Here is a 249,821-nt window from a genome sequence, read left to right on the forward strand (position 1 = left end):
ACCCACAAAACCCAACACAAAACAGGCTACCTAAATATGGTTCCCAATCAGAGACAATGACTAACACCTGCCTCTGATTGAGAACCATATCAGGCCAAACATAGAAATAGACAAACCAGACACACAACATAGAATGCCCACCCAGCTCACGTCCTGACCAACACTAAAACAAGGAAAACACACATGAACGATGGTCAGAACGTGACAGTACCCCCCCCAAGGTGCGGACTCCGAACGCATAACCTAAACCTATAGGGGAGGGTCTGGGTGGGCATCTGGCCGCGGTGGCGGCTCTGGCGCTGGACGTGGACCCCACTCCATAATTGTCTTAGTCCACCTCCTTAGCGTCCCTTAAGTGGCGACCCTCGCCGCTAACCTTGGCCTAGGAACCCTAACAACGGGCCCCACTGGACTGAGGGGCAGCTCGGGACTGAGGTGAAGCTCAGGCAGGTTGATGGATCTAGCAGATCCTGGCTGGCTGGTGGTTCTGGCAGATCCTGGCAGACTGGTGGTTCCGGCAGATCCTGGCTGACTGGCGGTTCTGGCAGATCCTGGCTGACTGGCAGTTCTGGCAGATCCTGGCTGACTGGCAGCTCTGGCAGATCCTGGCTGACTGGCGGATCCTGGCTGAATGGCGGATCCTGGCTGAATGGCGGGTCCTGACTGACTGGCGGACCCTGGCAGACTGACGGATCCTGGCTGACTGGCAGTTCTGGCAGATCCTGGCTGACTGGCAGTTCTGGCAGATCCTGGCTGACTGGCGGTTCTGGCAGATCCTGGCTGACTGGCAGTTCTGGCAGATCCTGGCTGACTGGCAGCTCTGGCAGATCCTGGCTGACTGGCAGATCCTGGCTGAATGGCGGATCCTGGCTGAATGGCGGATCCTGGCTGAATGGCGGGTCCTGGCTGACTGACGGCTCTGGCAGATCCTGGTTGACTGGCAGTTCTGGCAGATCCGGGCTGACTGGCAGTTCTGGCAGATCCTGGCTGACTGGCGGCACTGGCGGCTCCTGGTTGACTGGCGGCACTGGCGGCTCCTGGCTGACTGGCGGCACTGGTGGCTCCTGGCTGACTGGCGGGACTGGCGGCTCCTGGCTGACTGGCGGCACTGGCGGCGCTGGGCAGACTGGCGGCACTGGCGGCGCTGGGCAGACGGGTGGCTCAGGCAGCGCTGGGCAGACTGGCGACTCTGATGGCGCTGGGCAGACGGGTAGCTCAGGCGGCGCTGGGCAGACGGGTAGCTCAGACGGCGCTGGGCAGACGGGTAGCTCAGACGGCGCTGGGCAGACGGGAAACTCTGGCAGCGCTGGACTGAGGAGCTCTGGCGCCTCTGGAATGAGGGGCTCTGGCGCCTCTGGAATGAGGGGCTCTGGTGCCTCTGAACTGAGGGGCTCTGGCGCCTCTGGACTGAGGGGCGGGAGCTCTGGCAGCGCCGGACAGAGAAGCTCTGGCGCCTCTGGACTGAGTGGCGCTGGCGCCTCTGGACTGAGGGGCTCTGGCGCCTCTGGACTGAGGGGCTCTGTCGCCTCTGGACGGAGGGGAGGAAACTCTGGTAGCGCCGGACAGGCGGGAGCACCTGTGTTGATGGGACGGAGAGACAGCCTGGTGCGGGATGCCGGCACTGGTGGTACCGGGCTGGGGACACGCACCTCAGGGCGAATGCCTTGCATACTACGCCAAATCAACTGCTCTCTTTCTTCACACTCCCCCAATTCTATTAACACCTCCTCGAGTGTCTTCTCATCTCCCATCCGTTCACTCTCCTCCATTCTGTCCAATAACTCCTCGACCCTCTCAGACTCAGCCCTCAGCTTCGCCGATAGCTCCGATAACATCCATGGCTCCTTTACGGTAAACAGGGGGAGTTGGCTCAGGTCTGGCTCCTGACTCTGCCACACTCTCCCTGTGCCCCGCCCCCCCCCCCCCCCCCCCCCCCCCCAAATTTTTGGGGTTGCCTCTCGGGCTTCCAGCCGCTCTGCCGTGCTAGCTCGGCTGGAGGTGTGGCTCCAGCTCGGCTTTGGGGCGGCAATATTCCCCTGGCTCTGCCCAGGGTCCTTTCCCGTCAAGGATCTCCTCCCAAGTCCATTTCTCCAAATAGTGCAGCCTCTCCCACTGCTGCTGCTGCTGCTGCTGCCTCTGTTGCTTCTCCTGCTGCTGATTTTGCTGCTGCTGCTGTTGCTCCTGCTGCACCTGTCGCTTCTCCTGCTGCTGCTGTTGCTGCTGCCTCTGTTTACCACGCCGCTTGGTCCTTGGTTGGTGGGTGATTCTGCAACGGTTTTCTTGACTTGAAGGAGAGGCGGACCAAAATGCAGCGTGGTTTCTATTCATGGTTCTTTAATAAAGACTCTACACATGAACAAACTAACAAAACATGAAACGTGAAAACCCGAAAGAGCCATATCTGGTGCAAACACAGAGACAGGAACAATCACCCACAAAACCCAACACAAAACAGGCTACCTAAATATGGTTCCCAATCAGAGACAATGACTAACACCTGCCTCTGATTGAGAACCATATCAGGCCAAACATAGAAATAGACAAAACAGACACACAACATAGAATGCCCACCCAGCTCACGTCCTGACGAACACTAAAACAAGGAAAACACACACGAATGATGGTCAGAACGTGACAAGATCTCTAATTTTCCTCACTTAGCAAGGCTTCCAGATTGCCCTATGAGGACAGTGAGATTAAGATAATTAAGATAAAATACTTCTACCAACATTGTTGTCACGACTTCTGCCGAAGTTGGTCCCTCTCTCTCCTTGTTCGGGCGACGTTTGGCGATCAACGTCACCAGCCTTCTAGCCATCGCCGATCCACTTTCCATTTTCCATTGATTTTGTCTTGTCTTCCATCACACCTGGTTCCAATTCCATCTATTACATGTTGTGTATTTGACCCTCTGCCCCCCCCCCTCCCATGTCCTTGTCCGGAATTGTTTCTTGTCGTGCTTATGCACGGTATGCTGGTGATTACCGTTTTTTTTTTGACCCATTTCATGTATTGTTCTGTTGACGGTGGTTTTATGTTGATTAAACAACACTGTTGTAAATCAGTTTTTGCATTCCTGCGCCTGACTTCTCTGCCGCCAGTACGCACCCCATTACAATTGTGCTCATAATGTTTAGGTGTTTTTTGTTCTGCAGTATGTTTATCACACTTGAACCATACCAAGACTAAAATGATTTGGGTTCATTGTCGGGTTCACCTAGTGGTCATGATATGGGCTGTACCAAATGTTTGATGTATTATAATAATTGATTATGCTTATGTTGTATTAAAAGAAGGGGAGGGGTTATAAGACCCTGCCCTCCTTACATTTATAGGGTCCTAGACTACAGATTAACAATATATATTCATTATAGAGGTTTGGTATTGTTCCACAGTTGTTTTCATTTCTGTCTGCCTCTTATAAAGAGACACCTCTGAGAAATGTGTGACTGAGACAGAACTCTGCAGGGGAGTGTAGGAGATAAGAGACTAGTCAGACATTCCATAATATATCAACTTTGGGGAGTGGACATTTATTGCCTAGGCCTTAGAAAACACTGGAACTATTGTAATTCTCTTGCAAGTTTATATAGCTGTGTATGCATGGGCTTGGTCTGATGAGTAGAAGGTAATGGCGTATGCAGTGACATCACAAGGGCTGGACTTCAGGTTTAATAAAATAACTTGGGACCTTTTTATATTTTTCAGAACTTACTCGGAAACATGTGCATGTTCCTGCTGTCAACTTCTGTCTGCAATTGTATTAATAAAGGTTTTTTAATTAATTAATTAAAGATATTGTCAGAATGCTAGTTTCACCAATGAGCCAATGATTGACAAGGAACAAGGAACGAACCCCAACAACATTATAGAGGGAACTGATTTAATTGAGCTCTTTTTTTGAATTGCTTCACTGATGCTATTACTCAATTGGGTTCACTTTGACTGGAAATATAGCATAGGGTATTCTTATAAACATGCATCACTGTGAGAGAGTTCTGCGGCTGGAATATTTGCTTGGAACTATAGTGGGGAACTGAAGCATTGTTCTTCAAGGTCAACTGTCCATATATTTCCTGCTCAGTGGGCCAATTGGGTAAATAGTCTATTGATGAGTCAACCATTTTGTCCCAAAATGAACTTTCTATACCACAGCTGCAGTAAGAGATAGAGCTCCAACAACCTGCCTCCCTTGCCTCAGATTGGATTGTCCAATATAAAATGATCTGTGTTGGGATTTGCAGGTTAAGAAAGCTTAAGGGCTTTAATTTCATGACGTCACATTAATTAGTGGACACTTTGATCCTTTCAGCCTGTAAGCCACCACATTCAGTCAGCTTGTAGCGTAGTACAGGACGTTTTGGTGATTTGTCTGGGACCACAGCAGAGGATGCACGTCGGCGTAAACGGAGGCCACTAACTAAGCACCTTTTACACTTCCCTTTCGACTTTCCCGTGTGATGCGTCTGTAAGAGAAGGGAGGGAAAAGCAAACCATTCAAAATGGGAGACAAGGATAGTGTGGAAAAGTACCTGGAGAACAATCCCCAGTTCGCTAAAGAGTACTTCGATAAAAAGTTGCGCCCCGAATTAATCTCTACAGCGTTCACAGAAAATCTTGAGATCAAAGATCTGACTTCGTTCAAAGATGTCTCCCAAATTCAGGAGGCCAACCTCATCTTTGACCTTGTCAAAGAAATGCAATCAGAAATCGTTATGGAAAAAGCATTGCACAAGGTCCTGCAGAGAGTTTGCATGATTTTGAACGCCGACCGGTGCAGTTACTTTGATCTTCGATCTAGAAACGGAATACCGGAGCTTACAACGATGCTCTTCAATGTCACCCCTGGCACCAAATTTGAGGAGAACCTCGTCAACCCCACTGGTGAGATTGTGTTTCCAATCGATATGGGTGTAGTTGGATACACAGCGCACTCCAAAAAGATGCAAAACATTCCGGATGTTACCAAGGTGAGTGCCATTGTCAGCAGGTGCCCACCCGCCAAAGTGTGTGTAAAGATTGTACATGCGCCACCAAAGCACCCATAAAATGTCCAAAAGCAGTCGCAGTTTACACACAATTGTTTGTGTCAGATCAAAATTCTTAAAAATGTATTTTGTTTCTCACATACGTTAGACATTTTAATTGATGCAGATTTGAGAAGATAGTTAAAGAAATATAAAGTGTTCATGCATGTCTCTGAAGGCGTAAGCCCATGAAGTTTAATGATTGTTGTTAATTTTTTTATTTTTTTTTGTTAAATTTTTTGTTAAATTCACTTGATGGATTTCTTGATGGTGTTGCCTAATAGTTTTGATTATCCAGAAGTCTGACCAAGGCAAACTTCCTAGTCTGATTAGGTGTACAGTAAAGTCAGCTTCAACAAGTATACGTGAAATTACAAGTATGATGGAATGAGGGATTCATTCTAAATGTTAATGTTGACCACTGAGTTTCTACAATAAAATTGTGGTTTTAATGGCTGTTATTCCCCTGTGTAGTGCAGAAAATTGCTTTTACCTCCAGAAGCCCTACAAGTGTCATTATCTGGTTGATTTGCTAATTGAATACATTAATGTATAATATATATTTGTATAATTTAATTCAAGTCATCATGATAATATATTGTATCATATTCAAAACAAAAATGTCCAGTTGTATGACTGCAAAGATGTTGATGTTACAGTATGGACGACAGGTTGACATTTATTGTCATGAATTTTGCCCTGGAGGCAAACTGAGCGAGTTCTGCTAGATGGGCCAGCTGCAAAGTCAAAATTGTCTATATCGTACAAATTCATTAAACTAAAATTTGCTTTTTGGACATAACTTACAGTAAGGTTAGGGTTAGGCATTAGTGTAAGCAGTGTGGTTAAGGTTGGGGTGAGGTTTACATTTGTGGCTGTGCCAGCTAGTGACCATTCTGCAGAGCTGCCTCCAGGACAAGATTTATGACAATAAATGCCAACCAGCTAAAACAAATCTGTATTTGCAATTGGTCAACATACTGTAGATTACTGGATGAACACCCTTATTACATGTATAAATTAACTACAGAATTCAAGTAGGGGTTCAATCTATGCTTTTTTTAGCCATTTTCATAATGTTTCTCGTTTGATTAGCCCATGATATTTTCATTGATTGAAAATCATCTTTATTACTTTTAAGACAATGGTTATAGAATTGGGCCATTTACATGACATCCATTATGTGCAGGCTGCAAAAACCATAGCTAGCAGGGGTCGTTTTTTTATCTAGCGACTGTTAATTCTACTCAATAGGCCTTTCCACATGGCATTATCTTTGCCCAGGGCTAAGGAGTCTGTTAGACCTGGGCTTTATTGCAGTGTGAACGCAGCTAATGTCTTGATCCAATATACTGTTTTCTTTTTCACTTCCAGAATAACCGCTTCAGTGACTTTGTGGACAAGCAGACAGGATACAAAACCAAAAACATGCTCACATACCCCATCATGGCTGATAAAGAATGCCTTGGTGTTGTAATGGCACTAAACAAAATTGGGGCCGAAGAATTCTCAAAAGCCGACGAGGAAGTAAGTCCTGAGCTCTCAAAAGAAAAATACCAGTCTTAGAAAGGTTTCTCAGTGTTAGTAATTATGGGAATAACTTTTTTTTAATATGTACAATTAATACATAATAGCACAATTCACACAGCACATGACATATACAGATACTGTATAGCCTATATTACCCCAGTAATCAATATTCATGATGTTAAGTCCCCTATTTGGGTGGTTCTGGACCGGTTCCGACTGACATTTTGGTGGACAAATCGCTCTGTGAACGTCGTAGGGTCCCGTGTCTTATAGTGTCAGAAAGCCCCATATCTCCGTAGTCAAAAAAAAACCACTAACACTAAAAATGTTTAATTAGAAATCGAAATAAAATCCTTAAGGATTTAATCCAATCGGACTAGTTCCAAAATCAGATATGATTTTTCTATTTACATTTTTGTCATTTAGCAGATAATCTTACCCAGGGAGACTTACAGTAGTAAGTGCATACATTTTCATACTGGTCCCCCGTGGAATCGAACCCAAAACCCTGGCATTGGAAGTGCTATGCTCTATCAAGTGAGCCACCCAGAATCCTGTAGAATTTCAATGTTTTTTTTCTCCTATACGATTTGTATTGATTTTGTTGATGGGCATTACATTACATTCTTAAAAAAAAATGTTTTACCCCCTTTTCTTCCCAATTTCGTGGTATCCAATTGTTAGTAGTTACTATCTTGTCTCATCGCTACAACTCCCGTACGGGCTCGGGAGAGACGGTCAAAAGCCATGCTTCCTCCGAAACACAACCCAACCAAGCCGCACTGCTTCTTAAACCTCTAGTGACTCCCCATCCCGCATGAGGGAGCGTAATCACCGACTGACACTAATTAGCATAACACAACGGACATAAATATTCCTAGAAAATATTCCTATTCATGAAAATCACAAGTGAAATATATTGAGACACAGCTTAGCCTTTTGTTAATCACCCTGTCATCTCAGATTTTCAAAATATGCTTTACAGCCAAAGCTAGACAAGCATTTGTGTAAGTTTATTTACCTTTGATGAGCTTTGGATGTTTTCACTCACGAGACTCCCAGTTAGATAGGCAATGTTCCTTTTTTACAAAAATATTATTTTTGTAGGCGAAATAGCTTTTGTTCTTCACGTTTGGCTGAGAAATCGCCCGGAAATTGCAGTTAAGAAAACACCAAAAAGTATTCCAAATTAGCTCCATAATATCGACAGAAACATGGCAAACGTTGTTTATAATCAATCCTCAAGGTGTTTTTCAAATATCTATTCGATAATATATCCACCGGGACAATTGGTTTTTCAGTAGGACCGATTGGAATAATGGCTACCTCCTGTATTTTACTCGAGAATCACTCTGAGAGCATCAGGTGACCAGTTGCGCAATGTAGCCGCTTACAGGTATTCTTCAACATAAATGCGTAACACTACGTCACAATGCTGTAGACACCTTGGGGAATACGGAGAAAAAGTAATCTGGTTAATAGCCCATTCACTGGTCAATAGGGACGCATTGGAACGCAACGCTTTCAAAACATGAGGCACTTTCGGATTGGATTTTTCTCAGGCTTTCGCCTGCAATATCAGTTCTGTTATACTCACAGACAATATTTTTACAGTTTTGGAAACTTTAGAGTGTTTTCTATCCTAGGCTGTCAATTATATGCATATTCTAGCATCTTATCCTGACAAAATATCCCATTTACTACGGGAACGTTATTTTTCAAAAAATGAAAATACTGCCCCCTAGTCACAAAAAGTGACTAGGTGACACAGCGCGCATCCAATCCGGAAGCCAGCCGCACCAATGTGTCGAAGCACGGGTGTGGCAGCATCATATTGTGGGGGTGCTTTGCTGCAGGAGGGACTGTTGCATTTGGTATAGAGTACAGTATATACATATGAGATGAGTAATGTAGGGTATGTAAACAAAGTGGCATAGTTTAAAGTGGCTAGTGATACATGTATTACATAAAGATGCAGTAGATGATATAGAGTACAGTATATACATATGCATATGAGATGAATAATGTAGGTTATGTAAACATTATATTAAGTAGCATTGTTTAAAGTGGCTAGTGATATATTTTACATCAATTTCCATCAATTCCCATTATTAAAGTGGCTGGAGTTGAGTCAGTGTGTTGGCAGCAGCCACTCAATGTTAGTGGTGGCTGTTTAACAGTCTGATGGCCTTGAGATAGAAGCTGTTTTTCAGTCTCTCGGCCCCTGCTTTGATGCACCTGTACTGACCTCGCCTTCTGGATGACAGCGGGGTGAACAGGCAGTGGCTCGGGTGGTTGTTGTCCTTGATGATCTTTATGGCCTTCCTGTGACATCGGGTGGTGTAGGTGTCCTGGATGGCAGGTCGTTTGCCCCCGGTGATGCGTTGTGCAGACCTCACTACTCTCTGGAGAGCCTTAGGGTTGTGGGCGGAGCAGTTGCCGTACCAGGCGGTGATACAGCCCGACAGGATGCTCTCGATTGTGCATCTGTAGAGGTTTGTGAGTGTTTTTGGTGACAAGCCGAATTTCTTCAGCCTCCTGAGGTTGAAGAGGGGCTGCTGTGCCTTCTTCACGATGCTGTCTGTGTGGGTAGACCAATTCAGTTTGTCTGTGATGTGTATGCCGAGGAACTTAAAACTTACTACCCTCTCCAGAGGGTGCTCCCTCTGCTGTTTCCTGAAGTCCACAATCATCTCCTTAGTTTTGTTGACGTTGAGTGTGAGGTTATTTTCCTGACACCACACTCCGAGGGCCCTCACCTCCTCCCTGTAGGCAGTCTCGTCATTGTTGGTAATCAAGCCTACCACTGTAGTGTCGTCCGCAAACTTGATGATTGAGTTGGAGGCGTGCATGGCCACGCAGTCATGGGTGAACTGATCCCCAGTGTTGAGGATCAGCGGGGTGGAGATGTTGTTACCTACCCTCACCACCTGGGGCGGCCCGTCAGGAAGTCCAGTACCCAGTTGCACAGGGCGGGGTCGAGACCCAGGGTCTCGAGCTTGATGACGAGTTTGGAGGGTACTATGGTGTTAAATGCTCAGCTGTAGTCGATGAACAGCTTTCTCACATAGGTATTCCTCTTGTCCAGATGGGTTAGGGCAGTGTGCAGTGTGGTTGCGATTGCGTCGTCTGTGGACCTATTTGGGCGGTAAGCAAATTGGAGTGGGTCTAGGGTGTCAGGTAGGGTGGAGGTGATATGGTCCTTGACTAGTCTCTCAAAGCACTTCATGATGACGGAAGTGAGTGCTACGGGGCGGTAGTCGTTTAGCTCAGTTACCTTAGCTTTCTTGGGAACAGGGACAATGGTGGCCCTCTTGAAGCATGTGGGAACAGCAGACTGGGATAAGGATTGATTGAATATGTCCGTAAACACACCAGTCAGCTGGTCTGCGCATGCTCTGAGGACGCGGCTGGGGATGCCGTCTGGGCCTGCAGCCTTGCGAGGGTTAACATCTTTAAATGTTTTACTCACGTCAGCTGCAGTGAAGGAGAGTCCGCAGGTTTTGGTAGCGGGCCGTGTCAGTGGCACTGTATTGTCCTCAAAGCGAGCAAAAAAGTTATTTAGTCTGTCTGGGAGCAAGACATCCTGGTCCGCGACGGGGCTGGTTTTCTTTTTGTAATCCGTGATTGACTGTAGACCCTGCCACATACCTCTTGTGTCTGAGCCGTTGAATTGCGACTCTACTTTGTCTCTATTACTGACGGCTTAGCTTGTTTGATTGCCTGACGGAGGGAATAGCTACACTGTTTGTATTCGTTCATGTTTCCGGTCACCTTGCCCTGGTTAAAAGCATTGGATACCACGAATTTGGGGGAAAAACGTAAAGTAAAACATTTTTTTTTTTAAACATTGACGAATACGCTGATTCGGTGAGCGAGTTCATTAGAAAGTGCATTGACGATGTCGTACCCATAGCAACGATTAAAACATTCCCAAACCAGAAACCGATATCCTTGGTTGAAAGTCATGCGTCCTCCGATACACAACCCAACCAAGCCACACTGCTTCTTAACACAGCACGCATCCAACCCGGAAGCCAGCCGCACCAATGTGTCGGAGGAAACACTGCACCTGGCAACCTTGGTTAGCGCGCACTGCGCCCAGCCCACCACAGGAGTCGCTGGTGCGCGATGAGACAAGGATATCCCTACCGGCCAACCCCTCCCTAACCCGGATGACGCTAGGCCAATTGTGCGTCGCCCCACGGACCTCCCAGTCGCGGCCGGTTACAACAGAGCCTGGGCGCAAACCCAGAGTCTCTGGTGGCACAGCTGGTGCTGCAGTACAGAGCCCTTAACCACTGCGCCACCCGGGAGGCCCTGTCAATGTTGTTGTTGGACGCAATGCGGAACATATGCCAATCCACGTGATCGAAGCAGTCTTGAAGCGTGGAATCAGATTGGTCGGACCAGCGTTGAACAGACCTGAGGGCGGGAGCTTCTTGTTTTAGTTTCGTGGAGTCGTGGTCAGCTTTTCCAAAAGGAGGGTCAGGGGAGGGCCTTATATGCGTCGCGGAAGTTAGAATAATAATAATAATAATAGACAATAATAGAATAATTATTATTATTATAATAATAATAATAATGATCTAGGGTTTTACCAGCCCTGGTTTTTTTTTATTTCACCTTTATTTAACCAGGTAGGCTAGTTGAGAACAAGTTCTCATTTGCAACTGCGACCTGGCCAAGATAAAGCATAGCAGTGTGAGCAGACAACAAAGAGTTACACATGGAGTAAACAATTAACAAGTCAATAACACAGTAGAAACCAAAGGGGGAGTCTATATACAATGTGTGCAAAAGGCATGAGGAGGTAGGCAAATAATTACAATTTTGCAGATTAACACTGGAGTGATGAATGATCAGATGGTCATGTACAGGTAGAGATATTGGTGTGCAAAAGAGCAGAAAAGTAAATAAATAAAAACAGTATGGGGATGAGGTAGGTGAGAAAGGGTGGGCTATTTACCAATAGACTATGTACAGCTGCAGCGATCGGTTAGCCGCTCAGATAGCTGATGTTTGAAGTTGGTGAGGGAGATAAAAGTCTCCAACTTCAGCGATTTTTTTCAATTCGTTCCAGTCACAGGCAGCAGAGTACTGGAACGAAAGGCGGCCAAATGAGGTGTTGGCTTTAGGGATGATCAGTGAGATACACCTGCTGGAGCGCGTGCTACGGATGGGTGTTGCCATCGTGACCAGTGAGCTGAGATAAGGCGGAGCTTTACCTAGCATGGACTTGTAGATGACCTGGAGCCAGTGGGTCTGGCGACGAATATGTAGCGAGGGCCAGCCGACTAGAGCATACAAGTCGCAGTGGTGGGTGGTATAAGGTGCTTTAGTGACGAAACGGATGGCACTGTGATAGACTGCATCCAGTTTGCTGAGTAGAGTGTTGGAAGCCATTTTGTAGATGACATCGCCGAAGTCGAGGATCGGTAGGATAGTCAGTTTTACTAGGGTAAGCTTGGCGGCGTGAGTGAAGGAGGCTTTGTTGCGGAATAGAATGCCGACTCTTGATTTGATTTTCGATTGGAGATGTTTGATATGAGTCTGGAAGGAGAGTTTGCAGTCTAGCCAGACACCTAGGTACTTATAGACGTCCACATATTCTAGGTCGGAACCATCCAGGGTGGTGATGCTAGTCGGGCATGCGGGTGCAGGCAGCGACCGGTTGAAAAGCATGCATTTGGTTTTACTAGCGTTTAAGAGCAGTTGGAGGCCACGGAAGGAGTGTTGTATGGCATTGAAGCTTGTTTGGAGGTTAGATAGCACAGTGTCCAAAGACGGGCCGAAAGTATATAGAATGGTGTCGTCTGCGTAGAGGTGGATCAGGGAATCGCCCGCAGCAAGAGCAACATCATTGATATACACAGAGAAAAGAGTCGGCCCGAGAATTGAACCCTGTGGCACCCCCATAGAGACTGCCAGAGGACCAGACAGCATGCCCTCCGATTTGACGCACTGAACTCTGTCTGCAAAGTAATTGGTGAACCAGGCAAGGCAGTCATCCGAAAAACCGAGGCTCCTGAGTCTGCCGATAAGAATATGGTGATTGACAGAGTCGAAAGCCTTGGCAAGGTCGATGAAGACGGCTGCACAGTACTGTCTTTTATCGATGGCGGTTATGATATCGTTGAGTACCTTGAGTGTGGCTGAGGTGCACCCATGACCGGCTCGGAAACCAGATTGCACAGCGGAGAAGGTGCGGTGGGATTCGAGATGGTCAGTGACCTGTTTGTTGACTTGGCTTTCGAAGACCTTAGATAGGCAGGGCAGGATGGATATAGGTCTGTAACAGTTTGGGTCCAGGGTGTCTCCCCCTTTGAAGAGGGGGATGACTGCGGCAGCTTTCCAATCCTTGGGGATCTCAGACGATATGAAAGAGAGGTTGAACAGGCTGGTAATAGGGGTTGCGACAATGGTGGCTGATAGTTTCAGAAATAGAGGGTCCAGATTGTCAAGCCCAGCTGATTTGTACGGGTCCAGGTTTTGCAGCTCTTTCAGAACATCTGCTATCTGGATTTGGTTAAAGGAGAACCTGGAGAGGCTTGGGCGAGGAGCTGCGGGGGGGGGCGGAGCTGTTGGCCGAGGTTGAAGTAGCCAGGCGGAAGGCATGGCCAGCCGTTGAGAAATGCTTATTGAAGTTTTCGATAATCATGGATTTATCAGTGGTGACCGTGTTACCTAGCCTCAGTGCAGTGGGCAGCTGGGAGGAGGTGCTCTTGTTCTCCATGGACTTCACGGTGTCCCAGAACTTTTTGGAGTTGGAGCTACAGGATGCAAACTTATGCCTGAAGAAGCTGGCGTTAGATTTCCTGACTGACTGCGTGTATTGGTTCCGGACTTCCCTGAACAGTTGCATATCACGGGGACTATTCGATGCTATTGCAGTCCGACACAGGATGTTTTTGTGCTGGTCGAGGGCCGTCAGGTCTGGGGTGAACCAAGGGCTGTATCTGTTCTTAGTTCTGCATTTTTTGAACGGAGCATGCTTATCTAAAATGGTGAGGAAGTTACTTTTAAAGAATGACCAGGCATCCTCAACTGACGGGATGAGGTCGATGTCCTTCCAGGATACCCGGGCCAGGTCGATTAGAAAGGCCTGCTCACAGAAGTGTTTTAGGGAGCGTTTGACAGTGATGAGGGGTGGTCGTTTGACTGCGGCTCCGTAGCGGAAACATGCTGATACAATTTAGGGAGTCTTGTTTTCAGATTAGCCTTGTTAAAATCCCCAGCTACAATGAATGCAGCCTCGGGATATGTGTTTTCTAGTTTGCATAGAGTCAAATAAAGTTTGTCCAGGGCCATCGATGTGTCTGCTTGGGGGGGAATATATACGGCTGTGATTATAATCGAAGACAATTCCCTTGGTAGATAATACGGTCGACATTTGATTGTGAGGAATTCTAAGTCAGGTGAACAGAAGGACTTGAGTTCCTGTATGTTTTTATGATCACACCAGGCTGATGCTGGAAAATTATGTGGATATATTGAAGCAACATCTCAAGACATCAGTAAGGAAGTTAAAGCTTGGTCGCAAATGGGTCTTCCAAATGGACAATGACCCCAAGCATACTTCCAAAGTTGCGGCAAAATGGCTTAAGGACAACAAAGTCAAAGTATTGGAGTGGCCATCACAAAGCCCTGACCTCAATCATATAGAACATTTGTGGGCAGAACTGAAAAAGCGTGTGCAGCAAGGAGGCCTACAAACCTGACTCAGTTACACCAGCTTTGTCAGGAGGAATGGGCCAGAATTCACCCAACTTATTGTGAGAAGCTTGTGGAAGGCTACCCGAAACATTTGACCCAAGTTCAACAATTTAAAGGCAATGCTACCAAATACTAATTGAGTGTATGTAAACTTCTGACACACTGGGAATGTGATGAAAGAAATAAAAGCTGAAATAAATCATTCTCTCTACTATTATTCTGACATTTCACATTCTTAAAATAAAGTGATGATCCTAACTGACCTAAGACAGGGAATTTTTGCGAGAATTAAATGTCAGTAATTGTGAAAAACTTGGTTTAAATGTATTTGGCTAAGGTGTATGTAAACGTCCAACTTCAACTGTATATAAAATTAAATATATGCTTATCTTTGTGCTACTGTACCTAAACATTTATTTTCCTTCTACTTTTTATTTGCATATAAGGAATGTAAAGATTCTGTACATTCTAAGGGGGAAACCCCCCCAAACATCTTGTGTTATTGTAACATTGTCTGTAGTATTGTATGTCATATTGTAATGTCTGATTCAAAAACAAGAAGTTGCATGAATAAGCATCATATCAAATAACTCAAGTGAGTGTTGGAGAGTTTGTTGAAAAAGGTGTACTGTATTGGTGGTCAGACTGTAAATGAACTTACAGCCTTGAATATCTCCCATATTGTGGTGGTGAATAAAACTGAAATTAATATACAACAGTTGCTCTTTGTACTAGAACAAATGACAACAAACTACCATTTAATGGGTTCAATTAAGAAAATATGTTGTAGTAGGATTCTGATTGGGGTGACAAGATCCTACAATCCTATAGGAATGTTTGGTATCGATAATTCCCCATGGGATTCAATGGAGAAACACGTTTTTTATATCAATAATTCCATTGTTTATATAAATAAGTCAGGTTGCCCTCGATGGTGCAGCTGTTGAACCTTTTGAGGATCTAAGGACCCATGCCAAATCTTTTCAGTCACCTGAGGGGGAATAGGTTTTTTTGTGCCCTCTTCACGACTGTCTTGGTGTGCTTGTTAGTTTGTTGTTAGTTTGTTGGTGATGTGGACGCCAAGGAACTTGAAGCTCTCAACCTGCTCCATTGCAGCCCTGTCGATGAGAATGGGGGTGTGCTCGGTCCTCCTTTTTCTTTATCTTGATCACGTTGAGGGAGAGGTTGTTGTCCAGGCACCACACGGCCAGGTCTCTGACCTCCTCCCTATAGACTGTCTCATCGTTGTCGGTTGCCAGGCCTAACACTGCTGTGTCATCGGCAAACTTGATGATGGTGATGGAGTCGTGCCTGGCCAAGAAGTCATGAGTGAACAGGGAGTACAGGAGGGGACTGAGCATGCACCCCTGAGGGGCCCCCGTGTTGAGGATCAGCGTAGCAGATGTGTTGTTCCCTGCCCTCACCATCTGGGGGTGGCCCGTCAGGAAGTCCAGGATCCAGTTGCAGAGGGATGTGTTTAGTCCCAGGGTTTAGCTTAGTGATGAGCTTTGAGGGCACTATGGTGTTGAATGCTGAGCTGTAGTCAATGAATAGCATTCTCACATAGGTGTTCCTTTTGTCCAGGTGGGAATGGGCAGTGTTGAGTGCAATAGAGATTACATCATCTGTGGATCTGTTGGGGCGGTATGCAAATTGGAGTGGGTCTAGGGTTTCTGGGATAATGGTGTTGTTATGAGCCTATACCAGCCTTTCAAAGCACTTCATGGCTACAGACATGAGTGCTACGGGTCGGTAATCATTTAGGCAGGTTACCTTAGTGTTCTTGAGCACAGGGACTATGGTGGTCTGCTTGAAACATGTTGGTATTACAGACTCAGTCAGGGACAGGTTGAAATTGTCAGTGAAGACACTTGCCAGTTGGTCAGCTCATGCTCGGAGTACACGTACTGGTAATCCGTCTGGCCCTGCGGCCTTGTGAATGTTGACCTGTTTAAAGGTCTTAGTCACATTGGTTACGGAGAGCGTGATCACGCAGTCGCCTGGAACAGCTGGTGCTCTCATGCATGTTTCAGTGTTACTTGCCTCGAGCGAGCATATAAGTAATTTAGCTCGTCTGGTAGGTATGTGTCACTGGGCAGCTCGTAGTCTGTAATAGTTTGCAAGCCCTGACACATCCGACGAGCGTCAAAGCCGGTGTAGTACGATTCAATCATAGAGTTACGGGATCGTAAAAACGGCGCTATTATCAAATTATTATTGAATTATCCTGGTATAGAAACTTGATCAATTTTCTGGAAAATAGTAATCCTTTAACTGTCACTAAGTATAATCATATTTATTTTACAGTTCTAAGAAACGTGAAATCTTATATTAAGTCATTTATAATGTGATTGTTGCTATATTTAGAAAGCATTTCAGTCATTTCAAGCCCTAATGCCCCACTTTTTCTAAATAGGAAGAAAATCATATACTGTACTTGAGCTTGTGTCCTACAAAGTACACCACAGCAATGAATAACTATTTTTACTAGAAAGGTGAGTTCCAGACCTTTATAAAACTATGCAACTTTACCAGTTGTTGTTTATGACCAACTCATGAAAAGTAATTACGTTTTGCTCTGTCTATTTAGGCGGAAAAAATTGTTTTGCCATATAATTCAACTGTTTAAAAGCCACACTGATACTGCCACAAAACTATTAGGTTCTCTCTCGATCATGAGAAGTGGCGATACTGCATATTCAATGTTGCACGGTGTGAGGGATGTATGACATCAGTAGTCTGGACATCACCTCAGATGAATGCCTGTCTGCTGTACTGATGATTGATTTCATTGAATTTGGTTTTCAGCTCTGGAACAAGTACATGGTCTTTGCACACGTCATTGCCCTGCAGCATCACACTGCATACATGTACAACGTGGAATCCAGGAGGAGTCAGGTAAGAATCCAGTGAACCCCATCATTCAACATGAGCTGTCCGTCAACTGTGTCAATCATGCTGGCCCTTGAATACAAAGACACAGTTCACCAAGGTAATTTTCTATTAGTGTCTGACACAAGAATAAGATGATAAGATGAGTGGTATAATATATCAGTAATATATCAATGATCATCATAATATATCATCATGTCAGTTAAAGTTTCCTGTACAGCCATGTTATTCCACTATAACATTTTCCCTAAAGAAAATGATTAATTTTGCTCCATTTGTTTCACTAGGTACTTCTGTGGTCTGCCAGCAAAGTGTTTGAAGAGTTGACAGACATTGAGAGACAGTTCCACAAAGCTCTGTACACTGTGAGAATCTACCTCAATTGTGAAAGATACTCTGTGGGCCTCTTGGACATGACCAAAGAGAAGGTTTGTTACTAGTGTATAATATGCTGAGGCATATTGCTGTTTTGTCACTGTCTTGATATCGGTGCCATTTTGGATCTGCTCCCTCTGTGGTTGCTAAATGGATACACTGAAGTCCTGACTGCTGTCTTCCCTCTCTTCGTGCAGGAGTTCTACGATGAGTGGCCAGTGAAGCTGGGAGACGTACCGCCATACAGCGGACCAAAGACCCCCGACGGAAGGGTAAAGGACCGATTTTCCTTTGATATGATTTTCGCCAAGCATTCTGCTCTTTCCTCTACTGCCTTGTCTATGGCACACTCACAGCCGGTGACTGTTGTTCTGTGCGTCTGCAGGAAGTCATCTTCTACAAGATTATTGACTATCTCTTAGAAGGACCCAAAGAGGAAATCAAAGTCATACCGTAAATACCAGTAGCTTCTTGTTAGAAATCATTCATTATTATTATTATGCTCTCTGAATGAACACAAAAAAGTCTCAAAGTACCAAAACCTATCACTCACTCTCTTACTCCCTCCCTCTGTTCCATGCAGGGGACCTCCTATTGACCACTGGGCCCTGGTCAGTGGGCTCCCCACCTATGTTTCTGAGAATGGCTTTGTAAGTTGATGTGAATGAGTGCATGTATTCTGTACATTAACCACAGACAATATACTATCCACAAGCATGTAGGGCCTACTGTAGACAGGGATTTTACTGAAATAGGTCTTCTTCTTCCCCTGCAGATTTGTAACATGATGAATGTTGCCGCAGATGACTACTTCACCTTCCAGGTGAGGAGTCTGGGCCCCAATTGGATGGATGGTATTAGGTATAGGATGACCTTGGTGTTACAATATATTGAGTCCTCAGCAACACGTGCTATTTGAAGAGGACCACCAGCCCTCAAATTGGTGTTGTATTCTTAAAATGCAATATTCTAGGGATAATTCTCAAAGTGTTTACAAATCGACTTCATGCTGTTTTGTCTTTCAGAAAGAGGCTGTGGATGAGACAGGTTTCGTCATCAAGAACGTCTTGTCCCTTCCCATCGTCAACAAAAAGGAAGAAATCGTGGGTATTGCCACTTTCTTCAACAGGAAAGATGGTAAACCATTCGATGAGCACGACGAACAGATCACTGAGGTGAGTGCATAGACATCAGTCATATCAACCACTTCACTCGTAAATTCTGTCACGAGTTACATGTGAATGTATGAGTTGGTAAATGCCTGTCTGCATTGTTCCAGGCCCTCACTCAGTTCCTGGGATGGTCGGTGCTCAACTGCGACACGTACGACAGACTGAACAGGATGGAGTGGAGAAAGGACATCGCCCAGGAGATGCTCATGTGTCAGAGCAGATGCACTAACACTGAAATGCAGAGTATCCTGGTGAGACCTGAGACATGTTAGATTCATAGAGGAAACTAGCCTCATGGGACAAACCTTTGATACTCTTTTCTCTTTAAGCTATAAAAATAAATATAAACAGAATTAGTGTGCGACTCTCCTTATTTTTTTATAGCTCATAGTTTATCTGCCGTTAGTCAGGACCTCTACATAAAATTGTTTTCTCTGGGTGTGTGCCAGCTCATGTTTTTTTTATTTCACCCTTTTCTCTTTCCACAGAACACAAAGGAGAAGTTTGATGCCGAACCAGAGGACTGTGACCAGAAAGAGATGTACAAGCTCTTGGTAAGACCCATGTATAAGACTGTCAGTGAAAGTGGGTAGAGACACAGTGATAATGTAGCCCAGAGTGGTGTTTGAATGATCAATCAATAAATACATGGCTATTATTTTGCCCTTCTGTAGAGATCGAACTGCCCCGTGGCCATAGACGTAGACCTGCTGCTGTTCTCCTTCAGTGACTTCCCTGTGACAGAGCACGGCCTTATCATGTGTGGAATTCGCTGCTTCTTTGAGCTGAACGTGGTGGAGAAGTTCAAAGTGCCCGCAGAGGTCAGTCATGAAGCCCCTGGCTAGTAAAACAATCATGTTCATTTAGAGGTATTTATTTTGTTGTGACCTCAGCATTATACATTACGTGTCCCCAGAATGCATGCAATGTATGTACTGTACATGACTCAATATATTAACAAAGCTTTTGCCTTTTTGGTATCTAATTTATTTTGTTGAGCCTAATGTTTTCCAAATACAAGGCCATGTCCTACTGGTTTGGTCAAATAGAGCAGTGGTTCCCAACCAGGGGCACTAGGACCATCCACTACTTGAGAAGACTCATGAGACCATAGGCCTACTGGTAAAATGCCCATGAGGGGGTACTTCAGGGGTACTCCGGGTAGAGAAACATTCTGTTGGTGGTAATGTAACCCGAAAAAGGTTGGGAACCACTGATATAGATCATTAGTAAAGTCATGGCTAATTGTTTCCTCTCCACATGTACAACCAGACCCTGACCCGATGGATGTACACTGTCCGGAAAGGTTACCGTGACATCACCTACCACAACTGGAGACACGGCTTCAATGTGGGCCAGACCATGTTCTGTCTTCTACAGGTGAGTCCCTCTACTCCTTCAGTACCAATAATACCACCTGATACCTACAGTGCCATGAACAATTATTTTCCCCCTTTCTGATTTTCTCAATTTGTTCATATTTTTGATACTGTTATCAGATCTTCAACTGAATTGTAATATTAAATAAAGGGAACCTGAGTTCACCAAAAAAAGTTCAATTTTTTACATTTTTAACCCAATTCCCCTGGGTGAAAAAGTAATTGCCCCCTTACAATAACTCAATAACTGTTTGTGCCACCTTTAACTGCAATGACTGCAACCAAATGCTTCATGTAATTGTTGATCAGTCTCTCACATCGCTGTGGAGGAATTTTGGCCCACTCTTCCATGCAGAACTGCTTTAACTCAGCGACATTTGTGGGTTTTCAAGCATGAATTAGTCGTTTCTAGTCCTGCCAAAGAATCTCAATTGGGATTAGGTCTGGACTTTCACTAGGCCATTGAAAAACTTCACATTTGTTACTTTTTAACCATTTTCATGTGGACTTGATTGTGTGTTTTGGATCATTGTCTTGCTGCATGACCCAGCTGCACTTCAGCTTCAGCTCACAGACGGATGGCCTGACATTCTCCTGTAGAATTCTCTGACACAGAGCAGAATTCATGGTTCCTTCTATTAAGGCAAGTCATCCAGGTCCTGAGGCAGAAAAGCATCCCCAAACCATCACACTACCACCACCATGCTTGACTGTTGGTATAAGGTTCTTTTTGTGGAATGCAGTGCTTGGTTTTCGCCAGACATAATGTCCAAAACGTCCAGAACGTTGACTCAAGTTTGTCGAAAAGCACCTGGAAGCACCTGGATGATCATCAAGACTCTTGAAAGGAAGTTCTATGGACAGATGAGTCAAAAGTATAACTTTTTGGATGACATGGGCACCACTATGCCTTTGGTTGGAGTCATTGCAGCATAAGGTGGCACAACCAGTGTAAGGGGGGCAATTACTTTTCCCCACAGTGGCATTGGGTGTTGCATAACTTTGTTTCTGAAATAAATATGTAATTGTTGTGTTATTTGTTCACTTAGGGTCCCTTCACCTAATAGTCGGTTTTGGTTGAAGATCTAATAACATTTTGTATCAAAAAATTTGCAAAAGTAGAGAAAATTAGAAATGGGGCAAATACTTTTCACTGCACTGTACATGGCTAAGTGTAGATTGTGCAGAATATCTGGACATTAAATCACCAAAAGAAGAGTAGTTCAAAGTTCCTATTTATTTAGAGAAACATTGATGATGCCAACCAAAGGCTGCCCACTAATGATAATTGACCTATCACCTGACACATCCATTTTGTTCGATAGTGGATCACCCCACCCTTCCCATTTAGTTTGATAATGAATCAGACCACCCTTTTGCTTCTTCAGACAGGCAGGCTGAGGAAATATTACTCTGACCTGGATGCCTTTGCCATGGTGGCTGCTGCATTCTGCCACGATATTGACCACAGGGGGACCAACAACTTATACCAGACAAAGTAAGACCCCCTCTGTTTACCTATGAGCACTCAAACCACTCCCTAAATAATCACTGTTTAGTTGTCTGTTCTTGGTTTGGAAGGTGTTGTTTGGGGTCTAATGATTGTGTTACCGCTCTCTCTGACCTGCAGGAGTGGATCGCCTTTAGCCAAACTGCACGGATCCTCCATCATGGAGAGGCACCATCTGGAATATAGCAAGACGCTCATGGCTGAGGAGGTTCGAGACCCCGACTCCTGTTACGGCTGTGGCCAAAATGGCACCCCGTTCCCTATTACATTTGAGTAATTTAGCAAACGCTCTTATCCAGAGCGACTTACAGTAGTGAGTGCATACAATTTTGCCAGTTATCAGTTGTCGCCTTCATCCACCTTTCCAGACGTTTAGGAGATAGGACTCCTGTATCCGCCTTGCCAGCTGTTGAGGACTTGTGGCTTTGTAATTGGAGTTGTCCATCTCCTAGACTGGCTGCACACCAGGGTTTGAGAGCCCAGTCTACCCTATATTTTCCTGTAACCCTGGGTGGGGGCCCTAACCGGGTGCTGTCAGCCGGAGCCAGCTGAGCCCGAGATTCGCGTGGGGCAGGGGCGTCACTCCCTGAGGTAGCATGCAAGGCAGAGCAGAGCAAAATAAGGGAAGTCAGAGCAACGCAAGCATGGCAAAGCTATGCTACCCGCTACCCCTACATAGTGCACTACTTTTGGCCAGCGTTTGCATACAAGGTAATTGTGGGAGTTGAATTCTTACCTTTTTCTCTACTCCCCCTTCAGAGCCTGAACATTTTTGTGAATCTCCAGAAGCGCCAATTTGAGACTGTACAGCACTTGTTTGACGTCTGCATCATTGCCACTGATCTGGCTTTGTACTTCAAGTGGGTTTTTAACAATTGTTATGGTCTCTGATATAGCTGCTTTTAAATATACTGAATCAGTATCACTTTTGATGTGTGCAATGTTCTAACTTGACTGTTGGTCTGGCCCCCAGAAAAAGAACAATGTTTCAGAATATTGTGAACGCCACTGAGCCAATGGAAACCGAGAAGGACAAAATCGAGCACATTTCCAACAACGCCATCAGGAAGGAAATTATCATGTGAGTAGGAATGTTATTCTTTCCTCCATCTCAGGGATTTACTACACTTGAGGCAGTTGTGCACATTGTCGCAGTTCTCGGTTTTTTACATAATATATAATATCAATATAACAATATAACCTTCTTGTGTATCAGGGCCATGATGATGACAGGTTGTGACTTGTCTGCCATCACCAAACCATGGGAGGTCCAGAGCAAGGTGGATACTATTTCTGTCCACCATGTCATGAAACAAAACAACACAGCAAAGAAATATATATATATCCCAATTTCCTCAAGACAATATAGACCACAGGATGCTCTGATGTTTAAATTAGTACTGACACAATCTTTTCTATGAATTATCTACCTCCTAGGTGGCTCTAATGGTCGCAGCTGAGTTCTGGGAGCAAGGTGACTTGGAAAGGTCCGTTCTCGATCAGCAACCCATTGTGAGTTTGTGAAGAAAACCGCTGTTTCTTTACAATATACTATATGTTTATAGAGTAATCACAAATTTTTGTTCGTTCTCTGTTTGAGTTGATCTTCCCCATTAATTTCATTGATCCTCAGCCCATGATGGACAGAAACTGTGCAGCGGAGTTACCCAAGATGCAGTGCGGTTTCATTCAGTTTGTGTGTGCGTTCGTATACAAGGTAATTGCCTGGCTGGTTGAAGCTCAACAAAGCCCTGTTTTGTGTCTTAATTCATTGGAATCTGTTGATTAGAAAGAACTCAGCTTGTGTTATTTGTCATTGGGTATAATGTTCTATCAATTGTTTTTGGAAACGGAATCATCCTTTGAAAAATAGATGAGATCAGTGTCTCTGTGAACCATCAATGTCATCTTCAGTAGGAGGTCATCCAGTTTAGACCACCATGAGTGACCAGTAAGCCTATCCATCTCCAAGTTTGCATCAGCTGAACTCCACAGCGGGAATGTTTTTGCACTGTGAGGAATATGTCAGGTTGAGTGACAGTCCCGAGCACGAGAATGCTTGCAATAATGGGGCCTACTTGTGTGCAGGAATTCTCGAGGTTCCACGTAGAGATCACCCCAATGTTTGATGGGCTGAACAACAACCTAAAGAACTGGAAAGAGCTGGCCGACATCCACGCCGCCAAGATGGCGGCCATTGAAGAAGAGAAAAAGAAGCTTGAAGCACCAGCAGGTAACTTTTGAAATACAGTCAGGTCTCAGCCAAGAAATCAGGGTTGGAGTCAATTTTGAATTAAATTAAATTCAACCCATGAGTGTACAAGAGTGTACACAAAACATTAGGAACACCTTCCTAATATTGAATTGCAACCCCATTTGCCCTAAGAACAGCCTTAATTCATCGGGGCATGGACTCGTAAAGGGATGTTCCACAGGGATGCTGGCCCACGTTGACTCCAATGCTCCCCACAGTTGTGTCAAGTTGGCTGGATGTCCATTGGGTGGGGGACCATTCTTGATACACAAGGGAAACTGTTGAGCATGAAACACCCAGCAGAATTGCAGTTCTTGACACACTCAAAACAGTGCACCTGACACCTACTCCCCCTTAAATCTTTATCTTGCCCATTTTTTTTATTTTAGTAGGCAAGTCAGTTAATAAGAACAAATTCCTATTTACAATGACGGCCTACCAGGAAACAGTGGGTTAACTGCCTTGTTCAGGGGCAGAACAACATATTTTGATATTGTCAGCTCAGGGATTTGATCCAGCAACTTTTCAGTTACTGGCCCAACGCTCTAACCACTAGGCTACCTGCCGCCTCAATCACCCTCTGAATGGCATACATGCACAATCCATGTCTCAATTGTCTCAAGGCTTAAAAAACCTTTGTTAACCTGTCTCCTTCCCTTCATCTACACTGATTGAAGTGAATTTAACAAGTGACCTCAATAGGGTTCAAAGATTTCACCTGGATTCACTTGGTTAGTCTACGTCATGGAAAGAGCACATGTTCCTAATGTTTTGTGCACTCAGTGTATGTACACAATTTTTTTTTAAACATTTGTATAAGATAAGATACACTATATCTACAAAAGTATGTGGACACCCCTTCAAACTAGTGGATTCGGCTATTTCAACCACACCCGTTGCTGACAGGTATAAAAAAATCTAGCACACATCCATGCAATCTCCATAGATCAACTTTTGCAGTAGAATGGACTTACTGAAGAGCTCAGTGACTTTCAACGAGGCACCGTCATAGGATACCACATTTCCTACAAGTCAGTTCGTCAAATTTATGGCCTTGCTAGAGCTGCCTAGGTCAACTGTAAGTGCTGTTATTGTGAAGTGGAAACGTCTAGAAGCAACAATGGCTCAGAAACAAAGTGGTAGGCCACACAAGCTCACAGAACGGGATCGACGGGGGTTGAAGCGTGGAGCGTGTAAAAATCGTCTGTCCTCAGTTCCAAACGGCCTCTGGAAGCAACTTCAGCACAATAACTTTTCGCCGGGAGCTTTATGAAATGCGTTTCCATGGCCGAGAAGCCGCACACATGCCTAAAATCACCATGCACAATGACAAGCTGTCGGCTGGAGCAGTGGAAACGCGGTCTCTGGGGTGATGAATCAAGCTTCACCATCTGGCAGTCCGACGGACGAATCTGGCTTTGGCGGATGCCAGGAGAATGCTACCTGCCCAAACGCATACTGCCAACTGTAAAGTGTGATGGAGGAGGAATAATGGTCTGGGGCTGTTTTTAAGGGTTCGTGCTACGCCCCTTAGTTCCAGTGAAGGGAAATCTTAACGCGGCAGCATACAATCACATTCTAGACGATTCTGTGTTTCCAACTTTGTGGCAACAGTTTGGAGAAGGCCCTTTCCTGTTTCAGCATGACAATGTCCCCGTGCACAAAGCAAAGTCCATACAGAAATGGTTTGTCGAGTTCGGTGTGGAAGAACTTGACTGGCCAGCACAGAGCCCTGACCTCAACCCCATCGAACACCTTTTGGTATTAATTGGTATGCCGACTGCGAGCCAGGCCTAATCGCCCAAAATCAGTGCCGACCTCACTAATGCTCTTGTGGCTGAATAGAAGCAGGTCTCAGCAGCAATGTTCCAACATCTAGTGGAAAGCCTTCCCAGAAGAGTGGAGGCTGTTATAGCAGCAACGGGGGAACCAGCTCCATATTAATGACCATGATTTTGGAATGAGATGTTCGGAGAGCAGGTGTCCACATACTTGCTTAATAAAGTGATATAGTGATGTATAGAAGACATTAACCATAACATATTTATTGAATTAAATTTGCAGTTGCTACAACCATTTGTGGACATAAATGAACTATATATACCCATTGATTCTTGAAGAATATAACTTATAAATGCCTTATGAGCTTAGTTCAACTGTCCGAAACCAAAATATAAACTTGCTTTAATCCAATGTCTGTAAACAAAGTAAATGTAACAAACACTGTATAGCCTCAAAACATGGTTAAAAGTATATTTGTGATATGATAGATGGTCAGTCCTTGCATCCATAGCTCTGTTAATGAATTTCAGAGTTGTAACATTTCTCCAGGCCCATCCCCATCCCCATCCCTTTTTACCATAACAGGGGTGGGGTGTACGCTTTGCTATTGTTTCAAGTGCTGATTGCCACTTTGATATAAATTATATTCTATTGTGGCCAATTCGAATTCAATTCTAATTCAACAATTGAATTAGAATTAAAGGGCTATTTGCAGAATGGACCCAACCTTGCAAGAAACACTATTGTACAATCTCCCAAGAAATAGCAACACCGGTAAATAGCATACCATTCTTTTAGACACAGTGCCTAAAGCTTGTCCATGCACACAGATGCCAAGCCACCAGTGGCACAGCATGCCACCGGACTGGGCTAAACATGTCAGACAGGGCTGAAAACGGACCGGCCCATCTGGCATTTGCCCAAAATGCCAGATGGCCAGTCCACCCCTGAAGATACCTCAGTTAAGTTATCAACAAACTAAGACCACCTTCTTACTCTTTATCTTGCTGCTTGCTGTCTTGCTTTGAACACAAATCAATCTAAAAATTTGATTTGTCTTGTCGTGTATGTTGTTGCTGCTTGCTGCCTTGCTGTCCTGCTTTCTGTTTGAACAGTAGAGGAGGCAGCAGAGGTTGGAAAGTCCAAGACCTGCACCATCGCCTAACCTCCTGGATTGTGCCCCAGTCCCGGCCGTGTGGCAGAGGATCCCTGGGCGCAGCAAGCAGTCAGTGGGGAGACCGTGTGAAGATGTGTCCCTGTGTGGACTGACTTAATCACTTCCCCTCATTCTCAGGACTTGATAAGCCAATCCTGATGGATCGACACACTCATCGCAGATGTACCCGCAGCTGATGCATTACCATATCTTGACAGCGCACTTAAAGTAGAGCTTACCTTTCGCAGATAACTATAGGTACGACTTTATCGACAACTAACATAATCCAAGTAATGAAACAAACATTACATCTTAACATCTGTCAAATGGCATATACTGTATTTAATATATTTAGACATGTATTCTGTTCTGGGAAATATCTCCCTGTACATTTGTATCCATACTCTGATGATCCATAAAGATATTAGGGGGACAGTTCAGTGGACAAACTTTTATAACTGAGCTGTTTTATTAGAACAGGAAAAACTCAAACTTCTCAAACTTGAAACTTGTTTTAGCAAATGACAATTGACTTTACCCGAGGGCTAATATAATAGCAATGCTCAAAATGTGTACACACTCCTGAGCCTTGTGAGGTTGCATTTATGTTGATATGCAAAAGTATATATTTTTTGATTGTCAGAGATTTTCTACTTCATGTATTTTATGAGTGGAGCTGAGTCAGTTCAAAGCCTAAGTCTTTAGATTGTATGAACTGATATGGTTCGAAGTCACATTTGAGCATCAGGTATCCATTGCAAACTTTGTGTTCAATTTTAAACTGCACATTTCTCCCAATAACTTGAAAATGTAATATATATGACGATAATATATTGGTGTGTCATAAATTGCAATTCAATCATCTTTAAATAAAATTGAGATGATGCTACTGTATCATGTATGTTTATGCTCCAAAGAAAAGTAGTTCATCACATAAATGTAAAATATGTGAAAATGAAACCTACAATCCCCCCCAAATTGTTGTGCTTGCTATTAGGAGGCAATCCTTGGTAAGGCTCCATCAGCGTTGTAAATATCTTCAGGTACCTAACCATAAGATGATTTGATGGGATTGAGTTTACTTGTCAGTCGGCTTTTGAGATCTGCACAGCTTGAAACTTTAAATACCCTACTTACTGTAGATAAAGCAGGCTACCGAAGTCTTATATCTACTGTGTGTGAAAGGCACCATGTTTGTTTGATGGGGACAAGCCTGCAATGTGGCCTCAGTCAGACCAAAGTTCCTCTTCTCTTTGTTTGACCATTTGAGGCTTATTTGAGGACCGGTGTAAAATTTATTTAAGCAACAATGAGAAAGTGAATTGCAACGGGATTTCCATAAAGAAAACCTCCTTAGAAATCCTGCCAAGCAATCTCCTTTTGACCTACTGTAACAGGTGGCCAAGACATCTGCGGAGACATCCGTGAGTTGCCCTAAGCAGGAAACACAGGGCAGGCAAAGTTTGACTCCCTTGCTTATGCAACGTGCCCTCACTAAATCAATGGAAAATCAATCAAGAGCAGTAATCCAATGAGGGTGGCTTTGACAGCCACTCTTCATCTTAAATGGGTTCTCTGAATTTCTGTTCCTAGAGGTGCTAGGCAGGGAAGGCTGCTTGGGTTTGGGCTCCACAATGGGATAAGGCGAACAGTATGAGAAGCAATCTATTCTGCACTTACGTTTAAAGGACACAAAATGTATATCTACTAATTCTATTGCGTTATCATTGAGAGATTAGAATTTGACATCTGATGAAAGGAATTCTACTGTATGTACGTGTCATAAGATGTAACATGTTAACAAAATAAAGGCATTCATCAAAGTCTGTGAGATTCTTGTCACATTCTTTAAACTTGCCCACTGAATTGAACAATTTTACCCACTACCCTTGAAATGGAATAGCACATTGATATACAGTAGACGCAGGACTAACTTGAAACACTTTGGGGTAGACAGTCCTCATGACTCCTGTATCGTGCATGGAGATTACCCTATAAAGCTGGATTAGCCCTGGGAAAAGAAGATCAGCCAATTGCGTTGCTGACGAGACCAATGCACTTTGACGCACTTTGAGTAAGCACCTTGAGCGATGCCTGCATGAGGTGTTTCCTGATCAATATCATCCCGTGTCATCATATACAGCCGTTATAGAGCACCTTTTTTAAATATTTTTTACAGTATACTGCATTAACTATATGACACATATTATGTAAGACATTGTACATTTTTCAATCAAGGACAATTCAGAGCAAAAGGTTATTCAATCAAATGCAATCTTATCTCTGCGACAACATATGCCTACAGTATTGTAATATGACATCCAAACTCTTTAATTGGGTAATAGGGTACATTTATTAGCACAGAGAAACACCGATCAAAGTAGAATATGTACTATGGTCGACTTCCTCTTTAACGCACGATAACCGTTCATGCAGGTTAACTCACTGTATCTGTGGACTCCTTTAGAAAGAAGAGAGAGTAATTACTGAAGATTAAAGCCATTGTGTCTAATCCCCCGGCAATGGACACGCATCTGAACTTCCTGACGAAAAGAGCACACGGGCCACTTCAGGCATAATTCACAGCTTCCAAATCGTAGCGCTACAGCATCGAACATTGGTTTGGACATCTATAACCCTGTAGACAGAACATTGGTCAACTATAACCCTACAGGAAGAACATTAACGATGTGTTAATACATGCACTTTCCAATGCATTGGCTTTTATTTGGTGTCTCTACCACCATGGTTGAATGTTTTGCTTCCTCTAGTTTTCTGATATTGATCTTTCTTGGCAGTTCTTCGTGGTTTTACATGGCACTCTATGCATATTGTAGTCTTTATTTCAGTTGTAAAAATAAAAAAAACAGAGATTTAGCTATTTATTTAGCTTCAGATAAACTCAAATATTCAACGAGGACAACTTCTAAAACCAAATCAATAACATCAATGTCTGGACACGTAGACTCTTGCTGTCAGAAATCCAAGGTCAGGGTGGTCAAAGAAACATGTCCTCAAAGTACTCGTCAAACTTCTCCTCCCTGGAAGACAGAAAATAGTCACGTCAGACTTTAAATGGCTGGTATTAGTGGCCCAAGGCCTAACAGGACATTGTAAAGGTGAGCTAATGTGAGAGTGCTAAGCTCACCTGGACTTCTCCTCCATGGTGGGGGCTGGGCCTTTCCAGTGGTCTGCCTCCGACAGGCTATCTGGCTCCTCACTGTGTTCTCCCTCTGCTACAGGGCGGGAAGGAGACCATACAAATCAGACAAATGTTATTCATCAAGAGATTTTCATGTAGTACATTCAATCATAATGCTTTCATAAACAAACACGTATAAGAAGCGTCAACTGCAGCACATGAAAAAAAATAGGTACAGCGCTTAAGGTTTGAAGAGGGTCTGAAGAGTCAAGTCCTGACTTAAACGTATAAGAGTATATGGCCCTTGGTCTGCGCCTTGGCTTTAGAGTTTGGCCTTCGTGTGCAACGACGGGCTTTTATTCATGTTAAACCGACAACCGAGGGTAAGCAGGCCCATACTTCAAGTGCAGCTGACAGTGTGAATGGATCGAAGCCACAATAATAGCATGACCGTTGTCGGACTTTCTGCGGAGCTGCAGGGAAGACTCCCTTGAGGCTTAAGGGCCAAGCTCGCACACATGTTTTAAAAGGCACCTGTATTGAATGTGGACACTAGGCCCAGTCTGTTCTGCTTGCTCTGAAGGTGTAAGATAATAAACTGCTCGACTTTGGTAGGGAGGTGGAGAGTGAGAACGAACGGTACCTTTGTCTGACTCTTGGGAGTCGTCCTCAGAGTTACTGGGGGAGGAGTGGTCTGCAAGGGGAGAGAGAAGGGGAACACAGGAAGGGATCAGTCAGTTTAACTTGGACAGCCAACTATGCGCAGTTGACATTGAGTAACAAAAAAAAAAGCAACATGACCGTTGAAGGGTCATTAACAAGCAAAAAGTGTTCAGCCAGCTATTATGTAATATCTCAGCTATTACGTAATGGACAATTCCACAGTAACAGAGTCAGATTTTTCACTTTAAAACGTAAAATGAAAAACCTATGATTGAAAAGTTAAACAAACCATACAACTCTGTGTATGAGGACTACTTTTCACAATTTCCACAGAAAACTTCACAAAAACAAATGTACTTTAAGAACAGCGCAAACTAAAAGTTTGGTAACAGAATGATGGTTTGTGCTGTTTGTACCATCATTCTGTTTCTGCACCATTCTTCCAGTAAATGTGTTTTGTAAAGTTTTCAGTGATCATCTTTAAAAAGTAGTAGCCCTTGTGCATAAAGTTGAATGTTTTGTTTAACTTCATTGGTTTTTGTTTGCCACGCATTTTAAGTGTCTCAGTGTCACTGTTAACGTGGAATTGCCCTAATATCTCAACACTGTAGTAGGCCTATTTTTTATTTTGAACCTTCACTTAACTAGGCAAATGTTCTGAGGGCAAAAGGGGGTAGCAACTCAATATTAAGAAGGTGTTCCTAATGTTTGGAATACTCACTGCAAGTTGTTCATGGTTGTGAGTCGGCAAATCCTAATTACATTTACACCATCAAGACATTAGTACAAACACCTTCTGCACTTTTAATTTTATCACCATGGCCTGTTATTTTTGTTTACCTATAACCATGGTTGTACAAAGATATGAAACGGTGGAGTCTTGCCTTTGTGCTTCCTTTTATGTTTGTTTTTGTGTTTCTTGGAGCCTTTCTTGGATCTTTTTGACTGTGGCTCAACTTCATTTTCCTCAGACGACTTTGGTCTTTTTCTCTTGGCGATCACCTCCTTTCTCCTGAAAAAAAAGTCACTTGTTTCAATTCTGCCAATCGTCAAACATTAACTGTGACATCTTGACAGCACAAAAAGGGGCCAGAGACCCCACGTCTTCAATAGACGATGATAAACTGACAAGGAACAATTAGAGGTTCAACTTACTTGTGATGATAGTTGAGTTTGAAGGAGCACTCGGGGCAGAGTCCTAGAAAATACCATCTCGGTCAGTATGGCAAACAATTAGAATCAAGGATGTGACCTAGGAAAGAATTACTGTGACAGACTTCTACATTTACTTTTAAGTAAACTAAGTTGATTTCGCATGTCGGAGTTTCCTCACAATGAGAGAAGGGAGTTATTCTTCTGGCTTTACGAATGCGATTTGCTTCGACATGCTACTGGAGCGAGGATTTAAAAGTCCCGGCCCTAGCTTAGACGGCCAGTAAACAACAGAGCTCTTACGGAGTTTGACCAGTGCGTTTCTCTTCTCTCCCTGCTCCACATAGGCAAAGTTCACCTCCCAGCTCTTCAGGCCATCCTCCTTCTCACAGCGCTTGTTCCCACACAGAAACTGGCCTAGAGTGTCAACACAACAGAAACAGGATTCAACTGCATTTCCATACCACACAGAGTAGAGCAATAGAGAGTGATTGAGTAATAATCTGTATCGTGTAAAAACAAATGTACTCTCATGACGACCTGCATTTTGCAGTTTCGCTGCCAAAGGTGCTTCTACAAAGTATTGACTCAGGGATGTGAATACTTCTGAAAATTAGATATTTCTGTATTTCATTTTCAATCCATTTTCCAAAATTTGGAAAAACATGTTTTCACTTTGTCATTATGGGGTAGTGTGTGTAGATTGGTGAGAAAAAATATATTTCATCAATTTTTAATTCAGGCTGTAACACAACAAAATTTGTAATAATTTTAAGGGTATTTACTACTTCTGAAGGCACTGTATATAGGATGTGACTAGTCAGAAGACACCTCCATTCCTATCAACAGTCAAGAGCTGTGGTTGACCTGCCGAGGTTCCTACTGCTGCGGTCTAATCTTATGTTGCACCACCAGGGCTCCTTTTAGTCCTCTCCTCCTGCAGCAGGAGACATGAAGCAGGAACTGGCCAGTGGCCATGCCTTAACCCTGATTGACCATCAACAGCCTGGGTTTATCTTTAGCAGGCTTAATGATGGATCCTCCAGATTGCCCAGGAGGAAAAGTGTCATGAGCGGCCGGGACTGTTCCCCCCTTCTTTCTTGTCATCCTGCTGTTTAGGAGTCCTTAGACCTCACCTGACCCCAGGCTACTGGAGCTGGCAACATGCCATGAGCTGCCTTCTTCACATGAAGGCCTTATCTGCCAGAATAAAGACCATTCTCTCCGATGCTGACAGCTGTGATTTATACTTACCAATGGAAGAGCATAAGCAACAAGAGTTAGCGGTGACTTCTAGAGAGACCGTGTCAACATGACTTTAGGCCGCTGGAGATGGCTACATGCCATGAGCTGCACGTGCAGGCTAATTAACACCTTATCTGCCAGATAAGGCTCCCTTCTCCCGGATGTTGGCGAGTCGTTCTAACAATAGTAGAAATTTTAATTGTGCACTAATATTGACTTTTAAAAGCCTGTTATATTAAATGAAGTGACCTTTAATATAAACCACATGGTTATTTTTATATGAAAAAATATATATATATGCAAAAAACTATCTGCTTTCTGGCATGTTCCACCTCATGTTTTTTCTGACTTCGTGGAAGATTTTAACCCACTTAACCCCAACATTTCTCCAAGCTTTCACCATCATTGTAAAACCCTAGTTTTGCCCTATGTTGTTGAGTTACATAAGTAATTTGTGAAGATGAATGTTTTTTTCATACGATAAGGGATTCATTTACGTTTGTCCTTCATTTTAAGGTCAACCCTGTCATGTAAACTGAACTCTCGTTTTAATAGCAAAAACATTGAACATCTAATAGTCAAATCATAGTGTAAAAGAAGGTGAGCTGATTCAAAAAATGTTTTTGTCATTTTCTTGTTGTTTTGTGGTAGAAAACTGAGAGTCGAGCATAACACATCAACCCTGTTATCCATAAATAGATGGGCAAAGAAACGTTTATTTTTTTAACAAGTACATGTTTGTTACGAGTCCATGGAGAACAAGAGCACCTACTCCCAGCTGCCCACTGCACTGAGGCTAGGTAACACGGTCACCACTGATAAATCCATGATTATCGAAAACTTCAATAAGCATTTCTCAACGGCTGGCCATGCCTTCCACCTGGCTACTTCAACCTCGGCCAACAGCTCCGCCCCCCCCGCAGCTCCTCGCCCAAGCCTCTCCAGGTTCTCCTTTACCCAAATCCAGATAGCAGATGTTCTGAAAGAGCTGCAAAACCTGGACCCGTACAAATCAGCTGGGCTTGACAATCTGGACCCTCTATTTCTGAAACTATCTGCCACCATTGTCGCAACCCCTATTACCAGCCTGTTCAACCTCTCTTTCATATCGTCTGAGATCCCCAAGGATTGGAAGGCTGCCGCAGTCATCCCCCTCTTCAAAGGGGGAGACACCCTGGACCCAAACTGTTACAGACCTATATCCATCCTGCCCTGCCTATCTAAGGTCTTCGAAAGCCAAGTCAACAAACAGGTCACTGACCATCTCGAATCCCACCGTACCTTCTCCGCTGTGCAATCTGGTTTCCGAGCCGGTCACGGGTGCACCTCAGCCACACTCAAGGTACTAAACGATATCATAACCGCCATCGATAAAAGACAGTACTGTGCAGCCGTCTTCATCGACCTTGCCAAGGCTTTCGACTCTGTCAATCACCATATTCTTATCGGCAGACTCAGTAGCCTCGGTTTTTCGGATGACTGCCTTGCCTGGTTCACCAATTACTTTGCAGACAGAGTTCAGTGTGTCAAATCGGAGGGCATGCTGTCTCTATGTCTTCAGTGTGTCTCTATGGGGGTGCCACAGGGTTCAATTCTCGGGCCGACTCTTTTCTCTGTGTATATCAATGATGTTGCTCTTGCTGCGGGCGATTCCCTGATCCACCTCTACGCAGACGACACCATTCTATATACTTTCGGCCCGTCTTTGGACACTGTGCTATCTAACCTCCAAACAAGCTTCAATGCCATACAACACTCCTTCCGTGGCCTCCAACTGCTCTTAAACGCTAGTAAAACCAAATGCATGCTTTTCAACCGGTCGCTGCCTGCACCCGCATGCCCGACTAGCATCACCACCCTGGATGGTTCCGAAAATCGCTGAAGTTGGAGACTTTTATCTCCCTCACCAACTTCAAACATCAGCTATCTGAGCAGCTAACCGATCGCTGCAGCTGTACATAGTCTATTGGTAAATAGCCCACCCTTTTTCACCCACCTCATCCCCATACAGTTTTTATTTATTTACTTTTCTGCTCTTTTGCACACCAATATCTCTACCTGTACATGACCATCTGATCATTCATCACTCCAGTGTTAATCTGCAAAATTGTAATTATTTGCCTACCTCATGCCTTTTGCACACATTGTATATAGACTCCCCCTTTGTTTTCTACTGTGTTATTGACTTGTTAATTGTTTACTCCATGTGTAACTCTTTGTTGTCTGCTCACACTGCTATGCTTTATCTTGGCCAGGTCGCAGTTGCAAATGAGAACTTGTTCTCAACTAGCCTACCTGGTTAAATAAAGGTGAAATAAATTAAAAATTTTAAATTTTAAAAACGCTTGCTTTCAATTGCCCCTCCCTGTTGTACACAACATGCTTCCATTTCCCGTCACAAGGGGAGTTATGTCTGATTTAAGATAAAATCATCAACCCTGTTAAGGTCGACTGAATCTTTAATTGGCCCTTTTCCTGTTACTTTAATTGTAATTTGACTTATTTTGACCTTTTGAGATAGGAAAACATGTTTCTTTTATGAAGTGGAACATGTGCTCTTTTATGTCAGAATATTATAATTGGGTGAAATAACGTTTTTTAAATTTATTTTTAAGAAATACACTACCCAAAAGGCACTCTTTTCAGTGGAACGACTCTGGTAGCTGTGATTATAAAGCATGTTAAGCAATGAAAAGGGAGTTACTCTCTAGGGAGAGGCCCCGCCCCGTCTTAAGAGATACAGCGTATGACCTCACTGGAATGGATCTCTAGTGCCCTTTTAGTTCGGACACACTGTGGCTGGCTTCTATGCCGTTTGACTTTCCAAAAACATGCTGTAAAAGTCCCACCAACAACTGTTCCCAAAACTAGCCCCTGATCACGTCTCTCCGTTCCATTACATTTACCCCTAAGAATCATTGGACGAAGGCGTCTTCTGTACGGGGGAGTTTTGTTAAGAGCCTCGATGCTTGGTCTGAACATTAACACGCCGCATCACATGACATTAATCAGCAAGAGATTAAAAAATATATATATATAATTATTTACCCCGTTTTCTCCCCAATTTCGTGGTATCCAATTGTTTAGTAGCTACTATCTTGTCTCGTCGCTACAACTCCCGTACGGGCTCAGGAGAGACGAAGGTTGAAAGTAATGCGTCCTCCGATACACAACCCAACCAAGCCGCACTGCTTCTTAACACAGCGCGCATCCAACCCAGAAACCAGCCGCACCAATGTGTTGGAGGAAACACTGTGCACCTGGCAACCTTGGTTAGCGCGCACTGCGCCCGGCCTGCCACAGGAGTCGCTGGTGCGCGATGAGACAAGGATATTCCTACCGGCCAACCCCTCCCTAACCTGGACGACGCTAGGCCAATTGTGCGTTGACCCACGGACCTCCCGGTCGCGGCCAGGTACGACAGAGCCTGGGCGCGAACCCAGAGTCTCTGGTGGCACAGCAGGCGCTGCAGTACAGCGCCCTTAACCACTGCGCCCCCCCCACAGGGGGGCCTTAGCAAGAGATAATTTACAAAAAAAAAAAAAAGGTTCAATTGAAACACACCTTTACAGAGTTAGGGCTGCAACACGACATCTCTATGTTACAGCGCTTGTTTACGGAGGACAAACAGAAGACCGAGGCGACCACCTGTGCTAATTAGCCATCTAGCATGTGCCAAACACCTGTGTATAAGCGTAACTCTGTGTAGAGGAAGTGTAGTTTCATCGGATGGAGGCACTCACAGCTGTATGGATCTGTGCAACACTGCTACAGTAAGTGTAGCCTTTTGATTTTTTTAAGGATTCTTTCTCGCAGACAAAAGACATGGGCCATATGTTTTGAAAGCTGCATCGCAAGCAATGATTATTGACGTTTCTAAATGCTCAAACACAGCTTCTGGATTGTGGTTCACATGAGCGATTAACATTAAGAGTTAATCGCTCGCCCTTTGACCAGCGGCGTGCACTCACAGCATCAGATGTGGATGGTTACAGCCTCCCGAGTAGCGCAGTGGTCTAAACATTCTCGCCATAATAGAGATAAATGATGATTATGTCATAAATAATTCTATTGTTAAATAAAATATTGTTTATAAAAAACCAATGCTGATGCTGCTTGAGTCAACAGTGGTGAAGTGGTCCAACACTCAGAATTGGGGGTCTGCCCGATAAAAAAAATAAAGAAGCATATTTGTCATGTCTACTCCTGCTCCCCCACTCGACGTCGCCAGTTTACTAACCACCGGTCCTGGCAACCCCTCACGATGCACACCTGGACTTCATCACTACCCTGATTACTTCCCCTTTATCTAGCACTCCCTAGCATCTCTCTTCAGGCAGTATTGGTTCAGTTTTTATGTCCGGATGCTTGTTTTGTACTTGTTTTGTACTCTCCATGTTCGCTATTATTAAACTCGCCATTTGCACCGGTTTCCTGACTCCCTGCGTCTACGTTACAATATTGAAAGATATCTGCTGTTTCAAAGTGAGCTAAATAAACGAATTAGAATATTATATAAGCGAACATATTTTTATGTCTGGGACCTTTGAACAGAAAGTATCCAACTCATGGAATTACAAAGTGATTGCAGACAGACATGTCGAAAGATGAACTACTGACCTTGCTTGATCAATACATCTTCACATGTGTACTAATCTCGGTTAACCCAGAACTAAAATCTTGCGTAATTGGGTCATGTTACAAATGGAGAGTTCTGGTTCGCGAAGTCTCTGCCCTTGCAAAAGGAAACTCTCAGCCAAACCCAAACCTGACACATCCAAATAACCAGTGACCAAAACCCAAACACCGGAACTACTCGTTATCCCACGCATCCCATTCAGTCTCGACAGATTCTACGGTTTGCACTCCAGTCTCATCATGACGTAGGCCCTACCTACTTCAGACTGGGCGATTCTCCAAACACCAGCTTGGTTGGCAACAGTGTTGATTTAGGACACACTTTGTTGAATCGTGTCAACTCGGTTTCAAGGAGCACACATTGTCACATGCTAAAGTAGGCGGTCACACCATTGCCATATGGGGATGGACAGACATGGTCTTAGCTAAGACAGATGGCATGTAAACAGTATGCTAAGGCTCAGACGGTAAGAGGGTTTAGGGGCCCTAGCACTCCAGCGGCAGACACGAGAACAAATCAAATGTTATGTTACATGCGCCCAATACAACAGATGTAGACCTTACCGTGAAATGCTTACTTACAAGCTCTTAACCAACAATGCAGTTCAAGAAATAGAGTTAAGAAATCATTTAAAAAGTACCAAAAAAAAGAGTAAAATAACAATAACGATGCTATATACATGGGGTACCAGTACCGAATCAATGTGCGGGGGTACAGGTTAGTCAGAGTAATTTGTACATGTAGGTACGAGTATAGTGACTATGCATAGATAATAAGCAGCGAATAGCAGCAGTGTAAAAACAAAGTGGGGGTAAATAATGTAAATAATCTGGGTGGCCATTTGATTCATTGTTCAACAGTCTTATAGCTTGGGGGTAGAAGCTCTTAAGGAGCCTTTTGGACCTAGACTTGGTGCTCCGGCACCGCTTGTCGTGCAGTAGCAGAGAGAACAGTCTAGGTCTTGGGTGACTGGAGTCTTTGACAATTGTTTTGGGCCTTCCTCTGACACCGCCACCAGTGAGGAGAAGACAGAAACATAAGGATGTGGAGAGACGGTCCTTTTAACAAAAGCATCGGGTCCTTTTCTTATCAAATGAATGACGTGCTGTATAGAGGGTGAAAAAAGATTTGGCAAAACAACAGCTGTAAAAGGCTTTCTAGAAAACCTTGTGTATAATAGTAAGAAAGAAGTGCTGTTGCTGAATCTTTCCTGGTGTGGCCAAAACGGGTAACTAACGTTCATTACACATGATTAGATCAATACTTGACCTAACCCAAAGCAACATGACCTGGGACACAGAGATAGCATGAAACTAAAGTATGACTAGCATTGGCCAGAGAGAGAACATGACTGGCCTCTTACACATGTAGACGATCGGATTCGAGGTCATGGATTGGTCATTGCATCCCATCGAAGAGGGAATGATAGAACAGAGCATCGGCTGTGAACTTTGATGTTCTGAGTCAGCCTTTTAATCCCGTGGCACTGCCTACAGAATAGCAGTAAACGAAAATACAAGGGCGGGATTAGCTAGTGACTTAATCTGGTACAACATATTGGCTTATTCAGCTTTCTCGGAGTGGCAAGAATAGATCTGTTCAATGCATTACTTAAAGTCTCTCAGTGCACTCACCTTGTAGCATTTCCCAATAACCTAATCTATTTATACTTTCTATCATCCACAAAGCGATCATCCACAAAGCTTTTTTAAAATCATTTACAAGTGGATAATTGAATGGCTACTCTATTTGTGCAGTTACTTCCTGAGTACCAAGGGAAGGATGAGATTTATTTGGAAGCATCAATGGCAGACATCACACATCTATTTGTTTTGGGGAAATACATTTATCTGGTGATTATTTTCCACATAATGGGATGCAATGATCAATCCATGCTCTGGCTGAGAGTTTCCATTTAGGGGAGTGGAGACTTTGCTAGTTCAGTTAGTATCTAGTATATTTTCTCATACATCTCCCACAGAACCTAATTGAGCGTCTGACACAATTACGGTAGATTTTATTTCTGGATTTCCGAGATTAATGTTAACCAAAAGTGGTTAACTCTGATCCTGGAGCGTCGCAGGCACCATATAGTTTTGTTCCAACCAGATACCACACCTACTTCTAGAAATCAGCTCACCAACTAAGCTTACTGACTATTCTTAGTGGTTGGATACATTTCACCCTCCTCTCCCCAGTCGAAATCCAAAGAGGTAAACTAAAAACCTTACGTGCCTGCCATGTGGTATTACAAGAACAGGGTTGTCAACCCCTGAAAGCTGAGTCAAAAGTAAGCACGCCTTGACCTTTATCGCCATCTAGTGGTAGAGTATCGCATTACTTCTGACTAGAATAGTTGGTTGATATGTACAAACATATGTCCCCGACTCCAGGTATTGGCATTTTAATGGTGAACTGTATAAGCCATTAACTGAATAAACAACAAACGAATAAACAGAACTTTCATCAATGTATACATTTATAATGTATAAATGTCTCTGAATTTAAAATGTAATAAAGACTACCTTTGCCAGAGACGACTTCCTTTTCTACGCGCCATCGGAACCCAAACTGGAGGAAAAGTGCAGTCATCCTCATTAATCACATAATACCAATAGAACACTATGTATGCACACTTACATAAACACTACCATTCAAAAGTTTGGGGTCACTTAAAAAAAGTCCATTAAAATAACATCAAATTGACCAGAAATACAGTGTAGACATTGTTAATGTTGTAAATGACTATTGTAGCTGGAAACCACTGATTTTTAATGGCCAGCATCCCGTAGTCACCTCTTCACTGTTGATGTTGAGACTGATGTTTTGCGGGTACTATTTTATAAAGCTGCCAGTTGAGGACTTGTGAGGTGTCTGTTTCTCAAACTAGACACTAATGTACTAATGTCCTCTAGCTCAGTTGTGCACCGGGGCCTCCCACTCTTCTTTCTATTCTGGTTAAAGCCAGTTTGCCCTGTTCTGTGAAGGGAGTAGTACACAGCGTTGTACGAGATCTTCAGTTTCTTGGCAATTTCTCCCATGGAATACCCTTCATTTCTCAGAACAAGAATAGACTGACGAGTTCCAGAGGAAAGTTCTTTGTTTCTGGCCATTTTGAGCCTGTAATCAAACCCACAATTGCTGATGCTCCAGATACTCAACTAGTCTAAAGAAGGCCAGGTTTACTGCTTCTTTAATCAGGACAACAGTTTTCAGCTGTGCTAACATAATTGCAAAAGGGTTTTCTAACGATCAATTAGCCTTTTAAAATTATAAACTTGGATTAGCTGACACAACGTGCCATTGGAACACAGGAGTGATGGTGGTTGCTGATAATGGGCCTCTGTACGACTATGTAGATATTACATTTAAAATCAGCCATTTCCAGCTACAATAGTAATTTACAAAGTTAACACTGTATTTCTGATCCATTTGATGTTATTTTAACGGACAAAAAAAAAGTGCTTTTCTTTCAAAAACAAGTCAAACATTTGAACGGTACTGTATATATATAAAAAAATACCACATACCTTGTTTTCTTTATATCTGCTTAGGTCAGCAATACAGTACTCTTTGAAGAGCTTGTCATAGTACTTCTTTGCTAGTTCTTTCTCCCTGATAATAAAAGAGCAGCTATTGGTGACCAATATTTCCAACAGTGGCAAATAAAAGTATTTTGTTTCACAGTACTTACCATGTCATTTCTTCTTCATCCTCATCCCGCCACAGGAAGCGATGGTTTTCACGCACCACATCCAGGTCCGATTTATCATTGGCCCTTAGGTTTACAATGACAAATGACGTGTCAGCATTTTTTCATATCACACAGAAATGTATCATTAGGAAGATCTCTACTCCACATATTAGGCAACATTAAAAACAAAAGCAAAACTTACGTGGAGCGTCTGAGATCCTCCACTTTCCCACCATAATACAATATGTAGTCACTGACAAACTTTTTATGTCTCTCAAACTGAAGGTAAATGGTTAGGGAATCAATGGTAATAAAATCATGTAGAAAAATAAGCAACTTAATTAATATTGCATCCTGGGGGAAAAAAACAACAGATATTGAACATTGTTGCTGGGTGAAGCACATTCAGGGGGATCTTTGCTGCTATTCTGGCAGGTACACACTCCCAAACATGAATCGTCAATCACAATGCACTCTAACATACGACGGGGGACCTTTTATCGTTTTCTTACTTGTGAAAACTCTTCATCGCCAATTTTAGAAGGATACAGCATTCATTGATATCAGGTGATGACGTCGGTTTCTGGCTTCCTCCCTGTGTGGGAACACAAAACACTTGCAGTCACTAACAGAAAACATAATTGACGTCAGGCAACGATGCTTCATTATGAAAGAGACCGATACTGTACCTGTCATATTCATGAGTGGCAACATCCCTATGTGCCACCTTTGTGTGTCTTCCTTTCTGAAAGGGCTTCCGCAGAAGATCATCCTCACGTTTCCTGCAAGTCAACATTAATGAGAAAAAAGAAAAAAAAATGGTATGTAGTATCTTGAAGTAGGCTAATTGTTTGGATTTGAGTTTGCTATATGGTCATCTGGCCCTTACCTTTTCACTCCACGTTGAGACGTCTCCCCCTGGCCCTCGTCATCACTGAAGTCGGAGTCATACCCTCCGCCTCCATGGACCTGCAAGAAAAGTAACCTTTCTGTCATCATGCCATATAGCTTGTTAGACCCTCACGATAGTAGGCCTATAATCTATTGTTTAGCTATCAAGCACAGGTAGGCTAAATCTACAGAAATAGGAACGGTAGCTTATGAAATATTTGTTGTTTTGGAAGCATGTGTGACTCTATGTGGGCGGCAGGTAGCCTAGTGGTTAGAGCAGGATCGAATCTCCGAGCTGACAAGGTAAAAATCTGTTGTTCTGCCCCTGAACAAGGCAGTTAACCCACTGTTCCCATGTCATCATTGAAAATAAGAAATTCTTCTTCATTGACTTGCCTAGTTAAATAAAGATTTAAAAAATTACAAGGTCAGCTTTATCAAATGGCCATCTCAGCAGACTGGATGAAACATCACACCAGGGCTGCATTGCAGTGATATGCAACGTGAAGGGCTGACTTGGTTAGGATGCTGTTTTGTCAACATCTGCAACGTGAAGGTCAGGATGTGGGGCTGAATTGGTTAGGTAACTACATTTGACATATAGCAAGGAATTGAGAAATTGGCACTCACTTTACTTTGACTCTGGCTAGAGAGTTAACGTTCGCCCAAATGTAATAGCCAGGGAACTTGCTTGCTAGCTTTAGCTACTTGCTGCTGTTGACAATTGCTGTCGACAATATGCATTTTTTTAGGGCAAGGTACAGTATATAAGTAGCTAGCGTTGTCTCCTAAGTTGCACACAATGTGTAACATGTGCAGCTAGCCATAAAGCATTGAAGCTAGCGTGTTGACTAGGTCCAGATACAGCTAGATATGTGACATGGATGAAACAAATGGATCAAGTATAAATACACTATAAAGTAGTCCATTTTTTGTCTGACCTAAGATAAAGTCGAGATACAACTACCTTTACGAGACTGTCCATATTTCTCGCCATGCTCACGATTAGCCTACGGTTTGTTTACATTGGAAAGTCTTCTTCTTCTTTGGGTTGACAGATTGCATTCGACGTTTAAGGTGCGTACAACGCCACCTACTGTACTGGAGTGGGAGGCCAGTCACAGCCTACCCACATTAAATTATCTTCATTAGTCCTGTTCCTCTAAGAAAGTTAAATAGAGCCCTAGACACCACTTCCCTCCCCCCACTACACCACCCAAACTCCAACCCTGTCCAACCTCTAACTTTTTTACACAATATCTCCCTCTCTATGTCATACAGTTCACAAAATATGCTCACCGTATCCTCCACTAAACACTCATCACACAGCCCGGTTTCATGTCTCCCTATCATCCACAACGTGGCATTCAAACCTGTGTGCCCAAACCGTAGTCTACTCCACACAACTTCCTCTCTTCTACATCCCATGCTCCCCACCTCTTCCTTTACTGACCAGTGCACACAATAAAATTGCCTCCCCTTACTATTTGCATCCCACTCCCTTTGCCAAAGATCAAGCCCTTTTGCCCCGACCAAGGACTTGACTTCCCTGCGGCCCAGCGGGACCTGAATATCTACCCCCTCTCTCCTCGCCACACTCTTAGCCACAACATCAAGCCTTCTCATTACCCTCCACAACCAAATGGGCGGGAACCCAGCAAAAGCTTACCACCACTCCCATCCTCTCCAATCCCATGAACAGCACCATCATCTCCACAAACAAGTCTCCCCTATCCGACCTGCCCGCCTTCACACTACTCAACACTGCAGCCGAATCAGAGCAAATCACCACTCAGTGGTTTCACCTTCTCCACCCATCTCAGACCTATAATCATGTCCATCAACTCGGCCGCATACACTGACACATAATCAGTTAACCGCTTACATACTCTAACGTTGAAATCTGGGATATACACCCCTGCCCCGTACCCTACCACTAACTGGATCCTTTGAATCATCTGTATATATCCTTAAAAAACGGTGAACAGTATACAGTATATATATCTCTCCACACACCTTCTCACGTCCTCATCCCATTCTCTGCTACCCACAATCAGATCCACATCTATATCCACATCTACACTTGGTTTCGTAAACAGCCACAGAGGAACATTCCCCAATGCAATTGCCGGCCCTACCTCTCTCTCCCCCAGTCCATATTCTACCACTTTCTGCCCAATTGTTCACCAGTACACGCTCTGCTTACCCACTCCTCACTCCCAGCAGTCCCCAGTTTCTGTGACTGCAGGATGTCCTTTTTGAACTCTTTCAACCTCGCCCAGTACGCTAATGCAAGTTTGTCCCGGGCCTTATCCTCAGTGGCAGTTCCCCACTATCCAGCTGCAATGCCTCAACGGGTGTCGTATTGGCAAAGTCGCGTATTGATTACGTATAAGAGAACGTTTATGATCGGAGGGGCTGGAGCATAGAGATCCTATTCAATTCTAGCTCTAATTCCTAATTATATGGCCTGGAGAACGTGTGTCACACCAAAAGAAAGGTGGGTTAAATGTATTTCTAACAGTGAACTGTCACAACCAATGATATATATATATATAAACACCATTGGCCACAACCAAAGTTGAGGGCAGGTCCTTTCCAAATCAAAGAGTTTCCAACAAATGTGATGCTGGAATCAAACCACAGCCTAATACCGAATACACAAGATACATCAGATATTCAGGTGCTGATTTTAATAATAAAAAAACAAAGTTGTTTTTGAGAAGAAAAACACATAAATACAGAAGGCCCCTAGTCTATTTTGAACATGCATACAGAGAAATCCAGAGTAGAGCACAGACTAGCCTTTTTCTATGAACTTCCGACTTGTTTGATCCGCTATGCAGTCGATACTTAAATAAAAATTCTTAAACCCTTATCGTGTACCAGAGTAGGCTGGTGGGAGAAACTATAGAAGGACGAGCTCATTGTAATGCATGGAATGAAATGGAATGTGAGAATGCTATTCATTGACTACAGCTCAGCGTTCAACACCATAGTGCACTCAAATACAAAGGAGATGATCATATGACTACAGGAAAAGGAGGACTGAGCACGCCCCCATTTTCATCAACGGGGCTGTGGTGGAGCAGGTTGAGAGCTTCAAGTTCCTTGGCGTTCACATCACCAACAAACTGGCATGGTCCAAGCACACCAAGACAGTCGTAAAGAGGACACGACAAACCTATTCCCACTCAGGAGACTGAAAAGATTTGGCATGGGTCCTCAGATCTTCAAATATTTTACAGCTGTACCATCGAGAGCATCCTGACGGGTTGCATCACTGCCTGGTATGGCAACTGCTCGGCCTCCGACCACAAGGCACTACAGAGGGTAGTGCGTATGGCCCAGTACATCACCGGGGCCAAGCTTCCTGCCACCCAGGACCTCTATACCAGGCGGTGTCAGAGGAAGACCCTAAAAATTGTCCAAGAGGAAGGCCCTAAAAATTGTCCAAGACACCAGCCACCCTAGTCATAGACTGTTCTCTCTGCTACCGCACAGCAAGCAGTACCGGAGCGCCAAGTCTAGGTCCAAGAGGCTTCTAAACAGCTTCTACCCCCAAGCCACACGACTCCTGAACGACTAATTAAATGGCAACCGGGACTGCATTGCCCCCCACCTTTTATTTATTTATTTATTTTGTATTTTACCTTTATTTAACCAGGTAGGCAAGTTGAGAACAAGTTCTCATTTACAATTGCGACCTGGCCAAGATAAAGCAAAGCAGTTCGACACATACAACGACACAGAGTTACACATGGAGTAAAAACAAACATACAGTCAATAATGCAGTATAAACAAGTCTATATACAATGTGAGCAAATGAGGTGAGAAGGGAGGTAAAGGCAAAAAAGGCCATGATGGCAAAGTAAATACAATATAGCAAGTAAAATACTGGAATGGTAGTTTTGCAATGGAAGAATGTGCAAAGTAGAAATAAAAAAATAATGGGGTGCAAAGGAGCAAAATAAATAAATAAATAAAAATTAAATACAGTTGGGAAAGAGGTAGTTGTTTGGGCTAAATTATAGGTGGGCTATGTACAGGTGCAGTAATCTGTGAGCTGCTCTGACAGTTGGTGCTTAAAGCTAGTGAGGGAGATAAGTGTTTCCAGTTCCAGTTCCACCTTAAAACTGCATTGTTGGTTAAGGGCTTGTAAGTAAACATTTCACTGTAAGGTCTACACCTGTTGTATTCAGTGCATGTGACAAATAACATTTGAATTGATTTGAATTGTATCAAACTGTATATACAGTTGAAATCGGAAGTTTACATACACCTTAGCCAAATACATTTAAACTCAGTTTTTCACAATTCCTGACATTTAATCCTAGGAAAATTCCCTGTCTTAGGTCAGTTAGGATCAACACTTTATTTAAATCATGTGAAATGTCAGAATAATAGTAGAGAGAATTATCTATTTCAGCTTTTATTGCTTTCATCACATTCCCAGTGTGTCAGACGTTTACATACACTCAATTAGTATTTGGTAGCATTGCCTTTAAATTGTTGAACTTGGGTCAAACGTTTCAGGTAGCCTTCCACAAGCTTCCCACAATAACTTAGGTGAATTTTGGCCCATTCCTCCTGACAAAGCTGGTATAACTGAGTCAGGTTTGTAGGCATCCTTGCTCGCACACACTTTTTCAGTTCTGCCCACAAATTTTCTTTGTGATTGAGGTCAGGGCTTTGTGATAGCCACTCCAATACCTTGACTTTGTTGTCCTTAAGCCATTTTGCCACAACTTTGGAAGTATGTTTGGGGTGATTGTCCATTTGGAAGACCCATTTGCGACCAAGCTTTAACTTCCTGACTGAAGTCTTGAGATGTTGCTTCCATATATCCACATAATTTTCCAGCCTCATGATGCCATCTATTTTGTGAAGTGTACCAGTCCCTCCTGCAGCAAAGCACCACCACAACATGATGCTGCCACCCCCGTTCTTCATGGTTGGGATGGTATTCTTCGGCTTGCAAGCCTCCCACTTTTTCCTCCAAACATAACGATGGTCATAATGGCCAAACAGTTCTATTTTTGTTTCATCAGACCAGAGGACATTTCTCCAAAAAGTACAATCTTTGTCCCCATGTGCAATTGCAAACCGTAGTCTGGCTTTTTTTATGGCGGTTTTGGAGCAGTGGCTTCTTCTTTGCTGAGCGGCCTTTCAGGTTATGTCGATATAGGACTCATTTTACTGTGGATATAGATACTTTTGTACCGGTTTCCTCCAGCATATTCACAAGGTCCTTTGCTGTTGTTCTGGGATCGATTTGCACTTTTCGCACCATCTCTAGGAGACAGAACGCATCTCCTTCCTGCGTGATCCCATGGTGTTTATACTTGCGTACTATTGTTTGTACAGATGAATGTGGTACCTTCAGGTGTTTGGAAATTGCTCCCAATGATGAACCAGACTTGTGGAGGTCTACAATATTTTTTCTGAGGTCTTGGCTGATTTCTTTTGATTTTCCCATAATGTCAAGCAAAGAGTCAGAGGAGTTTGATGGTAGGCCTTGAAATACATCCACAGGTACACCTCCAATTGACTCAAATTATGTAAATGAGCCTATCAGAAGCTTCTAAAGACATGACATAATTTCCTGGAATTTTCCATGCTGTTTAAAGACACAGTCAACTTAGTGTATGTAAACTTCTGACCCATTGGAATTGTGATACAATGAATTATAAGTGAAATAATCTGTCTGTAAACAATTGTTGGAAAAATGACTTGTGTCATGCACACAGTAGATGCTCCAGCAGGTATATCTCACTGGTCACCTCCAAAGCCAATTCTTCCTCTGGCCGCTTCTCCTTCTAGTTCTCTGCTGCCAATGACTGGAACGAACTGCAAAAATCTCTGAAGCTGGAGACTCGTACCTCCCTCACTAGCTTTAAGCACCAGCTGTCTGAGCAACTCACAGATCACTGCACCTGTACATAGCTAATCTGTAAATAGCCCATCCAATCTACCTCATCCCCATACTGTATTTATTTATTTATCTTGCTCCTTGCACATTTGCACATTCATCTTCTGCACATCCTGCACATCCTACCATTCCAGTGTTTAATTGCTATATTGCAATTACTTTGCCACCATGGCCTATTTATTGCCTTACCTCTCTTATCCTACCTCATTTGCACATGCTGTATATACACTGCTCAAAAAATAAAGGGAACACTAAAAGAACACATCCTAGATCTGAATGAATGAAATATTCTTATTAAATACATAGTTTACATAGTTGAATGTGCTGACAACAAAATCACACAAAGATGATCAATGGAAATCAAATGTATCAACCCATAGAGGTCTGGATTTCAAGTCACACTCAAAATTAAAGTGGAAAACCACACTACAGGCTGATCCAACTTTGATGTAATGTCCTTAAAACAAGTCAAAATGAGGCTCAGTAGTGTGTGTGGCCTCCACGTGCCTGTATGACCTCCCTACAACGCCTGGGCATGCTCCTGATGAGGTGGCGGATGGTCTCCTGAGGGATCTCCTCCCAGACCTGGACTAAAGCATCCGCCAACTCCTGGACAGTCTGTGGTGCAACGTAGTATTGGTGGATGGAGCGAGACATGATGTCCCAGATGTGCTCAATTGGATTCAGGTCTGGGGAACGGGCGGGCCAGTTCATAGCATCAATGCCTTCCTCTTGCAGGAACTGCTGACACACTCCTGCCACATGAGGTCTAGCATTGTCTTGCAGGAGGAACCCTGGGCCAACCGCACCAGCATATGGTCTCACAAGGGGTCTGAGGATCTCATCTCAGTACCTAATGGCAGTCAGGCTACCTCTGGTGAGCACATGGAGGTGCTGTGCAGCCCCCCAAAGAAATGCCACCCCATACCATGACTGACCCACCGCCAAACCGGTCATGCTGAAGGATGCTGCAGCATCTGGACACTACGCTGACAGACACAGCAAACCTTCTTGCCACAGCTCGCATTGATGTGCCATCCTGGATGAGCTGCACTACCTGAGCCACTTGTGTGGGTTGTAGACTCCGTCTCATGCTACCACTAGAGTGAAAGCACCGCCAGCATTCAAAAGTGACCAAAACATCAGCCAGGAAGCATAGGAACTGAGAAGTGGTCTGTGGTCACCACCTGCAGAACCACTCCTTTATTGGGGGTGTCTTGCTAATTGCCTATAATTTCCACCTGTTGTCTATTCCATTTGCACAACAGCATGTGAAATGTATTGTCAATCAGTGTTGCTTCCTAAGTGGACAGTTTGATTTCACAGAAGTGTGATTGACTTGGAGTTACATTGTGTTGTTTAAGTGTTCCCTTTATTTTTTTGAATAGTGTAGACTTTTCTGCTGTATTATTGATTGTATGTTTGTTTATTCCATGTGTAACTCTGTGTTGTTGTATGTGTCGAACTGCTTTGCTTTATCTTGGCCAGGTCGCAGTTGCAAATGAGAACTTGCTCTCAACTAACCTACCTTGTTAAATAAAGGTTAAATAAAATAAATAAAAATGTCTTAACCGAATTGCCAAAACTAAAGTTTGTTTACAATAAATTTGTGGAGTGGTTGAAAAATGAGTTTTAATGACTCCAACCTAAGTGTATGTAAACTTCCGACTTCAACTGTATATAATTTGGTCAATATATGCCATTTTGACATTTCTTATGCCAATAGGACATGGTTCACTGACTTTTGGGTGTCGGAAGCGGACTTCCTATGATCATATATGGCAAATGGACATAACATCCTGATTTGGTACTTGCAATACGTATATATGTCATTTAGACATTTCTTATGCCATTAGGACATGGTTCACTGACTTTTGGGTTCGGAAGACGACTTCCTATGATCATATATGGCAAATGGACATAAAATCCTGATTTGGTACTTTCAATACTTTTATATGCCGTTTGGACATTTCTTATTCCATTTGGACTTGGTTCACTGACTTTTGGGTTCGGGAGCCAACTTCCTATGATCATATATGGCAAATGGACATAACATAGGCCTTATGGACAAACTCAATAAAATAAGACAAATGTATGTCCATACGGTTACTACATATGTATAATTGGCAATATTTCAGCCTTGACTTTGTGATCATTTCCCATATGAAATCCTACAATGGGGCACTCTCGCCCCCCAATGGGATTTTTGGTTTATGAAGCTTGGCATTTGCAATATTCCGGTTGCAATATGTTTTTGATGAACTGCCGTCCGTTTGAATGGTATTTGCGATCGTGTATATGGTTTGCCCAATGCCAATAAGATGCCATTCATTTTTGTCCATTTCATGGGGGTCTTCCCTTACCTGAACACTAACTTTAACCCCTACCCTTACCCTAACCATAATCCTTACTTAATCTTAACCATTTAACATTTTAACTTTAATGGGTAGGGACATCCCAAGGATGTCACATCTTTTTTCTGCATTTATGCTTTCGCCAATAGAGGTTTATTAACCAATTACAATGGGTTCTGTACTCCTGAAGTGGTTGACTGTTTTTGTGCTTGCCAGTTAGCTAGCAGTTCTCAGCTGTCAGCAGCCAATGGCTAGCAGCGTCTGACTGGCATTAAAAACTGATTGATTCCCATCATTTTTCGAGTCATTACTAAATCAAACATTAAACCTTGTAAACAACTAATGGTAATTTATGGTAACCTGGTAAACAATTAATTTAGACCCAACATGTATTTGATACAGGCGTTTATTTGCTGAAATGTGTGCCATTGCGCAGCTATAAGAAGGAAGATGAAGCTATTTGAGACTTGCCGATTTAATTGAAGTTTTACAGTAGGTTAATAACAATATAATCAAAACCCAAATCAAAATCATAATAATAATACAATTGTAATAGCCTATGTAATATGATGCAGCTAAATATATGATCCTCCCCACAGATCTTATTTTAATCAGTTTTGTTCCCAGGGGGCTTACTTACCAGTTACATTTCTGTGCTCAACCAAATGTTTATTTCTTTGCAGCTCTCTCAGCGAACATGCTGAATCACATGCTGTGTCTTTTTTGTTGACTTTAATGGGGGATCAACCCCAATAACAGTGGAGTTCTGTTCAAGACTGGAAAAGTTCACTCCTACTATCCCACCATTTTCCGAGGACTTCAATTACAGCATTCAGAAGAATAAGAGATCTATTGTTCCCATTTGGCATAACTGATCTATAACGGAATCTTTGCTGGAATCTATGAGCACACAGAAGTACAGTCAGGTAGCAGATATGATTAATGGTTACTTCTCCACCACATTTCCCTACACACAAAAAAAAATATGTTTTCACATATTAGTGTTATTTAACACTGTTCAACACTGTTAAACATAGGAATTTGTGGTTTGGGGTGGATTATCCCTTTCAAAAGTTTGGATTTCGGCAAACAAAGAAAGGCAAGCAACAACAGAGGACACATACTGTAGGTACATGCTGCGCAGTGGTGCTTGGTAGGAGAAGCTATAGGAGGACGGCTCATTGGAATGGCTGGAATGGAACAGCGTCAAATATGTCGCTTCCATACAGTTGAAGTCGGAAGTTTACATACACTTAGGTTGGAGTCATTAAAACTCATTTTTCAACCACTCCACAAATTTCTTGTTTACAAACTATAGTTTTGGCAAGTTGGTTAGGACATCTACTTTGTGCATGACATAAGTCATTTTTCCAACAATTGTTTACAGACAGATTATTTCACTTATAATACACTGTATCACAATTCCAGTGGGTCAGAAGTTTACATACACTAAGTTGACTGTGCCTTTAAACAGCTTGGAAAATTCCAGGAAATTATGTCATGGCTTTAGAAGCTTCTGATAGTCTAATTGACATAATTTGAGTCAATTGGAGGTGTACCTGAGGATGTATTTCAAGGCCTACCGTCAAACTCAGTGCCTCTTTGCTTGACATCATGGGAAAATCCCAAAAAATCTGCCAAATTGTAGACCTCCACAAGTCTGGTTCATTCTTGGGAGAAATTTCCAAACACCTGAAGGTACCACGTTCATCTGTACAAACAATAGTATGCAAGTATAAACACCATGGGCCACACAGCTGTCACACCACTCAGGAAGGAGATGCGTTCTGTCTCCTAGAGATGCGAAAAGTTCAAATTAATCCCAGTGAAGATGCTGGAGGAAACAGGTACAAAAGTATCTATATCCACAGAAAAACGAGTCCTATATCGACATAAACTGAAAGGCCGCTCAGCACGGAAGAAGCCACTGCTCCAAAACAGCCATAAAAAAAGCCAGACTATGGTTTGCAACTGCACATGGGGACAAAGATTGTACTTTTTGGAGAAATGTCCTCTGGTCTGATGAAACAAAAGTAGAACTGTTTGGCCATAATGACCATCGTTATGTTTGGAGGAAAAGGGGAGAGGCTTGCAAGCCCGAAGAACATAATCCCAACCGTGAAGCACGGGGTGGCAGCATCATGTTGTGGGGGTGCTTTGCTGCAGGAGGGACTGGTGCACTTCACAAAATAGATGGCACCATGAGGCTGGAAAATTATGTGGATATATTGAAGCAACATCTCAAGACATCAGTCAGGAAGTTAAAGCTTGGTTGCAAATGGGTCTTCCAAATAGACAATGACCCCAAGCATACTTCCAAAGTTGTGGCAAAATGGCTTAAGGACAACAAAGTCAAGGTATTGGAGTGGCCATCACAAAGCCCTGACCTCAATCCCCAAGACAATTTGTGGGCAGAACTGAAAAAGTGTGTGCGAGCAAGGAGGCCTACAAACCTGATTAAGTTATACCAGCTCTGTCAGGAGGAATGGGCCAAAATTCACTTTTGTGGGAAGCTTGTGGAAGGCTACCCGAAATGTTTGACCCAAGTCAAACAATTTAAAGGCAATGCTACCAAATACTAATTGAGTGTATGTAAACTTCTGACCCACTGGGAATGTGGTGAAAGAAATATAAGCTGAAAAAAATAATTCTCTCTACTATTATTCTGAAATTTCACATTCTTAAAATAAAGTGGTGATCCTAACTGACCTAAGACAGGGAATGTTTACTAGGATTACATGTCAGGAATTGTGAAAAACTGAGTTTAAATGTAGTTGGCTAAGGTGTATGTAAACTTCCGACTTCAACTGTATATCACTATGTTAGGTCAGAATTTCTCGTTGGTGTTGATTTAGCATGTCCATTTCGTAATGGGAAGTCCTTATGGATATATATTGGCAATGTACACTGTCAACTTGCAGTTGAGCATGTTCACAGTGACAATATAGCATATGTGTAATGGACACTGTCCAATCGCGCGTTGGTGTTAATTTCAGCCTGTCCATTTGGTGATGGTAAATCCAGTTCTGACATTTTGTGTAGGCATAGCTGAGGCGACCCCGAATCCCGAGTTTCGGGTCGATAGGTCATTCAGAGCCCGAGCAGGGACCTTAATTAATGGCCAGTAATGTGTAGGGTCAATCTCTATGGGTCAAGGCAGTTTCAATGCACCTAGTCTTGTGATTCTGGGACTTTTCTAAATATCATAATTTTTGCGATGTTAAAGATGAATTGAGTACATTGCAAATGAACGAGGCTGTTTCTCGGCCTGAGAACCTTCTAAAGCCACATAACTCACTGTGCACTACCAACTTAAGCTCTAGAACAGGTTTATAACGTTTCAGAGCTCTAGGTCTGACAGTTCTTTGATGGTTCGGACATCGGTATCTATTGCAGGCTCTGTGTGTGTGAGTTTTTTCTTGGACATCTGATTGGAGAACTGACTGATTTACAGTTAATGAGGGTTGCCTAATCACACATTTTGGAAATGTGTGACCTTTTTAACCCTTCGAAACATCTCCTATCTCCCATTTAAGGCACTTCATGATGTCACAGAAAGCCGAAAGTAAACACATATCCTCATTGGGGCAGGTTTTTACATAATCCTGAGTTTAAAGTCTGACGGATTTACAGTGGGTTGAATGCAGTGTTTTTCACTAACTGTAGGTTGTGAAATAAAAACCACTTGTAGGGTCAATTAAACCACTTTCGGTTGCCCCAGGAAGCTTAAAATCAACATAGGTAATCCTCATAGTGGCCTGATGGAATGTCATTGAAGCCAGTTTGATATGGCAATCATAACCCACATAGGCATCAGGTTGAAGTTAGGGGAGCAGGCAATATATTCTGTTAGAAGAAAGCACCATGTTTTCACTGTTAAGGGTTAATTCCACATGGTAGAGATCGGGAGGACCTTAGAAAGGTTCCTGTTGTTGAATTGTGCCTCTAGCCTTAACGGTTCTACCACTGTCATCCAAAAGCACCTCAAATGTAGGTCAGGCTTCATTTTGGGCCTTGTTCTATGACCTTTCTGGATGTCAATATATTACCCCAATAACATTAGAGACAGTTGCTATTCACACATGTGGCTCTTTACATGCCCCCCAAACATAATCTGGAAATATATACAATTCAGACTATACATGGATACGGTCAGACTTCATTTTGGGCCTGTTTTTTTGCACGGTTGTCAGACCGAGCGAGCTATGGTCAAGTGGGGCATCTCTTTGAACTCAGCACGGCCTAAAGACTATGTTGATGCCATTTTTTCCCTTCCTGTGATGAATTAAGCCTGCACATTCTGGGATTTCAGCCTTATTTGACGGTGAAGTTCATACTTCCCCTTTAGGGTATGAAGGACCATTCAATCTTTTCATGTTGATATCTGTAGAGGTACAGGTGACCCTGAACAGGTGGCAAAAGGAATTTTGAAAATTGCCTGCACAGAAGCAGAGTTGGAGCTTAACCTGTAAACCAACGTTATCCTTAGGGAGAAACTCAGATGTGTCTGACTACATGTACATGTAGGCTTCATGAACTATGGTCAAGTGGGGCATCTCCTTGAACAAGGCACGGAATGGAGACTACGGTGATGCCATTTGCCGACACTTTCAGTGTTGATTTCAGCATGTTCATTTGGTGTAGGTTCATCACTGTTTAAACTTATTGGAAATGAACAATAACTCAGCCATCAAGCCAGCCATCCATCAGTCAATAAGATATCATACTGACACCAAACTGATACATACTGACACCAAACCCACTTTGTCCAACTCGTTTAGAAGCCAACTATCACATTTTTCAGCTGGTTCTTTGATGGTTCGAACACAGGTAACTATTGCAGGCTCTGTGTGTCTGTAAGCTCCATGCTGTGTCACTCCATATTGTGTATGTGTGTGTGTGTGTGTGTGTGTGTGTGTGTGTGTGTGTGTGTGTGTGTGTGTGTGTGTGTGTGTGTGTGTGTGTGTGTGTGTGTGTGTGTGTGTGTGTGTGTGTGTGTGTGTGAGTACAAAAAAATCACAGAAATCACATAGAGCTCTGAAACCCGCCTCAACTGGATCTATAACTTAACGATTTCTCGTAAAGTATGATCGTTAAATATCTGATTCTATTTTTCCTTACACCATAGGTTTATGTACTTTGATGTGAAGCGGTCAAATTAGCGCTGTATTACCGTTTAAAAAAAATGTTTTTATTACCTTTAATCCCACAAAATGTGCATTAACTCAAAGAGCATTGTGGCCTTGACGCCATCTTGTTTCTGGGCTAAAAGTACATTTGGCCACCCCTGTGCTCACCGAGTTTCGTCTTCGAAGTCTGTTCCGTTTCCGAGAAACGGCCATGTCCATTTGGTGATGTCCATTTGCCATATACAGCCAGTCACCATCTGGTGGAATTTTCAGGAATAGCAGAAAAAAGTCACAAAAAAAATATATTGCGGAAATGATGTGTCCTGGAAACTTTATTTGATGACTTCCCGGAAGACCGGGCCCTGGGGGATGACCTGTGGCCATCGGCCTATTGTAATAACACCCGAGGATTTCTAGTAAGGGACCTTCCATTTGCCATATGGAGATCCTCATCAACCATAAGGGAAATGACACAAGTGTCCCTTATGTAGGGTATGGATGTCCCAAGGATGGTTAGGGTAAGGGTAGGGGCTAAAGTTAGTGTTTACATTAGGGATGTCCCACTGGCTGTTTCCACAGATCCTCCTAATGAATAGGAGCCGTTCCGCATGAAACATTCATGGATTTTGTGCGAGCATTATTAATAGCCTGCGTCCCGGTTGTGACTAGGAGTACAGCTACGACTGGAAGTGTCTTTTCGTAGCTGGTAAGGAGAGTATTTTAGCTAACCCTTTACCTAACCTTAACCTAATTATCCTATCCTGCTACATTTATTTTCCTAACCTGCTATGGTAACTGGGAACTCTCAGAAATACGAAGTCTAATCATGATGTCAGTGATCTTCGAGTCGGAATGTCGTAGAACTAGAAAGAGGCTAGAGTTCCCGAGTTGGAATTCCAAGTTGGATGACTGTTCAAATCTATTTTTCCCAGTCAGAGCTTGTTTTTCCCCAAGTTCCCAGTTGTTTTGAACGCAGAAAAACCCATAAAACCTACCATTCATTTTCCCCATAGAGTTTTTTAGAAACACTTCAAATGTGTGTAACGTGTAGGCTTGAATCGAGGCAAAGGTAAGAGTCTCTGTATTATTGATATCATGTTAGCTAAATGTAGTAATGAATAATTGGCTACATTTCTTTAAATGGACTGAACTGTGAAGTGTCTTGTGCAGGTTTTAAATTGACAATACCTGTTAGCAAAGGTGTCAGCTAGAGATGACGTGCAGTAGCTTGCAGGGATTTGTAGTCTTGTGTGAAGTCTACTTCGATGCTAATTAGCATTTTCAAATCTGAGTGTATATAGAGCCAATTATTTTGATAAGTCACATTGTCAGAGAAATGTACATGGTTATGACAACATTACGCCAGGGTTAGCCTATACGAAACACAGCCCTTGTTTTAAGTGTTTCTAAAGTCCCCTATGGAAAAAAAATGAATGGTGGAAAAACAATTGGAACCATTTTCCTGTTCGACAGCTACGTTTTATGGGTACTAGGACACCTCCACTGTGGGGCTCCATACCTCATAGTAATAAAATAAGCGCAGCTCTCTGAGCTCTCTCTCCAGGGACTGAGGCTTTCATTGTTTCTTATATATATGCACAAGCCAAATAGATGCTCAGTCAGAGCTTCATAATAAAACACAGAGCCAACCTAGTTACAAAAATATACAATATAAAATTGTGTAGCCTACATTGTGTACATTTTCACTTTTGGAATTACAACGTATTTTGGAGGATTTTAATCCGTCCAAGGATCGGTGACGTTTGCCGTATTTTCCCTGTCCTGCATTTACATACTGCGCCTTGCAGAACGAATCTTTTGGATGAGTGCCTGGTCATTGAGATACAAGCTGCATGCATCACTGCATAACTCGAAGCAAATACAGACATTCAAGATTTGACATTGAAACATTTTAAGTTTGGATATTTAATTGAGGTTCATGTTCAGAAATCTTCGACGGACTGGTTGTCACCAGAGAGCACCAAAAGGATGGGATATGGAAACAAAACCCTGAAAGAATGCACGGTCTTGCTTTGCGTCGCCACCATCCTGCTTTTAGCGGAGAGCAGAAGAGTGAAGCAACCTAGATGCCCCGCATCTTGTACGTGCACCAAAGATAATGCATTGTGTGAAAATATAAGATCGGTCCCTCACAGCTTTCCACCTGATGTCTTTTCCTTGTAAGTGCTTGGAATTAAATATTGTAAATTATTTAAATAATAATATTGGCAATGGCATTATGATGGGGATATCGTATGATCTCTCTTTTGTCGAGTATTAGGAACATGTTGAATGGAATAAATAACACCGCAAACCAAGCAGCTAATTTAAATAATGTACGGCTACAATCAAATGAAATGGTTGATATATTATCAATAACGTGAATATTTTCTACCATGTTTCTATTCAGATCTTTTCTCAAATCAGGATTCACCCAAATCACTGGAGGAAGCTTCTTACACTCTCCAGCGCTACATCTTCTGTGAGTTTTGACGTTACTAAACGATGTTTTATAATATACGTTAACATGATGGTCCATTTGCATTAACAAAGCACAGTTCTGCTCCCTCGGAGGAAGAGCAGGATTATGTAATAACACACTACATGAACTCAGTGGGGCGTAGGATATTGGCTGCTTAGCTGAAATAAAAACTGTCCAATGAAATGAAACCAAAAAACTTTTCTCGGGAATACTGTTACTCCACTGCAGTAAATCCATTGTCTGAGGACCCACCCATATCTCACCATGATAGGCTACAGTGTGAAAACATTTCAGGAAAACATGCATTTGTGGCATGGTGGTTTCCCTCATGCCTAATGATGCAAAATGAGTCAAGAGTTTGTGGGCAATATTAATAATACTGAATAGGCTATGTTATGACAAGTTATGTTGGGACCACATATGTTATTGTTATAGGCTTGTGAAACAGAGTTGTTTTGGAAACGCAGAGTAAGAAAATATTACAAGTGTGAACAGAAGGATTAGGCTACATGAAAATGAAGTGGTTCACATTTTTTTAGCAGTGGGTTGCTTGGAAACTCAACCACAATGTGAAATATTTATATTCAAGTGTGAGTAAAAGCAAAAATGTTATAGAAATGATGGAATGTAAACTATTTTCTTAACAGCCTATTCACTGCCAACACATTTGACTCAATTGATGAGGATGCATTCCTAGGTCTACCGCATCTGGAGTACCTGTGAGTTGTACTCTCTCTATTGGATACGATCCTCAAATGCATCATATGATGATTAAATCTCAAAATATGTTATTAAATGTTAACTCATTCACAGGTTTATCGAAAACAACAAAATTGCAACAATATCACAATATGCATTCCGGGGCCTAAAAGCAGTTATACACCTGTAAGTATAAGAATGTCCTTTTTTACTTGATTACAATCCGAAATCATGGAAAATGTGTTAGAACAATGGACTTGTGTCATTTGCATATTGTGTTAACCATCCTTGAACATTTTTCGAGTCACAAGCTAGTCTCAATGTCTGAGTCTCAAGTTGAGTCCCAAGTAGAACGAGTCGGGTCTCGAGTCAAATCCAAGACGTGCATTCTTAGTCACACGTTTTTTATTAAGTCAAGTTTCAAATCAAGATTTAAAAAAAAATATCTATACATGCAATGACTTGTTCAAATACAAATATTTGTCAATTGAGGCTACCAGACAGCATTTTTCATTATTTTGTCAGCAACACATTTTGATGATGTAATAATTCATTTTAACAACAAATTCCAAATGCAAGCTTCAAAAGTAAATTATGCATTTCAAGCTATATTGACTTACCAAAAGATCCGTAGGCCTATGCTAGTAATTGTTGCTTGATGCCACATTGCGGGTGAGATTGCAAAGTAAACAGTTAGCCTAATATTTTTGATCACCGAACAATTTTGGAGCTGCATATGACAATCCAACGCACCCGATCCTATAGTTTACAGCAAATCATAGGTTCTCAAACTTTTTGACCCGCAAGCTTTGAAACACTCATTTTTAGAGGTTGCGGATCAAAGACTTTGTGAACCTATGAACGAGCGAACATATTGCTGATTTGCGTCAAATTGTAGGGAGAGGATTGCCATACATGCAGTTCCAAAAATTGTTTGATCACGTACAAGCACGCGCACGCACACAGGTCGAACAAGCGCGCACAATCGCTGCGCGAATGTTGCCTGTCATTACAGCCGTAAACGGTGATGCATTTTTTTAAAACGCAATATTCACAAATAAACGATGTTTTCCACCAGCATTTTGAGCTGAACGTCATTCATGTTTGCAATGTCACCGCCTACATGTAGCCTATTGTCAGGAGAATTCTATACTCCTATTAATTTACCAATTCAATTATGTTACCCTCAGTCTGTTTTATCAGGATTTGTAAGATACTGATAGAAACGAAAACAGACCGAGGCCCAGTCTACCAAAGTTAAATGTTTATTCACGGGAACGTTCTGAAGTCAAGAATACAAATCAATTCATTTTATACTGACTTCTCATGCCCACACATACACACAAACATACGCATACACATGTCCTGCTACGCACACACTGTCTGTCTCACTTCCCAGCCGACAGAGATAGTGACTTTGTCCTTGAGACGTACTCCCAGTTCTCTCCCAAATCTCCAGTCAGGTCGGCACCAAGCTCAAGACAGTCTGTGTTTGAAATACCATAAAGACATATTGTTTTGACCTAATTATGACTATGACTACACATTCATTGATTATGATTTCATACATTCTAATCAATTCCATACAATTATATGTTTCAGGGCGGAATATTCTAATCATTCAATTAACAGACAATTCTCACCTATCACCTATGCAGCGGAGGTTGAGGATCAGTTGGAAGGCATGGTCTGTCTGTAGCCTTTTTCTTCCTCATAAATATCGTGATTTATTTAATATGTTACATCTTCATCCTATAAGCATTGAAGGAAGTGCTAGGTTAGTTATCTTTAGACATATAACCAGTACCCACCACTGAGGTATATAATTCACCCAACCAAGGCCTATCATCTGAAATATGAAAATTAACAATTAAATCACCAGGTAGCCTATTGTTCTGGCAAAGATCCGTTGCAGATTGCTAAACTGTATTTTATATGGATAATATGAACACAGGCTACTCAGTTTTTTGACAAACAAAACCAGAGAAAATGAAACAAGCGCTTTATGGTCACTAATCGGGAAATGTGCCTTTGCTCGCCAATGCTGATGTCTGGTCATTGGTCAAACGTCTCTGGCTGCATGGAGAGTAAGTGTCCCACAAGATGAATGACAAAACATTACACAACCTGGCCAGATCATTTCAAGTCATCAGTCTCAAGGCAAAGTTGAGTTCCACGTCTTGAGTTTCCAAATCCAGTCTCAAGTCATCAAATTTGTGACTTGAGTCAAAGTCATGTGACTCTAGTCCGCACCTCTGTTGCTTTTCCCATGGTGCATAGCATTATCAAAACCATTGTTCACTGAGGCCTCCCCTAGGTACATTCAAATATTAACCAAATGTACCTCAGTTGTATTATTGTGAAAACTGCATATGATGCAAATCCTATTTCAGTGATGTTAAGCAAGGTTAGCCTCCCTCACTTCTGCCATATCAAGTTGCCAAAGGACACTGTGGTGGTTCTATGTAAACTTGGTGACCTCGCTGACTGGGAATACTTCCAGTTTTCATATCAGAATATTTGCTAATAGGGGAGACTGGGGATGGTTGTAACACTTTATTATATATACAAACTGCAAATGCATGGTGTTGTCTTAAATACAAGGAGTGTTACAATCTTCCCCATGATCTGGGTTTGTTGTCATGACATGCAACTAATTGTTGAACGCCTTCATTGAGACCATGAGAGCAACATTGCCATGTTTAACATTTTGTTTGGCAGAAATAATAATAAATATAAATAATAAAAATGTAATTTTTTGTAATTTTTTAACTAGGCATGTTATTTAACCCTCCACTAAATGGTCTTTCTCAACCAGACAACAACTAGGCTAAACTAAACACCTGAACATTTCTGGTGTGTGTGTGATTGTATGTTGAGCATTTAATCAGTCACAGTTGCGACAGTGGTACAGGCTTGGTGCCTCCATAATTTGCATTCCTAGCACTGCAACCAGACCTCCTCAGACTTGGAATTGTTAAAGTGCTCCATGCACTCCATGCAGAAGTGTTCCTCAATGAAGGAATCTGAATCTTCTGGTTCAATCTGCTTTATTTTGTTAGTTTTTTTCTGAAGCAGGACAGTTTTTGTTGTTGTTTGGTGTGGTTTGTTTTGGCTTGCTTCTTTCGATCTGTTTTTCTTTTAGGAAGAGCAACATTTGTTTTGCCTTCTGAGTGCTTGAATGGGTACATCAACTGGGTTGAAATCAGAAGAGTAATCAGGCGTTTCCACCTGGCCTAGAGAGTTGGCCTGGAAGGCAGTTGGAAAGGTGGCCTGGAAGGCAGCTGGAGAGGTGGCCTGGAAGGCAGCTGGAAAGATGGCCTAGAAGGCAGCTGGAGAGGTGGCCTGGAAGGCAGCTGGAGAGGTGGCCTGGAAGGCAGCTGGAGAGGTGGCCTGGAAGGCAGCTGGAGAGGTGGCCTGGGAGGCAGCTGGAGAGGTGGCATGGATAGCAGTGGGCACAGTGGGCATAAATCAGCTGCCCTCAAGAGATACTCTTGACAACTTCTGCATCTGCTCGTCAACGAAGACCCTGTTTCCACTACGGTAGCCTACAAGCTCTCTCGACCCCTTCTCCAGTGGTTTCTTTCTCTCTTTGCAGAATCTGCACAGCATCACATGACATATGCCATACAACTTTGCAACTGATCTGATTGATTCCCACCGCTCTGTTACATCATTTTACGTTCTTTTCAAAGTGTGGAGAGGTACTCCCTGTCTGTCTTTCTTTTCCATGATCTAGGCATGCTGAAAGTAAAAGAAAACATGTACCAAAAATATCCAGTTTTAGTCAGGGTTAATTGTAACATGTTTACAACTAACCCTGACCCTTGCAGCCATTAGCTAGCTTCCATTTTAGCTAAATGTTAAAACTTTACCATTGCTAACTTGCATCAAATATCTCTACACAGACTGGTTATAAACCTGATATAAGTTCGGTGAATGAAGCTACACTTTTATACAATCACAAAAACACATTCGGTCAAAATAATGACTTTCTTACCTCAAAATCAGATTTCTGTCAATAGAATTTGCAGTTTATCACAGTGACTAGCTTTTTCACATAAGGATTCAGGACTAAACTGAGCATGTGCACAGTGAATCATATGATTCAACCTCGCTCCTGATTGGAGGAATTGCAAGTGTTTACAACTGTCCCGTGTCACCACCATCCCGTTTCCCCTACACTCCTTTGTATAGAAAAAAAAAATACAAACATGAGTGGACATATAAGTTTGCCGAATCGTTATTCTAAGAATGTATCGCCTTTCACTATTTTCAGTAGATTGTCTGAGTGTACTGTGTACTCTTGACAATCAAATTATAACCAAGAACAATATGTCCTGGGGTGCAAAACAAAACATGATATCTGCTCTGTAACCTCTCCTCCTTACTCATTCTGGACCGAAGTGACAGTCAGGGCCCACCCAGTGACAGGGGGAAACATAATGCTGAGTTCCAAGAACAACTCTTTTTTGAAGTCAGACACAATGTATTGTGTTGATTCAGGACATACTGTATTTTGTGGTCTAAAACACAATGTTTTCCTTTCTTTTAAAAAAAAATCAGGAGCCTGGCCTATAATAACCTGGGTACATTACCCAAAGATGTTTTCAAGGGCATGGATGCTTTGGTGAAAGTGTGAGTATTTTTTCTTTTCTTCACATAACCAGCCGCTTAATCTGCAACATCGCCATCTAAAGTGCACTTATGTAAAATAAAAAAAAGTGTTTTATTTTCATTCAAAATATTCAGGTTTTGATTTATGCATATTGTGTTAACCTGTTTTACCAGGGATCTGAAAGGGAACAACCTGGAATGTGACTGCAAACTAAAGTGGCTGGTGGAGTGGATGCATACCACCAATGCGATGGTTGATCAGATCCTCTGCAGTGGGCCCCTGCTTTTTCAAGGGAAACTGATCAATGACCTTGTGCCCGGGTCTTTTGACTGCATAACTGCAGGTGATTGGTGCAATTATTTAAAATAAAATAAAATTTTATTTGTCACATGCGCCGAATACAACAGTGAAATGCTTACTTACAAGCCCTTAACCAACAATGCAGTTAAGAAAAAGACATGTTATTAAGGAAAAAATAGTTGAGTAAAAAATAAGAAATAAAAGTAACAAATAATTAAATAGCGGCAGTAAAATAACAATAGCGAGGCGATATACAGGGGGTACCGGTACAGAGTCAATGTGCTCGGGCACAGGTTAGTCGAGGTAATTGAGGTAATATGTACATGTAGGAAAAGTTAAAGTGACTATGCATTGCACATCTTGCAATGTTAATCTCCTTAACCACTGCTGCTTCATGCTATTCAGCAGTGGCCATTACACAATAGACTCAAAGACTGTAAATGAATTACAAAGTGAAAATGATCACACTAATACTGTAGAGTATGTACCTAGAGTAGCCTACAGAACACTAAAAACAGTCACCAAGGAAGAATGCCAGTAATGTTGCCTTCTCTGGTAGTGATGGTAATCCTTATCAACTTCGACTTCAAGTCATCTGCCCTGGGCTCTTTGTGTACCTCTGACCCAATCTTCGGGCTACCCAAGAGGAAATGCAGGCGAAAAAGAGAAGAGCGGGCATCCTGGTGGGACTAAGGCGAAGGGAAAACCGGCCACCACTTCCCTGTATTCTATTGGCCACTTGATAATAAGATGGAAGACTGATCGCAGCTTTGTTGTCAACGGGACTCTCGTAACTGCAATATTCTGTTTTCCTGAAACATGGCTTTCAGACCCCCCCGCAGCTATCCAACTCGGTGGATTCTCCATTCACTGAACGTACAGGACATTGGATTCAGGGAAATCAATAGGGGAGGGGTATGTCTCTTCATCACCAACAATGTATTGTTCACCCGTCTTGGAATTTCCACGATGGTGAAATGCAGACCCTCCTACCTCTCGAGAGTGTTGATGTATATATTCCACCTCAGGCCTACTACAACAACAAGCTGGCACTTAACGAACTGTACGAGGCAGCTTTTCTTGTTGCCAGTCATTTTATTTCCGTGTCACTAAGACACTTGATTCCCAACTTCTATGAACACGTCTCCTTTGCCACTAAGGGCGATAAAGTCCTAGACCACTGTTACTCAACCCACATCAACGAGCTGGCAACCACAGTCACCGGCTTCATCAGGAAACGCATTGCAGACGCTTTCCCCACAGTGAAGGTTTGCTGCTTCCCCAATCAAAAGCCCTGGATTAACACTGAGGTAAGTGCTAAAATAAAGGACAGAAATATTGCACACACAGGGCTACCACAGCCAATCCCGGCACTATGGCTGACACGAACACGTACAAGAAGTTCCGCTACAACCTCCGCAAAGCCATCAAACAGACAAAAGGACAATATGGGAATCCTATTACACCGGCTCTGACACTCAACGTATGTGGCAGGGGCTACAGTCCATTTCGGATTACAAAGGAAGGCCTAGCCGTGATCTGCCCAACGATGCCTCTCTACCAGACGAACTCAATGCATTTTATGCACGCTTCGATAAAAACAACACCAAGCTGTGCATGAGGGCCCCCGCCATTTCATTGGACTGGGTGATCTCGCTCTGAGGCCGACGTGAGTAAAGCTTTTAATCTGTTCAATACTCGAAAGGCCACGGGGCCAGACGGTTCACAGTCATCTTCACAGTCATTTTCAACCTCTCCTGGTCCCAGTCTGTAATCCCCACGTCTCAAGCTGACCACCATCATTCCTGTTCCCAAGAACTCAATGGCTACCTGTCACAATGACTATGGCCCTGTAGCACTCACATCTGTAATCATAAAATGCTTTGAAAGGCTGGTCATGGCACACATCAACTCCATCATCCCAGACACCTTAGTCCAGGTGTCTCCAAAAGGTAGATCGCAAGCTACCAGTGGCTCGTAGCCCACCTACAGTGCATTCGTAATGTATTCAGACCGCTTGACTTTTTCCAAATTTTGTTACGTTTCAGCCTTATTCCAAAAATTATTAAATGATTTATGTTTATCTTCAATCTACACAAAAACAGGTTTTTCTACATTTTTGCATTATTTACTAAAAATAAAAAACAGAAATACATTATTTACATAAGTATTCAGACCCTTTGCTATGAGACTCAAAATTGTGCATCCCGTTTCCATTGATCATCCTTGTGATGTTTCTACAACTTGATAGAGGAGTCCATCTGTAGTAAATTAAATTGATTTGATATGATTTGGAAAGGCACACACATGTCTATGTAAGGTCCAACAGTTGACAGTGGATGTCAGAGCAAAAACCAAGTCCACAGGTTGAAGGAATTGTCCGTAGAGCTCCGAGACAGGATTGTGTCGAGGCACAGATCTGGTGAAGGGTACCAAAAAATGTCAGCAGCATTGAAGGTCCACAAGAACACAGTGGCCTCCATGATTCTCAAATGGAAGAATTTTAGAACCACTAATACTCTTCCTAGAGCTGGCCGCCCTTGCCAAACTGAGCAATAGGGGGAGAAGGGCCTTGGTCAGAGAGGTCACCAAGAACCCGATGGTCACTCTGACAGTGGTCCAGAATTCCTCTGTAGATATGGGAGAACCTTCCAGAAAGACAAACATCTCTGCAGCACTCCACCAATCAGGCCTTTATGATAGAGCGGCCAGACGGAAGCCACACCTCAGTTAAAGGTACATGACAGCCCACCTGGAGTTTGCCAAAAGGCACCTAAAGGACTCTCAGACCATGAGAAACTCTGGTCTGATGAAACCAAGATGGAACTCTTTGACCTGAATGCCAAGCTTCACGTCTGGAGGAAACCTTGCACCGTTCCTACGGTGAAGCATGGTGGTGGCAGCATCATGCTTTGGGGATGTTTTTCAGTGGCAGGGACTTGGAGACTAGTCAGGATCAAGGGAAAGATGAACGAAGCAAAGTACAGAGAGATCCTTGATGAAAACCTGCTCCAGAGCGCTCAGGACCTCAGACTGGGGAGAAGGTTCACCTTCCAACAGGACAACGACCAGCCAAGACAACACAGCAGTGGCTTCAGGTCTAGTCTCTGAATGTTCATGAGTGGTCCAGCCAGAGCCCGGACTTGAACCCGATCGAACATCTCTGGAGAGACCTGAAAATAGCTGTGCAGCGACGCTCCCCATCTAACCTGACAGAGCTTGAGAGGATCTGCAGAGAAGAATGGGAGAAACTCCCAAAATACAGGTGTGCCAAGCTTGTAGCGTCATACCCAAGAAGACTCGAGGCTGTAAACACTGCCAAAACATTAAAAAATATATTGTGTATTTATTCCTCGTGTTATTATTTATTATTATTATTTTATTTCTCTCTGCATTGTTGGGAAGGGCTCGTAAGTAAGCATTTCACTGTTAGTTTATGAAGCATGTGACAAATTCGATTTTATGCTTAGTCTAATACAGTGATCTGTTTTGTATTGCAGAGTTTGCCTCTTATCAGCCACTGATGTTTGAGTCCATTTCAGTGGAGTCCTTTACCTTTGGTATGGATACGTTTGTTGTGTTTGCTCAGCCCTTTACTGGAACGTGCAGCTTCCTGGAATGGGATCACGTTGAAACTGTTTTCAGAACCTATGACAGCATTCAAAGTGAGCAATGTTTATTTTATATCACTAGATGTCGAAATGATATGCCATGAATACAGTGTCGTACTATATCTTGTGCATCCTAAAATGTATAGTGTATATGTATTTAGTGTTTCTCGCAAATGTTGACTTCATGTTCCTATGTTCTAATACTTTGTTTTTGGTCCTTGTTTTACAGGTACATCCACTGTGGTATGCAAACCCATGGTGATTGATAATCAGCTGTTCATCTTCGTAGCCCAGCTCTTTGGTGGCTCTCACATTTACAAGCGGGACATTTCAGCCAACAAATTCATCAAAATCCAGGATATTGACATCCTAAAAATCAGGAAACCTAATGACATTGAGACTTTCCTCATAGACGGTGAGTCCTTCTTCGTGATCGCCGACAGCTCCAAGGCCGGTTATACCACAGTGTACAAGTGGAACGGCTATGGGTTCTACTCTCACCAGTCCCTCCATCTCTGGTACCGTGACACAGACGTGGAGTACCTGGAGATCTCTGGAAAGCCCCATCTGATCCTAGCCAGCAGTTCCCAGAGGCCTGTCATCTACCAGTGGAGCAAGAGTCTGAAGCAGTTCGACAGGCGCACTGATATCCCCGAAATGGAGGACGTGTATGCGGTCAAGCACTTCAAGGTGAAGAGTGATCTTTTCATCTGCCTGACGCGTTTTATTGGGGACTCCAAGGTGATGAGGTGGGACGGCGCCATGTTCAAAGAGGTACAGACAATGCCTTCGCGGGGCTCCATGGTCTTCCAGCCAGTCTCCATCGGCAACTGGCAGTACGCCATCCTCGGCAGCGACTACTCCCTGACGCAGGTCTATCAGTGGGATTTGAAGAGGGGCCAATTTGTTCACTTCCAGGACCTGAACATCCAGGCACCAAGGGCATTCTCTGTGGTGTCCATTGACAACAGAGAGTTTCTGCTGGCCTCCAGCTTTAGAGGGAAAACTCAGATATACGAGCACATAATGATTGACCTGAGTAATAATTAATTAATGAAAACAATTATGGAGTGTGTAGTTGATAAATGCAGTATCACTGAACACTGGAGGGGTGACTATACTGTAGGGCTATATGCATGATATAGTCCACTAATAAGAATTCCTGATGAATGCCTTGCTAGAAACATCTACTGTATCCCTTTCTTTCACAGCACTCTCCTCTTTTCTTCCTCGTAGACAAAGCAATTATTGACTGACTGCAACTAAGCCCTTACACTACGACAATAGCTGTGCTTTAGGTAAAGAAAATAACAAGAATACATTCACATGTAACTCAAATGTTAAATTGAACATTTAATTGACGAACAATTTGCCAAATGAAATGTTTACGTTTTTATAATGAGCCAATTCATTTATACGATACCGCATTTTGTATGTAGAGGGGACCACTCCAATCATGTTATATCTTTCATATGGAGCTAGTTTTAGATTTTGAAATTACATTTTGAATTTAACCTAATGTAGGCCAAGATATATAACTGCAATACTACAAAAAAACATGTGTATTCTAATCTGTAGTAAAAGTGTCTTTTGTTTTTAATGTAGCTGTATTTTATGTATAGTAGGCTAGTAATAAACACATTTCATAAAACCATAAATGCGTTATCTTCATGTCCTTGTTTAATAAAACATCACAATTGCATTAGCCTACACTAGTGGTGGCTGGTGGGAGGAGCTATAGGAGGATGGGCCCATTGTAATGGCTGGAATGGAATAAATTGTACAGTATCAAACGTATGGAAACTGTGTTTGACCCTGTTCCAAAAACTCCATTCCAACCATTACAATGTGCCCATCCTCCTATAGCTCCTCCCACCAGCCTCCACAGGCCTACACATATTCAAATCTTGATCATTCTATAACAAGAAAAGCACTTTAGTTTAGTACCCCAATAATGTCCACTATTCTTTCATATTTTTTTAATAAGGTGAAGGTTGAACCGTTTTTTGAACTAGACCTGTATTTAGGGTAACGTTTTGGTTGGCCAACTGGCTTGCCCCTTACCGGTATGTCATTTGCTTGAGCTCGGCTAGAAGGGATCCATCTTTTGACAAATTAACGTCAAAAGTGTATTTTTTTTGTACATTTTAACTACCCCTAACTCTTTTCCTACCCCAAAACGAATTCTCCTAACCTGCTACCAAAAGTCAAATCTGAGGTTAATTTGACAAACGCTGGATCCTTTCTAGCCATGACCCCGGAGAGCTGCCCACTGGAGCTGTCCCCCGTGGTTAAAGTAACGATTGCATGCTACTACAGTGGCCACTAAGGTTACATATTAAACCGGTCTGACAACTCACTCACCCTCAGACATAAAGGGTGTAAAATACATCCAAGGCATGCTCACCTGTTGCAGTTGCATTTTACAATGGGGGATTTGAAGGACAGTAATAGTATAGACGACAGAGTTCTATCGGCCGTTCCCCTTAGACAGGGGGACATTAAAGTTGTATTTCACAAAGTTGGCGATGAGGACGACGATGAACGCACTACTGAGAGGATTAATTTACAAAGTAACAGTCATGACGAGCGGGGTAATGAAGAGGCAAGGACTAGAACAGTGGAAAGCAGTGCGAAGCAAAGATTATGTCCTCCCTTGTGTTGTAGAATTGGCGGCGGCGGGGATCCCATCTCAACGGACCCAGGAGACACAGTTGCCAAAGGTAGCCTTCAAGCTAAAACTAGAGATCATTTATATAATTTAGCTAGCTATCTTTAGAGGTCTACCAACGTAACCACTTGAACACACTTGTTTACGGTTTATTAACACAGTCCATTTTATGACTGGATCTGCTTCCATCTAGGTAAAGTTGTATGACCTTTTGAGGTAGATGGGAATGAGAAATTATAACCAGCGGAGTAGCCAATGACGACCTCCGTAGCAGCACGTTATGTAATGGACCTAATCGTGGTTCTCTAATTACTATACTGGTAATAAACATTGCCTCACAAACTCTTTCAGATTAAACTAGCTAATAGCCTACATTGCATCATTGTGGCCGCTTCACCCCCACTTTAATCTGTCTGATTATGAATTATTGAATGGTAATCCGTTTAAACATTTCCCACCAGGATTATTTATATTATGTAGCTCAAACCTCTAGGATGGCGGGCATTTATTTAAAAACATGTAACATGAGTTTCTCCCTTATAATTTAATAGGCAGGGAGGGGTCTCCAACCTTGTCTATCATTTTTTATAACCTTTTCTACTTAAAAAATGTGTAGTAGCTACTTATTTATATTTGTATATATAGCTTTCAAATAGGAACATTCTTGTCTTCTTCTCTACTCTGCAACTCTTCCCCTCTTCCCCGGTAACAAGAGGTTGCTCTGTTATACCTGGTAAGATACACTAAGTGTACAAAACATTAAGAACAACTGCTTTTTCCATGACAGACAGACCAGGTCAATCCAGGTGAAAGCTATGATCCCATATTAATGTCACTTGTTAAATCCACTTCAAGCTGTGTAGATGAAGGGGAGGAGACAGGTTAAAGCAGCATTTTTAAGCCTTGAGAGAACAGAGAATGTGTGCCTTTCAGAGGGCGAATGCCATTCACTGAATGGGAAAGACAAAAGATTGAAGTGCCTTTGAACGGGGTATGATAAGTAGGTGCCAGGCACACCGGTTTGAGTGTGTCAAGAACTGTAATGCTGCTGGGTTTTTCACGCTCAACAGTTACCCGTGTGTATCAAGAATGGTCCACTACCCAATGGACATCCAGCCAATTTGACAACTGTGGGAAGCATTGGAGTCAACATGGGCCAGCATTCCTGTCGAACGCTTTCGACACCTTGTAGAGTCCATTCCCCAGCAAATTTAAGCTGTTCTGAGGGCAATGTTTTGTACACTCAGTGTAATGGCTAATAAACAGCATTTGGAATGACAGGCCCCATAAAATAATCTTCTGTGTTTTCCCAAATTCTGTTTTCAGTAAAAAATCATGGTATGGGACTTTTCTGTTTTTTTACTCTCATATTACACTTATTCATAGAGAAATGACAAAAATTGATGTGCGTTAGAGACCTCTCTAACACCCAGGAAGCTCTCCCATTTACCAGCTCTGCAAGTGTTATAATATCAAAATACATTCTGTACTCAATAAATATGTTTCACTGATCAACTATCTTCCTTTACTCCCGTTACGGCCAGTACAGTGCCTTCAGAAAGTATTCATACCCCTTGACTTATTACATATTTTGTTGTGTTACAGTCTGAATTCAAAATGTTCTCACCCATCTATACACAATACCCCATAATGACTAAATGAAAACATGTTTTTAGACATTTTTGCAAAATGTATTGAAAATGAAATACAGAAATCTCATTCACAAGTATTCACACCCCTGAGTCAATACTTTGTAGAAGCACCTTTGGCAGTGATTACAGCTTTGAGTCTTTCCACACCAGGATTGTGAAACAATTTCCCATTATTCTTTTCAAAATTCTTCAAGCTTTGTCAAATTGGTTGTTGATGATTGCTAGACAACCATTTTCAGGTCAAGTAGATTTAATCAAAACTGAAACTCGTCTACTCCGGAACATTCACTGTCTTCTTGTGTTTTAGGTTATTGTCCTGCTGAAAGGTGAATTCATCTCCCAGTGTCTGGTGGAAAGCAGAAAACCAGGTTTTCCTCTAGGATTTTGCCTGTGCTTAGTTCCATTACATTTATTTTCTATCCTGAAAAATTCTGCACTCCTTAACAATTACAAGCATACCCATAACATGATGCAGCCACCACTATGCTTGGAAATATTGAGGTTGGTACTCAGTAATGTGTTTGTTGGATTTGCCCCAAACATAATACTTTGTATTCAGGTCGGAGGTCTACAACAGCTCAATACAATGGTGGTGCCGAAGAGGCATTTTTTTCTGTTGCTTGTACATTTATAATTATACCTTTTTTGGATGTCCATACTGGCCGTAATGGGAGTAAATGAGATAGTCCATATTTGGTGAGTAACGAACGTTTTTTATAACGCTTGCAGAGCTGGTGAATGGGAGTTTGAATCTGAGCTTCCTGGGCGTTAGAGAGGTCTCTCAGACAGAGATACTGGGGCAACTGACCTGGTTACATACAAATAGCCAGCTATACAGCCTAGCTAGACGTGCACACCAAACAGACAGAGGAAATATTGCTGGAAATTAATTGGCAGACTGTGTTACGTTTGACTTTTTAAGACAAAAGTGCCTAACCAGGGATATTGTCAATGTGACTTTGATTGGATAGTAGCCGGGAGCTTTATGTTTATGACAGATGGAACACATGAAAAAATTAATGTACTTTCAGAATAGATTGGCCGAGCTATTGATACAGTAGGTGCGCTGCGAGCTACTGGTAGCTTGCAATCTACCTGTTGGAGACCCCTGATTTAAGGTATGATTACAAAATGGGAAAGAATGAGCACCTGCAGTGCCCACAGGGTGTTAATCAAACTCACAAGGAAGTCTAACAATGGTGTTGTCTGTTCTCAGATGAGTAATGCTCTTCTGCGTCCTTCCACACTGTTTTCCATATATCTAGTCAGTACAGGCTAAAATGGCCCCTTCTTATACTTCCTGTTCAATTTGAGTCTCACTCCATTTAGTAGGTACAGTGTGTGACAGGCCAACTCCCAGGTAGATAGATATATCTAATAATATTCAACACCTCAAATCACCGTGCAGCTTTCAATTTGTCAAGAAGCTGCCAGTAACTAAGCTTTAGCAGGGATTATTTTCAACGAAGTGGCATTTGATATCACATTTGAGTACTGTACCTCTTCCCCATCTCAGACAAACAACCATTAAATTACTTCCCTCTTAGTGGGTTAATGTTCAGTTCCATTCAAGCTATTTTAACCAGTTCATGTGTCCTTCTCCCTCTGTCCTCAGAGAATAAACATTGTCCAGGACTGGGCCTGTTTTATGGCCTGCTGGCAACAGTATTATTCTCCATTATAGCTCTTCTGGTGAAGACAATAGATGGAGTCCATGCTGTAGAAATCAGTGCCATTCGTTGCTTCTTCCAGATGCTGTTTGTGATGCCTATGCTTATCTATTACAAGTAAGTTATTACATAACTGTATTTATACTATATTGGACCACTTGACCCCTTGAACCTTGATAATCCCATACAAATATTTAACCTATCAATTTTCTGTTTTTCAGGACTGGCTTCCTTGGACCAAGAGACAAGCGGATCTATTTGGTGATGAGAGGGTTCTTGGGTTCCAACGCCATGATCCTATTGTTCTATGCAGTACAGCAGATGCCCCTGGCTGATGCAACAGTCATCATGTTCAGCAACCCAGTGTTCACCGCCTTGTTAGCCTGGATCTTCCTCAAAGAGAAATGCACAATCTGGGACTGTGTCTTCACTGTCTTCACACTGGCTGGTGTCATAATGATAGCCAGGCCTCCCTTCATATTTGGTGCTCGTAGAGAGGGAATAGAGGGAGACTACACCAATCATCTCAAGGGGACTATTGCAGCCTTCGGTGGAGCGTTAGGAGCAGCCTGCACTTTAGTTATACTCAGGAAAATGGGCAAAAGCGTCCACTACTATCTGTCTGTGTGGTACTATGCGGTCATTGGTTTCATTGAGTGTGTCATCACTTTGTTTATACTTGGTGAATGGACCATTCCATTCTGTGGGAGAGACAGGTGGATCCTTATGCTGATAGCAATCCTGGGTATTGCTGGCCAAACGTTCCTCACCAAAGCACTTCAGATTGAGAAGGCCGGCCCTGTGGCCTTGATGAGGACCGTTGACGTGGTCCTGGCCTTTATTTTCCAGTTCTTTTTTTTCAACCGTAAGCCCACCATGTGGAGTCTCGGTGGGGCATGTTGTGTGGTCGTCAGTACCTGTGGTGTGGCTCTAAGGAAGTGGTACAGCAACACACACCCAAGAAAGAGCCGCGAACCACGCATCAGACAAATATTTGATTCCAGGAATAAATGAAAGGTTATCAATTAATATGTTAATGTTCAGCAGTCAAGAGTGTTATGTAAACCAAAGAAGCAATATTACATCCAAATGTTACTGTGAGGTTTTGAGCACAAAACTGGAAATGTTTTAGTATTTACATCAACACACTTAGAAAAGAGGGTTCTTTGGTAAGGGTGATGGTTCTATGTGGAACCATAAGGACTCAAAATAACCATTTGAGCTCTTCAATGGTTCTTTGCCGTTCAGAAAACGGAGCTTTAATCTTTTAGTGATAATTCAAATGTAGGGGAGGTGGCTCATTCTAATATTTTGGGGCGTGGTTTTCTCACAGCTTTTTTTGTGCAGCCGAGAGTGAGTGTCATTCCAGTTGACATAATCTGTTGTATTATGTCACTGCATGTTAAATATGACTGGCCAGTAATAGTGTCTTGTGAGAGACTTATGTAAGGCCTCGTGTCAACGGTTGACTAAATCTCAATTATCTCCTCAGGGACCACCCAGCCGGTCCAGAGCTAGCACACCTGATTTAACTTGTAAATTAACACAATATTAACACCCATGTAATTTTAAAGGTAATATATGGCTAACCCTCTTTATAGCACCATAAAGGTTCCATTTAGAACCTCATGAACATGGTTCTTTATAGAACCTTCAAAAAGGGTTCCACTATGGTTACAAGACAAATTACCCTTATTTGGCAGTGGCACTATATACGGTGCCTTCAGAAAGTATTCATACCCCTTGACTTATTGCACAATTTATTGTGTTACAGCCTGAATTCAAAATCGAAACCCCATAATGACAAAGTGAAAACATATAAGCAAATTGATTGAAAATAAAATACAGAAATAATTCATTTAACATAAGTATTTACACTCCTTTGCTATAACACTCCAAATTGAGCTAAGGTGCATCCTATTTCCTTTGATCATCCTTTAGATGTCACTACAACTTGCATGTCTGAGCAGAAACTATACCAAGAAGTCAAAGGAACTGTCCATAGATCTCTGAGATATAAAGAAAAATATGGAACTACCCAGACTCTGCCTAGAGCTGTCCGTCTGACCAAACTGAGCAAACAGGCAAGAAGGACCTTGGTAAGGCAGGTGACCAAGAACCCAATGACCACTCTGATAGAACTACAGTTCCTTGGCTGAGATGTGAGAACCTACCAGAAGGACAACCATGTCTACAGCACTTCACAAATCTGGGCTTTATGGGAGTGTGGCCAGACTGAAGCCACTCAAAAAAAAAAAAGGCACAACAGCACACCTGGAGTTTGCCAAAAAGGCAAGTGAAATACAAAAATATTCTGTGGTCTGATGAGACAAAGATTTGAGTCTTTGGCCTAAATGCAAAGCGCTAAGTCTGGAAAAAACAGCAATAACTCATCACACATTGAACACCATCCCTACCGTGGAGCATGGTGGTAGCAGCATGCTATGGGGATGCTTTTCAGTGGCTGTGACTGGGAGACTGGTAAGGATAGGGAGAACAATGAATGGAGCCAAATACAGGCAACTCCTTGAGAACCTGCTTCAGAGTGCAAACAACAGACTGTGGCAAAAATGTACATTCCAACAGGACAAATGACCCCAAGCATACAGCAAAAGCAATGCTGAATTGGCTTCAGAACAAGAATCTGAAAGTCCTTGAGGCCCCCAGCTAAAGCCCAGACTTGAATCCCATTGAAAATGTGTGGAAAGACTTGAAGATTGCTGTTCACCGCCACTCTCCATCTAACAGAGCTTGAGAAAATCTGCAAGGAAGAATGGGAGAAAATCCCCAAATATAGATGAGTATGTCTGTATCAGCTTTGCACAAGACGACTCAAGGCTGTAATCATCACCAAAGGTGCGTCTACAAAGTATTGACTCCGGGGTGTGAATACTTATGTGAATTAGATATGTCTTTATTTCACTTTCAATACATTTGCAAAAGTTCTAAAAACACATTTTCACTATTGTGTGTAGATGGGTGAGAAAATATAAATTTTATCCATTTTGAATTCAGACTCAAACACAACAAAATGTGGAATAAGTCAATGAGTATCAATACTTTCTGAAGGCACTGTAGAACCATTTTTGCACCTGTACCGAGTGTCACGGTTTTCTTCCTGGGAAGGAGAGGCGGACCAAAACGCAGCGTGGTTATAGTTCATGGTTCTGTAATAAGAAAACTCAAACATGAACAAACTACAAAACAATAAACGTGAAAACCGAAACAGCCCTATCTGGTGCAGTAAACACAAAGACAGGAAACAATCACCTACAAAATACCCAAAGAATATGGCTGCCTAAATATGGTTCCCAATCAGAGACAACAATAAACACCTGCCTCTGATTGAGAACCAATCTAGGCAACCATAGACTTACCTAGACACCTAAACTGAACACAACCCCATAAATCTACAAAAACTCCTAGATGAGACAAAACACATAAATCACCCATATCACACCCTGACCTAACCAAAATAATAAAGAAAACAAAGATAACTAAGGCCAGGGCGTGACACTGAGGTTAATCAGCTAAGCTTATATTAGCATATATTTATATTTCAAATGGGCTGATGTCCTTTATTTTAATACACTGCTGGTCAGAATAGTTTTTTTGTGGAAATGTTAAGTGTGACATTATTTTTTACAAAATGCAAAGATTTTTAAAAGATTTGCTTTGTGCAATGTGTCACAGCTAGCAATAATATTTTGTTGACCCATAGACAGATGACTTTGTGCATCTCATATTTATGCTGCCTACAGTAGTTAAATAGTATAATATGATGGAAACTTGACATTTACAGTACAAATAGCTTTATGACAGTATACCACAGAAAACAACTTGTTGTGCCTTCCTTTTGAAATATGTACTACTAATTTAGAACTATTCACTTGACTTTGCACATTTCTGTTACATACCGTGTCAGTTGTGATGCTTTGTATACGTGTTATACTCCTAGTTATGCCAGCGTGACTGCTATTTTATAGTATTTATTTATCAATAGAAATCAAATACATATTTCTCTATCAAAAGCACTTTCTCAGACTGATTGAATGTATGACTTGTTTATCAAATATGTGGCAAAAATGCTTCTTAACATTAACTGTGTTCAATCATTTTCTTGTAGGTCTACATAAATTGGTTATAACAACAGTATGAACAATTTAAATGAACCATTTAATTGTTCAATGTAATTCTGAGCCTACTGTGCCCTGCTCTTTCATATATTGTTTCTACAACTTGAAATAACTTAACTTCTTTATGGGACCATAATTCACAATGTGTTTGTCCTCAATTAAGGTGGACACAGAGACATATAGGATATCTAAACCTTTGTGTGGTTCATGTTCGATTTGATTTGATTGATACGGATTTGATTGACACTGAAAAGTTGGATGCATTTGCACAAAGGAGAGAGCATAACAGATGAGTTTTTTAAAACTTATTTTTTGACAGTTGAATAGAATGTTACCACCTTCATGCCTTGCTAAATCCTTTCTTAACTATGTAATTATTATATTACTATTTCAGATTGTTTTATTGGAGTTAAGGATTACTCTAAAAGTTGTATATTCATACACAATGCCGGATGTCATTTTTTAATTCTAAAATAAATTACATATACATTTCACCTATGTGTCGTGATCTCTTGAACTAAGGACGTTTTCCGTTTTCCATTTGATCATACATGAGCAGGGCTGCAATTCCTGTTGTGATTTAACAGATCGTACAGAATGATGTTTACGCCAATGTTGCACACAGTTGTCCCAACCTGGCTAAACAAAGTACTCAGTTATGAACAATGATAGAAACAAGACGACACTATAGCTTTTCACAAAACACTGAGTCAGAGCCTTTCAGAGTAGTACCTCTAAGGGGAACCATTGTCATGTTACCCTGCGTTTGAGGTTTTGGACTTTTTTTGTTGTTGCCATGACCTTTCCATGGTTCTCCCTTGACCCTTCATTGAACAACAATGCAATGCTTGTATTGTTGTATTGTAGATGGGACAGATAATTTGATACAGTATAGATTATTTTCTGTGTAACCCATGTATAAAATGTGTAGCCAGCAGAGGGCAGAAGGAACTTTAAAATCATGCAATGTGTTCAGACTAATGATGTATATAAACTCTGGATTGCAGATACTATTCACTGAATAGCAGGCTAGTGATTGCTTGCAATGCTTGCAGTTAGCCACTGATTCCTTCCAAACCAGTCATAGTTGAATTTGCAATTGTATGGTCCCAATTCTCGGTTTCTGGGTCTCTTTTCCAAGCTTAAAATTATAAACATTCCACATTGGCCATGCTGTCAATCCAGCATGATTTCTGCTGTGCTCAAAACAACTGTTAACTCAGAATTGGGAAATCTGACTTCAGTGAGTTCAAGACAACTGGGAACTCAGGAAAAAACTAGCTCAGACTGGGAAAATAAGTTTTGAACGGTCATCCAGCTCGGAATTGTAAGTCAGGAACTCAGGCCTCTTTCTAGAGCTGACATCATCATGATTCGACCTTGTTTTTTTCAGAGTTCCCACCATAAATCCAGAGAACACCAGACTTTGTGGACAGAGTTTGATGACAAAATTTGCCCACGAACGACGCCTTGCCACTTTACTGTTCAAGTGAGCACAGCACAATAAGGTGAGTCCAAACATGTATTGTATGCTGCTGCAAAAATTATGTAATATGCCAGGGAGATATGTACAGTGGGGCAAAAAAGTATTTAGTCAGCCACCAATTGTGCAAGTTCTCCCACTTAAAAAGATGAGAGAGGCCTGTAATTGTCATCATAGGTACACTTCAACTATGACAGACAAAATGAGAAAAACAAATCCAGAAAATCACATTGTAGGATTTTTTATGAATTTATTTGCAAATTATGGTGGAAAATAAGTATTTGGTCACCTACAAACAAGCAAGATTTCTGGCTCTCACAGACCTGTAACTTCTTCTTTAAGAGGCTCCTCTGTCCTCCACTCGTTACCTGTATTAATGGCACCTGTTTGAACTTGTTATCAGTATAAAAGACACCTGTCCACAACCTGTGGAGGGGGGTTGGCCCTACCAAGATTTACATGCTAAAATTGCCAGTGATGTAATCTCCCTGAGGAGGATGAGCTGGCCAATCAGCAGTCTAGAGGAAGGATGAGCTAGCCAAACACTACTTGCATGAATATTTTTAATGACCAGTATACGCCCACAGAAAATATGCTTTTTAACATACTTATAACAATTTTTTGGAGGGAAAACTATTTCTCTCATATTGAAGGGAAACTACTTCATTCATATTATGAGTAATTATAGGTCATATTTCTTAGAAATCTGGAAACATTGGGCAGTTACTTTAAGTATTTGTTTGTTGTAGTGGGGACAGTAGCATCAGTACTATAAATAAATTATACTGTCAGGAAAATGTTTTTATATATTTTTTATTTTACATCTTTAAATGTAAAAGTATGCATTTTGTGTCTGTAATAGAATAAAAGTGTCCAAAACAAATGTAGATAGTAATACATGCATTTCTATATCTTCCTAAATATTTAAACGGTGGGGGTGTGCCTGGATGGAGGCGTGTGGCTTCAAAACAGCCCCCCATCTGTCAGCTAGTGTATATATAAACCATTTGTTCAGACCAATGACATAAATAAACCCTCGGTTGCAGATGCTGTTGTGTAGTTGCCATGGAGAGGCTTTGAAGCCATCAGTCAGCCATATTGGCACTCTCTAGTAGAGCAGTCCCCTATTGGAATTTCTGGAATTCTACAGTATTTCAATTAAATGTTTCAAGGACAAAATTACATGTATTTAAGTATTGTTTTGATATAGTGGGGACTGTAACATTAGTAGAAAAAAAATCATTAAGGAACATTTTTAGGTTTAGCTCACATAATATAATGTAAAAGTATGCATTAAGGTGTCTTTAATATAATAAACATGTCAGAAACTAATGTAGACATTAATAAATGCATTTCTATAGCTTCCAAAATATTTTTTACAATTGAGGAGTGCCAAGATGGCTGCGCTGTGGCTTCAACACAGCGCCTCTGTCAGTCATCCAGGGTTTATACACATCATTGGTTCAACAAACTCCTCATGCATAGATTTTTTTCTAAACAATTTAAACATATGGGTAACATTCATTTGCTTATGCCTGTGTAGTAACACTAATTACTTTGGTAACATTGTTAATGCATAATAATGTAAGTATAGCTTTGCAATTGCATAGCGGTTTATGTTATTACAGAAGCGGAATAATTGAAACAGTCCCCGCTGTGTAATTGCAATTAAAATGCTATTAGTGGTATGTGGTATGTGTTAATAAAATAGGTAGGCTTAAATAGCATATTCATCTTGTTTTAAACTTAATAAAAGTTAAGCAATTATCTTTAAAATAACTACTGAACTGTTTGTGCAGATATCGTAAAGACTGGTAGCTAAAAAGGTGAACAATAGCAGTGTCGTGTCTTTTGCAGAGATCTCCACCATCTCCTTTGTGGTAAATTATCTGTCATGATATTGCCTTACACTCATGTTGCAAAATAACTTGTGGACATGAATTATGAAAGCCCCATCAAGTCTTTTATACATGTGTATCTGATTCATGCTGCAGTTTTACAGTCAATTGTGAAGAATCTGGTTTAATTGGTGAACTGAAATAAAAAATATTTATGGTAAATCATTTGAATTTAATGTGGCAATTTGATTGGGAGTTGAGGGCTTGCGCTGCACATTCCTCCTGGATGGCATACAAGTTCCTTTCAGAGGAGGATAATGGAAAACAATCTCACCTTTTCCAGGTTAACTTAAGTGCAGCTGACAACTAGCAATATTTTGGGAAGTGGTTAGATGAAATATGACTCCCTCCCTCCCAGTCTTATCCATCCACACACACACACACACACACACACACACACACACACACACACACACACACACACACACACACACACACACACACACACACACACACACACACACACACACACACACACACACACACACACACACGCCAGAGGTGCGTTCAGTTAGATATTACATTTTCTACATTGAGTGGTAGTTTGTAATGAATGCAGGGGCGCAACTTTCACTGAAATTTCATTTTGGTCGCCCCCAGTTTTAACATTGGAATGTGATACAAAGCGTGGCTCCGGGGTGCTTTAGGACACCACAGATCGTGCTGCCAGGCTGTGTGAAGGCAAGGCTTCTGGATGGCTGGCTGGACCAGCATGGGAGAGTTGAGCATGGTTCAGTGTGTACGTGTTGCACTCTTTCACCGAGTTGTAAAGGTAGCAAAACAGAAACGGCCTACTCTTTAGTTGACTGATGACCTTTGCTTCCTTGGGCACAGGGACTATGGTGGTCTGCTTGAAACATAGAAGTATTACAGACTGGATCAGGGAGAGTTTGAAAATGTCAGTGTAGACACTTGCCAGTTGGTCCACACATGTTCGGAGTACACGTCCTGGAAATCCGTCTGTCCCCACAGCTTTGTGAATGTTGACCTGTTTAAAGGTCTTGCTCACATTGGCTACGGAGAGCGTGATCACACAGTCATCCGGAACAGCTGGTGCTCTCATGCATGCTTCAGTGTTGTTTACCTTGAAGCAAGCATAAAAGGCATTTAGCCCATCTGAGAAGGCTCAGATGGGCAGCTCACAGCTGGGTTTCCCTTTGTAGTCTGTAATAGTTTGCAAGCCCTGCAACATCCGACGATGTGTAGTAGGATTCAATCTTAGTCCTGTACTGTCGCTTTGCCTGTTTAATGGTTCATCTGAGGGCATAGCGGGATTTCTTATCAGCGTCCAGATTAGTGTCCCGCTCCTTGAAAGCAGCAGCTCTAGCCTTTAGCTCGGGGCGGATGTTGCCTGTAATCCATGGCTTCTAGTTGGGATATGTACGTATGGTCACTGTTGGGACGACGTCGTCGATGCACATATTGATGAAGCTGGTGACTGAGGTGGTATACTCCACAACTTCACTTGATGAATCCCGGAATATATTCCAGTCTATGCTAGCAAATCAGTCCTGTCGCGTAGCATCCGCGTCATCTGATCACGTCCATATTGAGTGAGTCACTGGTACTTCCTGCTTTAGTTTTCGCTTCAAAGTAGGAATCAGGAGGATAGAATTATGGTCAGAATTGCCAAATGGAGGGTGAGGGAAAGATTTATGTGTGTGGTGTAAAGGTTGTCTAGAGTTTTTTTTCACTTTGGTTGCACATGTATTATGCTGGTAGAAATGAGGTCAAACAGATTTAAGTTTGCCTGCATTAAAGTCCCCGGCCACTAGGAGTGCCACTTCTGGGTGAGCATTTTCTTGTTTGCTTATGGCCTTATACAGCTCATTGAGTGTGGTCTTAGTACCAGCATCTGTTTGTGGTGGTAAATAGACGGCTATGAAAAATAGATGAAAACTCTCTTGGTATATAGTGTGGTCTACAGTTCATCTTGAGGTACTCTGCTTCTGGCGAGCATTACCTTGAGACCTATTTAATATTAGACATTGCGCACCAGCTGTTATTGACAAAAAGACACCACCACCACTCGTCTAACCAGACGTAGCTGTTCTGTCTTGCCGATGCACGGAAAACCCGGCCAACTGTATATTATCTGTGTCGTCATTCAGCCACAACTCGTGAAACATAAGATATAAAGTTTTTAATGTCCCGTTGGAAGGATAGTCTAGAGTGGATATCTTTCAGTTTATTTTCCAGTGATTGCAAGTTGGCCAATAGAACAGATGGTAGTGGCGGGTTACCCACTTGCCGACAAATTCTCACAAGGCACCCTGATCTCCGCCCCCTGTATTTCCGTCTTTTCTTCACGCGAACGACAGGTATTTGGGACTGGTCTCGGAGAAGCAGTATATCCTTCGTGTCGGGCTCATTAAAGAAAAATCTTTGTCCAGTGCGAGGTGCGTAACCGCTGTTCTGCTATCCAGAAGCTCTTTTCAGTCATAAGAGACGGTAGCAGCAACAATATGTACAAAATGAGTTACAAACAATGCGAAAAAACACATAAAATAGCACAGTTGGTTAGGAGCGCGTAAAACGGCAGCAATCCCCTCCTGCGCTATTCTTCTGATCACTCTGGCCTTGGCCTAACACACCTGAAACCAATAAGATCCTAAAGCTGAGTGGGGTGTGTTGGGTTGGGGCGCTACAGGGCTGTGGACCCATAGGGGCAGGACGGGGTGACCTAGCTATATTGTGTCCAAGTAAGCTGATCTAAAAAATATAATTTCTTTTTTATGTCCCCCAACTTCTAAAACCAAAGTTGTGGCCCTGACTGAATGACACATTTCCTCAAAACAGCACGCACTGTACTTCAACTGCCGTAGCAGTACATTTGCTCCAATTTGGTGGGTGTGGTGAGGTGTGGCTTGAACAATATAGGTGTGATCAACACCTTACCACTGCTACACCTGGCTATCAGCGGAGCCTTGTCTGGCAGCGAAACAGTTCATTCAGCCTCATTTACTGCCTTTTTAAAAAACATAGCTGATATGGCTGACTTGCTTAAACAAATGTGTTCTAATGACAATTGAGATGTACAAACTATGGCATAAAGGGATGACAAGCGGTAAGAGGCAATCCGTCATTTCGATTAAGATATTAATGAGCAAGCTTGGACGGACGCAGTCAATATAACAATTTGTTCAGCTCTTTTGAAAATGTACAGCGACTGAATTCAGAACATGGGACGTTCTTCCAGTATACTCCCTGTACACCAAGTCGGAACCGTAGGATAAATAAAGGGGGCGTATAAGCAGACAATGAAATCTCAAACAATATTTGATGATTACATTTCTCTAAAACAGGCTATAGGCTACATGTGCACCACCAAATCAGAACAGAAGGCTAAATTAAGAGGGGAAAATGAACAAAATTATTAGGGTGAGGCACATGGGCTACTAACACCTTACTTCACAACATACACTTAGCATTACATTCTTCAAATCAAATCAAATTTTATTGGTCACATACACATGGTTAGCAGATGTTAATGTGAGTGTAGTGAAATGCTTGTGCTTATAGTTCCAACTATGCAGTAATATCTCACAAGTTATCTAACAATTTCATGACAACTACCTATTACACACAAGTGTAAAGGAACGAATAAGAATATGTACATATAAATATATGGATGAGCGATGGCCGAGCGGCATAGGCAAGATGCAGTAGATGGTAAAGAGTACAGTATATACATATGAGATGAGTATTGTAGGGTATGTAAACATTATATAAAGTGGCATTGTTTAAAGTGACTAGTGATACATTTATTACATCCCATTTTTAATTATTAAAGTGGCTAGAGATTTGAGTCAGTATGTTGGCAGCAACCACTCAATGTTCGTGTTGGCTGTTTAACAGTCTGATGGCCTTGAGATAGAAGCTGTTTTTCTGTCTCTCGGTCCCAGCTTTGATGCACCTGTACTGACCTAGCCTTCTGGATGGTAGCGGGGTGAACAGGCAGTGGCTCAGGTGGTGGTTGTCCTTGATGATCTTTTTGGCCTTCCTGTGACATCAGGTGGTGTAGGTTTCCTGGAGGGCAGGTAGTTTGCCCCCGGTGATGTGTTGTGCAGACCTCACTACCCTCTGGAGAGCCTTACGGTTGTGGGCGGAGCAGTTGCCGTACCAGGTGGTGATACAGCCCGACAGGATGCTCTCGATTGTGCATCTGTAAAAGTTTGTGAGTGTTTTTGGTGACGAGCCGAATTTCTTCAGCCTCCTGAGGTTGAAGAGGCGCTGCTGCGCCTTCTTCACCACGCTGTCTGTGTGGGTGGACCATTTCAGTTTGTCCGTGATGTGTACATCGAGGAACTTAAAACTTTCCACCTTCTTCACTACTGTCCCATCGATGTGGATAGGGGGTGCTCCCTCTGCTGTTTCGTGAAGTCCACGATTATCTCCTTTGTTTTGTTGACGTTGAGTGCGAGGTTATTTTCCTGACACCACACTCCGAGGGCCCTCACCTCCTCCCTGTAGGCCATCTCGTCGTTGTTGGTAATCAAGCCTACCACTGTAGTGTCGTCTGCAAACTTGATTATTGAGTTGGAGGCGTGCATGGACACGCAGTCATGGGTGAACAGGGAGTACAGGAGAGGGCTGAGAACACACCCTTGTGGGGCCCCAGTGTTGAGGATCAGCGGGGTGGAGATGTTGTTTCCTACTCTCACCACCTGGGGGCGTCCCGTCAGAAAGTCCAGGACCCAGTTGCACAGGGCGGGGTTGAGACCCTTGGGTCTCGAGCTTAATGATGAGTTTGGAGGGTACTATGGTGTTAAATGCTGAGCTGTAGTTGATGAACAGCATTCTTACATAGGTGTTCCTCTTGTCCAGATGGGTTAGGGCAGTGTGCAGTGTGATTGCGATTGCGTCGTCTGTGGACCTATTGGGGCGGTAAGCAAATTGGAGTGGGTCTAGGGTGTCAGGTAGGGTGGAGGTGATATGATCCTTGACTAGTCTCTCAAAGCACCTCATGATGACGGAAGTGAGTGCTACGGGGCGATAGTCGTTTAGCTCAGTTACCTTAGCTTTCTTGGGAACAGGAACAATGGTGGCCCTCTTGAAGCATGTGGGAACAGCAGACTGGGATAGGGATTGATTGAATATGTCCGTAAACACATCAGCCAGCTGGTCTGTGCATGCTCTGAGGACGCGGCTAGGGATGCCGTTTGGGCCGGCAGCCTTGCGAGGGTTAAAATGTTTTACTCACATTGGCTGCGGTGAAGGAGAGCCGCAGGTTTTGGTAGCGGGCTGTGTCGGTGGCACTGTATTGTCTTCGAAGCGAGCAAAAAAGTTGTTTAGTTTGTCTGGAAGCAAGACAGGGCTACAGTATACATATCTCCCTGGCATATTACATCATTTATGCAGCAGCTTACCATCCATTTTTGGACTCACCTTGTGCTCACTTGAACAGGAAGGTGGCGCGGCGGTCCTTAATGGGCAAATTTGCACAGTATAGGGGATTTAACAAACACTTAAAATATCGTCTGTGTTTCGTGTAGGTTTACCCTGGCATGACGCTTTGATAACCGTGTACACTTCTCTAGGACAAGGGGATTTTTAATCAATATAGTCACCTGTATTTACCCCCCCCCAAAATGAAATGTTAATTAGCTGCTAATGTGGCTATCATAAAGAACTACAAATGCCATGATGTCTGGACGAGACTGCCGAATTGAGGCAAAGGTAAGAATCTCTGGATAATTATCTATTGTTAGTTAAATTTAGCAATTCATTAATTACCTACATTTATTTAAATAGTGCATTTTGTGAACTGTCTTGAGCAAGTTTTACATTTACACAATATCTGCATGAGGTCTATTTTGATGTGAATTCGTATTTTCAATTCTGAGAGTAAATAGATCCGAATATATTGATAAAAGTCACCTTGCCCGATTGAGATTTGCATGGTTATCAAAACATCACACAGGGGTAAACTGACAAGAAACACAGCCCTTATTGTAAGTGTTTCTAAAATTCCTCATGGGAAAAATGAGTGGTGGAAAAAACGATTGGAATCATTTCTTTGTTTGACCGGAAGGTTTTATGGATATTACGACACCACCACTGTGGAGCTCTATAGTGGTAGAGTTATTTTCCTTCACCACACACCAGAATGATGCACAACTCAGGGGGTATAACCAATATACAGATTCCCAATGCTAGATTGCCTACTTAAACTGCATACTACATACTATTTACAACGTACTGTTTAGTAAAAACGACTGTAGTAAAGCAACACATATCTGCATGCTAGGCTCATCCCACTGAGAATGCATAATCTAATGCACAATTCCGTTGTTTCCCACCAATCGTTAATTTTGGTACAGCTTGTCCCTTCAGCTATTGTCATACACGTGGGTCTGGAAAGATAAGTATCTTCCTCAATAGTGCGCTGCAAAATCCTACTAGATGAAAATCCGAAATGTGTATGAAATCCTGGAATTAAAAGCACACAACATTTTCACATACTATAAAACGTTATTTTATCACATACTATTTAAAACGCAAGTATAAGTATTTGGACAAGGCCACTGTCAAACTAATTGCCTCGTGAAACACTAGCCACAGACATTCCAATGTAGTGACAGTGCATTGAATTTGCATATTTTAACTACCCAGCGGCTATTGTCCAACCGCCACCGCAGAATGGGCTACCAACTACCAACACAACAGCAGCAGGTCCTAATCAATGCTACTAAGGGGTGGCCTTTTCATCTCACTCGGCAACTTTCACGGTTTCGTGATTCGTCGTGGGCGATAAAAGTCCTATAACTTTTTAATTGAATCGTTTTTGAGGACTGTTTACCGTGAGTTTCCACTACATTTGCCTACATTTTTGGTACGTTATACACATTTTCTGGGAGATGTAGCTAAGTCTTGGCTAAGTGTAGAGAAAGCAAGTTGGAGCGCACATGCATATGCATACACGTGCCAAGGCATGCTTCAAATGACTAGTGATTCCTTACTGCCATTGTAACTATCGATTTTCATAATGTTTATGGGTACAGACTTATCACGATGCTCTGCTCTTGTGTGTCTCATCTTGGTGATTATTTTAAGTCCATTCATTGAAATGAATTTGTTAAATGAACCTCAGTCTGCACAGATGAGTTATGTAGGCCTAATTGTCTGATTTCATTGTTGACTCAGAAATGAATCATTTGCTCAGGACAGGGTGTCACAGCCAATGCTATCCATGTTTGAATTGACTTAGTCATCCAATCAAAGTTTTTATTGGTCCATACACAGTTTAGCAGATGTTATAGCAGGTGCATGAAACTGCCTATGTTACTTACTCCTAACATTGCAGTAAAATGTTTGTATACAGTACCAGTCAACATTTGGACACCTACTCATTCAAGTTTTGTTTTTGTTGTACTATTTTCTACATTGTATAATAATAGTGAAGACATCAAAACTATGACATAACACATGGCATTATGTAGTAACCAAAAAAAGTGTTAAACAAATCAAAAATATATTTGAGATTCTACAAAGTAGCCACCCTTTGCCTTGAAGGCAGCTTTGTACACTCTTGGCATTCTCTCAACCAGCTTCACCTGGAATGCTTTCCCATCAGTCTTGCAGGAGTTCCCACATATGCTGAGCACTTGTTGGCTGCTTTTCCTTCACTCTGCGGTCCAACTCATCCCAAACCATCTCAATTGGGTTGAGGGCGGGTGATTTGTGGAGGCCAGGTCCTCTGATGCAGCACTTCATCACTCTCCTTGGTCAAATAGCCCCTTTACAGCCCGGAGGTGTGGTTTGGATCAATGTCTTGTTGAATAACAAATGATAGTCCACACTAAGCGCAAACCAGATGGGATGGTGTATTGCTGCAGAATGCTGTGGTAGCCATGCTGGTTAAGTGTACCTTGAATTCTAAATAAATCACTGACAGTGTCACCAGCAAAGCACCATCATGCCACCTCCCCCATGCTTCATTGTGGGAACCACCAGAGATAATCTGTTAACTTACTCTGCGTCTCACAGAGACACGGCGGTTGGAACCAAAAATCTCAAATTTAGACTGAGCCATTGGCGATTTTGCCATGTAAATCTTGGTGGGGTAACCCCCCCCCACACACACATTTTTTTGGGGGGGGATGCATGCCAGCAAAGCCACTAAACAACATGTTAATTGCACTATAATGGTGACAAATGATGCCCACAAACTGTTAGGGCCTACATAAAGCTGTCCCATCAACAGAATCTTACCAACGCTACACCTGGCTATCAGCTGAGCCTTGTCTGGCAGTGAAACAGTTCTTTCAGCCTCATTTACTGCCTTTAATTTTTTTTTTGCTGATATGGCTGACTTGCTTAAACAAATGTGGTTTCTAATGACAATTGAGATGTACAAACTATGGCATAAGGCGACGACAAGCAGATAAGAGGCAATCCGTCATTTTGATTAAGAGCTAGGACGGACATAGTCAATATAACTATTTGTTTATCACTTAATGTACAGCGACAGAATTCAGAACATGGGTCGTTCTTCCAGTATTCTCCCTGTACACCAAGTCAGAACCGTAAGATAAATGAAGGGGGCACATAGGCAGACAATGAAAGCTCTTATAATATTCAATGATTACATTTCTCTAAAACAGGCTATAGGCTTCATATGCACCAACAAATCAGAACAGTAGGCAAAATTAATTAAGAGGGGAAAGGGACCAAATTATTAGGGTGAGGCACATGGGCTACTAACGGCTTACTTCACAACATACATTTATTAGTTTCTTAGCTACAGTGTTACATATCTCCCTGGCATATTACATTAATTTATGCAGCAGCATAAAATACATTTTTGGACTCACCTTGTCCTGTGCTCACTTGAACAGGAAGATGGCGCGGCAGTCCTTCGTGGGCAAATTTTGTAATCAAAGTCTGGTATTCTCTGCATTTATGGCGCTTTCAAAACAACTTGGAACTCGGGGAAAAAATCAAGGTTGAATCATGATGACGTCAGGTCTTAGCTTTAGAAAAAGGCTGGGTTTTACAATTCTGATTCATAACCTATTTTCCCAGTCGGAGCTCGTTTATTCCCGACTTCCCAGGTAACTTGACTTCAGGGAGTTCAAGACCTCATAGTTCCAAGTTAAGTTGTTTTGAGAGCAGCACAAATCATGCTTCATTGACAGCATGGCCAATGTTGAATGTTTATAATTTTAACTTGGAAAAGAGCCCTTAATCCCAGATTTGGGACCACACAGACACTCTACTGAATAGCAGGCTAGTGATTGGTTTGCAATGCTAGCAGTTAGCCACTGGCTGTCACTTATTCCTTCCAAACCACTCATTGTTGAAGTTGCGATTTCCAACTTGTTGCGTAATGTTTATGTCCAATGGCAGATGAGCACTGATACTTTTTATCTATAATTTCTCTTCTTATGACAAGGTTTAAAAATGATTTGCCAGTAGATTGTCGATTTGATTCATGATGACTGCTAGCTAAGATTTTTGAAAGTATGTTGACGACATGACGAATCAATGCTACTGTACATATGTGATTTGATATCATTTTATCGTGGCCAATGACCTTGTTCCTTCATGGATGGGCACTTCTATTGTAACTCTATGGCAGCATCCAAGGGGCTAGACTTTTCTAGCTCTACCATTAGACTTGGCGGTGATGTAGTGTCCCCATGGGTGACAGAACATTGCGCCAAACACGGCGCATTTTCTGCTGGCTTGCCGCACCACAACAGAAATCACTGAGCTAGGCTGAAACGCCTGCATTTTGGAGCTGCCTTACTCAAGAAAACAAGAGACCATGTTTGTATGCAACTTTTTAACTTTTTAAACTAAATTATATATTTTTTACTTTGTTTACAAATTGATATGTGACTCGTCTTAATGGCAAAATAATATGCAAAACAGGCAAGCCCCACCTGCTCTGAATGACGGGTCGCCCCTGGACTCGTCAGACCAAAGGACAGATTTCCACCGGTCTAATGTCCATTGCTCGTGTTTCTTTGCCCAAGCAAGTCTTCATCTTATTGGTGTCCTTTTTGTATTGGTTTCTTTGCAGCAATTTGACCACGAAGGCCTGATTCATGCAGTCTCCTCTGAACAGTTGATGTTAAAATATGCTGTTACTTGAACTCTGAAGCATTTATTTAGGCTGCAGTCTGAGGTGCAGTTAACTATAATGAATTTATCCTCTACAGCAGAGGTGACTCTGGTTCTTCCTTTCTTGTGGCGGTCCTCATGAGAGCCAGTTTCATCATAGCACTTGGTTTTTGCGACTGCACTTGAAGAAACTCTAAGCTCTTGATATTTTCCGAATTGACTGACCTTCATGTCTTAAAATAATGATGGACTGTCGTTTCTCTTTGCTTATTTGAGCTGTCATAATATGGACTTAGCCCTATTTGGTAAAAGACCATCTTCTGTATACCACCCCTTTCCTTGTCACAACACAACTGATTGGCTCAAATGCATTAAGAAGGAAAGAAATTCCACAAATTAAGAAGGAAAACCTGTTAATTAAAACACATTCCAGGTGACAACCTCATGAAGCTGGTTGAGAGAATGCCAAAGGTGTGTAAAGCCGGCAAAGGGTGGCTACTTTGAAGAGTCTCAAGTATAAAGTACATTTAGATATCTTTAAGACTTTAAAAAAAAACTTTTTTGGTTACTATATGCTATTTCATATGTGCTATTTCATAGTTTTGATGTGTTTACTGTTACTCTACAATGTAGAACATAGTAAAAAATAAAGAAAAACCCTTGAATGAGTAGGTGTGTCCAAACCTTTGACTAGTACTGTATATTTTTAAGAAATGTCGGAAACAAATCTAACAACCCAAATATCACTAACAGTACAGTATGCAATCTATACATATGTAAACGATATGTTGCCTGTAAAAAAAAAAATTCATTTTATACACCATCACAAAGAGATCCATTATACATTTGTTTAGGCAGGTCCTAAAGGATGACTACTAATGTATTTTCTACAGAAAATTTGAGCATAATTTGAGTTGAATTATAAGGCACTGCATCTCAGTGCTGGAGGTGTCATTACAGATTCTGGTTCGGTTCCAGGCAGTATCATACCTGGCCATAATTGGGAGGCCCATAGGGCGGCGCACAATTGGCCCAGCGTCGTCCAGGTTAGGGTTTGGCCGGGGTACGGTGTCATTGTAATGAAGAATTTGTTCTTATCTGATTGACCTAGTTAAATAAATAACTTTTTTTTTTTTTAAGGGTTAGGGTTAGCCTAACCCCTTCATACCCGTACTCCTCTCATAGGGAGAAGGTGTAGAGTCTTACATTGCCATTTCATTATCAATATATTTTCAATCTCTAATCTATAAAATAGCAATCTGTATTTTCTAAAGCATGTCTCATTTAGCACTAATAACTGTAGAGGTAAGGACCGAAATTGACTATTTATAGGCTATATAAAATAGTTTTGAATATGTTCATATCTGCTGTCTCTGCAGTGTCTTCTCGGTGACCTGACCTGATTCCCCCTCCCCAATTTCTATTGCACCAAGCTGTGATTTGCCGTTCAAGAGCTCTGTTTGTATAGTCATAATTGCAGCTAAGCCGATAACAAAGGAACTTTGATCAGTTGACATGTGGACTGAGGCGGTTGAGTCCCGAACTCTGCAATTTAAGCTATTAGTGCTTCGCCATTGCAATATTCTGTATGGGTGCCCAATGCTAATTTCCATTGAGTGTTAACGGAGTGGTTCACTATTTTACAACTTGATGTTAGATAGTTCCTCACCCTGAAAGTAGTATATGGGCCAAGTCGAAACAACCATGGACTACAGTTTTCTTTAAACAGCCACCACAAACATCGGCGAACCTTAGCCACTACAAGCTACCAATTAATGGAACTGATGGGGGCATGTGAGCATGATTTAAAAAAATAACAATGTCCAGATCAACTCCATATTTGGTTTGATGTTTCTTAAAGGTGATTTGGCCTTAAAAAAAACGTTGCTTGCTTTCCCAGCTTTCCTTTGCTTTCAAGATTAATGTTTTTCCTCATCTGATCTGTTAGTTTAGTGTGATTCATGGATCATAGGAGTTTCCAGTGGATTTTTAATTATTTTAACTAATCTCTGAATTACCTTATTCCCTTATTACAGTACCAGTCAAAAGTTTGGACACACCTACTCATTCAAGGTTTTTATTTGTACTATTTTCTATATTGTAGAATAATAGTGAAGGCATCAAAACTATGAAATAATATATATGGAATCATGTAGTAATCAAAATGTATTTTAGATTCTTCAAAGTAGCCACCCTTTGACAGCTTTGCACACTTGTCGCTTTTTCTCAACCAGCTTCACAAGGTAGTCACCTGGAATGCATTTCAATTATCATTTTTAAGTTCATTTGTGGAATTTCTTTCCTTAACTGATTTGCTCAAATGTGTTGTGACAAGGTAGCCTTATTTGGTTAAAGACCAAGTCCATAGTATGGCAAGAACCTCTCAAATAAGCAAAGATAAAGGACAGTCCATTACTTGAAGACAGAAAATATCAAGAGCTTTGAGTTTCTTCAAGTGCAGTTGCAAAAACCATCAAGCTATGATAAAATTGGCTCTCGTGAGGCCCGCCACAGGAAAGGAAGACTCAAGTTCATTAGATATAACTGCACCTCAGATTGCAGGCCAAATAAATGCTTCGCAAAGTTCAAGCAATAGACACATCTCAACATCAACTGTTCAGATGAGACTGTGTGAATCAGGCCTTCATGGCTGAATTGCTGCAAATAAACCACTACTAAAGGACACCAATAAGAAGAAGAGACTTGCTTGGGCCAAGAAACATGAGCAATGTACATTAGACCGGTGGAAATCTGTCCTTTTGGTCTGAGTCCAAATTTGAGATTTTTGGTCCAACTGCCGTGTCTTTGAGACGCTGAGTAGGTGAACGGATGATGCGGTTCCGCATGTGTGGTTCTGTCCCGAGAATTAGGTTCTCAATGTTCATAAACCAATTCATTTAAATTACTCAGTCTGTGACCAGGATTTGTAATATACTGGTTGGAATAAAAACAGAGGCCCAGTCCACAATAGTACAATGTTTATTCACGGGAACGTTCTGGCGTGCAACAGTACAAAAACCTTCGTTTTATAGCGACACACATACTTCCACACCAAACATTAGGTATCCTACGCCCACACTGTCCTGCTACCCAGCCGACAAAGATTAGGGGAGTCCGTGAGAATAACTTCTTCCCACCCTCCCTTAAGATCGGGAGAGACCCTGGGAAGTTCTCAGTACCCCCAGCCAAGGTCTGCACCGAATCTTGCTCAGACAGTCTGTTATCAAGGTACTAGACATATTGTCACCAAAACATTAATTCTGACTAAGAACTACACTCCAGGATATAATTCTACTGACTAAAACCACACACGGCATTAAAATAATCGAATGATTCTAATGAATTTCATACAATATGGTTTCAGTGTAATATTCTAATAATTTATTAAAACAACCCATTAACAGGTTCCCACCGTGAAGCATGGAGGAGGAGATGTGGGGGTGCTTTGCTGGTGCTTTGCTGGTGACACTGTCAGTGATTTATTTAGAATTCAAGGCACACTTAACCAGCATGACTACCACAGCATTCTACAGAGATACGCCATCCCATCTGGTTTACGCTTAGTGGGACTATCATTGTCCTGTTGAAAAACCAATGACACAAACCACACCTCCAGGCTGTATGAGGGCTATTTGACCAAGGAGAGTAATAGTGCTGCATCAGATGACCTGGCCTACACAATCACCCAACCTCAACCCAATTGAGATGGTTTGGGATGAGTTGGACTGCTAATGTAATATTTTTAAAATTGTTTAACACTTATTTTATTTTTTTGGTTACTACATGATTCTAGTGATGCACCGATATTACATTTATGGCCGATACCATATTCGATATTTTCCTTGACAAAAAAACGATACCGATAACCGATATTTAACATTTTAGCGGCCTTTTAAGCATTCTCGTACAGTTAAATAGTTACACACACATGTACGCAGAGGTCTTAGGCACTGCATCTCCGTGCAAGAGGCATCACTACAGTCCCTGGTTCGAATCCAGGCTGTATCACATCTGGCCGTGATTGGGAGTCTCATAGGGTGTCGTCCGGGTTTGGCCGGGGTAGACTGTCATAAGAATACGTTCTTACCTGACTTGCCTAGTTAAATAAAGGTTACACACCCATTGACCAAAAAGTTTTCTTGGCATTTACGGATGTCCCCATTACCAGTAAAACATAATTAAAATCCATATCTTTAACTTACTTGCTGTGCTGTTTTGTTGTTCAGTCGTTTTCATTCTCAACCAGGATTTCGCCCTACATGTCAAGCAGTGAAGTTTCAGCTCTGTCTGTCCATGGCCTCTCTCTTCCTGTCACTGTCCGTTTCCATCTTGTCCAGCTGTGTATGTAACATTTCACGTAAACCCTGTTTCTTGTCTGCATCGAAGTAGTGGTCCTTGTACATGGCATCGAGCATGGTGGCGACACAGTAAAGAGTGCCAACAATTGCTTGTTCACAGCCTATGTCGGCAGTTTTGTTGAGCAGGCGTTTCAATGCCATGCCAGAGGGTATCGCGTTTGCTGTAGACGTAGTTGATGAGCTTATTTCTCCAGTCAGTTGTTCGAATGGAGCTAGCTAGCGTGTTCATGTTTCAAAAATGTTCTCAAATGCCATTGAAATGGTGGCATCAGTATGACAACCAGCACATTCATGAGCATGCAATACGACTTTCCTCAGTACAAACTTTTAATTCATTTTTATTTAACCTTTATTTAACCAGGTAGGCTCGTTGAGAACAAGTTCTCATTTACAACTGACCTGGCCAAGATAAAGCAAAGCAGTGCGACACAAACAACAACAGAGTTACACATGGAATACACAACCATAGTCAATAACACAATAGAGAAAAAGTCAATATACAGTGTGCAAATGAGGTAAGAGAAGGGAGGTAAGGCAATAAATAGGCCCTATTGATGAAAGGATTACAATTGAGCAATTAAACACGAGTGATTGATGTGCAGAAGGTGAATGTGCAAGTAGAGATACTGGGGTGCAAAGGAGCAAAACAATAAATAACAGATTGGGGATGAGGTAGTTGGATGGGCTTTTTACAGATGGGCTATGTACAGGTGCAGTGATCTCTGTGAGCTGCTCTGACAGCTGTTGCTTAAAGTTAGTGAGGGAGATATGGGTCTCCAGCTTCAGTGATTTATTTATATATTTTTTGCAATTCGTTCCAGTCATTGGCAGCAGAGAACTGGAAGGAAAGGCTGCCAAAGGAGGAGTTGGCTTTGGGGGTGACCAGTGATTCTTGAAGAATTATAACCTTTACATGCTTCATGAGCTTAGTTTAACTGTGAAACCCCATCAGGACCCCAAATATATTCTACTCAATGACCAGTGAATTTAGGCCTAAACTTGTTTTACTCCAATGCTTTGTAACATAGTATAAACAAACTCTGCATAGCCTCAAAAGGCTTTGTTGTTTAGGTTTGCCCCTTTTAATAAAGAGATTTAAACTAACACAGGCTCCGATCACTTGGTACTTGTTTTCTGTCATTGTGATTACAGCTGATGACAGCTTTTCATTAAAGGGCACAGAGAGTCGGGCAGTCAACTGAATTCCATTGTATTGAGAATTGCTGCAACTTCCAAACTAATGGATTCTTCCATTGGTCTAAGTTCTTTAATTTTTCTTACATAATTTGACATGTATCTGTAAAAAGAGGCTGTTGCTCTTCAGACACCTTGCTTTACTGTGTGTCTGCTGTGTGGGAAGTTGGTGGGTTACTAGGCCTTGACTACTAGATAAATTCACCCAGGATCAATGGACCCAATTCTCCAACTTTTCTGAACTGGTCCTCCTTTGTGCAGGCCTGACATTCCAATTACCCACGCCTTTTTTTACAGCAGGATTTTCTGCTGCAGTCCGCAGTAGTGGATGTGGACATCAGCTGTTTGTTGTCCACTATGGCTAATAACCCACCCACAACTGTCCGACTATACAGTGAGCTCAAAGTTTTGGGACAGTGACAATTTTTGGCCTCTATACTCCAGCACTTTCGATTTGAAATGATAAATGATACAAGGACTGAAGTTAAGGTGCAGCTTTAATTTGAGGGTATTTTCTTCCATATCGGGTGAACCGTTTAATCATTTTACCTAGTCTTCCAACATTAGGGGACCAAAAGTATTGGGACATTCACTTATGTGTATTAAAGTAGTCAAAGGTGTAGTATTCCTAACACACAATGATTTCATCAAGCTGGTGACTACAAACTTGTTGGATGCATTTGCTGTTTGTTTTGGTTGCGTTTCAGATTATTTTGTGCCCAATAATAGAAATTAATATTAAATCATTTTGACAATTGACATTTAGACAATTTGGCGCACTAAAAGTTAGTGCTTAAGCTTCAGGGCCTAATGCCAGATAGCCTAAAAATAATGAAAGGAAAATCTAAATGTAGCTTATAGATTGCACAAGAATGATGCGTTTCTGCATTATTATTATTTTTTGTCTTTATTCAATCCAACCGCCACCCACCTGTCTTCATCCATACAATATTTCATGACCCAAAACCAGCCCGCCCGTGGATGTAAATGAGGGGACTGGTTATGAGTCAACCTGTGCTTCAGTAGTGGACGTTGTCCAGGTTGGAGACAGACGAAAGACTTCAGAACCCCCCCCCCCCCCTGTCCATTGGTGTTAATGTGAAACACAAATGACAAAACCCAAATAGTGTATGCAGAGACAACAGAACTAGGTTGTTATAACTGACATTCGAACAGCATGATGATAGTCTCTACAAAGATCAAGTATCAAAGGAACTTGGCTTATGTTACAGTATGTGATTGTGTCTGTTCTGGTGCTAATCTGTGTTTCCCTTTTGTCTTCTGCTTTTCTCAGATCCAGAAAGCAGGCATGGCTGTTGGACTCGGGAGGAGTGAGCCAAAGCGTCAGTGACTGCCTTGTCACACACCCCACTCTGAAGAAGGGATATGCATGCTCTCAACACCGGACAGATCTCTCAGGAAATTCTTAATTTTGCCAAGGGTCACCTGTTCTCCGGGCTGGTTTGTACACCTGGAAAAGCTTCTATTTTCACTTCTGTCCGGAGGGGTATGACTGGCTGTGTATGTTCCTGATAAAGACCATCCCTATCCTCCACCTTTTTAAATAGCCTGTGATCTGAAGCTCCGTGCCAGGAAGGGACAGCTGGGACATTGAGCGTCACTATGGCATCTGAGGACATAGCAGCTGCTGTGGGTCGTGGGACCGTGCTGGAGTCTGCCGTGTCAGCCGAGACCAGAAATGACTTTATCACTTCAGACTACAGCATGTCTTGGAGTCCAAGCAAAGCACGCCCACCTTCTCACCAGCCAGAAGTTAGCAACCAGGGTAGCAGAGGCTGCTGCTCACCCCTCCCTCTGTCTCTGAAGTTATCTTATGACACCGGGCAGGGGATGTTTTTGGATGCAGGATGCAAATGCTGGGATTACTCTAACCCTAAACATGCTAGTGCCTTAGACCAGCTCAGCGCCATGTCTCTGGGGGAGTGGAGGATGGGAGGGTTGGGTTTTAGGGCCTGGAAGGCTGGTTGCAGAAGGACCTGGCACCCCATCGTATCAGTTAGAGGGCAAGGTGCGGAAACTCTGGCCATCAGCCTACGGGTTTGCAGGGGGCTGCTCGGCTACTCCGGAGTCAGACTCACGGAGGTAAGCATGTTTGTTCTTCACCCTCAGGCTACAGGTTTCATGTAAGAACCCTCTTATCAGAGCTCTGTGCAGCGGCTTTCTGTTATGAAAGTGTCGGTTTAGGTCCCACACACACAAAATCTACTCCATCAGATTGTTACACTATCTTGAAATATTTCTGTAGTGTGCAGTATTTTGCTCATTATTAGGCATCAGCAATTCAATCCCTCCCAACAAGAACAACAAATCATTGGTTCACAGAAGAAGAAAAAAAATGTTTTTTGTTGTTTTTCTTCTCTGATTGAAATGTTCCACCTATTATACTCTGCAGGAAGAGTAAGCGGAACCACAGTCACACTGTCGTTTTGTCCGCAGTCCGCAGCAGTGGAAAAATTATTTAGGGCCAGTTAGTTCAGATCCCAATATTACTGAGCCTGAGCTACCATTCTATTGAAGTTATAGCCATGGAAATCTGTAATATCCACAGAGCGGGAGAGGCCCGGTTCCGTGTTAAGGTTAATTTCCCATGGACCACGTGCTACATGTGGTGTGAGGACTTTTTGCGACGCTGAGAGGACCTGTCACCGAGCGTTTAGATGAATAGGGCCGGAGAAAGTGCAGTTATCTGACTTCCAACCTCCCTTGTCAAATAAACCACTGCCGTGGACGTTTAACGGACACCACTGTGTGTACATACACTAAATACAACAACGGAGTGAACATCTGAGAGAGTCTGTGGTAACCAACCCGGCCACTGCAGTGGTTAGAAATGCAGGGTTGTTATGGGTCATTTGTGGTGCAATATGGGCTGCATTTATCTAAGGCTCGCATCTTTGCAAATAGGGAGCCCATTGAAAAGGTTAATCATCACAGCACCTGTCAACTCGATCTGCGCTATTCCTATGGTGTTACTATAGGAACAAAACAGAATGCTCACTGAATCTTGTGCTTTTCTCTGCCTAACCCCCCTGGAGTTTTTAACTATACAATAATTTAAGTGGAGTTTCATGTGAGAAATTCCAAGGTATCCTGTGTTTATTTCCACAGCAAATTAAGTAAGCCAACACACAGGATTATATGGTGAAGGGATCTTAGCAGGGCAACACTGGAGTAGTAAACTCAAGTTTACGCTGAGATGTACAGTAGCAGTCAAAGTTGGGACACACCTACTCATTCCAGGGTTTTTCTTTATTTGTACTATTTCCTACATTATAGAATAATAGTGAAGACATCAACTATGAAATAACACATGGAATCATGTAGTAACCCTAAAAGTGTTAAATCAAAATATATTTTCAAGATTATTCAAAGTAACTTTGATGACCTCTTGGCATCCACAGAGGATAATTTCATTAGAGGATTTATTTAGATGCGTAACCAGCATGGCTACCATAGCATTCTGCAGCGATAAGCCATCCCATCTGGGTTGTGCTTAGTGGAACGATCATTTGTTTTTCAACAGGACAATGACCCAACCCACCTCCAGGCTGTGTCAGGGCTATTTAACCAATGAGAGTGATGGCGTGTTACCTCTGACCTGGCCTCCACAATCACCCAACCTCAACCCGTTTGGGATGAGTTGGACTGCAGAGTGAAGGAAAAGCAGCCAACCAGTACGCAGCATAAGTGTGAACTCCTTCAAGACTGTAGGAAAAGAATTCCAGGTGAAGCTGCTTGAGAAAATGCCAAGAGTGTGCAAAGCTGTCAAGGCAAAAGGTGGCTACTTTTGAAGAATCTCAAATGTAAAATTTATTTTGAATTATCACACTTTGTAACTACATGATTCCACATGTGTTATTTCATAGTTTTGATGTCTTCACTATTATTCTACAATGGAGAAAATAGTAAAAATAAAGAAAAACCCTTGAATTAGGTGTGGTTAAACTTCTGACTGGTATTGTATGCCAAACAAACAATGCAACTCAATGCACAGACTAATTTGAATGATTTACACAAAAACAAAATTACTTGATAAAATGTGCAGATACAAAGTTAGCAGAATTAACTGAGGGAGATTTTATTGTAATTCTGTTACCAAACTTTGTACCTACACAGTTCTTCCTGTAAATGTGTTTTTGTAAAAGTTTCTGTGGAATTAGTTAAAAGTAGTGCTTGTGCATGGAGTTCTATGGTTTGTTGAACTGTCAAATCAATTGTTTTTGTTTGATGAACATTTTGTGAAGTGAAAAATCGAAGTCTCGGCGTATATCAGTTACCATGGAATTGCCCACGGGAAAAGAGGGCGAGAGCGAGAGACCCAGCTTTTCTCTGTTTAGTTTTTGCTGGGCTAGTAGGTTAACAAAAGTTAGTTGAGTTGGGAAGCAAGCTAGATTGTAGTTGAAAGCTGGTAGCTCATCTTTGTAACTAGTTTGAATGTTAATTTGCATGCTGTGGCAATTGACAAGAGATCAACCTCTCATGCAAACTGTATTAGTTCCTTGCAAGTTTCCATGATTTTATTCAAATGAGACCTTCTCCTCAACAGCTTTATTTGTTTCTCTGTTGAGAAACTCTACATAATCAATTCAGTTTAACAGCCCTGTAGTGCAGTGTTTGTTTATAGAGACCAGACCACTGCTTTGACATTCACCACCATTAATGTGATTTTAATAATTGAAAGATATATTTATATTTTTGTTCTTTTACCCCTTTTTCTCACCAATTTTGTGATATCCAATTGGTAGTTAGTCTTGTCGCAGCTCTGCAACTTCCTTATGAAGAGGCCTAGAGCCATGCGTCCTACAAAACACGACCCTGCCAAGCCACATTTGCTTCTTGGCAATGTGTCGGAGGAAACACCGTCCAGCTGGCGACCGTGGTCAGCTTGCAGGAGCCCGGCCCGCCACAAGGAGTCGCTGGCTCGTGATGGGACAAGGGAATCCTGGCCAGCCAAACCCTCCCCTAACCCGGACGATGCTGGGCCAATTCTGCTCTGCCATGCGTCATAGGTCTCCTGGTAACGGCCGGCTGTGACGTAGCCTGGGATTGACCCCGGGGCTGTAGTGACGCCTCAAGCACTGCGATGCAGTTCCTCAGACCACTGCGCCGCTCGGGATGCCGACCATGAATGTTTTTACCTGTAAAACACACACCCAGCTCACGTACACCCAGGATCAAACATCTTCAGGGCGAAGACGGTGCTTTTTACTGTTTGCTTTTCAGGACTCTACCAATTAGACCGGACCGACTCCTTTAATTTCCCCCCCAAAGCAGTTTTTCATGCCAACATTAATCTCTAAGTTTGCCAGAGGGAATGGCGGTAAGGGTAGGTTGCTTCACAGAAAGTAGCATGTAAGAAAATCTGCCCACCCACTGGGGAGCCAGTCCCAGCCAATCGGTGAGTTTTTTTCCCCACAATCAGAAATACTTTAGGCCCCTGGGCAGGTGTGGTTACACGTGGTCTGCCGTTGTGAGGCCGGTTGGACATACTGCCATATTCTGTAAAACGACGTTGGAGGCGGCTTATTGAGAAATTAGTATTAATTTCTCTGGCAACAGCTTTGGTGGACATTCCTGCAGTCAACATGCCAATTGCATGCTCCCTCAACTTGAGAAATCTGTGGCATTGTGTTCTGTGACAACTGCACAGTGGCCTTTTATTGTCCCCAGAACAAGGTGCATCTGTGTAATGATCATGCTGTTAACTTCTTGGCGCCCCCATCCCATCCCGTTAGCGGGATCATTTTCGTCAACATCCGCTGAATTGCAGAGCGCCAATTTCAAATTAAATTACTAAAAATATTTATTTTCATAATCACAAGTGCAATATAGCAAAACACAGTTTAGCTTGTTGTTAATCCACCTGGCGCGTCAGATTTCAAAAAAGCTTTACAGCAAAAGCTTTCCAAGCGTTTGTTAGAACATCTCTATCAGCAGTCAAAACATTACAAACAGCTAGCAGCAAAGTAGATTGGTCAGAAAAGCAATAAAATGAATCGCTTACCTTTGATCTTCGGATGTTTGCACTCACGAGTTACAGTTACACAATAAATGTTCCATAAAGATTTATTTTTAGATCCAAAATACCTCCATTTGGTTGGCGCGTTTTGTTCAGAAATCCACAGGCTCGAGCGCTCACGACGAGGCAGACACAAATTCCAAATAGTATCCGTAAAGTTCGTAGAAACATGTCAAATGTTTTTTATAATCAATCCTCAGGTTTTTACAATAAATAATCGATCATATTTCAACTGGACCGTAGCTTTTTCAATAGGAGAGAGAGAGAAAATGTCTGCTCCAAGCTCTTGCGCATGCAAAACTCTGCTGGCACCCAGCCATCCACTGACACGATTTGATCCTTCTCGCTCATTTTTCAGAATAAAAGCCTGAAACTATGTCTAAAGACTGTTCACACCATGTGGAACATAGGGAAAGGAATCTGGTTGATATCCCTTTAAATGGAGGGAAGGCATGCAATGGAACAGGGAGATTCGTTTCTCTTAGGCACTTCATTGTTGGATTTTCTGTTATACTCACAGACAATATTTTGACAGTTTTTGAAACTTTTAGAGTTTTCTATCCTAATCTGACAATTATATGCATATTCTAGCTTCTGGGCCTGAAAAATAGGCAGTTTAATTTGGGTAAATTTTTCATACAAACATCAAAATACTGCCCCCTACACTCAACAGGTTAAATCAGCTTCTTGATATGTCACACCTGTCAGGTGGATGGATTATTTTGGCAATGGAGAAATGTTCACTAACCCGGATGTAAACGCAGGGGTGCACACAATTTGAGAAGCTTTTTGTGCTTATGGAAAACTTTTGGGATCTTTAATTTCATAAAACATGGGAACAACACTTTATATGTTGCATTTATATTTTTGTTCATTATAGATGGCACACAGCTGTTATAGTATGTGAATAAAAGGATAGGCTTTGCAGTTTTACCTTGTATTGAGTGGGATATCCGACAGGATCTGACTAATATAGCGACGACGTTATTGAAATCTGAACTTTGAAATGACGCGTTAACTACACACACACACAACTATACACACAATTCTCATTATTTGGGGTCTTTTTCAGTCTTGGCTAAGCTGAGCGCCCCTTAACTACAGGAACTCAGTCTGCTGTTTGATTCACAAAAACAACAGTCCTGACGAATCTTCATGGCCGTATCACTTCCTGTCTGTTGGGTGTCAGGAGAGCAGAATGACAGGATTCGCTGATAAGGACACTCACTAGCACACCACTGTCACTTGCGAGAGAGAGAGAGACTCCATGGCCTTACTCATAAGAAAAGTATGAAGAAATGGGGATAGGAGTCAGTAGTATATGTCCTGTGGAGTTGCTAGCTAGTAGCTTCCTGCTTCCATGAACCTAATTATTGAATACTGTGAGTACAGTACTGATGTGGGAATATGGTTTATTAAACTACTCCCTAAGGGTGTGTATCCTCCACCCTTGGTCAGTGTTTTCTTTAGTCATTACATACCTCATGAACTGGAGCCTCGCAGTTCCTCGTCACTCACATGTTACCAAAATGACTACATTATTTACCATTCATTTCTACTGGGTAGAACATAATCTGAAACACAGCCAAAACAAATGTATCCAACAAGTTTGTAGAGTCACAATCTTGATATAGTCATTGTGTGCTAGGAAAATTGGACCAAATGCTAAACTTTTGATTTAAATGTAATTTTGTAAGTGAATTTGTCTAAATACTTATGACCCCTTCAAATGGGGGAACTAGATGCATAAAGTGCTTTAATTTCCAAACAGCAAAACAGGTATAGCTGTCTTCAGAACATATTCACACCCCTTAACATTTTCCACATTTTGTTGTGTTCAAATTGATCAAATTGAGATTTTGGCCCTGGCCTACACACAATACCCCATAATGTCAAAGTGGAATTATGTTTTTAGAAATGTTTCTGAATTAGTAAAAAATGTAAAGCTGATATGTCTTGAGTCAGTAAGTACTCAACCCCTTTTGTTATGGCAAGCCTAAATAAGTTGAGTAAAAAGTTGCAATGTGTTTTTAATTTGATTTTTGAGTGACGACCTCTTTACCCCACACATAGTTACTTGTAAGGTCCCTCAGTCCAGCAGTGAATTTCAAACAGATTCAAACACCAGGCAGGGCACCTATTGGTATATGGGTAAAATAGCAGACATTGAATTTCCCTTTGAGCATGGTGAAGTTATTAATTACACTTTGGATGGTGTATCAATACACCCAGTCACTACAAAGATACAGGCTTCTTTCCTAACTCTGTTACCAGAGAGGAAGGAAACCGCTCAGGGATTTCACCATGAGGCCAATAAAACAGTTACGGAGTTGAATGGTTGTGATGGGTAAAAGAACTGAGGATGGATCAACAACCGTTGACTCCACAATACTAACCTAATTTACAGAGTGAAAAGGAAACCTGTACAAAATAAAAATATATTCCAAAACATGCATCCTGTTTACTACAGAGCACTGTAGTACTGCAAAAAATATGACAAAGCTCATTAACTTTGGCAGCGATTTAAAGGTGATTCTAACATGTAGGGGTTGAATACTTATCTAATCAAGACATGAGTTATTTTTCATGAATTGTTAACAAATATAATTATTGTTCCACTTTGACAGAATGCTTTGTGTAGATCGTTGTCAAACAAGGACAACTCTATTTTAAACCCACTTTGTAACACTACAAAATGTGGAGAAAGTCCAAGGGTGTGAATATTCTCTGAAAGCACTGCAACAATCTCCCTCTAGTACAATATGTTGGCTTTTTACTAGAGCGATTTTACAAGCCATTTGATTTAGTAAATAGAATTTAGTACCTCATTGAATGGATGGTTGTTTACAAGAGCACAGGCTGTGGAAACTGAGTTCTCGTAAGCCAGCAGCATGGCTGCTATTGGGTGCCATCTAGTGACCACAGGCAGTATTTTTGGACGACTTCTCAAGTTTTGCTGGCATTTGAAAGCTTAGATTGTGAAAACTGGCCCCAAGGCAGATTTCTTGGTCAGATTTCATGTCCTTCCTTTTACTTGGACAAATGTGGTTTTGTGTGTATGAACAGTGAACACTGTTAGGGTGAGGCTGTATACTGGAGGTATTGCCTCAGCCTGATATTCCTTATGCTTTATCAGTTCATTTTATCAGCAAATTTTAGGCTCCTTTATTCAGCATTGTGATCTAGCCTGTTAGTGTACTTTCACCACATGGTGGCAGTACTTATGTAATCTGAACCAGAACCTCTGCTCCTCAATCGCTCCATGGAAACAAAAGGAATTATCTCCCCTCCTAAAATGATTATGTCAAGGGAATCGTGTTCAACGTATCGAAGGGCGTTGTACCTAATTTAATTACAGTAGTGCATTTCATTTGACAAAGTATTGATCAAAGGCATTGATGTGTAAGGAAGTCCTTTGTTCATGGGATCACTTAGGTGCTTACAAAGCATGGAATGGGTGAGTTTTCCCACTTGAATTAAGTGGATGGACTAAGGGTCTGTGTTTAGGTAAATGTCTTCACCTCCTGCCACACAGCTACTGATGATAGAGGTTGCAAGACAAAAACAGTGAAAAACATGAAAATATGTTCGTTTGGGGTCAGGGTTAGTATAGGCTTTTGAATTCTGAATATATAATTTGAATAGAAAAGCTGAAACGTAATGGCTTATGGTGGATATTGTGTGACGTTCTGTGTTGCAGTGTGAACAAAGTGTCAAAGCGTTTCAACAGAAAGAAAGCTGACATGGGTATTTCCTAAAGGTTTCTCATGCCAAATGTGGGCATAGCTGGTTAATGACCAGGATCAAGTGGTCTGACGTCCCAGGGTGGCATGTTCCATCAGCTACCCACAGTCTCAGGGGACATTAGTGGGCAGCCATATTGCATGGGTGGAGAGATGATTGGCCCACACACTTATTATCAGAGACTTGCTTTAATTAGACATACCAAGTAGGTTACTAAATAAACATATAGTGTTAACTTTGTGCCTTGAAGCCCCCCCTCACCAGATAGCATATGAACGCACCGTGGTGAAAATGTTTATAATTACAGGAAATGAGCTGTAAAACGGCAATATATATATTTTTTACATGTGTGTATATAATAGCCTGAGATTTAGCTATAAAACTGCAAATCTTTCTCTGCTCCATGGAAATACGTGTGGAATTGCAGGAAATTTGCTTTTCAACGGCAGCATTTTGTCTTTGCTCCATTTGCAAAATGTGTAAAATTGTAGGGTGTTAACTGTCACGTAAAATGTGCAGTACGCCCACTGCAAGTGCTTACACCTTCCTGAAAATCACAGGGATGTCTCCAACATCAGTGTTATCTAACAGCTTGTTCTGTTAAAGGGAAAATGAGTCATTTTCCCTTTAGATCCTATGGATCCTATGGATACCTCTTATGTCTCTGCGTGCAGTAAGGGAATAGGGGATACCTAGTCAGTTGTACAACTGAATACCTTCAACTGAAATGTGTCTTCTGCATTTAACTCAACCCCTCTGAATTAGAGAGGTGCGGGGGGCTTCCTTAATCGACATCCACGTCTTCGTCTGTATCACAACTAAAGTAGCCAAAAGAAATCTTAAAATAAGGCACATTAGTCTGCTTTACAATGGGTGTTGAGTCTAACTGGCATACATACGCAGCAAGTTTGGGGAAGAGAATTTTCACCATTAAAAATGCACCTTTTTATAATAAAAGCATTATATGCATTAATTGATTTTTGTGGTCACTTTTGAGTATGGTGTTTTTCTAATGGAACAATCTTGCTTATAGCCTACTATTGTGTGCTCATTGCTGCACTTATAATGTGAAGAAATATGCTTAGGCTATCAACATTTTAAGCTAAACGTTCTGTTGTGTCAGCCTCAGTGTATTTTTATGCTAGTGGTTGTAATAATTTGGAATCTATCGCATCACACAACTGTCCCAGACTATGTTTGGAATATTTATTTCTCGCACATAATAGAATAGGTGATTTTATTTATTTTTTCTATGGGGGATAATAGATTGACATAGGCTTTTGCTGTTCGTTTAGGCCGACTCTTTTGTTGGCTGACGAATGGTAAATGTGGACAGTTCTTCCAATATGCTCCTCGGAATTGGATGAGGATGCGCATAGTTGTCCCCGACGTGTCGGTCTTCACTTGTAGCCTGTGAGAAAGACCTGATCACATGACAGAACCATGTGAGTGTGCTTCGGCACACAGCGGGGAGAAGGGAATTATAGGCCACTGGCCACAAAATGCATGAGGGATTATGGCCACACAAAGGGGATGCAGCCGGGAAATTGTAAGTGAGAGACTAAAGTGTGTACAGCCTGCGCAAAAAAAAAACAAAGCAGAGCTCATGCCTTTAATGTTAACTAGCTAACGTTGCCCATGAATGGAAGTTAAGCTAGCATTTTAGTCATGTAGTCTAGGACAACAAAAAAACAATTGTGTACTGTATGACAGAGTGATACTGTTTCATCAACATGAAAGAGAGGATGGCATTGGTGTTTCTCTACAAGTAGGGTGAGCCAACATGTTTTTCTACTTGCATGAACACGCGCACACGCAATATGCTTTGGACTTCGCAGGACAGTGGTTGCTATCTGGTTTTGTGATTCATCAAAGGTGTGGTTGACTTTATTATTCCACTGTCTTGGCCTATATATAACGGTCGCAAGGCATGTAAATTAACAGGTTATAGAGCAAGCAATGCAGTTATCACAACCCAGGTTGTAATATGGCTTAAAACAAAATTGGGGTTGGGGGGTGATTGGCTTCCCCAGTGATTTTACCCACGCACCGCTACTGACTGTCAGCAACGGATGTGTCTGAAATAGGTGAATTCACTCATTTGAAGGGGTGTCCACATACTTTTGGGTGTATGTGGCAGATATATTTGTGACATTTAAAGGGTAATAACAGGTACATTGCTCATTAGAAGATGGGTGACTAGGCCTCCCGAATGGTGCAGTGGTATAAGACACTGCATCGTAGTGCTTGAGGTGTCACTACTGACCCAGGTTCGTTCCCAGACTGTCACAACCGGCCGTGACCGGGAGTCCCGTAGGGCTTCACACAATTGGTCCAGCATCGTCTGGGTTAGGGGAGGGTTTTGCCGTGGGGGCTGTACTTGGCTCATTGCACTCTAGCGACTCCTTGTGGCGAGCCGGGCACCTGCAGGCTGACTGTGGTTGTCAGATGAACAGTGTTTCCTTCAACACATTGGTGCAGCTTGCTTCCGGGTTAAGCTGACGGATGTTAAGGTCATGTTTCGGAGGACGCATGACTCGACCTTCACTTGGGGAGTTGCAGCAAGGAGACAAGATTGTCATTGTCATTGGGGAGAAAAAGGGGGTAAAAAAATGTAAATGTATAAAAAAATATATTGCAGGTTCTAGTCTGCTAAGTACTAAACCGTACTGTATTGAAAGGTTACATTCTCTTGTACACTATAGACTTAAGAAATCACAAGTAGCCTACTGGATATCTGGAATACTGTAAGTATGCAAAATGTAGCAGAGGGCCAGCTAGATAAGACATGATAATGAGTTGATGAGCTGGTGTAGTTCTGTGGTGCTGGGAGCCCCAGTGAGATACCCTCTCTCTGCCTGGTAATAATGGGTTTCAGGATGAGTCTGGAGGGAACCAAACTCTGCTTTCTCTCTCAACTCCTACAGTTCTCTAGGGTGTGGGGTTCAACACGCTCTCTTACTCAATGTGATGCTACACCAGAACATAGTTAGGGTTTCTCATGCAATTTGTTTGGGGTTTAGAATAATAGCTTGTTGTTTTAAAGGCCCAGTGCAGTCCACACTGTTGGAATAATTGTTTCTGTGATGATAATGCCCTTTTAGTGTAACAGCTGTTTGAAAAGACCACCTGAAATGTCTGCCTGTTTAGGTGGGATGGAGTTTTGGCCAGCCTGGTTAATTAGTTATTAGACCAATAAGAAAGTGTTCCAAACTTCTCTGCCAATACCGGCTAGTTTTCACTCAGACCACTCCGACAGTCCTAGCAAATAGTTGGAGGAGGATTTGCTCTTTGCTAAGAAGCGATTTTTGATTCTGTTACATTTGAATTGAAAACAATAACTTAATTGTTAGACAGAAATGATTTGATATTGAGAAACGGCTGCATTGGACTTGTAAGTCGCCTCGCTCAAGCTCACGCACTCTCACAACATGCGCACACACACGCCAATTAAGCCTGAACTTGTTCAAACGTGTACAGTTTTTGGTAGGAGCAGTGGTGTTAAGTACTTAACCCCCAAAAATACTTTTACTGCATACATTTTCCCTGACACTCAGAAGTAGTCGTTACATTTTGAATGCTTAGCAGGACAGAAAATTGTTAAATTCACACACTTATCAAGATAGCATCCCTGGTCATCCCTACTGCCTCTGATCTGGCGGATTCACTAAACACAAATGCTTTGTTTGTGAATTATGTCTAAGTGTTGGAGTGTGTCCCTGGCTATCTGTAAAAAAACAAAAACATTGTGCTGTCTGGTTTGCTTAATATAAGGATTTAAAAAATATATATATTAATAGTTTTGATACTTAAGTATATTTTAAAACCAAATACATTTAGACTTTTACTCAAGTAGTATTTTACTGGGTGACTTCCACTTTTACTTGAGTCATTTTCTATTTAAGGTATCTTTACCTTTTACTCAAGTATGACAATAGGGTATTTTTTCCATCACTGGGTAGGGGAGGGTCTGCCCCTGGATTCGTAAACAGCTACTTGTGAAATTCAATGGGGGATTATGATCTGTCCTAGAGGATAAGAGCAGTGCAAGGTTTTTTTATGTTAATAGTTTTCAGGAGACTAAACGGTACATTTTTCTGGATCTTTCCCTGAGCCTTTTACATAGCCTAGTTCTGTTTTATGAAGAACGTCACTCCTTTTATCTGGATATTCAGCCTCTTTGTATTTTACTTAGCTATATTTTTTATTTGTTTTCAAGCATAGGTTTACAGTACAGTAATTTATCACAGTGGAGTGGAGACATCATCATCATCATCATTTATTATTGTCTACCCATTCCCCAAATACCTTGATTCAGTGTGTGTGATCACCGACAGTAGCGGGGTCTGGGTCACTGCATGTCCAGCCACCGTACCCTCTCTCAACCACTGTGGAGTGTCAGTACTACATGTCTGTGCTATGTGTAGTCAATCAGTATTCTGGTATTGGTGAAGTAAATATGGTGGCGATCAGCCTCTCTAAACAGCATGAATTGCTGTTTTCAGTAGGCCCAAGCCAGCTCTGCTTTCCAGGATAAGAGGACGAGGCCTTGCCATTAAAATATTTAGCTAATGCTGGAAAAGTCTAGACATCCCAGTGAAGGAAATACAAACATTACCTTGTGAAGACACCGGAAGAGCAGTAGACAGGAGTTTGGGAGAGGCTCTCTGTCACCCTGAAAGACCATATAAAATAGGCTTGTCAGTTATTGACTTTGACTAGAGTGGACGACTGCACGCCGTTCTCTCAGATTGTTCTCATGTTCTAACCGCTTTCGTAGGAGAAGGACATACTCGTCTGTACTTAGGTCGCTGGATCGGTTGGTTTACACTGTCTGGATGGACAACTTATTTATCTTTATGCTGAGATACTGTACCTGACTAGCTGTAGTATAGAGCAGACTGACGCTGTAATATAGACCAGGTTGTCTCTATACTGTAACCGAGAGGGTCATTCTTGAAGGCGGTCTGGTCTGCAAGGGGTGACATGGGGACCCTGTCACTTGGTACTGGAGCATACGAGGCGCTGCCTCTCTAACCCTTCTTTAAAGAGTTATTTGGTATGAAATCTGGCACTAGAGCGTCCAATAGTGTCTGTTCCAACTCCTGTGGATTTAACTGTGGTGGATTTAACTGTGACGTATCTGCCTAACTGGATCATGACTGGCTATTTTATGCAGTAGAAACTTTCTTATTGCTTTTTTTTGGCATGAACTTTTTGCGCTCAAGTGTGTGTGTGTGTGTGGACATTGTTCAGAAAAATAAGTGGCATTTATTGGGCTTCTGCTGTCTGTCCTGCGCGGCTTTATCGTAACTGGTTGATATTACTACATATGCTGTAAAAGAGTTGTCTGACACGAGGCAGTGGACAACTCACTGCCTATAGTTGCAGTTGGTTGGTTTTCTTGCATGTATCTGCTTATGCAATGCAGGCCACAAAGTCACAGCAGCTTTGCAACTAGCTAATTTTGTGACTGGCTGCTTTAGCCTAATTGTGTGTAGCCGGTAGATTTCAGGCTGGTGGCTGCCAGGTCATGGCTTCTGGCCTGCTTTTATCATAAAACAGGAAGTTTTTGCCCTTTCTCTTTCAACATCGGGGCTTTCTGTTAGTCAGACATGGGTTCAAATGCTATTTGAAATCTTTAAAATACTTGAGCGTTGGATCTAGGGGCACAGTGTGCACTTTTGGGGCTATTCTATTAGTTCCATTGCAAGAGGCAAGATCAATCAAGTACAGCTAATGTATCTTTTTTATGATTTGAAATGATATTTGAACCCAGGTGTGGTTAAAAAGGACAAGAGACTAACATGATTTATTACATATAAAGTGTCACACTGTTAGCCCCTGACCATCAGAGTTGTCCTTGTATTCTATAACAGTTCAGACAACTGTATATTTATGTATAAGCTGTGATATGTAGTTTTCTGTGGCAATGAAATAGAGGCAGAAATGAGAAGCAGCTAATTGATTTGCTAAGTATTAAAGAGTAGCGGTCCCCAATTGCATTCAGCCGCGGGCCAATAGTGTTTGACAAAAACAGAATAATTTCCAACCTTAATTACATTAGGATACGATCACATATGCCTCCATTTATGTATGGGAATAATTTGGAACATTTTCTAAATTCAAATCACTTTCAGCTGATTTTCTTAGTGATTTTTAGACTTATGTCCAACAATTTTGCTCATACAAATTTGGGGGCCAAATAAAATCACCGGGCCTCCTATTGGGGAACCCTGTTATAGAGGGTCTTCTTATCCTGGTTGATGTGGCTTTAACGAGGCAAGGATGGTGTTATTGGAGTAATGATATTGAAACATGATCTACCTGATGATTTCAGGATTTCTGTTATGAATATTTAGTCAACCCTTGGAAGATACATTTTGTCTTGGAAATTTCCTGTATTTACCAAATCATGAGAGCAAACCACACACAAGTCAGAGTTATCATAAAGTCCATCTTTAATTATATGAGCTCCATCACAACCCTGTGACTCTCAGATCAATTCAGTGTCTATCAATGTATTCTCTGAGTCCCTTACACATTGCAACGGAGATCCTTTATAGCAAAGATACACATAGCCAGACAGCATTGGCCATAATTTATCGTTCAGCTTTGTCTCCTAAACTGTTCTTTTCTCAAACTCAGAACCATAAAACAAATCCTCATATCAACAGGCATATATCAAATCCACCCCTCCTTGACAAAATCACAGAGACACATTGACTGGCACACAGACATTGTGGAGCCAAGAGATACACGCTTGACCTCCCTCTCTTTGCGGCCCAAGTAACTTAGTCCTGACAGAGAACAGATGACTGCAACCCGGCCACAGTATTATACAAAAATAAACATTCTGATGAGAAGTAACTTACAAACATATGATGAATATAAAACATCTTACCTATGTTACCAACTAATTCTGATTATTCCCCAACAATTTACCATAACTGGATGAGTCATTTCTTAATACATTCAAAACCAACATGCAGTTCACAAAATCAAACGGTCTTGCTCTGTCTCTCCTGAGGAGATTTGAAAGTATTCAGTGCTAACAGAGCACAGTGTTCCATTCTCTTATATCATGCTGTCTCCAGAGTTGACAACCTCCTAAACTACAGTCTGGCAATGGTGCAGCTCCTGCTCAGGCCCTCCGTTCAAACCGTTTGATCCAGTCCATCCTTTTTCATATTGTCACCATCTGAGAGTGCTGTATATCTTGTAAAGTAGCAGGGTCATTCTGCTCAGAGGAAGGGCTAGTAAATGGTTTTCCTGAAACCGCCTGGCAGAATAGTGCTCCGGGGTTACTAATGGCAGCTGGATTCACAGAACCGTTTTCAGAGTGAGATGAAGTGCTCTTGGAAGAGACTGAAATGACTTGGGAAGAGGTGGCCGGCCTCTAAGGTCAAGCTGTTGCTTTAGACTTTTTCCTTCGATGCATAATTGCTTTTGGACAACATTATAAAAACATCCTCTGATCTTTTCAAGTTTTACATAAGATTGCCAGGATTAGATGTGTTTAAAGTTAGTGTCACTTTAACACCTTGTTTATACCAAAGTCTCGATAAATAAATTTCTTCTCTTCTGTCCACAGATCCACCATGTGCTGAGTGTTGACAACCTGGTCCACCCATGCAGGAAGCTCCTAGCCTTTGCCAGATGTATGTGTCTTAGGGTGGAATGGCCTCCCTACCTCTGCCCGGCTCAGCCTAGGTACGGGTATCGGGCCAGCTCCCAGAAGACCTCTGTGTATGCCTGTCTGACCGGGGCCCTGCTGGAGGCCACCGCCGCCATCGGGGCCCGCAGTGCTCTGCCCAGAGTCACTGTGTGCTCCACTGGCCACGCCATGCTCAAAGGTAAGAGGGGGTGGGTTATAAAGGGCGCAGTGTGGCGCAGTACTCTAAGACCCTGGTTCGATTCCAGGCTGTATCACAACCGGCCATGATTGGGAGTCCCATAGGGCAGCACACAGTTGACAGCGCATCGTTAGGGTTTGTCCGGGGAAGGCCGTCATTGTAAATAAGAATTGGTTCTTAACTGACTTGCCTAGTTAATTAAAGGTTAAATCAAATGATTTGTCACGTGTGCAGAATACAGCAGGTATACCTTACTGTGAAATGCTTACTTACAAGCCCCTAACCAACAATGCAGTTCCAGAAATATAGTTAAGAAAATATTTACTAAATAAACTAAAGTACAGAGTCCATGTGCGGTGGTACATCCATAGTTTGTTGAGGTGGACACCAAGGAACTTTGAAACTCTCGACCCGCTCCACTACATCCCCGTCGATTTTTATGGGGGCCTGTTCAGCCCTCCTTTTCCTGTAGTCCACGATAATTTCCTTTTCTCCTGCTCACATTGAGGGAGAGGTTGTTGTCCTGGTACCACACTGCCAGCTCTCTGACCACCTCCCTATAGGCTGTCTCATCATTGTCGGTGACCACTGTTGTCATCAGCAAACTTTAATGATGCTGTTGGAGTCGTGGGTGAACGGGGAGTACAGGAGGGGACTAAGCACACACCCCTGAGGGGCACTGGTGTTGAGGATGTAAGCGAATAAAAGTTACTCCAAAATGACACACTCAATTATTTAGCTTTAATTTCTTTTGGGTAATAAATAATTTGAAACAACTAAAATTAACTGCAAATGCATTCAACAAGTGTGGAGAGTTACAAGCTTGATGTAGTCGAATACTACATTTGACTATTTATGCAAATCTTTAAGGGTGTCAATTGTGACCACCTCCCTTTTTTTTGAAAAATAAATCAACTTGTTAAACAATCTATTTTTTCTGGGCAATTGTATTAGTATAATATAATTTCCATTTTTTTTTTTTTTGGAGCATACAATATAGCTCGCTATTTGAATGTTGCTCATCTTTATCAAGGGTGTCAATTTTGTACCCCACTGTATATCTGAAATCTACAACCACCAATAAATCAATGGAACACTTCTTTTCTCAGTGATTTCCCTCCACTTTTGAAATAAGTTATACTGAGCTTTTAGCTGACGTGTTTAGATACTTGATTCCCTTCATACCCTTCAGCCTTCGTATGCAAACGGCTCACACAGAGAGGAGCATGGGTGAGAGGAGAGGGAAGAGTGTAGGGGCTATGTGTTTCTGTGTCGGGGGGGCTAGCTGGTGGTGGAGGTAGGGATAGTGGGGTTGTGGGCTGGCTGCAGGTGTTGCTGCCGCATGGCTGAGATGTGTGTGTGTGTGTGTGTACATGTCACATCGGGGAGCAGCAGAGAAACGAGAGCTGGAGAGGAGCTTCCGCCCCTGGGCTGCTTAAATGTGGACAAGTGCATGTCGCCGGTACTGTGTGAACAAGCACTTAGCTAACAGTAACGAAAGGGCTGCTCCTGCCGGCCGCGGCTCAGCCATGATGCACTCCCGCAGGACGGAATTACATTGTGAAGACAGACGGGATTGCTTTAATCATACGGAATTGACTATACTGCGAGTGGGTGGACCATACTGTACGGTCAGTGTGTGGAGGCTCTCTTCACTTAAGCTACCCATCTGCCTGCCCCTGCACCTTAGCAGCCTGCTCAAGTTTCTGAGATTTCTTCAGTTTCTATAGCCTGCCCCTGTGGTTTGTCACTTGCCTGTGTGACTAGTCTCCACAGGCTGATTTCTGTCTCCAGTGCTGTCACTGACTGTTGCTACTCCTGTCGGTCTGTCCGTAGCTAGTTTATCAGGACGGTTTTAAACACAGTTTTCTGCAATTCTACGTATTTTTCAATGGGACCGAAAGTAATTTTTGCCGTTTTAAAGCTACAGTGCCTTCAGAAAGTATTCATACCCCTTATTCCACTTTTTGTTATGTTACAGCCTGAATTCAAAATTGATTAAATAGATTTTTTTTCGCACTCATATACACAATAACCCATAATGACCAAGAGAAAACATGTTTTTTGAAATGTTTGCAAATTTATTGAAAATGAAATACAGAAATATCTCATTTACGTAAGTATCACACCCCTGAGTCAATACATGTTAGTATTATCTTTGGCAGCGGTTATAGCTGTCAGTCTTTCTGAGTAAGTCTCTTAAGGGCATTGCAAACCTGGGGCTTAATGTATCAATATGGCGTAGAAACTTTTCTAAAATACTACTTACGAACTGAATTTACAATGTTCGTATCCATAGAAAACATGTGATTTTATGTATAAGCACACTGGTAGATGATAACCATTGCTAAATACCAATTATTCTCAGTGCTCATGCGCGACCTTGGCTATTTGCATTTTGAAACGCCCCTAATTAACCATATATGGTCAATCATCGCTTTAAAGCCTGCGGGGAATATACAGCCCTGTACCATGAAATACAACGATGCAACCCAAAAAGACACTACGATTAGTTTTCTTTTCGGAGACTGAAAGAGGCGCGCTGGTGTCAGAGATTGAGTACAACCGAAGGGTTTGGCTTCTCAGTTGTGGCTACAAAGAAGAGACCATTAAGACAATTAGTTGCTTTAGAAATGGCAAATATACTTCAAATGAGTAGGCAACACTCATCAAAAAAGCCATCCATCCTCAACAGCTCCCTCCTGTAGGCATATAGACCAACATTGCTGTTCTGCTGAATGAACGAGTTGTGCGTACCACCTTGCCACATTCAGCAGCACCGATCACCTGCACATTAAGAGTGGAAGCCTTTTCTGTTCACATAGTTTAACTCGTTTTGCGATGGTGCTTTTATAGCTGTGGGTGCCGTCAATTGCTCTGTTCATATTTCGGAACGCATTGATGGCAAAGAACCCCCTCTTGACTTCAACCTGTTGCGTGATAATGTATGGAAATTGTATGTTAGTTTTGTTCCTTGCATCCAAAGAATTTGCTCATCGAGGGCTGTAGATGCCAATCGACAAGCTCCCGCTGAAAAGTGCTGTTGCCAAAAACCTGAGGGTGGATGGCACTGGAATGGCACGTGTATGCTTTTTTTAAAATGTAGGTCTTAAATCCTTGCAAAGATCCTGTAAGATTGGTTTTGGAAAACATTATCTGTACTTTCTGCAAAAAAGTCCCACCTGTCTCTAAAATACACTCTCTGCCAACTGCAGCATGCACCAAATCTTCCAACGGTGCAAAATCAGTAAAAACTGTAACTAGGCCACTCAGGAACGCTCTTGGTAAGCAACTCCAATGTATATTTGGCCTTGTGTTTTAGGTTATTACCCTGCTGAAAGGGGAATTAGTCTCCCAGTGTCTGTTGGAAGCCGAATGATCCAGGTTTTCCTTTCGTATTTTGTCTGTGTTTAGCTCTATTCCGTTTCTTTTTATCCAAAAAAACCCTCCATAGTCCTTGCAGATGACAAGCATACCCATAACATGATCCAGCCACCCCCATACTTGAAAATATGAAGGGATACTCAGTGACGTGTTGGATTTGCACCAAACATAATGTTTTGCATTCAGGACATATTTAATTTCTTTGCCTCATTTTTGGCTGTTTAACTTTATATCCTTGTACAAAACATGCATTCTGTTTGTAGTAGACTTCATATTTACTTTGTCATTTAGGTTAGTATTGTGGAGATACATCCTCAGTTTTCTCCTATCACAGCCATTAAACTCTGTAACTGTTTAAAGTCACCATTGGCCTCATGGTGAAATCCCTGAGTGGTTTCCTTCCTCTCCAGCAACTGAGTTAGGAAGGATGCCTGTGTCTTTGTGACTGGGTGTATTGATACACCATCCAAAGTGTAATTGATTTCTTCACCATGCTCAAAGGGATATTCAGTATCTGCTTTTTTTTAAACAATCTTCTAATAGGTGACCTTCCTTTACAAGGCATTTGAAAACCTCCCTTGTCTTTGTGGTTGAATCTGTTTGAAATTCACTGCTCAACTGAAGGAACCTTACGGATAGGATAATTGGATGTGTGGGGTACAGAATTGAGGTAGTCATTAAAAAAAAATCCATGTTAAACACTTTTATTGCACACAGAGTGAATCCATGCAACTTATTATTTGACTTGTTAAGCATGTTTTTACTCCTTTAGGCTTGCCATCAGAAAGGGTTTGAATGCTTATTGGTTCAAGAAATTTCAGCTTTTCCTTTTTTTATTAAATTGTAAACATTTAGAAAAAGGCCACTTTGACATTATGGGGTATTGTGTGCGTGTGTGTGTGTGTGTGTGTGTGTGTGTGTGTGTGTAGGCCAATGGAAGAAAAACATATCTCATCCATTTTAAACTCGGGCTGTAACATAACAAAATGTGGAAAAAATTCAAGGGGTGTGAATACTTTCTGAAGACACTGTGTAATTACCTGCAATTCTACATATTTTGCCATGTTAATGATATCTGAGTGAGAGTGACTAAGAAAATCAAGGGGGGCCCCTGGAGGTTAGGGCATCTGGGCACATGCCCTGCATGCTTGGTCAGTGTTCTGCCATGGTTACTACAAGTTTAGATAGCTGGCTAGACTGGTAAATTAGCCTAAATATTTTTTGCTGACATGGTTAATTCAGTGACTGACATAACAAGAGAAACTGCTGATGCACAACTACATTTCGAAATTGCACCTGTATCCTAATAATCTAACTCAACAGTGGGGGGGGTCGCTATAATTTCTTAATCCGGCCGTGATTGTCATCACAGCAGCGATGAGTAACGTCAGACTTCATGTTCAAGGTTCTGTGCTCTGCTCGGGTCAATATACTGTAAATAGCCAGGTGATTCATCATACCATGGTTCATGCTACAGTAATTGAAAGCTTCTTAGTTGTTGGCACCAACACACGATTTGGTAGCACCCACAAAAAAATTGCGGCGCACACCCAATAGAAAAAAATAGTCATCTTTATAAAGTAATTCAGTGCTTTTATTGAGGGTCAATAGACTTCTGATATGGCTTTCGAGAAATGCATTGTTTAATCTAACCTGTTCATGCAGGAATGCATGATTCAAGATATTTTGATGTGTAATATAATCCATTGATTGACATGAATTGTATGTTGACAAATAGGCAGTTATTGTTTATTTTATTGTTAAAATAGGGCTCCAGAATTCAGATTTTTCCTTTGTTAAATAGATATGAATTTGCCTACATCTTTATGTGCACTAATATCATAGGATCATTTATTTGGGGCTAATTCACCATCTGAGTAAGTGGAAACTTAAAACACATTAGCTAGATCGCTAATTCTGAACTTAATATCCACTGATATTGAGCTCAGGTGCATCCTGTTTCCATTGATCATCCTTTGATGTTTCTACAACTTGATTGGAGTCCACCTGTGGTAAATTCAATTGATTGGACATGATTTGGAAAGGCACACACCTGTCTATATAAGGTCCCACAGTTGACAGTGTATGTCATAGCAAAAACCAAGCCATGAGGTCGAAGGAATTGTCAGAGTTCCGAGACCGGATTGGGTCGAGGCACAGATCTGGGGAAGGGTACCAAAAATTTCTGCAGCATTGACCATCCCCAAGAACACAGTGGCCTCCATTATTCTTAAATGGAGAAGTTTGGAACCACAACGACACTTCCTAGAGCTGGCCGCCCGGCCAAACTGAGCAATCGGGAGAAGGGCCTTGGTCAGGGAGGTGATCAAGAACCTGATGGTCACTCTGACAGAGCTCCAGAGTTCCTCTGTGGAGATGGTTGTCCTTCTGGAAAATTCTCCCATCTCTGCAGCACTCCACTAATCAGGCCTTTATGGCCAGATGGAAGCCACTCTTCAGTAAAAGGCACATGACAGCCAGCTTGGAGTTTGCCAAAAGGCACCTAAGGACTCTCAGACCATGAGAAACAAGATTCTTTGTTCTTATGAAACCAAGATTGAACTCTTTGGCCTGAATACAAAGCGCCATGTCTGGAGTAAACCTGCCTCCATCCCTACGGTGAAGCATGGTGGTAGCAGCAATATGCTGTGGGGATATTTTTCAGAGACCGGGACTGGGAGACTAGTCAGGATCGAGGGAAAGATTGAGTGAAGTACAGAGAGATCCTTGGCGAAAACCTGCTCCAGAGTGCTCAAGACCTCATACTGGGTCAAAGGTGTACCTTCCAACAGAACAACGACCCTAAGCACATAGCCAAGACAACGCAGGAGTGGCTTCGGGACAAGTCTCTGAATGTCCTTGAGTGGCCCAGCCAGAGCCCGGACTTGAACCCGATCGAACATCTTTGAAGATGCCTTGAAATAGCTGTGCAGCGACGCTCAATGTCAAGTGGTCTGAACACTTTCCTAATGCGCTGTACATGCACATATTACCTCGACTAACCTGTATATAGCCTCGTTATTTTAATTTTATTATTTTTATTTTACTTTAGTTTATTTAGTCAATCTTTTTCTTAACCCTTATTTTTCTTAACTACGTTGGTTAAGGGCTTCTACGTAAACATTTCACGGTAACGTCTTAACCTGTTGTATTCAGGTCATGTGACAAATAACATTAGATTTGAAATCTAATTTACCCCTTGTTGTCAATTATGACACTATAATGTTTCTGACTCATATCGATGATACACAGAACCAACTTTTCTGGTGTTAAAACTGCCTCAGCGGCAATTGACCCTTAGAATTTGTGTACAGGAGGCCTAATTGTCTCACTGGAAAGTACAACTACACCCAGTTAGGTGTTCAGAAGACTGAGGCAGGTTTTCCTTAAACTTTTTACCTGGGTTTTTCTCCCTCATATTTATTGTTATTCTGACAAATTCCCCAATCCCTGTTTCACTCTGAGTTGTATTCGATTTGAAGTTTGACATTTAGGCCAAAAACTTTTATTTGCCATTTTGTTTTGTAGTATTGTTCAACAGCCTTGTTGCAAACAGAATGGATGATTTGGAATGTTTTTTTTTTTTAACACAGACTTCTTTCTTTTCACTTTATCATGCAAGCCAGTAATGTGGAGTGAATACAATGTTAATCCATGCACAGTTTATCAGCTCAGCCAATGAATTCAGTGGCTTTTTAAAATGATCTTAAACCTTGTAGTGATGTCCCTGAGCAATTTCCATTTTTTTCCCCTCCCAGCTCAGTGCGGAAGGATGGCCAGATATTTGCGGTGTTTGGGTGATTCAATTAATTTTTTTGTTAAATTGAAACTTTATTTAACTAGGCAAGTCAGTTAATTAACCTCGTAAGGATCAGACCCTTTTTTTCAATTTTCACCTAAAATTACATGCCCAAATCTAACTGCCTGTAGCTCAGGACCGGAAGCAAGGATATGCATATTCTTGATAACATTTGAATGGAAACACTTTGAAGTTTGTGGAAATGTGAAATGAATATAGGATAATATAACACATTATATATGGTAAAAGATAATTCAAAGAAAAAAAAGTATTTTTCTACATCTTTGAAATGCAGGATAAAGGCCACAATGCATTATTCCAGTTTAGGCGCAGTTTAGCAGTGCATGTGCCAAGTTTTAGACTGATCCAATGAACCATTGTATTTCTGTTCAAAATGTTGTATCAAGTCTGGCCAAATTGGTTTATTAATACATTTTCAAGTTCATAACTGTGCACTCTCCTCAACAATAGCATGGTATTATTTCACTGTAACAGCTACTGTAAATTGGACATTGCAGTTAGCTTAAATTCTTGTTAGACATATCTGATATGGGCAGAAAGATTATGTCCTGGGATATGTTCTTGTTACTTACAACCTCATGCTAATCACATTAGCTCAACCGTCCCGCAGGGGGGGACAATGACGGATTACACCGGGCGATGCTGGGCCAATTGTGCGCTGCCCTATGGGACTCCCAATCACAGCCGGTTGTGATACCATCAGGATTCGAACCAGGGTGTCTAGTGACGCCTCTAGCACTGAGATGTAGTGCCTCAGACCACTGTGCCACTCGGGAGCCCAAGTGGGAACCCACCACCCATAGAGGAATTATAATACTGGACCATACTAAAAGGGATATTCTGTGTTAACAAATTATTTCTTAATCTCCCCTGATCTACGCCTGTCTAAAAATGTATTCTAGACATGCTTTTTAAAGCTCATTGGTGTGTCTGAGGTTCAATCATTGTTTGACATTCATTGGTCCAACGGGACCTTACAGAGACAGGGAAAGTTATTCTTAAATCAGAAGAACTACTACTTTTGCAAATAGATGTGTAGATTAATGGAGAATGAATCACAATTGAATCCCTTTTTAGATTGAAATTTTAAGGCAGCAGAATGTGAACTGTGCAAGGGTAGACTTTCAGTAGGTACTATAAATGTGGGATTCTGAGGGCCCTGAAGTTTGATGTCTGAACTACGGAGTTTAAGACATGTTTGTGTTATGAAAGACCGTGGTGTTCAGCTTTCTCACCATGTTTAATATTACCATGGCATTGACATTGAAGTTTAAATTTTTTGTTGACTATGTACATCTGTCTGTCTCTCAGAGCGTCAGATGTGCAGCATGTCAGTGTCGAGCGCCCTTCCGCCCAACATGATGGACATCAGCAAGGAGCTGGCTGAGCTGTGCCACCTGATCCAGTTCCCCGAGGAGATTGCTCGGATCCTGACGGAGCAGGAGCGGCAGCTGTACCGACGCATCTTACCCCTGGACTACCTCTGCTTCCTCACTAGGGACCTGGGCAGCCCCGACTGTAGCAAGCACCTGCACCCCAGCCTCGAGGACTCACTGTCGGGCCCGGCCTTGCCCACGCAGACCCAGAGGAACTCTGTGGAGGACCTGGTCACACGTTTCAATGAGGTGAGACTATTGTAGAGAGGATCTGCTAATGTTACTATGCTTTGAGTGGTCAATAACAATCCTTGTCCTAAATATCTAATGGATGGGATTCAAATAAGGAAGGTCTTGATGGTTAATGAAGTTGGGTCATGTGTGTTAATGATGGGCTAGAACAAAAGCCTGCGCACATTGTTGCTCTCCGGGACCAAGATTGGTGATCACTCTTGTACTAGATTATCAAGGTTCTCACTTGACAGTAATGTTAGTTATAATTTTTTGTAGAATTGACCACCTCGTGCTATAGTGTATCTTATTCTGACAGTTTCTCTCGTACTTGCGGTGATTACACTATAAATGGAGCCCTTTGAGCTACTCTCTACGCTGATCGACTTTGAGAATAAACAACTACGAAAAACGTATCTGCCACATCGGAATGAGGTCAGTCCCAAGCACGGAGTACCAAGCGGAGGAGTGGAAATGTCATCTTTAGGTTGCATGCCTTAACATCAGCTGGCTTTCATTAAGTGAACAAAGCAGAGGGAGTAAAAAAATAGATTCCCCAAATGTGCATCCTGACCATTTTTGGGCATGTGGCAGAGCTAGAATCAAATGAGTGACTCTTCCCAATAGAGAACAAATCTGACAACCTCCACAGCATGATGAGATGGACTCACTGTGTGCTGGGTTACCTGCTGTGTCCCAGTTTCCCAAACTGGAGCAGATAAACTAGGGGAAGTTATTGGACCGTTTGAGCCTGTCGTAGCTTTCTGGAGTGGTTATTTCTGACAAACACAATATGCTCCTATGGTGAGTTTGTAATAACTCTCTGTCAACCTTGAATATGTAATAGTTCCATCATGGCAAAACTGAACCCTAATAATGCAATAGCGCACACAACAAATGAATCAAGTTTGTAAATACATTGTGTATGCTTTTATTCACTGATCAAATGACGCCAATATGATGTACTATAAATCAAAGTGACGCTTGGTTTTCAGTCCAGTCGATTATAGGTTGTCATTCTGATGCAACCCCTGTGTTATTATCAAAGGGACACCACATAACAGCTAGAGCCTATTTTAGATCACCACCGATCTCCCACCATTTTAATACTGACTTAGCACAACTCCCATCCTCCCATCGATATCTAGAATATAAGCTGCTCTGCAAAGTATGTGCCTGCCTCTAATCTACTTGGCCTACCAGTGCTTTCATGTCCACCGCCAAAACGGTTTATAACGCTGAGAAACATAACTTATTTGAATCCAAAAGGACATTACAGCTATCTCATGTACTGCAAACACTTGGAGAGGGAGAAGAGGAATGTTTTCTCTTCTCTATCACTTTGGTACCGTCTCTCAGTGACGGTCGTTCCTGGAAACGAGGGAGGAGGATGGGTGGGTGGGTGATGTCTGTAATGGGGCTGTAACTTTATTTAGTGTCTCTGAAGTGTTTTCTCTGGAGGAAATCAAACTGCACCCCCGGTTCTCCAAACCCACAGTTTGGTACGTTTGGTACTCAGTTTTAGGGTACCGTTTCGGCACAGCCGGAAAATAAAATGCCTTTGATCCAGATCTGATGCTGCGTTTGTAACTTTGCAGGAGATGGGAATTTACCAGTTGTGAAGCCATAAATACCAGTTGGATGCGTTCATGTGATTTGGACTTGTGTCAACCATAAACTTAAAGTACAGCTGTCATGCGTGTTAACAAATGATAGTTCAAAAAACCACAATAATAGTTTGCTTTGTATAAATGTTTAGTTGCATTTAAATGTTGCAAATGCTGTTATAGACGCCATTTCCTTAGTAGGTGACATCCGAGGTCACCATGTGGGAGAAGTGCTTGCTCAGGATGATAGATGATGCAAAAAACTAAGCAAAGCTAATGGCTTTAATGCTCCTTTTTTCAAATCCACATTAGTTGCATCATGCAGCCTTAGAATGTATTACAAATCTAAACAAATAGTCCAACATTTGTATCACATCTAAATTTACATAACGCTAAATTAAGCATAGGTGTACCTGTTTCTTTGTTAACTGCTCAACATAGAATAGCCGCATGTGTGTGCACTGCCTCAATCGTTTGGAGAAAATATTAGTTATATTTTATTCAGCTATTTTCAATTGTATTCTTCATACTGTAAAATAATGCCACGTAATTCAGAGAATTTTGTTTGCAAAATGAACTAGTGTAGCCCACAGCCATATGGCATAGCCAGATCAGGGTCTAACATTAGGACAACGCAGAAGAATGCTTTTCTGTTCGAGGCTATATACAGGTTAGTCAATGCTTTTGTTTCTTTAGAACTTTAGAACTTTATTGTGAATGTGTAGGCTATATTACTTAATTATTTATTATATTAATTAATTATATATTATTTAATATACTTTTTTTTTAAAACGTAGGTGTTCCAAAGGACTGCATCAGTGGTATCATGTCTGGAAGCCATGAGATGCTAAATGTGTTTTAACCTCTCTGGCACAAGTGGGACGGTAGCGTCCCACCTCGACAACAGCCAGTGAAATTGCAGGGCATCAAATTCAAAACAACAGAAATCCCATAATTAAAATTCCTCAAACATACAAGTGTTTTACACCATTTTAAAGTAACTTATTGTGTCCGATTTCAAAAAGGCTTTACTACGAAAGCACACCAAAAGATTATGTTAGGTCAGCACCTAGTCACAGAAAAACACAGCCATTTTTCCAGCCAAAGAGAGGAGTCACAAAAAGCAGAAATAGAGAGAAAATGAATAACTAACCTTTGATCTTCATCAGATGACACTCATAGGACTTCATGTTGCCTACAATGTAATTTTCTGGATTTTTTTTGTATGTCATAGTTGAAGTGTACCTATGATGAAAATTACAGGCCGCATCTTTTTAAGTGGGAGAACTTGCACAATTGGTGGCTGACTAAATACTTTTTTGCCCCACTGTATATACAGTGGGGAGAACAAGTATTTGATACACTGCCGATTTTGCAGGTTTTCCGACTTACAAAGCATGTACATGTCTGTAATTTTTATCATAGGTACACTTCAACTGTGAGAGACTGAATCTAAAACAAAAATCCAGTAAATCACATTGTATGATTTTTAATTTGCATTTTGTTGAGGGATAAAAAATATTTTTACCAGTCGGAGCTTGTTTCTTCCCGCGGTTTATGGAATGAGTTTCGATGTGTTCCGTGTGATGTTTGGATGATAGTTTGCGTTTATCTTTTACAATAAAAGGTGGAATAAAGTTCTGAAGACTTATCTCCCATCAGTACAAAAACATTGTTTAGATGCTTTTCAGACAACAATGCTGTTTAGATGTGTTTTGTTGCATCATACGTTCTGTTGATACTGTTCCAATAACTTATTTGCGATGGTATGCTGCAAGGACCTCTAAACAATGATCACAAATATGTGATCGTATGCGTCAAAGGGTTAACCAATGACAGGCATTCCGCATTCATGTTAACATTAGAAGCCTCCTCCCTAAGTTTGTTCTATTCACTGCTTTAGCACACTCTGCCAACCCGGATGTTCTAGCTGTGTCTGAATCCTGGCTTAGGAAGACCACCAAAAATTCAGAAATTTTAATTCCAAACTACAACATTTTCAGACAAGATAGAACTGCCAAAGGGGGCGGTGTTGCAATCTACTGCAAAGATAGCCTGCAGAGTTCTGTCCTACTATCCAGGTCTGTACCCAAACAATTTGAACTTCTACTTTTAAAAATCCACCTCTCTAAAAACAAGTCTCTCACCGTTGCCGCCTGCTATAGACCACCCTCTGCCCCCAGCTGTGCTCTGGACACCATATGTGAACTGATTGCCCCCCATCTATCTTCCCGAGTTCGTGCTGCTAGGCGACCTAAACTGGAACATGCTTAACACCCCAGCCATCCTACAATCTAAACTTGATGCCCTCAATCTCACACAAATTATCAATGAACCTATCAGGTACCTCCCCAAAGCCTTAAACACGGGCACCCTCATAGATATCATCCTAACCAACTTCCCCTCTAAATACACCTCTGCTGTCTTCAACCAAGATCTCAGCGATCACTGCCTCATTGCCTGCATCCGTAATGGGTCAGCGGTCAAACGACCTCCACTCATCACTGTAAAACGCTCCCTGAAACACTTCTGCGAGCAGGCCTTTCTAATCGACCTGGCCGGGGTATCCTGGAAGGATATTGATCTCATCCCGTCAGTAGAGGATGCCTGGATATTTTAAAAAAAATTCCTTCCTAACCATCTTAAATAAACATGCCCCATTCAAGAAATGTAGAACCTGGAACAGATATAGCCCTTGGTTCTCCCCAGACCTGACTGCCCTTAACCAACACAAAAACATCCTATGGCGTTCTGCATTAGCATCGAACAGCCCCTGTGATATGCAGCTGTTCAGGGAAGCTAGAAACCATTATACACAGGCAGTTAGAAAAGCCAAGGCTAGCTTTTTCAAGCAGAAATTTGCTTCCTGCAACACTAACTCAAAAAAGTTCTGGGACACTGTAAAGTCCATGGAGAATAAGAACACCTCCTCCCAGCTGCCCACTGCACTGAAGATAGGAAACACTGTCACCACTGATAAATCCACCATAATTGAGAATTTCAATAAGCATTTTTCTACGGCTGGCCATGCTTTCCACCTGGCTACTCCTACCTCGGACAACAGCACTGCACCCCCAACAGCAACTCGCCCAAGCCTTCCCCATTTCTCCTTCTCCCAAATCTATTCAGCTGATGTTCTGAAAGAGCTGCAAAATCTGGACCCCTACAAATCAGCCGGGCTAGACAATCTGGACCCTTTCTTTCTAAAATTATCTGCCGAAATTGTTGCCACCCCTATTACTAGCCTGTTCAACCTCTCTTTCGTGTCGTCTGAGATTCCCAAAGATTGGAAAGAAGCTGCGGTCATCCCCCTCTTCAAAGGGGGGATGACCCAAACTGCTACAGACCTATATCTATCCTACCGTGCCTTTCTAAGCTCTTCGAAAGCCAAGTCAACAAACAGATTACCGACCATTTCGAATCTCACCATACCTTCTCTGCTATGCAATCTGGTTTCAGAGCTGGTCATGGGTGGACCTCAGCCACGCTCAAGGTCCTAAACGATATCTTAACCGCCATCGATAAGAAACATTACTGTGCAGCCGTATTCATTGATCTGGCCAAGGCTTTCGACTCTGTCAATCACCACATCCTCATCGGCAGACTCGACAGCCTTGGTTTCTCAAATGATTGCCTCGCCTGGTTCACCAACTACTTCTCTGATAGAGTTCAGTGTGTCAAATCGGAGGGTCTGCTGTCCGGACCTCTGGCAGTCTCTATGGGGGTGCCACAGGGTTCAATTCTTGGACCGACTCTCTTCTCTGTATACATCAATGAGGTCGCTCTTGCTGCTGGTGAGTCCCTGATCCACCTCTACGCAGACGACACCATTCTGTATACTTCCGGCCCTTCTTTGGACACTGTGTTAACAACCCTCCAGGCAAGCTTCAATGCCATACAACTCTCCTTCCGTGGCCTCCAATTGCTCTTAAATACAAGTAAAACTAAATGCATGCTCTTCAACCGATCGCTACCTGCACCTACCCGCCTGTCCAACATCACTACTCTGGACGGCTCTGACTTAGAATACGTGGACAACTACAAATACTTAGGTGTCTGGTTAGACTGTAAACTCTCCTTCCAGACCCATATCAAACATCTCCAATCCAAAGTTAAATCTAGAATTGGCTTCCTATTTCGCAACAAAGCATCCTTCACACATGCTTCCAAACATACCCTTGTAAAACTGACCATCCTACCAATCCTCGACTTTGGCGATGTCATTTACAAAATAGCCTCCAATACCCTACTCAACAAATTGGATGCAGTCTATCACAGTGCAATCCGTTTTATCACCAAAGCCCCATATGCTACCCACCATTGCGACCTGTACGCTCTCGTTGGCTGGCCCTCACTTCATACTCGTCTCCAAACCCACAAACCCTGCTAGGTAAAGTCCCCCCTTATCTCAGCTCGCTGGTCACCATAGCATCTCCCACCTGTAGCACACGCTCCAGCAGGTATATCTCTCTAGTCACCCCCAAAACCAATTCTTTCTTTGGCCGCCTCTCCTTCCAGTTCTCTGCTGCCAATGACTGGAACGAACTACAAAAATCTCTGAAACTGGAAACGCTTATCTCCCTCACTAGCTTTAAGCACCAACTGTCAGAGCAGCTCACAGGTTACTGCACCTGTACATAGCCCACCTATAATTTAGCCCAAACAACTACCTCTTTCCCAACTGTATTTAATTTGTATTTATTTATTTATTTTGCTCCTTTTCACCCCATTATTTTTATTTCTACTTTGCACATTCTTCCATTGCAAAACTACCATTCCAGTGTTTTACTTGCTATATTGTATTTACTTTGCCACCATGGCCTTTTTTGCCTTTACCTCCCTTCTCACCTCATTTGCTCACATTGTATATAGACTTGTTTATACTGTATTATTGACTGTATGTTTGTTTTACTCCATGTGTAACTCTGTGTCGTTGTATCTGTCGAACTGCTTTGCTTTATCTTGGCCAGGTCGCAATTGTAAATGCCTACCTGGTTAAATAAAGGTAAAATAAATAAATAATTTAACCCCATCCTTTTTTCTTTTTCTTTGTTTGATGTGCAAAAACAAATGAGCCATTTTCAGTGTGTTCTATTTCTATTCAAAAACAAATAAACAAGCCATTTTCACGTTCCCGATTTGCCCCATTTTAATCAAGAAAACAAATTATCTAAATGTACACGGACCATAATCTTACCTCAGGAATCTTGACATAATGTTGTCCAGGACATAGGCTAATTTTCTTGACCGCAGTAACAATTGACACCAAAATGTTCTGTCAATTCTCCAGCTCAACAATAATTCCAGCACTTTGGCTGTTGTTCAATCGCATGCAGTATCACACCCGCTCTGTATCATTTGACTTTCATTAGGGATGTGGCGGTTACTGTCATGCAGAAATCTGCCTGTCTCATGGTATTTGACCATTGATTAACATTTAACATGTTTAGCATCTCCAGGCCTCCATGCATACAAGCTGCTGATGTGGCCCTTTGGAACATCCTACATTTAAAGGTATATTAAATCAATATACAGTCATGGCCAAAGGTTTTGAGAATGACACATATTAATTTCCACAAGGTTTGCTGCTTCTGTGTCTAGATATTCTTGTCACATGTTATGGAATAGTGAAGTATAATTACAAGCTTTTCATAAGTGTCAAAACTTTTATTAACAATTACATGAAGTTGATGCAAAGACTCAAAACTTTTTCAAGACCTCTGCAATCCATCCTGGCATGCTGTCATTTAACTTCTGGGCCACATCCTGACTGATGGCAGCCCATTCTTGCATAATCAATGCTTGGAGTTTGTCAGAATTTGTGAGGTTTTGTTTGTCTATCCACCTCTTGAGGATTTACCACAAGCCCTCAATGTGATTCAGGTCTGGGGAGTTTCCTTGCCATGGACCCAAAATATCGATGTTTTGTTCCCCGAGCCACTTAGTGTAACGAGAATTTTCAATGACGATAACTTAACAATTATTTTGACCAATCCCCGAGGTTTGTAAGACCCTGGGTTTAATAATAATTAGGCAAAGACTCAGATTCTGCAAAAGGTTCGTAAACTTTATTCAGAGAACGTTCTAAAGTCCACCAAAATGTGAGCAGTCTTTATAACCCCCCCATATACATACAAAGAGTAGGTGGGCTGTATCATTTTCTACAGTTCACATTCCTCATTTATCACTATTCTACCAAGCTGCCAGTTCCATGCCGTTCCCTTCCTCCCTAGATTAGAGGGGCCTTGACAGGGCCTCTTTCCTGTCGTAAGTTCCAACCAGGTCAGGTCATGTATAGTTCAATTGTCCTCTGTTTTCTCAGTCACACATTTCTCACCCTTACATTATTGGATTAGAGTCTAATTATGCTAATACATTTCACATAGTCTAATAATTACATTTCAGGGTGGAATTCTTTAGTCATTACTTTAAACATATAAATTCCCTTATCACTTAATTATCACTTTTGCCTTATGCCAAGGTGCTCCATCATGCTGGAAAAGGCATTGTTCGTCACCAAACTGTTCCTGGATGGTTGGGAGAAGTTTTTCTCAGAGGATGTGTTGGTACCATTCTTTATTAATGGCTGTGTTCTTAGGCAAAATTGTGAGTGAGCCCACTCCCTTGGCTGAGAAGCAACCCCATACATGAGTGGTCTGAGGATGCTTTACTGTTGGCATGACACAGAACTGATGGTAGCGCTCACCTTGTCTTCTCCGGACAAGCTTTTTTTCTGAATGCCCAAACAATCTGAAAGGAATTCATCAGAGAAAATGACTTTACCCCAGTCCTCAGCAGTCCAATCCCTGTACCTTTTGCAGAATATCAGTCTGTCCCTGATGTTTTCCCTGGAGAGAAGTGGCTTCTTTGCTGCGCTTCTTGACACCAGGCCATCCTCCAAGTCTTCGCCTCACTGTGCGTGCAGACACACTCACACCTGCCTGCTGCCATTCCTGAGCAAGCTCTGTACTGGTGGTGCCTCGATCCCGCAGCTGAATCAACTTCAGGAGACGGTCCTGGCGCTTGCTGGCCTTTCTTGGGCGCCCTGAAGCCTTCCTCACAACAATTGAACTGCTCTCCTTGAAGTTCTTGATGATCCAATAAATGGTTAATTTAGGTGTGACCTTACTGGCAGCAATATCCTTGCCTGTGAAGCCCTTTTTGTGCAAAGCAATGATTACTGCACGTGTTTCCTTGCAGGTAACCATGGCTGACAGAGGAAGAACACTGATTCCAAGCACCACCCTCCTTTTGAAGCTTCCAGTCTGTTATTCGAACTCAATCAGCATGACAGGGTGATCTCCAGCCTTGTCCTCGTCAACACTCACACCTGTGTTAACGAGAGAATCACTGACATGTCAGCTGGTCCTTTTGTGGCAGGGCTGAAATGCAGTGGAAATGTTGTTTTGAGATTCAGTTCATTTGCATGGCAAAGAGGGACTTTGCAATTAATTGCAATTCATCTGATTACTCTTCATAGCATTCTGGAGTATATGCAAACTGCCATCATACAAACTGAGGCAGCAGACTTTGAAAATTAATATTTGTGTCATTCTCAACTTTTGGCCACGACTGTACACAATCACAATAAATCCATTATTTATTTGAGTCGGGTCTGAAGAAACATTATGATATGAAGAAAATGTATTTCAGAAGAACAGAATGAGTTGTAGGCCTATGTTATCTGGCTATACTCCACGCCATAGGCTGTAGGCTTTTTCATTTAGCTGACAATATATGCTTTTATTTTATTGTATGACTTAATGTAATTGAACTTAGCTGAATGAAATAGAAAGGATATTTTTCCCATTACGGATCGAGTGTGTGTATGAAGTGGCTATGTTGAGCTTAAAAGTGATCATTTGAAAAAGGTCCTATTTGCTAGATTTAGAGTTTTGGGAACTTTAGTTGTGAATATGATACAAATCTTAGAACGTCTTAGAAATCCAGACATCTATATGATATCTATATGCTGCATGCGGGGACAGGACTCTACCCTAAATGCCTGATTGGTGGAGTGCTTTAAAGATGGGAGAACCGAACTCTGGCGCTCTATCAGAGTGACCAGTGGGTTATTGGTCACCTCCTTGACCAAGGCCCTTCTCTCCTGATTGCTCAGTTTGTATTATTTTGAATGTACCCATGTTTCCCATTGATGTCATATAACTGTGTCAACATATTTGAGGTGTTAGCAGCTGCATAGGATATTCTTGATGAGCATGGCGACATACTGTTTTCATTTTATCCAGAACTTTCTGTCCATCGGTTGTAATTTACTGGGAAGCCCCCCACCACTCAAATAATCTACTGGGAAGCCCCCCACCACTCGGCGTCATAGTCCTACAGAACTAGTTCCTGGCTGCGCCTCACAAAAGGACAGTTTGAAATGCGCCAATTAGGGTTTCGATTTTGTTGACGAGGTGCACGTGAGCTCTAGTTTAATGGAATACTGCCATGTTTATTTACTCTAGGCATAGGACTGCAATGCAGACCTAGTGTTTTTGTTGGAAATATATTTTTATTGTAAACTGAGGTCCCTGTACAGAATGGTACAAATACATGTACCATTACACCCCTAATCAGGGTCCTGCCTGTGGAACTGTTTATCTAACCATCATTGTTTCAGGGGGTGAGGGGGGTGGTTAGCTACAACATGACAGCTGGCAAATATTTGCGCCAACTGTTATGTCCAGGCCACGGTTTCTGCCAGCACTTGGATAAAGCCGATATAGCTTTTGCCTTAGGCCTACTATTGTGTTGGATTTATGTGCCAGTGAAACAAACGAGACCTGGTGCAATCAGGAGTTTCATGACTTGTTGTGGCGCCAACTACCAGCATCTTTTTGTATTTGGTTGGAGATGGTGACAGTGAAACCTGGGTTGAATTTAGGCTTATTTCCGTTTCAATGAGTTCACCTTGGTTCATCATAAATCATGCTGTGTAGAACATTAACCTGCGCAGTGAGAAACACTAGTCCTCGTCCTTGGTCTTTCACTCTAGGGTTATGTCCAAAATGGCACCTTATTCCCCATATAGTGCACTATATTAGACTAGAGCCCTATGGACCCTAATAAAGGTAGTGCACTATGTAGCTACTTGAAGTGCAGCCTGGCTTTTACAGATCATTGGCAGATCATGAAGTAGTCTGTTTTAACACCGAGGTGCTCCAGAGGTGAGCTTGTGGGGTCCATGTTCTAATTGAGATTTGCTACATCTAATAGGTGAGCTTGTGGGTGACCTGGTTAATCCTGACTGCGGGTACCATGGAGAAGAAGAGAGAGATGTTCTCCTACCTGGTCCATGTAGCCAAGTGCTGCTGGAACATGGGCAACTACAACGCTGTCATGGAGTTCCTGGCTGGACTACGGTATTTATGACTGACAACACTATAGTACAAATACATTTATTACACATCTAGCTTAGTCTTCCTACAGTATCTGTAAAGTGTCATATTCAGAACGCAGCTATTGAGTCTTTCTGGATAAGTGTCTTCTACAATGTACAAAAACAATGTAGTTAACTTCTTTGGTACTGGGGGGCAGTATTGAGTAGCTTGGATAAGGTAAGGTGCCCAGAGTAAACTGCCTGCTATACGCAGGCCCAAAAGCTTGAATATGCATATTATTAGTATATTTGGATAGAAAACACAGAAGTTTCTAAAACTGTTTGAATGATGTCTGTGAGTATAACAGAACTCATATGGTAGGCAAAAACCTGAGAAAAAATCCAACCAGGAAGTGGGAAATCTGAGGTTTGTAGTTTTTGCCTATCAAGTATACATGGGGTCATATTACACTTCCTAAGGCTTCCACTAGATGTCAACAGTTTTTAGAACCTTGTTTCAGGCTTCAACTGGGAAGGGGGAGAGAATGAGAGCTGTTTGAGTCAGGTGTCTTGCAGAATGCCATGAGCTAAATTATGCGCGCGGCCGTGAGCGGGAGCTGCGTTCAGACAAAGGAATTGTCCGGTTGACATTAGGGAAGATTTATGATAAAAACATCCTAAAGATTGATTCTATACATCGTTTGACATGTTTCTATGAACTGTAATAAAACCTTTTGGACTTTTCGTCTGGACTTGCCCGCGCCTCGTGAGTTTGGATTTGTGAACTAAATGCGTGAACAAAAAGGAGGTATTTGGACATAAATGATAGACTTTATTGAACAAATCAAACATTTATTGTGGAACTGGGATTCCTGGGAGTGCATTCCGATGAAGATCATCAAAGGTAAGTGAATATTTATAACGCTATTTCTGAGTTTTGTGACACATCTCCTTGATTGGAAAATGGCTGTATGTTTTTCTGTGGCTAGGTGCTGACTTAAGATAATTAGCGATTTCACTAGCGTCCCACATATCCCAGAGAAGTTAAGATGTGGTTAGATCAATATGGAATTATTCTCTGTTCCAGGTCTCGTAAAGTGCTGAAGATGTGGCAGTTCATGGACCAGTCAGACATTGAGACCATGCGCAGCCTGAAAGATGCCATGGCACAGCACAAGTCTTTGTCCGAGTACAGGAAGGTGGCACTTAACATCCCAGGGTGCAAGGTGGTGCCCTTCTGTGGCGTCTTCCTCAAAGAGCTGAGTGACGCGTTGGATGGAGCAGCCAGCATTATCAGCCTGCGCCACTCACCGCATGACTTGCCAGAGGTAAAGTGGGCCAGGCCCAGGCTTGCATGCCAGGCTTGTAGCAGAGTGGCTGAATAAAGCTAGGTGTATTGACAACACCTGCTATCACCCTAAAGCTTTGAACACCGCTTTGATGGTTCTTCTGGATCCTGTTTTCGCTTTGTCATAGATTTTTTGTGTGTGTGTGTGTGTGTGTGTGTGTGTGTGTGTGTGTGTTGATGAAAAATAAAAATGTTAATAAAGTTTAGAATAAGGCTGTAACGTAACAATGTGAAAAAAGGTATAGGGGTCTGAATACTTTAGCTTTTCTGAAACAAGACTATATAAACAGTTTGGCGATGTACACTTTACATTTAATTGCTGTTCTACCTGTGTAGTAACAGTTATTACTACAGTAACCGGTTCACTGTGTTTCTCTTTGTGTAGTTTGTGACGGACTACGGCGGGCAGGAGCACTTCCTGCAGAGGGCGGGGCCAGACGGACTGCACAGCCACGTGAAGGAGGCCACGGTCAGTAACATCCTGCAGATCATCCGCTCCTGCAACCGCAGTCTGGAGACAGAGAAAGGGGGCCACCACAAAGGCTTCACCTCTCACAGGAACTATTTCATGGACAGGAACCAGTAAGTGACCAGGGTCAGGAAGTCTCTGATCCCCAAATCCTAACCTTGACCTGTAGGGGGAAAACACGAAACTGACCTAAGATCTGGGCTAATCCTAAAGTGTCAGGAAGAATATTGAGTCCATCCATTCCTCTCGCCATTATACTGTGATGGCCTTCATCTAGTCTTTCCCTCTACTTGACGACACCGCTCTACTGCATACCACTCTACTTGCCAGCAGCATACCACCCTGCATACCACTGCTGGCTTGCTTCTGAAGCTAAGCAGGGTTGGTCCTGGTCAGTTCCTGGATGGGAGACCAGATGCTGCTGGAAGTGGTGTTGGAGGGCCAGTAGGAGGCACTCTTTCCTCTGGTCTAAAAAAATATCCCAATGCCCCAGGACACTGCCCTGTGTAGGGTGCCGTCTTTCGGATGGGACGTTAAACGGGTGTCCTGACTCTCGGAGGTCATTAAAGATCCCATGGCACTTATTGTACGAGTAGGGGTGTTAACCCTGGTGTCCTGGCTAAATTCCCAATCTGTCCCTCAAACCATCACGGTCACCTAATAATCCCCAGTTTACAATTGGCTCATTAAGCCCCCTCCTCTCCCCTGTAACTATTCCCCAGTTCGTTGCTGCAAATGAGAATGTGTTCTCAGTCAACTGACCTGGTAAAATAACAGATAAATAAAATTTAAAAAATATTTAATGTCAGGTTATCTGGGGACTGTGAGTGTTTATAATGTGAATTCTTTGAGTCAATTTAAATAAATTCATTAGGCTCTAATGTATGGATTTCACATGACTGGGAATACAGATATGCATCTTTTTTTTTAAGGTAAGTGTGAGGATCAGAAAACCGGTGTGACCAACATTTGCCTCATGCAGCGTGACACATCTCCTTTGTATATAATTGATCAGTCTGTTGATTGTGGCCTGTGGAATGTTGTCCCACTTCTCTTCAATGGCTGTGCGAAGTTGCTGGATATTGTCGGAAACTGGAAAACGCTGTCATTAAACAACAATCCAGAGCATTCCAACGTGCTCAATGGGTGACATGTCTGGTGAGTATGTAGGCCATTTGAAGAACTGGGACATTTTCCGCATCCAGGAATTATGTACAGATCTTTGCAACATGGGGCCATGCATTATCATGCTGAAACATGAGGTGATTGGGGAGGATGACTGTGACTGACAACAATGGGCCTCAGGATTTCTTAAAGGTGCTTCTGTACATTAAAATTGCCATTGATAAAATGCAGTTGTGTTCATTGTGTGTAGCTTGTGCCTGCCCATACTGTAACCCCACCGCCATCATGGGGCTTTCTGTTCACAACGTTGACATCAGGAAACCACTTGACCATACAATGCCATACACGTGGTCTGAGGTTGTGAGACCGGTGGGAAGTACTGCCAAATTCTCTAAAACGACGTTGGAGGCAGCTTATGGTACAGAAATTAACATGAAATTCTCTGGCAACAGGTCTGGTGGATATACCTGCAGTCAGCATGCCAATTGCATTCTCCCTCAAATCTTGAGGCATCTGTGGCATTTTGTTGTGTGACAAAAAGGCAGATTTTAGTGGCCTTTTATTGTACCCAGCACAAGGTGCACCTGTGTAATGATCGTGCTGTTTAATCAAATTCTTGATATGCCACACCTGTCAGGATGGATTATTTTGACAAAGGAGAAATGATCACTAACGGGGATGAAAACAAATTTGTGCACACAATTTGAGAGAAATAAGCTTTTTGTGCGTATGGAGAATATCGGTTTCAGCTCATGAAACATGGGACCAACGCTTTACATGTTGCGTTTACAGTGCATTCAGAAAGTATTCAGACCCCTTGAGTTTTTCCACATTTTGTTATGTTACACACAATACCCATAATGACAAAGCGAAAACACTTTTTTCGATTTTTTTTGTGCAAATGTATAAAATAATATACCTTATTTACATAAGTATTCAGACCCTTGGCTATGACTCAAAATTCAGACCCTTTTGCTATGACTGTTCCAAGAGCTGGCCGCTCGGTAAATTGAGCAAGAAGGCCTTGGTCAGGGAGGTGACCAAGAACCCGATGGTCACTAACAGCGCTCCAGATCATCTCTGGAGATCCGAGAAACTTCCAAAAGGACAAACATCTCTGCAGTACTCCACCAATCAGGCCTTTATGGTAGAGTGGCCAGACGGAAGCCACTCCTCAGTAAAATATACATGACAACCCGCTTGGAGTTTTCCAAATGGCACCTAAGGACTCAGGATCAAGGGAAAGATGAATGGAGCAAAGTACAGTGATCCTTGATGAAAACCTGTTCCAGATTGCTCAGGACCTCAGACTGGGTCAAAGGCTCACCTTCCAACAGGACAACAACCCTAAACACACAGCCAAGACAATGCAGAAGTGGCTTCGGGGCAAGTCTTTGAATGTCCTTGAGTGGCCCAGCCAGAGCCCAGACTTGAACACAATCGAATATCTCTGGAGAGACCTGAGAATATCTGTGCTGCGATGCTCCCCATCCAACCTGACAGAGCTTTAGAGGATCTGCGGAGAATAAGTTGAGAAACTCCCCAAATACAGGTGTGCCAAGCTTGTGGCATCATACCCAAGAATACCTGAGGCTGTAATCGCTGCCTAAGGTACAGGTGTGCCAAGCTTGAGTATAAAGGGTCTGAATACGTATGTAATTGTGATATTTCCGTGTTTTTTTTCTCCTAAATTTTCAAACATTTCTAAACTTGTTTTTGCTATGTCATTGTGGGGTATTCAAATCAAATGTATTTATATAGCCCTTCGTACATCAGCTGATATCTCAAAGTGCTGTACAGAAACCCAGCCTAAAACCCCAAACAGCAAGCAATGCAGGTGTAGAAGCACGGTGGCTAAGAAACTCCCTAGAAAGGCCAAAACCTAGGAGGAAACCTTGTGGGGTGGCCAGTCCTCTTCTGGCTGTGCCAGGTGGAGATTATAACAGAACATGGCCAAGATGTTCAAATGTTCATACATGACCACCATGGTCAAATAATAATAATCACAGGCAGAATAGTTGAAACTGGAGCAACAGTACGGCCAGGTGGACTCTCTCCGAGAGAGAGAAGGAAAGAGAGAATTAGAGAGAGCATACTTAAATTCACACAGGACACCGGATAGGACAGGAGAAGTACTCCAGATATAACAAACTGACCCTAGCCCCCCCGACACACAAACTACTGCAGCATAAATACTGGAGGCTGAGACCGGAGGGGTCAGGAGACACGGTGGCCCCATCCGATGACACCCCCGGACAGGGACAAACAGGAAGGATATAACCCCACCCACTTTGCCAAAGCACAGCCCCCACACCACTAGAGGGATATCTTCAACCACCAACTTACCATCCTGAGACAAGGCCGAGTGTAGCCCACAAAGATCTCCGCCATGGTAAAACCCAAGGGGGGTGGGCGCCAACCCAGACAGGAAGATCTGTCTCCAGCCTCCAGCTGTTTGCTTAGAAATTCTAGGGACAATTAGGAGGCCTGCGTCTTGTGACCGTAGCATACCTGTAGGTATGTACGGCAGGACCAAATCATAGAGATGGGTAGGAGCAAGCCCATGTAATGCTTTGTAGGTTAGCAGTAAAACCTTGAAATCAGCCCTTGCCATGACAGGAAGCCAGTGTAGAGAGGCTAGCACTGGAGTAATATGATCACATTTCTTTTGTTCTAGTCATGATTCTAGCAGCCGTATTTAGTGCTTTATCCGGGTAGCCGGAAAGTAGAGCATTGCAGTAGTCTAACCTAGAAGTAACAAAAGCATGGATTAATTTTTCTGCATCATTTTTGGACAAAGTCTCTGATTTTTGCAATGTTACGTAGATGGAAAAAAGCTGTCAAAAGAGAGGGTCCAGAGTAACGCCGAGGTCCTTCAGAGTTTTATTTGAGACGACTGTACAACCATCAAGATTAATTGTCAGATTCAACAGAAGATCTCTTTGTTTCTTGGGACCTAGAACAAGCATCTCTGTTTTGTCCGAGTTTAAAAGTAGAAAGTTTGCAGCCATCCACTTCCTTATGTCTGAAACACATGCTTCTAGCGAGGGCAATTTTGGGGCTTCACCATGTTTCATTGAAATGTACAGCTGTGTGTCATCCGCATAGCAGTGAAAGTTAACAATATGTTTTCGAATTACATCCCCAAGAGGTAAAATATATAGTGAAAACAATAGTGGTCCTAAAACGGAACCTTGAGGAACACCGAAATTTACAGTTGATTTGTCAGAGGACAAACCATTCACAGAGACAAACTGATATCTTAACGACAGATAAGATCTAAACCAGGCCAGAACTTGTCCGTGCAGACCAATTTGGGTTTCCAATCTCTCCAATAGAATGTGGTGATCGATGGTAACAAAAGCAGCACTAAGGTCTAGGAGCACAAGGACAGATGCAGAGCCTCGGCCTGATGCCATTAAAAGGTAATTTACCACCGTCACAAGTGCAGTCTCAGTGCTATGATGGGGTCTAAAAACCAGACTGAAGCATTTCGTATGAATTATTTGTCTTCAGGAAGGCAGTGAGTTGCAGCCTTTTCTAAAGATTTTGAGAGGAATGGAAGATTCGATATAGGCCAGTAGTTTTTTATATTTTCTGGGTCAAGGTTTGGCTTTTTCAAGAGGCTTTATTACTGCCATTGTGTGTAGATTGAGGGGGGGGGGGGGGTTGGACAGTTTAATCCATTTTAGAGTAAGGCTGTAAAAGTCAAGTGGTCTGAATACTTTCCTAATGCACTGTATATTTTTGTTCAGTGTAGTTTCCTGACCCTGATGGGAGATCGGTTTGTCCTCTGGGTGGAAAAGGCCTCTGATTTATGACTCCAGGGGGCCTCTGGGTCCAGTCAATGGATTTCTGTGGAAGTTCTCTCAACAAGGCTGATTGGAGGGAAGATGAGGGCGAATGTGACAGCCATCATCCTTCTTTTACTCTTCTGTTTTACTATTTGTAGCTAGACACTTCCAGACTTTTTCTCTCTGTTCTTCCTCCCGCCACCGTAGCTCTTTCAGGAGCAGGTCTGATTCGAACCATGTCTTGTAAGGTATTAGACTGCCGTTTTTTAGAGGTTTCCCACTAACTGACTTTGCTTTAATTGTATGAGTGGAATTTGCTATTACAATTGCATGGTGCTTTTTTATGCTTGTTCAACTGTGCTAAATGTTTTAAATACAGTTGAACTGTTTTGAGACTGTTGCATTCAATGGATTTGCTATCCTCAAAGTGATATTCTTTAGGTAGATAACATGGCTGGGATGTGTTACACTCATTGAATAGAAGGTGGTGATGAGACAATTTCCTTTGTCCTAAAGAAGAGACAGAAGATTGAAGTGTTGACAACTAACTCTTCTACAAATATCTATTGTTTTTTGTTCTGCTTCTCTATTTCACGTCCTCCCAATTCTTCATCCTCTCATCAGGTTTGTGGAGGGCGACCTCTCTGAGCAGGCTAAAGAGGTGGCATTCCAGGGCATCAAGGAGACCCACCGGGCCTTTAGCCACGGCACAGAGCTCATCCCCTGGTACGTGCTCTCCCTCCAGCCTGACATCCACCAGTTCCTCCTGCAGGGATCCACCGTCATCCACTACGACCAGGAGAGCCACCTCACCGCTCGCTGCTTTCTCCGCCTTCAGCCTGACAACTGCTTTCTGACCTGGGCTAATCCCCAGAGCGGCAGCCCCCCCACAGATCCCCCAGGCCTGGGTCAACCCGTTGTGAGCGGCCTGGCGGAGGGCCTGTTGGACATCTCTGTGGTCAAGGCTGTGTTCATGGGCCACCAGGGGGTGGACATGTTCGCTGTGTGTCTGCAGAACAAGCTGTGTAACACCATGAGGGCCGTGGAGAATGGGGTCAGTCTGCTCTACGGGCTCCATACTACAGACAACAGGCTACTGCACTTTGTGGCCCCCAGGCACACAGCCAGCATACTGTATGAGGGCCTGGTGGAGCTGGTCAAAGCCATGAGGAAGCTGAAGAAGTTCCCAGATAAGAGGCTGCACTGGCTCAGGAGGCAGTACATCCACCTCTATTGGGTAAAAAACAACTTAATTTAGATTGTAGTGGATAATATGGAATGGCAAGTATATTGACTCAGTCTAGAATATACAAGTATGTAGAATTCATTTGTTTTGTCTAATGTCCTGTGAATCAATACTCAAAAGGGAAACAGTGTGCCTCTAACATGAGCACAGATGCAAGGAAGATCATTTTGACTCACGTAATGCCAATAAGCCTTGAGTGAGCAATCTCCTCACTGCTGTGTGGTGTGTTTGTCTCCCATCCACAATAGGAGGAGGGCAGGTTTGAGGGTCCCACCCTAGCTCAGGCCATCAAGCTGTTTGGGGGGCGGTGCTGGAACATGGGCACAGAGAAGCCCAGCACGCAGAAGAACAGCTCCACCACCAAGAAGAAGAAGAATGCTCTCGTCAGGGTTAGGATAAAAATATATTTTTAAATAGTCTTAGTTTGAGGGATATAGTCTTACATTTTTTTGAGTTTGTGTCATTGACAGTGTGTTTCATAAATCACACAGAAATACAGCGGGGATGCTACTGATGACGAGACGAGCCAACGTAAAACCAAGAGCTGCAAGGACACCCTGTGCAGAAACGGTCCGGAGCTATATGACAGCGTGCACCAGGAAGAGTTAGGTAACCTGTCTATTAGTATTTTATTAGGATCCCCATTAGCTGTTTCCAAGACAGCATGTTCTGGACTTGGGGCTGTGAAGAGACCCCTGGTGGCATGTCATGTACTTATTGAACAGACAGTTTGGCTGTTTCAATACGTCAATATCGCTAACAAAGACCAAGGCCCTATACTACTAATGTAGTTTGAGGAGTTAGTGAGGTAACTTTGGTAAACTCTGAGGTCAACTTGGGATAACCAGTACCACGGAAGTGGCTAAACTTTTAGCCAGGTAAATTTCTATGGCAGCGGATCCTTCAGATCTAACCTGCTCCGTGTCAGGCTACCTTCGGGGCTAACTATTGCCTGGAATGTATTTTTTATTTAACCTTTATTTAACTAGCAAGTCAGTTAAGAATAAATTCTTATTCACAATGACGGCCTACCCTAGCCAAACCCGGACAACGCTGGGCCAATTGTGCGCCGCCCTATGAGACTCCCAATCACGGCCGGTTGTGATACAGCCTGGAATCAAACCAGGGTCTGTAGTGACTCCTCTAGCACTAAGATGCAGTGCCTTGCTGCGCCACTCGGTAAGCCCGACGTTGAATTACATAGAATTCTATTTCGGGCAGAAATGAGCGTTTTGAATCAGGAAAGTTTACCCTCATGACCTCTACAAGCCAGAATGTTGAATAAAATTATTTTTTAACATACTTTACCGGTTGGCCCTTTTGGTGGTAGGAATGTGAGACAATATATCTACAGGAAAGTATCATTACATTAACACTGGAAATGCATTCAGATTTCTAGCACCTCAAGCAAATGTTTTTTTTTTTATAGCTAAAATTCTAAATCAAATAGCTAAATGATCCTTGGTATGACCATCTTAAAACAATTCCATATATCAGTTTAGTAGAACCCACACCCGTGCTGCTCTGATCTGGTCGATTGTGATGTAAAGAAAGCACAGCAGTGCTTTGTCAAGTACCGACCTTTGCCCATCTTGGCAACCGTTGAATCAATATGTTTTGACCATGTCAGTTTACAATCTAGATTTACATCAAGCAGTTTAGTCTCAACTTGCACAATTTCCACATTCATCACTAGAATTAGATTAGGGTTATTACACCATATCTCACAATTATTCAGAGACATCTATAAGTCTATGCTAGGTAAAGCTCCGCCTTATCTCAGTTCACTGGTCACGATAACACCCACCCGTAGCACACATTCCAGCAGGTATATCTCACTGATCATCCCCAAAGCCAACACCTCATTTGGCCGCCTTTCCTTCCAGTTCTCTGCTGCCAGGGACTGGAACGAATTGCAAAAAAAAAGTTGGAGGCTTTTATTTCCCTCACCAAATTTAAACATCAACTATCTGAGCAGCTAACCGATCGCTGCAGCTGTACATAGTCCATCTGTAAATAACCCACCCATTCTATCTACCTCATTACCATACTTTAAAATGTTTTATTGACTTTTCTGCTCTTTTGCATACCAGTATCTCTACTTGCACATCATCATCTGCTCATTTATCACTCCAGTGTTAATCTGCTAAATTGTAACTATTCACTCCTGTGGCCTATTTATTGCCTTCCTCCTCATGCCTTTTGCACACACTGTATATAGACTTTCTTTTTTCTACTGTGCCATTGATTTGTTTATTGTGTTATTGTACTATTGTTTATTGTTTACTCCATGTGTAACTCTGTGTTGTTGCCTGTGTCACACTGCTTTGCTTTATCTTGGCCAGGTCGCAGTTACAAATGAGTACTTGTTCTCAACTAGCCTACCTGGTTAAATCAAGGTGAAATAAAAAATAAACATGCAACTGTCCTCTCATACACTCCCCTATGTATTTATTTGGACGGTGAAACTAAAATGTTTCATTTGGCTTTATACTCCAGCATTCTTTGAGGCGACGGTAAAGAATGTCACCTTTTATTTGAGGGTATTTTCATTCATATCTGTTTTACCTTGGGCTGTGACAGTCATGTATTTTGGATGATGCTAATTGGCTAGCCAGATCTCTGGTCCACGGTCTCCGTAATAACGGTTTGGATAGTAAAAAATATCTACTACCAGTCAAAAGTTTGGATACAGCTACTCATTCCAGGGTTTTTCTTAATTTGTACTATTTTCTACATTGTAGAATAATAGTGGCAGTGTAGCCTAGTGGTTAGAGCATTGGACTAGTAACCGAAAGGTTGCAAGTTCAAATCCCCGAGCTGACAAGGTACAAAATCTGTCGTTCTGCCCTTGAACAGGCAGTTAACCCACTGTTCCTAGGCCGTCATTGAAAATAAGAATTTGTTCTTAACTGACTTGCCTAGTTAAATAAAGGTTAAAAAAAATATATTTAAAAAAATATCAAAACTATGAAATAACACATGGAATCATGTAGTAACCAAAAAAGTGTTAAACAAATCTAAATATATTTGAGATTCTTCAAAGTAGCCACCCTTTGCCTTGATGACAGCTTTGCACACTCTTAGCATTCTCTCAACCAGCTTCATGTGGTAGTCACTTGGAATGCATTTCAATCAACAGGTGTGCCTTGTTAAAAGTTCATTTGTGGAATTTATTTCCTCTGCATTTGAGCCAGTCAGTTGGGTTGTGACAAGGTAGGGGGGTATATAGAAGATAGCCCTATTTGGTAAAATACCAAGTCCATATTATGGCAAGAACAGCTCAAATAAGCAAAGATAAACAACAGTCCATCATTACTTTAAGACATGAAAGTCAGTCAATCTGGAAAATCTCAACTTTTAAAGTTTCTTCAAGTGCAGTCGCAAAAACCATCATACACTATGATGAAACTGTCTCTCATGAGGACCGCCACAGGAAAGGAAGACCCAGAGTTACCTCTGCTGCAAAGGATAAATTCATTGGAGTTATCAGCCTCAAATTGCAGCCCAAATAAATGCTTCAGAGTTCAAGTAACAGACGCATCTCAGCATCAACTGTTCAGAGGAGACTGCGTGGATCAGGCCTTCATGGTCGATTTACTGCAAAGAAACCACTACTAAAGGACACCAATAAGAAGAATAGGTTTGCTTGGGCCAAGAAACACGAGAAACAGGACATTAGACCGGTGGAAATCTGTCTTTTGGTCTGACGAGTCCAAATGTAATAGGACTAGGCTACCTGTCTCTTATGAAGCTGGTTGAGAGAATGCCAAGAGTGTGCAAAGCTGTCATCAAGGCGAAGGATGGCTACTTTGAAGAATCTCAAATATAAAATGTATTTATTTTATTTTTTTGATACTACATGATTCCATATGTGTTATTTCATAGTTTTGTTGTCTTTACTATTATTCTACTATGTAGAAAATTGTAAAAAAAATAATATAGAAAAACCCTTGAATGAATAGGTTTCCAAACTTTTGACTGGTACTGTATACAATCATGAATCGTGAATAATGATGAGTGAGAAAGTTACAGATGCCCCAAAAATACATGCTAACCTCTCACCATTGGTATTTTTTGTCCAAATACTTATGGTGCCTTCAATTGGGGGGACTAGCTGCATAGTGCTTTAATTTCCAAACGGTAAAACAGAAACGGTTCCTTCAAAAAGTATTCACACCCTTTGACCTTTTCCACATTTTGCTGTTACATTTAGATTTTTGGTCACTGGCCCACACACAATATCCTATAATGTCAAAGTGGAATTAAGTTTTTCACATTTTTACAAATTAAGTTCAGGAGCAAAAATGTACATATATCAAGTCACATAAGTTGCATGGACTCTGTGTACAATAAGTGTTTATCATGGTTTTTGAATGACTACCTCATCGCTGTACCCCACACATCCAATTATCTGTAAGGTCCCTTCAGTCGAGCAGTGAATTTCAAACACCGATTCAACCACACAGACCAGGGAGGTTTTCCAATGCCTCACAAAGAAGGGCACCTATTGGTAGATGGGCACAAATAAAATAAAGAAGCAGATATTGAATATCCCTTTGAGCATGGTGAAGTTATAAATTACACTTTGGGTGTATCAATACACCTAGTCACTACGAAGTTACAGGCATCCTTCCTAACTCAGTTGCCGGAGAGGAAGGAAACCACACCGGGATTTCACCATGAGGCCAATGGTGACTTTATAACAGAGTTGAATGGCTGTAACAGTGTGTGTGAACCTTGTGAAGACTTACAGAAAACGTTTGACCTCTGTCATTGCCAACAAAGGGTATATAACAAAGTATTGAGAAACTTTTGTTTTTGACCAAATACTTATTTTCCACCATAATTTGCAAATAAATTCATTAAAAATCCTACAATGTGATTTTCTGGATTTTTTTTCTTCCCATTTTGTCTGTCATAGTTGAAGTGTACCAATGATGAAAATTACAGGCCTCATCTTATATATATATCAAAACTGATCTCAAATGCAAAATGCTGGAGTATAGAGCCAAATTTAAATGTTTTAGCTTCACTGTCCAAATAAATCTGTTGGAGAGTGTACAGTCATGGCCAAAAGTTTTGAGAATGACACCAAATATTAATTTCTGCAAAGTCTGCTGCCTCCGTTTGTATGATGGCAATTTGCATATACTCTAGAATGTTATGAAGAGTGATCCGATGAATTGCAATTAATTGCAAAGTCCCTCTTTGCCATGCAAATGTACTGAATCCCAAAACAACTTTTCCACTGCATTTCAGCCCTGCCACAAAAGGACCAGCTGACATGTCAGTGATTCTCTCGTTAACACAGGTGTGAGTGTTGACGAGGACAAGGCTGGAGATCACTCTGTCATGCTGATTGTGTTCGAATAACAGACTGGAAGCTTCAAAAGGAGGGTGGTGCTTGGAATCATTGTTCTTCCTCTGTCAACCTTTGGTTACCTGCAAGGAAACACGTGCCGTCATTGCTTTGCACAAAAAGGGCTTCACAGGCAAAGAGATTGCACCTAACTCAACCATTTCAGATCATCAAGAACGTCAAGGAGAGCGGCTCAATTGTTGTGAAGAAGGCTTCAGGGCGCCCAAGAAAGTCCAGCAAGTGCCAGAACCACCTCCTAAAGTTGATTCAGCTGCGGGATCGGGGCACCTCCAGTACAGAGCTTGCTCAGGAATGGCAGCAGGCAGTTGTGAGTGCATCTGCACTCACAGTGAGGCGAATACTTTTGGAGAATGGCCTGGTGTCAAGAAAGGCAGCAAAGAAGCCACTTCTCTCCGGGAAAACCATCAGGGACAGACTGATATTCTGCAAAAGGTACAGGGTTTGGACTGCTGAGGACTGGGGTAAAGTCATTTTCTCTGAATCCCCTTTCCGATTGTTTGGGGCATCTGGAAAAAAGCTTGTCCGGAGAAGACAAGGTGAGCGCTACCATCAGTCCTGTGTCATGCCAACAGTAAAGCATCCTGAGACCATTCATGTGTGGGTTTGCTTCTCAGCCAAGGGAGTGGGCTCACTCACAATTTTGCCTAAGAACACAGCCATGAATAAAGAATGGTACCAACACATTCTCAGAGAGCAACTTCTCCCAAACATCCAGGAGCAGTTTGGTGACGAACAATGCCTTTTCCAGCATGATGGAGCACCTTGCCATAAGGCAAAAGTGATAACTAAGTGGCTCGGGGAACAAAACATCGATATTTTGGGTCCATGGCCAGGAAACTCCCCAGACCTTAATCCCATTGAGAACTTGTGGACAAACAAAAACCCACAAATTCTGACAAACTCCAAGCACTGATTATGCAAGAATAGGCTGCCATCAGTCTGGATGTGGCCCAGAAGTTAATTGACAGCATGCCAGGGCGGATTGCAGAGGTCTTGAAAAAGAAGGGTCAACACTGCATATATTGACTCTTTGCATCAACTTCATGTAATTGTCAATAAAAGCCTTTGACACTTATGAAATGCTTGTAATTATACTTCACTATTCCATAGTAACATCTGACAAAAATATCTAAAGACACTGAAGCAGCAAACTTTGTGGAAATTAATATTTGTGTCATTCTCAAAACTTTGTCCACAACTGTACCATCCTTGCTTATGTTTTATAGGGAGGGATACAAAAATGGGAATATTTGAGGTATTAAATAGTGTCAGATTTAGTTTCCTTTGGAATGCTCTAGTTCACTGTGTTTGACCATGTATACTGTGTGTGTGTGTAACTCTGTACTTTATTGATTCCATAGAGGATGGCGTCCCTGGACCCCTCCCCCCACCGTGCTGCAAGAGCCCTGGTTCCCTGACCTCTGGTTCCCTGGCTTCCTCCCCCATCCTCTCAGGCAGCACCAAGGCCCAGCCAGGGTAAGACTCAAAACCTGACCCCAGACCTGTTCCTAAGGGTAAACACTGCCTTTCTATCACTCCATGGTTTATAATTCATCTGTAAACCTAGTGTCAAATACTTACATGTAAACCTACTCATACCCTGAACCTTGTACCAAGCACTTTATTTACTCATCTTAATCTACAATATAAAATATCATATTTTTTAAACCTAGTGTTTTTAACTTGGAACAGTCACCAATCCCTCTCCTCGTGTCCCTGTGTAGTGCATGGAGCAGCAAGAGCTGGCACGGCCTAGGGAAGGGCTATTTCAAGGGCTTCCAGGACCTCATGAGCTCTGACAGCACTATGAGCTTCCTCGAGTTCGTCGAGCTCTTCAAGTCTTTCAGGTGCTCCATCCAACTTCCGAGCCCCTCTCTTTACCGTATACAGTCACCATAGTCTATATAGGGATAGTAACTATATACAGGTCTATGGTAGTGATTTTAAATTCAACATGTCTCTGTTAATCATTCCCACTGAGAATTCCTTCTGAATTCCCAAAGGACAAGAGCACAATTATGTGCTTTGTATATCATCCCCACACTATACAACACAGGCCTGCTGTACTTTCATAATACATACAGGATGGAGACATTGCATTCCATTCAGAAGAAGCTTTGACAAATCCAACCAATCTTTCCAAAGGTTGTTTTGTAAATGACATACTGGGTTCTTCTGAGGTTTCTCTCAGTTGATAACAGACTAAGGCTACACACCGAAACATGTAATAATTAGAACACCATACCATTGTCCCCCAAGAGTGGATAATAATTTCCCTCTCTTGTCAGTTGAATGTGAAAGCCCTTGTTCTTGTTTTGATGTGCAGCATTCGGAGCCGTAAAGACCTGAAGGAGCTGTTTGACACCTACGCCGTTCCTTGCAGTAACTCCGGCCCAGAGTCTGCCCTCCTCTACACCACCCTGAGGATTGACGACAAGGAAACGGGACAGCAGCCTGACCTAGGTATGTCTCTCACATTGTGCTAATGTAACCCTATGTGTTTGTCTGTGAGTGGTTTGTATTTGGTACTGTTCAGTCATTGTTTAAAAGTAAAATAAAAAAGCTAAAGTATATACACGTTCTGACCTTATATAACACCAGTCAAAAGTTTGCACACACCTACTCATTCAAGGTGTTTAATTTTATTTTGACTATTTTCTACATTGTAGAATAATAGTTAAGACAAAACTATGTAATAACACATATGGAACCAGGTTGTAGCCAAAGAAGTGTTATTTATTTATTTATTTATATACATACATAAACGTCCCTTTTTCAGGACCCTGTCTTTCAAAGATAATTTGTAAAAATCCAAATATTTAAAATCCAACACTGTAAAGTGTTTAAAGACCATTTCCCATGCTTGTTCAAAGAACCTTGTTTGTTCAAGGTACAAATCTGTCGTTCTGCCCCTGAACAGGCAGTTAACCCACTGTTCCTAGGCCGTCATTGAAAATAAGAATTTTGTTCTTAACTGACTTGCCTAGTTAAATAAAGGTAAAATAAAAAAAAACATAACCAATTAATGAACATGCACCTGTGGACCGGTCGTTGAGACACTAACAGCTTACAGACAGTAGGCGATTAAGGTCACAGTTATGAAAACTTAGGACACTAAAGAGGCCTTTCTACTGACTCTGAAAAACACCAAAAGAAAGATGCCCAGGTTCCCTGCTCATCTGCCTGATCTTGCCTTAGGCATGCTGCAAGGAGGCATGAGGACTGCAGATGTGGCCAGGGCAATAAATTGCAATGTCCGTACTGTGAGATGCTTAAGACAGCACTACAGGGAGACAGGACGAACAGCTGATTGTCCTCGCAGTGGCAGACCACGTGTAACAACACCTGCACAGGATTGGTACATCCGAGCATCACACCTTCAGGACAGGTACAGGATGGCAACAACAACTGCCCGAGTTACACAAGGAACGCACAATCCCTCCATCAGTGCTGACTGTCCGCAATAGGCTCAGAGAGGCTGGACTGAGGGCTTGTAGGCCTGTTGTAAGGCAGGTCCTCACCAGACATTACCAGCAACAACGTCGCCTATGGGCACAAACCCACCCTTGCTGGACCAGACAGGACTGGCAAAAAGTGCTCTTCACTGATGAGTCACGGTTTTGTCTCACCAGGGGGGATGGTCGGATTCGCGTTTATTGTCAAAGGAATGAGCGTTACACCGAGGCCTGTACTCTGGAGCGGGATCGATTTGGAGATGGAGGGTCCGTCATGGTCCTGGGGGCGGTGTGTCACAGCATCATCGGACTGAGCTTGTTGTCATTGCAGGCAATCTCAATGCTGTGCGTTACAGGGAAGACATTCTCCTCCCTCATGTGGTACCCTTCCTGCAGGCTCATCCTAACATGACCATCCAGCATGACAATGCCACCAGCCATACTGCTCATTCTGTGCGTGATTTCCTCCAGACAGGAATGTCAGTGTTCTGCCATGGCAAGCGAAGAGCCCGGATCTCAATCCCATTGAGCACATCTGGGACATGTTGGATTGGAGGGTGAGCGCTAGGGCCATTCCTGCCAGAAATGTCTGGGATCTTGCAAGGTGCCTTGGTGGAAGAGTAGGGTAACATCTCACAGCAAGAACTGGCAAATCTGGTGCAGTCCATGAGGAGGAGATGCACTGCAGTACTTAATGTAGCTGGTGGCCACACCTGATACTGACTGTTACTTTTGATTTTGATCCCCCCCTTTGTTCAGGGACACATTATTCCATTTCTGTTAGTCACATGTCTGTGGAACTTGTTCTGTTTATGTCTGTTGTTGAATCTTGTTATGTTCATACAAATATTTACACATGTTAAGTTTACTGAAAATAAATGCAGTAGACAGTGAGAGGACTTTCTTTTTTTGCTGAGTTTATAACCATATACAATTTCAGTAGCCCAAGTCTTGTGATAAAACTGTCCCGTCTCCACAATAGATTAGTCCACTCAGACAGGCGGGAATCAGACAGGTGTCTTGTACACCATGATTTTTGGTGCTGTTGTTTGTTTAAAGAAGTGTCGGTCGACCAACAGCCTATTGACCAGTCGATTTATATGGGGTCAGCCCTATCATAATGTTACATGCTGATTTAGATTAGTAAGCAACACTGGGGAGTATTGGATGTTAATGTCTTAGTTAGGGAATTAATTCTAAAGATGCATTTTTCCTGTCCTCCACCACAGACTTGCTGACCCGTAATGGATTGGACCTGGGCCTCTTCATCCGAACACGCCAGCAGACGTCGGAAAACCAGAAGCAGATCTCGGACGCCATTGCTGCAGCCAGCATCGTGACCAATGGGACGGGCGTGGAGAACGCCTCTCTAGGAGTGCTTGGGCTGGCCATCCCACAACTCAACGACTTCCTGGTCAACTGCCAGCGGAAACACCTGACATACGATGAGATCCTCAGCATCATCCAGGTGGGTCTCATGACTTGTCCAGCAGGCTGAACTTAGATGTCTCTTACGTTCTGAAAACATCTGACATAATTTGATTTTGGGAATGTAATGTCCCTTCAACTTGGCAGACGTGTAACGCAATGCATTGCGACATACTGTACAGAACACAGACGTGATAGAAGTAAGACTTGGAGTATTATATTTCTGTGATGTATTGTTCAATTGTTTTCCTTTGTCTCCCTCAGACATTTGAGCCTTGTGTAAGCATACGTCAGATGGGTTGGATGTCCTTTGAAGGTTTTGCCAGGTACCTTAATTTCCCCTGAAAAATGACGTTAGTTTAACTCATCAGACATTCGAGGAATTTTGAAATTACATTCATCACCAGTTAAGTAGTAGTGACCTCTCCAGGTTTTTGATGGACAAGGAGAACTTTGCATCTAAGAACGAGGAGTCTCAGGTGAATGCGGAGGAGCTCCAGTACCCAATGTCTTACTACTACATAGAGTCCTCTCACAACACGTACCTCACTGGACACCAGCTCAAAGGAGAGTCCTCCGTGGAGCTTTACAGCCAGGTGAGATCACCACTATCATCCTTTTAGATAATTGACGCAAACAAACATATATTTTCTCCCGGAAAAGTGCCTTTTCTAGTTTAGGTTTGTCGGGGATTTCTAAGCATCGGATCAGTTTGTCATCTTCGGTTTGCCGTAAGCAGGGCTAGGAGTTTTTCCAGACTGTGACCTGACCAGGAAAAACTCTGGGCTTCTACTGTACTATAAGATGGATTATGCTTTGGTGTCTGTCTTATGATGGGATGTGGTTGTTGTGTTGTCTAGGTGCTGCTGCAGGGCTGTAGGAGTGTGGAGCTGGACTGTTGGGATGGAGACGACGGATCACCCATTATTTACCACGGATACACCCTGACCACCAAGATCCCCTTTAAGGTTAGTCTGTAACCCTGCCACAACCTTGTCACACTGCCGCTATTGTCCTTATGTCACTGTTTGGCCAAGATACAGTACAATGACGGCATACCTCTTTTATAGCTTGAGTAATACTGCTTAGATGCTGGAATTATTGAATAAATAGGACTGTAGTTATGCCTCGTACTGTAACCTATTTTCTTCTAGGATGTGGTGGAGGCGATCAATCGCACTGCTTTTGTCAACTCTGACATGCCGGTCATCCTGTCCATTGAGAACCACTGCTCTCTGCCCCAGCAACGCAAAATGGCTGAAATCTTCAAGGTACCTCCTTCTGGCTCCAATGGACATGATCAGTACGGATTCTAGCTGACACGTCATGTGTTTTATCCCTAAGAACCTAGTTTCTTCATTCCTTCCTCCTTTGGAGACCACTCTGATGGTGCTTTGATGAAACACCTTTGATTTTAGCGTGTCTGTGAGGATTCCTTTGGTCAGCCCACTTGATCTGTTTATTTGTGTTTTGAAGGCGGTGTTCGGAATCAAGCTGGTGAGCAAATTCCTGTTTGAAAGTGATTTCTCTGATGACCCGCTGCTCCCCTCCCCCCTGCAACTGAAGGGAAAGATCCTCCTCAAGAACAAGAAGCTGACAGCACACCAAGCTCCTGTTGACATTCTCAAACAGAAGGTGAGACTGTAGGCTCGGCCCTAACGTATGTAACGTTTGTCACCTCTGGGTCTGCATGGAAAATGGCCCAGGAAAACAAGGAAAATATTCAAGAGGCAGCCTGCTCTTCCCCCGTCAAGAGGCAAAAAATGCATCTCTCTCACACCAGTATCCAACAGACTGACTATTGAAATGAGTGTTAGTAACCAGGTGTCCATCCAACCTTTTTTAATGCGAGTAAAGTAAAAAATGTCACGACAAGGCTGATGGAAACAGCAAATGTGTTCGAATACTTTCCAAATGCCGGCAAAACAAAATACGATCTTTTGAGTCTAAAAGTAATTATGTGAGAAATGAAGGTGGAAATGCCTTTATGTGCAAATATTGATATTGTAACCATCTTATCGAATGTAAACTTGGAGTCACGCAATGATATTTTGTGTGATCCTCCCTCTACGACTCGGAAAGCGTGCGGTTTATTTGACTACAGATAATCTATGATGAACTTCACAGGGAGGTGAATGTGCACGATGATGATGCTTGATGTTCCTTTCTATTAAATATCAAGAGTCCTATTCCAGTGACATGATTGATCCCTGGCTGCCATTTGACATGTAAAAAATCTTTCTCTTTTGTCCTTAATAATCTAATGTAGGCTGTACCTACACTATATATCTGAATGGTTGGCTGGAACGCACGTTCCAATACCAGAGTGGGCACATAGAAAATGCTATACAACATTTTTATTGACAAAACTGTCAGTAGAGGGGGCCTCCCAAGCGGTGGAAGGCACTGCATCGCAGTGCTAGAGGCGTTACTACAGATCAGGGTTCATTCCCGGGCTTTGCCACCACCGGGTGTCCCATAGGACGGTGCACAATTGGCCCAGCGTCGTCCGGTTAGCGGAGGGTTTAGCCAGGGGGGGCTGTACTTGGTTCACCGTGCTCTAGTGACTCCTTGTGGCGGGCCGGGTGTCTGCAGGATGACCCCTGTCGCCATTTGAACAGTGTTTCCTCTGACACAATGGTGCAGCAGGCTTCCGGGTTAAGCTGGCGGGTGTTTAAGGAGCGAGGTAAGGCGGGTCATGTTTCGGAGGACGCATGACTCCACCTTCGCCTCTCCCGAGCCCGTTGAGGAGTTGCAGCGATGAGACAAAATCGAAAAGGGGGGTAAAAAAAACATTTAACTTGTATTTTTATGTGCACTACGTCATCACGCACAGCCTTTTATCCGCAATAATTAAATGGGAAGGAAACATTTTCTCTGGTGGGAAAATGTGCACATTTTTGAATATTCGTATGCAAAATTGTCACCAATTTGGATGGAAACCTGGTGGGGGTTATGGAATTATGAGCAGGCATAAGCTAAGGACAACGAACACAATCGCGTTTTATCAATGGCAGTTTGAATGCACATAAATACCGTGAAGAGAACCTGAGGCCCTTTTTCTTTTTTTTAAGGGATCTGTGACCAACAAATGCATATCTGTATTCCCAGTCATGTGAAATCCATAGATAAGGGACTAATGAATTTATTTAAATTGACTGACTTCCTCATATGAACTGTAACTCAGTAAAATCTTTGAAATTGTTGCATGTTGCGTTTTATATTTTAGTTCATTATACAGTACATTCGGGAAGTATTCAGACCCCTTGACTTTTTCCACATTTTGTTACGCTACAGACTTATTCTAAAATGGATTAAATTGTTTTTCTCATCAACAATCTACACACAATACACCACAATGACAAAGCAAAAACAGTTTTTTATAATAAAAAAACAAAGAAAATGGAAATATCAAATCAAATCAAATTTATTTATATAGCCCTTCGTACATCAGCTGATATCTCAAAGTGCTGTACAGAAACCACCCAGCCTAAAACCCCAAACAGCAAGCAATGCAGGTGTAGAAGCACGGTGGCTAGGAAAAACTCCCTAGAAAGGCCAATACCTAGGAAGAAACCTAGAGAGGAACCAGGCTATGTGGGGTGGCCAGTCCTCTTCTGGCTGTGCCGGGTGGAGATTATAACAGAACATGGCAAAGATGTTCAATGTTCATAAATGACCAGCATGGTCGAATAATAATAAGGCAGAACAGTTGAAACTAGAGCAGCAGCACAGTCAGGTGGAAGTTGAAACTGGAGCAGCAGCATGGCCAGGTAGACTGGGGACAGCAAGGAGTCATCATGTCAGGTAGTCCTGGGGCATGGTCCTAGGGCTCAGGTCAGTTGAAACTGGAACAGCAGCATGGCCAGGTGGACTGGGGACAGCAAGGAGTCATCATGTCAGGTAGTCCTGGGGCATGGTCCTAGGGCTCAGGTCCTCCGAGAGAGAGAAAGAAAGAGAGAAGGAGAGAATTAGAGAACGCACACTTAGATTCACACAGGACACCGAATAGGACAGGAGAAGTACTCCAGATATAACAAACTGACCCCAGCCCTCCGACACATAAACTACTGCAGCATAAATACTGGAGGCTGAGATATCACATCTCAGACCCTATCAGTATTCTGTCCCTTTACTCGGTACTTTGTTGAAGCACCTTTGGCAGTGATTACATCCTCGAGTGTTCTCGGGAATGACACTACAAGCTTGCCACACCTGTATTTGGGGAGTTTTTCCCATTCTTCTCTGCAGATCCTCTCAAACTCTGTCAAGTTGGATGAGGAGCGTCGCTGCACAGCTTTTCTCAGGTCTCTCCAGAGATGTTCAATCGGGCTCTGGCTGGGCCACTCAAGGACATTCCGAGACCTGTCCCGAAGCCACCCCTGCGTTGTCTTGGCGTGTGCTTAGGGTCATTGTCCTGTTGGAAGGGGAATCTTCGCCCCAGTCTGAGGTCCTGAGCACTCTAGAGCAGGTTTTCATCAAGGATCTCTCTGTACTTGTACTGTTCATCTTTCCCTCGATCCTGACTAGTCTCCCAGGCCCTGCCGCTGAAAAATATCCCCACAGCATGATGCTGCCACCACCATGCTTCACCGTAGGGATGGAGGCAGGTTTCCTCCAGACATGACGCTTTGTATTCAGGCCAAAGAGTTCAATCTTGGTTTCATCAAACAATCTTGTTTCTCATGGTCTGAAAGTCCTTAGGTGCATCTCTTTTAGCCTCTCGGGAAGTCTGTCATATCTCTATAGTACCCAGCACACCCCCTCAGGTCGTCACACATACAGTGCCTTAAAGTATTCACTCCCCTTAGCGTTTTCCACATTTTGTTGATACAGCCTAAATTTACATTTGAATACATTTGGATTTGTGTCACTGGCCTACACAATACCCCATAATTTAAGTGGAATTATGTTTTTCAAAATGTAGTATTATACACACACGGCCCATCACAGTCGAGGATGACGTCAGTCAAGCTGTGTCTTCGGAAGTGACTGAGGAGCCTAGTCCTTGGAAGCACTCAAAGATAATGGCCCCATGTAAGAACAAGCTTTTATGTCTGTTGACATGGTGCAATGACTACAGGACTTTCCACTAATCATGCTCTGTTCTCTGAATCACCAGCTGGCCCACATAAAGGCACAGACCGGCAATGGGGCCCCGGGAGGAAGCTCTCCTGGTAACCACGATGATGACGATGAAGAGGAAGAAGACGAGTATGACGATGACTGCGAATCCCTGTCTGATGGTGAGAGAGACTTGCTTTTGCTGTGGGATAAACACTCTAACAATGTGTACAACACGTACGCTGAGCAGGTCAAAGCTTCGGTCTCTTGTGGTTTCAATGACGTCCTCGCTAACTACGTTCTCACTCACTCCGCCCCTATAGTACGTCGCTGTAACAACGTATGGTTGTTATGAAGGTTAATGATGTAGGGGAGTGAGATCTTGTATTTACTCTTCTTCTTAACGCCTCCCTTGATTCCCTGTTATTAACATAAGGGAGTTCTCCAAGGATTTACAGTAGCTCTACTTGGAGGTGTTTGTTTTCCTGTGCTCCTTCCTCCTATTACTGTGTCCCTGACTGTTCCTCTGTGCAGCAGCTGACATCTTTCCAGATTCCACTGCCTCTTATAGCCTTGAAGGTAAACTGAACGACATAAGCGGTCTCACCCTGCATATACAGTACCAGCTCCACTGCATGGCTCCAGCTGTAGTACTCCGTCTGTGCAGTGAGCTTGTGCCGTGGGCCCGGGTACTGTACGCTTTGCATGTTTCGCTTGCTTACCTGCTTGCTGGGGCGAAATCGAGGCTTTTACTGTACCAAGGGGGGGTTACTGGGTAGGTTAGAATACTAGAACTTGACATTGTGATTGAGGGTAATTATAGTATTAAACTGCAGAGGGAGTAAGGTTAAAGCTGAAGAGCGTGTGGTTTGTGGGTTGATGGCTGATGATCTGTTTGGTTCTGTGTTGTCAGTACACACATGGCCAGTTTAGTGTAAATACACCCCCCCCCCCCATCTGCACTGCTGTGTCTTGATATGTACATCCTGACCTTGCTAGTGAGACTGGCTCATCAGAGAGAGAAAACCAAGACATCTGGATTATTAGGCCCCTGTGCGATCCTTCCGAAACATGGAGCGGTGGGGGTGAAAATCACTAGCCCACTCCACTACCTCTGTGGCTAGGCTCTCACCAGCCACCACACGTAACCAGAGCAGTGTGAGACAGACAGACAACACAACACTGAAACTGCACTGAACCAGTGTGATTCCTGCAGTAAAATAACTGTCATGATGCAGTGGTGGAAATGCAGTGGTGGAAATCATCTTTGAGTGATCCATTGCTGACATCAAATCTGTGTTTACAGTCGTATATTGTATCCTGCTGTGTGTAGGCGAGAGAAGAGCTGAAGGCTCAAACTCCCAGCTCTTTGTTTACAGACATTGCGTTGCATTTTGGGATTTGTGGAGGGCCACTGTTTTCGTCTGAATAACATTTCCCCAATTCCCAGCATTGCAAGCATGTGGACTGTTATGGGATGGAATTTTTATCTCAGTTTACCGGTAATGGTTTCACAAGGAAGAATAAATGTGAAGCCATTGAATAACATTACATTGGAAGCAGTCATTTGAGTAATTCAAGCTGTTCTGTCTGACTCCCTCACTCAAAGACGATGGTTTTGTTTCTCAGATAACATCCTGAATGATAAACCAGAAAGGAAGTCATCTGGTGACAAGGAAGACCATCCCATCACTGATGAGATGGCCAAGAGGATGAAGAAAGCAGACAATGCTGTAACCAAGTACAAAGGGAAGGTGGGTTTCACCTCTGACCGCTAGTCTCTGAGCCAGGAGAGACCATAGAGAGAAAACTGATCTTAAATATTAACTACGAGACACCAGGCCTACAGTATATAAACAATTGACAAATGCACCCTAAATGTATATTTTTCCCTAGAAGTAATCCCAGATCTGAATCACTGACTCTGCTCCTACCCCAGGTATTTGACATAGAGCTGGAAGAAGAGTTATATCCCCCCCAGAACAAGAAGGAGAGTCGACAGATCGCTCAGGAGCTCTCTGACCTCATCATCTACTGCCAGGCCGTCAAGTTCCCTGGTAGTCCTCCTTTAATTCAGTTCAATTAACTTTACTATATGGCTCATTCCAGCATAGAAATGGTTTATGTTCAGAATGTAGCGCAGTGTTTTTATTCTGCCTGGTGATTTTCCCAACCGAAAGAGAGAACGATGAATGTTCACAAAGGAGTAAAACAGGGCTCTGAATTGATTGTAAATTAGAATCGGGTGCACATCTTCTAGTGGTATAATTCTCCAGAACACAGCCAGAACAAACAAGCAACATTAAACCACTGTGAGAAAGGGAAAGGAGGGGAGGAAGCGTGAGGGTGCCCTTAAGCCACGGCCTTCTCTTACGCTCATCCGTCGCTTTCTTTCTGTGTGTGGGGGGGAACAGGCCTCTCCACCCTCTCTCATTCGGCCTCTGGCAGAAGAAAAGACAGAAAGAACAAGAAGTCCGTCTTTGGCATGGATCCTGGTCGTAGTGGAGGCAGCCCCAGGGAGGCGGTACCAGGGAAGGGTACGTATGGCCGAGCCTTTGAGCTAGACCCATAGACCTAGACCTGGAGCTGGGGGCGGGATGTGTAGGGACAGGTAAGGACCCACATACAGACTCAGTCAGATTACCCCCCCATTGGAACCAGCCTGTTAAAGGGATTGTTGGTTTTCCTTTATGGACATTTGAGCATTTGTGGCACAAATCTTATTCCAGTCATGCGACCAATATAAGCATTTTGTTTCGCTCAACATGTTCAAATCATCTATAAGTGACTGAGTTTCACAGTCAATTTTTAGATACTTTCGTGTGATTTGGACATGCTAATATTGGTCCCATGACATGAATGGGTTTTGTGCCACAAATGCTCAAATGTTAGCATGTGGAAACAGTGCCAGGGAAACTAAACCAAAGCATGGATTGCTGTCAGACCTTGTCCATAGACTGCTTACAGGGTAAACCAATGTGTCATGTTGTAAGTTGGGTGGACTATCCCTTTAACTTTTCCATAAAATGGCCCTCTTAGTGTGCGCACGCTGCATTACAGAGTATAGTGAAAGATGCTGAGAGAAGCTGTGGAGTTTTTAAAGGGTTTGTAAAAAGGGTTGAAATGGGATTGTTAGAAACGGCATATCCTGGAGGCATGTTTTTTCTGTTTCGGGACTGAGGCTTGGCAGAGAGTTTGAATAGCTGTGTAGCTAATGCCTCTTTCATGATCAATCATAACCCTTCGAAAGGTTCAGGTAACTTCCGAAGTAAAGGAAACCCTTTACTATGGCGTTGGCCCACAACCAGCCACCAGAACAGCTTCAGTGTACCTTGGCATAGATTCTAGAAGTGTCTAACTATTGGAGGGATGAGACACCATTCTTCCATGAGAAATGCCATCATTTGGTGTTTTGTTGATGGTGGTGGAAAACGCTGTCTCAGGCAACGCTCCAGAATCTCCCATAAGTGTTCAATTGGGTTGAGATCTGGTGACTGAGACGGCCATGGCATATGGTTTACATCATTTTCATGCTCCTCAAACTATTCGGTGACGACTTGTGCCTTCTGGATGGGAGGGCATTGTCATCTTGAGGTGTAAACGTTTAAACATTTATTTGCCACGGATATAAGGCACGTTAACGGCAGTGAGTGAGACAGGGAAGTGACCACAAAGTCCTGTATGGCAGTACTTTGAGAAGTTAAATGAGATGGTGGTGAAATAAATGTCAACTTTGCTAGGTGGAATTGAGCTACAGTGGCAGTACAGGTGCCATGCTTAAACTGCCATTTTTTTTATGAAGATAGACAACCAGGTGAGGAGAGTTCCTTACTAATTAGTGATCTTATTTCATCAATCATGTACAAGGGAGGAGTGAAAACCCGCAGACACTCGGCCCTCCATCACGATTCAGATATGGTCCTGCAAAGTAGTTCAATCTACCCTGGCTACCTACCAGACGGCGCTCACCTTACTGCTGTCCCCCACCCACTCAGCAACGATGCTACGTAATGCCGTTATAGGTTCTCTGCTGTGTCCCTCCCCTCCATGTTCTCAGTTGTCAGTACTTCATGTCCCACTTCTCATCAATGTGATGGCTCGTTGCAGTGATGTATGACAGCATGTTCATAGACGCCCAACAATCTACTAACTCCACGTAGTACGGTGTAGGAGAGCTCACACTTTGTACTTGCAGAGCAATCATTGTACAGTTGTGGCCAAAAGTCTCCTGACTCAGTTTGTATGATGGCAATTTGCATATACTCCAGAATGTTATGAAGAGTGATCAGATGAATTGCAATTAATTGCAAAGTCCCTCTTTGCCATGCAAATGAACTGAATCCCCCAAAAAACATTTCCACCGCATTTCAGCCCTGCCACAAAAGGACCAGCTGACATCATGTCAGCGATTCTCTCGTTAACACAGGTGTCTGTTGACGAGGACAAGGCTGGAGATCACTCTGTCATGCTGATTGAGTTTGAATAACAGACTGGAAGCTTCAAAAGGAGGGTGGTGCTTGGAATCATTGTTCTTCCTCTGTCAACCTTTGGTTACCTGCAAGGAGACACGTGCCGTCATCATTGCTTTACACAAAAAGGGCTTCACAGGCAAGGATATTGCTGCCAGTAAGATCGCCCCTAAATCAACCATTTATCAGATCATCAAGTACATCAAGGAGAGCGGCTCAATTGTTGTGAAGGCGGCTTCAGGGCGCCCAAGAAAGTCCAGCAAGCTCCAGGACAGTCTCCTAAAGTTGATTCAGCTGCGGGATCGGGACACCACCAGTACAGAGCTTGCTCAGCAATAGCAGCAGGCAGGTGTGAGTGCATCTGCACGCACAGTGATGCGAAGACTTTTGGAGGATGGCCTGGTGTCAAGAAGGGCAGCAAAGAAGCCACTTCTCTCCAGGAAAATCCAGGACAAACTGATATTCTGCTAAATGTACAGACAGGGATTGGACTGCTGAGGACTGGGGTAAAGTCTTTTTCTCTGATGAATCCACTTTCCAATTGTTTGGGCATCCGGAAAAAAGCTTGTCCGGAGAAGACAAGGTGTGCGCTACCATCAGTCCTGTGTCATGCCAACAGTAAAGCATCCTGAGACCATTCATGTGTGGGGTTGCTTCTCAGCCAAGGGAGTGGGCTCACTCACAATTTTAGAACACAGCCATGAATAAAGAATGGTACCAACACATTCTCAGAGAGCAACTTCTCCCAACCATCCAGGAGCAGTTTGGTGACGAACAATGCCTTTTCCAGCATGATGGAGCACCATAAGCGCCATAAGGCAAAAGTGATAACTAAGTGGCTCGGGGAACAAAACATCGATATTTTGGGTCCATGGCCAGGAAACTCCCCAGACCTTATCCTCAAAAGGCGGGTGGACGAACAAAAACCCACAAATTCTGACAAACTCCAACATTGCTTATGTAAGAATGGGCTGCTAGTAGTCAGGATGTGGCCCAGAAGTTAATTGACAGCATGCCAGGGCGGATTGCAGAGGTCTTGAAAAAGAAGGGTCACGACTGTACCATTTTTACATCTGGGCCGTTAAGGCATCTTGTAGTCTGGTTCTATATATGCCATCAGGGCATTGAAGCCAACATCCTCTACCATTGGCAATGGCTGCATTTCAACTGCAATTATTTCTGTACTGTGATTACTGCAGTCAGCAACAGGTTGAGTCTCCCTTTCAGATGGTTAAACGTTCAGAAATGTTTTACATTTGCCACATCCCAATTGTCATCCTATAGGGCCAAATGTAGTCAAATAACAGCCTGACCAGCATTTTTATACATGACCCTAAGCATGATGGGATGGATGTTTAATTTCTTAATTAACTCAGGAACCACACCTGTGTGGAATTACCTGCTTTCAATATACTTTTGTGTCTCTGATTTACTCAAGTGTTTTCATTATTTTGGCAGTTACCTGTACTATTTGGGTTAGTTAAATGTTAGTGTTACATTGTCTTGCTGTCCTGGGAAAAAGCTTTTTAACATTTTTATGTGTAATATATGTCATCGTTATTTGAGCTGTCCTTTTTTCTGCTTTCTTTTCACTGCTATCGCTCTGGATAAACGTATCCGCCAAATGACTAGATTGTAAATGTGTAACTGTTTCCCCCTCCAGGTAGCGTGGAGGGCATCCGTCTGAGCTGGGAAGAGCAGACATCGCCCGTGCTCAGCCCCAATGCCTCAGTGAGTGCCGTCATCCACACTCCCAAGTGCTACCACATCTCCTCTGTCAACGAGAACACTGCCAAGCGCCTGTGCCGCCGCAACTCAGAGAAGCTGATCCAGCACACCACCTACCAGCTGTTAAGGACCTACCCGGCCGCCACTCGCATCGACTCCGCCAACCCCAACCCTCTGCCCTTCTGGCTACACGGCATGCAAGTGGTGGCTCTCAATTATCAGACTGATGGTAAGGACATGGAGAGGAGTCTTACTGATAAGGTTGGTCCAGTTTAGTCCCTGGACGTTGCTATGCTCAATGGAGATTCTTAATTGCAAATTATTTTTAGTCCAGGACCAGGCTGGGACTTTATCTGGGTATGGGGAAATAACCAGGCTGGGACTTTATCAGGGTATGGGGAAATAACCAGGCTGGGACTTTATCAGGGTATGGGGAAATAACCCCTATATACTAAACAAAAATATGAATGCAACATGCAATAATTTCAAAGATCTCACTGAGTTACAGTTCATAGGAGGAAATCAGTCAAATGAAATCAATAAATTAGGCCCTAATCTATGGATTTCACATGACTGGGAATACAGATATGCATCTGTTGGTCACAGATACCAAGATTTCTTCAAGGTATTTCTATGCATTCAAATTGCCATCGCTTGCCCACATGACTCCATACACGTGGTCTGTGGTTGTGAGGCCTGTTGGATGTACTGCCAAATTCTCTAAAACAACGTTGGAGGCGGCTTTCAATTCTCTGGCAACAGCTCTGGTGGACATTCCTGCAGTCAGCATGCCAATCGCACGCTCCCGCGAGACGTGTGGCATTGTTGTGCGACAACACTGCGCATTTTAAGGTGGCCTTTTATTGTCCCCAGCACAAGGTGCGCCTGTGTAATGATTATGCTGTTTAAACAGCTTCTTGATATGCCACACCTGTCAGGTGGATGGATTATCTTGGCAATGGAAAAATGCTCACTAACAGGGATGTAAACAAGTTTGTGTACAAAATATGAGCAAAAAAAGCTTTATATGCATATGAAAATTTTCTGTGATCGTTTATTTCGGCTAATGGGTGCAATTCATTATATGTTGTATTTTTGTTCAGTGTCGTCTCTAACTAGGTAATTTTGTACCCTGGTCAGGTGACATGGTCAGGAAAAACTCAGGGCCCTACTTACAACTTATGAACTCTTAACTTTTCAAGAAACTCTAGTTGCCTATTCATTGGAAATGGCTTGGACAGGGTACAATATGACCGTGTGGAAATGTATTGGGGAAACACTAGGTTATGTTATCTTGCATGTCATTGTTCATTTCTCTGTAAGGGGGAGCTCTGACCTGGGCAGCACTGAGTCAACTCAGTACGCTGGACATGGCCGTGATGCTGATAGGCCGTCATTGTAACTAAGAATTTGTTCTTAGCGGACTTGCCTAGTTAAATAAGTAAATAAAATATGCATTTTATAGGCTTGTCTGTTTTTACACATTTATAAAGCCTAGTTGCAGATTTGCAAGCTATGTTTCTCCACTCATCTGTGCCAATTTTCAAACAAAAATTAGGATAAGTGATGCTTGTGAAACAATGGATGGTCTGCTGTTGTCTGTTTCCTTACTCTTTCTCCTCTCTCATTCTCTCACCACCTTCTCTCTTTCACTCTCTCCGTCGCCACCTCTGCTCTCTCCAGACCTGCCCATGCAGTTGAACACGGCTCTGTTTGAGGCAAATGGGCATTGTGGATATGTCCTGAAACCTCCAGTGCTGTGGGATCGCAGCTGTCCCCTCTACCAGCAACTCTGCTCCCTGGAGAGAGACGTGGAGAGCATAAGCCCAACACTCTACTCTCTGACTGTGAGTACACACAAACACACCCCTCCCCTCCATATGTATTTGGACTGCTAAAACCATTTTTGGCTCTCTACTTCATAGGCTCGATACTACTTTTGGATTAGAGATCAAATGTTTCATATGAGGTGACAGTACAGAATGGCACCTTTTTATGTGAGGGTATTTTCATACAAATCTGTTATACTGTTTACAAATGAAAGCACTATGTATCCCCCCCCCCTCCCATTTTTGAAAAAGTATGTGGACAAATTTGCTTATCGTCAAAAGTTTTGTATTTTGTCCCATATTCCTTCCACGCAATGAATACATCAAGCTTGTGACTACAAACTTATTGGATGTATTTCCAGTTTGTTTTGATTGTGTTTTGGATTCTATTTTGTCTAATAGGAACTGAATGGATATGAACATATGGAGGGGAGTGTACATGGATGCACACAAGCAAGCATGCAAACATACACTTTTTATAAAAAAATATATATTTTAGCCTTATTTTTCAAAGTATGTTGACTGAGAACACGTTCTCATTTACAGCAAAGTCCTGGGGAATAGTTACATGGGAGATGAATGAGCCAATTGGAAGCTGGGGATGATTAGGTGGACATGATAGCTAGATAGGGAATTTAGTCAGGACATTGGGGTTAACACCCCTATGATAAGTGCCATGAGCTTTAGTGACCACAGAGACCAATCACTGCCCTGGGGCATTGGGAAAGTTTTTGTAAATTTTAGACCAGAGGAAAGAGTGCCTCTTAATGGCCCTCCAGCAGCATCTGGTCTCTCATCCAGGGATCATCCCTGCTTAGCTTCAGAGGCAAGCCAGCAATGGGATGCAGGGTGGTATGCTGCTGGGAGCACACACACACACAATCTCTCCCCCTCTAGGGATACACAGACACTCAACCCATCAAAAACGTATTTTAAAATGTAGCCAAACACACTTCAATATGATCCATATATTGGTCTCTCTCACTAACTACCCTGCTGGGTATACACACACACACTTACCCAAAGCACTCCCATCGGGCTCTTCAACATAGTTTTGATGGGTTTATTGGAGATATTTGCACCATATATACAGTATGATTTCTCTATTTGAGACAAGGACACCACCCAATAAATCTTCTGCAATAGTGAATGGGAAAAGAGGTCGTAAAACGAGTTGTGTAAACAGATGTTTAATTTCTTATCAAATCTGCCAGGAATATGTCATACAGTAAGTATTATAAAGTATTAAGTAAAACTGAGTAATGTAATTACACGTGTAATGCCAAGTATCTGTCTTATAGTGGATTGAGATGATTAAATACAGTTTTGATATACAGTATATAATGAATAAAAGGTGTCCTTTCCCCCTCTGTCAGATTGTTTCTGGGCAGAACGTGTGCCCTGCCATCGGCGCGGGCAGCCCCTGTGTGGAGGTGGAAGTGATGGGCATGCCCGTGGACAGCTTCCAATTCCGCACCAAGCCCATCCACCGCAACGCGCTCAACCCCATGTGGTCAGAGCACTTCCGATTCCCCGTGCACTTTGAGGACGCCTGCTTCCTGCGCATCGCTGTGGTCGAGAACAACAGCTACCAGACCACTGCTCAAAGGATTCTGCCCCTACGGGCCCTCAAACCAGGTGAGGGAGAAGATGAGGGGGAGGAGTGGAGAAGAGGAGGAAGAAAGTGAAGACTTTCTCAAGTATACACATCAATAGCATGTAACCTATTAATAAATAATTGAACAATGATTTTTAGCAACATGCTATGTACAGAGTTTGCTAGCAGCTACAGCACGGCATGTGGCCAGGTAATATACATTTCTACTCCCTGTTCTTAATGTCTGTGGTTGGTTGTCTGTTGTTCCAGGCTATAGACACATCCAGCTGAGGACGCAGCACAACGAGCCCCTGGAGGTGTCCAGTCTGTTCATCTATAGCCGCAGAGTAGAGGAGAGCCCCACCGGCACAGCCCTGCCTGCTGCCATGGTAACACACACACACCCCTGAGGAGCAGCTAGGGATTGCTTATATTACTGTAGCTCTTCGAACAGCATCTGATGAGCTAATTAGCTAGTAACCTTAAAATACATGTAAGGACTATGTAAATATCTATTTACAACACTGTATTTCCCTGGCAGCTGTTTAGTTCTGAGGAGCGGAGGGCAGCCCAGCTACACAAAGTGACTGTCCACGGTGTGCCAAGTCGAGAGCCTTTCACTGTAGTGTCTGTGAAAGAGCAGACCACAGCCGGACAGCTACTGGACACGGTCAGTCCCGGCACACCCACCCATAGGAAAATGTACCCACACAAACACACCAGACCCGCCACGCTCTCAGTTCATAGTGGCCTATCTATTTCTCCTCTCCCCACATTAGTTGCTGATGTCCACAGATGGTGCCAGTGAGTACTTCCTTTGTGAGGAGAAGGTGTCACTGGGGAAGGAGCGCAGTGACCGTAAGAGGTGTCCTCAGCAGCGCCCCGTAGCCCCTGAGGAGGAGATCGTCAGGGTTATCAACAGCTGGCAGCCCGAAGAGGGATATGTGGGCAGAATCTGCCTTAAAACCAAGGAAGAGGTACTACTTTATTCAACGGAAATTTCCCATGACTGCTGTAGAGTCTAGCTATTTTAATGAGAAACCGGTCAAGCAAATACTGTATTTTTTTTATCATTTTCTTCATTCTAAGTGCCCCGTCCTGGGGTCATATTATGAAATACACACTACTTTCCTTTCATATACAGTAGACGGGTTAGCTGACAACGTCATGAAATCGATGCGTGCGCGTCGATGGGGTTGTGATTCTGGACAGTCGGATAGCTAGCAACAATGACAAGAAGCTGCCACGTGGGGAATCGTAGATGGCTCGTTTCAGCTCGTTGCATCTCATTGATACCATGTCTTGTTTTTAGGTCTACTGTTTGCTAATATGCCAAAAAATTTGCTAGCTGGATAAGAAACAACTGTAACAATTTGAGACAAGTGCTCATTGTGCAATTTATATATATTTTTTATAACGATATGGAGAGGAAGTACAGCTTCAATATTGTCAACCATCCCTCGATTCTAAGCCAACCCTGCCTAAATTTGTCCACAGTTGCACATGCATTGGTTTTGTTGCCTATAGGGAAAATAAGTGGTGGGCCGAACCGAAAAAATGTAATGTTGATCAATCCGTGTCGAGGGAGGAGCTGATTTTATTTTGTATATGACAGTGACTAAAATGTATTTGTGCTTGATTTCTTTTATACTAATGTAAAGTTGTGTAACTGTGATGGACCACACACTCATCACAGTAGGTGGTGGCATGCACCTTAAACAATTGTTTGCGGACCGCCATTATACCGAAGAAGAAATCATAAGCTGCTGTCGGTGTGTGATGATGATGATGATGATGATGATAAAATCTAGCTAGCTCCCAAAGACTAAAATAAGATAAATATATTGTTTTGAGTGCACTTGACATATGCAGCATATACCCACACAGCATGTACCCACACAAACACACCAGACCCGCCACGCTCTCAGTTCATAGTGGCCTATCTATTTCTCCTCTACTCTGATGCTAGAGTCTGACACAACTTGCTTAGGCAGGGAGGGAGAGACATTTTCCACGCTTCAGTACATGAACTGTTTTCCAAAATTTAGATGGATCACCAGCAGAGTCTGAGATAAAACTTAGAAAGTAGCAGGATTTGGCTTTCTTAATTGAGGAGGTTCATCTATTTCTCAATTGCCTGAAAAGCTGCCAATCTGCTAACAGTGTCAATTTTTCTAGCCTTGGCTCAGGCCTGATTTCTCATTCTAACAAGGTCTGAAAGTTTTATAGAGACCAAAGGATTTATTCTGTTTTTTTACTCTAAGGCGTTTAATGGGTGTGTGTTTGTCTGCCAGAGAGATGAAAAATAGATAACATAGCTAATTCAGGGTCAGGCATGCAGCTGACTCAAAGTAATAGGCCTACACGTTTATTTTTATGTATCTTTACAGTGGCTTGCGAAAGTATTCACCCCCTTTGCCATTTTTCCTATTTTGTTGCCTTATAACCTGGAATAAAATGTGATTGTATATCATTTGATTTACACAACATGCCTACCACTTCGATCTGTGGGCTTCCCATTTAGACGAGCTGATTCATGGGCTTCCCATTTGGGCTAACCGTAACAGAGGGAACAGTGGAATTCAAGTGTATGGGCACAAGATTATTACTGGCAATGATTATCTGTAGGAGTATGATGATGATAATAATGTGGGAATGGGAGGAATTACCTGAGCAGGGGTTGGGCTATTGTTGAGTCAATGTTTTATAAGAGCCTCCTCGGGTAAGAAACTTTGTACCTCCTATTTGGTTGCCATGCCATCCTTCTTGTTAAACTGGGGCCTCTCCCAGAAGTGGTCAAAATTGTCAATGTACTCAAAATCTACCGAGGAACAGTAGGATTTAAGCCAGTAGTATAGCCAGAGTAGATGACTAAAGTGTTCCATTCCGCAACCTGTTGTTGGTTTCGGCCCGGAAATTAGAACCTGCTTGTCTGTCTCCTTTAGGCTGCCTGTGAACACTCTGAAGTCAGCTTTTAATTGCTCCGACGTATGAAGATTGATGTAGTTTGTACCGACAGGAATTGACTACTGTGTGAGCATTCGGGTGCTCCATCACAGCAAGGACCTGGTGATCTATGTCCTGAACATGGGCTGCAGGGAAGCCGAGGGTCCTTGCTTCCGTGACCACCCTAACTATGGAGCTTCCTATAACTACCACTAGAGGACGAGAGTGTCCCTGCGAGGTGTGGAATGTGCTCTGGGGGCTGCTCCAGTGGACAGCCCGGCTCAGTAACCCAGGACCAGATCCAGAGGAGCTTGCTCTCGGTACTGAGGTGGAATGGGAAGGACGGGTAGAGCGGCAGAGGGCCCTGTTGGAGCTCAGAGCCTTGAAACGGTTAGATAGCCACAGGTCTGGACGAGAGGGCAAATGGAAGATGCGTTGAGATTTTCCTCCTCTTCTACCTCTAACTCGACTCCGCCTTGTCTCTGATGGTGTAGAGCAAGACCGGAAAGAGCAATACCGGATAGAGCAATACCGGAAAGTGGCCCATGTTAGTGTCCACATTAGCTACTGCAGAGGAGCCCAGTCTTGTAGAGCACCCTGGATTATCCCCTCCATCGTTTCGAATTGTCGCTTCAAGGCTGCATGCTGTTTTTGATGTCGTTTTGGCCAGAGCAAGACTATTTCGGACCCCGTTCAATGATCCGGTCTTTTGAGGCAACAAACTGTTTACACTTATCACAAGTGTATGTCAGTAAATTCTTTCTTCTTTCACACGTCTCATATTTCATGACTTTTGTGGCCATTTCCAGATCAGTCTACAAATCAGAGTAGTCAGAAACAGCCTTCATGGCTACAAGAGCCATCCGCAAAGCGAGACGAGCTTTGCCGGTGACGGCAATGTAGCCTAGCTAGTCGTGGCTAGACCTAGCAGTTCAGTCAGGATTGTAAAATCCTGTCAAAAAACTGGGGGTTAAGAACAGCACTAACACATTGGTCCCAAAATAATATGTTTTTAAAAGTATAAAACGCTGTGTCACCACTCAAACGTTCTGCTTCCTACTTTAATTTTTTTTTTGATATTTAACCTTTATTTAACTAGGCAAGTCCGTTATAAACAAATTCTTATTTACAATGAGGGCCTAGGAACAGTGGGTTAACTGCCTTGTTCAGGGGTATAAGGACAGATTTTTACCTTGTCAGCTCGGGGATTTGATCTAGAAACCTTTCGGTTACTGGCCCAACGCTCTAACCACTAGGCTACCTGCCGCCCCTACTTCCTAGTCATTTGACATGAATTAACCACTCATGTATGGGGACACGCTCCAGCAGAGACGTTAGGAAAAGGGTTAGGGTTAGGCTACAGTTGTCACGTTGGTGACAAGAGTTGTTGACAACTAGATGGTGCTGTACTCATCTAGCCACAACCGTACAAACCATCAGTCCTGACAAACCATCAGTGCCATAAAACCAGAACTACTAATGCTTATTATCCCTCGCATCCCATTCCAGATTCTATGGTGCAAGTTAGGTTTACGTAGATCTGTCCACGAGAGATTAATTGAGATGTTTTCTCATGGAGAATGATAGTCTGCAGGATTATAGAAAGCAGTTTGGTAAGGAATGTTTGAATTTCATATACTTAACATTCAGTGAATGAGTATTAATAAAATTTAAGTAGAGGTGTGGATCATTCAGTGTGACATATCTCCTTCGCATAGAGTTGATCAGGCTGTTGATTCTGGCCTGTGGAATCTTGTCCTACTCTTCAATGCGTGTGCAAAGTTGCTGTATATTGGCGGGAACTGGAACACTCTGTTGCACACGTCGATCCAGAGCATCCCAAACATGATCAATGGGTGACATGTCTGGTGAGTATGTAGGCCATTTGAAGAACTGGGACATTTTCAGCTTCCAGGAATTGTGTACAGATCCTTGCGACATGGGGCTGTGCATTATCATGCTGAAACATGAGGTGATGGGGTGGATTAATGGCACGACAATGGGCCGCAGGATCTCGTCATAGTATCTCTGTGCATAAAAATTGCCATGGATAAAATATAATTGTGTTCGTTGGCCGTAGCTTATCCCTGCCCATACCATAAGCCAACCGCCACCATGGGACACTGTTCACAATATTGACATCGGCAAAACGCTCACCCACACGACACCATACATGTGGTCTGCGGTTGTGAGGCCGGTTGGACGTACTGCCAAATTCTCTAAAACAATGTTGGAGGTGGTTTATGATAGAGAAATGAACATTCAATTCTTTGGCAACTGCTCTGCTGGATATTCATGCAGTCAGCACACTCAAACTTTAGACTGTGGAATCTGTGGAATTGTGCACATTTTAGTGCCATTTTATTCTCCCCAGCGCAAGTTGCACCTATGTAATGATCATGCTGTTTAGTCAACTTCTTGATTTGCCACTCCTGTCAGGTGGATGGATTATCTTGGCAAGGAGAAATGCTCACTAGCAGGGATGTAAACAAATTTGGACACAAAATTTGAGAGAAATTTCTGGGATGATTTTACAACACTATACATGTTGTGTTTATATTTTTGTTCAGTAATATACGAACATAACACACCCACATCAAACCACAAGTTCAAGTGATTATTGTTGCTCCTTAGAATTCTTGCTTTTATCAGAAATAACTCTGACTACGTGTGTGCGTGCGCACTCAGATGGCCCGTGAGGACGAGAGGAAAGGCATCTCGTTTGCCAGCGAGCTGAAGAAACTGACGAGTTGCAGCCAGAGCGTCGTTGCCCCGGCCGCACAAGAGAGCAGCCACAGTAAGGATGAAAGCAGCAGGGCAGCATACGGTGTGCCTCTGACTGAGACCCATGAGTGAGACGCTCGGTCTGCAGTGTGTGGATGGAGTCCCCAGAAGGTACGGAAGTCCCTACTGTTTCCTATTGTCTTTACAACTAGGGCTTTCCCTATTGGCCCTAGTAGCCCCAATCTTTTTCGTCTCCTCCTTCTGGCCATGCCTATAAATGTCTTCCACAGTCAGTTTTCCTTTTTCAATTTCTTAACTTTTGACATCTTCATTTATTTACACAATATTTATATAATGCCATTTTTATTTTTTACGCAATTATTTCTCGCCTCATTAATTAGGATAAATGAGTCACTCAGGGACAATGTCGAAGTCGATGTTATCTGCAGTGTTTCAAACAAAATGTTTATTTTAATATTGTATGTGTAGTATTTTATTATTGATATTTTAACAACTAGCATAACATAACACAATGACATCTATGATATGCATTAGTATATTTGAGTGGACAATGACATGGGCAGTTGTGTATTGCATATGAAGTACTGTATACTCAGATATGTATACAATACGACCAATATGTCTGTCGTGTTGTTGTCCACTACTTCCCTCTCCCTTTTTCAGGGTCTCTCTCTTATAGGACTCGAAGTCCTGGGTGGTGGAGGGCTGGGCGGAGGCAGAGAGGCTCCTCCTGGGGGGTGGTGGCGGTCCTTGGGAGCAGGGCCTACACCGGCTATCTGACCACCTTAGAGCGCACCAGTATTCCTGAACACACCATGAAGAGTTGAGTTAGTCCCTCCCGTGAGTAAAGAGCTTCCCCCAGAAAGTCCCACCCTGGCTGGCTGGTAGATGACGGTTCGGAGTGAAAGAAGGTTGTGTTATCTGCTGGGTCGTTAGCTGCCATCCCTCTGTGTTCATTAGGGTACACCGTAGCAAAACATTTTGCAACGGAAAAAGGCAAGTGTTTCTTATTGGACAAGTTTAGGTAGTTCCTCCTTGTTTCAGTCCCTTTTATTATTGTTTGGTGCCTAATGAATACATCCCTGAAGTGGTGGCCGTTGCTGAACGCAGTTGCTGAATGCAGCAGCCAGCCTAACCCTGTTCAGCCTGTTTATTTTTTTAGAATGAATATAGGCTTGATTCTTGGCCATGTTGTATCTTCTTCTACCCGCAGCTGAGTCATGGGCCTACTGTAGGCTGGTGTTGAATGTCTGCATGAACTCCAGACAGTGTATTTAGTTGAGGTGCGGGAAGCAGCAGTAGCTGCGGCTACCAGCCTTTCTCCTGCTAAGAATGAGGGCATTGTGAATGTGGCCAACAAGCTGGCTTGTTGTTTGATTCCCTTTGGCTGCATTTAACACAGGCAGCCCAATTCTGATCATTTGCCTAGTTATTGGCAAAATAGCTGATCTGATTGGTCAAAAGGCCAATTAGTGAAGAAAAAAAAATGCAGGCCTTATGTCCCAGTATTCACAGTACTGTAATTTATAACTATATAGTTGTGTATTTGATGATATTCAGTGTTTTGCACGTAGTAGTTTTGCTGTTATATTCAGTATTTTTTTATCGCCATTTTTCCCGATGGTTTATCTTGTTTGATATGAAAGAGTGCGCTTCAAAAGTATTGTAACGGTGACTGTTTTTGTTTTGGCTCCTTACTCCCGCACTTTGGATTTGAAATTATACAATGATTATGAGGTTATTAAAGTGTGGACTGTCAGCTTTAATTTGAGGGTAAAAAATATTTTGTCATTTTGGAGAATCTAAGAATCTAATATGTTTCGAAACACTTCTACATGAATGTGGATGCTACCGTTATTACAGATAGTCCTGAATGTATCGTGAATAATGAGTGAGAAAGTTGGACACATATATCATACCCCCAAAACAATGCCAACCTCCCCTGTTATTGTAATGGTGTGAGGTAAGCATGTATTGGGGGTATGATATTTGTGCGTCTGTCTTACTCATCATTATTCATTAGCCGTAATCATGGTAGCATCCACATTAATGTAGAAGTGTTAAGAAACATATTCTATTCTTATTTACAATAAAAGTGACACCAAAATGTCAATGCATGATTTATCATTCATTCCTATTGGTCACAAAATAATCTGAAACACAACCACAACAAACTGCAAATCCATCCAAGTGTGTAGAGTTACAAGCTTGAAGTAATCATAGCGTGCTAGGAATATGGGACCAAATACTAAACTTTTGACTACTTTAATACACAAGTGCATTTGTCCCAATACTTTTGATCCCCTAAAATGGGGCATTATGTACACAAAGTGCTCTAGTTTCTAAACGGTTAACCCAATATGGATGAAAATACCCTAAAGTTAAAGATAACAGTCTGCACTCTAACCTCAGTCATTTTAAATCCAAAATGCTGGAGTACTCACTGTATGATGGTGTATGGTGTTTGATATGATATTTGAAAACAAAATGAGATTTTGGTTTCAAATTCAACTCGTCATTGCAGCAGGTCCAAGCGTATCAGCACTTGAGAACCCCATCACCTCTTGATGTCAAAAGCAAGAGAGGTTTTCGAAAACCCCCAGGTATAATTTATTTTTGTAAAACATCAAATCAAAAGTAAATTTTTAAAGGGGCAATCAGCAATTCCTACATCCATTTTTGGACTAATAAATTGATAAGTACCCATTTTGATTCTTGAATAATATAACTTAATTTTAAAGGCCTCATAAGCTTAGTTCAACTGTCGTACTCCATCAGAACCCAAAATATAAGCTTGTTTTACTCCAATGTTTGTAAACAAACCAAATGTAAACAAACTATATAGCCTCAACATGGTTTAAAGTTTAATTTTGATATCATGGTTGGTCAATCCTTGCATCCATAGCTCGGTCTATGAATTTGAGTGATTACATTTCTCCAGCCCCGTCCCTCAACTTTTAACCGAACCAGTGGGGGAGGCCGCTTTGCAATTGTTTTTACTGCTGATTGCCGCTTTAAAGTAATTTTGTTGATGTCTACTATCATAATGTCAATACAGGGTTTAGCGATGTCTGATATTGTTCCCAAGTTGTTTATTGATGAAATTGATGATAGTATTATACGGAGTTGTCTACTAGGTGTTTTAACCTATGCCCATTTCAGTCTGTTGTCAGAAACTTGATTCAAATGGGGGCCATGTTGTTTCCCTCCTTAATTTAGAATGTGGATCACTAAGTGTGAGATTTGTATAACAAAGTCCATCTGTAGTTTTTTTCAACTTAGTATAAGTTTGTTTTAAAACTATGAAGGTGTGGCGTTTCTAATGAATGATTTATATTGTACTTGGTGTCTGATCATTGGTACTGCAAACGTCTCAACTTCCTTATAGATCTAGATACACATTTCAGCCTCTCTCCCTGGGTCCATACAATCTCACAGCAAACAAAATGATGGGCTTTTATGCAGCGTCTGTATGAGATGTATAAATACTACAGTAGTTATAATACACTGGCCACTACACTCGTGCCCGTTTACGGGTTGAAAATGTCAGATTTAGTCACTGATAAGTGTCTAAATTGGAACACAGTGGCTGTACAGTAACATGCTATACATTACGTCAGAGCTCTGCGCTTCACAGCGCTGTATGGGTTTTGACTGACAGCCGTTCTGAACTTGAGCACCGCACGCGACAAGAAGCTGCTCCCATCCCTCCTGCTAATTGGGCAACTTTTGCAAATGTTTTGTCTCAGTGAGGGAAGTGCTGTCAATCAAGAGGATTCAATGTATTTTGAAAGATGAGACGTTGATGATTTATAATAAATACCGCTTTGATGTCATGCAAGCAAGCCAATGTGCACTTCACATTTCCATATCATAAAACTCATGTCATATACAGTGTTAATGTTTGATCACTGATGTACAGTTACAATATGACATGGTGTCATACCCTGGGTTGTTCTGAACAGAATCTGTTTGTCTTTTGTGAAGAAAATTCGCTATGGAACACGCACCTGAATGCACCCATGACTCCTTTCTATGCGCACCAAAATTATCATCTGTTTCTCTGAATTGCCCTGTGTAAGACTAACACTTTTAAAATCGTATTTTATAACTTCGCTGGTCATGTTGGCAATCGATCAAGCTTATAAATGATGCCAACCTGACCCATATTGAGATATATAATGGGCTGTTTTTGGATTGCGTAAACAACAGTAATTGTGTGATGGCGGGGATGCAGGGTTGTTTTTCCAAACAAAATAAATGTGTTTGCTCTAGTTTCTCAACAGCACAGCTTGGAGAGCTCAAAAAAGCACATTATCGTTGAAGACTGAGTCAAAGTGCATTGAAAATAATTAGGATCTGTGCACACTTGAGGTGTGTGGCCACTTGGAGACACCATTTAGTCCTCACTCAAACCGTTGTCTTAGGTTGCACCTACCCCATATTTTCCAATAATATTCTTATGTTACGGAATGTATCCAGAGTATTTTCAGATTTAGGTATCAACAAACGCAGTGAAAAGTACAGAAAATGTAAAGTGTTTAGAGTCAGTCTTGTGTCAAGGGAACTTTGGTCTTATAATTTTCCCATAATCTTAATATGTTGCCTTTCAATTGCTACCATGCTTATGCATGTGCTTTTCATATTTCTTTTGTAAGAAACATTTCAATTTAACCCAATCAATGTAGGCCAATTCCCACGAGTGTAAATGGTTAAATGTCCAATATCAACAAATTTACAACCAATGAATGGGGTTGAGGGCATGGCTAAAATTGGTACAGAATTGGCACCGGTTTTCAGCTAAATGAACAAGTACCACAATGCCTACTTCCACATCGATGGTGCTGGAGTGGATTGGGTCGAGAACTTCAAGTTCCTCAGTGTGTTCATATCACTAAGGAATTAACATGGTCCACACAGTTGTGAAGAGGCATTTCCCCCTCAGGAGGCTGAAAAGATTTGGTATGATGCACAAAAAGTTATAATGCTGCACCATTGAGAGCATCTTGGCTGGCTACATCACCTCTTGGTACAGCAACTGCAGGGCACCTGACTTCCAGGCACTACAGAGAGTGATGAGTACGGCCCAGTAGGAAGATCCAGAAAATTGTCAGACTCCAGCCACCCAAGTCAGACTTATTTCGGAAACACTTTACTTGACACTCAGCGTCATAACATTATGACAGTCATAACCATGACTGCGGTAAATAAAATTGATTGGACATGATTTGGAAAGGCACACCTGTTTATATAAGGTCCTAAATTTGACAGTGCATGTCAGAGAAAAAAACCAAGCTATGAAATCGAAGGAATTGTTCGTAAAGCCCCGAGACCAGATTGTGTTGAGGCACAGATCTGGGGAAGGGTACAAAAAAAATGACTGCAGCATTGAAGGTTCCCATGAAGATAGTGGCCTCCATCATTCTTAAATGGAAGAAGTTTGGAACCACCAAGACTCTTTTCTAGAGCTGGCTGCCCGGCCAAACTGAGCAATCAGGGGAGAAGGGCCTTGGTCAGGGAGGTGACCAAGAATCCAATGGTCATTCTGACAGAGCTCCAGAGTTCCTCGGTGGAGATGGGAGAACCTTCCAGAAGGACAACCGTCTCTGCAGGACTCCACCAATCAAGCTTTATGGTAGACTGGCCAGATGGAAGACACACATCATTAAAAAGCACAGCCCTCTTGGAGTTTGTCAAAGGGCACATAAAGTACTCTGAAACAAGATTCTCTGGTCTGATGAAACCAAGATTGAAATCTTTGGCCTGCATGCCAAGCGTCACGTCTGGAGGAAACCAGGCACCATCCCTACGGTGAAGCATGGTGGTGGCAGCATCATGCTGTGGGGGTGTTATTCAGCGGCAGGGACTGGGAGACTAGTCCGGATCGAGGGAAACCTGAAATGAAGCAAAGTACAGCGAGATCCTTGATGAAAACCTGCTCAGGACCTCAGACTGGAGTGAAGGTCGAACTTGAACCCAATCGAACATCTCTGGAGAGATCCTGAAAATAGCTGTGCAGCAACGCTCCCCATCCAACCTGACAGAGCTTGAGATGATCTGCAGAGAAGAATGGGAGAAACTCCCAGCTACCTCAATTACCTCGTCCCCTGCACATCAACTCGGTACTGGTACTCCCTGTATATAGCCATGTTATTTTTATTCATTATTGTTATTTACAGTGTATTTATTCCTCGTGTCAGTATTTACATGGACATATATTTATCTTTAATTCTGCATTGTTGGAAAAGTACCCATAAGTAAGTGTTTCACTGTTAACGAAGGTTTTCCAGCACACAGCTTTGACCTGCTACAGTATTGGATTATTCACACACCACACTAAGACATTATCCCATTCCACTAACATTTCAAGCTTTTATACTTACAGTTGAAGTCGGCAGTTTACATACACCTTAGTAAAATACATTTAAACTCAGTTTTGCACAACTCCTGACATTTAATCCTAGTGAGGAGTTTGAAGGTAGGCCTTGAAATACATCCACAGGTACACCTCCAATTGACTCAAATTATTTCAATTAGCCTATCAGAAGCTTCTAAAGCCATGACATAATTTTCTGGAATTTTCCAAGCTGTTTAAAAGCACAGTCAACTTAGTGTATATAAACTTCTGACCCACTGGAATTGTGATACAGTGAATTATAAGTGAAATAATCTGTCTTATTATCTAACCATTAGTTTACCAGTGTAATGGTGAATTAAGTGCAGAACCACTTGTTTTGCAAACATGGTCCTCTTTTATCAATGGACAGTTCAGTACCTATGTCAAATGAAGATGTAGCTTAAAGTTCTGTTTATTCCTTTTTGGGTAATGTAATGACAGTCATAATCACTCAGTCATGTCATAACGGCTGACATAACTTGTCATAACGGCTGACATAACTTGTCATAACACTGTCATGAGCCACATTTAACTTAAGAAATTACACTTTGACACTTTCATGAAGCATTATGACCATCCTGTGTCACTTTACTTGGACTAACAAAATAAACTTTATGACACTGTCCAAGAAGCATTATGACATCATAATCATATTAGCCAGATAGGCCTATCACGTACATGCCCTTATATCAGCCCAAAAAAGGTGCCTAGTCCTGCTCCTGAAATCTGCTTTGTTTTAGGTGCATGTCTGACATTGTGTAAACTATTACAATAATATGGTGAATAAAAAATAGGATATATTTAACATGACAACCGTATGTTTATGGTATAATGGAATGTTTTGCCTTGTGTGGTACGTTTTGTGAGTTGACACTTGTGTAGGTGTCATAACCAGCCATAAAATAATGGAATATCACAACAGGTGTTATGATGACCATGTTATGACCTTGTCATAACGTGTTATGTCGCTGTGTGTCAAGTATTTATTTTGCCTAAAGATGGTGACACTACACACTTACAATAGGCCTATATCTATATCTAAAAATACATGCAGAAATTAACATCCCATCATGCTGGTCATGTTTAAAAATGTGTGTGTGTGTGTGTGTGTATACACACACACTGAACAAAAATATAAACACAAAATGCAACAATTTCAACGATTTTATTGAGTTAAAGTATAGATATTGAAATGCATTCATTAGGCCCTAATCTATGGATTTCACATGACTGGGAATGCAGATAGGCATTGGTTGGTCACCGATACCTTTAAATATATATTTTTTTAAAGGTAGAAGCATGGATCAGAAAATCAGTTAGTATCTGATGTGACCACCATTTGCCTCATGCAGCGCGACACATCTTCATAGAGTTGACAGGGCTGTTGATTGTGGTCTGTGGAATGTTGTCCCACACTTCAATGGGTGTGCGAAGTTGCTGGATATTGGCGGGAACTGGAAAATGCTGTCGAACAGCTCGATCCAGAGCATCCCAAACATGATCAATGGGTGATATGTCTGGTGAGTATCCAGGCTATGGAAGAACTGGGACATTTACAGCTTCCAGGAATTATGTACAAATCCTTGCAACATGGAGCTGTGCATTATCATGCTGAAACATGAGGTGATGGCGGCTGATGAATGGCACAACAATCGGCCTCAGGATCTCGTCACAGTATCTCTGCATTCAAATTGCCATCAATAAAATGCAATTGTGTTCGTTGGCCATAGCTTATACCTAACCATACCATAAGCCCCCATGGGGCACTCTGTTCACAATGTTGACATATTCAAACTGCTCGCCCACACGACACCATACATGCCATTTGCACTGGGATTAATCCGTGACGAGCACACTTCTCCAGCGTCCATCGAAGATGAGCATTTTTCCACTGAAGTCGGTTACAACACATAACTGCAGTCAGGTCAAGACCCTGGTGAGGACGACGAGCACGCAGTTGAGCTTCTTGAGAAGGTTTCTGACAGTTGGTTTAGAAATTCTTCACTTCTGCAAACCCAGTTTCATCAGCTGTCCGGGTGACTGGTCTCAGATGATCTCACAGGTGAAGAAGCAGGATGTGTAGGTCCTGGGCTGGCGTGGTTACACATGGTCTGCTGTTGTGAGGCCGGTTGGACGCACTGCCAATTTCTCTAAAAAGACAGCTCATGGTAGAGAAATTAACATTCAACTCACTGGTAACAGCTCTGGTAGACATTCTTGCAGTAAGCTTGCCAATTGCACGCTCTCTCAACTTGAGACATCTGAGGCATTGTGTTGTGACAAACCTGCACATTTTAGTGGCCTTTTATTGTCCCCAGTACAAGGTGCATCTGCATAAAGATCATGCTGTACAATCAGCTTCATGATATGCCACACCTGTCAGGTGGATGGATTATGTTGACAAAAGAGAAATTGTTCACGAACAAGGATGTAAACAAATTTGTGCGTATGGAACATTTCTGGGATCTTTTATTTCAGCTTATGAAACATGGAACCAACACTTCACATGTTAAGTTTTATATTTTTGTCACACACCCTTCAGAAAGTATTCATACCCCTGGACTTATTCCAAACGTTGTTAAAGCCTGAATTCAACAGATTTTAATACCCCATAATACCAAGCAAAAACTTTTTTTTTATTGAAAATGAAATACAGACATCTAACTGAAGTATTCACACCCCTGATTCAACACATGATAGAAATATATTTGGCAACGATTAAAACTAAGCCTCCGAGCTTTCCACACCTGGTACAAAATAATTGTAAAATGCTTCCAAGGTCTGTCAAGTAGATCATTGCTAGACAGCTATTTTCAGGTCTTGCCATAGATTTAATACAATTTAAGTCAAAACTGTAACTAGGCCACTCAGGAACATTAAAAGTAATCTTGGTTTTCAACTCGTATATTTGACCTTGTGTTTGAGGTTATTGTCCTACTGAAAAGTTTGTTAGAAAGCAGACAACCAGTTTTAAGATTTTATTTTTATCCTAATAAAAAACTCCCTTGTCAATGACGAGCATACATGTTGCAGCCACCACGTTTGAAAATATGAGTGGTACTCATATTTGCCCCTAACATAACACTTTGTATTCAGTACAAAAAGTGTAATTCTTTGCAGTTGTACTTTAGTTTATTGCAAACAGGATGAAAGTTTTGGACTATTATCCTGTAGACTTCCTTTTCACTCGTTTGGGTTTGTATAACTACAATGTTGTCGACACATCCACAGCTTTCTCCTTTCACAGCCATTAACCTGTTTTGAAGTCACCATTGGCCTCATGGTGAAATCCCTGAGCGGTTTCCTTCCTCTCCGGCAACTGAGTTAGGAATGACGCCTATATCTTTGTGGTGTGTATTTGTGTATTGATACACCATCCAGAGTAAATAACTTCATGCTCAAAGGGATACTAAATGTCAGCTTTTTAAAAATGTATTCTTACCCATCTACCAATTCGTGCCCTTCTTTGCAAGGCATTGGAGAACCTCCTTGGTCTGAAATTCACTGCTAAACTGAGGGACCTTACAGATAATTGTGAGAGGTTGTCACAAAAAAAATATATATAGAGTGAGTCCATGCAACTTATGTGAGTTATGCACATTTTACTCCTGAACATAATTAGGCTTGCCATAACAAAAGGGGTTGAATACTTGATTTAAGCTATACATTTCTAAAAACACAATTCCACTGACATTATGGGGTATTGTGTGTAGGCCAGTGACAATCTCAATTTAATCCATTTTAAATTCAGGTTGTAACAATGTGGAAAAAGTCAAGGGATGTGACTACTTTCTGAAGACCCTGTAGGTCAGGGTTATGAGTAATCAATGAGGCAGGTGGTTTAACTCAACACTTAACTGTATCCATTCTAGTCAAAAAGCAATGTCGCCAGCATACGGTTGTTATTTTACAGTCCATTTAGAACTAAAATACTGGGCACAAAGGAAAGGGGGTGTTTCCGGTGGGGTCTGAAGTATTATGTGCTGTTGGTCTGTGGTAGAACTGCAGAGAAATCCAGCGACATAGGATCCTCTTCCTCCGCTGAGAGAACACGATCAATCTGCTGCTTTAATTTATCATCCAGCAGGGCAAGGCCTATCGTGAAATAATCCTGCAACAAAATGCAAAGTGTTTAGAGACAAGATTAGCACAAAGACAATTCACCTGAATGTTTATTTTTGAACCATTCCATTGTAGATTTTGCTTTATGTTTTGGATCATTGTCTTGTTGGAAGACAAATCTCCGTCCCAGTCTCAGGTCTTTTGCAGAGTCCATCAGGTTTTCTTCCAGAATGGTCCTGTATTTGGCTACATCAATCTTCCCTGTCCCTGCTGAAGAAAAGCAGGCCCAAACCATGATGCTGCCACCACCATGTTTGACAGTGGGGATGGTGTGTTCAGGGTGATGAGCTGTGTTGCTTTTACGCCAAACATAACATTTTGGTTTCATCTGACCAGAGCACCTTCTTCCACATGTTTGGTGTGTCTCCCAGGTGGCTTGTGGCAAACTTTAAACGACACTTTTTATGGATATCTTTAAGAAATGGCTTTCTTCTTGCCACTCTTCCATAAAGGCCAGATTTGTGCAATATACAACTGATTGTTGTCCTATGGACAGAGTCTCCCACCTCAGCTGTAGATCTCTGCAGTTCATCCAGAGTGATCATGGGCCTCTTGGCTGCATCTCTGATCAGTCTTCTCCTTGTATGAGCTGAAAGTTTAGAGGGACGGCCAGGTCTTGGTAGATTTGCAGTGGTCTGATACTCCTTCCATTTCAATATTATCGCTTGCACAGTGCTCCTTGGGATGTTTAATGCTTGGGAAATCTTTTTGTATCCAAATCCGGCTTTAAACTTCTTCACAACAGTATCTCGGACCTGCCTGGTGTGTTCCTTGTTCTTCATGATGCTCTCTGCGCTTCTAACGGACCTCTGAGACTATCACAGTGCAGGTGCATTTATACGGAGACTTGATTACACACAGGTGGATTGTATTTATCATCATTTGTCATTTAGGTCAACATTGGATCATTCAGAGATCCTCACTGAACTTCTGGAGAGAGTTTGCTGCACTGAAAGTAAAGGGGCTGAATAATTTTGCACGCCCAATTTTTCAGTTTTTGATTTGTTAAAAAAGTTTGAAATATCCAATAAATGTCGTCCCACTTGTTGTTGATTCTTCACAAAAAAATACAGTTTTATATCTTTATGTTTGAAGCCTGAAATGTGGCAAAAGGTCGCAAAGTTCAAGGGGGCCGAATACTTTCGCAAGGCACTGTATATGGACAGAGAGGGAAGTGTACTACTGTACCTTCTTCTTTGTGGAAGGCGCTACCACTGGAGGATTGAAGGTCATGTCTTTAGCTCTGTAGTCCTCAAACAGCTCCACTGGGTGCCTGAGAGGGGTTAAAGGTAATTTACACCCAACACATGCACACATCTTTGGTTAATATCGCACGCACCGTAGAGAATGTCTTCAGGGTTCAAACACATTTTGACAGATGGAATTTCATTACTTTTAACCAAATTTCCAAGACAACAATTGATGGAGTCTCTCTGTATGTATAAAAAAGTAATCCCCCTCATGGTGTAGATTTCGGAACGCAAATAAAAATGACATTCCTCAAACTTTGTACCGACAGATGTCTTGAATGTTATTATAGAATTGGCCAGTGCATACAATTCATCCTCCAATTGCAACGTCTGCCTATGCCCACACATATTGACTCAAGAATAAAAAATATAGAAAGTATACCCTCAAACACTAAGTTAGAGACACCTAATTTCAAAATAAGCCTTCATTGAATGATAGTTCACTTTTACTGGTGAAACGTCCAAACTGCATCTGCATGCCAATCATTTGATCTCAATCAGTTTCATGGGAATATTATGCATTTGGATCTTCTTGAATTAATATTTTGTGAGCAAATTAGAGCAGATGGTAAACTAATATAGACTTCCTGGATTTTGTTTCAATCAAAGCACTTTCTGCCTAGTGGTACTCGCTGCTGAGATTTTGGCCACATTCAATTTATTTAGTTACTTTTCAGCTAACTGTCCTAAAATCTTTTTAAATTGTGTTTTTTGGGGGGTGTAACTAACATTACACTATGCTACTAGATTTGGTTCGGTTGTGTAGAATACTAAATAATGATTGTGATATTCCGAGACATCAATTGAACTTTTAACTTGACTAAATCAGCACCATTGTGTGAAGTGGCTGAAACTTAGCACGAAAGGATTTGAAAAATGTTATTGGTTGACATGACATTGGCCTATGTCTTGTGCTGCGCAGAAAGTGTTAATCACCACCAGTACCACACCTGTTATGATACATATTTTCATTAGTGCAACAGGGACAAATCAACCTTTTTTTCTAAATTAGTGGTGCTTGAATTTGTTGATCAAACACGAGTGAGATGAGGGCAGTGGGAAGGTAGACACCTAAAATGTCGGGTAATTCAAGAAAGGCCAGTACATTGCAATACATTTACATAATAATACATATCGGAAGAACGGGACCGCCAAGTACTGAAGCGTGTAAAACATGTCTGGCCTCGGTTGCAACGCTCAGTACGGAGTTCCAAACTGCCTTTGGAAGCAACGTTAGCACAATAACTGTTCGTCGAGAGCTTCAGCAAGTGGGGTTCCATGGCTGAGAAGCCGCACACAAGTCTAAGATCACCATGCGCAATGCCAAGCATTGGCTGGAGTGGTGTAAAGCTCACCACCATTGGACTCTGAAGCAGTGGAAACACATTCTCTGGATTGATCAATCACACGTCACCATCTGGCAGTCCAAAGTTCGAATCTGGGTTTGGCAGTCGCCAGGAAAACGCTACCTGCCCAAATGCAGTGCCAACTGTAAAGTTTGGTGGAGGAATAATGGTCTGGGGCTGGTTTTCATGGTTCAGGCTAGGCCCCTTAGTTCCAGTGAAGGGAAATGTTAATGCGGAGGAGTATTTCTATCATGACATGATTGTTTGGTTGCAGGATGCGGGACTCTCTGGCACAATTTGGGACATGTGTCACCCTAGGCCTTCTGCTGTAATGTCCAGCCTACTAGTCTCGCACACATGCAACTGATGCACGCGAACACAGGCACACTAAAGTGTCCTTCCCATCCTGGCTGATATGTAGATTTTTTTTATTTGATTGATAAAAGAAAAAAGTGTCTAAATACATGAATAGAAATTATAATTCCAAAACTTTTTCTGGCCTGGATTTCTTTGGACTTTTCCAGGATTTTCATGACCATATAACAAACCCTGGGATTGTACAAGTATTTGTAAAATAATTGGAGGAGCAGCAACTGGCTTTTCATAGAGTATAAATTAAATGTGAGATTTGAAGTTTGGGGATCCTCTTGTTCTTACCTTCTAGCAAGTTGAACGATTAGCGCTCCAGATCCTTCACTGGGAGCCCCTGCACAGAGGTGAGTGGCAAACCTCCTGACCACTGGGTGGTAATGTCTCTGCAACACAACAACGCCATCAGCTATACCTGTGTGTGTGTATGTATGTATTTTTTGTAGTGTGCATGTGCTTTTTGCGTGTTTACCTTGAGTGTGTGTAGCTCCCACAGGGCAGTGTTCTGAGGGTTGCAGTACTCTGGCTCATCCAGCTCAGGAAGGAACACCCCACTACCCTGAGCCTCATTGTCCAGGAGGATATCACACTTGGGGAAGGTCTGCAGAGAGAGGGGGAGCAGTCTTATTAATCACACACGTATATGGTCTCACACTCTTCATGGACTCTCTCACACACACACAATCTCTGTCCATAATACACGTAGCTGCACACACGATAAACACTTACATGCATCAACGTCCTGTTGGATGCCAGGATTCCCACGGTAGCGTTGGGCAGTGTGTGCAGACTGAGTGTGCTCAGTCTCTTGACGAAGGCCAGGGCACGCTGCAGGGTCACCTGTTTCCTGCGCTTGGTCAGCATCACGTCTAGACAACGCAGCACGATGCTGATGTCATCATTAGATGCACCTGGGAAGAGCATCCACATTATTTAAAGGCCCAGTGCAGTCACAAACTAGATTTTCCGGTGTTTTATATATACATTTCCACACTGAGGTTGGAATAATACTGTGAAAATGATACTGCCCTTTCAGTGTAAGATTAATTAACAAACCAATAAGAAAAAGTTCCACAGCTCTCTGCTAATAACTGCACATGTTCCCCACTCGGACCACTCCCAGACAGTCGTAGCAAAATTCTTGTTTGAGAAATCGCTCTTTGCTAAGAATTTATTTCTGTTTCTTTTTGACCATTTTCATTCACAGTAAGGTATTTAATAGTACCCAGAAATGATATGATATTGAGATACAGAACAGCTGCATTGGACCTTTTAACACTTATGAACAGTCACTCTAGGTACAGGTGGACCTTCAGAGCACAACAGATCTAGTGTCAACGAGCCAGACATGGGTTTGAATAAGCTCTAGGGTGGATTGACTTACCAGCATTGAGTTTGAGCAGCGTCTTGTACAGGTGGCTGTAGAAATTCAGTGGGTCAATATTGAGGACATCACCTATCCGCAAAAGAGGGAAATTTATTAAAAGGAACAGTATACTACGTCAACGTTTGTGATCCGGGACTGAGAAATTACTGCGAAACAACACATTTAAGTTCTACGTGGTCCGTCTCCTAAATCAGCATATTTAGTGTCTGACATCACGCACCATATTGCCGCAGCATTGTGTTAGTGGAAACCAAGACTGTTCTCACGGCAGGTGTGGTTGTAGCTAGACATGTTTGAGTTGCATCTGAGATCATTTTAGCTAACCCTAAATCTTTTCCTAACCTACCACGTTAATTCTCCTATTGACCCTCCCAGAGATTGGCGATAAGATGGATACAAACATTTGAACAATTTTTAAAAATCCTGTGACACCCGAACGTCACGTGACCCTAATACAATGTAAGCATACTGTGTCTAGAACACATAATCAGCCATTTACATCGCCATGATGAAGTATATACATTCACTGTATATACATATCAATGATGGGTTAAATTTCTCAAAACCAAGTGAAATCTCAAAAATAGTGTCCTGACATATACATCCAAAATATGGATTTGGATCAAAAAAGTGAACCTATCCTTTAAGCACATACAGTATGTAATATACACAGTATTCAGTGAGGTTAGACCATCACCGACCTTGACCAGAGAGAATGTTGAAAGCTGTCTGAATGCAGTGAAGGCTTTCCCGATAGGTCAGATCCTACAAAGAAAAAAGGTCATTAGCCAATGATACACGATGATGTGAATAGTATTTTGATAGGATTGGTAGAATATGTATACTCACTCCTGATTGGATAAGATGTTGAAGAACGTTCAACAAGTCATCAAAGAACTCCAGGTTGATTAGATGGGCAAACCTTAGGAGAAAAATATTTTGTCTTCAAAGAAAGCCTCCATATTTCATAAACAAATATTTCCATTTGTCAGGAAGTGACTCATGTCCCTGGGAACAGGTAGTCTCTCTTACTTTGCTAGACCTTCTAAAACGGAGGGAAGCAGGATAGACTTCTGAGCTTTCTTCAGTATTCTGAAGTATATCAAGAACACTATGTTCAAGGTCTCTGTGTGCTAGGAGAGAGAGAACAATTGGAATGACGGTTAGACCTTTTGTCGTGAGAAGCGCGAAAGTGTTTTCACAAAAACAAATTGAGTCAATTCAGGCCTGTTGTAACTTTGGGGAATAAACACTCACCAGTTTGAGCTTCTTGTCTTTGCTCTCTGATGCCTCAGCCTCTAGCAGCTCTTTCTCTAGTTTCTCTTCAGCCTTCTTCCACTGTAAGGATGACAGGACACATCCATTACACTCTTCTCACAGACACACCCAAAAAAATGTACACTCACAGATTGTACACAGGCAGACACAATATAAGCAAGGCAAACTGCAGTCAGCTTGTGCAATACGTTAGGAAATAAAGAAGATTGTGTTCTTCCTGCCACAATATTACGATGCTTACGGTAGTCGCCAGTCACGCGGATTTTTTTTTTTACAAGCACACAACAATGAGTCACTCACTATTGTGCAGCATGCGCCAGGTGATCTAATTACTGTATGGATTTCACAACTAAATGTTTGCCAGCTAGATCTCTTATAACTATTACGTTAATTGTCTGAAAACAGTGCCCCTTGTGTTTAGTGCCGGTATTACCAACTATCCCGGTATGGCACAAGGTATGACAATCTGGATACCGCACAAGCCTAGTACAAATCCAAAGATATTGATCGTTTTAAGCCAGCAATTTTGTGCAATTGATGACCAATCTGAGCGAAAAACACTTAACCAGGTACTGTAGACTAGAGTGCCCATAGGGTTGTGCAGCAGGCCGAACGTTTGATGTCCCTACACACAGGTGCGTGGGCTACTGACCTTCCTTTGCATCCTGGACAGATTCTTCTTTTTGTCTTTATAGTTCATGAACTTCTTTTTGGGAGCTGTGTCATCTGTATCTTTCTTCACCTCCACCTCCTTTATCCTCAGGCAGAGGAGAACCTTGAGTAGCTGTGGGGGTGAAGAAGTAGGAACATTTTAGATGTATTTCTTTAAGAGCCATGTCATAAAAATACAATTTAAAAAAATACTTGAATAGTAGGTGAATAGTACCTCTGGTCTGACGTCATAGTTTCTGCTTTTAACCAGTCCAGAGATAACTTTGACTGTCCCAAGTGCGGCATGGCCCTGTTTGTCCTGCTTCAGTAGCTTCTTGACTGCTTCACAGCACATGTCAGACACCTGGACAGACATAACATAACGTCAACTCAGTTAACAGTCAGACGAGAGACAAACACGACCCTTCATATATCTAAGATAAAACCGCGGCTTTCGATTGATAGCCAAATGAATCTTAATTAAGAGAAACCCGCCTCTACAGAGCCCACTCCCATTGTAAAGTCTATAGCTACAAAGTCTAAAGCTAATATTGTAGTGAACACCACGTGACAAGATGTAGAACTACGGGCTTGATACGGGGCCTCCCAGACTCACCCTCTTGACAGGGTCGTTCATCAGTGGCACCACCGTGACGATGATGTTGTTGTGGAAGTTGAAGTGTGGCAGGGCCACCAGCAGCTCACAGATACAGCGGATGGCCACCTCAGCCAGGCCCCTATAAGACTGCAGTGACACCGCCTCGCTCCTCTTTCTCTTCTTCTGCTTCCAGTCTACGGGGCAGGGGGTGCACGCAGCAAATAGTTACAACCAACAGCAGCCACTCATTAATATCAACTAGTCACAACAAGTCATCAATGTCAACCAGTCATAACAAATAGACAAATTGGCTGACACCACGAAGATGATGTGCGCGCGTTGATGTGGCCTGGAAGGTGTGCGTTGTGATTCTGAATGGTCAGATAGCTCGCAGCAATGTCAAGAAGCTGCCGTGTGGGGAATTGTAGGTGGCTCATTTCATCTCGTTATTGATATCCTGTCTTGTTTTGAGGTGTTTTGACTGATGTCATGTCTATGCTAATATGGCTCAAATTCACCAACTAGCTAACCAAGAACTGTAACAATGTATTTGAGCGACAAGTGCTCATTGTGTAACTGTATATATAGTTCACATGACGGTCTAAGCCAACCCTGTCCGTTTTGCCACATGTTGCTAAACAGCCATCCCGTCTGTCTATATGAATTAGTCACAACGCATCAACATCAGCCAGTCCCAGCAAACATCAGCCAGTCAAAACAAGTCATCAATATCAACTAATAGAGATAGAAGTGGACTACCTTTGACCGTTTGCTCCAGGTTCTCCAGGTAGAACTTGTACTGGCTCACCAAGCCCTCCTCAAACTCCCTCAGTTGCTGGGTCTCTTTCTTCACCTTTGAGGCTTTCTCTGTCTCTGTCAGGGGTCTGATTCTGTAGGAGGGGACGATGTCCTTGAAGACCTCCATCAGAGAGACCATGACCAGCTTTCTGACCGTCACCGCCACATAGGGGTCGGTCTCCATCAGCATGGCTCGCAGCTCTTTCAGCTTCTTGATCTGAACAAAGATGGAAAGTTCAGACATTGGCTTTACACAGAAAACATCAATACCAAGAACAGTGAAACAAAACATTTCCTAAGTCTGCTTCTCTCTGGTATGTGATTATTGGTCTATGTGACATAAAATAATAACATTTTTCCATGGGGACTAGGAAGCAAGACTAGCCCGAGGAGTCTAACGCACAGTTCACACGCCAAACTTATGGCGAGTCGAACTGAATAGAAATAAAGAGCGGGTTGGCACGGTCGAGAACTTTTCCTGACGTACCAATTGGTGTCATACAACAGCTCTCAACACCGCAGACTTCCTTGTTGGTATCGGGTCAAATTCAGGCATAACAGCAACCTCTACTGTGTTAAAGAAAGCACAACGTTTATTGTACTAAAAAGGCAAAGAAAGACGTCTCGCACACCTGTGAAGCGCGGAAGTTAATGTTTGCAACCATGAATATGATCATAATGTGTATCAGTTAACGTAATCTGTCTTCAGATTTCATAACTCTCTTTTACTAAGGAAGCCCGAAGTCTCCTCATCCCTAAAATAAACCACGATAGATAAGTTAGCATAGCGATAGATATGTTGATGTTATTATGTGCAACGCAGGCGTTCCATTTTCTCCTGAGATTGCAAAACTATTTGTATGTTGATGTAGTGCCCATCGGTTTGAACGTGTTGAAGTTGTGTTTTTACTGTCAGTTGCTGGTTTCAAAAAGCACCAAAAACTCCACTAACCATGATCCTTTTAGTGTTTCTGCCGCCACAGAAACAGAAACAGACCCTGGGTCTGTTCGAACATCTCCACCTGCGAATCCAAGGTCATCATTGTGCTTCCGTTGTGGGTGTGGTAGCGAAGCAACCTTTAATTGCATGCAATTAACATATATGCATCACCAATTCTCCCGACAGTGGAAAAACTGCTCTGGCGCGCAACATGAAACAGAGGCGTGCTTCACATGCACTGTACTGAACTGTCGTCAGAGGTCCGACAAGGCGCACCGCGTGGTTTCAGACGGCACTCTATTCCCGCTCTTCCAAAGAGAAAGTGATGTATTTTTTTTGTTTGGTACGGAGATGCAGGGTTGTTCGAACCAGGGCTTACGTTGGTGGTGGGGTCTGAGAGGATGTCTGATCCCAGACTAGCGATTCGTAGTTTCCTGTTGGTCAGCTTCTGTGTGCGGAGCTTCAGCTGCTCCTGAGGGGTCAGGGCCGGCCCGGGCATAGCCTCATCCTCTGTGGAAACATACCAGCAACATCAGAGAGAAGCACCTCATCTACTGATCAGGACTGGGATACCAATATTTGGTCTAACAATACATTCTACACAGAGAGGATGACCGACTCAAGTCAAAAAGGGGTTTATGGTGCTGGTACCGTTTTCAAATTGCTCCAAGCCAGTCGGGGCATCTCCTTCCTCCTCCTCAGCCTTTTTTTCTACAACTAAAAACAAGACAAAGCAATTGTATCAATAGAGCTGTAAAATCTAAAACCTTTAAACAATATGACTTAGGTGGAAATGTAAACTTACAGGTGAAGATGTTTAGGGGTAACACATATTAATCATCCTACCAGGTTTCTCCATGCTCTGAGGGATGAGGCCTCTAATCTTGTCTTTGATTGGCAGGAGGTGAATGACCTCCTTTTCCTCTGTTAGCTGCATCTTTCTGGGCATCTTCTCATAACTCTCTGGCCCCTGCTGCTCCCCCTTGCGCTTTTTGGCATGCACTGGACCACTGCAGGTATTCAAGTAAGGTTAAGTGAGGAGAGAAGTTAGACATAGCTATACATTTCAACATGTGTATTATGATCTACTTGTGATGGGATGTACATGAGATTGACAGAAAGATGGTACATAATAGTGATGGGGGGGGATACAGTTACATGTCAGATATCATTTGAGACGATATTTGCGCTAGATGGCTGTACCTGCACCAAAATGGCAGTAGTTTTCCTTCATAGCTTGTTCTCCATCTTATTTTTAAGTAGGGCGCCAATTTGTTTTCTGCACTTTTATTTCCATGACTGATAAACTCATTTTCTCATGAATCTCTCGTCCCTCTGCAGCAGACATATGGTGAGCAATCTCTTTGGAACATACTATCGTAATAAAATAACAATATCGAATCGCAATACATATTGTATCGGCATCTAAGTATCGTGATATTTTTCACATTTTTGACAGTATGAAGCTTGGTGGGAGAAAGGGGACTCACTCAAGTAGCAGAGTAAAACTATAAACACGGATGTTACACATGGTGGACTGGCGGATTACATTTAACGAACCAAACATTGAAATATCGTTACAGAAGGCAAGTACAACCCCAAACCGGTCCGTCAATCAATACCGAAATATTAAGATACGGTATACCGCCCAGCCCTACATGTGTATACAGCCCAGCCCTACAAAAATACTGTATGGACTGTGTAATTACCTTGACGACAGGTCTCTGGTGAGGAAGGAGGCTTTCTGAGCCATTGCCTTAATCTGCTCCAGGTCATCTTCCTCCATCATGTCCATTGGCAGGGACTCCACAAACTCCTCCTCCTCTTCATCCTCTGTAACAGAAACCAGACAGGGACATGTAATTAACGCCACCAAACAGGACTCAAAAAAACAATAGACGATAATAACTTTATTTAGGTTACGTAATTATGTTGATGCCATAGTGTGGAACAGTGCACGAATTGGAAACCAAACTATACTGATTACAGTACATGCATCATTCAGCTTGAGTGCTAGATGTCAGGGCCTAGATGTTAAGCTATACTACTGTATGGGTGGGTCGTCATGCTGCACACACCTGGCCTCTTCTTGTAGCGCTCCAGGGGGAGGGGGGTCTTCAAGACAGCATCTTTGATAGCTGCCCGGAGCTTCTTCTGTTCCTTGCGGTGTTTCTTGTCGGTGCTCTCTTTCTTGAACTGACGATTCTTTAGCTTGTTGTCAAGCTTCACATTGCTCGTCTTCAGTAGCCTGCGAAAGCTCGGCTTCCTCTTCTTACTCCTTGGCTGTTGGTGAGAAAAGGTCGTCAGTGCTTTGTATTCATAAGGACAACCTGGGTGATGATTTGGGGTTGAACAGTTACTAGCTAGTACAGCTAGACTTGACTGACTATGGTATGAAATGAATGCATGTCAAGCAATGTGAATTCTTATATAAGCAAACAACACATGGCAGGTAGGTATAGCTTGGGTTCCTCTCTGGTGAAAATCACTGTCAAACCTGCAAGCAGCGCAGACACAACTAGTTAGCTAATAGTTCGTGTAACGTAATTTCTACGTAGTTGAAGCAATGGTGACAGGCTGTTTAAAATAGCCCAATTTCTCGAAAATATGTGGATAACATAGTGTCCACTAAAATAATGGTGAGTAACAGTAGTTGAAAAACTGTTCAGCGTAAATTACAGCCATTCTGCTGACAAAATGAGTAAGTACATAGCTAGACATTAGCTAGCTAGCAGCGTTACTATCTAGCTAACTATCTAGCTAGCTATAACACGATGTACTTACCGGAGCCATCGTAAAATACTTATTTTAAAGATGGAGCGCTTGTTTAAGTCGATATCAAATACGTTGTCTGAAGTGTATTACAATAATAGTTAGCTATCAACTGTAAAATGTTCCCACACGTGTGTTTCTTTCCTTTTCCGGAAGTATTTTTTTTTTCAAAGTAAAGATCATGGAAGTGTGTTCTCTTCACGGATGAAGAAAAAAAAAAATCGAATAAAAATAAATGCCACCTAGTGGTCGGGAAGACCTGTTTGCTTGGGTGTGTTGTGGGTGCGTACACCGGCAGTCAGGAAACACTGACTGTCTGGGAATAAATAGACAATATTTCAAAAAATGCAATTATCATATCTTTGATTTATTCACATAATTCATAACTTCTGGTCTGATACAGTATCACAGAGGTACTTTTTTAAAGATTCATTTAAAATATATTTACAATTGTTCTAACATGGTAGTATGAAAACTGTACAATAGAGCATAGAAAAAAATGCAAAAGAAACAATATACAACTTTTTTTATATCCAATATATAAGATATGAAAAATGTCCTGTAGAACCATGAACTACAGCATTGATTAAAAAATGTTGCATCTCAACATATAAGTCAAATGTAAAGTAACAAAAGATGCGAGCAACATCACAAACAATGTTTTAAAAGTAAATTATGTTTCATGAATAGGTGCTTTGAACAAGGGTCTCATTGCTCTTTCATTCAATATTAGAGCTTCACTGTGGATTCATTCACACACAAAAGTAAAACAGAAACTTCATGTGCCACACTTTCTCTTTTGCACTTTCTATGGGTCTTTCGGAAACAAGTGCTTACTGTAATGAAAACCTATTACTGTTAGTTTAGTTGAGCAGAAACTGTTCGATGTCAAGCTTCAGAGACTTAAGAAATGCATGGGCTGTGTCACTGTTTTCATTTTGTTCCATGTTGTTATATTGGCTTGGTCCATTAAATCATATACTGTAAATCTATGCTTGGAGGTGCATTTTCATTAAATATCTTATGGTAGTGAGATCAAATCCACAGGTGTAACTAAGGGCCTCACTCAATTAAGAAACTCCAGACTTTTGGAATGGGACTAGATAGATGTAATGAATTGGGTCTAACTTCAGTAAGACATCATACAGTACCAGACAAAAGTTTGGACACCTATTCATTCAAGGGTTTTTCTTTATTTTTACTATTATTTTAGAATAATAGTAAAGACATCAAAACTATGAATTAACATATGGAATCTTGTAGTAACCAAAAAAGTGTCAAACACATTTATTTTACATTTGAGATTCTTCAAAGTAGCCACCCTTTGCTTTGATGGCAGCTTTGCACATTCTTGGCATTCTCTCAACCAGCTTCATGTGGTAGTCACCTGGAATGCATTTCAATTAACAGGTGTGCCTTGATAAAAGTACATTTGTGGAATTTCTTTCCTTCTTAATGTGTTTGAGCCAATCAGTTGTGTTTTGACAGGGGTGGGGGTGGTTTTCAGATGATAGCCTTATTTGGTAAAAGACCAAGTCCATATTATGGCAAGAACAGCTCAAATAAACAAATAGAAACGAAAATCCATCATTACTTTAAGACATGAAGGTCAGTCAATCTGGAAAATTACAAGAACTTTGAAAGTTTCTTCAAGTGCAGTTTCAAAAACCATCAAGCGCTATGATGAAACTGGCTCTCACGAGGACCACCACAGGAAAGGAAGACCCAGAGTTACCTCTGCTGCAGAGGACAAGTTCATTGGAGTTAACTGCACCTCAGATTGCAGCCTAAATAAATGCTTCAGAGTTCAAGTAACAGACACATCTCAACATCAACTGTTCACAGGAGACTGTGTGAATCAGGCCTTCATGGTTGAATTGCTGCAAAGAAACCACTACTAAACAACACCAATAATAAGAAGAGACATGCTTGGGCCAAGAAACACAAGCAATGGACATTAGACTGGTGGAAATCTGTCCTTTGGTCTAATGAGTCCACATTTGAGATTTTTGGTCCCATCCGTCGTGTTTTTGTGAGACGCAGTCGATGAATGGATGATCTCCATGTGTAGTTCTGGCCGTGAAGCATGGAGGTGTGATGGTGCTTTGATGGTGACACTGTCAGTGATTTATTTAGAATTCATGGCACACTTAACCAGCATGGCTACCACAGAATTCTGCAGCGATACGCCATACCGTCTGGTTTGCGCTTAGTGTTACTATCATTTGTTTTTCAACAGGACAATGACACAACACACTTCCAGGCTGTGTAAGGGCTATTTGACCAAGAAGGAGAGTGATGGACTGCCGCATCAGATGACCTGGCCTCCACAATCCCCCGACCTCAACCCAATTGAGATGGTTTGGAATGAGTTGGACTGCAGAGTGAAGGAAAAGCAGCCAACAAGTGCTCAGCATGTGTAGGAACCCCTTCAAGACTGTTGGAAAAGCATTCCAGGTGAAACTGGTTGAGAGAATGCCAAGAGTGTGCAAAGCTGTCGTCAAGACAAAGCATGGCTACTTTGTAGAATCTAAAATCTATTTGGACTTGTTCAACACTACATGATTCCATATACGTTATTTCATAGTTTTGATGTCTTCACTATTATTCTACAATAATAGTAAAAAAGAAAAACCCTTGAATGAGTAGGTCTGTCCAAACTTTTGACTGGTACTGTATATTCATGATATACTACCATAAATACGCTAAATTCAATCAAATTGCCAATGGTGTTCAAGGCCTCCATCTTCAAGTATGAAATTCTTTGAGGTCCATTTACCATGACCAATCTAAGGTGATCAAAGCCTCTCAATTAAAGAGAGGAACATGATCATTCAAATGTTCCACTGCTGAATCATAAACTCTTAAGTGCTGGGTTGCAATTCCTGTCCATGTCCTTGTTGTCCTTTATCAACGCGTGAAATACCTGGAGAGGAGAGAGCAAATCTTAGCATAAAACTGCAACCGGTCATTCTTTTTAGGCAAACACAATAAATAAACACCTGTAGGTGGTGCTGTGTAGCCTACATTTCCACAAAAAAAGCAGACTATCATACAGGTTCTTTCCAATTTATTTCTGTAACTGACATACACCGAGTATACAAAACATTAAGAACATCTGCTCTTATCGATGATATACAGTAGACTGATCCCTTATTGATGTCACTTGTTCAATCCACTCCAGTCAGTGTAAATGAAGGGGAGGAGACAGGTTAAATCATGATTTTTAAGCCTCGAGACAATTGAGACACGGATTATGTATGTGTGCCATTCAGAGGGTGAATGGGCAAGCCAAAATATTTAAGTGCCTCTGAACAAAGTATGCTAGTACGTGCCAGGCGCACTAGTTTGTGTCAAGAACTGCAACGCTGCTGGGGTTTTCCACGCTCAACAGTTTCCTGTGTGTGTCAAGAGTGGTCCACCACCCAAATGACATTCAGCTAACTTGACACAACTGTGGGAAGCATTGGAGTGAACATGGGCTAGCATTCCTGTGGAACGCTTTCGACACCTTGTAGAGACCATGCCCCGATGAATTGAGGCTGTTCTGTGGGGCAAAAGGGAAGGTGTTCCTAATGTTTTGTGTACTCAATGTACATTCATTCACCTGTAGGTGGTGTAGTATATGAATTGTTGGACCCAACAAGTGCGAATCTATGATAAAGATGTCTTCCATATAGCAGTGGCTGAGTTATGTGTAATTTCTAAACTGCTCCTGGCCACACAAGTGGCACATGTGACGGACGGACAGACCAGCGACTGGACATAACTACAGGCTATTTTTGAGGAATTTAACCTGTTCACTCAATAGGCTACAGAAATGGCTTCAACCCAACCACATAATAACATTCTTGTATGTTTATTGTCACTCCGCGCAAACGTATCCATTTTCTCACATTCATGTCTTCTTCTGTTTAGAGGAACTGACCTGGGACCATTTTCTGTTTCCATTGAGCATGGGCGCGGCCGCAATGCAGGCGAACAGCCTATCTGAGCCTATATCCTCAGGGAGGCGTGTCAGAAACTGGGCGCTGCGGATGAAATCCAACTGTAGGAGCACGTCCTCATACAGACGCAGAATCCCCAGACCCGTCCGGAACAGGAACTCCTCGCCGTCACGACAGAACACATCCCACACGCGACACGCCACGTCCAATGGCAACGACTTACTGTACAGAGTGAAGATCCTGTACACAGACACAGAAGCATGCATTCACAAACGAACGAACGCAAGCAAGTTCACCACACACACACACACGCACACACGCACAAAAGTGGCAGTTAGCAGAATGGTGACTGTAGATTATTTAATCTAGAGTTTACAGTAGCTGTGCTCTTATAACTGTGAATACTGAGCTGATAGCATGACTGGAACTAAAAGTTGAAGGCCACACTAAAGAGAGCTGCTACATACTTTCAAATGTTCACAGAGATCCCATAGGTACTTACCAGTCTATGAGATAGAGATCTGGGGTGAGGTTGGAGCTCTGGAAGTGGTTAAATAGTCTTGGGAGGTTCTCTTCAAAGAACACCTCGAATGCAGCAAAGTATTTCAGCATCTAGAGAAGAAGAACGGTAGCGAGAGATTCAGTGATGACTAACTCAGTCCTGTTAAAGTCGTTTTAGAGAGAGGACAATTTTCCACAGTGGTCCTTGTGGAAGTGGGCCTCACCAGATCATGGTCCACTCTGAAAAAGGCCAGCTGACAGGGTTTGTTGAGCAGGTTAGCGAATGCGATGAAGGCATCAGCTTCCTCCAGGTTGAGGATTAACACTGCAGCTATGAAGGACATGCCCTGGACCTGAACGAGAACAGAGCCGCCATTTCACTTTACAACCCCCGTAGTATGGGAGAAAATAAGGACAAATAGTGCTGTTTTGACGTGTTACTCACATATCCCACGTCAGGTCTGTAACAGGTGTAGGCCCCCAGCACACTGTGGAGGAGATCATGATATGGCCCACCCTGTGGTTGAAGACAATCAGAGGATGAGAAATGCCATGGAGCGCACACACACACACACACACACACACACACACACACACACACACACACACACACACACACGGGGTAAGATATTTACTGTACCTTCTGGAAGATAAAAAGAGGAGGGAATGTGCGGGATATGTCCAGCTTGATCAGGTCCAGACTGGACTCTCTGTCTGCCAGCGATGCCCCATCTCGGATCGAAACATGAACAAATTATGTTAAAAACATCATAAGAGAAAGGATAAAACGGAACCATTTCAGTTTGCTACAATAAACTGATCTCCAGCTTGTCTGACCTCTCTGTATCGTTGTTTGTGCATGATTGGCCGAGTAACTCAGCAATCAATGACCGATACAGAGACACTGATGCAGTGCCAATATTTTGTAACCTAAAACGATGCCAAGAGGAGACAGGCTGCAAATCTCTCTGTTCAGCTCTATTAAATCCTGTTGGATCCATCTCCTAAGGCTCTCGTTGGCAAAAACACAGTCTTTCTAATGCGCTACAGATGTTAGCGCTTTGAATGTGTCACTATTGACTCTCAGTACTGGACCAATGGGCAGACAGTCTGACATGATGGTAGAAACAGGCGCTTTACAGATCACTAGAGGAAAAACAACAGAAAGCCTTTGCACCAAGCCTGCAAATGGCTGCTGAGTGAGGGGGATTTGTGCAGTAATGTGACGCCAATGTGGCGGCAGCACTGCTAAGTTTTAGTTCCACAATGTGTCAAGGACCTCAGATGTAAAAGCAACGAGAGGAAATAGCTTTGTCTCAAACAGGAAGAGAGGAGAATGGATGTGTGTGTGTGAGGCTGAGATTCACAGTCTTGTCCCCCCCCCACCCACCCACCCCACCCCCGCCTCAGACCAACCGTCAGCCTCTGTTTCTGAACCCGTCTCACTGAAACTCCTCCATCTCTCCTTTGCTCTGGAGAGGAATATTTCATACAGCTCTGTAGAAAAGGAAAGAAGATTACTCTCTCAATGAGTCAGGACGTCTACTTGGCATTTTTCTGTAAACCACAAAGGCACTTTCTGGCAGTGAAACATGGAGGCAATCCAGAAATTCCTTCCACTCACAACACAACAGGCTGGTACATATACTCCAGCTGAAAGTGGGGAAAGTGCTTGTTTTGTTAGAAAACAAACAATACCCGCGCACTACATCTTTAAATGTACAACATTGGCCATGTTAATACATTCCAATGTACTTTATGTGTATTGACACATAACTTGACTTTGCATGTATTTTTCTGAATGCAAATCTGATCCTATTCTGCCATTGGGAATACTGAATTATGCTGGGCGTTCTAGGAGTTATGACTATTGAAACACCATTACATACCTGGGGTGATGTTGAGCTCGTTGCCTATGGCCAGGCTCCAGACCTTTCCTCGGACGTTGGGGGGCAAGCCCTGCCACCAGAGCTCTCGCACCCGTCGAGTGTTACGCCTACAGGGGGACACAAACAGACTGGCATGGGTCTGCTGCACATGGGAGCCCTGACCTATGCCTACAAGCCTACTGACCGACTGGTTTACTGACCAAGTTACTGACTGGCTGATTGAGTCGACTGGTTCACTGACTGATTGGCTGTCTGGCTGGCTAATTAAATGGCTGACTGGCAGAAAAACTGACTGACTGAATACTGTACCAGAGGAGGCTCCTCAGAGGGTGAAGGACCGTCCTCCTCATAGCTAAAACCAAATAATTGATTAAAACACTGTTTTGCAATGAAGGTCTACAGTAAGATCACCAGCACTCTGTAGGGTAACGCCATGGTGAAGCCACAGGACAGTTAGCTTCTGTCCTCCTCGGGGTACATTAACTTCAAAACAAAACCTAGGATGCTCATGATTTTCACCCCCTTCCATAGACTTACACAGTAATTATGACAACTTCCAGAGGACGCCCTCCAACCTATCAGGGCTTGCAGCATGAACTGACATGTTGTCCACCCAATCAAAGGATCAGAGAATGAATCTAGTACTGAAAGCATAAGCTACAGCTAGCACTGCAGTGCATACAATGTGGTGAGTAGTTGACTCAAAGAGAGACAAAGACAATAGTTCAACTGTTAACAAATTAATTTCTTCCAAAATTAAGGAGAAGCAAGAGAGAGAGAGATTTGGTAGTATTTTTTTTTTACTTTCACTTAGCTCATGAATGCAGCTAGCTAGCTAGTTTAGCCTACTCAAACACTCGGCTCAAACAGAGAGGGATGCTAAGTTAGCCAGCTGGCTATGGCTATCCAACACTGGAACTCTTCCAAGTCAAGGTAAGCTTTTATTAAGTTATTGCCACCGGGGCACACCAGTGTAACTGCTAAACTGCTTTCTGACTGTACACTGTACTGCATGACTATGATGTGACAACAATGTAGGCTGTGTGTAGCGGTTAGCGGTCAATGGTCATGATTTGAAGGCTTGGAAAGTTTTTTTTGCCTGGTCACAGACAGCTGATGTGTTGTGCACTGAAGTCCACAAGCGAAGGGGAAATGTGAGAGGAGGAGAGCGCGCAGATCGTTGGGAGAAGGAATTATATATACAACGAGCAAAGTGATCATGCTGTTTTTATGTGGCTGCTATGAAAGTGAACTGTGTTTGCATGTGATCAGGGGTGTATCCATTTTGCCGATTCGGTTGAAAAATGTTTCTTAAGCGGAAGCAAACGGAATGAAACGGGGATAACAATAACGGAATTTATCCAATAGAAACTCTCATTTGCAGGCAATAATGTGTCACTGTCTGTCATCTTGAATACTCAAAATTCTCTATCTGTGCACCTACGTTGTAAACTTTCATTCATAGGCTAGGTTGTAGCAACATCATGATGGGTAAAGGGAAAATTTGAGTATCATGTAGTAGCCGAAACCTATCGATGTTACATTGAGCTGGGTGAATGGAATATGAATGACAGTCATCCAATATGCTGTAATAGAAACAAGGCCATGCTCATAAAAAATGTATCATCATCCCTCATCTTAAACGGCACCGACCGCCACTGTACTGACTGGATACTCTCCATCGCTTCCCCATGCCAGTGGAGAGTTGTTTAGCAGGAAGTGACTAGCTAGCTAACTCACGTGTTTTCCCAGTTGGGCAGGATGTCGTTGTTCCAGACCACCATGGCGTTGGCGATGCTTTCCTCCTGCTTAAACCTCTCCTTCATCTCTTTCCTCTTCCTCTGGGCCTCCTTCAATTCTGTGGGGAGGGGGGCACAAATCCTTTGGTTACACTTCATAATAACTTTTAATGAATACGCCATTAGAAATGCTTATAAATGTTAACAGATGCTTATAAATGCGTAAAAATATATATATTTTCTTTTCCTTCTGCTTTACAATTGTTATCATGATGTAAAGTGGCAAAAGTATGTTCAAGTTCTGGCTTTAGCAACAGATTCAACTGACAGAATGAGCGAAGTAACATCTGGAGGTCTATACAGTGGACAGGTCAAATGCGGCTGACCTCCATTGCACAGCCCTGAAAAGACAGTGAAATGGAAGGGGTGAGAGAGAAATGCCATTAAACAGTACCTCTCTTCTTGGCCTCGGCCACCATCTCGTCATACTCCTGGCGGTGACGCTGGGCCTCCTCCACAGACTTGGCAGGAAGGTTCCTGCCGAGAGAGCAGAGGAGACACGGTATCAGTGTCTGTCAGTGTCAATTTCACCGTAATCAGTGCATATCACATAACCGAGGACACAAAATGGTTACTTTTAGTCAAGTTCAACACATTGAGGATTAAAGAGAGATTAACACCTACAAACAGAAAGACTGACTTTGCCTTGCAGACAGTGTGTTTGTTATGGTTCAGGCAACACACTCAGATTTCATATATCTATTCTTAATGAGGTCCTGAGGTCTTGGATCAGAGAGAGCAGCTGAGGTGACCAAGGAGTCTCACAGACAGAGAAACTCAACACCACTTGTTTTTGGGCGCTGTGTGCTTCTCACTGTGTTCTTAATAGACACCACACCCTGGCCTGAGCCTAGTTGAAAATAATGTATTGTGTGTAATATAGATCCAGTGCCTTGCAAAAGTATTCACCCCCTTGGCATTTTTCCTATTTTGTTGCATTACAACCTGTAATTTATATGGATTTTTATTTGGATTTCATGTAATGGACATACACAAAATAGTCCAAATTGGTGAAGTGAAATTAAAAAAATATCTTGTTTCAAAAAAGTATAAAAAATTAAAAACGGAAAAGTGGTGCGTGCATATGTATTCACCCCCTTTGCCATGAAGCCCCTAAATAAGATCTGGAGCACCCAATTACCTTCAGAAGTCACATAATTAGTTAAAATAAAGTCCACCTGTGTGCAAACGAAGTGTCACATGATCTGTCACACCATTTCAGTATACATACCTGTTCTGTTCTGAAAGGCCCCAGAGTCTGCAACACCACTAAGCAAGGGGCACCACCAAGCAAGCAGCACTATGAAAACCAAGAAGCTCACCAAACAGGTCAGGGACAAAGTTGTGGAGTTGTGGTACAGATCAAGGTTGGGTTATAAAAATATATCAGAAACTTTGAACATGCCTCGGACCACCATTAAATCCATTATTAAAAATTTGAAAGAATATGGCACCACAACAAACCTGCCAAGAGAGGGACGCACACCAAAACTCATGGACCAGGCAAGTAGGGTATTAATCAGAGAGGCAAAAAAGAGACCAAAGATAACCCTGAAGGAGCTGCAAGCTCCACAGTGGAGATTGGAGTATCTGTCCATAGGACCACTTTAAGCCGTACACTCCACAGAGCAGGGCTTTACGGAAGAGTAGCCCAGAAAAAAATAAGCAAACATGTTTGGTGTTCGCCACAAGGCATGTGGGAGACTCTCAAGACATATGGAAGAAGGTACTATGGTCAGATGCGACTAAATGTAGCTTTTTGGCCATCAAGGAAAACGCTATGTCTGGCGCAAACCCAACACCTCTCATCACCCCGAGAATACCATCCCCACAGTGAAGCATGGTGGTGGCTGTGGGGATGTTTTTCACCGGCAGGGACTGGGAACTAGTCAGAATTGAAGGAATGATGGTTGGCGCTAAATACAGGACAATTCTTGAGGAAAACCTGTTTTGGTCTTCCAGAGATTTGAGACTGGGATGGAGGTTCACCTTCCAGCAGGACAATGACCCTAAGCATACTGCTGAAGCAACACTCAAGTGGTTTAAGGGGAAACATTTACATGTCTTGGAATGGCCTAGTCAAAGCCCAGACCTCAATCCAATTGAGAATCTGTGGTATGACTTAAAGATTGCTGTATATCTTCGGAACTCATCCAACTTGAAGGAGCTGGAGAAGTTTTTCCTTGAAGGGCAAAAATCCCAGTGGCTAGATGTGCCAAGCTTATAGAGACATACCCCAAGAGACTTGCAGCTGTAATTGCTGCAAAAGGTGGCTCTACAAAGTATTGACTTTTGGGGGGTGAATAGTTATGCACACTCAAGTTTTCAGTTTTTTTGTCTTATTTCTTGTTTGTTTCACAATAAAAAAATGTTTGGCATCTTCAAAGTGGTATGTTGTGTAAAACAAATTATACAAACCCCCTAAAAATCCTATTTTAATTCCAGGTTGTAAGGTAACAAAATAGGAAAAATGCCAAGGGGTGTGAAAACTTTCGCAAGCCACTGTAGGTCTAACCTTTCTCAAAACATTTGGCCTTTTCCCTCTGCAAGGACTGGAGGGCATAATAAACAAGAACAGAAGGAACAGACAAAGAAATGGAAAGATGTGACAGAAATAAAGTGGAGAGAGAGTCAGAGGGAGAGATAGTGTGGACTTACGCAGGCCTGTCCTCCAGTATAAGAGCTGTGGTGGACAGTGGCTCAAACTCCAGGTTCTTCCTCCGGCCCTGTTGAGGCTGAGTAGGGGATGTCCCAGCTGACGTTCCCCCAGGCCCAGCCTTGCCCACCCTGGCCTCAAACTCCTGCAGATACATCAAAAACCTGAATTCCTATAGGTCCTAGAAAACACAGCCCAAATACAGGTCAACTAGCCTCTTGGGTTTACATTTGAAAAGGAGGAAAGATAGTGTCTTTAGCCGTGAGGGGTGACAGAATCAGCTGACAGGCTTGTGGAAATCACAAGGCCCATGCAGGCAGCAGCCTATGTGTCTGGGGAGGGAGAGAGAGAGAGGAATTAGAGAGAGAGAATAGTGTGTGATGGTTGGAGGGGGAGAAAATGGAGGGACTGTGGAGTGTGTGATGGTTGTTGATGACTGTGGAGAGCGATCTGGAGAGAGGTCGAGAGAGAGCATCCTTAGGGTGTTACAGTTGAAGTCAGAAGTTTACATACACTTAGGTTGGAGTCATTAAAAATTGTTTTTCAACCACTCCACACATTTCTTGTTAACAAACTACAGTTTTGACAAGTCGGTTAGGACATCTACTTTATGCATGACACAAGTCATTTTTCCAACAATTGTTTACAGATTGTTTCACATTGAATTCACAGTATCACAATTCCAGTGGGTCAGAAGTTTACATACACTAGGTCGACTGTGCCTTTAAACAGCTTGGAAAATTCCAGAAAATGATGTCATGGCTTTAGAAGCTTCTGATAGGCTAATTGACATCATTTGAGTCAATTTGAGGTGAACTTGTGGATGTATTTCAAGGCCTACCTTCAAACTCAGTGCCTCTTTGCTTGACATCATGGGAAAATCAAAAGAAATCAGCCAAGACCTCAGAAAGAAATTGCAGACCTCCACAAGTCTGGTTCATCCTTGGGAGCAATTTCCAAACGACTGAACGTACCACGTTCATCTGTACAAACAATAGCAAGCAAGTATAAACACCATGGGACCACGCAGAAATGATACAGCTCAGGAAGGAGACGCGTTCTGTCTCCTAGAAATTAACATACTGTGGTGCGAAAGGTGCAAATCAATCCCAGAACAACAGCAAAGGACCTTGTGAAGATGCTGGAGGAAACAGGTACAAAAGTATCTATATCCACAGTAAAACGAGTCCTATATCGACATAACCTGAAAGCTGCTCAGCAGCTATAAAACCGACATAAAAAATCCAGACTACGGTTTGCAACTGCACATGGGGACAAAGATGGTATTTTTTGTAGAAATGTCCTCTGGTCTGAGGAAACAAAAATAGAACTGTTTGGCCATAATGACCATCGTTATGTTTGGAGGAAAAAGGGGGACGCTTGCAAGCCAAAGAACATCATCCCAACCGTGAAGCACGGGGTGGCAGCATCATGTTGTGGTGGTGCTTTGCTGCAGGAGGGACTGGTGCACTTCAGAAAATAGATGGCTTCATGAAGAAGGAAAATTATGTGGATATATTGAGGCAACATCTCAAGACATCAGTCAGGAAGTTAAAGCTTGGTCGCAAATGGGTCTTTCATATGGACAATGATCCCAAGCATACTTCCAAAGTTGTGGCAAAATGGCTTTGGAGTGGCCATCACAAAGCCCTGACCTCAATCATATAGAAAATTTGTGGGTAGAACTGAAAAAGCGTGTGCAAGCAAGGAGGCCTACAAACCTGACTCAGTTACACCAGCTCTGTCAGGAGGAATGGGCCAAAATTCACCCAACTTTTTGTGGGAAGCTTGTGGAAGGCTACCTGAAACATTTTACCCAAGTTAAACAATTTCATTTAATTCTTAAAATAAATTGGTGATCCTAACTGACCTAAGACTAGGTCTTACCCTTGTTGTGAAAAACTGAGTTTAAATGTATTTGGCTAAGGTGTATGTAAACTTCCGACTTCAACTGTACATCATGAGTCATGTCTAAGGGGTCAATAAATGCCCCTGATATCAAATGCGTTTGTTTCGTGCAAGTTGGTGCATTGACTATCTAATAGACCAAGTGACTAGATGTATCACCATACATCCCTCAGCTCCACTACACAAAACAAGGCTTACCTTTTCACAATGCATGAAACGGCTACTGTATGGATGTCAATGGCTACATTGTCTTGTGTTGTGGCCCCTTCAAGACATGTATGGGTAGTAGTTACAAAGGGGGCTATCAGAAGAAAAGGCTGGTAAGGGCGGAGGAGGGGAGTGCCGTCTCAGGAGAGTGAGATCTACCAAAACCAGTGAAGAATAACAGCCACCATAGTAAAAGTGGAGAAATAGGCACTGCTTTTTCACCATTTGATTGCTGCTGTCCTATAGTACTTAGAAAAGGTCAGAGTTGAACTGTGTTTAACAAACACCAATGCTTTTCTAGAGGCACACTATCATATATAATCACAAAGTGTATACCAGAAAAGCATATAGATCTCTGGGACCACTTGTAATGTCAAAGTGTATATACAATCATCATGTAATCAACTGCGTTTATTAATAAATGTCAAGTCAAATATATCAATGTAAGGTAAACCAAAAATCTTAGCAATTCTTAGTAATTTTCCCGATTTCACTAATATCATCAAAATCAATCAATCATTGCACATTTTTGGGCTCATGCAGTAGTATTTACATAATTAAGTAGAGGATTGTTGAAAAATTATGTTAAAAGTAACATCTACATTCTTAAGACACAAGTTGAAAATGGTACAGTAGCTGCTTCCTGTCATGTCATTTTGATTTATAGCCGTGTAAAAACACTGGTTTTAAATGTCCAAATTCATATATCAATATGCTGAAATAAATTGTGATACTGCATGTTGAAGACCAAGACATAAAAATGACTCCCTACACACTTGTCACGCTTGTGTTCAGATTCCTTGTATTTTGCTAAATTAGTAACTTAAAAACTGCTCATGCATCAACATTTGTCAAGCAGTCACGCCAGACAGAAATGGATAAGCTTGTTCTACTGTAATCAATAGCGTGCACAGAGGAATCACTTACATGGATATTGTATGTAAATCAATGGTACTGGGGCAATTGTCTGCCGCTACCATTTTTCGCTCTTCTGAAAGACAAACGACAACGACCTTGGGTATACTACCAGTCAATAGATAAGAACCTGTAGTGGCCATTTATCAACTCATCGCCCTGTGGGACAAAGTTTACGGTAGATGACCAATACGAAAAAGTAAACAACAATGGATAATTTCAACAAATAATTGCTCCACAGGTAGTTCTACATAGTGATGGGTTGGTTCTCATTTGAGTGACGTCTTGACTGTCAAATCTGTGTATTTGTTTGTGGCCAGAGGCTTTTAGAAAGAGTGCGCCCTGATTTTCCCATTGCCATTTGAGTTCGAAAAGGACAACCACGTTCTTACATGCTGACCACAGCGCTTGAGTCGCATGCGCGAGCATCGCAAAATAAATGTACACATATATGTTATTCAATTATCGCGCACGTCTACGTAGCCAGGCGCTAAAAATAGAACATGGTTCTATTTGTAAAGCACAACGTGCTGCAAGTCCTGCCTCTCCCATCTCCTCATTGGTTTTTAGGAGAATATACCTACGTGCCATCTCCTCATTGGTTTTTAGGAGCATATACCATCGTGGGTGATTGAAAGATGAACTGAGGTCCACACTCCAGTTCAGTCAGTTGTGGTAATGCACCTTAAAGTTGGTTGCCAACCGCCATATAAAGTCCAAAGAAGAAGAAGCCTGAAGGAGGAGAGATTACTAGAAACAAACTCGGTTGACCGTTTTATCTGTGGATTAATTGTCAAAGTAGAGGACCTTGTGCATTTCAGGTAAAATAACAACCCAATGTTTATTTAGCAACAGCAAGCTAGCTAGCTAAATTGCCATAAATCTTAAATCCTTTTCGACCTGTCCCCAAATTAATATAATTGGTTCAGAGTTTGTTTTGATATTTCAACCTGCGTGTCCTGATCGCGCGTCTGGTGTAAGTGGACAAAATCAACTTGCGCGCATGCAGTCTGGTCAGCATTGTTATACATGCGACAGACAAGAGCATATGATAAAATCAATGGAACCAAACCAAAGATATTCATTTATTTAAATCAATCGATTTAGTGTCATCTTGATGACTATAAATGCTTATATTAAGTTCACCAATCTGAGGTTAAAATGTGTAATTTCACTTCGTTGCTTGAGGTGAAAATGCAAGCTTGTGTAAGGTAGTAACACAAACTGCCCACATTATGGAAATGAACGTATTATTAAATAACTGAATATGGCAAAACAACTCAACATGTCAATTTAGGATGTTAGAATATGTTGCCTAGTCAAACAATTGCAACAATGACATCTATTTTTCACTCATTTAACCATTTATAGTTTTTTTTTAAATGCCCTCAAACACAATTTAACTAGGAGCTCTAATCTAGTTTCCATTGTGTCTGTGTAGCTTCCTGAACGTTCGCTGTCCATAATAAGGAATACAGGCAAATCTAATAGATCTATCACATTTGAGAACGTATGTAAGGGAAAATGGATCACAACACTCTAGATTTCAACATTTTGAGCCACAGAGTCTATGAGCTGCTGGAGCTATGGCAAGAGTCTCAGAGACCTTGTGATTGTCGAAGATTACTTTGATACTGCATTAAATTATGATTATTTTCTCCCCCAGCATGCATTTCCCCCTACTCTGTTAGTACTAGGGTGGGCATGGACATGAGTTGTATGGTCAATGGAAATGGTTGCTTAGCAGCCCCATGCAGATAGGAGATTGAGAAGATGACTGAAAAGGAAACTCGAGAAAGTCCATACCCCTGCGCTTAAGAGATTTGGTGTGGACACAGACGTGAGACCATCTGGAGTACTCTCCTGATGAAAGAAGAACAACGTTTAAACTCAGTTCAAAAGTGTCTATCAAAGTGTCTATCAAAAAAAGAAGACGGTCAAGTAATTCAGGGTAACCACTTTATTTGGATAGTCCATCTGTAGATGCTCTACAGACTATCAGTAACATTCCAACTAACTATCTATTAACCCTATCCCAAACCTTAACCCTTATCCTAGCCCTAAGCTTAACCCTTATTCTAAACCTAACTCTAACCTTAACCTTAACCTTAGCAGATAGTTTGTTGATCGTATGACCACCTGTAGAGCATCTACCGATGGACTATTCGGACTATCCAAATAAAGTGTCCAATCCACATAAGCAACTTTGCCCTTTGGCACTGGAAAGGAAGATAGGAAACTTTATTGAAAGGGCCTCTGTTGGAGATGCAATTCAATCCCTACCCCTGCAGGTAGAATAACTGCATGAAGGATCAAATCATCACCTGAGCTTCTATACGGCACATTTCTGGAACACATTACAGATGGACCCTCTGACACCTAGATCCCTACTCTAACCTGTGTAGCTCACTCTAGATGAGGTCACTCTCTTTTAGTCATAATCTCAGTAGGACAGTGAGGCTTATAAACTCTCATCTCTCATCTCGTCTGCAGCTGTATGTACTAGAGTTGAGTGCACTACTAATCCAGTGAAGGGAAACATTTAACTGGCTTCAGTGTCTGTTTCCATCCAGGCATGACTGTGGAGACGGACCTGTACCTGCATGGCAGGGTAGGGGAGGGAGACAGGGAGTGAGGAGAAGAGGGAGAGAGAGGAAGGAAGGACATAGCCAGGGGCTGAGGGCAGGAGATGGGCATAATTCAAGCTCAATCGAGGCTCAACATACCAGGCAAGAGGCATACACCTTGAATAAGACCTACTCTTTACTCAGGCAGCCAGCTAGCCAGCCCCAGGGACAGAGCCAGGCCCCAGGGCTTGCCAGGCTCCAACCTGGATGACCTGAACCCTACTCTCTCGTCAGTGTTGGGAAGGAGTAGGCCAAGTACAGGCCGACTAAAGCCTTTGTCACACCACTATATATAAGCTCTGATGCCATTATTACCAGGCACTCTATTATAGGATTCTCAGAATAAATGATATCTGACATTAAAGAATCTACTCGAGCTGTGAGCATGAGATGCTATCAGTATGCTACCTGGTCAGACAAGTATAGGTGAGTTGTCAGAATAGGGCGTAGGGAATGATTGTTATGCTGTGTCATTGCGTGTTGCACAAGGCTGCAATTTTACTGTGTCTGTTTCAAGTGGCAACTAGTGAATCGTGTGATACAAAACAAAAGGGCTGCAATGCAATGTATCATAGGTGAAGGAGTTGAACAGAAGGGGTGTAAATGACTTGGAGATTAAACAGTTGTAGTCCTTTACTTTCTTTAAAGCATTAAGCTATGTTAACAAATTGAGGTTAGGTACGTAAGGCTGACATAATCCCTATTCATTAGGGTTAAGTCCTGACTAGCACGTGGGAAAAAATTATCTAGGCTAAATATTGAGCTCATGGCATCCACCTCGACTTTACTAGTACATTCCTAGATGACGCACTTGCTGGATTCCCTCCAGGCGGGGTCAGATAGCTTTCTCACCCATACACAATACTTTACAGGAAGTTAGGTCAGTTAATAGGTCTGTGAATAACTACTGTACCAGTGACATCGGGGCCAACATTCAAAAAGCTTCTCAGAGTAGGAGTGTGGATCTAGGATCAGTTTTTTCTTTCAAATAATAATGAATAAGATTATATGGACAGGGATGACCTGATCCTAGATCAGCACTCTAACTCTCATATGCTTTATGTATACGGGCCCAGGGCCTCCATGTCAATGAAATCCTTTTCATTATGATCTAAAAGACACAGCTGATCCTAGATCAGCACTCCTAATCTGACATGCTTTATTCATGAATATGGGCCTGGGACACCAACCTGCTGTATGGTCCTGGAGTCCTTGGGAGCGCTCTCTCTAGCGGGAACCTTCCCAAACAGCTTCCAACCAGGAACATTCTGAGACGGACCCTTCGGCTCTCTCTGCTTCTTGGGAAATAAACTCCTGACCAGACAGAAAAGCCAGGACAATGAGTGGGCAATTTTTAATGATGACACGCTTATTTTATTCCCCCTGTCAGCTAAACGGTTTTGATGAGTCGACGTACTGAGAAATCAGGGTTATTAAATGTCTTTCTGAATCACTTCCTAGATCGGACAAAAGTTATACTGATATGGTCAGTTCAGTTGCCACTGAAGGAGTGATATGCAGCCACTCTTGTTTAATCAATTGGATCAGTTTCACCTGATCCTATGCGGGACCATAAACCTAGGGGTTAACACTTCACATGAAGGTTCACAAAGGAGTTATAAGTAGCTCATAAACTGTTATTTATTATATTATATCAATCAAATGTATTTATAAAGCCCTTCTTACATCAGCTGATGTCACAATATTATACCAATCATGGTCTAAGTATTTATTAGAGATGTATAAACTATCTATGAACTAATAATGAAGTGTTTCTAATTCATTAGCACCTACTGTAAAGTGTAACAACCTAGGGGATGTCCGTATGTGGGAACACCGTTACTACAGTATTCACTGCAGCTAGCTCCATTTCCACCAGGTCTCTGCCTGCTCTAAATGTTGAATGAGACAGAGGCCTAGTTCTAGTCGCTGGCTTTGTTTGTTATGTCCTGGTGTGCCGTTACAATACCAATACACAGTTTTGCAAGGCGAGGAAGATTAATGGCAGTGACTACTGTTTTAAAGGGTTTAAATTGCATCAATAATATGGCTATACGGAGTATAAAAGGCAAACCTTGATGTAAAGCGAAGTAAGCACACAGTGACAAAGTTTGTACCTCTCGTTCCTTGCAGAAAATGCACTTGTCACCATGCAAATAATCTCAGCCAACAAATACAACAACTCATTTACCTGCCAAAATACTCAGCAATGCCGGGTCTTTTGGACTGTAAAGCCAGTTCTGAGGGGTCTGCCGAGACTACACTCAGGCCCTCTGGTATATCCCCTGGGGCAGACTGACGTCTGCTGGACTCAAAGGTGTTCCTGGAGCTCAGACTGACGTCCATGAATCGGCGGTCACTGTGGCCCTGGGTCCCCAGCTCCGCGAAGGTCTCCCCATCCTCATCCCCTGGACTGAGAATGGTGGAGTCATAGCTCACACTGTTGGGCACAGTCCTGGTCCTGAGCGCCTGAGGATGGGGTCTGGAAGAAAGATCATCTCCTAGGTGACCAGATGCTGAAGGTTCCTCTCCCTGAATGGTGTCTGGTTTAGCAGTGACCCTACAGGGGTCTTTCGTTGGTGCTGGGCTTGATGGTAAACCCTGAGAAGTGAGATTGGATGTAGCACCACCAGATAGATCTCCTGCTATGTTAGCTTGTGTCCTAGGCTGGGCCCCGGCTCCATCAGGTTCCACTCTGATATTGCAGGATTCGTGATGTCCCTCCCTTGCACTCATTGCAATTGAGGAGGGTTTTTCACACTGTGTGTTAGAGAGACATGTTGCAGCTCCATCCAAAATAATTGTTACAACTGTCTCTGTGTGTAACTTGGCGCTGCTGTGTCCTATAAATAATCCACCATTTGCCATTTTGGCCTCCTTGTCAGGGGTCATACTCCAGTTAATCGGTGGCCTAATAACAGCATCACTGCTGAGGGTGCTCTGAATAACACTGTCTGTGTCCCAATTCGAGAGCCCCTCTGGAACAGTCCGGGAGGCAGCTGTGCAGCTCAGTTCAAGCTGTCCATTGCAGGAGTGTGTCAATGACTCTACAGTCTCAGCTGCTGTCACAAAGTTCAATGGTGGATGACAGGCATCTACTTCTTCTGCAGAGGATTCCTTGTTCTTCTCTGCCAGTGAAATCCTCTGGAGAGCATTCCCGTCCATTTCCTCTCGATTCACTGCAGCGACAGCAGAGGAGTTCCCTGCCTTGGCGCCTACCATTGTTGACACAGTAAACCCGTTTGTAGCAGAGTCACAACCTTGCTCAGGAATAACACAATTGCTTACAGTGCCACCGGATGGACTGTCAGTAACTAAAACCGTGGAACGGCCAATATCCTCTCGTGCTTCACCCAACTCCCTGCTGTCACTGCAACCCGTTGCGTCCCTGCTGACATGTTTAGAGATACGAGCTGCCGCTTCGGCGGTACCGTGAGACAGCGGCTGGGTGACATATGTGCTGCTGTTCCCCTTTTCGTTCGCACCAACACAGAAAGCCGGTGGAGAAGAGACATTATATGCCTTTTCCATGTCATTCACATTCCTTACACCACTGCTCCATAACAAAAACGCTGTGGTGGCTGGTTCAGCTTTGCTTGCTCTTTCCCCGTTTTTCCTTGTCTAGCTATTATGCCTATCATGATCTCAGAGAGTATCCCTCCTTACAGAATGACGCATAATCAAAATACGGTTGCTATTCCGAGCGACGGCGGCAGGAAAAGGGGGAATATCAGTCGCCTGGTCGTGTATAATTTTTGTTATTAGAAAAACCGGCAGCCGCCCCCATTTGGGCGGTGAGCAGGAGCCATTTTGAGATTCCAATGACGTAGAAGGGGAGAGCAAATCCCCAGCCACGCAGACGGAAAATATGGGATGAGGGGACATCTGCTGTCCATACGGAGCTATAACACGCCTGGTTTATCCGAGACTAGTTTTTTTAAAGCACAACGCGCAAGTATTCAGGCTTCGTTGGTTCAGCACAAGTATCCCGTCTTTTGTAACGGAACACACAACAATGGAGGTAGGCTAAGACCTGGAAAGAGTTGATCACTCAATAGGCTACAGTTTAATTTGGTTCACTTCATATACACAGACCACCTGTAGAGCCCAGTTTAGTTTCAGCACCATGGACAGCGCCAATGAAATAAACCACTTGGGCAGTGGGCACTGATTCGTCTTATTTACCTGTAAATGCTTAGAGGCATCCAAATAAGAGGCTTATGCCTAGGGACATCAAACGTTCACCCTGCTGCACAGAGGACAGACCCTATAGTCCTGGGCCTTAGCATCAAAAACGTGACGTGGCGGATTCACACGTTAATTTACCGTGGCATGTGCTCATAGGACCTAGAATAAAAATATTGTATATTTCATCTCTGTGTTTCATAATTTTCCAAGAGGCTGAATCTCGCCGGAGAAAGCATCGGAGTGAGCAAAACAGCGTCCCTCTGTCTCTTTATGTGTATGCCATCTATCTGATGCTATATGGCCAAAAAAGAGTATGGCATTGTTGCCGTCCCTAGTATTGAATGCAAGGGAAGCCAGCGAGCCTATGGCCTCCCTTGATTAGAAAAAAAAACATATAAAATAATTGCTAATCAGACTTGAGCGAAACTGAGTGAGCTCAACTGTGAATGGGGCTGGAGCACCCAAAAAAAGTGTAAAGGGGAGCCAGTTTGGATTTGGCTTCACTGCAATCACAATTGACAGAAAAAAATTGAATTGTTGCATCTACTTGTGTTGTTGTCCTCCAGTGGGTAGCTAGCTAGCTAAAATTAGCCATGGATGGAGATAGGGATTTGGACTTGTGGTTTAACTTAATTCTCCCTTCTACTGGCCAATGATTATAATGGCAATTCTGATCCAACCATAAACTCATACATTGTGCCCCTGGCCTGAGAGGATGGAAGTTCAGTATGTAACTAGATGTAGAAGGCTAATGTTAACTAGCTAATGTTGCCCATGAAAGGAAGTTAGCCATTAGCCTAGGACAACAAAAAAGTAAAACCGTGTACTGTATGACAGACTCATAGACGGTGAAAGAGAGGATGGCATTGGCATTTCTCTACAAGTAAGGTGAGTCAACATGTTATTTCTACTTGCACGCGCCAACATACACATACACACACACACACACACATATACATACACACACACACACACACATATAAATCAGAACCATGGCAGGCCACATCATATTTAGCCTACGTTGATTGGTCTAAATGGTTTCTGATATCTCTAAGTTGTCAATGTATTAGACTAAGCAGAAGTGATTTGATGATGTTGAAGTATTGATGTTGAAATGGTACTAGAATAGTGGAGGCAGCTCCTGTTTTCTTTGTGACATGCGGTCACTCTCCGTGATTCTAAATCAATAGTTGTTAAGTAGTCCAAAAATGTTGGAAATAATAACTTTCTTGACCATGGCTGTTGGTCATGTAACTGTTTGTTACATGCAATATGCTTTGTAGACTTCACCGGACAGATGTTGCTCTCCAGTTTTGTGATGAAACAAAGGAGTGGTTGAATTTATTCTGACACTGTGTCTTCTTATTATCTCGGCCTTAGGCCTACATATCACAGTGGCAAGGCATAGGCACTAACAGGTTATAGAGCGAACAAAGCAATTATCACAACACAGGTTGTAATATGGCTTTTTGTCTGGCTTGGCTTCCACAGTGATTTTACCCACGCTCTGCTACTGGCGCCAAATTTGGTAGAGATGCTCTTTGGGATTTACAGTGCCTTCAGAAAGTATTCATATCCCTTGACTTATTCCACATTTTGTTGTGTTAGAGCCTGAATTAAAAATGTATTAAATATACTGTTTTTCTCACTCATCAGCACACAATACCCCATAATGACAAAGTGAAAACATGTTTTTAGACATTTTTGAAAATGTTTTGAAAATGAAATATCTCATTACATAAGTATTCACACCCCTGAGTCAATACATGTTAGAATCACCTTTAGCATGAATTACAGCTGTGAGTCTTTCTGGGTAAATCTTTAAGAGCTTTGCACACCTGAATTGTACAATATTTGCACATAATTCTTTAAGATCTGTCAAGTTGGTTGTTGAGCATTGCTAGTGTGCTAACTTTACAAGGAATATCCACAAGCGTTTCAATGTTCATTTACTTTACATACAAACGGTGTACAGCCATATACAAACAGTAGAAAACAGGAGAGCGATATGCCCAACTCAACATGTGGTAGTGTCATGTTAATAATGCAACGACTCTGGAGGGTAAAGGTCACGGTCAACACCAATGTCCCTAATAACAATGCTCCCATGAATAGTAACAATACTATATTGCAGTTAAGTACACCACATATTCAGTAGGAATGATTTGTAGAGTAACCACAATATTATCGCTAGACAGCGATAAGTTATGTCAAAACTGTAACTAGGCCACACAGGAAGATTCAATGTTGTCTTGGTAAGCAACTCCAGTGTATATTTGGCCTTGTGTTTCAGGATATTAACCTGCTGAAAGGAGAATTTGTCTCCCCAGTGCATGTTAGAAAGCAGACTGAACCAGGTTTTCCTCTAGGATTTTGCCTGTGCTTAGTTCTATTACGTTTCTATTTATCAACAACAAAAAACTCCCTAGACTTTGACGATGACTAACATACCCATAACATAATGCAGCCACCTGATGCTTGGAAATATGAAGAGTGGTACTCAGTGATGTGCTGTGTTGCATTTGCTTCAAACATAACACTTTGTATTCAAGACATAAAGTTCATTTTTTGCCTCATTTTTTGCAGCTTTTCTTTAGTGACTTATTGCAAACAGGATGCATGTTTTGGAATATTTTTATTCTGTACAGGCTTCCTTCTTTTCATTTAGGTTAGTATTGTGGAGTAACTGCTTTTGGATTTCCGCACGTTGGCAGCTGACCAACATGCGGAGGTAACTATGCGATGGATTTCCGCACGTTGGCAGCTGACCAACATGCGGAGGTAACTATGCGATGGATTTCCGCACGTTGGCAGCTGACCAACATGCGGAGGTAACTATGCGATGGATTTCCGCACGTTGGCAGCTGACCAACATGCGGAGGTAACTATGCGATGGATTTCCGCACGTTGGCAGCTGACCAACATGCGGAGGTAACTATGCGATGGATTTCCGCACGTTGGCAGCTGAGAGTGCCTGGAACCCGGAATCGCTGTTCGACACATTCCTGCACGGAGTACGGGAGGAGGTTCAAATCAAATCAAATTTTATTTGTCACATACACATGGTTAGCAGATGTTAATGCGAGTGTAGTGAAATGCTTGTGCTACTAGTTCCGACAATGCAGTAATAATCTAACTAACAATTCCAAAACTACTGTCTTATACACACAAGTGTAAGGGGATAAAGAATATGTACATAAAGATATATGAATGAGTGATGGTACAGAGCAGCATAGGCAAGATACAGTAGATGGTATCGAGTACAGTATATACATATGAGATGAGTATGTAAACAAAGTGGCATAGTTAAAGTGGCTAGTGATACATGTATTACATAAAGATGCAGTAGATGATATAGAGTACAGTATGTACGTATACATATGAGATGAATAATGTAGGGTATGTAAACATTATATTAGGTAGCATTGTTTAAAGTGGCTAGTGATATATTTTACATCATTTCCCATCAATTCCCATTATTAAAGTGGCTGGAGTTGAGTCAGTGTGTTGGCAGCAGCCACTCAATGTTAGTGGTGGCTGTTTAACAGTCTGATGGCCTTGAGATAGAAGCTGTTTTTCAGTCTCTCGGTCCCAGCTTTGATGCACCTGTACTGACCTTGCCTTCTGGATGACAGCGGGGTGAACAGGCAGTGGCTCGGGTGGTTGTTGTCCTTGATGATCTTTATGGCCTTCCTGTAACATCGGGTGGTGTAGGTGTCCTGGAGGGCAGGTAGTTTGCCCCCAGTGATGCGTTGTGCAGACCTCACTACCCTCTGGAGAGCCTTACGGTTGTGGGCGGAGCAGTTGCCGTACCACGCGGGGATACAGCCTGCCAGGATGCTCTCGATTGTGCATCTGTAGAAGTTTGTGAGTGCTTTTGGTGACAAGCCGAATTTCTTCAGCCTCCTGAGGTTGAAGAGGCGCTGCTGCGCCTTCTTCACGATGCTGTCCGTGTGGGTGGACCAATTCAGTTTGTCTGTGATGTGTATGCAGAGGAACTTAAAACTTGCTACCCTCTCCACTACTGTTCCATCGATGTGGATAGGGGGGTGTTGCCTCTGCTGTTTCCTGAAGTCCACAATCATCTCCTTAGTTTTGTTGACGTTGAGTGTGAGGTTATTTTCCTGACACCACACTTCGAGGGCCCTCACCTCCTCCCTGTAGGCCGTCTCGTCAAGCCTACCACTGTTGTGTCGTCCGCAAACTTGATGATTGAGTTGGAGGCGTGCGTGGCCACGCAGTCGTGGGTGAACAGGGAGTACAGGAGAGGGCTCAGAACGCACCCTTGTGGGGCCCCAGTGTTGAGGATCAGCGGGGTGGAGATGTTGTTGCCTACCCTCACCACCTGGGGGCGGCCCGTCAGGAAGTCCTGTACCCAGTTGCACAGGGCGGGGTCGAGACCCAGGGTCTCGAGCTTGATGACGAGCTTGGAGGGTACTATGGTGTTAAATGCCGAGCTGTAGTCGATGAACAGCATTCTCACATAGGTATTCCTCTTGTCCAGGTGGGTTAGGGCAGTGTGCAGTGTGGTTGAGATTGCATCGTCTGTGGACCTATTTGGGCGATAAGCAAATTGGAGTGGGTCTAGGGTGTCAGGTAGGGTGGAGGTGATATGGTCCTTGACTAGTCTCTCAAAGCACTTCATGATGACGGAAGTGAGTGCTACGGGCCGGTAGTCGTTTAGCTCAGTTACCTTAGCTTTCTTGGGAACAGGAACAATGGTGGCCCTCTTGAAGCATGTGGGAACAGCAGACTGGGATAGGGATTGATTGAATATGTCCGTAAACACACCAGCCAGCTGGTCTGCGCATGCTCTGAGGGCGCGGCTAGGGATGCCGTCTGGGCCTGCAGCCTTGCGAGGGTTAACACGTTTAAATGTTTTACTCACCTTGGCTGCAGTGAAGGAGAGGCCGCATGTTTTGGTTGCAGGCCGTGTCAGTAGCACTCTATTGTCCTCAAAGCGGGCAAAAAAGTTATTTAGTCTGCCTGGGAGCAAGACATCCGGGTCCGTGACGGGGCTGGTTTTCTTTTTGTAATCTGTGATTGACTGTAGACCCTGCCACATACCTCTTGTGTCTGAGCCGTTGAATTGAGATTCTACTTTGTCTCTATACTGACGCTTAGCTTGTTTGATTGCCTTACGGAGGGAATAGCTACACTGTTTGCATTCGGTCATGTTTCCGGTCACCTTGCCCTGATTAAAAGCAGTGGTTCGCGCTTTCAGTTTCACGCGAATGCTGCCATCAATCCACGGTTTCTGGTTTGGGAATGTTTTAATCGTTGCTATGGGAACGACATCTTCAACGCACGTTCTAATGAACTCGCACACCGAATCAGCGTATTCGTCAATGTTGTTGTCTGACGCAATACGAAACATATCCCAGTCCACGTGATGGAAGCAGTCTTGGAGTGTGGAATCAGATTGGTCGGACCAGCGTTGAACAGACCTCAGCGTGGGAGCTTCTTGTTTTAGATTCTGTCTGCATGCAGGGATCAACAAAATGGAGTCGTGGTCAGCTTTTCCGAAAGGAGGGCGGGGCACGGCCTTATATGCGTCGCAGAAGTTAGAATAGCAGTGATCCAAGGTTTTGCCAGCCCTGGTTGTGCAATCGATATGCTGATACAATTTAGGGAGTCTTGTTTTCAGATTAGCCTTGTTAAAATCCCCAGCTACAATGAATGCAGCCTCAGGATGTATGGATTCCAGTTTGCAAAGAGTTTAATAAAGTTCGTTCAGAGCCATCGATGTGTCTGCTTGGGGGGGAATATATACGGCTGTGATTATAATTCGAAGAGAATTCCCCTTGGTTGATAATGCGGTCGACATTTGATTGTGAGGAATTCTAAATCAGGTGAACAGAAGGACTTGAGTTCCTGTATGCTTTTGTGACCACACCACGTCTCGTTAGCCATAAGGCATACGCCCCCGCCCCTCTTCTTACCAGAAAGATGTTTGTTTCTGTCGGCGCGATGCGTGGAGAAACCAGCTGGCTGCACCGACTCCGATAGCGTCTCTCCAGTGAGCCATGTGAAGCAAAGAACGTTACAGTCTCTGATGTCCCTCTGGAAAGCTACCCTTGCTCGGATTTCATCAACCTTGTTGTCAAGAGACTGGACATTGGCGAGAAGTATACTGGGGAGTGGTGCACGATGAGCCTGACCAGAAGACCGCTACGTTTCCCTCTTTTACGAAGTCGTTTTTTTGGGTCGCCGGCTGGGATCCATTCCGTTGTCCTGGGTGAAAGGCAGAACACAGGATCCGCTTCACGAAAGTCATATTCTTGGTCGTACTAATGGTGAGTTGACGCTGCTCTTATATTCAGTAGTTCTTCTCGACTGTATGTAATGAAACCTAAGATGACCTGGGGTACTAATGTAAGAAATAACACGTAAAAAAAAAAAAAACTGCATAGTTTCCTAGGAACGCGAAGCGAGGCGGCCATCTCTGTCAGTGCCGGAAGTAAGGACAAACTAAGGACAAACCCCCCCCATCTATCTTCAGAGTTCGTACTGTGAGGTGACCTAAAATGGGACATGCTTAACACCCCGGCCGTCCTACAATCTAAGCTAGATGCCCTCAGTTTCACACAAATTATCAAGGAACCTACCAGGTACAATCCGAAATCCGTAAACATGGGCACCCTCTTAGATATCATCCTGACCAACTTGCCCTCTAAATACACCTCTGCTGTTTTGAACCAGGATCTCAGCGATCACTTGGCTTCTCAAATGACTGCCTTTCCTGGTTAACCAACTACTTCTCAGAAAGAGTTCAGTTTGTCAAATTGGAGGGCCTGTTGTCAGGACCTCTGGCAGTCTCTATGGGGGTGCCACAGTGTTCAATTCTCGGGCCGACTCTTTTCTCTGTATATATCAATGATGTCGCTCTTGCTGCTGGTGATTCTCTGATCCCCCTATACGCAGATGACACCATTCTGTATACATCTGGCCCTTCTTTGGACACTGTGCTAACAAACCTCCAAATGAGCTTCAACGCCATACAACACTCCTTCAGTGACCTCAAGCTGCTTTTAAATGCTAGTAAAACTAAGTGCATGCTCCTCAACCGATTGCTGCCCGCACCCTCCCACCCGTCTAGCATCACTACTCTGGACGGTTCTGACCTAGAATATGTGGACAACTACAAATAGCTAGGTGTCTGGTTGGACTGTAATCTCTCCTTCCAGACTCACATTAAGCATCTCCAATCCAAAATTAAATCAAGAATTGGCTTTCTATTTCGCAACAAAATCTCCTTCACTCATGCTGCCAAACATTCCCTCGTAAAACTGACCATCCTACCAATCCTTGACTTCGGCGATGTCATTTACAAAATAGCCCCCAACACTCTACTCAGCAAACTGGATGTAGTCTATTACAAAGCCATTAGTTTTGTCACCAAAGCCCCATATACTACCCACCACTGCGACCTGTATGCTCTCCTTGGCTGGCCCTCACTACATATTCATCGCCACACCCACTGGCTCCAGTTATTCTAAGTCTTTTCTAGGTAAAGCCCTGCCTTATCTCAGCTTACTGGTCACCATAGCAACATCCACCTAAAGCATGCGCACCAGCAGGTATATTTCACTGGTCATCCCAAAAGCCATCACTTCCTTTGGCCGCCTTTCCTTCCAGTTCTCTGCTGCCAATGACTGGAACGAATTGCACAAATTACTGAAGCTGCAGTCTTATATCTCCCACTCTAACTTTAAGTATCAGCTGTCAGAGCAGCTTACCGATCACTGTACCTGTACACAGCCAATCTGTAAATAGCACACCCAACTACCTCATCCCCATATTATTACTTACCCTCTTGCTCTTTTGCACCACAGTATCTCTACTTGCACATCATCAACTGCACGTCTATCACTCCAGTGTTTATGCTAAATTGTAATTATTTTCGCCTCTATGGCCTATTTATTGCCTACCTCCCTACTCTTCTACATTTGCACACACTGTAAATAGATGTTTCTATTTTTTTTCTATTGTGTTATTGATTGTAAGTTTGTTTATGTGTTGTTGTTGTTTGTGTGTTGTTTGTTTGTGTTGTTGTTTGCTTTATTTTGGTCAGGTCGCAATTGTAAATGAGAACTTGTTCTCAACTGGCCTACCTGGTTAAATAAAGGTGAAATAAATCAAATTAAAATAATCTTGACTCGCTCATTTCCTTGACCATCCGGATCGATGGGCGGCTATGGGAACGTAGGAAGGAGAGGAGGTCCGATTCCACTCGCCCGCCCAAGGATTCCACCTCGCCTCCGAGGCATCCCGGAAGTCCCCGATGTCGCCGTTGCCGAGAGGACCCGAGGCTACCCGAGTTCCCCTGATACTCTCCAAAGTCTGCCGATTCACCTCAGCCGATGCAACTAGGCAGAGCTAGGCTGTCCCAAGCAGAACGTGTACACTGGCTTCACACGAAGAGTTGCCTGTATTGCGGGACTACTGGTCATTTTGTGTCCTCCTGTCCACTAAAAGACCAGGCTAACCAGTAGGGGGAGTACTCTGGTGGGCCATATGGAAAACTTATCCTCTCCCCTTACTCGCACCCCTTTCCATGCCATTCTGCTGTGGGGGAACCAGTCAAACTCTCTCCGGGTACTCATCGACTCTGGGGCCGATGAAAGTTTTATGGACGCTACGCTGGTGTCCAAGATGGGCATCCCCACTCACTGGAGCCCGTTCTGCCACGCACATTGCCTGAAGTCAGTGCAACCTGCCCCAGGATGTGTTCCGGCAGGCTTGGAAGTTGCCCCGGACCTCTCCGCTATTCCCTCGGAGTACCAGGACATCCGGGAGGTTTTCAGTAAGGCCCGGGCCACTTCACTTCGTCCGCACCGACCTTATGACTGCAGGATCGACATTCTCTCAGGCACCACACCAACGCAGGGACAACTGTACTTTCTGTCAGGTCCAGAGACCAAGGCTATGGAGACCTACATCGAGGATTCCCTAGCTGCAGGGTGTATCTGTCCTGCTGCCTCCCCCGCTGGCGCAGGGTTTTCTTTTGTGGAGAAGAAGGACAAAACTCTGCGCCCATGCATCGATGACCGGGGCCTCAATGACATCTCTGTGAAGAACCGCTACACACTACCACTCATCGCCTCGGCCTTCGAGCCGCTCCAGGGGGCCACCGTTTTCTCCAAGTTGGACCTGCGAAACGCCTACCACCTGGTGCAGATACGGGAAGGGGATGAGTGGAAGAAAGCCTTCAACACGGCCAGAGGTCACTACTAATATCTGGTCATGCCATTTGGCCTTACCAATGGGCCAGCTGTGTTCCATTCCCTGATCAGTGACGTTCTCCGCGACATGTTGAACCGGTTCGTCTTCGCTTACCTCGAAGAAATCCTTGTTTCCTCCCACTCAGCCCAAGAACACGTGCTCCACATCCGACAGGTCCTCCAGCGCCTCCTGGAGAACCAGTTTTTTGTGAAGCGGAGAAATGTGAATTCCATCGCTCCACCATCACCTTCCTTGTTTACATCATAGCTGCAGGGAATGTACAGATGGATCCCGGGAAGGGGTGGTGGATTGGCCCCATTCTGCATCCAGAGTGCAGCTGCAACATTTCCTGGGATTTTCCAACTTTTATCGGCGCTTTATCCTTGGCTTCCCCCCTGTCAGCACCCTGGGTTCCCCCCTGTCTGCACTCACCTCTCCCAAGGTTCAGTTCACATGTTCCCTAGCTGCTGACCGGGTGTTCCGGGACCTCAAGCACTGTTTCACCACAGCTCACATATTGGTTCACCTTGACCCGTCCCGTATCTATCTTCTCACGGTGAAGATAGGGTTGGAGGAGTGGAGACACCGGTTGGAGGGGGTAGAACATGGTATGGCACGGCTTCCTGATATGGCACGGCTTCCTGATCCATGGACTCCCGGTGGACGTGGTCTCCGGCAGGGGTCCTCAGTTCTTGTTCCGGTTCTGGAAGGCTTTCTGCACTTTTATTGAGTCGTAGGCCAGTCTGTCCTCCGGGTTCCACCGTTAGGCCAACTGCCAGTCTGAGCGAGCCAATCAAGACCAGGAGACGACTCTTCACTGCCTTGCCTCTGCCAACCCCACCACCTGGAGACAGCAACTCGTGTGGATTGAATATGCCCGCAAAATCCTCCCCTGCTCTGTCACTGGTCTCTCACCTTTTGAGTGTTCCCTGGGTTATCAGCCTCCGCTCTTCCCGGAGCAAGTGGAAGAGGTCGGCATACCCTTGGCCCAGATGTTTGTCCACCTCTGTCGCCATACCTGCAAAGAGAGCCCCGACGGCTCTTCTCAAGACCACCTCCAGGTATCGCCGACAAGCGGACCGCCACCGGACCCCGGCTCCTCGGTATCGTCTCACTCGAGACCTATCGTCCACTCGAGACCTGCCCCTCCGGGTGGAGTCCTGCAAACTTTCCCCTGCTTTATAGGCCCTTTTCCCATCTCCAAGATTATTGTCCCCTCTGCTGTTCGTCTTCTGTTGCCTCGTACCCTCCGTATACATCACACTTTTCATTTTTATAGGATTAAACCTATGTCTCGCAGCCCTTTGTCTCCTGTTTCCAGGCCCACCCCTCTTCCCCATCTCATCGACGGCCAACCGGCGTACACGGTGAGGCGCCTCCTGAAGGTTCGACCGCGGTTGACTGGGAGGGTAATGGCCCGGAGGAGAGGTGCTGGGTCCCCTCCAGGGACATCCTGGACCCAGGCCTCATCGCTGAGTTCCAATGCCGGCACCCCGGTCAACCAGGTGTGCGACCAGGTAGGACACCAGTTGGTGCCCCTAGGGGGTACTGTCACACCCTAATTCGTTCACCTGTCTTTGTGCTTGTCTCAATCCCCTCCAGGTGTCACCCATCTTCCCCATTATCCCCAGTGTACTTATACCTGTGTTCTCTGTTTGACTGTTGCCAGTTTGTTTTGTTTCGTCAAGCCTACCAGCATTTTGTCCTGTGCACCTGTCTGTCTCTAGTTCCTGTTTTCAACCTTTCCCAGTTTCTGACCATTCTGCCTGCCTTGACCCTGAGCCTGCCTGTCGTTTTGTACCTTGTTATACCACCCTGGACTGCTGAACTCTGCCTGTCCTAACCCTGAGCCTGCCTGTCATTCTGTACCTTTCGGAATCTGCTCTGGACTACTGACCTCTGCCTGCCCTTGACCTGGTGTTTGCCTGCCCCACTGTTTCTGTAATAAACATGTGTTACTTCGAAACTGTCTACATCTGGGTGTTCTCCTGAGCCTTGTCACTCTCTCTCTCTCAACTGCATTATGTTATTCTTCATTTTCTTTTTAGCAGGAATCGTCTAGCTTAGATGGAAAGATGGAGGGGGAACAAAGGGAAGGAGTACAGAAGTTATCCAGCCTGTTGACTAAGAAATGTAAATAGCCTATGTTTTGCTGTCTATATCTCTATCTCTCTCCTTCTGTCTGCCTGACTGGCAGATTGCTGAGGGGCAACATACAGTGCATTCGGAAAGTATTCAGACTCCTTGACTTTTTCTACATTTTGTTACGTTACAGCCTTATTCTAAAATTGATGAGGATTTATTTTTATCCATCTATACACAATACCCCATACTGACAATGCGAAAACAGGTTTTTAAAATGTCTGCACAAGATTCTCTGGTTTGATGAAACCAAGATTGAACTCTTTGGCCTGAACACAAGTGTCAGGTCTGGAGGAAACCTGGCACCATCCCTACGGTGATGCATGGTGGTGGCAGCATCATGCTGTGTGATGTGCGATGGTTTTCAGCGGCAGGGACTAGGAGATTAGTCAGGATCGGGGGAAAGATAAACGGTGCAAAGTACAAAGAGATCCTTGATGAAAACCGCTCTAGAGCTCTCAGGACCTCAGACTAGGGCGAAGGTTCACCTTCCAACAGGACAACGTCCCTAACCACACAGACAAGACAACGCAGGAGTGGCTTGGGGATCAGTCTTTGAATGTCCTTGAGTGGCCCAGCCAGAGCCCGGACTTGAAGCCGATGGAACATCTCTGGAGAGACCTGAAAATAGCTGTGCAGCGACGCTCCGCATCCAACCTGACAGAGCTTGAGAGGATCTGCAGAGAAGAATGGGAGAAACTCCCTAAATACAGGTGTACCCAAGAAGACTCAAGGCAGTAATTGTTGCAAAAGGTGCTTCAACAAAGTACTGACTAAAGGGTCTGAATACTTATGTACAGTTGAAGTCTGAAGTTTACATACACTTAGGTTGGAGTCATTAAAACTTGTTTTTCAACCACTCCATACATTTCTTGTTAACAAACTATAGTTTTGGCAAGTCAGTTAAGAAATCTACTTTGTGCATGACAAAAGTCATTTTTCCAACAATTGGTTACATACTGATTATTTCACTTATAATTCACTGTATGACAATTCCAGTGGGTCAGAAGTTTACATACACTAAGTTGGCTGTGCCTTTAAACAGCATGGAAAACTTCAGAAAATGATGTCATGGCTTTAGAAGCTTCTGATAATTGACATCATTTGACATAATTTGTGTGAATTGGAGGTGTACCTGTGGATGTATTTCAAGGCCTACCTTCAAACTGAGTGCCTCTTTGCTTGACATCATAGGAAAATCTAAAGAAATCAGACAAGACCTCAAGAAAAAATATTGTAGATCCCCACAAGTCTGATTCATACTTGGGAGCAATTTCCAAACTCCTGAAGGTACCACGTTCATCTGTACAAACAATAGTACGCAAGTATAAACACCATGGGACCACGCAGCCGTCAACCGCTCAGGAAGGAGACACATTCCCGCTCCTAGAGATGAACGTACTTTGGTGCGAAAAGTGCAACTCAATCCCAGAACAACAGCAAAGGACCTTGTGAAGATGCTTGAGGAAACAGGTACAAAAGTATCTGTACCCACAGTAAAATGAGTCCTATATCGACATAACCTGAAAGGCCGCTCAGCAAGGAAGAAACCACTGCTCCAAAACCACCATAGAAAAGCCGGACTACGGTTTGCAACTGCACATGGGGACAAAGATCGTACTTTTTGGAGAAATGTTCTCTGGAGTGATGAAACAAAAATAGAACTGTTTGGCCATAATGACCATCGTTATGTTTGGAGGAGAAAGGGGGATGTTTTCAAGCCGAAGAACACCATCCCAACCGTGAAGTACGGGGGTGGCAGCATCATGTTGTGGGGGTGCTTTGCTGCAGGAAGGACTGGTGCACTTCACTAAATAGATGGCATCAAAATTACGTGGATATATTGAAGCAACATCTATCAGTCAGGAAGTTAAAGCTTGTTCGCAAATGGGTCTTCCAAATGGACAAGACCCCAAATATACTTCCAAAGTGGGGACAAAATGGCTTAAGGACAACAAAGTCAAGGTTTTGGAGTGGCCATCACAAAGCCCTGACCTCAATCCTATAGAAAATGTGTGGGCAGAACTAAAAAGCAAAGAGGCCTACACACCTGACTCAGTCACACCAGCTCTGTCAGGAGGAATGAGCCAAAATTCACCCAACTTATTGTGGGAAGCTTTTGGAAGGCTACCCCAAACGTTTGACCCAAGTTAAACAATTTACAGACAATGCTACCAAAGACTAATTGAGTGTATGTAAACTTCTGACCCACTGAGAATGTGATGAAAGAAATAAAAGGTGTAATAAATCATTCTCTCTCCTATTATTCTGACATTTCACATTCTAAAAATAAAGTGGTGATCCTAACTGACCTAAGACAGGGAATTTGTACAGGGATTAAATGTCAGGAATTGTAAAAAAAAAACGGAGTTTAAATGTATTTGGCAAAGGTGTATGTAAACTTCCGACTTCAACTGTAAATGTGATATTTCAGTTTTGTTTTTTTCATACATTTGCAGACATTTCTAAAAACCTGTTTTTGCTTTGTCATTAAGGGGTATTGTGTGTAGATTGATAAGGGGGAAAAAACAATTTAAGAAATTTTAGAATAAGTCTGTAATTTAACAAAGTGTGGAAAAGGTCAAAGGGTCTGAATACTTTCCGAATGCACTGCAGTCAATGTACTTGCAAGGCTAAGTTTAACTTAGTGAAGACCTTAGGTTATAGTTAATCATGATTCATCTTTACAGTTCCTGAAACATGTCGAGGACTTAAGGCATGGCCTCTACCGCAATACTTGGCCACCTACTCTGTTTCCTTTCTTACATTAAGTGCCATGAAAAGCCAGACAACTCAGGAGGTTGATGTGTTGGAAAGTTCTAAAACAAGCCTCTGACTGCCGTGGTGGAGGAGGATGCAAAGTACATATATGAGAAAGTTGCTCTTTTTTCGAAGAAATCCCTAAGCTATAACTGCCACAAACTTTTTCAACTAGTACCGTGGAAAAACTTTTAGCCAGCTGAGTCCACACTGTTTCTTCAAGAATGTCCTTCTAAAATCACAAATTGATGAAGTTGTAATGTTGATTCTCTTCACTGCAGATCTGACCCATCACACCACTCTTATTCGTCATGAATAAAATAAAACAATGGGCCTTTATATACTCTGTGTCCCTGTCTTTCTTTGCATGTCATTTCTGTGAGTGAATTATGAAAAATTACGTATGTATGTATGTATTGTATGTAGATGTGCAAAAAATTGTGATGTAGATTTGTTTTTGCCATTGCTTGATTTATTTAAATGTAAGTATATGTTGCAGATATCAACTTTAATTGGTTACTATGGAAACAAATAGAAATGTAATGAACCATGTTTCAATATCCAACTTTATCCCCTGTAATACTTTTTAGAGTGGTAAACTGTAGTCAGGTGGTCATTACCATGTAATGAGGTGTTAACTATGACCAGTACGTAATATAGCACATAATATAGTGTTCATAATTATGACCAGCTGGTCAGATAGAGGTCATAATTATAACCAACTGGTAGTTTTGTGGTCAGACAAATATGTCATATTCTGGTCAGTATTCATTTTTTAACCAGTTTGCGTCCAGAAGAATACGTCCTAAAGATATATCATACTGACGTCTTTTCAACCAGGGTATGGATTCATTACCATCTACATTGGAGGCCATTTTTTATTTCCGCTTCCTGGTTAAGTTTGCAATACGCACCCCTATGTTTTCATGTCATCTGAGGAATGTTTGTACCAAATATCATGCTTGTAAACATCACGTCGCGTTTTTTTTAGCTAAAACTATGCTGACTACTAAGGATGCTCTAGTCTAGAGCGCCAGGTTAAATCTTGCTTAAGATAATTATGAAACTCTCTCCATGGTTAAAGTAGGAGGAAATATATGTTATTACTGTAAATGTGAAAAATGTGTGTGTGCTACATTTAATATCATAATCTTTTTAAATTATTACTTTGACATGTTGAATTATTTTATATTACGTTAATTTCCTGTGGTGGAGAAAGCGTGTTACTACATACATTACACAAGTTTGCATTTTCACCACATAAAATTGAGTGGAATTACACATTCAGGGTCGTGATTCGTTAAAGTTAAATAACAAAGCAACTGATTTGTTGCCCCATTTTGGTAGCCTCCCATAATCTCTGTCCTACATTCTAGAATTTAGATGACTGTCTTCAACTAATTTTATTTTAACCAGTGATGTAAAAATTATTCTCAGATTCCGTGTGGCATTTGAATAGTGTTAGTTTAAACAACGCATACACCCCAAATATTTGCCCCACATTCAATTGATTTCAACATCATATAGATAGTGATTAAAGCCCCAGTGCAGTCAAAAACGTGATTCTCTCTGAACACATTTCAAGCTGAGAGGGCCATCACTAAATCAAAACAGCGTTATTACGAGCTTGGAGAGAAAGCTCACAAAGTATTGGCATGGCAACTGAAAGCAGAGGAAAGTAAGATGATAATTAATGCCATAGAAACTCTTACTAATGAGATATCTTTCGACCCTACTGAAATTAATAATACTTTTAAGAAATACTATGAAGACCTCTACACTTCCCAATCAAGCGATGATCTATCAGAGATCGACTCCTTTCTCTCCTCTCTCAACCTCCCATGCCTGTCAGGGGAAGACAGCGAGCGCCTGAGTGAACACTTCTCAGTTCCTGAATTGTTGGAGGCCATTAAATCCTTACCTTCTAATAAATCTCCTGGGGAGGATGGCTTCCCTCCAGAGTTCTATAAAGAATTTAGGGAGATGTTGGTCCCCTACCTTATGGAGGTACTTAAAAAAGCCAGAGAAGACAACTGCTTTCCAGAGTCCTTCTCTCAAGCAGTGATTACAGTAATCCACAAGAAAGGGAAAAACCCGCTAAAGTGCGCCTCCTATAGACCAATCTCTCTCCTTAACACAGATTGTAAACTGGTCACCAAGATGCTATCTAAGAGACTGGAGTCATGTCTTCCCCTGTTGGTCAACCCAGATCAGACTGGCTTCATAATTAATAGATTGTCCTCCAATAATCTCAGAAGGTTCTTTGATATAATTCACCTTGCTAACAAAAACAAAATACCTAGTGTCGCAGTCTCCCTCGATGCTGAAAAGGCCTTTGATAGGGTTGAATGGCCATACCTCTTTCGCGTCTTGGAAAAGTTCGGTTTAGGTACCGTGTTTGTAAATTTGATAAAATCACTCCACAAATCTCCTAAAGCTAGGATTGCTACCAATGGGATGACTTCCTCCTCTTTCCCTCTTTATAGGGGGAACAGACAAGGTTGCCCAATTAGCCCCCACCTCTTTGCCCTCGCCATCGAACCGTTGGCTGAGGCTATTAGAACGTGCCCTGACATACATGGCATAACAAACCCAGAACACTCCCTCTCTCACTTGCAGATCCTACTACAGTGTTATAGTTCTTTCTCTGGATATAAGGTCAATTTTGATAAAAGCGAAATCTTACTGTTGTCTGTCTTTGACCATCATACCATCAAGCACAAGTTTCCTTTTAGATGGTCGCCTATGGGCTTCACATATTTGGGGATAATGGTGGATGGTAATCTGAACAAACTCTATAAACTCAATCTGGCCAGTTTGTTGCAAAAGGTAGAGGTTGACCTTTGTAAATGGATGGATTTACCTCTCACTCTACTGGGTAGAATCAATGTAATTAAAATGAATGTCCTGCCCAGATTTCTACATCTGTTTCAATCTCTCCCTATCCCTGTTCCAGCAGCATTTTTTCCCTCTCTCAACAAGCTGACCAGACGGTTTATCTGGCACGGCAAAACCCCTAGGGTTGGCCTGGATAAACTGACCCTTGATTACAGTCAAGGGGGCTTAAACCTCCCCAATTTTAGAATGTACTACTGGGCTGCACAGTCTAGGTTTCTGGCTCAGAGGTTTGACAATGGTCCCTCTCCCTCATGGTTGAACATTGAAAAGCTTGAGGTAAATGATGACACTGGGGCAGAATTGTTTTACAAATGGGACAGAAAATCTATAAAAATCATCACAGACAACCCTTTAATCATACATTCTGTCCTGGCATGGTGCAAACTGCATGAGCTGTTCGGACGAGAGGGATTCCTTTCCCTTAAAACCCCCTTATGGAACAATAGATTGATCCCTATGTTTTTCCAGAATAGTAACTTTAGACCATGGTCTGATAAGGGGATCACTCTTCTGGAACATTGTTATGAGGAGGGAGTTCTTATGTCTTTTGATCAGCTGAAATAGAAATACCACTTGCCTAACAGGGACTTCTTTAGCTACCTACAACTACGAAACTTTATTAGGGTGACTCTCAAGGGACAATGGAACCTACCTAAGATGTCACCTATTGAACAACTCTGCCACGCAGACCAACCACTGTTCAAGACCATTTCCTGTGTATACGATGCTCTTATGTCAGGACTAACACTGCCTGGGCTAGATAAACTCCGACTTAGATGGGAAAAAGATCTGGGTATTGATCTTGATGAGGATCTATGGAGTGACCTATGCAGGGATGGTGTTACATCCACATTGAACTCCAGATACAGACTGATACAGTTTAATTTCCTCCATCAGCTCTATATCACCCCATCTAGACTGCACAAGTTCAACCCAGATATCTCCTCCCTATGTTTTAGATGTGGCTCAGATGAAAGCCTCCATTCCACTTGGCAGTGGTCAAAACTACACGGTTTCTGGCAGGGGGTATGCGTTACCATATCCTCAATTCACGGGGTTGCATTCCCTTTAGACCCGGAGGTCTGTCTACTGGGTAACTTTACTAACACCAATCTTAGGCAAAGCCATACTATAAAGCTAACAGAAATATTGCTAGTGATTGCCAAGAAATGTATTGCCTTGAAATGGAAATGGGATTCCTCCCTGCCAGTTGCAATGTGGCTATCGGAAGTTAATAGTTGTATCCCTTTGGAGAAAATCACTTACTGCTTGAGGAATAAGTTAAAGACATTTTACAGAATTTGGCAACATTTTATTGACTATATGGAGAATCTCCCCCCACATCTCATTGATTGAATCTATATATAATCCTCACATAATGTTTCACACGTAATGTATAATATGTAGCCTACTGTCACGCCTTGGTCTTAGTATTTTGTGTTCTCTTCAATTATTTGTTCAGGCCAGGGTGTGACATGGGTTATTGTGTTGTCGTATTGTTTTTTTTGTAGGCATTGGGATTGTGGTTGATTAGGGGTGTGTCGAGTGTAGGCTTGGCTGCCTGAGGCGGTTCTCAATCAGCAGTCAGGTGCTTCTCGTTGCCTCTGATTGGGAACCGTATTTAGGTAGCCTGTGTAGTTTCACCAGATAGGCTGTATTTAGGTTTCACGTTCCGTTTGTTGTTTTGTATTTATTAGTTATTTCATGTATCGTCACCATTTCCTCATTAAAGATCATGAGTAACCACCACGCTGCATTTCGGTCCGACTCTCTCTCAACAAACGAAGAACGCCGTTACAGAATCACCCACGACACACGGACCGAGCGGCGTGGTTACAGGCAGCGACCGCAGGAAAAGCGAAAGGAGGACGTTATGGACAGCAATGGCATGGAGTATACGACGTGGGAAGAAATCGACAGGTGGGCGGCCGACCCAGAGAGAGTGCAGGAGCCCGCATGGGATTCGCTCGAGCAGTGCGAAGAAGGCTATAGGCGAATGGAGTTGGAGAAACAGACACGGCGGCGCAGAGCGAAACCCGAGAGTCACCCCAAAACATTTATTGGGGGGGGGGCTTAGAGGGAGAGTGGCTGAGTCAGGAGATGGACCTGAGCCAACTCTCCTTGTTTTTCGTGAGGAGCCAAGGAGGAGACCAGAACCAGAGCCGGTGTTAGAGGTGAGCGAAGCAGAGACTGTGAAGGAGTTAATGGGGAAAGTGGAGTGGAGAGTAATGAGGGAGTTGCTAGCTTGGTGCTATAGATATCATATTCGTCTGACGGATCGTGTCGGGGATTTGATGGCACCTGAGTTAGCGCTCCATACTCGTCCTGAGGTGCGTGTTAGTCGGCTGGTGAAGTTGGTGCCAGCCTCACGCACCAGGCCTCCTGTGCACATCCCTAGCCTTGCACATCCTGTGCCACCTCCACACACCAGTCCTCCGGTAGCAGCTCCCCGCACCAGGCTTCCTGTGCGTGTCCTCGCTCCAGTATCACCAGTGCCCGCACCACGCATCAGGCCTACAGTGCGCCTCGCCTCTCCTGCGCTGTCGGAGTCTCCCGCCTGTTCAGCACAGCCAGAGCCTTCCTTCCCTCCTGCGCTGTCGGAGTCTCCTGTCTGTTCAGCGCAGCCAGCGTTTTCCTCCTCTCCTGCGCTGTCGGAGTCTCCCGCCTGTTCAGCGCTATCAGAGCCTTTGTTCTCTACAGCGCTGCCGGAGCCTCCTGCCTGTTTGAAGCAGCCTGAGCTGCCAGTCTGCAAGGAGCTGTCAGCCTGCATGGAGCAGTCAGAGCTGTCAGTCTGCAAGGAGCTGCCAGTCTGCAGGGAGCTGTCAGTCTGCAAGGAGCTGTCAGTCTGCAAGGAGCTGTCAGTCTGCAAGGAGCTGCCAGTCTGCAAGGAGCTGTCAGCCTGCATGAAGCAGCCAGAGCTGCCAGTCTGCAAGGAGCTGCCAGTCTGCAAGGAGCAGCCAGTCTGCAAGGAGCTGTCAGCCTGCATGGAGCAGTCAGAGCTGTCAGTCTGCAAGGAGCTGCCAGTCTGCAGGGAGCTGTCAGTCTGCAAGGAGCTGTCAGTCTGCAAGAAGCTGTCAGCCTGCATGGAGCAGTCAGAGCTGTCAGTCTGCAAGGAGCTGCCAGTCTGCAGGGAGCTGTCAGTCTGCAAGGAGCTGTCAGCCTGCATGGAGCAGTCAGAGCTGTCAGTCTGCATGAAGCAGCCAGAGCTGTCAGTCTGCAAGGAGCTGCCAGTCTGCAAGGAGCTGCCAGTCTGCAAGGAGCTGCCAGTCTGCAAGGAGCTGCCAGTCTGCAAGGAGCTGTCAGCCTGCATGGAGCAGTCAGAGCTGTCAGTCTGCAAGGAGCTGCCAGTCTGCAAGGAGCGGTCAGTCTGCAAGGAGCTGTCAGTCTGCAAGGAGCTGTCAGCCTGCATGGAGCAGTCAGAGCTGTCAGTCTGCAAAGAGCTGCCAGTCTGCAAGGAGCTGTCAGCCTGCATGGAGCAGTCAGAGCTGTCAGTCTGCAAAGAGCTGCCAGTCTGCAAGGAGCTGTCAGCCTGCATGGAGCAGTCAGAGCTGTCAGTCTGCATAGAGCAGCTAGATCCGCCAGTCAACCAGAATCTTCCAGATCTGCTAGTCAACCAGAATCTTCCAGATCTGCTAGTCAACCTGAATCTTCCAGATCCACCAGCCAGCCAGGATCTACCGGAGCCTACTACCTACCTGAGCTTCATCTCAGTACTGGGCTTCCTCTCAGTACTGGGCTTCCTCTCAGTACTGGGCTTCCTCTCAGTTCCGGGCTGCCCCTCAGTTCCGGGCTGCCCCTCAGTTCCGGGCTGCCCCTCAGTCCCGAGCTGCCCCTCAGTCCCGAGCTGCCCCTCAGTCCCGAGCTGCCCCTCAGTCCCGAGCTGTCCCTCAGTCCCGAGATGCCCCTCAGTCACGAGCTGCTCCTCAGTTCTGTGGGGTTCTAGGTGAGGACTATTAGGCCATGGTCGGCGGCGAGGGTGGATTATCCCAGGACGCGAAGGGGAGGAACTATGACATTTATGGAGTGGGGTCCACGTCCCGAGCCGGAGCCGCCACCCATGGACAGACGCCCACCCGGACCCTCCCTATGGTTTTGAGGTGCGTCCGGGAGTCCGCACCTTGGGGGGGGGGGTTCTGTCACGCCTTGGTCTTAGTATTTTGTGTTCTCTTTAATTATTTGTTCAGGCCAGGGTGTGACATGGGTTATTGTGTTGTCGTATTGTTTTTTTTTGTAGGCATTGGGATTGTGGTTGATTAGGGGTGTGTCGAGTGTAGGCTTGGCTGCCTGAGGCGGTTCTCAATCAGCAGTCAGGTGCTTCTCGTTGCCTCTGATTGGGAAGCGTATTTAGGTCGCCTGAGTTCGCTTTGTATTTCGTGGGTGATTGTTCCTGTCTCTGTGTAGTTTCACCAGATAGGCTGTATTTAGGTTTCACGTTCCGTTTGTTGTTTTCTATTTATTAGTTATTTCATGTATCGTCACCATTTCCTCATTAAAGATCATGAGTAACCACCACGCTGCATTTCGGTCCGACTCTCTCTCAACAAACGAAGAACGGCGTTACACCTACGGCAGGTGATCCAATGTCTCATTATTATTTTTTTCTAATTGTATGTTTGTTTATATAATTATAATTATTTTTTATGTTTTGTTACGCTCGTCTGTTACTGTCACTTTGTCCTATCGTTGTCTAATATCTTTTCACTTTTGTTTTGAATGTTCTTAATTGGAAAATGCAAAAATAAAATATATATATTTTTAAAACGTGATTCTCCCGTGTGTTGTCTATAATACTGGAATAAATTGGAATAATACTCTGAAATTGTGAAAATTATGATAATGACCTTTTAGTGTAAGAACTGTTTGAAAAGACCACTTTTAATTTCAGCCTGTTTTGGCAACCTGGTCTCAGAGCATTTCGTATTATTCTGTACGTACAATAAATCCGAGACACCGCATTTAATATATGTTGCGTTTTGTATGGTTTGTATTCATTATTGGATGTCCATCACCCATTTTGTATGATATGTTACGAATTACAATTGGTATTATATGTTAAGAATGAGCAAAATGTACAATATGTTACGAATTTGCAAAATGTATGATATGTTACAAATTCTAGCTTTGTGGCTAACGTTAGCTAGCTCGCTAACATTAGCTAGGCAAGGTGTTAGTGTTAGGGGTTAAGGTTAGGGTTAGGGGAAGGGTTAGCTAAAATATTTATGGCTAGGGTTAGGGGAAGGGTTAGCTAACAGGCTGAGTAGTTGCAAAGTAGATAAAAAGGAGTAAGTAGTTGAAAAGTTGCTAAAAATGCTAAAGTTGTCCCAGATGAGATTCGAACTCCCAACCTTTGGGTTGCTAGATGTTCACGGCAGTAAATTAATTCATAGATAAGAAAGAGAGTTCCAAACCTCTCTGCCAATAATAGCTGGTTTTCAGATCACTCTCAGACAGTCCTAGCAAAATTCTTGCTTGATTAATTGCTCTTTGCTAAGAAGCAATTTTTGTGTCTTTTTGACCATTTGAATTTAAAACAATCACAGCAAGGTACTTAATTGTTAACAAGAAATTATTTGATATTGACATAAAAACGGCTGATTTTACCTTTAACAAACAAAAAATGGCCTTACACTTACTGCGCTGGCAACCCACTTGAATCAAAACGCAACACTTCAAAAACAGGAGGTTGGTGGCACCTTAATTGGGGAGGACGGGCTCGTGGTAATGGCTGGAGCGGAATGGGTGGAATGGTATCAAATACATCAAACACATGGTTTCCTGTATCAAAATGCAAAATTCCAAAATGTGGCTGACTGTCTTCTGCAGGTTGTCCTCTAACCAGTGATGTATATGGGGCGGCAGGTAGCCTAGTGGTTGGACCAGTAACCGGAAGGTTGATGGATCAAATACCCGAGCTGACAAGGTAAAAACCTATTGTTCTGCCCCTGAGCAAGGCAGTTAACCCACTGGGTGCCGAAGATGTGGATTTCGATTATTAAGGCAGCCCCACCGCACCTCTGATTCAGAGGGATTGGGTTAAATGCGGAAGACACATTTCAGTTTACATGTGTTTTTTTAATTGTGGTAGTTTTAACACCGCATACAACCTGATTTCAACCCTAATTTATATGAATGATTTATTGCCCCTTGTCACTAGTCACCAAAACGGGACCATCTCACCTATTCCCTATTCACCCTCTAGACATGCCCTCTACTTCCAATTCACCACACCTTATCTCACTCTGCTAATCACCACCAGTTTGCAATATTTACAAATATTTTGAACAAATTCATTGGAATATAACTGATTAAATACTGATTAAACACACACACACACATTTCACAACAAGAATTTAACACAATGGCCTTTTCCCAGATTTTGTCATTGACACAGAGGTTGCAAATGAATCCCACCCCAGTTCAATTTGAGCATAGCTCATGAGCCCACCTCTGACACTGCTCACACTGTATCCAGTTCCCACAGGTAACACAGAAGAGCTTGTTACAGAACAATCATTCTGCATCACCTTCTTTTAGGGTGTTGTTTTGGAACCTGAAGCAAACTTTTTCAGTGGCGCCACAGCTTTCTTCAGTATCACAGCTTTCTCCCTTTGCTTTCTTCCTTCTCTCTTAGTTTTTTTTTGCCTTGTCCTCCAGGAACCTCTTGTGGGGTTGAGTCTGTCAGGACTGTACTCAGCCTTAATATTCCTAGGCCTCGTCTCCTGTATCCTAGGCCTGGAGGACAACTCCAATATGACCTCTGGCGCTGTTTGTTGTTGTCAAACTGGTACTTTAACCTAGCTTAAGATAGTACACCCTAATCCTTTTCTTTAATGTTCTAGGCTACTGACAGTGCTGTAATGTCCGGGGTGTAGTGGAGGAAGGAGTCAGACGCAGGAGACAGTTAGTTCAGATTAGGCACGTCTTTAATACACGACCAGGTGAAAAAGCAGACGCCACTCAACACAAATACCCCAAACCACAGGGGAACTAAACTGTATCCAAAAAACAGCTCACGTACATGAAACAGCCATGACATACATGCGTGCACGACAAGTACACATAGAACAATCCCGCACAAAAAGCAGGCGGGCCGGCTGGCAAATAAAGCCCAACTAATAACCAAATTAACCACGGGTGTAACCAATAAACAGACAAGGGTGGGAGGAAAAAATCAGTGGCAGCTAGTAGGCCGGTGACGACGACCGCCGAGCGCCACTCGAATGGGAAGGGGAGCCACCTTCGGTAGGAGTCGTGACAGTACCCCCCCACTGACGCGCGGCTCCCGCAGCGCGCCGACAACGGCCTCGTGGTCGACCCGGAGGGCGTGGTGCAGGGCGATCCGGATGGAGGCGATGGAAATCCCTCAACATCGACGGATCCAAAATGTCCCCCACCGGTACCCAGCACCTCTCCTCCGGACCGTACCCCTCCCAGTCCACGAGGTACTGCAGGCCCCTCACCTGGCGTCTCGAATCCAGAATGGCCCCTATTGTGTATGACGGAGACCCCTCGATGTCCAGAAGGGGAGGAGGGACCTCCGGCACCTCACCGTCCTGCAGGGGACCAGCTACCTGAGGAGAGACACATGAAACGAGGGGTTAATACGATAATAGGAAGGGAGTTGTTATCTATAACACACCTCGTTTACTCTCCTCATGACTTTGAAGGGCCCTACACACTGCGGCCCCAGCTTCCGGCAGGGCAAGCGGAGGGGTAGGTTTCGGGTCGAGAGCCAGACCCTGTCCCCCGGTACAAACACGGGGGCCTCACTGCGGTGGCGGTCAGCACTCCTCTACTGCCGTCCACTGGCTTGTTGGAGGGATTCCTGTACGGCCCTCCAGATCTCCTTGGAGCGCTGCACCCACTCCTCCACTACAGGAGCCTCGGTCTGATTCGGATGCCATGGTGCCAGGACCGGCTGGTACCCCAACACACACTGAAATGGGGACACGTTAGTAGAGGAGTGGCGTAGTGAGTTCTGTGCCATCTCAGCCCAGGGGATATCTCGCCCACTCCCCTAGCCGGTCCTAGCAATTTGACTGCAGAAACCTACCCACCTCCTGGTTCACTCTCTCCACCTGCCCATTACTCTCGGGGTGATAACCGGAGGTGAGGCTGACCGAGACCCCCAGAAGACGTGGGTGAATAATGCCTCCGCAGGCTGTAGGGCTGGAGGGAGACCGGGCAACGGGAGGAGACAGCAGGATTTAGAGAACCGATCCACAATCACCAAAACCGTAGTGTTCCCCTGAGACGGGGGGAGATCGGTCAGGAAATCTACGGATAGGTGAGACCATGGCCGTTGTGGAACGGGGAGGGGTTGTAACTTCCCTCTAGGAAGGTGCCTAGGAGCCTTACTCTGGGCGCACACCGAACAGGAAGAGACATAAACCCTAATGTCCCTAGCCAAGGTGGGCCACCAATACTTCTCCCGGAGGCCCCCCACTGTCCTTGCCACCCAGGGTGACCCGAGGAGGGTAGGATGTGAGCCCACCAAATCAGTTGGTCCCGGACACCAAGCGGCACGTACTTCCACCCAGCCGGACACTGAGGAGGCGCGGGCTTCACCCGTAACGCCCGCTCGATGTCCGAGTCCACCTCCTATACCACTGGTGCCATCAGCCTCGAGGCGGGAAGGATGGGAGTAGGCTCGGTGGACCGATCCTCCGTGTCGTAAATGCGGGACAGTGCGTCAGCCTTTACGTTCTGGGAGCCCGGTCTATATGACAAAGTAAAACGGAATCGGGTGAAGAACATGGCCCACCTTGCCTGACGTGGGTTCAGTCTCCTAGCTGCCCGAATATACTCCAAATTCTGGTGGTCGGTCCAGATGAGAAAGGGGTGCTTAGCCCCCTCAAGCCAGTGTCTCCACACCTTCAGAGCCCTGACCACCGCTAACAGCTCCCGGTCCCTCACATCATAGTTACGCTCCGCTGGACTGAGCTTCCTCAAAAAGAAAGCGCAGGGGCGGAGCTTTGGTGGTGTACCCGAGCGCTGTGATAGCACGGCACCCTTCAACCTGTTGAAATCTCTGTCCGCCTCTGCTGACCACCGCAAATGCACCGGGCCCCCCTTCAACAGTGAGGTAATGGGAGCCGCTACCTGGCCAAAACCCCGGGTAAACCTCTGGTAGTAGTTGGCAAAACCCAAAAACCGCTGCACCTCCTTTACTGTGGTCGGAGTCGGCCAATTACGCACGGCCTTAATGCGGTCACACTCCATCACCACCCCCGAGGTGGAAATGCGATAACCCAGGAAGGAGACGGCTCGTTTGGAGTACACACATTTCTCAGCCTTGACGTATAGGTCATGCTCCAGCAGTCTACCAAGCACCTTGCGTACCAGAGACACATGCGCGGCGCGGGTGGCTGAGTAAAGTCCAACTAATAATCAAATTAACAACAGGTGTAACCAATAAACAGACAAGGAGGGGGAGGAAAAAATCAGTGGCAGCTAGTAGGCCGGTGACGACGACCGCCGAGCACCACCCGAACGGGAAGGGGAGCCACCCTCGGTAGGAGTAGTGACAAGTGCAGATTATTTCCAAGTTCATACAATAGCTAACTGATTGATTAAAGATTTTCTTTAGATTTTCTATGATCTATAGATGTTTCTCTTATGACTGATTTCTGAATTTCTCTATGGCATTGTGTTGTGTGGCAAAACGGCCCATTTTAGAGTGGCCTATTATTGTCTATTAAGTTTTTACACAAGGTGCACTTGTGTAATGATTATGCTGTTTAATCAGCTTCTTGATATGCCCACCTGTCAGGTGGATGGATTATCTTGGCAATGGAGAAATGCTCACTAACAGGGATGTAAACAAATTTGTGCCCAAAATTTGAGAGAAACACGATCATTGTGCATATGGAACATTTCTAGGATATTTTGTTTCAGCTCATGAAACATGGGATCAACACTTCACATGTTGCATTTATATTTTTCTTCAGTATAAGTACCTTACTGTGATTGTTTTAAATTAAAATGGTCAGAAAGAAAAACAAATATCTTCTTAGTTAGCAACGGGCAATTTCACTACAAGAATTTCGCTAGGACTGTCTGAGTATGGTGTGAGTGAGGAGGGGAAAACTCTTTCATATTGGTCTAACTAATTAACTAATTTACCACCTTCTGATGTAACCAGGCAGGCCAAAGCCCCATCCCTGAAATTTCACTAAAAGGACATTATCATCATTTGCACTGGGCCTTTAAGAGGAGGGGTCTTCATTGCCATCGTCAAGCATGAGTAGCTACTCAACCATTAAGTGAGATCCATTCACTATATAAAAAAGGAGCGATTGCGCAGGATGGGTTATGTGCAGTGCACCTATTCACGACAATAGACAATGTTTTACTGCGTCAGAGTAAGAAAATAACTGAGGTTCTTACAACTGGCCCAGGTCCTGTTTTAATAAGGTAGTTCATAGTAGTTAATAGGTAGTTATTAAGGTGCGTGAGTACGGAAATCCGCAAATTGGGTCTCCAAAACGAAGTTGAATGCATAATGAATAAAGGGAGCACTGAACGCTAAGTGTGGAAGACGCTAAAGACGCTATATTTGATATGCGCAGAAAGGAGGAGAAATTAGTCAATGGAGAAATCTGACAACGAAACCGCAGGTGCTGAAACGGACAGCTCCAAGCACAGCGTCCGTGCTCTCACCGGGTGCGTCCTGTTCATCCTGATCGTCTCCACGCTTTTTGGGAATACGCTTGTGTGCGCCGCTGTGATCAAATTTCGACACCTTAGATCTAAAGTGACTAACTTTTTTGTAATCTCCTTGGCGGTGTCGGATCTATTCGTGGCCATTCTTGTGATGCCGTGGAAGGCTATGTCTGACGTGGCCGGCTACTGGATCTTCGGCAGCTTCTGTGATACCTGGATAGCTTTTGACATCATGTGCTCCACCGCGTCAATTCTCAATCTTTGTATAATAAGTATGGACCGATACTGGGCAATTTCGAGCCCTTTTCGATATGAACGTAAAATGACTCAAAGGTTTGCTTTCGTTATGATCGGAGTGGCATGGACCCTCTCCATTCTTATCTCCTTCATTCCCGTACAGCTCAATTGGCACAAGTCAGAGGAGGAAATGGAAAGAGTGGACGACACTAATCAAATCAACCAAATCGAGGACTGCAACGCAAGCTTGAATAGCACGTATGCCATATCCTCCTCCTTGATAAGTTTTTACATTCCCGTCGTTATTATGGTTGGCACTTACACCCGGATCTACCGGATTGCGCAAACCCAGATCCGGAGAATATCATCCTTGGAGACAGCCGTGGAACACGCACATAACAATCAGCAAGCAGCCGAGAAAACAAACTCATTAAAAACAACCTTTAAAAAAGAAACGAAAGTTTTGAAGACACTCTCTATCATTATGGGAGTGTTTGTATTTTGCTGGCTGCCTTTTTTCGTGGTCAACTGCATAGTACCTTTTTGTGACATTAACAATCTTGGTGACCGCCTGTGCGTAAGTAACACCACGTTTAACATGTTTGTGTGGTTTGGATGGGCAAACTCATCGTTAAACCCAGTCATATACGCTTTTAATGCTGATTTCAGAAAAGCATTCTCCACCATTCTGGGCTGCAAAAGATACTGTTCCAGTTCTGTAGAAGCTGTTCATTTAAGTAACGAGTTGATGTCTTACCGCCACAACACTACGTTCCAGAACGCAACTATCAATGCCTCTGCGCATTGTGCGCAACGCCTGCCCATGGTCTCACACGGGGAAGATTTGGACCTACCATTTGACAAAGTCTCCGTTGTCTCTAATACCTCACGTAACCAAAGAAACCTTATCCTGCCTGCAATACTGCAGCTTGAATGTGAAGCAGAAATATCATTAGATATGATGCCTTTCCCCTCAACTGGACCCAGTGAGTGTTATGTGATTCCAGGTCAAGTTGAGGATCTGTGAAACAAGTCTACATTTTGCTCACTTTGTGTCTTTAAAAAAAATGTTTGATCTACAAGAGGACAGTTATTATCCCTATATTCTGACGTCCTGATGATTTTATAGTGTGCAATATTCGGGCATATCAGTGTACATAAAAGCATTGGTACAAACCCCAAGTAATTGAGTTGAAGATGAAAAAGAAAAAGATTACACTGACCAATAAATGTCTCTTTCTTAATTGTAATTTTTACAACTCATAAGGAAATGTAATTATGCTAATACAATACATTGTGTACTTTAATACCATTCCACTCAAAATAAATAAAAGATGCATCATGTGTGGGCGAGTAAGTCTTTGATATGGTAAGATGCAGGAACCAAGTAGTATAATTACAGATAATTGGCTGTTTAATTGCAGTGGCAATTATGTGGTAGTTATCTTGTGAATGTAGCAGCAGGTTTAACTATGAAAGCATACCCACTCCAGGAGAGGTAGAGAGTGAAGAGTACATGTTTGCAAAACATATAAGTGATATATAAAAGCAAACATACATTGGAGCCAAGGTAGACATTTATGGGCCAGTTTCCCGGACAACAGAGATTGTTTTATAGTCCAAGGCTAGGCTTAATCTGTGTCTGGGGGAGGACAATTTGGCCTGTACTCACAACCATCTCAGAGTAGGAAAATTGGACTAGAATCACTTCTGCCTTGTAAATCATAATGAATTAGAGGGGGTGGGATGTAATCCTAGATAAACACTCCTTCTCTGAAACACTTTGTGAATAAGGGCCCTGGGGCTTCATTTATAACGATTGTGTACATTTTAGACTACATTTCTGCATGCGCTATTTCTGAAAAGGATGCACAAGCACACAAATATTGACATGTACAAACTTGGCTCACACCATACATGTATGTTTCCCTTTATAAATCAGACTTGGCGTAAAATGTGTGGAGGACCATCAATGTTTTTCTTTTCCAGTGACATTTGACCATTTCTGAAACACAAAAAGAATTGCAAATTGTTGTGGACCTGAGAACAGATTGAATTCAATAATGTTTTGCATTTGCTTTGAGAAGAAAATAAAAACTACAGTAGGCCAATTTACACGCTTCAATGCAAAAGAAATCAACTGTCTGTTCACCTTTTAAATAGTTACTGTATGCTATGAACCATGCTCACTGGATACATAGAGCACAAACTTGAAATAATACTGAACAAAAATGTAAACGCAACAATGCAACATTTTTTTTTTTTTTACTGAGTTAGAGTTCATAAAAGGAAATCAGTCAATTGAAATGAATTCATTAGGCCCTAATCTATGGATTTCACATGACTGGGAATACAGATATGAATCTGTTGGTCACAGATGGATTGGATCAGAAAACCAGTCAGTATCTGGTGTGACCACCATTTGTCTCATGCAGCTCGACACATCTCCTAGAGTTGATCAGGCTGTTGATTGTAGCCTGTGGAATGTTGTCCCACTCCTCTTCAATGGCTGTGCGAAGTGCATGGATATTGGCGGGAACTGAAACACGTTGTCGTACATGTCAATCCAGAGCAATCCAAACATGCCCAATGGGTGACATATCTGTTGATTATGCAGGCCATGGAAGAACTGGGACATTTTCAGCTTCCAGGAATTGTGTACAGATTCTTGCGACATGGGGCTGTGCATTATCATGCTGAAATATGAGGTTATGGCAGCGGATGAATGGCATGGCAACGGGCCTCAGGATCTCGTCACAGTATCTCTGTTCATTCAAATAGCCATCGATAAAATACAATTGTGTTTGTTGTTCATAGCTTATGCCTAACCATACCATAACCCCACCACCGCCATGGGGTACTCTGTTCACAACGTCGACATTGGCAAACCTCTCGCCCACACAACGGCGTATACGTTGTCTGCCATCTGCCTGGTACAGTTGAAAGCGGGATTGATCTGTGAAGAGCACACTTCTCCAGTGTGCCAGTGGCCATCGAAGATGAGCATTTGCCTACTGAAGTCGGTTACGTCGCCGAACTGCAGTCAGGTCAAGACCCTGGTGAGGACGACGAGCACGCAGATGAGCTTCCCTCGTCTGAGATGGTTTCTGACAGTTTGTGCAGAAATTCTTCAGTTGTGCAAACCCACAGTTTCATCAGCTGTCCGGGTGGCTGGTCTCAGATGATCCCGCAGGTGAAGAAGCCGGATGTGTAGGTCCTGGGCTGGCATGGTTACACATGGTCTGCGGTCATGAGGAATGTTGAATGTACTGCCAAATTCTTTAAAATGACATTGGAGGCGGCTTATGGTAGAGAAATTAACATTTCATTTTCTGGCAACAGCTCTGGTGGACATTCCTGCAGTCAGCATGCCAATAGCAAGCTCCCTCAAACCTTGAGACATCTGTGGCATTGTGCTGTTGGACAAAACTGCACATTTTACAGTTGCCTTGTATCGCCGCCAGCGCAAGGTGCACCTGTGTAATGATCATGCTGTTTAATCAGCTTTTTGATTTGCCACACCTGTCAGGTGGATGGATTATCTTGGCAAAGGAGAAATGCTCCATAACAGGGATGTAAACAAATTTGTGCACCAAATTTGTGAGAAATAAGCTTTTTGTGTGTATGGAACATTTCAGGGATCTTTAATTTCAGCTCATGAAACATGGGACCAACACTTAACATGTTGCATTTAAATTTTTGTTCAGTTTAATTTGAGTGTCCCGGATTTACATGTGCTATGTTACATCTACTCTATGAGACTAGGCTGGAGAGTCAAGTCCATTTATATGTGAAAAGGAGCACCACCGTGTGGTGGTCTCTGGTAGAGGTGCAGGTTTAGATTTGTATTTGTATTTATTAAGGATTGCCATTAGCTGCTGCCTCAGGCCTCTACTCTACTACCACATATCTACATTACAAAATTGATGTGTGCATGTGTGTAGAGTGCATGTGTAGCATGTGTATGCCTGTGTCTGTGCCTGTGTGTGTGTCTTCACATACCTCGCTGTTCCATAAGGTGTGTTTATCAGTTTTCTAAATCTGATTCCACTGCTTGCATGAGTTACTTGATGTTGAATAGAGTTCCATGTAGTCATGGCTCTATGTAGCTAATGGGGATCCTTAATAAATACAAATAATGTGTTCTGGACTTGGTTATTGTGAAGAGACCTCTGGTGGCATGTCTTGTGGTGTATGCATGGGTGTCCGAGCTGTGTCCCCATCTTAGCTACTGTTTTGACAATGACAGTTTACAATACAGGGATACTCCAAGCAGTTTAGTCACCTCAACTTGATCAATTTCAATATTTAGTTGTGGTTTGTCCCAAATACAATGCTTTTAGTTTTTGAAATATTTAGGACTAACTTATTTCTTACCACCCATTCTGAAACTGACTGCAGCACTTTGTTAAGTGTTGGAGTAATTTCACTCGCTGTAGTAGTTGACGTGTATTGTGTTGAGTCATCTGCATACATAGACACACTGGCTTTACTCAAAGCATGTAATTAGTAAAGATTGAGAAAAGTAAGGGGCCTAGACAGCTGCCCTGGGGAATTATGTTGGAGAGGCTTCCATTAAAGAACACCCTGTGTGTTGAATGTCCTTCCCTATAAGTGTGCTGAAAGTCTTTAGTCAATTTTTCCAGCAGCAGACTATGATCAATAATGTCAAAAGCCGCACTGAAGTCTAGCAAAACAGCTCTTACTATCGTTTACAGTAAAATAGCATTGTATCTGGTCAAACACAATTTTTTTCCAAAAGTTTACTAAGAGTTGGTAACAGGTTGATTGGTTGGCTATTTGAGACAGTAAAGCGGGCTTTACTATTCTTGGGTAGCGGAATGACTTTTGCTTCTATCCAGGCTTGAGATCACACACTTTCTTGTAGGCTTTGATTGAAGATATGGCAAATATGAGTGGCAATATCGTCCGCTATTATCCTCAGTAAATTTCCATCCTAGTTGTCGGACCCTGGTGGCTTGTCATTGTTGATAGACGGAACTCAATATTACAATGCTTGTCTTTCATAATTTGATCAGTGTAGTGTCGATGTTTGTTGCTGGCATGTCAAGTTTTCTAATCTTGCCAATGAAAAAAAAGTATTATAGTATTTGGATATATCAGTGGCTTTTGTGATGAATGAGCCAACTGATTCAATGAATGATGGAGCTGAGTTTTCCTTTTTGGCCAACATTTCATTTAAGGTGCTCCAAAGAGTTTTTACTATCATTTAATCTTTGTTTCATAGAATAGTTTCTTCTTCTTTTTATTCAGTTTAGTCACAATTTCGAAATTTGCAGTATGTTTTCCAATCGGTTGTGCAAACATACTTATTTTCTATTCCTTTGCCTCACCCCTCTCAACCATAAAATGTTCAATTCCTCATTAATCCATGGGGATTTAAGTTTTTACAGTAATTGTCACGCCCTGAGCGAGAAAGGGAGCGGGAGCGCTTTGAGGCAGACCATGGCATGTGGAGCCCCTCTCATCCACGGCGCCCGATCACCCCTTCTGCCTCCCCATCACCATCTGAGCGTGCTCCCAGAGACCCAGAGCGACGGGTCTACAGTCAATCCTCTGAGCGAAGTGGTAGTTGCAGCTCACTCTCATCACTGTGTATATATGGGCAGTCGGTATCGCATACATACTGACCACTATGCTTGTTATTGCATCAACAGCAACTGTCCTCTGTTGTCTTTCTCAAAGAATGGAAGTGGTTTCTGAACTATTTATAGAGCTCTCTATAGAGCCCTTGGGGTTCTTTATGGTGCAATAGGTCAGAGCGTGACTAGGGGGTGTTCTAGTCTTGAATTTCTATGTTGGTGTGAGTATGATTCCCAATTGGAGGCAGCTGATGATCGTTGCCTCTAATTGGGGATCATACTTAGTGTGGTCCTTTTCCCACCTGCGTTTGTTGGATATTGTTATGTTTTGTTTTAGTGCTACGAACTGCACGTTTGTTTATTTAAATTTTTTTAAGGTTCACTTTGATAAATATATGGAACTCTACTCACACTGCGCCTTGATCCGCTCATTATGTATATGACGAATGTGACAGAATATCCCACCACTACAGGACCAAGCAGCGTACCATGAAGGTAAAGGAGAGCTGGACATGGGAGGAAATAATGGGTGGATGCGAGACCTTTCCTTGGCAGGAGTCGCCAAGGAGTATAGGAGGACAGCGACAATGCCGGGGTCCACGGCCACAGAAACCCCAAGATTTTTTTTTTTTGGGGGGGGCACAAGGGGCTGTCGGTCGAGCCGAGGAGAGAGCCAGATGGAGCTGTTGTAGGAGGGAGATCGGAGAGAGATGTTGGTTAGGTGTATTCTGCACAGCATTCACCCTGAAGAGCATGTAATCAGTCCGGTGCCACCTGTGCCAGGCCTTAAGCGCGCCTCCCCAGCCCGGTACATCCTGTGCCGGCTCACCGCTCTCGCCCTGAAGAGCGTGTCATCAGTCCGGTGCCACCTGTGCCGGCTCCACGCACCAGGCCTCCGGTGCGCCTCCCCAGCCCGGTACGTCCTGTGCCGGCTCCCCGCACTCGCCCTGAAGAGCGTGTCATCAGTCCGGTGCCACCTGTGCCGGCTCCACGCACCAGGCCTCCTGTGCGCCTCCCCAGCCCGGTACGTCCTGTGCCGGCTCCCCGCACTCGTCCACCAGTGGTGTGTACAGTCCGGAGTCTCCAGCGACGGTTCACAGTCCAGAGCTTCCAGTGACGGCTCAGTCCAGAGCCTCCAGCGACAGTCCACGGGCCGGAGTCTTCCTCTGCTCCGGTGTCCAGTCCGGGCACGGCGTTCAGCCAGGCTTCAGGGTCAGATCAGCGGTCTGAGCGGGGGCTATGTCCCACACCGGAGCCGCC

At 42.9% G+C, this 249,821-nt stretch overlaps 8 protein-coding genes and 1 long non-coding RNA gene across 12 annotated transcripts; 5 read left to right on the forward strand and 4 right to left on the reverse strand.

Annotated features, from left to right (window-relative positions):
• The first annotated feature begins 4,325 nt into the window (after positions 1 to 4,325).
• On the forward strand, positions 4,326 to 28,621 carry pde6c (phosphodiesterase 6C, cGMP-specific, cone, alpha prime). 2 transcript variants are annotated; one of them, XM_020460749.2, is made up of 22 exons: positions 4,326 to 4,970; positions 6,402 to 6,554; positions 17,082 to 17,171; positions 17,453 to 17,593; positions 17,738 to 17,812; positions 17,926 to 17,993; positions 18,124 to 18,190; positions 18,316 to 18,363; positions 18,566 to 18,715; positions 18,820 to 18,963; positions 19,201 to 19,266; positions 19,387 to 19,533; positions 19,985 to 20,092; positions 21,480 to 21,589; positions 21,722 to 21,809; positions 22,361 to 22,461; positions 22,575 to 22,682; positions 22,818 to 22,881; positions 23,039 to 23,113; positions 23,235 to 23,318; positions 23,690 to 23,834; positions 26,753 to 28,621. In XM_020460749.2, the coding sequence occupies exons 1-22, from the start codon at positions 4,503 to 4,505 to the stop codon at positions 26,800 to 26,802; spliced, it is 2,550 nt and encodes an 849-aa protein (XP_020316338.1). In that variant the 5' UTR covers positions 4,326 to 4,502; the 3' UTR covers positions 26,803 to 28,621. The 2 variants fall into 2 exon arrangements, with proteins under 2 accessions (XP_020316338.1, XP_031660827.1); XM_031804967.1 differs by having other exon boundaries at positions 26,756 to 28,619.
• Positions 28,622 to 29,103: 482 nt separating this feature from the next.
• Positions 29,104 to 43,313, reverse strand: fra10ac1 (FRA10A associated CGG repeat 1). The gene is made up of 14 exons (XM_020460872.2): positions 43,187 to 43,313; positions 42,218 to 42,297; positions 42,018 to 42,110; positions 41,878 to 41,923; positions 41,531 to 41,607; positions 41,329 to 41,412; positions 41,165 to 41,249; positions 40,160 to 40,205; positions 32,054 to 32,167; positions 31,754 to 31,796; positions 31,483 to 31,610; positions 30,579 to 30,629; positions 29,942 to 30,029; positions 29,104 to 29,834 (listed from the first exon to the last, which is right to left on the reverse strand). Exons 1-14 carry the CDS (start codon positions 43,214 to 43,216, stop codon positions 29,792 to 29,794), a joined length of 1,008 nt encoding a protein of 335 aa, XP_020316461.1. The 5' UTR covers positions 43,217 to 43,313; the 3' UTR covers positions 29,104 to 29,791.
• A 13,942-nt stretch (positions 43,314 to 57,255) lies between these two features.
• lgi1b (leucine-rich, glioma inactivated 1b) lies at positions 57,256 to 69,002 on the forward strand. Its single transcript, XM_020460498.2, has 8 exons — positions 57,256 to 57,814; positions 58,045 to 58,116; positions 58,764 to 58,835; positions 58,930 to 59,001; positions 63,382 to 63,453; positions 63,607 to 63,776; positions 67,234 to 67,398; positions 67,574 to 69,002. Exons 1-8 carry the CDS (start codon positions 57,624 to 57,626, stop codon positions 68,392 to 68,394), a joined length of 1,635 nt encoding a protein of 544 aa, XP_020316087.1. The 5' UTR covers positions 57,256 to 57,623; the 3' UTR covers positions 68,395 to 69,002.
• Positions 59,185 to 69,973, reverse strand: LOC109870135 (uncharacterized). Its single transcript, XR_002252104.2, has 3 exons — positions 69,752 to 69,973; positions 60,459 to 60,567; positions 59,185 to 60,301 (listed from the first exon to the last, which is right to left on the reverse strand). It is a non-coding gene; the product is annotated as an uncharacterized LOC109870135 (long non-coding RNA).
• slc35g1 (solute carrier family 35 member G1) lies at positions 69,664 to 77,967 on the forward strand. Its single transcript, XM_031804909.1, has 3 exons — positions 69,664 to 70,067; positions 73,283 to 73,454; positions 73,559 to 77,967. Exons 1-3 carry the CDS (start codon positions 69,773 to 69,775, stop codon positions 74,349 to 74,351), a joined length of 1,260 nt encoding a protein of 419 aa, XP_031660769.1. The 5' UTR covers positions 69,664 to 69,772; the 3' UTR covers positions 74,352 to 77,967.
• Positions 77,968 to 87,435: 9,468 nt separating this feature from the next.
• LOC109869977 (1-phosphatidylinositol 4,5-bisphosphate phosphodiesterase epsilon-1) lies at positions 87,436 to 176,811 on the forward strand. Of its 2 annotated transcripts, none has more exons than XM_031805132.1 (31): positions 87,436 to 87,689; positions 97,772 to 98,580; positions 113,856 to 114,117; positions 122,633 to 122,946; positions 133,758 to 133,903; positions 134,948 to 135,188; positions 135,594 to 135,790; positions 141,221 to 141,833; positions 142,091 to 142,231; positions 142,334 to 142,451; positions 148,587 to 148,701; positions 148,950 to 149,072; positions 149,552 to 149,688; positions 151,910 to 152,148; positions 152,373 to 152,434; positions 152,539 to 152,704; positions 152,969 to 153,076; positions 153,263 to 153,379; positions 153,585 to 153,743; positions 157,231 to 157,354; positions 158,802 to 158,926; positions 159,112 to 159,229; positions 159,587 to 159,709; positions 163,305 to 163,598; positions 165,053 to 165,216; positions 166,575 to 166,836; positions 167,066 to 167,184; positions 167,337 to 167,465; positions 167,575 to 167,772; positions 172,430 to 172,636; positions 173,150 to 176,811. In XM_031805132.1, the coding sequence occupies exons 2-30, from the start codon at positions 98,101 to 98,103 to the stop codon at positions 172,595 to 172,597; spliced, it is 5,562 nt and encodes a 1,853-aa protein (XP_031660992.1). In that variant the 5' UTR covers positions 87,436 to 87,689; positions 97,772 to 98,100; the 3' UTR covers positions 172,598 to 172,636; positions 173,150 to 176,811. The 2 variants fall into 2 exon arrangements, with proteins under 2 accessions (XP_031660992.1, XP_020315887.2); XM_020460298.2 differs by having other exon boundaries at positions 87,436 to 87,657.
• A 4,687-nt stretch (positions 176,812 to 181,498) lies between these two features.
• noc3l (NOC3-like DNA replication regulator) lies at positions 181,499 to 194,563 on the reverse strand. The gene is made up of 20 exons (XM_020460727.2): positions 194,407 to 194,563; positions 193,701 to 193,905; positions 193,332 to 193,455; positions 192,469 to 192,632; positions 192,274 to 192,339; positions 192,002 to 192,132; positions 190,644 to 190,899; positions 189,903 to 190,078; positions 189,522 to 189,650; positions 189,288 to 189,419; positions 188,615 to 188,695; positions 188,390 to 188,490; positions 188,207 to 188,279; positions 188,059 to 188,122; positions 187,355 to 187,426; positions 186,700 to 186,881; positions 186,443 to 186,571; positions 186,259 to 186,356; positions 184,194 to 184,278; positions 181,499 to 182,994 (listed from the first exon to the last, which is right to left on the reverse strand). Exons 1-20 carry the CDS (start codon positions 194,413 to 194,415, stop codon positions 182,860 to 182,862), a joined length of 2,412 nt encoding a protein of 803 aa, XP_020316316.1. The 5' UTR covers positions 194,416 to 194,563; the 3' UTR covers positions 181,499 to 182,859.
• A 2,426-nt stretch (positions 194,564 to 196,989) lies between these two features.
• On the reverse strand, positions 196,990 to 214,672 carry tbc1d12b (TBC1 domain family, member 12b). 2 transcript variants are annotated; one of them, XM_020460932.2, is made up of 14 exons: positions 213,035 to 214,672; positions 212,034 to 212,157; positions 210,023 to 210,079; positions 205,189 to 205,331; positions 202,925 to 203,007; positions 202,472 to 202,589; positions 200,732 to 200,838; positions 200,259 to 200,339; positions 199,483 to 199,574; positions 199,288 to 199,359; positions 199,067 to 199,195; positions 198,844 to 198,953; positions 198,323 to 198,581; positions 196,990 to 197,320 (listed from the first exon to the last, which is right to left on the reverse strand). In XM_020460932.2, the coding sequence occupies exons 1-14, from the start codon at positions 214,372 to 214,374 to the stop codon at positions 197,249 to 197,251; spliced, it is 2,787 nt and encodes a 928-aa protein (XP_020316521.1). In that variant the 5' UTR covers positions 214,375 to 214,672; the 3' UTR covers positions 196,990 to 197,248. The 2 variants fall into 2 exon arrangements, with proteins under 2 accessions (XP_020316521.1, XP_020316522.1); XM_020460933.2 differs by lacking the exon at positions 210,023 to 210,079 and having other exon boundaries at positions 213,035 to 214,671.
• Positions 214,673 to 242,581: 27,909 nt separating this feature from the next.
• On the forward strand, positions 242,582 to 244,091 carry LOC109869978 (D(5)-like dopamine receptor). The gene has a single exon (XM_020460300.2). It carries the CDS (start codon positions 242,648 to 242,650, stop codon positions 243,983 to 243,985), a length of 1,338 nt encoding a protein of 445 aa, XP_020315889.1. The 5' UTR covers positions 242,582 to 242,647; the 3' UTR covers positions 243,986 to 244,091.
• The last annotated feature ends 5,730 nt before the right edge of the window (positions 244,092 to 249,821 follow it).

This window comes from Oncorhynchus kisutch, linkage group LG25 (assembly GCF_002021735.2).
Source record: "Oncorhynchus kisutch isolate 150728-3 linkage group LG25, Okis_V2, whole genome shotgun sequence".
Lineage (NCBI taxonomy): Eukaryota > Metazoa > Chordata > Actinopteri > Salmoniformes > Salmonidae > Oncorhynchus > Oncorhynchus kisutch.

What these genes read in the sequence shown, in the direction of transcription:
- pde6c (XM_020460749.2), top strand. Translation starts at nt 4,503, where the DNA reads ATGGGAGACAAGGATAGTGTGGAAAAGTACCTGGAGAACAATCCCCAG. An exon ending in TGGACATGACCAAAGAGAAG is followed by an intron (nt 17,594 to 17,737) that starts GTTTGTTACTAG and finishes CTCTTCGTGCAG; the next exon opens with GAGTTCTACGATGAGTGGCC. An exon ending in AGACGCTCATGGCTGAGGAG is followed by an intron (nt 21,810 to 22,360) that starts GTTCGAGACCCC and finishes CTCCCCCTTCAG; the next exon opens with AGCCTGAACATTTTTGTGAA.
- fra10ac1 (XM_020460872.2), bottom strand. Translation starts at nt 43,216, where the DNA reads ATGGCGAGAAATATGGACAGTCTCGTAAAG. An exon ending in GATGAAGAAGAAATGACATG is followed by an intron (nt 41,250 to 41,328) that starts GTAAGTACTGTG and finishes TTTTATTATCAG; the next exon opens with GGAGAAAGAACTAGCAAAGA. An exon ending in AAACGCACTGGTCAAACTCC is followed by an intron (nt 31,797 to 32,053) that starts GTAAGAGCTCTG and finishes GGTATTTTCTAG; the next exon opens with GACTCTGCCCCGAGTGCTCC.
- lgi1b (XM_020460498.2), top strand. Translation starts at nt 57,624, where the DNA reads ATGGGATATGGAAACAAAACCCTGAAAGAATGCACGGTCTTGCTTTGC. An exon ending in CCACCTGATGTCTTTTCCTT is followed by an intron (nt 57,815 to 58,044) that starts GTAAGTGCTTGG and finishes GTTTCTATTCAG; the next exon opens with ATCTTTTCTCAAATCAGGAT. An exon ending in CTAAAAGCAGTTATACACCT is followed by an intron (nt 59,002 to 63,381) that starts GTAAGTATAAGA and finishes AAAAAAAATCAG; the next exon opens with GAGCCTGGCCTATAATAACC.
- slc35g1 (XM_031804909.1), top strand. Translation starts at nt 69,773, where the DNA reads ATGGGGGATTTGAAGGACAGTAATAGTATAGACGACAGAGTTCTATCG. An exon ending in AGGAGACACAGTTGCCAAAG is followed by an intron (nt 70,068 to 73,282) that starts GTAGCCTTCAAG and finishes CTCTGTCCTCAG; the next exon opens with AGAATAAACATTGTCCAGGA. An exon ending in CCTATGCTTATCTATTACAA is followed by an intron (nt 73,455 to 73,558) that starts GTAAGTTATTAC and finishes TCTGTTTTTCAG; the next exon opens with GACTGGCTTCCTTGGACCAA.
- LOC109869977 (XM_031805132.1), top strand. Translation starts at nt 98,101, where the DNA reads ATGGCATCTGAGGACATAGCAGCTGCTGTGGGTCGTGGGACCGTGCTG. An exon ending in CCGGAGTCAGACTCACGGAG is followed by an intron (nt 98,581 to 113,855) that starts GTAAGCATGTTT and finishes TTCTGTCCACAG; the next exon opens with ATCCACCATGTGCTGAGTGT. An exon ending in GGGACAGCAGCCTGACCTAG is followed by an intron (nt 149,689 to 151,909) that starts GTATGTCTCTCA and finishes CCTCCACCACAG; the next exon opens with ACTTGCTGACCCGTAATGGA.
- noc3l (XM_020460727.2), bottom strand. An exon ending in ACTATGACGTCAGACCAGAG is followed by an intron (nt 189,420 to 189,521) that starts GTACTATTCACC and finishes TCACCCCCACAG; the next exon opens with CTACTCAAGGTTCTCCTCTG. An exon ending in ATCGTTCAACTTGCTAGAAG is followed by an intron (nt 184,279 to 186,258) that starts GTAAGAACAAGA and finishes AACCCCTCTCAG; the next exon opens with GCACCCAGTGGAGCTGTTTG.
- tbc1d12b (XM_020460932.2), bottom strand. Translation starts at nt 214,374, where the DNA reads ATGGAAAAGGCATATAATGTCTCTTCTCCACCGGCTTTCTGTGTTGGT. An exon ending in ACTCCAGGACCATACAGCAG is followed by an intron (nt 210,080 to 212,033) that starts GTTGGTGTCCCA and finishes TTCTTTCATCAG; the next exon opens with GAGAGTACTCCAGATGGTCT. An exon ending in GATCTCTATCTCATAGACTG is followed by an intron (nt 198,582 to 198,843) that starts GTAAGTACCTAT and finishes GTCTGTGTACAG; the next exon opens with GATCTTCACTCTGTACAGTA.
- LOC109869978 (XM_020460300.2), top strand. Translation starts at nt 242,648, where the DNA reads ATGGAGAAATCTGACAACGAAACCGCAGGTGCTGAAACGGACAGCTCC.